The 264,900-nt window shown below is 41.6% G+C and overlaps 3 protein-coding genes and 1 long non-coding RNA gene across 5 annotated transcripts in view; all 4 read left to right on the top strand.

Annotated features, from left to right (window-relative positions):
* LOC101732913 overlaps positions 1 to 19,251 on the top strand; it is a 20,067-nt gene extending 816 nt beyond the window's left edge. The window contains exons 2-8 of the mRNA XM_004919496.4: positions 707 to 824; positions 3,103 to 3,182; positions 9,552 to 9,902; positions 12,330 to 12,611; positions 14,339 to 14,623; positions 15,969 to 16,126; positions 18,841 to 19,251. Of these exons, the coding sequence (XP_004919553.2) occupies positions 3,137 to 3,182; positions 9,552 to 9,902; positions 12,330 to 12,611; positions 14,339 to 14,623; positions 15,969 to 16,126; positions 18,841 to 18,972 (1,254 nt within the window). The 5' untranslated portion in view covers positions 707 to 824; positions 3,103 to 3,136 and the 3' untranslated portion in view covers positions 18,973 to 19,251. The remainder of the gene's footprint in view (positions 1 to 706; positions 825 to 3,102; positions 3,183 to 9,551; positions 9,903 to 12,329; positions 12,612 to 14,338; positions 14,624 to 15,968; positions 16,127 to 18,840) is intronic.
* A 15,046-nt stretch (positions 19,252 to 34,297) lies between these two features.
* On the top strand, positions 34,298 to 176,023 carry LOC101732788 (salivary glue protein Sgs-3). The gene is made up of 19 exons (XM_031906574.1): positions 34,298 to 34,404; positions 35,950 to 36,007; positions 44,568 to 44,659; positions 44,804 to 44,839; positions 46,276 to 46,314; positions 47,341 to 47,505; positions 48,674 to 48,709; positions 50,804 to 50,836; positions 51,983 to 52,018; positions 52,683 to 52,742; positions 53,998 to 54,048; positions 56,328 to 56,390; positions 57,144 to 57,203; positions 58,749 to 58,805; positions 59,688 to 59,747; positions 60,865 to 60,921; positions 171,769 to 171,828; positions 172,932 to 172,996; positions 175,982 to 176,023. Exons 3-19 carry the CDS (start codon positions 44,623 to 44,625, stop codon positions 176,021 to 176,023), a joined length of 957 nt encoding a protein of 318 aa, XP_031762434.1. The 5' UTR covers positions 34,298 to 34,404; positions 35,950 to 36,007; positions 44,568 to 44,622.
* LOC116412181 lies at positions 101,017 to 129,792 on the top strand. Its single transcript, XR_004223571.1, has 4 exons — positions 101,017 to 101,055; positions 101,146 to 101,205; positions 124,479 to 124,526; positions 129,744 to 129,792. It is a non-coding gene; the product is annotated as an uncharacterized LOC116412181 (long non-coding RNA).
* Positions 176,024 to 184,391: 8,368 nt separating the features above from the next.
* Positions 184,392 to 259,687, top strand: LOC100485083 (mucin-4-like). Of its 2 annotated transcripts, XM_031905823.1 has the most exons (27): positions 184,392 to 184,468; positions 187,315 to 187,403; positions 188,814 to 188,861; positions 203,783 to 203,827; positions 209,035 to 209,094; positions 209,193 to 209,252; positions 209,525 to 209,584; positions 210,816 to 210,881; positions 210,970 to 211,029; positions 216,493 to 216,540; positions 223,383 to 223,504; positions 224,536 to 224,769; positions 226,903 to 226,995; positions 230,853 to 230,982; positions 233,787 to 233,846; positions 233,939 to 233,998; positions 236,339 to 236,398; positions 237,284 to 237,334; positions 238,965 to 239,089; positions 240,391 to 240,669; positions 242,455 to 242,592; positions 243,345 to 243,504; positions 243,753 to 243,877; positions 244,103 to 244,372; positions 246,494 to 246,631; positions 253,908 to 254,067; positions 258,539 to 259,687. In XM_031905823.1, exons 2-27 carry the CDS (start codon positions 187,367 to 187,369, stop codon positions 258,895 to 258,897), a joined length of 3,048 nt encoding a protein of 1,015 aa, XP_031761683.1. In that variant the 5' UTR covers positions 184,392 to 184,468; positions 187,315 to 187,366; the 3' UTR covers positions 258,898 to 259,687. The 2 variants fall into 2 exon arrangements, with proteins under 2 accessions (XP_031761683.1, XP_012809472.2); XM_012954018.3 differs by lacking the exon at positions 203,783 to 203,827.
* The last annotated feature ends 5,213 nt before the right edge of the window (positions 259,688 to 264,900 follow it).

Below are 264,900 nucleotides of genomic sequence, written 5' to 3'. Positions count from 1 at the left end.
TGGTTTAGCAGACCCGGAAGGTTTAGCAGATGACTGGAAGAGATAAGACAAGACTCTGTAAATAACAAGAATCCTGCCCAATGAGTCAGTTTATACTGAGCCCTATCAGTTTCCCCTTTACAAACCAATAACATGAGTTGACTACAATTTTCCAATGAGCAATTTATTGTTTTTACCCTTTAGCTCAACCCACTCAAAGACCTGTAAGTGTAACAAACACTAAGCCTATGAGCAATAACCCCAGTAGTGCGCTGGTTAATATTGTGCTGGGTCCGTCTCTTCCTCGAAAGTCCCCCCCAATGAATGCAGCACTGCCTGCGCCCCCAATGCCTCCCAATGAATGCAGCACTGCCTGCGCCCCCAATGCCCCCCAATGAATTCAGCACTGCCTGCGCCCCAATGCCCCCCAATGAATGCAGCACTGCCTGCGCCCCAATGCCCCCCTTTTATCTGTTCATTGCTTTGTTCTGTTGAGACAAAGTCACATTCTGTTCCCGTTAGTGGCCAATGGGATCAGTTGGGTTGTTTCCAATACAGCAGGTTGGACTTAACTAAGTTCCTCTTCTTCTTTTACTTTCTGAATTAACGGTTTTGGTGCCAGAACATACAATTCATTTCGCAGATAGAAAGTTCCGTTTCGTCAGCTCATTTTTGCAAACATGTTGTTTTTGCCCTCATTGTAATTTTGTGAGTTTCTGTTCAACAGTCATTTCTACCCTGATCCCATCAGCTCTGGTGTCTCTCACTTAGCAGCACCCTGCGATCCTCAACTTTATTGCTAAACATAATCTACTCTTCCATTGTGTCCTGGGCTACTGAGTCATGTAAGTCCCATTCAATACAGTTCCTGTATATACACACTGTTTGGGGGGGGGAATTCTCTTGTACTCTTTTCTCTGTAATAATAAAACAGTACCTGTACTTGATCCCAACTAAGATATAATTACCCCTTATTGGGGCAGAACAGCCCTATTGGGTTTATTTCATGGTTAAATGATTCCCTTTTCTCTGTAATAATAAAACAGTACCTGTACTTGATCCCAACTAAGATAGAATTACCCCTTATTGGGGGCAGAACAGCCCTATTGGGTTTATTTAATGGTTAAATGATTCCCTTTTCTCTGTAATAATAAAACAGTACCTGTACTTGATCCCAACTAAGATATAATTACCCCTTATTGGGGGCAGAACAGCCCTATTGGGTTTATTTAATGGTTAAATGATTCCCTTTTCTCTGTAATAATAAAACAGTACCTGTACTTGATCCCAACTAAGATATAATTACCCCTTATTGGGGCAGAACAGCCCTATTGGGTTTATTTCATGGTTAAATGATTCCCTTTTCTCTGTAATAATAAAACAGTACCTGTACTTGATCCCAACTAAGATATAATTACCCCTTATTGGGGCAGAACAGCCCTATTGGGTTTATTTAATGGTTAAATGATTCCCTTTTCTCTGTAATAATAAAACAGTACCTGTACTTGATCCCAACTAAGATATAATTACCCCTTATTGGGGGCAGAACAGCCCTATTGGGTTTATTTAATGGTTAAATGATTCCCTTTTCTCTGTAATAATAAAACAGTACCTGCACTTGATCCCAACTAAGATATAATTACCCCTTATTGGGGCAGAACAGCCCTATTGGGTTTATTTCATGGTTAAATGATTCCCTTTTCTCTGTAATAATAAAACAGTACCTGTACTTGATCCCAACTAAGATAATATTAGATGGGATGTCCCATTGGATTGTGTAATTTCCCCCACATTTAGGGATACTTACTGTAGGTGGGCACTCCCTGCTCTGTGTATTTGTGTTTATATACATATAAATGAGTATTAGACAGTAGGTTACGATGGGTAAATTATTGTGTCCCTAGAATGGCTCCTTTGTTTGTTTGTGTTTTTACCTAGCAACTGGACTTCCCTTTGTTCTATTAGACCGTAAACATTTGTTTACACCAAACTTACTTTTGAAAAGGAACTGACAAGAGTTTCTATGAAAAAAAATCTTTCTCACTTACCTAAACAAAGCAGGTTTCGAATCCTTGTTGGTACAGTTCAAATTATTTTAAGCTTTAAAGGAGAAGGAAAGCCATTTTGGCATTTTACTGCCAATTGATTCGCCACATTAGTGCCACCTAGAACCCTAAATGTGTTCTGCAGAAAGCTTTACCATACCTGAGTAAACAGCTTTAGAAGGTTTCTCTGTTTGCTTAAGATAGCAGCTGCCATTTTAGCTTGGTCTTTGTAGCTTCCTGCTGCAGCTCTAGTCGTTCTAGCTCAGATCACACATTCCTAAAGGAGGGGGAGGGAGTTCTTCGCTTTCTGATTGGAGAGGGGAGCAGGAGAGGGGAGAGAACTGCACAGACTCTGGCCCCTGGTATTAAAGCTGTTTCTGAGAGAGGAAGTCAGACCCTGTAACATCATATTTACAAAAAAAGAGACAAGAAACCCAGTGTTTCTTTTGATAGAGGACTCAGCATTACTATAAGTGCTTATGGCTGTATTTATATTGCCCTTTCTAAGCTTACTGAGTTTTTACCTTTTCTTCTCCTTTAATGGAAATCAGTGGGACTATATTATAACTGTACGTAATATTTAGTTGATGCAGTTTCTTGTAGTCCAACATCCTTATAACAGATGCTCACCAATCAAAGGGTACCAACCACCTATCTTGCCCATTGAAGTATCAGTCCTATTCCCTGTTAGAGAGTCAAGAAATAGCTGAAAGCCCTAATCCAGAACAACCCCCTAATAACTGTTATGGACCCCAATTCATTAGCTCAGTAGGTACCTTCTCTAGGGGGTAGGGGAACCACAAGAATCAGGGGAATGATCTTCACTATGGCCTCCCATTAAACAACATGTTCTCTTTATCTATGGAGAGGGACCCAAGAGACAGACTCCTCATGACTACAGTTATATAGTGCGTTGTGGGTGTCAGTTGGGGTGCCCCCAGCACCCCAACACCTGGTTCACTAGTGAGGCTGCCAGAAGTTCTTCCCAACAGCTTTGTCTACCAAGGGAAACTGCTTCAAAGCAAGCATCTGATTGGTTGCTATAAGTAACTAACTCCACCTTTGATCTTTTTGGAAGGTATCACTGCTGAAGAAGTGCTTTTAAATTAAGGATGGCAGCCCTGTATCTTGGCGCAATATCATTACTTCTGGCAGTGGGTAAGATTTACACCTGTGTTTTCCATCCTCCATGTATTTAGAAATGCTTAATATTGATTTGGAAGGTGCTTGTGAGAAGATAATGATCTTTTTCCGATTTATAGATTTGTAGTCGTGTTTTTTTTCGAGATTTTCTATGCTTCCAAATACTGTAGCTAAAAATATGAATTCAGCAATTCGCCAACTAACACTTGCTGAGATTATGTAGAAGTCAATGGCAGAGGTCCTGTCTCTTTCTTTGAAGACCCTTCTCTTGTCTCAAAACTTTAGACGTTTCAGATTTTTTGCGACTTTGACTTTTTTAATTTAGACTTTTTGACATTCATGGAAACGAGTTTATCAGGGGCACGTTTACTAAAACTTTATAATTGCTCTTTATTTTTTTTATTTCTGGGTTCCAGGCATATCTGCAGTGGAAAGTTCTTCCACCCCATTGATAATCAGCGATTTAAAAAGCTGTGATAAAATCAATTTTTGTCTACAATCATTGCTTGTATACCCATCTTTACCTCTTTATGCCCAGCTGAGTTACCCCTGACATCTAAATGCCCTTTCTTTTCTTGCATTGAGAACATATCTCATACTACTAAATCACCTACAGAAAACAACTAGCTCTGGCACTGGTTAGGCTTTGGTCACCAGGTTTACTTTCCCCCTTCTGTTCCTGATCTATATTCTCATGACTAAAGGTTCCCATACACGGGCCGATAGTAGCTGCCGATTCGGCAATTAATTGGCCAATTGGCACGTGTATGGGCACTCCCGCTGGCCTGCTGACCAATATCTTGCCTGAAATCGGCCAGATCTCGATCAGCAGGTTAGAAAATTTGGTCGGATCGTTGATGCAGTCCCCAGACCAACTTTGCCTATACCCACCGTCATTCGATTGTTTGGCCCTGGGGCCCTGGATTCTCCCGATATCGCCCACCTGTAGGTGGGGGATATCGGGAGAAGATCCACTCACTTGCCACATCCCCAAGCAAGCGGATCTGCCAGTGAATAGGGACCTTAACTGAAAGGAAAAGGGAGGCTGCTCCAGGGTTTGCGCATCCCAACAGATTTGCCAGATTGTGTGAAGAAGATGGGAGTGTGAACTCTGGATTGGCGGTTCTAGGTGAGGCTGATCTCTCTAACAGCCGGGAGACCAGTTTCACTAGTAGTGGTGGGGAGGAGAGCAGAGCTAGGCCTAAACAGATGGTGGTTATAGGGGATTCGATCATTAGGAAAGTGGACAGGGTAATCTGTCAAGCGGATCGCTTCAACCGGACAGTTTGCTGTCTTCCTGGTGCCAGGGTTCGGCATGTGGTTGATCGGGTTGACACATTATTGGGAGGGGCTGGGCAAGACCCGGCTGTCTTGGTACATATCGGTACTAACGACAAAATGAACGGTAGGTGGGGGACTTTAAAGAGTGAGTTCAGGGATCTAGGCTCTAAGATTAGGCAAAGGTCCTCCAATGTCATTTTTTCGGAAATTTTGCCGGTGCCGCGTGCAAGTTTAGGGAGACAGCGGGAGCTTAGGGAGCTAAATGCGTGGCTAAAGTCTTGGTGTAGGAAGGAAGGGTTTGGGTTCCTAGAGCACTGGGCTGACTTTTCCTTGGGGTACAATCTATACAGCCCTGACGGATTGCACCTCAATGGAAGGGGGTCTGCTGTGCTAGGGGAGAGAATGGTTAAGAGGTTGGAGGAGTGTTTAAACTAGACAAGGGGGGGGTGGGTGAGCTAGAATTCCATGGGAAAATTAGTGTAGACGGGGTAGGGGACTAGCAAAGGGTTGTGGGGGAGGAGTGAGGGGGGCATATAGTTTATCAGATAAGGAGCTTCCGTTACAAGGAAAGCAGTCTCATAATTGCCTTAGCTCTAATTCTCCCTTAGCTAATGTAAACATCAGAGGGAGAAGTAATAATCTCCGCTGCATGCTGGCTAATGCGCGTAGCTTGTCGGGTAAATTAGGGGAGCTGCAAGCTATTGCATGTATTGAAAATTATGATTTAATAGGTATCACTGAGACCTGGTGGGATGATAAATGCGACTGGGCTGTGAATTTAAATGGGTATACACTTTTTAGGAGGGACAGAGAGATTAAAAAGGGTGGAGGGGTTTGTCTTTACGTAAAGTCAGACTTAAAGCCATGTAATAAAGACATTACCAATGAAAACGTCGAATCTCTTTGGGTAGAAATTTCAGTAGGGCTGAAGGTCACAAAGAAAATGATCATTGGTGTATGTTATAAACCACCCCGTATAGATGAGGGGGATGAGGCCCAGCTATTGTTGCAAATGGAGGAGGCTTCAAAACTGGGTCAAGTTGTTGTTATGGGGGACTTTAATTATCCGGACATTGACTGGAGTAATGGGGTGGCTAAGTCAGAAAAAGCTAGTAGGTTTGTAAATATGCTAAATGACAACTTTTTATTTCAGGCAGTTCAAGAACCCACTAGGAATGACGCTATTTTGGACCTGGTGATTTCTAATAATAATGAACTTATCTCTAACATTTGTGTGGGTGAGCATTTGGGGAACAGTGATCACAACATGGTCTCCTTTGAGATAATGCTGCAGAGACAGCGCTATAAGGGAGTAACTAAAACACTCAATTTTAGACGTGCAGACTTTGCCAGTATAAGGGCATCTCTGCAATGTGTCAACTGGGAAAGGCTTTTCATGGGGTTAGACACAGAAGGAAAATGGAACATCTTTAAAACATTGCTTTGTAGGTATACGCAACAGTATATCCCCCTAGTAAGCAAGGAGAGGCATCGCAAAGCAAAACCTTTATGGCTGAATAAAAGTGTTATTGTCGAGGTTGGTAAGAAAAAACGTGCTTTTAGGGCATTCAAGTTAGCTGGGACAGCAGAAACTTTCATCAGGTACAAGGAAGCAAATAAAGCATGCAAAAAAGCTATCAGGCAAGCTAAAATAGAGATGGAAAGGGATATTGCTGCTAGGAGTAAAAAGAATCCAAAATTATTTTTTAATTATGTGAATAGTAAAAAAATGAAGCAAGAAGGGGTGGGAACTTTATTATCACGGGGGGGTACGTTGGTTGATGAAAACGGGGAAAAAGCTGAAATTTTGAACTCTTATTTTTCATCTGTCTATACATCTGAGGAGCCAGATAATGAAGGCTTCCCTTGTAATATGCCCAGTTCTAGTAATTTAGCTACTGACGCATGGGTCACTCGGGAGGAAATTCAAAAGAGACTTGAACATGTAAAGGTAAACAAAGGTCCAGGGCCGGATGGGATTCATCCCAGGGTATTAAATGAGCTGAGCGCTGTGATTGCCAAACCTCTTCACTTAATTTTTCAGGATTCATTGAGGTCTGGCATGGTGCCAAGAGACTGGCGGATTGCTAATGTGGTGCCGTTATTTAAAAAGGGATCCCGTTCTCAGCCTGAAAACTATAGGCCTGTTAGTCTGACATCAGTAGTAGGAAAACTTTTGGAAGGGGTAATAAGGGATAGGGTACTTGAATACATTGCAGTTCACAATACTATTAGTTTGTGCCAGCATGGTTTTATGCGTAACAGATCTTGCCAGACTAATTTAGTTGCCTTTTATGAGGAGGTGAGTAGGAACCTTGATGCTGGAATGGCAGTTGATGTCATCTACTTGGACTTTGCTAAAGCGTTTGATACAGTACCTCACAGAAGGTTAATGATCAAATTAAGGAATATTGGCCTAGAACATAATATTTGTAATTGGATAGAGAACTGGCTGAAGGATAGAGTACAAAGAGTGGTTGTAAATGGAACATTTTCTAATTGGACCAGTGTGGTTAGTGGAGTACCGCAGGGGTCAGTCCTTGGGCCTTTGCTGTTTAACTTGTTTATTAATGACCTGGAGGTGGGCATAGACAGTATTGTTTCTATTTTTGCTGATGACACTAAATTGTGCAAAACTATAAGTTCCATGCAGGATGCTGCCGCTTTGCAGAGCGATTTGACAAAATTAGATAACTGGGCAGCAAACTGGAAAATGAGGTTCAATGTTGATAAGTGCAAAGTTATGCACTTTGGTAGAAATAATATAAACGCAAACTATCTACTGAATGGTAGTGTGTTGGGGGTTTCCTTAATGGAGAAGGATCTAGGGGTTTTTGTTGATAACAAGTTGTCTAATTCCAGGCAGTGTCATTCTGTGGCTACTAAAGCAAATAAAGTGCTGTCTTGTATAAAAAAGGGCATTGACTCAAGGGATGAGAACATAATTTTGCCCCTTTATAGGTCCCTGGTAAGGCCTCACCTTGAGTATGCAGTGCAGTTTTGGGCTCCAGTCCTTAAGAAGGATATTAATGAGCTGGAGAGAGTGCAGAGACGTGCAACTAAACTGGTTAAGGGGATGGAAGATTTAAACTATGAGGTTAGACTGTCGAGGTTGGGGTTGTTTTCTCTGGAAAAGAGGCGCTTGCGAGGGGACATGATTACTCTGTACAAGTACATTAGAGGGGATTATAGGCAGTTGGGGGATGTTCTTTTTTCCCATAAAAACAATCAACGCACCAGAGGTCACCCCTTTAGATTAGAGGAACGGAGCTTCCATTTGAAGCAGCGTAGGTGGTTTTTCACGGTGAGGGCAGTGAGGTTATGGAATGCCCTTCCTAGTGATGTGGTAATGGCAGATTCTGTTAATGCCTTTAAGAGGGGCCTGGATGAGTTCTTGATCAATCAGAATATCCAAGGCTATTGTGATACTAATATCTACAGTTAGTACTAGTGGTTGTATTTATAGTTTATGTATGTGAGTATAGATTGGTAGGTGTGGGTTAGGTGTGCTGGGTTTACTTGGATGGGTTGAACTTGATGGACACAGGTCTTTTTTCAACCCTATGTAACTATGTAACTATGTAACTATGTAACTATGAGAGCGACCCAGGAGAGTGAATTATTCTTCTACCCAGATCTCCATACAACTGGGGAAGTCTTATTAACCTGTCACTTAGAGTCACACTACATTACAGTAGGTATGCCCTAGGGCAGGGATCCCCAATCTTTTTTTACTCATGAGAAACACTCAAATGTAAAAAGTGTTGGGGAGCTACACAAGCATGAAAAAAGTTCTTTTGGGATGGCAAATAAGGGCTGTGATTGGCTATTGGAGAGTGACTTATTCTTCTACCCAGATCTCCATACTACTGGGGAAGTCTTATTAACAGTCAGTTGGGGTCACACTAAAAACTCCATTACTACATTACAGTAGGTATTCCCTAGGGCAGCGTTTTTCAACCACTGTTCCGCGGCACACTAGTGTGCCGCGAGATGTTGCCTGGTGTGCCGTAGGCAGGGCACCAATGTACTAGGGGGGCACTGCTCTTGGCACCAATGTACTAGGGGGGCACTGCTCTTGGCACCAATGTACTAGGGGGGCACTGCTGCTGGGCACCAATGTACTAGGGGGGCACTGCTCTTGGCACCAATGTACTAGGGGGGGCACTGCTGCTGGGCACCAATGTACTAGGGGGGCACTGCTCTTGGCACCAATGTACTAGGGGGGGCACTGCTGCTGGGCACCAATGTACCAGGGGGGCACTGCTGCTGGGCACAGAGTTAAATTTTTTAACATTTTCTAATGGTGGTGTGCCTCGTGATTTTTTTCATGAAACAAGTGTGCCTTTGCCCAAAAAAGGTTGAAAAACACTGCCCTAGGGCAGGAATTCCCAACCTTTTGGGGAACCCTGCACTAGGGCATACTTAACCAACCAACCTAACACTGGTTAGGCTTTGGTCACTGGTTTACTACACCAGGTTTACTTTCCCCTTTCTGTTTCTTATCTATATTCTCATGACTTACTGAGAGGGACCCAGGAGAGCAAATTATTCTTCTACCCAGATCTCCCTACTACTGGGGAAGTCTAAAAACTCCATTACTACATTACAGTAGGTATTCCCTAGGGCAGGGACACTCAACCTTTTTTTACTCATGATCCACACTCAAATGTAAAAAATGTTGGGGAGCCACACGAGCATGAACAAAGTTCTTTGGGGATGCCAAATACGGATTGTGATTGGCTGTTGGTAGCTCTATATGGACTACTAGCCTGCTTGGAGTAAAACTGTCTCTCTGGACTTCCAAAACTTGTCTCCAAGCCAGAAATGTAAAAATGGCACCTACTTTGAGGCCGTTGGGAGCAACATCAAAGGGGGCGATGAGCAACATGTTGCTAATTATCCAATGGTTGGAGATCACTGCCCTAGTGTCGGCCAATATGCCTGCCTTAAGAGCACACCCTCATGGTAGGTTGGTTTCTTCTTCTCCGTATTCTCTCCTTGTCACTAATAGAGGGTACAAACACTCGGTAGGAAGCCATGATACTATATTTTTCAATTCAATGCTTTTAGCAATACATTTTCTTGTATTTTCATCCCCAGTTAACACGCTCTCGGATATCAGTGTATACCAAGTACCCTTTGCTTCAGGGCTCGTCGGCTCCACTGTCAACTTGACGTGCCTTTTAATCGACCATGAAAAGCAAGTCAGCAGAGCACATCCCTACTGGATATTGCAGAAACCAAACCAACCGGAAGTGACGTTGTACCCTGTCAAGCCCAGGGAGGCGACCCGTGCTGAGCTCAGCAATGAGAAGGAATGGAAAGACATGTCAATATCCTTCTCCAATCTACAGCTCTCGGACACAAATGTATATATATGTCGTATATCGGTGCTTAAAGGGGCAGACCCCCTCTACATTGCAGGAAATGGGACAATGCTCTATGTTCATGGTAGGTTCAATGGAGGTAATGTTGCAGTCAGAGAGCTAGTGGCTAGCAAATAATGTTTATTGAAGGATTATTCTATAAGCAGAGCTAGTATCAACTGTACAGAATTGCAACAACAAAGCCTGAGTGAGATGATTTTCTTTATATCTTTTCATTTTAAAACTTCAAAGAACATACAGTATAGCAGTCCTTATAGTGTCTCAGCACTCCCAAAGGGTTGGATTTATCATTTTGCGAGGGGACATGATTACTTTGTACAAGTACATTAGAGGGGATTATAGGCAGTTGGGGGATGTTCTTTTTTCCCATAAAAACAATCAGCGCACCAGAGGTCACCCCTTTAGATTAGAGGAACGGAGCTTCCATTTGAAGCAGCGTAGGGGGTTCCTCACGGTGAGGGCAGTGAGGGGGTTGGGGAATGCCCTGCCGGGGGATGTTGGGTAGGGGGTTCCTCACGGTGAGGGCAGTGAGGGGGTTGGGGAATGCCCTGCCGGGGGATGTTGGGTAGGGGGTTCCTCACGGTGAGGGCAGTGAGGGGGTTGGGGAATGCCCTGCCGGGGGATGTTGGGTAGGGGGTTCCTCACGGTGAGGGCAGTGAGGGGGTTGGGGAATGCCCTGCCGGGGGATGTTGGGTAGGGGGTTCTTCACGGTGAGGGCAGTGAGGGGGTTGGGGAATGCCCTGCCGGGGGATGTTGGGTAGGGTGTTCCTCAAAGTGAGGGCAGTGAGGTTGGGGAATGCCCCGCCGGGGGATGTTGGGTAGGGGGTTCCTCACGGTGAGGGCAGTGAGGGGGTTGGGGAATGCCCTGCCGGGGGATGTTGGGTAGGGGGTTCCTCACGGTGAGGGCAGTGAGGGGGTTGGGGAATGCTCTGCCGGGGGATGTTGGGTAGGGGGTTCCTCACAGTGAGGGCAGTGAGGGGGTTGGGGAATGCCCTGCCGGGGGATGTGGGGTAGGGGGTTCCTCACGGTGAGGGCAGTGAGGGGGTTGGGGAATGCCCTGCCGGGGGATGTTGGGTAGGGGGTTCCTCACGGTGAGGGCAGTGAGGGGGTTGGGGAATGCCCTGCCGGGGGATGTTGGGTAGGGGGTTCTTCACGGTGAGGGCAGTGAGGGGGTTGGGGAATGCCCTGCCGGGGGATGTTGGGTAGGGTGTTCCTCAAAGTGAGGGCAGTGAGGTTGGGGAATGCCCTGCCGGGGGATGTTGGGTAGGGGGTTCCTCACGGTGAGGGCAGTGAGGGGGTTGGGGAATGCCCTGCCGGGGGATGTTGGGTAGGGGGTTCCTCACGGTGAGGGCAGTGAGGGGGTTGGGGAATGCTCTGCCGGGGGATGTTGGGTAGGGGGTTCCTCACAGTGAGGGCAGTGAGGTTGGGGAATGCCCTGCCGGGGGATGTTGGGTAGGGGGTTCCTCACGGTGAGGGCAGTGAGGGGGTTGGGGAATGCCCTGCCGGGGGATGTTGGGTAGGGGGTTCCTCACGGTGAGGGCAGTGAGGGGGTTGGGGAATGCCCTGCCGGGGGATGTTGGGTAGGGGGTTCCTCACGGTGAGGGCAGTGAGGGGGTTGGGGAATGCCCTGCCGGGGGATGTTGGGAGGGCAGATTCTGTTGATGCCTTGAAGAGGGGTTTGGATGAAGGGCAATATGGCAATTATAGTGCTAGTATTCTCAATGATGAATTATTTGGCACCTGTTATTGTTTTTTTTGGATAACTCCTTTACAATACTAGGGGGCACTGTGGGACAGTTTTATTTAGGGTTTAAATCCTGCTTACTTCAATGGCTCTCTTGTGTCCACATAGACTGTGCAAAATAAAAAATATCTGTAATATAGTTAGGCAAAAATGTAATCTATAAGGGCTGGAGTGGGCAGATGCCTAACATAATAGCCAGAACACCACTTCCTCATTTGAATCTGGCCTGGCTCACAAACTAACTGACAGTTAAGTCCCATATGCCCCCCCCTAAAGTCACTGACTTACTAAGAGGTTAGAGAGCTGAAAGCAGGAAGTAGTGCTCTGGCTATTATGTTAGACATCTGCCCACTCCAGCCTTTATAGATAACATTTTTGCCTAACTAACTATTTTACAAATAATTTTGATTGTGCAGAGTCTGTCTATTTTACCCAGTTTCATTTTTACACTGAACTTGTGGTTTTAGAAGATTTCAGGGTGGTTTTTTAATTTATTTCAAAGGCCAAAAAGATTTGTGGAAAAACGCAAAAACCTGTGGTGGTTTTCATTCTGCAATTTAATTTGTGCTTTTTCAATTCGGATTTTTCAATAAATAACTAGACATTTGTGGTCTTAGTGGAAATGGGTTTAGTCCTGGTTTCAAAAACCTCTGAAACCACGAAAATCGATTTCTCAATAGCATGTTTATAATTGTTGTGATTGGGCTGCTCATTGTTAGCATAACGGGTTATTTATTTTATGCTCAGGTCCAATCCAGATGATTTTCAACAACTCACACGTTATGTGTAAGACACAAGTTCAGATGGCAGAAACCGTCAGCTTGGTTTGGGACTTTGGATTCTGGGAGATGATTCGCGGGGCAGAGTTCCATGATAAACAACCTAATCCGGATGGTTCATTTTGGGTCAGCAGCCATGTTACCCTTCAGTGGCCTTGTCCAGCCATGGGAAATGTGACATTGAGTTGTTTACTCAGAAATAACATGGGATACATCATTGATAAGCAGAGTGCTGAGGTTCCTTGTCCAGGTAAAGAAACAGTTACATGACTTCTGGGAAGGGGAAATCTATACTTGATCCCAACTAAGATATAATTACCCCTTATTGGGGGCAGAACAGCCCTATTGGGTTTATTTCATGGTTAAATGATTCCCTTTTCTCTGTAATAATAAAACAGTACCTGTACTTGATCCCAACTAAGATATAATTACCCCTTATTGGGGGCAGAACAGCCCTATTGGGTTTATTTCATGGTTAAATGATTCCCTTTTCTCTGTAATAATAAAACAGTACCTGTACTTGATCCCAACTAAGATATAATTACCCCTTATTGGGGCAGAACAGCCCTATTGGGTTTATTTAATGGTTAAATGATTCCCTTTTCTCTGTAATAATAAAACAGTACCTGTACTTGATCCCAACTAAGATATAATTACCCCTTATTGGGGGCAGAACAGCCCTATTGGGTTTATTTAATGGTTAAATGATTCCCTTTTCTCTGTAATAATAAAACAGTACCTGTACTTGAGCCCAACTAAGATATTATTACCCCTTATTGGGGGCAGAACAGCCCTATTGGGTTTATTTAATGGTTAAATGATACCCTTTTCTCTGTAATAATAAAACAGTACCTGTACTTGATCCCAACTAAGATATAATTACCCCTTATTGGGGCAGAACAATCCTATCAGGTTTATTTAATATTTAAATAATTTTTCAGTAGACTTTATGTATGGAGATCCAAATTATGGAAAGACTCCTTTACCTGGAAAACCCCAGGTCCCGAGTCTTCTGGATAACAGGTCCCATTCTTTATTACAAAAAGAAACATTTACAGCAATCAGAACTGCTACGCAAACTCCATTCACCCCTTTAGCAAGTCATTTGTGTATTATTTGTGTCCTAATGAAGAAAGGCTTTGAGCCCCACACTTGAGAGTGACTGTAAGGGAAATCTAAAGGGGAAGTAATAAATCCTTCATACAAGAGGCAGTTTGTGCCAAAGAGGGTGCAATAAAGGAACTAGATGAGGAGAATAGGGCTGGGATTGGGAACATGGATCATCATAGAGTGGGTGAAGAAAAGCCCAAATGACAAGGTAGGACAAGGGCCAAATTCACTAGGAAGCTTCTGACTGCAGTCTTGGCCCAGGGGTTAGGGAAGGGTGGTCAGTAACTTGAGGGTTCCTGGTTCAAAATCCAGAAGGAAGCACCCATGAATCCCACCAACAGGCTTGTATAAAAGCATTGCAGACATTATTGTAGGCCAACAGAAGACATAGCCTTACATGTTTCATGCATAAAGTACTGAATCCCAGCCTATGAAATGTCTAAGGCTTTGTCTTCTGTTGGCCTACAATAAAGTCTGCAATGCTTTTATACAAGCCTGTTGGTGGGATTCAGGAGTGCCTGGTGTTTTGGTTGTGGTATGAACCTCCTCTTGTATATTTTGGTGAGATATACCTGTACATTGATCAGCCTTTTCACTAAAATGTTTGAATTTCAAAATCCAGAAGGGCCTTACAGGGATCCCAGAACTTATTAAGCTACAGGCAAGCTGGCACTTACTCAGCAGAAAACCCAGTCTTTGTTTATGTTAAAATCTCAATAGTATCCCGGACAGAAATAGAAGTAGAGTAGAGTTTGGCCTCAGATAGAGGGGAGAAGCCCCACCAATCATGTACATGCTATGGGGGTGCTTGTTTGGAAGTAGAAAGATTTTAAATGAAATTATTCATTGATTTCTTTTGATGCTAAGCTCCAATAGAAATGGATTTCAACAACACGCATGTTACATGTGTAAGTCAAATCCAAGAGGCACAAAATATCAGCTTGGCATGGCACTTTGGACACAACAAAGGGATCCATGGACCAGAGCTCATTAACCAATGGCAGAACCCAGATGGCTCATACTGGATCAGCAGCAGTGTCGCCCTTCACCAGGAAAGGTGCCCAACCAAAGCAAAGGTGACCCTTAGTTGTTCACTCAGGCACAGCTTGGGGTACACCCTTCAGAACCAGAGTATTGAGGTCCCTTGCACAGGTATGTATACTTGTAAATGTGGAGCATCATTGAATTCAAGAACATGTAATAAATGGCATCAGTATGCACAACCACTATGTCTATCTTTGTGCAGTCGCAACTGTTGGTGTTGTGGCAAAAATTTTACTCTGTACAAGTATATTGGTCAGTACAAACTGTTGATCTGAGAGTGGTTATGATCAGTTACTTATGTTGTCATGATAAGTTTCCCTGTCTCCTTTCTTACTCTGCCTACCCTATGCTGCCTGTGTGTGCCATACTCTGCCTGCCGTTCACTGCCTGTGTGTGCCATACTATGTCTGCCCTACCCTGCCTGTGTGTGCCATACTCTGCCTGCCCTATGCTGCCTGTGTGTGACATATTCTGCCTGCCCTATGCTGCCTGTGTGTTCCATACTCTGCCCGCCCTATGCTGCCTGTGTGTGCCATACTCTGCCTGCCTTACACTGCCTGTGTGTGCCATATTCTGCCTGCTCTATGCTGCCTGTGTGTGCCATACTCTATCTGCCCTATGCTGCCTGTGTGTGCCATACTCTGCCTGCCCTATGCTGCCTGTGTGTGCCATACTCTGCCCACCCTATGCTGTCTGTGTGTGCCATACTCTGCCCGCCCTATGCTGCCTGTGTATGCCATACTCTGCCTGCCCTATGCTGCCTGTGTGTGCCATACTCTGCCTGCCCTACCCTGCCTGTGTATTCCATACTCTGCCTGCCCTATGCTGCCTGTGTGTGCCATACTCTGCCTGCCCTACCTTGCCTGTGTGTGCCATACTCTGCCTGCCCTATGCTGCCTGTGTGTGCCATACTCTGCCTGCCCTATGCTGCCTGTGTGTGCCATGCTCTGCCTGCGAGAAGTAAACCTAATTTAGGTTGTTCTGGAAGTTTATTGGCATTTGGAAATAGAAGTTAGTGGGTTCCTAATTTGTATAACTATGTGCTGGGGGTTGTTGTTATACCCACAGGGGAGGAGGAGGAATATGGATTTAGGGATGTGGCTTAATATGACATAATGAACTTTTTTTCACATATGAAAGAATTGTGATATCCCTGTTGTGAGCACCAACCATTTGGGTGTTTGCTGCGCTACCGCCATTAATGTGGGCATGGTCTTAAAAGCTCTTGTGATACCATGAGTGTGTTTAGAAGTGGGTGCAGTTTAAAAAAAGAGGAGTCATCAAAACTGACTTTCGTTATCAACCCTCTACCCCTTAGAGCAAAAAAAAAAATCTGACCCTCGGTACCACAGAAGTTGGACAGCGCCGCTGTAGGTTATAAGCCCTGGTGCAAAATTTGTGATACGGCAAACTTGACAAATTGCTATTATAACTGTTGTTGTATTATTTCCAGGTGCTATAAAATTTAAAGGACACCACCCCGTTCTCTTTTACTGTTTGCTGTTGGGAAGCACATTGCTCATCCTCTTATTGGTGCTGCTCTTGTTCTACAGAAGGAGGCGCGGCCTAAACCCAAGACAGAGACTGAAGGTTCATGTTCCCTATAATGCTGTACGTTAGCGCTCAGCGGCTCACAATACTCTGCCGGTACAGGGGGAACCAATTAAACTTCTCAAGGAGACCCTTTATGTTTGCTTGTTGCATAGCAACGCTTGTGCCTTTCCTTGAGCCATTTCCCTGGTGTGGAACCAACCTCTTTGCCTTTCCCCTCTTGTGATGTATAGACGCAGAGAGTTGCATGGCGCCATTTTATTTATAGTAGAATCAAACAGCCTGAATGACTGCTCATCGCTTGTTTGGAATAGCTAAACTCTGTATCAAACATCCTGGAGTGCAGTAATTGGAACTTCTGTGCAAGCCAAGAGGACGCCATGTTGGATTATATTACAGTATTATAGTGTGACTGGGCTCACTGTGCATATCTACACTGCTTAGCTTCATTGGCGCTCAGTTCAGGAGAGGAGTAGGCATCATCTAGACCAGCGGTTCTCAACCTGTGGGTCGGGACCCTTTCGGGGGTGGAATGGCCCTTTCACAGGGGTCGCCTAAGACCATTGGAAAACACATATTTCTGATGCTCTTAGGAATAATTTTATGGTTGGGGGTCACCACAACATGAGGAACTGTATTACAGGGTCGCGGCATTAGGAAGGTTGAGAACCACTGATCTAGACCATCAAGCAGGGGCGGACTGGGTCAAGGGGCACCGGGAAAACACCTGTTGGGCCCAGACCCAATCCCCAGAGCTCCCGAAGGCTTCTGTTCTTCCTCCCCCAGCAGACCCAAAAGTAACTATATTATACAAGGGCTCAGGGGAGGGGGTTTGGTGGCCAACAGAGGTCCCTTTTGGGGTGTGGGCAAACCGATGGGGGACCTTTTGGGAGGGCCCTGCACCCCCAGTCCAACCCTTCTCTCAAGTTAGGGATAGAATGTACGAGACGCTACAGGACCCTTTCCTTACATAGGACAGGCTGAAGTGGCGTAACTAGATGTTACTGGGCCCCATAGCAAATTACATTTAGGGCCCCAAAACATTGGTAACTAGTGATGGGCGAAGTTCCGCATTTCGCCATTGGTGGATTTTTCGGCAAAACGGGCAACAAAAAATTTGCTGCAGAAAAATTTGTCGCAAGTCCAAAAATTTTCACCCGTGTCAATAGAATTGTCACAAGCATCAAAAGAATTCCCGAGTTTCGCCATTGGCAGATTTTTTTTTTGCGAAATGGGCAACAAAATTTGCAGCAGAAAAATTTGTCCCGAGTCCAAAAATTGTCACCCGTGTCAAAAGAATTGTGGCGAGCGTGAAAAGAATTGTCGTGCGTCAAAAAAGAATTGTCTCACTTGTCAAATGAATTGTTGAGTCAAAAAGGACTGTCTTGCGCCAAACATATTGTCGAGATTATTTTCGCACATAACAATTCTTTTTTGATGCGCAACATTTTCCCCGTTTTGCGAAATTTTTAGCCATTTTGCTAAAAAGATTACCAAATTTTGCGGTGAAGCGAACGGGACAGATTTTCTCATCACTATTGGTAACTGAGCTATTCTACCAAGATATATAATTAAATTGTTCATTATTTAGGACATGGCGTAGGGCGGATATTTTCGGTAGGCTGAAAAACGCTTGCCGAAAATTCCGCCCTACGCCTCCTACTTGTGCCTGCACCCGAATGAATGGAATACGCTCAGGTGCAGGCACATGTAGCCGATATACGCATTAAAATGCAAGAATTTTAAACTCTTTTTATGCGTATTTTGACTACATGTGCCTGCACCTGAGCGTATTCCATTCATTCGGGTGCAGGCACAAGTAGGAGGTGTAGGGCGGAATTTTCGGCAAGCGTTTTTCCGCATGCCAAAAATATCCGCCCTACGCCTCGTCTGACATCAGTCTTAAGATCCCCATACACGTTAAGATTCGCTCGCTTGGCGAGATCACCAAGCGAGCGGATCTTCAGCCGATATCCCCACCTACGGGTGGGCAATATCGGGGAGCGTGTAGGATAGAATTTTATATTGGTGGTAATGGGGCAGTCGGTTTGGGGGCCGCATCAATGAGCCAATGCGGTCCCTGATCCGACTGAATTTTCTAACATGGCCAATGGATATCTTGCCAATTTCAGGCCAGATATTGGTCGGGCAGGCCCCTCGTTTCAGCCCCTACACGGGCCGATAAGCTGCCGAATCGGTCCAAGGGACCCATATTGGCAGCTACAATTGGCCCATGTATGGGGACCCGAAGGCTACTAAAAACCATTTGAACATTATACAAACCCAACAGGATTGTTTAGTATATAGATTTATGCAGCCCAGTTGCCATTCAAATACAAGGCACTGTTTTACTAAAAAAATGGCCTCTTTGGGGGATAACCTTCCTGTAATTCAGGTTTCCAGATAAGGGATCCTATATTTGTACATAGTGGAACTTGTCTTTGCTTTTCAAATAAATAAAAAACATTTACAAGTATTTTTTTTTTTTTACTATTCTTGTGGATATGTTAACTACCCATTTATAGAATTATACTATTTTTATGAGTTATCCACTGTCTCTCCTGTTTTTATTCACTATGTACTTTAACGTCTATGAACCCTGAAGGTACTATAGCTATAAATGTGCATTCTAGCCAATTGGGACTGCTCATTGCACCATCACCTCTTTCCCATTTTTTTTGCCAATTACTATGGCAAATGCCCTTAGGGAGAGGTGCTACCCGGTACCCCAGAATTAAAGCCACTAAAGCTTTGTCTCGTATGATCTCTGATAGGTGAACGCTGCCCGGATGATCCCAGTTGAAATCTATGTTCCATGGATACCGGTTTGTTCCTTGCTCGGAGGACATGTTGGAAAATGTAATGTGCCGGTGTGCGATATTTGCCTGACTATGATGAGAAAATGAGAAGGAGCTGCAGCTCCACTTTTACTTCTTGCTGTTCCAGTTATTCAGGCTGTCGAATAGAACTATTTTATGGCCCCATTGTATGGTAACTGTCTGATTGGTCAGAGAGCCGATGTGTCGAACATACCTTTTGTCTGTTGGTTTAATTAGGAAATTGTTTTTGTTATTTTTTGCACTAAACAGGGCAAAGAGTTAACTGTGGAAGGGGTTGAAGGTAGTTTATCAAACTGCCAGTTCACATATAAACCCTGTGTATAATAAACTCCTCCTTATCTTAAAGCCTGAGAGAGAGAGAATACAATTGGGGGGGGTATAAAGAGGGTTTTGTTTGTACAGAGCTCCATATAGTAAAGGTAAAAACAAAACAATCACCCATTAGTGCTTCATAAGAAACACAAATGAATTACAGTGAAACTATTCATTAAAAGGACGGGTGACGGATGACATTTCCAACACAAGTGCTTATTATTGTGTATATAGGCGTATATCGACCTTGTAAAAGTCAGCGTCGGGGCAGCAATGACAGATTTTGATCATAACTTTAAAATGCAGCCAAAAGCAAATAGAAACGCGACCTGGGGGAATGTGGTTCCCCCTGATAAACATCTTTCAGTCCGACTGTCAGTTACCTGAAACCACATTCTTTCAAGTGTTAGTAGAAAACAAAAGAACTTGTTCCGTGTGTCATTAGCACTTCATGCAAAGCTATGGCTAATAGTCACCCAACTGGATTAGCCACAACTCAATATATGACTCCAAAAAATGCTTTAAAGTTATCAACGCTTATATGGTGTTCAAAAGCACAATAGCAGGTGTTCAAATGCACAATCCATCCTGATTGTTCCAAAGCATGATCCCCTACTAGGTGCTGGAAACCAAGATTTCCTCAAAAGTGTAGTGCCGTTCTGGGTGCTCATCAGCGTGATCCCCTTTTAGGGGTTCAAAATCATAATTTCTTCATGGTTGTTTAAAAGTAAGATTCCTCCTTGGTGTTCAAAAGAATAGTTCCTTTCTTGGCGCTCAACAGTCTGATCCCCCTGGGGGTTCAAAAACATGATTCCATCTTGGCTGTTCAAATGCATGATCCCTCCTGGTTGTTCCAAACTATGATCCCTCCTTGGTCTTCAAAAGCATAGTCCCTCCCTGAGTGCTCATCCCCTCCTGGGTGTTCAAAAGTATAAGCCCCTCCTGGTTGTTCCAAACCAGATCACCTACTAGGCGCTGAAAACCATGATCGCCCCCTGGATGTTCAAAAGTGTAGTGCCTTTCTGGGTACTCATCAGCAAGATCCCCTTTTAGGGGTTCAAAATCATAATTTCTTCGTGGTTGTTTAAAAGTAAGATTCCTCCTTGGTGTTCAAAAGCATAGTTCCTTCCTGGGCACTCAACAGTCTGATCTCCTCCTGGGGGTTCAAAAGCATGATTCCATCTTGGCTGTTCAAATGCATGATCCCTCATGGTTGTTACAAACTATGATTCCTCCTTGGTCTTCAAAAGCACAGTCCCTCCCTGAGTGCTCAACAGCATCATCCCCTCCTGGGTGTTCAAAAGTATAAGCCCCTGGTTGTTCCAAACCATGATCCCCTACTAGGTGCCCAAAACCATGATTTCCTCATGGGTGTTCAAAAGCGTAGTGCTTTTCTGGGTGCTCATCAGCATGATCCCCTTTTGAAGGTTCAAAATCATAATTCCTTTATGGTTGTTTAAAAGTATGATCCCTCCTCGGTGTTCAAAAGCCTAGTTCCTTCTTGGTGCTCAATAGCCTGATCCCCCGGGGGTTCAAATGCATGATTCCATCTTGGCTGTTCAAACGCATGATCCCTCCTGGTTGTTCCAAACTATGATCCCTAATTGGTCTTCAAACGCATAGTCCCTCCCTGAGTGCTCAACAGCATCATCCCCTCCTGGGTGTTCAAAAGTATAAGCCCCTCCTGGTTGTTCCAAAGCATGATCCCCTATTTGGCCTTAAAAGCACAATTGACTGCTGGGTGTTCAAAGGCATAGTTCCTTCCTTGGTACTCAAGAACATGAGCCCCTATTAAACCCTGCCAGGGTGCTTTAAAGTAGAACTCTCTTTTGGTGTTCAAAAGCTGGATACTTTCCTGGTTGTTGGTCAATAGGATGATCCCTTGCATGGTGAGCAAACTCATACCCCCAACCAGTGGTGGTATTTTTACTTACGGCCATGCAACATGGCACATCCATTCATGAGCGTAAGAAAGAGGGGTTCCAGAGTGTGGGGACAAAATAATCAACCAAATAAATCAACTTTGGAAGCAAGCAGTCCATCATTTACATTATTTTGTAACTAGGGGGGCTGATAAAGTAGAGTGTGTTGATAATACAAACTACGTAACCCAATAATAATGAATACCATTTGCCAAGGAAGGCCCAGTTTCAATTCTTCTCTCAGATCCTTGGTAATCTAATTTCTCTGAGCCCTATGGGTGTAGTGACTAAGCCCATAAATTCCACTCATTGAGATGCTAATAACTAGCCGGCTGCACACAGATAATAGCACCGATAACAGAAAACCTGCACAACTTGCCGTTGGGGATTTCAGGCATCAGGAAATGAAGTTCTACATACCTCAATCCCTTCAAAATCAGGAAGAACAACAAAATAACCCTTACTCACAGTGTAAAACAGTGGATCTGGAGCTCAATAGCAGGTATGGTTCCCTTCACCCTGCCCCTGGCAGTTGTAAGTGCTGGGGGCAATTTCTGGGGCAACACCATGGCATAAAGGTTCACAGTTCTACCTCTTACCCCTTCATCTTGCTGGCAAGTAGGTGTTTTTTCTACTTTCTGGCGATCTTTTGTGCACCACCCCTGGAAACATAATGTAATTGGATAAAAGCACCTTGTATAGCCAGCAGACAAGTGCTAGAGCAGTAGTTCTCAACTTTCCCAATGCCGCAACTCTTTAATACAGTTCATGTTGTGGTGACCCCCAACCATCAAATTATTCCTAAGACCATTGGAAATATGTGTTTTCCGATGGTCTTAGGCGACCCCTGTGAAAGGGTTGTTCGACCCCCAAAGGGATCCCAACCCACATGTTGAGAACACAATAAGGGGCTTAAAATTGTGCCCCCTTACTCATTCAGTAAATACTTGGATCCCAGGGGATACCCGCACTCTGTACCTCGTGCCGGATTAAAAGATCTGTGTAAGGTGTAGTGCTCATCTATGGCAGGTACAGGGCAGCCTGTCCTTATTGCCTCCATTCTGGAGTGCAAAGACCTGTGCCCAAGGTGGAAAAGAACCCCCCTATCTGCCTATAATCCCCTCTAATGTACTTTACAAATTAATCATGTCCCCTCGCAAGCGCCTTTTTTATGGAGAAAACAACCTCAACCTCAGTCTAACTTTGCCAGATCTGCACATTGCTACCTTCCAACCAACTCTCCTCATTGAGGGCTGGTAGTACTACTCATCTACTGCATGTGGATAACCAAAGTGAACAATAATAACAATAACAAGTTGACTTCTGTGTGTCATTCATTGGTGACATTTGAGACGCCAGTACATATGCTGAGGACTTCCTATACCAGTCAGTTGTATTGGATTAGTGGAAGAGTACATATGCTGAGGGCTTCCCATACCAGTCAGTTGTATTGGATTAGTGGAAGAGTACATATGCTGAGGGCTTCCCATACCAGTCAGTTGTATTGGATTAGTGGAAGAGTTCATATGCTGAGGGCTTCCCATACCAGTCAGTTGTATTGGATTAGTGGAAGAGTATATATGCTGAGGGCTTCCCATACCAGTCAGTTGTATTGGATTAGTGGAAGAGTTCATATGCTGAGGGCTTCCCATACCAGTCAGTTGTATTGGATTAGTGGAAGAGTTCATATGCTGAGGGCTTCCCATACCAGTCAGTTGTATTGGATTAGTGGAAGAGTTCATATGCTGAGGGCTTCCCATACCAGTCAGTTGTATTGGATTAGTGGAAGAGTTCATATGCTGAGGGCTTCCCATACCAGTCAGTTGTATTGGATTAGTGGAAGAGTTCATATGCTGAGGGCTTCCCATACCAGTCAGTTGTATTGGATTGGTGGAAGAGTTCATATGCTGAGGGCTTCCCATACCAGTCAGTTGTATTGGATTAGTGGAAGAGTTCATATGCTGAGGGCTTCCCATACCAGTCAGTTATATTGGATTAGTGGAAGAGTATACAGTATATGCTGAGGGCTTCCCATACCAGTCAGTTGTATTGGATTAGTGGAAGAGTACATATGCTGAGGGCTTCCCATACCAGTCAGTTGTATTGGATTAGTGGAAGAGTACATATGCTGAGGGCTTCCCATACCAGTCAGTTGTATTGGATTAGTGGAAGAGTTCATATGCTGAGGGCTTCCCATACCAGTCAGTTATATTGGATTAGTGGAAGAGTATACAGTATATGCTGAGGGCTTCCCATACCAGTCAGTTGTATTGGATTAGTGGAAGAGTACATATGCTGAGGGCTTCCCATACCAGTCAGTTGTATTGGATTAGTGGAAGAGTACATATGCTGAGGACTTCCCATACCAGTCCATTGTGATTGGATTAGTGGAAGAGTACATATGCTGAGGGTTTCCCATACCAGTCCATTGTGATTGGATTAGTGGAAGAGTACATATGCTGAGGGCTTCCCATACCAGTCAGTTGTATTGGATTAGTGAAAGAGTATATATGCTGGGGACTTCCCATACCAGTCAGTTGTATTGGATTAGTGGAAGAGTATATATGCTGAGGACTTCCCATACCAGTCAGTTGTATTGGATTAGTGGAAGAGTACATATGCTGAGGGCTTCCCATACCAGTCAGTTGTATTGGATTAGTGGAAGAGTATATATGCTGAGGACTTCCCATACCAGTCAGTTGTATTGGATTAGTGGAAGAGTATATATGCTGAGGACTTCCCATACCAGTCAGTTGTATTGGATTAGTGGAAGAGTATATATGCTGAGGGCTTCCCATACCAGTCAGTTGTATTGGATTAGTGGAAGAGTATATATGCTGAGGGCTTCCCATACCAGTCAGTTGAACTGAAGAAGCTGCTCAGATGAGTAGTGAAACATCTTCAATGATTACCTAACAAGTCCAGTTGCTTTAGATTTACTTATACTAGATATACCATGACCTGGATAAATGAAAATCTTCATAGTCATATTCCCACCCAATATACAATCTCTATTTGGCTATAGCAAGAAACAGTGACCACAGGGAATGGCCAATGTCTGGGCTGAGGTTTCCAACAACCACATTGGATATTCACAGGGTGCCATAATAATAGCTTTACATCTTATTAATATGAAGTCAATAAACCTTATTTAAATAGAATGTCAACCAATCAATAAAGATAATGAAACTGTTCTAGAAAGATACTAAAGGTGCCCATACAAGGGCCGATTCTAGCTGCCGATATGGGTCCCTTAGACTGATTCGGCAGCTGATCGGCCCGTGTATGGGCACTACCGATGGGCCTGCTCGACCGATATCTGGCCTGAAATCGAGCAGATATCGATCGGGCAGGTTAGAAAATCTAGTCGGATCGGGGACCCCATCGGCTCGTTGATGCGCTCCCCGGACCGACTTTGCCTATACCCGTCGTTATAATTCGATCGTTTGGCCCAGGGCCAAGTGATCGAATTATCCTGGATTCTCTCGATATCGCCCACCCGTAGGTGGGGATATCGGGAGAAGATCCGCTAGCTTGGTGACATCGCCAAGCGAGCGGATTGGCCCGTGTATGGGGACCTTAACGAGCAATGTACATTATTATGTATAATTATCAGGTTTGTCGGTGCAGAGTACAGTTACAGTCCATAGCCGGCTCCCAATCATGAACGTTCATTAACCCATATCCTACTCATGTTAAACTCGGATCCCCGGGGGAGGGAAGGGGAGAAACAACACAGCGATGAATATTTGATAAATAACTTCCTGTTCCCTTTGTGGTTTCATCTCCCTCCGTCAGTGGAAAAAAAGAACATTCTGTCCCAGATACTGCAGATCCTATCTGAATACTGGTATTTTTCTAAGAAAAGTTGCTTCTGCTGAAAGCCACAAGTGATAGAACTCAGGCACGGTGTTATAGCCCCAGTCCCGGCAGTTTTGCGGTGAGATTTCGCATTTTGCCATCCGAGAATTATTTTTTATTTTTATTTTTTTAAACTGCCACAAAAAATTTCTGTGAAAAAAAAAATTGCCAAAAAAATGCAGCAAAAAAACAAAAAACACCCGTTCAATTCAATGCATTTGGATTGAGAAAAAAATACGGCCATTGACTGTAATGTTAGTGATGAGCGAATTTGTCCCATTTCCCAACCCCGTAAAATTCATAAAACAGTGATTATATTTGATTGGCAAAAATGAGCAATTTTTTTACCCATCAAATTTTTGCGGTGAAACACGTAAATTCACCACAAATCCATACATGCCAAAAAATTGCGATCATCCCTACTGTACTGTATTGGACTGAAAAACTGTGTAGTAGTCTCAAAAAAACCCGTATTGACTTCAATGCATTTCATGAATTTTTTTCAGTTTTTTTTTTTACGTGCATCTTTTTTTTGTGACGCGGGTGAATTTTTGTACCCGTCGAATTCCTTGCACCCTCCCACAAGGTGCCCCACCCATTAAATCCTTACATTGGGCAACGATTCAATAGGTCAATAGGTCTACTGAAACAGAATTAGCTTCGCCGAAATATTCGCAAATCTTTCAAAAGATCCGCGAAACGGCGAAAAATTCGCAAAACGGCGAAAATGCAGTGCGACAAAAAAATTTGTCGCCCGCAGCTATTATTTTGTCGCGCAGCTATTCTTTTGTCGCCCGTGGCTATTGTTTTGTCGCCCGCGGCTATTGTTTCGTCGCGCAGCTATTGTTTTGTCGCCCGCGGCTATTGTTTCGTCGCCCGCGGCTATTGTTTTGTTGCGCGGCTATTGTTTTGTCGCGCGGCTATTGTTTCGTCGCCCGCGGCTATTGTTTTGTCGCGCGGCTATTGTTTCGTCGCGCGGCTATTGTTTCGTCACCCGCGGCTATTGTTTCGTCACCCGCGGCTATTGTTTCGTTGCGCGGCTATTGTTTTGTCGCCCGCGACTATTCTTTTTTGATGCCCACGACAATTTTTTGACGTGCGGCGAATTTTTCCGCGGCGAATTTTTTCATCCATTTCGCGAAACAATCCGCCAAAGGCGAAACGCGGAAATTCACCGCGAATCCATGCCTGCCGAAATATTTCGCCCATCACTAGTGATGAGCAAATGTGTCCCATTTTGCTTCGCCAAAAAATTATTGAAACGGCGAAAGATCGTGATTTTTTTTTTTTGCCTGTGACATTTTTACCCTGCCCGCACCCATTTTGCCATGACCATGCCCATTTTGCCGTGACAAAATGGGCATGGTCGCACAATGAATTTTTCCGCAGCGAATTTTGTTTTCGTTAATTAGGCAAAAAATGACATTCTGGGTTGACTTGTCCTTTAATAAACTAGAAACTAGTCAGTTTCACATGCACATGAACGAAACAATTTTCCCCGGTCAAATCCATGCGATCTCTAATTTTGTAAAATATTTGTGGTTGATAGAGATGAGCGAATCTGTCCCGTTTGGCTTAGCCGAAAAATTAGTGAATCTTTCGAAAAATTCGCGAAACAGCAAAAATGTCGCCTGCGACTATGCTTGTGACAATTTTTGGACTCGTAACTATTCTTGTGACAATTTTTGGACTCACGACTATGCTTGTGACAATTTTTGGACTCGTAACTATTCTTGTGACAATTTTTGGACTCACGACTATGCTTGTGACAATTTTTGGACTCGTAACTATTCTTGTGACAATTTTTGGACTCACGACTATTCTTTTGACGCCCGCATGTGACTTGTAGCAGACAGGCAGTAAGCATACAGTATGTCCCAGCATTTGAGAACATGAAAAAGGGACATAGGTAACTGCTACTGTACGTGAAGTATGGCGGTAACATTTTGACCACACCCACATTTAAAGCACACCCCCAAACTACCATTACCATAAAAAAACAGACATGCCAGTAAGATCACTGCAAAAATGCCCAATGAGCACTACATTAACCCAGACATGCCAGTAAGATCACTGCAAAAATGGCCAATGAGAACACCATTAACCCAGACTTGCCAGTATGATCACTGCAAAAATGGCCAATGAGCACTCCATTGACCCCGGACTTGATGACAAGATCACTACAGAAATAGCTTATGAGCACCCAGTGCTTGGGTGTCACATTGTGCCATGAAATGTTAGGGAGGTGAAAGACAGGGTAACACCATCAGCCACAGAGCAAGAGGCAGGGACTATTTGCCCACCCAGCCCTGGAACCCTGTATTTACCTCCTGTCTATGGTGGCCAGTAAGTACAGAGCAGCACTGTGCCCACAACTTTATGCCCTGCCCTTATGCCAGGGGCCCCTCCTGCTGAACCATTTGACTTGTATGCCTATACCATGGCCATTACTCACTTATATATGAGAAGAAACAGTAGAAATGGAGGAAAGGATAGATAATAGTATGTAAAAAAAAGTAATTAAGAAATTAAAGAAACAGAGAAGGGGAGAGTGGGCCTAAGGTCCAAGGTTCTCTGCTGGGCCCCCCAGCCCGACACAATTCATTTAGGCTGCAAAGCAGGGAGCAGAATGCAAAGCAAAGTCAGACGCCCGTGGGGTTTTACCTGCAGCCTACACATCATTTTGCCTGGAATCAGCTTTTATTTCTCACTTGAAGATTTTCCCACACCGCTTTGCAAAACCGAAACCCCCCCCCCCCAAAAAAAAACCAACCTCACCCTCAGATTCCCAGATGTGTCTTGCAAATTTACCAATAAAATTCTCATAATAAACCTTTGATCTCCGCCCATCGCCTCCCTGAACAGGAAGAGCAGTGAGAGGTGTAAGTAACACTTGGAGGTGGTTTTACAATGTTTCACACGATACAAACACTGTGCCCATCACTAGGGTCAGTATTACACATTAACCAACAATGTACTTGCCAGTAAATTCATATTCCCCAATGTTTTGCCTCCAGTTCACCCCAATTCCATTCCCACTCCGCCTCCATTCTGCTCCGCCTCCATTCTGCTCCTCCCCCATCCTGCCTACTATTTCCACCCCGCAGCTTGCTCTGGTTTTCCCTAACAGTCTAGAAGCCCCTCCCCCTCTGCATCATAGCCTTGTCCATTTTCAGTCCCGCCCCATGCCTCCACGTCATCAGTATAGGACCATGGAAAAGGTGGCAACCCTATACACATTCCTACAATATGCTGGGGGAAAAAAAACTATCCCCCCAGAATGAATACGTAACCAACAGACAGTTTATATTATGTTAAGTGGCCTATTAAAGAATCTCCCCAAACTGGAATATATATATCAGTAACTATTGCCCTTTGCTGTGTGCTCCCTCAGAGATCAGCTGACAGGAAGTGATGCAGCTCTAACTGTAACAGGAAGTAGTGTGGGAGCAAAAGGCAGAACTCTGCCCATTCATTGGCTGATGGGGCCTAGCATGTATGTGTGCCTTGGCTTGTTTGTGTGCACTGTGACTCCTATGATCCCAGGGGGCGGCCCTTAGTACATAAAATGGCAGTTTCCTATTTAGGATTACCCAATGGCACATACTGCTAAATAAGTATATTTATATGAAAATGGGTTATTTAGATGCAGCAGGGTTTTACATATGAGCTGTTTATGCAATATATTGTTATAGAGACCTACTTTGTTTGGGGGGATAGTTTCCCTTTAAGAGGCAGAAGACCCCTCTGTAGATTCAGAGAATAACAGAATCATCTGGAAGCCATTACTTTCAGTCCAGGTGTGATCAAACCAGTTCTCTATCACCAAGTGTAAGAATTACAGTGAGTAGGGAGCTACTTAGCTGTGTAACCCAACAAGAGGGGACTGGTTCTGCCCACCATCGCTGGTTACACCTTCCCCCATATGTAATAAAAGGCATTAAGTTTGCCCGGGAGCAGTAACCCATAGCAACCAATTAGATGTTTGCTTTTAAACAGGTGACCAGTAAATGCTGCCTGTTGATTGGTTACTATGGTTTACTGCTCTTGGGCAAACTTAGTGCCTTTTATTTAGGGATGCACCGAACCCACTTTTTTGGGTCGAACCCCCAAACCCACCCTGACGGATTCTGTCGAATCCCGAACCGAATCCGAATCCTAATTAGCATGCACCGAACCCACTTTTTTGGGTCGAACCAAATCCTAATTAGCATGCACCGAACCCACTTTTTTGGGTCGAACCGGATCAAACCAAATGCAAATCCTAATTAGCATGCACCGAACCCACTTTTTTGGGTCGAACTGGATCGAACCAAATCCTAATTAGCATGCACTGAACCCACTTTTTTGGGTCGAACCAGATCGAACCAAATGCAAATCCTAATTAGCATGCACCGAACCCACTTTTTTGGGTCAAACCAAATCGAACCAAATCCTAATTAGCATGCACCGAACCCACTTTTTTGGGTCGAACCGGATCGAACCAAATGCAAATCCTAATTAGCATGCACCGAACCCACTTTTTTGGGTCGAACCGGATCGAACCAAATCCTAATTAGCATGCACCGAACCCACTTTTTTGGGTCGAACCGGATCGAACCGAATCCGAATCCGAATCCTAATTAGCATGCACCGAACCCACTTTTTTGGGTCGAACCAAATCGAACCAAATCCTAATCCTAATTAGCATGCACGAACCCACTTTTTTGGGTCGAACCAAATTGAACCAAATCCTAATTAGCATGCACCGAACCCACTTTTTGGTGTCGAGCCCCCAAACCCACTCTGACAGCTTCTGCCGAACCCCGAACCAAATTCGAATCCTAATTAGCATATGCAAATAAGGATTGGAAAGTGGTTAAAAATTGCCTTGCGTTGTGTGGAAAATTTTTCCCCCTGACCATTTAACCCTTTCCGAATGCTAATTAGCATATGCTAATTTATGCTAATTATGATTCAGATTCAATTCGGCCGGGACCGTGGATTCACCCAGGACCGAATCCTTAAAAAAAAGCCTGACCTCAGCCTGAATCCCGAGCCGTGTTACAGAAAGAAAAGCCCTACTGTAGCCTGGCAAGGGTGGCAACGTTCAAAACTGTCACACATTTAACCCAAGAACAGCTTCAAGCCATAAAGAAAGATTTAATGTCATTTACGGGAACTGGAATTACCGGACTGGGGCTTTTCACCTGTTTCTGGGACAAAAGAAAGGAATGTTCAGGGAATAAATTAGCCCGATGACTAAGACCAATGGCTTTCATGTCAAATATGACAGTTCCTAATCCCCTGCACAGTTTGTTTTCTGAAAGTGTTCCCTGGGCGTAGGTGGCAGTTACAAAGGCGCTACAGTGATACAAACCACATTCTAAGCATAACTGAACTGTTTATTTGTCATATTGAGGTGACAGCAATCTGTGTGGGTCTGTAGCCCCAGATTCCGAGGGTAAGGCTGCCGCTTTGTCTGATAGTCGACAGTTTAAATAAACGTTTATGAATGTAACAGAAGGTACAGGTGCGTTAAAATGGAGACCATGGAAAGCTCAGTAGGACACAATTCATTGTTACTTGCACCCAAACACATTTCTGCACCCCCATATATTTGCCGGCGGCGCGTCCATCCTGCTTCTTCCGATGAATGGCGCATCTATTGAAGCTGGGGGACCGTGGAGCTGCAGTTAACAAATTTGATCAAAGATGTATTTATCAATAGTCACGATTTGTGATGAGCGAATCTGTCCCGTTTCGCTTTGCCGAAAAATGTGTGAATCTTTCAAAAGATTCATGAAAGGCAAAAAAATGTTGCTTGTCAAAAAAAAAAAATAACAAAATAGTCGCTCGCAACAACACGCGCAACAATGCGTTTGACGTCCGAAATTCTTTTGATGAGAGACAATTCTTTTTGGAGCAAGACAATTCTTTTTGACGTGAGAGACAATTCTTTTTGGAGCGAGACAATTCTTTTTGACATGAGAGACAATTCTTTTACTGAGAGAGACAATTCTTTTTGACATGAGAGACAATTCTTTTTGGGGTGAGACAATTCTTTATGACATGAGAGACAATTCTTTTTGAGGCAAGACAATTCTTTTTGACATGAGAGACAATTCTTTTTGGGGCGAGACAATTCTTTTTGACATGAGAGACAATTCTTTTTGGGGCGAGACCATTCTTTTTGACATGAGAGACAATTCTTTTTGGGGCGAGACCATTCTTTTTGACATGAGAGACAATTCTTTTTGGGGCGAGACCATTCTTTTTGACATGAGAGAATTCTTTTTGGGGCGAGACCATTCTTTTTGACATGAGAGACAATTCTTTTGACGCATGACAATACATTTGCCACTTGCAACAATTCTTTTGACATGGGTGACAATTTTTGGACGCGCAGCGAATTTTTCCACGGCAAATCTTGTCGTTTGTTTGCAAAACGCGGAAATGCGCCGCGAATCCATGCCTGCCAAATTGTTTTCGTCCATTACTATTCACGTTCATTTTTAAGTTGATTTTACAAAAGTTTTGAATTTTGTTTAATTTTTATCCAAAAATGTTCGATTTTGGTTTTCTCAAACAAAAAAAAAATCCCAAAGTTTTGGGAACTGTTTTACAAAAGCTTGGAGAATATATTGCGTTTCTCGAAAAAATTGTGAAATATTTTTGTTTAATTGCCCCTTGAAATTGTTTGTGCAAAAAAATGTGTTTAACTTCCCCTTGAAAATATGTCAAGGACAGGCTGGCTGTCACTGGCTATTCTATTGCTTCATGTTTTTTTGTATACAATAAAACCCCAATATCAAAAGCCTCCATAGGACTTAATGGTTCTCGGCAGGTTAAACTCTTTGTCAGTCTAAAAAAGTCGCATGAACAGCGATCTGTCCCGTTTCACTTTGCCGAAAAGTTTGTGAATCTAACAAAAGATTCGCGAAATGGCATAAAATGAGTGAAACGGCGACAATGTTGCGTGTCCTTTATTTTCTTTGAAGCGGAAGGGCTATTGTCTTTCTGTGGTTTCACAAATATTTGGTTGAAGCAACACGGTTTTGCTCATCACTATTACTGACTGACCCCCCTGATCCACATACTGGTCCCCCTATTATCGATCTCTACTAACCCCGTTTTACAATAGACTCAATTGGGGGAGGGATCGGCAGCTGGGATTGGGTCTGGGTCGGCGGACCCATCGGGTTTTTTCTCAGTCCCACCGGCTCAGTCCGACCCTGCCAGTGCTGGTGTTTGTTACTGGGAAAACATTTACTTTAGATAAAGCCTGGGGCACTGACTTACGTTGCCTTTATAGGGCTAGTGAGATACATTTCCAACAGGGAAATATCAGCTTATCGGTTACAGTTGTACCCGTTGTTCCCACCAACACTCGTTTGTTTCTTATTTCCCTCTTGAAAGGTTCCCCTTTATAGATGGAAACTGAGCAGTAACTGGTTCTTGCCACGTTAGGAAGGGAAATATTTACTAAATGTGCTGAATGTTCAGAGATTTAATCTTTCTCCTTGGCAGCTAACGTAACTCTGCTCAACGCATTTCGCTACGGGCTAATTCCTTTGATTTACTTTCTATTAAAATACGATGTATTGATATCAATACTGCAAACTCCCCACTGCAGAGATGGAAAATATAGTCCCAAAATGTCTTCAGCCCGGCGCCGAGGAGTCGCTCCAGCCTTCTAAACTAAATGTGAATACTGAAGATAATTCAACGATGGTCTGTCTCTGACACATATGGAACACGTATGACAATGGGCAATCAGTAGTGATGAACGAATCTGTCCCGTTTCGCCCTAAAATTTGCGAATCTTCCAAAAGATTTGCGAAACAGCGAAAAATTCATTAAGTGGCAAAAATGTCACACAAAAAAAAATTGTCGCCCGCAGCTATTCTTTTGACTGGCAACTATTTATTTTGACGCCGCAACTATTTATTTTGACATGACGACTATTCTTTGACGCCTGCGACTATTCTTTTGATGCCAGCGACTATTTATTTTGATGCCGCAACTATTTATTTTGACACCATGACTATTCTTTTGACGCCGCGACTATTTATTTTGACGCCGTGACTATTCTTTTGACACTGCAACTTTTTATTTTGCCGCCGCGACTATATTTTTGAAGCGCGACTATTTATTTTGACGCCGTGACTATTCTTTGACGCCGCAACTATATTTTTGAAGCGCGACTATTTATTTTGATGCATGACTATTTATTTTGACGCCGTGACTATTCTTTGATGCCGCAACTATATTTTTGAAGCGCGACTATTTATTTTGATGCATGACTATTTATTTTGACACCGCGACTATTCTTTGACGCCGCAACTATATTTTTGAAGCGCGACTATTTATTTTGATGCATGACTATTTATTTTGACACCGCGACTATTCTTTGACGCCGCAACTATATTTTTGAAGCGCGACTATTTATTTTGACGCCGTGACTATTCTTTGACGCCGCAACTATATTTTTGAAGCGCGACTATTTATTTTGATGCATGACTATTTATTTTGACGCCGTGACTATTCTTTGATGCCGCAACTATATTTTTGAAGCGCGACTATTTATTTTGATGCATGACTATTTATTTTGACACCGCGACTATTCTTTTGATGCCCGACTATTTATTTTGACGCACAACTATTCTTTTGACGCCCGCAACAATTTGTGGACGCGCCACAAATCCATGCCTGGCGAAACATTTCGCCCATCACTAGCAATCAGCAAAGATCCTGCTGTAAATATACAGTCATGTGAGTGCCATTGGGAAATATAGTGACCTGTGTATATTCTGTATTGTTTCCACACAGAGCCCCACCCAACACAGAAACCCCTAATATCCCTATCCCTGTAATCTGTTTCTTCACAAAGTAGGAATAAATCCTATTTTTATATGCTAAAAATCCAGCTGCAAAACAGCTCTTCTCTTTCTGCATCATTTGTAATCCTGGCAGGGGAGGAGGGACTAAAACACTGATGTTACAAATTGTAACAACTTCTCCACAGCTTACAGACAGCATGCAGGAACTACATAACCCACAATGCATTGCATTGCTTGAAATTGTGTTTTCTTTTCAATAAGTTGTGTCTGACTAGTAAAGTATTTTCAGTGGGTCTCTACCCCACTTGCCCCATAATAACAATCAACCAGAATGTGCTGAGGATATTTCCTTATCACGGTTAGTGGAATGCGAGTGTAAGTGAATGCTAGCTGAAGGAATGACATACTGGAATTACCTGTTGAATGACCTTTTAACTAAGTCCAACCAGGAAGAGGCGAAAGAATGTTAATTATATAAGAACACAGGAGAGAAATTTCTCCTTTTTAGTTTGTCCCCATTTCATTTTGTGTGAGGAGCAGAGAGCGACCTGCTGTCCTGTCCCCTCGTACGGCAACCGCAGGTAAGATCCGACACGCCAACATACTAATTTCAAAAGAAATTGTTTGCACAGGGATTTAAATATAAATATGAAGAATTCCAAATTTGTGATTACAATTTAACAGCAAAAATTAGATTTGCAAAATTCATAGATTGCATTTATTTGTGTAGTGCCTGTAAATAACATTTCATAGTTAATTGTTGTACAGGTATCGGACCCCTTATCCGGAAACCCATTACCCATTATCCAAATTAAGGAAAGGCCATCTCCCATTGACTTCATTTTAATCAAATAATTCACATTTTTAAAAGTGATTCCCTTTTCTCTGTAATAATAAAACAGTATCTGTACTTGATCCCAACTAAGATATAATTACCCCTTATTGGGGCAGAACAGCCCTATTGGGTTTATTTAATGGTTAAATGATTCCCTTTTCTCTGTAATAATAAAACAGTACCTGTACTTGATCCCAACTAAGATATAATTACCCCTTATTGGGGCAGAACAGCCCTATTGGGTTTATTTAATGGTTAAATGATTCCCTTTTCTCTGTAATAATAAAACAGTACCTGTACTTGATCCCAACTAAGATATAATTACCCCTTATTGGGGCAGAACAGCCCTATTGGGTTTATTTAATGGTTAAATGATTCCCTTTTCTCTGTAATAATAAAACAGTACCTGTACTTGATCCCAACTAAGATATAATTACCCCTTATTGGGGGCAGAACAGCCCTATTGGGTTTATTTAATGGTTAAATGATTCCCTTTTCTCTGTAATAATAAAACAGTACCTGTACTTGATCCCAACTAAGATATAATTACCCCTTATTGGGGGCAGAACAGCCCTATTGGGTTTATTTCATGGTTAAATGATTCCCTTTTCTCTGTAATAATAAAACAGTACCTGTACTTGATCCCAACTAAGATATAATTACCCCTTATTGGGGGCAGAACAGCCCTATTGGGTTTATTTCATGGTTAAATGATTCCCTTTTCTCTGTAATAATAAAACAGTACCTGTACTTGATCCCAACTAAGATATAATTACCCCTTATTGGGGGCAGAACAGCCCTATTGGGTTTATTTAATGGTTAAATGATTCCCGAGGTCCCGAGCATTCTAGTTAATGGGTCCCATACTTTTATTAGGAATATTGTTACCCTTTTTATTCAGACCCGTGTTTATAACCACTTACTGGATCCACTAGGTGGGCGCTTATAGTCTATGCCAATGGGCTCAGCAGCTAGAACTCTGGGCAATGGAACCTGGATATATTTTTGAGCTTTTGGTGCCTGTGACTTTTGGAAACTTAAGAATTAGGACCTAAATGCCAAGGGGGGGGGTAATAAAAGTCGGTAATGGAAAAACTCTCCGCAATGCTAAACTGTATATGCGAATACATTTGCCTTTGTGTTAATTTAATATGGGCGGAAATTGTTTAGCAACCACTTCTGAATCAATCAATACAGATATTTCTTAGTGACCGGTTGCCGTGGGTAACTGCACCGGTGCAAAGTTGCAAAGCTTATGCTGCTAAACCTCATGTTGTTTCCTACCATTTAGATTCCATCAGTGAATCCTGTATCCAAGTGAAATGTGATCGATATTTGAAAGTTACAAGGCAAGTGGATTTTAAATTGAAGTCAGAGAACAAAAATGGCTGTAAATTAGGACTTGTCCCACGATATATTATTATGGGGTTCACTGCAAAGCTGATTTATAGAGTAATATGTGGGTGTATTTCATATATATATGAACCTATGATGAGATAAATAGTGATGAGCGAATCTGTTCCGTTTAGCTTCGGCTAAAAATTCGCAAATCTTTCAAAAGATCCGCGAAACGGCGAAAATGGGATGAGGAAAAAAAATTGTCGCCCACAGCTATTATTTTGTTGTGCGCCTATTATTTTGTTACACGGCTATTATTTTGTCGCGCGGCTATTATTTCGTCGCCGGCGGCTATTATTTCGTCGCCCGCAGCTATTATTTTGTCACGCGGCTATTATTTTGTTCCGCGGCTATTATTTTGTGGCCTGCGGCTATTATTTTGTTCCGCGGCTATTATTTTGTCGCCCGCAGCTATTATTTAGTCGCACGGCTATTATTTTGTCACGTGCTGCTATTATTTTGTTGCGCACCTATTATTTTGTTACGCGGCTATTATTTTGTCGCCCGCAGCTATTATTTAGTCGCACGGCTATTATTTTGTCACGTGCTGCTATTATTTTGTTGCGCACCTATTATTTTGTTCCGCGGCTATTATTTTGTGGCCTGCGGCTATTATTTCGTTCCGCGGCTATTATTTTGTCGCCCGCAGCTATTATTTTGTTGCACGGCTATTATTTTGTCACTTGCTGCTATTATTTTGTCGCACGCCTATTATTTTGTTACGCGGCTATTATTTTGTCGCACGGCTATTATTTCGTCGCCTGCAGCTATTATTTCGTCGCGCGGCTATTATTTTGTTCCGCGGCTATTATTTTGTGGCCCGCGGCTATTATTTTGTCACCCGCGACTATTATTTAGTCGCACGCCTATTATTTTGTTGCGTGCGGCTTTTATTTTGTCACGCGCAGCTATTATTTTGCCGCCTGCGGCTATTATTTTGACACCGGCGACAATTTTTAGACGTGCAGCAAATTTTTCTGCGGCAAATTTTTGTCATCCGTTTTGCAAAACAATCCGCCAATGGCGAAACGCGGAAATTCGCCGCAAATCCATTCCTGGCAAAACATTTCGCCCATCACTAGAGATAAATATGAATACTTGTCTCCCAGAATAGGATGTGCAGCCCCCAGTGACGCTGTTATAGGGAGCGGGATGTGCAGCCCCCCCAGTGTCGCTGTTATAGGGAGCGGGATGTGCAACTAACAGAGACTAATCCAGTTATTTTGAAATCTCAAGCTGAAGTTCTATCCATGCTGTTTGTAGGGGAAATAAATATTTACTCACACTGTGATGCCGCCTGTCCAACACAGAACATTTAGAACTTTTTTCTTTAGAGTCCCGGCTTTATAATTGTGTTTGCTCATCAAATACCCAACACCCGGCAGGTTTATTCTGTTAATTAATGTAGGACTTGGGCTAATTCCTATTAAATGGCAGCTAAGCCCTCGGGTATTAGTGTTATTGTTACACTCGCGTTTCTATGGCTGCTGTACTGATTCTCATGGAGAATTGGATTAAAGGGCATATAAACCCAACTATAACACTGACCCACGGCGCCCCCTAGTTTTGTTATAGAAGTTGCCGAAAAACGTAATTATAGATGCAAGGAAATTCCCCAATGAGAATTCTACTGAGCAACAATGTGAGTGTAAGTGCAAGAGAAGTGACCAATGAGAATGCTGATTCCCAGCACTGTGTCAGGCCCCTTGCTGGTACCTTACATATAGAGATAATGATGGCATTTTTCCCGTCATTATATGGCACAGGAATCAGACATGGGGATAAAGGGACAGACTTGTTCAGTGCTGGGAAACTGTGCTTATTGCTCCCAACTCCAATTGCAGGAACAGAGAACAGGGAGCCGGATTTACTCACATCAGCTGGGATTCTCATTGGGGGATTTCTTGCATTTTAATGGGGATTTGGGGGAAAGTTTTATTGGGCAATATTGCTTTAAGAATACAGCCCTGATGTTGCTGGACTACAGCTCCCAGCATGCCTCACCCTTCATTATATGTTACATTATTCTGGGATTTGTAGTCTGGCAACAGCTGAGTTTCCCAGCACTGAACAAGTCTGTCCCTTTATCCCCATGTCTGATTCCTGTGCCATATAATGACGGGAAAAATGACATAATTATACTGAATTTACTGCACCCACCTAAAGGTTCAGCAGCTCTATAGTAGTAATGATCCAGGACTTCAACGTTGTCACAGGGGGTCACCATATTGGATTTTAGTAGAAGTGTCTGTGACACGCACATGCTCAGTGGGCTTTGTGCGGCTGTTGAGAAGTTAATCTTAGGGGTCGTAGTAAAATATCAAGCAGAAAATTAGGTTGGCCTGTCATATGAGCTTATAATTATATTCTGATGCTAATTGCACTGATTCCAGAGCTGCCCTGTAGTAATAATCTGAATATTTTAATAATCAGCCTTGTATTGTAACAATTTATATTCTATATATACAGTATATTGTGCATAGGCACCTAAGCTCAGTAACTGAGTGACACTTACATGCTCAGTGGGCGGCTGTTGGGAAGCTGATCTTAGGGGTCGTCGCTAATTATCAAGGTTGGACTGTAATATAAACTGATGCTACAGGGCTAATTATTAAATTCCGATGCTAATTGCAATGATTTCTGAGCTGCCCTGTAGTAATTATCTGTATTAACTACTAATTAGCCTTATTTTGTGCCATTTATATTCTATATATACAGTATTTTGTGACATTTATACTCTATATATACAGTATAGTGTGCCATTTATATTCTATATATACAGTATATTGTGAAAGTTATAGTGTATATATACATTATAGTGTGGGTGGGTCCCTAAGCTCAGGTTATACTGTGACAGTTATAGTGTATATATACAGTATATAGTGAGTGGGTCCCTAAGCTCAGGTTATACTGTGACAGTTATAGTGTATATATACAGTATATAGTGAGTGGGTCCCTAAGCTCAGGTTATACTGTGACAGTTATAGTGTATATATACAGTATATAGTGAGTGGGCCCCTAAGCTCAGTATATACTGTGACAGTATAGTGTATATATACAGTATATAGTGAGTGGGCCCTAAGCTCAGGTTATACTGTGACATTTATATTGTATATATACAGTATATAGTGAGTGGGCCCCTAAGCTCAGGTTATACTGTGACATTTATATTGTATATATACAGTATATAGTGAGTGGGCCCCTAAGCTCAGGTTATACTGTGACAGTTATAGTGTATATATACAGTATATAGTGAGTGGGCCCCTAAGCTCAGGTTAACTGTGACATTTATATTGTATATATACAGTATATAGTGAGTGGGCCCCTAAGCTCAGGTTATACTGTGACAGTTATAGTGTATATATACAGTATATAGTGAGTGGGCCCCTAAGCTCAGGTTATACTGTGACAGTTATATTGTATATATACAGTATATAGTGAGTGGGCCCCTAAGCTCAGGTTATACTGTGACAGTTATAGTGTATATATACAGTATATAGTGAGTGGGTCCCTAAGCTCAGGTTATACTGTGACAGTTATAGTGTATATATACAGTATATAGTGAGTGGGCCCCTAAGCTCAGGTTATACTGTGACAGTTATAGTGTATATATACAGTATATAGTGAGTGGGCCCCTAAGCTCAGGTTATACTGTGACAGTTATAGTGTATATATACAGTATATAGTGAGAGGGCCCCTAAGCTCAGGTTATACTGTGACATTTATTATTGTATATATACATATATAGTGAGTGGGCCCCTAAGCTCAGGTTATACTGTGACATTTATATTGTATATATACAGTATATAGTGAGTGGGTCCCTAAGCTCAGGTTATACTGTGACAGTTATAGTGTATATATACAGTATATAGTGAGTGGGCCCCTAAGCTCAGGTTATACTGTGACATTTATAGTGTATATATACAGTATATAGTGAGTGGGCCCCTAAGCTCAGGTTATACTGTGACATTTATATTGTATATATACAGTATATAGTGAGTGGGCCCCTAAGCTCAGGTTATACTGTGACAGTTATAGTGTATATATACAGTATATAGTGAGTGGGCCCTAAGCTCAGGTTATACTGTGACAGTTATAGTGTATATATACAGTATATAGTGAGTGGGCCCCTAAGCTCAGGTTATACTGTGACAGTTATATTGTATATATACAGTATATAGTGAGTGGGCCCCTAAGCTCAGGTTATACTGTGACAGTTATAGTGTATATATACAGTATATAGTGAGTGGGTCCCTAAGCTCAGGTTATACTGTGACATTTATAGTGTATATATACAGTATATAGTGAGTGGGGCCCTAAGCTCAGGTTATACTGTGACATTTATAGTGTATATATACAGTATATAGTGAGTGGGGCCCTAAGCTCAGGTTATACTGTGACATTTATAGTGTATATATACAGTATATAGTGAGTGGGCCCCTAAGCTCAGGTTATACTGTGACATTTATATTCTATATATACAGTATATAGTGAGTGGGCCCCTAAGCTCAGGTTATACTGTGACAGTTATATTGTATATATACAGTATATAGTGAGTGGGCCCCTAAGCTCAGGTTATACTGTGACAGTTATAGTGTATATATACAGTATATAGTGAGTGGGTCCCTAAGCTCAGGTTATACTGTGACATTTATAGTGTATATATACAGTATATAGTGAGTGGGCCCCTAAGCTCAGGTTATACTGTGACAGTTATATTGTATATATACAGTATATAGTGAGTGGGCCCCTAAGCTCAGGTTATACTGTGACAGTTATATTGTATATATACAGTATATAGTGAGTGGGTCCCTAAGCTCAGGTTATACTGTGACATTTATAGTGTATATATACAGTATATAGTGAGTGGGGCCCTAAGCTCAGGTTATACTGTGACATTTATAGTGTATATATACAGTATATAGTGAGTGGGGCCCTAAGCTCAGGTTATACTGTGACATTTATAGTGTATATATACAGTATATAGTGAGTGGGCCCCTAAGCTCAGGTTATACTGTGACATTTATATTCTATATATACAGTATATAGTGAGTGGGCCCCTAAGCTCAGGTTATACTGTGACAGTTATATTGTATATATACAGTATATAGTGAGTGGGCCCCTAAGCTCAGGTTATACTGTGACAGTTATAGTGTATATATACAGTATATAGTGAGTGGGTCCCTAAGCTCAGGTTATACTGTGACATTTATAGTGTATATATACAGTATATAGTGAGTGGGCCCCTAAGCTCAGGTTATACTGTGACAGTTATATTGTATATATACAGTATATAGTGAGTGGGCCCCTAAGCTCAGGTTATACTGTGACAGTTATATTGTATATATACAGTATATAGTGAGTGGGTCCCTAAGCTCAGGTTATACTGTGACATTTATAGTGTATATATACAGTATATAGTGAGTGGGTCCCTAAGCTCAGGTTATACTGTGACATTTATAGTGTATATATACAGTATATAGTGAGTGGGGCCCTAAGCTCAGGTTATACTGTGACATTTATAGTGTATATATACAGTATATAGTGAGTGGGCCCCTAAGCTCAGGTTATACCGTGACATTTATATTCTATATATACAGTATATAGTGAGTGGGCCCCTAAGCTCAGGTTATACTGTGACAGTTATATTGTATATATACAGTATATAGTGAGTGGGCCCCTAAGCTCAGGTTATACTGTGACAGTTATAGTGTATATATACAGTATATAGTGAGTGGGTCCCTAAGCTCAGGTTATACTGTGACATTATAGTGTATATATACAGTATATAGTGAGTGGGGCCCTAAGCTCAGGTTATACTGTGACATTTATAGTGTATATATACAGTATATAGTGAGTGGGGCCCTAAGCTCAGGTTATACTGTGACATTTATAGGTGTATATATACAGTATATAGTGAGTGGGCCCCTAAGTCAGGTTATACTGTGACAGTTATAGTGTATATATACAGTATATAGTGAGTGGGGCCCTAAGCTCAGTTAACTGTGACATTTATAGTGTATATATACAGTATATAGTGAGTGGGCCCCTAAGCTCAGGTTATACTGTGACAGTTATAGTGTATATATACAGTATATAGTGAGTGGTCCCTAAGCTCAGGTTATACTGTGACAGTTATAGTGTATATATACAGTATATAGTGAGTGGGCCCTAAGCTCAGGTTATACTGTGACATTTATAGTGTATATATACAGTATATAGTGAGTGGGCCCCTAAGCTCAGGTTATACTGTGACAGTTATAGTGTATATATACAGTATATAGTGAGTGGGGCCCTAAGCTCAGGTTATACTGTGACAGTTATAGTGTATATATACAGTATATAGTGAGTGGGCCCCTAAGCTCAGGTTATACTGTGACAGTTATAGTGTATATATACAGTATATAGTGAGTGGGCCCCTAAGCTCAGGTTATACTGTGACAGTTATAGTGTATATATACAGTATATAGTGAGTGGGCCCCTAAGCTCAGGTTATACTGTGACAGTTATAGTGTATATATACAGTATATAGTGAGTGGGACCCTAAGCTCAGGTTATACTGTGACAGTTATAGTGTATATATACAGTATATAGTGAGTGGGACCCTAAGCTCAGGTTATACTGTGACAGTTATAGTGTATATATACAGTATATAGTAAGTGGGCCCCTAAGCTCAGGTTATACTGTGACATTTATACTCTATATATACAGTATATAGTGAGTGGGCCCCTAAGCTCAGGTAAGTGCCAGCAGCACAGAGTATGTGCTGGGAATCAGCAGAAAAGAAGATGGGGGGCTACTGGGGGCATCTTTGGGGGCACAGATCTTCCCTGCTAAAGGGTTGGGGTTGGTACAGAAGCCCAACACGTAATGTACAAAATGTCTGCCCTACTTCCTTAGTTAGGCTTTGGTTCCCTGACTACGGAAGCCCAGAGGCACAGGGTAATCTAAGGGGACCCTCTACTAGATATACTTAAGCTCAGGTTATACTGTGACATTTATAGTGTATATATACAGTATATAGTGAGTGGGCCCCTAAGGTCAGGTTATACTGTGACAGTTATAGTGTATATATACAGTATATAGTGAGTGGGGCCCTAAGCTCAGGTTATACTGTGACATTTATAGTGTATATATACAGTATATAGTGAGTGGGCCCCTAAGCTCAGGTTATACTGTGACAGTTATAGTGTATATATACAGTATATAGTGAGTGGGTCCCTAAGCTCAGGTTATACTGTGACAGTTATAGTGTATATATACAGTATATAGTGAGTGGGTCCCTAAGCTCAGGTTATACTGTGACATTTATAGTGTATATATACAGTATATAGTGAGTGGGCCCCTAAGCTCAGGTTATACTGTGACAGTTATAGTGTATATATACAGTATATAGTGAGTGGGTCCCTAAGCTCAGGTTATACTGTGACATTTATATTGTATATATACAGTATATAGTGAGTGGGTCCCTAAGCTCAGGTTATACTGTGACATTTATATTGTATATATACAGTATATAGTGAGTGGGTCCCTAAGCTCAGGTTATACTGTGACAGTTATAGTGTATATATACAGTATATAGTGAGTGGGCCCCTAAGCTCAGGTTATACTGTGACAGTTATAGTGTATATATACAGTATATAGTGAGTGGGCCCCTAAGCTCAGGTTATACTGTGACAGTTATAGTGTATATATACAGTATATAGTGAGTGGGTCCCTAAGCTCAGGTTATACTGTGACAGTTATAGTGTATATATACAGTATATAGTGAGTGGGCCCCTAAGCTCAGGTTATACTGTGACATTTATACTCTATATATACAGTATATAGTGAGTGGGCCCCTAAGCTCAGGTAAGTGCCAGCAGCACAGAGTATGTGCTGGGAATCAGCAGAAAAGAAGATGGGGGGCTACTGGGGGCATCTTTGGGGGCACAGATCTTCCCTGCTAAAGTGTTGGGGTTGGTACAGAAGCCCAACACGTAATGTACAAAATATCTGCCCTACTTCCTTAGTTAGGCTTTGGTTCCCTGACTACGGAAGCCCAGAGGCACAGGGTAATCTAAGGGGACCCTCTACTAGATATACTTAAAGAAAGTTAGGGGAAGCAGGTACAGTGTATAGAACATTTCCCTCTTGGGACTCACTGGAATTGGAGTAACCAAGGGAGCCGTTGGAGTCAGACTAGAATGCCAGGACAGGAGGTTATGAGGTTTGCCCTCAGGGAAGATGAGATGCTATGGGTTTGAACCTTTGGTCAGATCCTGAGATCGAGGCAAGTCAGTTATCCTCTAGGTCAATGCCTCCTTCTAAATCCAAAATTCAGTAAGGTACAATGTAAATCTTACTAAGGGATTCCATATTGGAAGCATCATATCTCAACCCTACAAGGGACTTGCATCTCCAGGATTCATGGCCCTCACCAACAGAAACACCATCTCCGATCTCCTCCATCTCAGGGTTTCCAGCCCTAGTGCCAGGCCAAGCCCATCATGCATTTCTTCTCTTTTAAAGGTGTGCCGGAACTGGTTTGGCTGGAACCAGACCATTCACATAATCTTCTTTCATCATGGATCTCCTGAGTATCCTAGGGCTCCTTCTGATAGGTGAGTCAAGGAAGTAGCATATACCAACTGTTTGTATGATAATATTCAGGGCAAGGTTGGGGGCCCCTGCTCTAGAGAGAGCGGGAGAGGAATAAATACATGGGGAAAGCCACATTGGTTCTTATTTATCTTTTCTGTTGACAGCTACGGCAACACCGGGTGCAACACAGACAACAACAGGTATGACCCTACATACTCTCCATACTATATAACCATAATGAAACTACCAGCAGAAAAACCTGTTTTTTTCAAAACCCATCAGTTAATAGAGCTTCTCCAGCAGAAACCTGCATTGTAATCTGTTTTTCCCATGGGGCTAGCCATATTCTTCATTTCCCAGGGTGCCACAGCCATGTGACCTGTGCTCTGATAAACTTCAGGCACACTTTACTGCTGCGCTGCAAATAGTAAGAAATCCAAGTCTGGCTTGGGACTCCTCCAGTTACATGGGAGTAGGAGAAACAATAGGTTAGCTGAAAGCAGTTCTAATGTGTAGCGCTGGCTGAAAGCTCAGACTCAGGCACAAGGCACTGAGATGGCGCCTACACACCAATATTACAGCTACAAATACATTTGTTGGTTCAAGAATAAAATGTTAAATGGCAGAGGGAAACCCTTAAAATCCCTTTAAGGGTTGGACTCCAAAATTCCTTTTAACAATGTGAAAATTACAATAGGAAATGACTATAATTACTATTAACATTAATCATATTTATAAAGCTGTTGTTTCTGTTGCCAAACATTGTACAGTCGATAGAGCTATAGGACCTGCTATCCAAAATGTTTGGGACCTGGGTCTTTTGGATAAGGGGTCTTTCCATAAAATGGATCTCCATACCTTAAGTCTACAAAATAAAAAAATAATTAAACATTAAATAAACCCAATAGGGCTGTTCTGCCCCCAATAAGGGGTAATTATATCTTAGTTGGGATCAAGTACAGCTACTGTTTTATTATTACAGAGAAAAGGGAATCATTTAACCATGAAATAAACCCAATAGGGCTGTTCTGCCCCCAATAAGGGGTAATTATATCTTAGTTGGGATCAAGTACAGGTACTGTTTTATTATTACAGAGAAAAGGGAATCATTTAACCATTAAATAAACCCAATAGGGCTGTTCTGCCCCAATAAGGGGTAATTATATCTTAGTTGGGATCAAGTACAGGTACTGTTTTATTATTATAGAGAAAAGGGAATCATTTAACCATGAAATAAACCCAATAGGGCTGTTCTGCCCCCAATAAGGGGTAATTATATCTTAGTTGGGATCAAGTACAGGTACTGTTTTATTATTACAGAGAAAAGGGAATCATTTAACCATGAAATAAACCCAATAGGGCTGTTCTGCCCCCAATAAGGGGTAATTATATCTTAGTTGGGATCAAGTACAGGTACTGTTTTATTATTACAGAGAAAAGGGAACCATTTTTAAAAATTGGAATTGTTCGCTTTTCATGGAGTCTATGGGAAATGAGCTTTGCGTACTTCTGAACCTTCTGGATAACAGGTTTCCGGATAACAGATCTGTAAAGGAACAAATAACTGCATATTAAATAAGTGATAAATGACACATTTCTTTCTCTTTCTTTCCCACCCTGACAATGTCGATTACAGCCCCAGGACAAGAATCTACACAAGGACCATACACATCAGGTAGTAATCTGTGTAACAACACTTTATCACCATTATTCTTTAGGAAGCATTTAGACCAAAATGTAGAATTTCTACAAGAATTTTGTAAAATGTCTGGAAAATGTTTCCAAATCTTATTTTAGCTGGAAATGTGGAATCTGCCTTTGGGATCATAGAACTGTACATATCGTACATATATCAATTTTTCATGGCGCATTTTGTCGCCTGTTTCGTGAGAAACTCCATCAATGGGCAAACGCCATTGCCGTGAATCCATGGCTGGTGAATTTGACATTTCGCCATTGGCAAATTTTTGTGCAGTTTCACCAATGTTTCAGTGAAGCGAAAAGGACAGAATTGCTCATGACTAGTAATATTCTGAGATAATTTGCAATTGGTCTTCATTTTTTTTTTTTTATTATTTCAGTTTTTATTCAGCAGCTCTCCAGCTTGGAGTTTCAGCAGCTGTTTGGTTGCTAGGATCCAAATTACCCTAGAAACCAGGGTGTGGCTTGGATAAAAGACTGGTATATGAATAGGAGAGTGGCTGAATAGAAAGATAAGGAATAAAAAGTAACAATAACAATAAAACTGGAGCCTCACAGAGCAATAGGGTTTGGCTGCTGGGGTCAGTGACCCCCATTTGAAAGCTGGGAAGAGTTAGAAGAAGAAGGCAAATAATTTGAAAACTATGAAAAATAAATAATGAAGACTAATTGAAAAGTTGCTAAGGACATGCCATTCTATAACATACTAAAAGATTAAACTTAAATCTGATGAAGATGAACAATATAGAATAGAAATATTGAATATAAATATAGAATATTATTACACATGTGGCAACCCCCCCCCCCTCCCCCACGTTCCCGTGCTAGGAATCATAATCATTGGTGCATTTGGCTGTAGCCTCCAACCTACAGACCTTGTTCTTAAAGTGATAGTGGGCAATTAATAGCATTTGTTACCTGAGTCGATGTCTGGGGTGAGGGAAAATGGATACATTCCCTGGGGGACAGCACTGAATTTCTTTTTCCATTATTTCACCAGTATTTTGCCCCCCTGGTGCCGAATGGACAGCCTGCGTGGGGTGTGGGGCTACATGTGAGACCCTCTATATGAGCTGTACCGGGGAATGTCATGAGGGGTGTAGGTGTACCGGCCCAGGATATGTCTTATATCAAGGTTCCTGTATCCCGTCCAGTAACTGCCCAGGTATGGCTCCATTTGTCCATATTTCCTATACTGACCTTGGTATCTAAACTCATTATTTCCATCTTTCCCATGTCTCTTCCCTATATCTTCCTGCCCCTTCTACCCACCGTCTCTTCTTTCTTCCACCTTTCCCTCATTCTTCTTCCCAGTGTTCCCTTCTCTCCTTCTCTTGCTCTTGTGTTTCTTTCTCTTTAAATCTGCTCCCTTTCCCCCCTCCCTTCATTTGTCTGTTTTATATATTGTACCACTTTGTAATGACAATATTCTATGTGATACGGTGATCTGCCTTTCCTTGTCTTTTTAAAGTTTCCTCTACTGTTACTTTTTGCTACATGCGCCACCTAGTGGCAAAATGAATAATAAATACTATTTGGGGTTAATATAAGAAATGGTTAAAACTCTTAGTAAGTAAAAAAAAGAAAGTGAAAGTGTCACTTTACCAAAAAAAAACAAAAAACCTTTTGAGACACACATGCTATTTTATTGTCAGTGTATAGCTTATGCATCCTTTTCTATCTATCTATTTAATACACTAAGAGGTATATTTATCATGCTGTGTTAGAAGTGGAGTAAAACATTACCAGTGATGTTGCTCATAGCAGCCAATCAGATGTTCGGCTTTGGTTTCTAACTGTTAAAATCTATATTGCCGATTGGTTGCCCGGGGAACATCACCAGTAATGCTTCCCTCCACTTTTTACACAGCATGATAAATATACCCATAAGGGGTATATTTATCATGCAGTGTAAAAAGTGGAGTAAAGCATTACCAGTGATGTTACCCAGAGCAACCAATCAGCAAGTAGATTTCAACAGTTAGAAAATCAAATCAAAGCATCTGATTGGCTGCTATAAACAACATCCCCGGTGATGTTTTACTCCACTTTTTACACAGCACAATAAATATACCCCTTTCTGTATAATATAGGGATCTTAAAGATCCCCAAGACATTCTATAGCATTCAAAAGCTTGTTTGTTCCTTATATAGGGTTCTCCAGATATTGGGATAGAGGGGTATTCCAACAAGCTGCTGCCCACTGGCCTATAATAAACTCAATAAGTTCATTTTATACCAAGAGATATATTTTTTTGAACGGAGTAACTGAGGAGACAGAGTTAGGTTTGCATGTAAAAGTATAGGAATAAAGGTGTTTTCTTTCTCATCAGAGACGTGGCAGCCTTCATCAGAGGCCCCTTCAACAGGTAATATTTCTTCTTGTTTTGCACATTTGTATCTCTTCCTTTCTATTTACTTGTAGTGATGAGCAATTTTTTGTCGCCAGGCATGGATTCGCAGCCAATTTACGTATTTCGCCATTGGCGAAATGTTTCGAGAAACTGCTGTGAAAATTCGCTGCAAAAAAATCCACTGCGTGGAAAAAATTTAATTGTGCATCAAATTGGGCGCAGTTGCATCAAAAAAGGGCACGACTGCATCAAAATTGGGCATGAGCGCGTCAAAAAAGGGACACGTAAAAAAAGGGCACGATCGCATCAAAATTGGATGCAGTTGCGTCAAAAAAGGTTGCGGGTGCGTAAAAAAAGGGCACGGTTGCGTCAAAAAAGGTCACGGTCGCGCCAAAAAAGCGCGGGCGACAAAAAACCTGTGGCCTTTTTTGACCAAAAAAGATATAGGCGACAAAAAAGATGCAGGCGACCAAAAAAAAAATGTGCAACAAATGCGTTTTTTTGCCGTTTTTCACAAATTTTCTTGCGGTTTCGCCAATTTTCTGGTGAAACGGGACAGATTCGCTCATCACTATTCACTTGCCCTTTCTGATTTGTGGTGTACCCTGATTACGGAAATGCTGTGCAGCACAGGGGGTCAATAGTAAAAGTGGTACACCCAGGACTCTAATCCTTCTGATTCTGCTCGGTGGAGCCTCAGACTGCTCATTAGCTAACCTGATCCTATCTCTTACTCCTGGAGTCAGCTATTACAGAACATTCCTCACACAATCTTTACCTACCTGCACCCACCTTCCAGGAAGGTGGAATTCAAAGAAAGAGGCCAAACACATGTTGGCTTATCCTTTTATAGGATCAAAAAATTACATCTACTGCCAGTTACTTAACTGTCAGAAAAATACTTTCTTTAACCCAGTAAATATTGTATCTCCCCCCAGACCCATCCATTTTAAAGAACCAATTGATCACATCTTCACATCTTGTCTTTTTGAAGGACAAACTGTTGAATGTGATTTTTGTTCTATAACTTACATTTTAATAATTTGTCATTAGTCACCCTGTATGTTTATTGCAAAACCTCCATAAAATGTTTAAAAACAAAAGTTGGGACACACAGGGACAAGAAAAAACTGTAAAAGATCCTAGAGAGGCTGGGTCTCACAAAATTAAAAATGGGGAGGAGTTAACCTACACAGGGTGGGGCTAGGAATTGAACCCTTCCTCCACTTAAAATTGCAATGAATAGTGATGAGCAAATTTTTTCCCAAGAAATGGATTTGCGGTGAATTTTGGCATTTCACCATTGGCGAGTTGTTTCACGAAACTTCTGCGAAATTTTGTTGCGAAAATAAGCGCGATTGCAGAAAAAAAAGTGGTGGCAAAATAGGCGTCGCAGCATAACAAATAGGCGCGGCAAAAAAATATGGTGCAACAAAAAAAGACGCATGCGACAAAAAAATCAAATGCATTTCGCAGATTTTTCACTGTTTTGCAAATTTTCCTGTCGTTTCGCGAACTTTGCGACGAAGCCAAAACCGGGCAGATTCACTCATCGCTAGCAATGAATAGTGATGAGCGAATCAGTGAGCGTCTTTTTTTTGTCACCCGCGCTTTTTGTATGCGACCGCACCCTTTTTTGTCGTGACCGCGCCCAATTTGACGTGACCGTGCCCAATTTGACTCAAGACAGAATTTTTGGACGTGCAACAAATTTTTTACGCTGCAAATTTTCACAGGAGTTCCGCAAAACAATGGCGAAATGCCGAAATTCACTGCGAATCCATGCCTGCCGAAAAAATTCGCTCATCACTAGCAATGAATTTAGGAATTTTATCATCTACAGTAGTGATAAGCGAAATTTTTCTCCAAGCATGGATTCATGGCGAATTTCTGTGTTTTGCCCCTGGCAGAAATTTGCCACAGAGAAAAATTTTTTTGAAACACTTCAATATTTGTAATTTAACATAGGGTTAAAATGATTAACACATGATCCCATTCTCTGTTTTACAGTGTCCCAACTTTTTGTTTTTTTTTAAATTATACTTTGACCAATTGGTGGCAGATTTTATACATTTTTATAAATTATTATTTATTTTTTTTAATCCGCAGAAGCCATAACCATCCCAGAAACCCCTCAGTCAGGTGTGTATTTGTCACTGCTGCTTTGACCTTTACCCAGCTGAGATCTTTGTACAGTCATAATTAGTGATGAGTGAATCAGTCCAATTTCGCTGAAAAATGCACAAATCTTTTAAAAGATTCGGGAAATGGCGAAATGTGCGTCAAAATTTTCTTTTTTTTATGCAAGTCTTTTTCGCCATTTTGGCGTAGCAAAATGGGATAGATTCGCTCATCAAAACAAAATTATCGCGCGCAGTAATGTTTTTTGATGCCTGTGATCATTTTTGCTGTTAATTTTTGCGCCTGTTTTGTGGATAATCCCACCAAAGCCAAAATGCGGAAATTCACCGCTAATCCATAGTGATGAGCAAATTTTTTCGCCAGGCATGGATTCGCAGCAAATTTCCACATTTCATCATTGATGAATTGTTTAGTGAAACTTCTGTGAAAATTCGCAGCGGGAAAATTTGTTGTGCGTAAAAAAATTTTTGTGCATCAAATTGGGTGTGGTTGCGTCAAAAAAAGGCACGGGCAACAAAAAAAATAGAAGCAGGCGACAAAAAAGATGCGGGCACAAAAAAAATCACGTTTCGCAGATTTTTTGACGTTTCTAAGATTTTCTTGCCGTTCTGCGAATTTTATGGCTAAGCGAAACGGGACAGATTTGATCATTACTACTAATCCACGCCTGGCGAAAAAATTTTGCCCATCACTAGTCATAATGCGCACTGTTAATTATGCGTATTTACATTTTTAATAACAAATACAATTGTGCTTTGAATATTTACTCTGTCCCCTAGTTACAAAGAAAGCTTTTTTTAACCATGTCATATACACCCGCGTTTCACCAATTTTTCACTTTTTCACAAATTTTTCCGGAGTTTTGCAAATTTTACGACAGTGAAATTCTGCAGTTCGCCATAGGCGAATTGTTTTGTGAAACTTCTGCAAAATTTGCGTTTGTGTCAAAACAGGTGCGATTGCGTCAAAGAAGTCACACGCGTCCAAAAAGCCGCACAGCACCCATGTTTTGCACATTTTTCACCATTTTGCTAATTTTTCCAGAGTTTTGATTACTGATGAGCGAATCTGCGACAATTCTTTTGACAGACAGAGTTAGGTTTGCATGTAAAAGTATAGGAATAAAGATCTTTTCTTTCTCATCAGAAATGTGGCAGCCTTCATCAGAGGCCCCTACAACAGGTAATATTTCTTCTTGTTTTGCACATTTTTATCTCTACCTTGCCCTTTCTGATTTGTGGTATAACCCGATTACGGAAATGCTGTGCAGCACAGGGGGTCAAAAGTGGATTGATCCAACTCAGAATAATCCAACTCCAAGTGTCATGTCCTTCAAGTGGATCCTACGCAACCTACAGTAGTGCTCAAGTCTGTACTGTTCAATCCCCTACCCTATGGATGGTACACCCAGGACTCTAATCCTTCTAATTCTGCTTGGTGGAGCCTCAGACTGCTCACTAGCTAACCTGATGCTATTACAGAACAGACACCAACCTTCCAGGAAGGTGAAATGTAAAGAAAGAGGCCAAACACACGTTGGCTTCCCCTTTTGTAGAATAGAACAATGACATCTACTGCCAGTTAGTTTACTGTCAGAAAAATACTTTCTTTAACCCAATAAATATTGTATGTTTCACCCCCCCCCACCTTGGACTTATCCATTATAAAGAACCAATTGATCATGACAAGTCTAGAGCATTTATTGGGTATATGAGCCCCTTAAATGTCAACAAGAATAAGAATTCCTCAAGATTTTGGCAGTAGGGAGAATGCTACTAAAATACTGACAGCTACGTACTGGGGAAAACTAGATTTTCATGAAAAAAATCCACTTTTTATATTACAGAGGTTCCAGTATTCCTGAACACAAGTGCAATAATGGGTACAGAAGAAGTAACTACACCAGGTACTATATATTTATGTAAAAAACAAACATACAATGATACGGTAATGATACGCTAATATGGACAATACCACGGTAACATGTAGAATTAACGTTCAAGTGACTCTGTGATTGGTGAGTTCATCATTATGAACCTTTGAATAAGAGAACAAGAGCTATGGTTACACATTCCTACTATGTTCTAGTGTTTTCAAAAAGTTAGGATGATGTGTAAATTGTAAACAATCTAATTTCTAAATCTTTCAATAATGGCCAATGGGAGGATGAAGAATTTCTTTTGGGCAAAACTAAATAAATGGCACCAATATTTTTGATACTCGTAATAATTATTTTAGAAATGTGGTCATGCTATTGAAAAGCTAGTAACTAGGAACTTGGGGAAACAAAACAAGAGTAGGCAAGGCAAGGTGACATACAGATGGAGCCAAGTTCTTTAACCACATTGTCGCGTTATGTCTCTTCCAGTTATTACAGGGGGGGGGAATTCCCCACCAGGTGGCACATGGTCTATGGTGTTTTCTATTGTGTTTTGTTGGCAAGTCTTTGCACTTTAGCACCATCTAGAGCAGTGATCCCCAACCAGTTGCTCCCCAACCCCTTGGATGTGGCTCTCAATGCCCCCAAACCAGGTAGTTATTTTTGAATTCCTGACTTGGGGGCAAGTTTTGGTTGAATAAAAATAAGATTTCCTACCAAATAAAGCCCCTGTAAGCTGATAGGGTGCATAGAGGCTGCCTAATAGCCAATCACAGCCCTTATTTGGCTCCTCCATGAACTTTTATGGTGCTTGTGTTGCTCCCCAAGACTTTTTACATTTGACTGTGGCTCACGAAAGGTTGGGGTCCCCTGAGGTAGAGGCAGTATTTAATGCTCGAAAAATGGTGTCTGGACATGGTGAGACAAAATGGGAAGACTTGCTGGCTGCATCTGTACATCCTCTATAATTAAACCAAAACAAATTTAGGTTGACTTAAGTAAATCTTCTAATATCTCTAAGATACTGTCTATCCTTATCTATTGTAGCAATTTGAATGGTGAATTCACTTTTACTAACCGAAATCCATGAATCTTTGAATGAGTAGATTTGATTGTACTGATTCATGAACCTAAACCCAAGCTAGATATTGGCACTAAATTAATCCCAAGGATGTTATATAACTATCTTTACCCCTCATACTGTACATAGCCATGAAAGAGAATGCAGAGAATGGTTGTTTATACTGAACAAACAAACTTGTTTTTTATTATTTTAATTCAGAACCGAACTCACCAGTGCCGACAACAGCTCCATGGCAGGAAACCTCACCAGGTAAATAAAGGGGGAAATCATTTGACACCGATATCTGTAACACAGAGATGCGCCAGTGTTTTGCCTTGGAGATTCTCTGACATGATTTGCTGATTATACAGCATTTCCTCTGTACAACTGGGCTATTGCATTCAGTTAAATTAGCCCTGGTCCAGCAACCCATAGCGACCAATCAGAATATACGTTGTACACAGCACACTGGCCACCCTTAGTGCCAAAAATGTTATTGTAACAATTTTTTAACCCTTATACCTTGCCATGAAAGAGAATGTGTGTTTATACTAGGGATGCACCTAACCCACTTTTTTGGGTTCGGCCGAATCCCGAACCGAATCTGAATCCTAATTAGCATATGCTGATTAGGATCGAAAGTGAAACATTTTTTCACTTCCCATTTAACCCTTTACGAATTCTAATTAGCAAATGCAAATGTGTGCTAATTAGGATTAGGATTCGGTCCTGGCCGAAACCCGGGATTCAGTGCATCCCTAGTTTATACTGAAATCAATCCTGACTTTTATTTTATTATTTAATCATTTTTATTATTTTTTTATTATTTAATCATTTTTATTATTATTATTATTATTATTATTATTATTATTATTATTATTATTATTATTAATAATAATAATAATAATAATAATAATAATAATAATAATAATAATAATAATAATAATAATAATAATATTATTTCAATACCAAGGAAGTTATAACTATTTTTACCCCCATACATTGCCATGAAGGAGAATAGAGAGAATGGGTGTTTATGCTGAAATTAATCCTGACAATTATTTTTTTTATTATTTACAAAAAATATTTACAATTTTTTTTATCATTTAATAATTTTATTATTATTTCTGTTTTTTTATTATTATTTTTTTTAATATTTCAATACCAAGGATGTTATAACTATCTTTACCCCCATACATAGCCATGAAGGAGAATGGAGAGAATGGGTGTTTATGCTGAAATTAATCCTGACAATTATTTTTTTATTAGTTACATTTTTTTCTATTGTTTAATCATTTTTATTATTATTTCTGTTTTTTTATTATTATTTTTTTTAATATTTCAATACCAAGGATGTTATAACTATCTTTACCCCCATACATAGCCATGAAGGAGAATGGAGAGAATGGGTGTTTATGCTGAAATTAATCCTGACAATTATTTTTTTATTAGTTAAATTTTTTTCTATTGTTTAATCATTTTTATTATTATTTTTGTTTTTTGATTATTTTTTTTAATATTTCAATACCAAGGATGTTATAACTATCTTTACCCCATACATTGCCATGAAGGAGAATAGAGAGAATGGGTGTTTATGCTGAAATTAATCCTGACAATTATTTTTTTTATTATTTACAAAAAACATTTACAATTTTTTTTATCATTTAATAATTTTTATTATTATTTCTGTTTTTTTTATTATTTTATTTAATATTTTAATACCAAGGATGTTATAACTATCTTTACCCCCATACATTGCCATGAAGGAGAATAGAGAGAATGGGTGTTTATGCTGAAATTAATCCTGACAATTATTTTTTTTATTATTTACAAAAAATATTTACAATTGTTTTTTATAATTTAATAATTTTTATTATTTTTGTTTTTTTTTATTATTATTTTTTTAATATTTCAATACCAAGGATGTTATAACTATCTTTACCCCCATACATAGCCATGAAGGAGAATGGAGAGAATTGGTGTTTATGCTGAAATCAATCCTGACAATAATTTTTTTATCATTTAATCATTTTTATTATTATTTTTGTTTTTTGATTATTATTTTTTTTAATATTTCAATACCAAGGATGTTATAACTATCTTTCCCCCCTACATAGCCATGAAGGAGAATGGAGAGAATTGGTGTTTATGCTGAAATTAATCCTGACAATTATTTTTTCATCATTTAATCATTTTTATTATTATTTTTGTTTTTTGATTATTATTTTTTTTAATATTTCAATACCAAGGATGTTATAACTATCTTTACCCCCATACATAGCCATGAAGGAGAATGGAGAGAATTGGTGTTTATGCTGAAATTAATCCTGACAATTATTTACAAAAAATATTTACAATTTTTTTTTTTACATTTAATAATTTTTATTATTTTTGTTTTCTTGATTATTATTTTTTTTATTATTTCAATACCAAGGATGTTATAACTATCTTTACCCCCCATACATATCCATGAAAGAGAATGCAGAGCATGGGTCTTATTCTGAAATGAATCCTGACAAACAAACTTGTTTTTTATTATTTCAATTCAGAACCAAACTCACCAGTGCTGACAACAGCTCCAGGGCAGGAAGCCTCACCAAATTATATACCAGGTAAATAAAGGGGAAATCATTTTACACCGATACCTGTAACACAGGATGCACCAGTGTTTCGCCTTCTTGGTAATGCTCTGACATGATTTGCTGATTATACAGCGTCTCCTCTGTACCAATAGCCAGAATAGCACTCAATAGTAAGAAATCCAAGTCCGGCTTGGGACTCCTCCAGTTACATGGGAGTAGGAGAAACAATAGGTTAGCTGAAAGCAGTTCTAATGTGTAGCGCTAGCTCCTTCTGAAAGCTCAAACTCAGGCACACTTTACTGCTGCGCTGCAAGTTGGAGCGGTATTCCCCCCCTCACCCCCAGCAGCCGATCAGCAGAACAATGGGAAGGGAGCAAGATAGCAGCTCCCAGTAGGTATCAGAATAGCACTCAATAGTAAAAAATCCAAGTCCAGCTTGGGACTCCTCCAGTTACATGGGAGTAGGAGAAACAATAGGTTAGCTGAAAGCAGTTCTAATGTGTAGCGCTGGCTGAAAGCTCAGACTCAGGCACACTTTACTGCTGTGCTGCAAGTTGGAGTGATATCCCCCCTCACCCCCAGCAGCCGATCAGCAGAACAATGGGAAGGGAGCAAGATAGCAGCTCCCAGTAGGTATCAGAATAGCACTCAATAGTAAGAAATCCAAGTCCAGCTTGGGACTCCTCCAGTTACATGGGAGTAGGAGAAACAATAGGTTACTTTACTTCACTAACCAGCACAAAACAGTAACTGAAAATGATAATTTCCTGTTTTATTAAACAGCAACATCTGCAACAACTTGGACTTCTCCAACAGGACCATGGTCCCCAGGTTCCCCTTCTAGTAAGTGCATAATATCCCACTTATACAACTGCTCTTATATACAATATATTCCCTATAACTGGCTCCGCTATTCATGAGTCCTTTTCTTTTTTTTTTTTTTTTTTTTTCAATTCTTTATTTTCCAATTTTGTATACGGGAAAGGGTACAGAAGGAAAAGGGGAGGGTATGGGGAGGGGAACAATGTTATAGTACATCTTTTTCGTTTCTAACAATTGAGTTTTTAGCAATAGCATTCAACAAGTCATATCTACGTTTTCATTTATACAGTAAGAGTTCTATATGCAATTTTCTGTAAAGTCAGGAGCTAATCTGAATGACCGAGATTAACCATTATAAGGAATCTAAAAAATTTAACCACGGTGTCCAAATTTTCCAGTAGTGTGCACTTTTATTATGTATCATACATGTTATTTCCTCCATTTGTCTAATGTCATTTGTGTTATTTAGCCATTCGGTAAAGGTGGGTGCCTCTGTGGATTTCCACTTTCTTGGGATTAGGGTCATGAGTCCTTTTCTTAATTATTTTACCTCTGAATTGGTCACAATGAGCCCCTGAAGTTCAGGGTTTATGAACCAGGAAATCACTAAATCCAAAACATATCTAAAGCCAAAGGAATGGTTCACCTTCAGGTTAAGTATGTTATAGAATGGCCTATTCTTAGCAACTTTTCAATTGGTCTTAGTTTTTTATTTTTAATAGTTTTTGAATTATTTGCCTTCTTCTTCTGACTCTTTCCAGCTTTCAAATGGGGGTCACTGACCCCGGCAGCCAAAAAACTATTGCTCCTTGAGGCTCCAGTTTTATTGTTATTGTTACTTTTTATTACTTATCTTTCTATGTAGGCCCTTCTCTATTCATATTCCCACCTCTCTTTCAAACAACTGCCTGGTTGCTAGGTGAAATTGGACCATAGCAACCAGATAGCTGCTGAAATTCCAAACTGGAGAGCTGCTTTACAAAAACCTAAATAATTAAGAAACCGCAAGTAATAAATAAAATGAAGACCAGTTGCAAATTGTCTCAGAATAGCACTCTCTACATCATAATTAAAGTTAATTTATGAGTGAACTACCCCTTTAACGAGGGATAACATCTATAGTTTCCAGGTAAAAGAGTACCTATCCTATTATGTTTAGGTAATGAGTAATCATATACTGATATTTAAAACCAAATATCCATTAAAGTATCTGTAACCCATTCCCACCCATTATATATCATTGTATGTCTGTTCCATGTGGTGCAAGTGTTGTACCTGCTATATAAACTATAGATCATATATAAAAAAGAGCTTAAACGTATCCCCCCAAGTCCATATTTAATTTATAGAAGGTTATAGATATAAAAATAGTATGAAAGTTGTTGATTCATTTTCAAGATGAGTAGGGTGTTAGAGCTCAGTGCTGAATTCTAATGGAATGGAGTTTGAACGCTCAAAGTAGTCACATTCTGAAAAAGGAGCACATGTATCTGCATTGATAAATGCGTGAACTGTAACCAACACATAACAGAAATCGAAAATAATCATTTCATGATTAATTAACAGCATCTCCGCCACCTTGGACTTCACCAACTTGGACTTCACCCACAAGTTCCCCTCCTTGTAAGTACAACTTAATATAGATTACCCATTATCCCACTGATAAAACTGCCCATTTATACAATAGCCAAATATTCCCTATATCTAGTTCCGCTAGTTATAAGTTCTTTTTAAATTTATTTTACCTAAGAACTGGTCACAATGAGCCCCTGTAGTTCAGGGTTTTGAGCCTCATTGAAACCAAATCCAAAATATCTCCAAAAAAAGACCATGGAGACCATCTATCATTCCCCAATCAATAAATACCCCATTATGTTTAGGTAACCAGTAACTATATAGTGATATATCTATTATCTATTAAAGTATCTGTAACCCATTCCCACCCATTATTTATCATTGTACATCTATTCCAAGTGGTGCAAGTGCTGTATGAGCTGCCAGTGGTTGAGTGACAATGAGCGACTGTTGTCTTGTGTTTTTGTGATACCTTTGGCTGGTGTGTTGAAGTTAGCAATTCAGAAAAAAAAGTCAACCATTTTCCATTCAAAAAAAGAAGAAACGTACAGGTCAGAAGAAGATGAAGAATGCGCCGTCTACAATGATACGTTTCATTCAGTTTGGTATTTGCACCCTTAGTTATGTGGCCAAAGAGGAAAACTATAGATAATATAAAAACAAGAGCATAAACTCACCCCTATTATCACCATAGAAAGTTATACATAGAAAAATTTCAAGAATTTGCAAAAACTCAAAAAACTCAAATCTTTGGTATTTATTCTGGGCAAAAACTCAAAAAAACTAGTATTTTTGGTATTCATTCTATGCAAAAGTCCGGCTTGGGACTCCTCCAGTTACATGGGAGTAGGAGAAACAATAGGTTACTTTACTTCACTAACCAGCACAAAACAGTAACTGAAAATGATAATTTCCTGTTTTATTAAACAGCAACATCTGCAACAACTTGGACTTCTCCAACAGGACCATGGTCCCCAGGTTCCCCTTCTAGTAAGTGCATATTATCCCACTTATACAACTGCTCTTATATACAATATTTTCCCTATAACTGGCTCCGCTATTCATGAGTCCTTTTCTTAATTATTTTACCTCTGAATTGGTCACAATGAGCCCCTGAAGTTCAGGGTTTATGAACCAGGAAATCACTAAATCCAAAACATATCTAAAGCCAAAGGAATGGTTCACCTTCAGGTTAAGTATGTTATAGAATGGCCTATTCTTAGCAACTTTTCAATTGGTCTTAGTTTTTTATTTTTAATAGTTTTTGAATTATTTGCCTTCTTCTTCTGACTCTTTCCAGCTTTCAAATGGGGGGTCACTGACCCCGGCAGCCAAAAAACTATTGCTCCTTGAGGCTCCAGTTTTATTGTTATTGTTACTTTTTATTACTTATCTTTCTATGTAGGCCCTTCTCTATTCATATTCCCACCTCTCTTTCAAACAACTGCCTGGTTGCTAGGTGAAATTGGACCATAGCAACCAGATAGCTGCTGAAATTCCAAACTGGAGAGCTGCTTTACAAAAACCTAAATAATTAAAAAACCGCAAGTAATAAATAAAATGAAGACCAGTTGCAAATTGTCTCAGAATAGCACTCTCTACATCATAATTAAAGTTAATTTATGAGTGAACTACCCCTTTAACGAGGGATAACATCTATAGTTTCCAGGTAAAAGAGTACCTATCCTATTATGTTTAGGTAATGAGTAACCATATACTGATATTTAAAACCAAATATCCATTAAAGTATCTGTAACCCATTCCCACCCATTATATATCATTGTATGTCTGTTCCATGTGGTGCAAGTGTTGTACCTGCTATATAAACTATAGATAATATATAAAAAAAGAGCTTAAACTTATCCCCCCAAGTCCATATTTAATTTATAGAAGGTTATAGATATAAAAATAGTATGAAAGTTGTTGATTCATTTTCAAGATGAGTAGGGTGTTAGAGCTCAGTGCTGAATTCTAATGGAATGGAGTTTGAACGCTCAAAGTAGTCACATTCTGAAAAAGGAGCACATGTATCTGCATTGATAAATGCGTGAACTGTAACCAACACATAACAGAAATCGAAAATAATCATTTCATGATTAATTAACAGCATCTCCGCCACCTTGGACTTCACCAACTTGGACTTCGCCCACAAGTTCCCCTCCTTGTAAGTACAACTTAATATAGATTACCCATTATCCCACTGATAAAACTGCCCATTTATACAATAGCCAAATATTCCCTATATCTAGTTCCGCTAGTTATAAGTTCTTTTTAAATTTATTTTACCTAAGAACTGGTCACAATGAGCCCCTGTAGTTCAGGGTTTTGAGCCTCATTGAAACCAAATCCAAAATATCTCCAAAAAAAGACCATGGAGACCATCTATCATTCCCCAATCAATAAATACCCCATTATGTTTAGGTAACCAGTAACTATATAGTGATACAGTATATCTATTATCTATTAAAGTATCTGTAACCCATTCCCACCCATTATTTATCATTGTACATCTATTCCAAGTGGTGCAAGTGCTGTATGAGCTGCCAGTGGTTGAGTGACAATGAGCGACTGTTGTCTTGTGTTTTTGTGATACCTTTGGCTGGTGTGTTGAAGTTAGCAATTCAGAAAAAAAAGTCAACCATTTTCCATTCAAAAAAAAAGAAGAAACGTACAGATCAGAAGAAGATGAAGAATGCGCCGTCTACAATGATACGTTTCATTCAGTTTGGTATTTGCACCCTTAGTTACGTGGCCAAAGAGGAAAACTATAGATAATATAAAAACAAGAGCATAAACTCACCCCTATTATCACCATAGAAAGTTATACATAGAAAAATATCAAGAATTTTGTCAAAAAAACAAATATTTTAGAAAAGTGCGGTCGACTGTCTCGTCGATAGAATTAACTAAACCACAGCCTATGGGTTTGGGGGGAGTGAACCAAAAGGGACATTACTGTTCCTGCACAATCTAAATCAGTCCTTTCCATGGGAATTGGAAAGATTCTCAAGAGATTTAATCACCTAGTGGGGGGTAATTTTCATGATTCAAAAAAAACTTGAGTTATGGTTCAAAAACTCAAATTTTTGGTATTTATTATAGGCAAAAACTCAAAAAACTCGAAAAACTAGAATTTTTGTTATTTATTCTAAGCAAAAACATGAAAAACTAGAATTTTTGGTATTTATTCTATGCAAAAACTTAAAAATCTAGATTTTTTGGTATTTATTCTGTGCAAAAACTCGAATTTTGGTATTTATTCTGGGCAAAAACTTGGAAAAACTAGAATTTTTGGTCTTTTCTATGCAAAAACTTGAAAAACTAGAATTTTTGGTATTTATTATATGCAAAAACTCAAAAAAACTCGAATCTTTGGTATTTATTCTGGGCAAAAACTCAAAAAAAACCTAGTATTTTTGGTATTCATTCTATGCAAAAACTTAAAAAACTAGAAATTTTGGTCTTTATTCTAGGCAAAAACTCAAAAAACTAGAATTATTGGTATTTATTCTGTGCAAAAACCCGAAAAACTAGAATTTGCGGTATTTATTCTATGCAAAAACTCAAAAAACTAGAATTTGTGGTATTTATTTTAGGCAAAAACTCAAAAAACTAGAATTTGTGGTATTTATTCTAGGCAAAAACTCGGAAAAACTAGAATTTTTGGTATTTATTCTAGGCAAATACTCGAAAAACTCGAATTTTTGGTATTTATTCTATGGAAAAACTTGAAAAAGTCAAATTTTTTGTATTTATTTTATGCAAAAACTCGAATTTTTGGTATTTATTCTAGGCAATTGGAAAAAAACTCTTGAATTCACAAAATGATAAATAAGCCCACTAATGTTACATTTTCGCAGAAGGTGCAAAGTGGGGGGCCAGGGTGCACCCCACCTTGCCTTTAGAAAATGACCCTTCAGAAGTCCCACCACCCTATTCTAAGCATCGTTTCTCACACGTCGTACCGTCCGGAACAGTTAATTAGGTTGGGGGAACTTTAATTATTGCAAAGCCTCTAAAAACTCTTGTCGTGCTTTAAAATGTTTATTTTCATGAAATTTAATAATATATAAAAACAAGCAGTTCAAGTTGTGAAAATGTGAAATGTTTTTGTGCAATTGGGTTCTCTGCAATAGTCCTATAGAGGTAAGTGTGAGGATAGAAGGGTCACCATTGGGTCTTCAGCCCAAGGAGGAAAGAGGGGCCAGCCCAGGAGTGCCCATTAATCAAAGGGTAAGTATATCTATATGGCACCATTTAGCACAACTCCAATGTTATTCAGTCACCAGAATGTCACTTCTTGGTTTGGAGTTGGTGTATGTATTATCTACATGTGCTCCTCAGAGGTAAGTCCCCTGTTAGCCTTCGGCATTGTCCAAGCAATGGACACGGGGAAGAGCTCCCCTACAATTTTTTTCAACAGACTGAGGAAGGACCTTGTCGTGGTTCTGTTGCTCACAATTTGTGGATTACACTGCAGCCAGGGACACACATTGATACTGCTGGAATATCCAGTCATAATTCGCTCATCTCTAATAAGGATATTAGAAGTCACCTTGGAGTTTCATGACCTGTATAAAAGAACTTGTCCTTCTGCCTCGTCCCTTTATATGGCCATGGAACTCCTGAGTGACTTACGTATAATATCCTTATATTTTATAATAGGGGGTACATTATTTACTATACAATTGATGAAGATTTATGCCACTGAACGTGTAGCCCATAAGGGCTGGAACTCCTTCTGTTTTTTTCACTGTGAACAAACGTCATTGGAAAACAAAATTCCAACTTTCTTGAATGTTGACATCTGTCGCATCTCAATGGGATTTGGGTGGCAAGATTTTATTTTTAAAGATTTCCATTTGATCAATGTTAGGGGTTTGTTTTCAAACCAAAAATGACTATTTTCCCTGTGATTTTTTTGGGGGAAAAATGCCGTTACTTACTCCATGATGTTTAAAAGAATGTTCCAGAACTAAGAGTGAAATGCAGTGGGATCCACAAGTTGTGCTAACGCTTCCTATAACCTAACCTTCCTTTTCCTATACAAGGAAAAGCCTAAAAAAAGGCAAAGAAAAGCCTCTGTGAATTTTTTTGAATTTTTGAAGCAGTTTCACAAAAAATTGGCCAATGGTGAAATGCGAAATTTTACCACAAATTCATGCCTGGCGAAAAAAAAATCGCTCATTACTACACAGTAATACTAACACTAAAACTATTTGTTAATGCTCATGACACAAAGAACCAATAGAAAGTGGGGATACAATATCTGAGAGAAACACCGAACCTATAGGGGCTGATTTACTAAAATTCATTTTTTTCTGTCATACAGACTCGACATGGAATAAGCTCAAATTAAACTCTATCACTGTTGTATTTCTAAAAGTTCACAATAATGCTGTTATTGGTCGGACACAAATTTTGAAAATTGAAAATCGTGAAAATAATTTGAAAAATTCAAGTCTAAACAGACGTTTACTAACAGGCTGGTGGCTGGTTGAATCAACTTGCTTTCATTTCAACTAAAAAGGGATAAGTATTCTTTACTAACTTTATCAAAACCATTGTGTTTTTTTACTGTTGGGTTTTATTTATTTTTTTCATAAGTAATTGTTGTTTTTGGAGCTAATTTACAAAGTTTGTGGGATCCATAGGCTTACAGCAGGTTACATTCCCTTGTAATTACCCTCAGCTTGAGGAGGGTGGGGTTTGATTAGTTCACCTTTACAGACTGCATAAATAGAACCACAGGCACTCTAGTGGAGCTTGCTCTGGTGATAGGTGCTCTGTAAGTGATTGCTCTTTAAGTGGGGGCTCTGTAAGTGGAGTTATAAACTCAGGGAGTTAAACACTAAGGGAGTTAAAAACAAGGTAAAACAAGGTATTTATTACAAGTCCTTACACCTATTTTTGTTTAACTGTTCTTGTAACTGGGAGAATGAGTGGTAGCAACATTGAAGGTATGACACAGTGCACAGCCTGCCACATGTATGCAGTTGTGGAGCAACAGTTCCAAAGTGCATACCTCTGTTGTGGATGTGAGCGAATTGCCACTTTAGAGGCTCGCGTTAGAGTCCTAGAGGAACATGTCGCAACACTGCGTTCAATCAACAATCTTGAGAGGGGTCTCTTGTTAACTGAACAAGAACTAGTGGGGTCAGATAGTAGGGGGGGAGGGGAGCAGCAAAAGGATGATAGGGCAGTAAGCTGGGTGACAGTTAGAAAATCTAGTGTGGGGAAAAGGAAAAGGGAGGCTGCTCCAGGGTTTGCGCATCCCAACAGATTTGCCAGATTGTGTGAAGAAGATGGGAGTGTGAACTCTGGATTGGCGGTTCTAGGTGAGGCTGATCTCTCTAACAGCCGGGAGACCAGTTTCACTAGTAGTGATGGGGAGGAGAGCAGAGCTAGGCCTAAACAGATGGTGGTTATCGGGGATTCGATCATTAGGAAAGTGGACAGGGTAATCTGTCAAGCGGATCGCTTCAACCGGACAGTTTGCTGTCTTCCTGGTGCCAGGGTTCGGCATGTGGTTGATCGGGTTGACACATTATTGGGAGGGGCTGGGCATGACCCGGCTGTCTTGGTACATATCGGTACCAACGACAAAATGAACGGTAGGTGGGGGACTTTAAAGAGTGAGTTCAGGGATCTAGGCTCTAAGATTAGGCAAAGGTCCTCCAATGTCATTTTTTCGGAAATTTTGCCGGTGCCGCGTGCAAGTTTAGGGAGACAGCGGGAGCTTAGGGAGCTAAATGCGTGGCTAAAGTCTTGGTGTAGGAAGGAAGGGTTTGGGTTCCTAGAGCACTGGGCTGACTTTTCCTTGGGGTACAATCTATACAGCCCTGACGGATTGCACCTCAATGGAAGGGGGTCTGCTGTGCTAGGGGAGAGAATGGTTAAGAGGTTGGAGGAGTGTTTAAACTAGACAAGGGGGGGGTGGGTGAGCTAGAATTCCATGGGAAAATTAGTGTAGACGGGGTAGGGGGATTAGCAAAGGGTTGTGGGGGAGGAGTGAGGGGGGCATATAGTTTATCAGATAAGGAGCTTCCGTTACAAGGAAAGCAGTCTCATAATTGCCTTAGCTCTAATTCTCCCTTAGCTAATGTAAACATCAGAGGGAGAAGTAATAATCTCCGCTGCATGCTGGCTAATGCGCGTAGCTTGTCGGGTAAATTAGGGGAGCTGCAAGCTATTGCATGTATTGAAAATTATGATTTAATAGGTATCACTGAGACCTGGTGGGATGATAAATGTGACTGGGCTGTGAATTTAAATGGTTATACACTTTTTAGGAGGGACAGAGAGATTAAAAAGGGTGGAGGGGTTTGTCTTTACGTAAAGTCAGACTTAAAGCCATGTAATAAAGACATTACCAATGAAAACGTCGAATCTCTTTGGGTAGAAATTTCAGTAGGGCTGAAGGTCACAAGGAAAATGATCATTGGTGTATGTTATAAACCACCCCGTATAGATGAGGGGGATGAGGCCCAGCTATTGTTGCAAATGGAGGAGGCTTCAAAACTGGGTCAAGTTGTTGTTATGGGGGACTTTAATTATCCGGACATTGACTGGAGTAATGGGGTGGCTAAGTCAGAAAAAGCTAGCAGGTTTGTAAATATGCTAAATGACAACTTTTTATTTCAGGCAGTTCAAGAACCCACTAGGAATGACGCTATTTTGGACCTGGTGATTTCTAATAATAATGAACTTATCTCTAACATTTGTGTGGGTGAGCATTTGGGGAACAGTGATCATAACATGGTCTCCTTTGAGATAATGCTGCAGAGACAGCGCTATAAGGGAGTAACTAAAACACTCAATTTTAGACGTGCAGACTTTGCCAGTATAAGGGCATCTCTGCAATGTGTCAACTGGGAAAGGCTTTTCATGGGGTTAGACACAGAAGGAAAATGGAACATCTTTAAAACATTGCTTTGTAGGTATACACAACAGTATATCCCCCTTGTAAGCAAGGAGAGGCATCGCAAAGCAAAACCTTTATGGCTGAATAAAAGTGTTATTGTCGAGGTTGGTAAGAAAAAACGTGCTTTTAGGGCATTCAAGTTAGCTGGGACAGCGGAAACTTTCATCAGGTACAAGGAAGCAAATAAAGCATGCAAAAAAGCTATCAGGCAAGCTAAAATAGAGATGGAAAGGGATATTGCAGCTAGGAGTAAAAAGAATCCAAAATTATTTTTTAATTATGTGAATAGTAAAAAAATGAAGCAAGAAGGGGTGGGAACTTTATTATCACGGGGGGGTACGTTGGTTGATGAAAACGGGGAAAAAGCTGAAATTTTGAACTCTTATTTTTCATCTGTCTATACATCTGAGGAGCCAGATAATGAAGGCTTCCCTTGTAATATGCCCAGTTCTAGTAATTTAGCTACTGACGCATGGGTCACTCGGGAGGAAATTCAAAAGAGACTTGAACATGTAAAGGTAAACAAAGGTCCAGGGCCGGATGGGATTCATCCCAGGGTATTAAATGAGCTGAGCGCTGTGATTGCCAAACCTCTTCACTTAATTTTTCAGGATTCATTGAGGTCTGGCATGGTGCCGAGAGACTGGCGGATTGCTAATGTGGTGCCGTTATTTAAAAAGGGATCCCGTTCTCAGCCTGAAAACTATAGGCCTGTTAGTCTGACATCAGTAGTAGGAAAACTTTTGGAAGGGGTAATAAGGGATAGGGTACTTGAATACATTGCAGTTCACAATACTATTAGTTTGTGCCAGCATGGTTTTATGCGTAACAGATCTTGCCAGACTAATTTAGTTGCCTTTTATGAGGAGGTGAGTAGGAACCTTGATGCTGGAATGGCAGTTGATGTCATCTACTTGGACTTTGCTAAAGCGTTTGATACAGTACCTCACAGAAGGTTAATGATCAAATTAAGGAATATTGGCCTAGAACATAATATTTGTAATTGGATAGAGAACTGGCTGAAGGATAGAGTACAAAGAGTGGTGGTAAATGGAACATTTTCTAATTGGACCAGTGTGGTTAGTGGAGTACCGCAGGGGTCAGTCCTTGGTCCTTTGCTGTTTAACTTGTTTATTAATGACCTGGAGGTGGGCATAGACAGTACTGTTTCTATTTTTGCTGATGACACTAAATTGTGCAAAACTATAAGTTCCATGCAGGATGCTGCCGCTTTGCAGAGCGATTTGACAAAATTAGATAACTGGGCAGCAAACTGGAAAATGAGGTTCAATGTTGATAAGTGCAAAGTTATGCACTTTGGTAGAAATAATATAAACGCAAACTATCTACTGAATGGTAGTGTGTTGGGGGTATCCTTAATGGAGAAGGATCTAGGGGTTTTTGTTGATAACAAGTTGTCTAATTCCAGGCAGTGTCATTCTGTGGCTACTACAGCAAATAAAGTGCTGTCTTGTATAAAAAAGGGCATTGACTCAAGGGATGAGAACATAATTTTGCCCCTTTATAGGTCCCTGGTAAGGCCTCACCTTGAGTATGCAGTGCAGTTTTGGGCTCCAGTCCTTAAGAGGGATATTAATGAGCTGGAGAGAGTGCAGAGACGTGCAACTAAACTGGTTAAGGGGATGGAAGATTTAAACTATGAGGTGAGACTGTCGAGGTTGGGGTTGTTTTCTCTGGAAAAGAGGCGCTTGCGAGGGGACATGATTACTCTGTACAAGTACATTAGAGGGGATTATAGGCAGTTGGGGGATGTTCTTTTTTCCCATAAAAACAATCAACGCACCAGAGGTCACCCCTTTAGATTAGAGGAAAGGAGTTTCCATTTGAAGCAGCGTAGGTGGTTTTTCACGGTGAGGGCAGTGAGGTTATGGAATGCCCTTCCTAGTGATGTGGTAATGGCAGATTCTGTTAATGCCTTTAAGAGGGGCCTGGATGAGTTCTTGATCAATCAGAATATCCAAGGCTATTGTGATACTAATATCTACAGTTAGTACTAGTGGTTGTATTTATAGTTTATGTATGTGTGTGTATAGATTGGTAGGTGTGGGTTAGGTGTGCTGGGTTTACTTGGATGGGTTGAACTTGATGGACACAGGTCTTTTTTCAACCCTATGTAACTATGTAACTATGTAACTATGTTTGTACGTTTATTTTTCCCAAAAGTGCAGTCGTCTAGACGTTGGTTGGTTGGTAATTGTTGGTTATTAGACCTGGAACTTACTCAGCCCCAGTCATATTTGTAAAAATGATTGGAACAATGGGATATGTAGTGATGGGCGAAATGTTTTGCCAGGCATGGATTCGTGGCGAATTTCCACGTTTCGCCATTGGTGGATATTTTCGCGAAACGGATGAAAAAATTTGCCACGCATCCAAAAATTTACACCCACATCAAAAGAATTTACAACATTGTTGCCGTTTCGTGAATTTTCCAGCGAAGTGAAACGGGACAGATTTGCTCATCAATAGTGATATGTGATTTTTTCCCCCATGAATTAACTTGATCTTGTCTTTCTCAATGGAGTTTTTCCATAAATAAATAAATGAAAAAAAAAAGTTTCATGGCAATTTTTTTTTAAACTTGAATTTGAAAATTTGCCCTTTTAGATCTGACTTCTAATGATGAGCAGATACCTAGTTGAGGACCCATTAAGCACCTTAGATATGTCCTCCACTTGATCCTACAGATCTTTCCAGGGTCGGACTGGGGGGTGCAGGGCCCCACCAGAGCTTCTGCCTCTGGGGACCCTGCACCCCCCCAATGGCCCCTGCAACTTTCACTCCCCCCTCCCCATGAGAGCCCCCCAACACCCTCTGACCCCCTCCCCCATGAGGAGCCAAAGATATGCAAAATTCCTCTCCATAGTTAATAAATGGGAGGCGCTATATGGCTGTTCCTCTTTAGACTTCACAGGTTACCAGGCAAGGATGCTGCTAGGAAGTCTGGGAGAAGAAGGTCCCGGTAAAGAACTATGCCCTTTGGGAACCAAAACCAGGACACATTAAAGGTGCCAGTCAGGATGGCTTAGAAAGAGCTGCCTTTTGTTCCAACAAGGGTTGACAGACTGGAGCTAACCCTCCCAGAACCCTTAAGGAATGCCTACTTTTATACTCCCTGAGATGCTTCCACTTAAGGGAATCCGGACCACTACTAGCCTTACTATTCCCATCTCCTACATAGTACCTCTGCCTACTTATATTATTTATCCCTTAGCTGCAAGTCCCTACATTTTCATAATAATCATTGATAATTATTGGTACTAAGTGAGTCCTCCATTTATGTTAAATAAATATCTATTTCATGGGTAAAAACTACCGGTGTCCTCATTTCTTAATTCCATTCCTCTTAACTGTGCTGCTTGAATGAGTGGTGAAATAATCTATAGATTACAACTACCATCTAATCAATGATTCCCTTTTAATAGACCCAATTCTAGTACTATTGGATGCATGGGTCACTCAAGAGGAAACTTGAAAGAGTAAACAAAGGCCCAGGACCGAATGGGATTCATCCCAGGGTATTAAACAAGCTTAGCTCTGTGATTGCCAAACCTCTTCACTTCATTTTTCTGGCATGGTGCAGAGAGACTGGCAAATTGCTAATGTGGTGCTGTTATTCAAAAAGGGATCCCGTTCTCAGCCGGGAAACTATAGGCCTGTTAGTCTGACATCGGCAGTAGGAAAGCTTTTGGAAGGGATAGGATACTTGACATTGTAAATCACACTACTCAGCATGGTTTTATAGGACAAGGAAAGCCCACACAACATGAAGTCTTATATGAAAGACCTAACTACATCACCTTCTGAAATGCTCTTGACTTTTCTGAAATCTTATCAATTTTCATACTAGCATCCTTGCCAATATAGTGCTGACTAGCCCCATTACAGTTTCCCATTAGGGTGAAGACACAGAGAGCTACTAGTAGCAGCTACTAAAACAGACAATGCTGATCATTTACTGATAATTGTCTCTACATGTGTTTTAGCAGAGGCAATTCTCAGTATTGTCTATGGCAGGGGATTTTCTGGTGCTTAGTAACTGTGACAAGTAGCTGCTACTAGTAGCCCAGTGTGTCTTCACCCTAATGTTTGTGTCTGAGACTCAGACCAAGACAGTGATTCTGGGCATTGGAATGTGTCAGGTAACTGGACTATGTGCATGGCACAGTGGGTAGAGCAGGTATTCCCTGTCAACATCACTAGTGACCTCCCAAATGCCCACCATTAAGAACACTTCAGATGAGTGTTCCATTGCCCACACAGGCTTTCTCCATGGGGAAATTACAGGTTGGCAAGCTACTGAGGTAGTTTAGTCCAGCAGCGATTGGAGATAAGTTTCTTTGGCTGCCTTCTTCCATTGGTTGCCTTAAATTAGAGTCCACAAGAGAGTTTCATTTGAGGTTCAGAAGGGAAAGGATATTGGTGTATGTGCACAAACATCACTTCCACCATGTAGAAGGAAGAAACACGGCAGTGCCAAATACAGAACCAGCACAGGTCCATTATGGCAGAGTCATTTTTTTATAGATTCATGGGAGAAGGGGCTTATTCTTCCCCTTTACAGAGCGCTGGTAAGGCCCCATCTAGAATATGCTGTTCAGTTCTGGTCTCCAGTGCTCAAACGGGACATGATTGGGTTAGAGAGGGTCCAGAGAAGGGCAACTAAGCTGGTAAAGGGTATGGGAAGTCTCAGTTATGAAGAAAGACTGGCCCAGTTGGGTCTGTTTACACTGGGGAAGAGGCGCTTAAGGGGTGACATGATAACTATGTATAAATATATAAGGGGATCATATAATAACCTCTCTAATGCTTTATTTACCAGTAGGTCCTTCCAACGGGCATGAGGGCACCCACTCCGTTTAGAAGAAGGGAGGTTCCGCATAAATATTCAGAAAGGGTTTGTTACAGTGAGAGCTGTGAAGGTGTGGGATTCCACCCCTGAATCAGTGGTACTGGCAGATACATTAGATAAAAGGGGGCTGGATGGGAATGGTGTTGTGACTCCCTCTATATGAAAAAATCCAGTAGCCCACTGGTAAATTGCAGTGGTGCAAGAGTGTGTTTATTTAGTCCATACACACATATACACAGGGCAACATTTCAGCCCCCCCCCACCCTTTATCAAGCCCGTGGCTCCCTCCAGTAAGGAGACTGCTGCATTGGTGATGAAGTCATTTTATACAATGTTTACACAACATTCTCTGTGTTACTGGAATTAGAGTTGGTGTGGGAGCAGGGGAGAGAGGCGCGTGGCTTTATTCTGGAAGAAAATCCCATTCAGGTAGGAATAGAAAGATACCTGTATGTTATATTGGGGCTCATTGTGTAACTGAGAGGCATGTATTGTGGTACAGTGTTATCACGGGATTGGGATTAGTACATTTGTACAGGTTTCGGATCCTTTATCCGGAAACCCATTATCCAGAAAGTTCCGAATTATGGAAAGCCCGTCTCCCATAGACTCCATTTTAATCAAATAATACAGAATTTTAAAACTGATTTCCTTTATCTCTGTAATAATAAAACAGTACCTGTACTTGATCCCAACTAAGATATAATTACCCCTTATTGGGGGCAGAACAGTCCTATTGGGTTTATTTCATGGTTAAATGATTCCCTTTTCTCTGTAATAATAAAACAGTACCTGTACTTGATCCCAACTAAGATATAATTACCCCTTATTGGGGGCAGAACAGTCCTATTGGGTTTATTTCATGGTTAAATGATTCCCTTTTCTCTGTAATAATAAAACAGTACCTGTACTTGATCCCAACTAAGATATAATTACCCCTTATTGGGGGCAGAACAGCCCTATTGGGTTTATTTCATGGTTAAATGATTCCCTTTTCTCTGTAATAATAAAACAGTACCTGTACTTGATCCCAACTAAGATATAATTACCCCTTATTGGGGGCAGAACAGCCCTATTGGGTTTATTTCATGGTTAAATGATTCCCTTTTCTCTGTAATAATAAAACAGTACCTGTACTTGATCCCAACTAAGATATAATTACCCCTTATTGGATGCAAAACAATCCTATTGGGTTTAACCCTTTAAGTGCCAAGGGACGTAGATTCTACGTCCCAGGTACCAAGGGACCAAAGTGCCATGGGACGTAGAATCTACGTCCAATGGCACTGTCGGCTTTACAAGCGCTGCGCTCGCTTTTAAAGCAGCGCAGCGCTTGTAAAGCCTTCACAACCCCCTAGGCAACGAGCGAATAAGGACATACTCACGGATCCGGTCGCCCAGCCGCACCGATCCGGTCCCTCAGCCAATGACAGCAGTGGACACGCATTGATGACGTGTCCACTGCTGTCCCTTTAAATGTCGCCGCCCCCGCGTCGCCTCTTCACTCCTGCTGAGCACATGTGACTGCTGGAGCCCCCCTGCTGCCTTCCTGCTGCCTTCCTGCTGGATTGGTCGCCCTGATTGCCTGCCTGCATTGTGTGAGCTGAACTACAACTCTCTAACCACTGTTTATTTTGCTTATTTCTATCTCAACTGTCTAAAAAAAATTTTTATTTTTTTTTTTCCATTTCTTCTTCTATCTTTGTCATTATTACACTTTTACACACATACACACTTATTTACAACTTTCCCAAGCACACACAGACACTTACACACACACTTACACTTAGAAAAAAAAAAAAAAATCTTTCTTTCTTTTCTTTTCTTTCTTTCTTTGCTTTCTTTGGCAGTCTTTTTTTTTACTAAAACTTTATTTCTGATCTTGCTCTATAATTATCTGATTTATTTGGTTGCATTTTAGTGTTTTTTTGGCATTTTCATAATTGATTTCTGTTTTTGAATTATTCTATTGCACTGTAACTTTTTTATTGCTATTGGGTGCTGAATTTGCAGTGACGTTGGTGGATCCAGGGCTCTGGCCACTGATTTCATTGCAATAATTGTTCTTCTGTTGGTTTGAGTGGTTTTATTTGAATTTACTGATTTTATGGTGTTTTATCTTTGCATTGTTCTTTATTGTGTATTTAGTGCCCCTAAAAGGTTGCTTTTGCAGTGACGTTGGTGGATCCAGGGCTCTGACCACCGATTTCATTGCAATTATTGTTCTTTTGTAGGTTTGGGTGGTTTTATTTGAATTTACTGATTTTATGGTGTTTTATCTTTGCATTGTTCTTTATTGTGTATTTAGTGCCCCTAAAAGGTTGCTTTTGCAGTGACATTGGTGGATCCAGGGCTCTGACCACAGATTTCATTGCAATTATTGTTCTTTTGTAGGTTTGGGTGGTTTTATTTGAATTTACTGATTTTATGGTGTTTTATCTTTGCATTGTTCTTTATTGTGTATTTAGTGCCCCTAAAAGGTTGCTTTTGCAGTGACATTGGTGGATCCAGGGCTCTGACCACTGATTTCATTGCAATTATTGTTCTTTTGTAGGTTTGGGTGGTTTTATTTGAATTTACTGATTTTATGGTGTTTTATCTTTGCATTGTTCTTTATTGTGTATTTAGTGCCCCTAAAAGGTTGCTTTTGCAGTGACATTGGTGGATCCAGGGCTCTGACCACCGATTTCATTGCAATTATTGTTCTTTTGTTGGTTTAGGTGGTTTTATTTGAATTTACTGATTTTATGGTGTTTTATCTTTGCATTGTTCTTTATTGTGTATTTAGTGCCCCTAAAAGGTTGCTTTTGCAGTGACATTGGTGGATCCAGGGCTCTGACCACCGATTTCATTGTAATTATTGTTCTTTGATTGCTTTTAGTGGTTTTATTCCATTTGGTTTCAGTTGTTCTAGAAAGATCCAGAGGTGCTAAGTTCAGATTGTTCTAGTAGTTTCTATTGCCAAAGGTTAACTCCTGGTCATCCCTTGCTGGCTTGAGTTTATCAAAAGGTTACAGTGAGGTTTTTTTTTTCTAGCTTCTCCTATTACAAGTGCTGTCTTGCTTGCTGCTTTTTTTTTTTTTTTTTTTTTTTTGCTTGCTTGTTTTCACTTTGCCTGCTGATTGCTAGATTTGCAGTTGTCGGTATATTTCTGGCACAATGGCCAAACGGTTTTACAGCACCGAGGAAGCTGCTAGGTATTGCATGGACTCCAGCTCAGAAGAATTTAGCGATTCTGGGTCTGAGTATGTTCCATCTGACCACTCTACTGAGGAATCAGAGATAGACGATAGTGACACGGTTAGCGCAGAGGTTAGTAGTGGTGGCACGCTTACTGCTGAAGAGGCAGAGGCTGGTGGTAGTGCCCAAGATGTACCCATGGAAGTAGAAGAGGGTGAGGGTAGCACTGATGCAGCAGTTGGAGAGCCTGCGTGGGGGCCTCCCTGTAATTATGTCCCTGAAATTCCCCCTTTCACTGCAGTCCCTGGCCTCAGTGTGGACACCACTAATTTTGAAATTATAGATTTTTTTAATCTCTATATTACAGAGGCCATCCTACAGGACATGGTCCGTTACACAAATTTGTATGCTGAGCAGTATCTTGCCAGCAACCCTTTACCGGGTTTTTCAAGAGCCCAGGCATGGTATCCCACAAATATAAACGAAATAAAAAGATTCCTGGCTCTTACATTGGCAATGGGACTCGTAGAACGTAATTCTTTAGCTTCCTACTGGGATACCAATACAGTCCTTTCCATCCCTCTTTTTTCAGCCGTTATGCCAAGAAACCGTTATCAAATTTTATTGCGGTTTCTTCACTTTAACGACAACACAACGGCTGTTGCCCCTAATGAGCCCGGTTATGACAGGCTTTATAAATTGAGGCCCCTTATAGATAGCCTGTCTCAGCGCTTCGCAGAGGTTTACACCCCCTCCCAAAATGTCTGTGTTGATGAGTCCCTTTTGCTCTTCAAAGGGCGCCTAAAATTTCGCCAATATATCCCAAGTAAGCGTTCTCGCTATGGGATGAAATTTTACAAACTCTGTGAAAGCAGCACGGGCTACACTAGTTATTTCATGCTGTATGAGGGAAAGGACACTAATTTGGACCCCCCCGGTTGTCCCACTGACTTGACTACCAGTGGTAAAATTGTTTGGGAGCTCATAACTCCACTGCTGGGCCGAGGTTACCACTTATACGTGGATAACTTTTACACAAGCATCCCTTTATTTAGAGCCCTAAATTCTTTGGACACCCCAGCCTGCGGCACAGTCAACCGTAACCGCAAAGGACTGCCCAGGGAATTGCTGGATAAGAAACTGAAGCGTGGAGAAGTACATGCTCTAAGAAGCAATGAGCTCTTGGCCATAAAATATTCAGACACCAAAGTTGTTTTTATGCTTACTACTATCCACGATGAGACCATGATTGTCCAACACAGAAGTGGCGGTAGGCCCTCAAAAACAAAGCCACTGTGTAGTAAAGAATATAGTAAGCATATGGGTGGTGTTGATAAATCCGACCAAATACAACATTATTATAATGCCACCCGAAAAACCAGGGCCTGGTACAAAAAAGCAGCAATTTATATGATCCAAATGGCCCTTTATAATTCTTATGTCGTTTACAAGGCGGCAGTACCAGGCCCCAGATTGTCTTATTACAATTATTTGCTGCAGTTGCTCCCTTCCTTGTTGTTTGGTGATGTAGAGGAGGTTCCTGACATGCCAGGTAATGACAATGTTGCCCGAATGGTGGGTAAGCATTTTATAGCACAAATTCCACCAACACCTAAAAAAACATATGCCCAGAGAAAATGTAAGGTTTGCCGTTCCAAGGGTGTTAGGCGAGATGTCCGGTATTATTGTCCCAAGTGTCCTAGCAAGCCTGCTTTGTGTTTCCACCCATGTTTTGAAGTGTACCATACTGTGGTACACTATGAGAGGACTTGAATTTTGTGTTTTTATAGGTAGGTTATGGTTCTCTGGGTTTGTTGGTGGAATAAGGATTTAGCATATCAGAATAGTGAACTTGGCATGTTCTAGGTTTTTATGCACAAGGTTTCAGGACTCCAAACTTAGCTGTGCTGGCAAAGTGACGCTGTTTTTTATTTATTGAGTTTATCTATTCTGGCAGGTCCGTACTTTACTTATAACTAGGTTATAGATATATGTGATGAAAAGTTTGGTAAGGTGTGTCATATTGGCAAAAGTGTTGTTTTTTTTTTAGTAAAGTAGGGATTTATGGTGTGTGATTTTGTTTTTTGCACAGGTTGTCAGAAAAACAAAGTGTGCTTGTAGCTTGTGGTTGTTTAGACTTGTTCTTGGGCATTCAGATTTTTGTGTTTGAGCTATGGTTATTCAGGCTAGTTGCAGTGTTTCTTTGGTTATGGGGTAGGACTTATATTGTGCTGTTGGTATAGCGAACTGAGGTGCTGGGTGACTGACAGGGCGCATGATAAAACTTGTGGTGTGTGATGAATCAATGAGATGTTTTTATCTCTAAAGCTGATGCCACAAGTCCTTTTACTGGCACCTCAAAAGCTTGCCTGTCAGCGCAGTTATCTGTGCATAGTTTTGTATATTACTTTGCATTTCTGGGCAGCATTTAACTACTGTAAGTGTAGGCCTTGAGTTTTTTGCAAAGGTTCTTGAGCACAGGATGACAGATACATTATGGTTTTTTGTGCTTGTAGTACAAATTGAATATCTACTGTATGTTCTGGTTAGGTTACACAAGTTGCAGTGGCTCTCTAAATATAAAAACTTTGCGTAATACTGGTGTGCCACTGGTGACTGCTGCACGGCACGTAATGGTGCACATAATTTTATCTCTGATGCTAATGCCCCAAGCTTTATTGTTGGCACCTAAATTCCTAACCTTTAGTGCAACTTCTAAGGACATTTGCATCATTTATGGGCCAAATTACTATGGATTTTTTGGCAAATATCCTTCTAAATGTGGTGCAGATTTTGTCATTTCTAAAGTAGTGTAGGAAGAAGCAAAAAACTGGTATCATAACACCACAGGAACTCAAATCAAAGATGCTCCACAAAACAGAAATAGGTGAGTAAAGTACAATTTAGGGGTTTATTTGGGGGGGGGGTAAAGTAAAAAACTGCAAGGGGTGCATAGAGTGCATTTTCAGGTTTGGTGGCCATGTACTTATGTGCAACCAGACATATGGGGTGTAATTTTATTCAGGGTAACTTGCTAATTGATACTGAGCAAGTTTTTTGATAGTTGCCGTTGAGATTTTGGGGAGAAATCTAACTTTATATTTTTTTTCAGACCAAGAATGGTGTCTCTAAATAGCTGAAGTTGTCTATTTTTAATCAATGTATAGTTTATATGGGTTTTTTTACAGTTAAGGGGCAATTTTGTCTGAAAAACTTTGAGATGTGCACATAAATTGCAGCCCCATTATTATGCATTGCCCCTGTTTTGGGGCATTTGGTGGCCACGTCTTTATGTGCACCCATACATATGGGGTATCGTTTTATTCAGGGGAACTTGCAGATTGATGTTTAGTAAGTTTTTGGTAGTTGCTATAGAGATTTTGGGGAGAAATCTAGGTTTGTATCTGTTTTTTCCTTGATTTCTGACCAAAGCACCGACTTCTGCAAGGGACTGCGGCCGCAATTTTCCATGTAGAAAGAGGAGAGTGGCGTCTCTGAATAGCTGATGGTGTGCACTTTTCAGAAATATATAGTTTGTGGGGGTTATTTTACAGGTATGGGGGGTTAACACTGAAAAACTGCAGGAAGTGCACATAGAGCTCAGTGAAATTGCCCTTTTGCATTGCCCCTGTTTTGGGGCATTTGGTGGCCACGTCTTTATGTGCACCCATACATATGGGGTATCGTTTTATTCAGGGGAACTTGCAAATTGATGTTTAGTAAGTTTTTGGTAGTTGCCATAGAGATTTTGGGGAGAAATCTAGGTTTGTATCTGTTTTTTCCTTGATTTCTGACCAAAGCGCTGACTTCTGCAAGGAACTACGGCCACAATTTTCCATGTAGAAAGAGGAGAGTGGCGTCTCTGAATAGCTAATGGTGTGCACTTTTCAGAAATATATAGTTTGTGGGGGTTTTTTTACAGGTATGGGGGGTTAACACTGAAAAACTGCAGGAAGTGCACATAGAGCGCAGCCCCCAAAATTTCAACTGAAATTGCCCTTTTGCATTGCCCCTGTTTTGGGGCATTTGGTGGCCACGTCTTTATGTGCACCCATACATAGGGGGTATCGTTTTATTCAGGGGAACTTGCAGATTGATGTTTAGTAAGTTTTTGGTAGTTGCCATGGAGATTTTGGGGAGAAATCTAGGTTTGTATCTGTTTTTTCCTTGATTTCTGACCAAAGCGCTGACTTCTGCAAGGAACTACGGCCACAATTTTCCATGTAGAAAGAGGAGAGTGGTGTCTCTGAATAGCTGAAGGTGTGCACTTTTCAGAAATATATAGTTTGTGAGGGTTATTTCACAATTAGGGGGGATTAACACTGAAAAACTGCAGGTAGTGCACATAGAGCGCAGCCCCCAAAATTTCAACTGAAATTGCCCTTATGCATTGCCCCTGTTTTGGGGCATTTGGTGGCCACGTCTTTATGTGCACCCATACATATGGGGTATCGTTTTATTCAAGGGAACTTGCAGATTGATGTTTAGTAAGTTTTTGGTAGTTGCCATGGAGATTTTGGGGAGAAATCTAGGTTTTTTATCTGGTTTTTCCTTGATTTCTGACCAAAGCGCTGACTTCTGCAAGGGACTGCGGCCACAATTTTCCATGTAGAAAGAGAAGAGTGGTGTCTCTGAATAGCTGAAGGTGTGCACTTTTCAGAAATATATAGTTTGTGAGGGTTATTTCACAATTAGGGGGGGTTAACACTGAAAAACTGCAGGTAGTGCACATAGAGCGCAGCCCCCAAAATTTCTACTGAAATTGCCCTTTTGCATTGCCTCTGTTTTGGGGCATTTGGTGGCCACGTCTTTATGTGCACCCATACATATGGGGTATCGTTTTATTCAGGGGAACTTGCAGATTGATGTTTAGTAAGTTTTTGGTAGTTGCCATAGAGATTTTGGGGAGAAATCTAGGTTTGTATCTGTTTTTTCCTTGATTTCTGACCAAAGCGCTGACTTCTGCAAGGAACTACGGCCACAATTTTCCATGTAGAAAGAGGAGAGTGGCGTCTCTGAATAGCTGAAGGTTTGCACTTTTCAGAAATATATAGTTTGTGAGGGTTATTTCACAATTAGGGGGGGTTAACACTGAAAAACTGCAGGTAGTGCACATAGAGCGCAGCCCCCAAAATTTCTACTGAAATTGCCCTTTTGCATTGCCTCTGTTTTGGGGCATTTGGTGGCCACGTCTTTATGTGCACCCATACATATGGGGTATCGTTTTATTCAGGGGAACTTGCAGATTGATGTTTAGTAAGTTTTTGGTAGTTGCCATAGAGATTTTGGGGAGAAATCTAGGTTTGTATCTGTTTTTTCCTTGATTTCTGACCAAAGCGCTGACTTCTGCAAGGAACTACGGCCACAATTTTCCATGTAGAAAGAGGAGAGTGGCGTCTCTGAATAGCTGAAGGTGTGCACTTTTCAGAAATATATAGTTTGTGAGGGTTATTTCACAATTAGGGGGGGTTAACACTGAAAAACTGCAGGTAGTGCACATAGAGCGCAGCCCCCAAAATTTCAACTGAAATTGCCCTTATGCATTGCCCCTGTTTTGGGGCATTTGGTGGCCACGTCTTTATGTGCACCCATACATATGGGGTATCGTTTTATTCAGGGGAACTTGCAGATTGATGTTTAGTAAGTTTTTGGTAGTTGCCATGGAGATTTTGGGGAGAAATCTAGGTTTTTTATCTGGTTTTTCCTTGATTTCTGACCAAAGCGCTGACTTCTGCAAGGGACTGCGGCCACAATTTTCCATGTAGAAAGAGAAGAGTGGTGTCTTTGAATAGCTGAAGGTGTGCACTTTTCAGAAATATATAGTTTGTGGGGGTTATTTCACAGGTAGGGGGGTTAACACTGAAAAACTGCAGGAAGTGCATATAGAGCGCAGCCCCCACATTTTTAGCTGTAATTGCCCTTGTGCATTGCCCCTGCTTTGGAGTGTTTGGTGCCCATGTCTTTATGTGCACCCATACATATGGGGCATCATTTTATTCAGGAGAAGTTTGTCTTTCAAATATGCCTTTGTTAGAAAATTTTTATGAGATTTTTTTTTGTCAAATCCACATTTGATCATGCGTCCAAGTTTACGTTTTAGAAAAAAAAAAAAAATGTCATAAAAAGTTCCAAATTTCACAATGCACTGACAAAAGGTATTTGGCTTTTGAGTGAAAACTACATTGCACCTAGAAACCTGAAGGTCTGTAGTTTCTAAAGATACCAAACATGAGGGGATATTTTAGATTTACATATAAGTTATGCTGCATTAACTGTTACAAGCGCTTTTCTGCTTTGTTCTGGTGTGATATTGTACAAAGTATTGCTTTAGTTTGGGGGTTACTTCTGGACAGGAACTGTGGGGTACCACCACATATTTGGTATCGTTGGACTTGGGAGTATCAGGGCTTTTACAAACAACAAAAAAAAGTGTGTAAAATTAACTTTTCTATGGAAAAAAAACTCAAAATATACAGAAATTTTTCATAATTTTTTTTTTTTTTTACATATTTCACCCAAAATACACATCATATCTCCAGAAAAGTTATAAAATTTGGTATGTATGTCGAAGCCCAATTAGTGACGAAAAAAACGATATATAATTTCCCTAGTTTCATGGAGGTTTTTCTACCAAAAAACATTGTTAAAGTGAATGAGTACAAAATGCTTAAAAAACGTCTGGCACTGGGGGGAACCGAAATGACGAATTCGGCTGGCACTTAAAGGGTTAATTAATGTTTTATTGATTTTTTAATAGACAAGGTATGGAGATTCAAATTACGGAAACCCCACTTATCCAGAATACCCTTGGTCCCGAGCATTCTGGATAATTGGTTCTATACCTGTACAACATTTGTCTGCTAAAGTGAGGTTTCACCACTCTCCATGCATTTCTATTTCACTTAATCGAAGGGTGAACTTTCACTTATTGATAAATACTTTTATTTTTAAAAATCCCATAGGAACAAATGGAGAGGGGTGGAATTTAATTCTAATGGACTGTGGAAGTTTGAACTTCACTCTTATAAATGTACCACTTTGATTTGAGTTTCCATTTTATTTAGATCATTTTCCAAAAACATATGATCATTGGTTAATGAGACACCCTTATGGACTATGTAGAATCTCTCGATAGCTGGAGAATGAAAGTATGAGGAAGGCTTTATGGTTTATGGTGTCGGTTAGGTAAAGATGAGTGTCTGTATTATATTATTACATACATTGAACACCATATCCAGGGATCAGCAAAGGTTTATTAGTAGTGATGAGCGAATCTGTCCTGTTTGGCATCGCCATAAAATTTGCAAAAAGGCAAGAAAATTCACGAAATGGCGAAAAATGACCAAAACGCATTTGTCGCGCATTTTTTTTTCTTTTGTCACCTGCGTCTATTTTTTTGTCACCCGCCTTTTTTCGACGCTACTGCGCCCAATTTTGACGCAACCGTGCCCTTTTTTGATCCAATTTGACGCGCAAAAAACCCCCTAAATTCCACACAACAAATTTTTTCTGCGGCGGATTTTCATGGAAGTTTCATGAAACAATTCGCCAATGCCGAAATTCGCTGCGAAGCCATGCCTGGTGAAAAAATTCGCTCATCACTATTTATTAGTAGTGATGGGTGAAATGTTTCAACAGGCATGGATTCGCGGCGAATTTCCGCGTTTCGCCATTGGCGGATTGTTTCGCGAAACGGATGAAAAAATTTGCAGCGGAAAAGTTCACCGCACATCCAAAAATTGTCAAAAAAGAATAGTCACGGGCGTCAAAAGAATAGCCGTGCGACAAAATAATAGCCACGGGCAACAAAACAATAGCCGCGCAACAAAACAATAGCCACGGGCGACAAAAGAATAGCTGTGCGACAAAATAATAGCCGCGGGCAAAAAAAGAATAGCTGTGCGAAAAAATAATAGCCGCGGGCGACAAAAGAATAGTCGTGGGCGACAAAAGAATAGCTTTGCGACAAAACAATAGCCACGGGCGACAAAAGAATAGCCGTGCGACAAAACAATAGCCACGGGCGACAAAAGAATAGCCGTGCGACAAAATAATAGCCACGGGCGACAAAAGAATAGCCGTGCGACAAAATAATAGCCACGGGCGACAAAAGAATAGCTGTGCGACAAAACAATAGCCGCGGGAGACAATTTTTTTTGCCGCACATTTTCGCCGTTTCGCTGATCTTTTGATTTGCAAATTTTTTGGCCAAGCGATTCGCTCATCACTATTTTTTTTTTTTTTGGCCAAGCGATTCGCTCATCACTATTTATTAGCCTATTTATGTTTATAGTGTCAAGATGGAGAAGGAATCCAGGTCACTTCCCCAGAGGAGGAACATTACTATATGAATCTGCATCAACATTGATTGTCTTACAAATTACCAACCTGTTTGAAATTAAATGTGATTTCCTTTGAATAACTCTAAATAAATAGTCTATACCAACGAGGGCATTAATGGGAGCCAGAATATACTCACATAATGGGTTTGTGGGTATCTCCAACACCTTAACCTGCACATCCTGGACTTATAAGACCCAGTAGAGCAGTGTGGGGCAGAGTGTAGCACCGGAACCTAGGAGTCCGTGCCTCCATATATAAATAACCCATTATTTCCTGCAAGCAGAACTGCTAAAAGCTTGTTTTCAAACCCCTTTTGTTTGCTATTGCCATGGAGCAGAGTCGCTCTATACAGCTTTGTACCGCATTCCAGCCCTAATGGCCTTGGGTTGATCTACCTGTAACAGTGACATTGTCTTATATGGGGTTGGGAAAACGACTAAATTCAGTCTTTATCTTCTTGTTTAGGTGAAATAAAAGTTGAATGTTTGGAATATAACCAGATCCCCCTGGTCTTAGCATGGACCTCAGCACCATCTTTGTGCTTCTCCTTCTGGGTAAGTCAGTAATTCCTACATTGTATCCAGTGTGTCTGTTCTATTCATTCATTTAACCATTAAATAAACCCAATGGGGCTGTTCTGCCCCCAATAAGGGGTAATTATATCTTAGTTGGGATCAAGTACAGGTACTGTTTTATTATTACAGAGAAAAGGGAATCATTTAACCATTAAATTAACCCAATAGGGCTGTTCTGCCCCAATAAGGGGTAATTATATCTTAGTTGGGATCAAGTACAGGTACTGTTTTATTATTACAGAGAAAAGGGAATCATTTAACCATGAAATAAACCCAATAGGGCTGTTCTGCCCCCAATAAGGGGTAATTATATCTTAGTTGGGATCAAGTACAGGTACTGTTTTATTATTACAGAGAAAAGGGAATCATTTAACCATGAAATAAACCCAATAGGGCTGTTCTGCCCCCAATAAGGGGTAATTATATCTTAGTTGGGATCAAGTACAGGTACTGTTTTATTATTACAGAGAAAAGGGAATCATTTAACCATGAAATAAACCCAATAGGGCTGTTCTGCCCCCAATAAGGGGTAATTATATCTAAGTTGGGATCAAGTACAGGTACAGGTATAGGACCCATTATCCAGAATGCTCGGGACCAAGTGTATTCCGGATAAGGGGTTTTTCCGTAATTTGGATCTCCATACATTAAATCTATTAAAAAATCAATAAAACATTAATTAAACCCAATAGGATTGTTTTGCATCCAATAAGGATTATTTATATCTTAGTTGGGATCAGTTACAAGGTACTGTTTTATTACTACAGAGAAAAAGGAAATCAGTTTTAAAATTCTGAATTATTTGATTAAAATGGAGTCTATGGGAGACGGGCTTTCCGTAATTCGGAGCTTTCTGGATAATGGGTTTCCGGATAAGGGATCCCATACCTGTACTGTTTTATTATTACAGAGAAAAGGGAATCATTTAACCATGAAATAAACCCAATAGGGCTGTTCTGCCCCCAATAAGGGGTAATTATATCTTAGTTGGGATCAAGTACAGGTACTGTTTTATTATTACAGAGAAAAGGGAATCATTTAACCATTAAATAAACCCAATAGGGCTGTTCTGCCCCAATAAGGGGTAATTATATCTTAGTTGGGATCAGGTACAGGTACGGATAACGGATCCTATTCCTGTACTACCAAGGGGCTTATTTATCAATGCTCAAATTATAATTTTTACTGTGATTCAAGACTTTTCTGCTAAAACTCACAAACCTGACTTGTGAAGTCACATAGCAGACAATGGGAGCTGCCGTAGGCAGGATTTAAACTATTTATTCAGTTCAAGTTTTTCAAGTTTTTTCGGAGCTTTTAAATTCCAGGTATTCAAGCTACTGAAATGAGGTTTTTTTATATTCGTATTTTTTTTAATAAACATTTATGTTATTTGTAAATTGTGAGTGTATTCAAAGTAGAAAAAAACTCTAAAACCTCAAAACTACAAATTTTGATAATGGGATAATGTCATTAAAGACACTGCCGTTGGCTTAAAGAGAATGCACTTAACTTAGAAGAAATGCGGCTGAGCTTAATTAGCCAGAAAATACAATTATTGCACAAACGAAGGTCATATAAGATTTACCCTTTTGTTTTTTGTTTTTTCTAGCACACAGCGCAATGCAACAAACAACAAATGATCATAAACGGAAATGGTAATAAACTTTATATGTCATTATGGGGTGGGTTCCAGTACTTACAGCAATACTGTCATGGCAAAAACACAAACAGATGTTTTTATATTTAATTTTAAAATGTCACATGGGGCTAGCCATATTCTTCATTTCCCAGGGTGCCACAGCCATGTGACCTGTGCTCTGATAAACTTCACTCACTGCAAGATAGCAGCTCCCAGTAGGTATCAGAATAGCACTCAATAGTAAGAAATCCAAGTCCGGCTTGGGACTCCTCCAGTTACATGGGAGTAGGAGAAACAATAGGTTAGCTGAAAGCAGTTCTAATGTGTAGTGCTGGCTCCTTCTGAAAGCTCAGACTCAGGCACACACACAGTGAAAGGGCAGTTCTGTACCTCTTCTCAACCACATTTACACATCTGCCCTCTGCTTGTCTAATCTTGTAAACCTAACAGATTCATAAAACTAGAATTCATATTTTTCTGTTTTTTAAAAAACTCAATATTTTATATAAGGATAAACGTCATTATTATATTAAAGGCACCACAGCGATACCCACAGGTACTGCATATTATATATCTCCCTATTTTTATGAGGCATTGGTATGCCCAGTATACAGTATTTATATGTTATAAACATATTTATAGATTTGTTAAGGCAACAACAACAGAGAAAGCAAACACTAAACATGAAATACATAAAAGTAATAACCATTTATCCCCATACGTAATACAAGACCATTTTGAACAGGCAATACAACGATGAGCGAGTTTTTTGGCCAGGCATGGATTCGCAGTGAATTTCCGCATTTCAGCATTGGCAAATTGTTTTGCGAAACTTCCGTGAAAATTTGGCGTGGAAAAATTTGTTGGAAGGATTTTTTTGTTGTGTGTCAAATTGGGTGCTGTCGCATAAAAAAGGAAACAGTCGCAAAAAAAGGTGCAGTTGCGTAAAAAAAAAAGCGCAGTCGAGTCAAAAAAGTGCGGACAACAAAAAAAAAATAGATGCTGGTGACAAAAAAGAAGGATCTTTCAGGAAATGGAAGGGACCTCTGCCATTGGCTTCTACAGCAAGTTTTAGCTGGCAAATGGTCGAATTCAGATTTTTAGCCATTTGCATGCGTAGTAAATCTTGAAAAAGTTGCAACTTTTTTTTCCCGCTAAAAATCCCAACCAGAAAAAGAAAAAAATCCAACAGTTAGTAAATGCCCCCTTTGGGGCAGATTCATCAAAGTATGAGTTCGAATCCAAAAATGGATAAAATTCAGATTAAACACGAAAATTTCTGATGATCAAAAATTCTAGTTTCCAGGGCGATGATTCAAAAAAAGTCACAATTTCGGCAACTTTTTCCCCCACTCTATCTTTTTGTCAGCTCAGATTTTTAAGTACATGTCAGACATTCGTGGAAATGAGTCAAATTAAAAAAAAATCAAAAAGAATGGGTAATGTTAGAGTTTTAGTAAATCTACCCCCTACGATATTGGCCATAAGATAGTCTATTCCAAAGTTATTTTAAGAAAAAAGAAATGTCCGAACTGTTCTGGGTTTCTCTCTATTGATATAGAATATAATAATGTATGTAATACTATGGGTGACAAAAGAATAGCTGCGCGACAAAAGAATAGCTGTGCGACAAAAGAATAGCCGTGGGTGACAAAAGAATAGCCGCGCGACAAAAGAATAGCCGTGGGTGATAAAAGAATAGCTGTGGGTGACAAAAGAATAACCGCGGGTGACAAAAGAATAGCCGTGGGTGACAAAAGAATAGCCGCGGGCGACAATTTTTTTGGACGCGTGACATTTTCGCCATTTCGCAAATTTTCCGTCCGTTTCGCGAATTTTTTGAAAGATTTACAAATTTTTCGGCTAAGCGAAACAGGACAGATTCGCTCATCACTACTGTAGACTATTGGATCTGTGATGTTCAAAACAGTCCAGTTGCCTAATGATACAAAAAGCAGCAATTTAGCAGGATTTTGCAATTTTACTGACTTGAATAAGGAGATTCTTAAAGAAATTATTGACTTCAAAGGAGAAGTAAAGCTGCTGCCTCATTTAGGATCCCGCTGTGTATTATAAGGATTATTGATGCCCAACCTGTACTCCTCCATTGTTAGGGTATTACTGACTCAGTTGGCTGTTTTTTTCATACCTTGGTATAAGCCTGAATGTTTCCGGGCAGCTGGAAGTGACGAGCAAAATTAGCCTGTTTAGTCGAAAAATTAATGAAATGGTGAAATTTTGCCAAAATGTTGCTGAATGTATTGGGGTCAATGGGCCTTTTTTTCAGCATTTCTAGTATTGCCATTAGTGGGGGTTTTGACAGTATATTGTTGTTTCATTTTTTTCTCAAAAAATTTCGAGATAATTCTAAATATTTTCTCAAAAAATGTAACCGTTCGAAAACTTTGTGACTTTTCAGACTGAAAAAAAGCATGCCAGGTTTAAAGGGAAACTAAAGCTTAAAGAAGAATATGGCTAGAAATGTTTAGCTATGTGTTTTGAGCCCCTGTACCAGCCCAAAGCCACCAACGCTCTATAGAAATAAAGCCCCATGCCCCTGAAGATGCCCACAGTAGCTCTCCATCTTTTGCCCTGCCCAACTACTGCACATGCTCAGTCTGCTCTTGGCTGATGTAAGTGACCTGAGCTTAGGGATCGACTCACAATATTCTTCTTTCCTATGCCGGCTTGCTCTAGTCACTGCCTGGTCACTATTAAACATGCATACAGGCCAACCAATCACACTCCTGTCTGGCTGCTCCCTATAAAACTCCAGTCCCACTCTGGCACTTTGAGCTTGGGGTGAGACTTTAGCTGAATCCTTATTGTGTGACTTTTCTTTCCACCTTGTTAGAAAGGATGAAAACATTGACAGAACTTAGAGAAACTGAATTCAGAGCAATTATTTTAAAGCTTTATATTCTTAATTAAACATAAAAATAGGTTGATTCTATCACTTATATACTTTAGAGTAAAAGCACCATATACCCCTCCCACATAGGGGACAAACATAACAAAAAACACAACTTATTGTATACAAAGCAAAGTCAATGGAGATTCCTGCACTGAGCGGTTATTATATAGAGACACAAGCTATGGCTAAAGTTCCAGTCACTTTGCTTATACAAAACAGCCCATCTGGGAATAAATTGCTCCATTACAAAGGCTTTTCTGTAAGAAATATATTGATTTGCATCTTATGATCTCCCCCATGTCCAGTATACAGAGCATTATTGGCTTTAGTTGTGGGGATACAAACCAATAACCTCTCAGTGTTTATGAAGCAGTTGCATGGGGGTTTGTGTGCATTACACACGGGGAGAGGCCAAACTGTGCCAGTAGGTGTATAGGCAGAACAACATGATATGTACAGGGGAACCTCTGCACTAACACTATGTTCCTTCCCAGGCATGCTGATTTGCATATGCAAAGTGATATGATAATATTTGGGAGTCTGTTGTGAACAAGTTATGTCTAAATTTAATGCTAAAGCTTGTTTGTATTGATATTCTGTAATAAAATATGTATAATAGGGCAGCCCTAGTTTATATGTACCTGTACCCATGATGCACCTGTGTCTCTGTGCCAATGGGATCATTTGTAGGTTCCACCTAGTTCTCTATGGAGGTTGAAGAAAAACTTATATACACAAGAGAAGTGACCAATGAGAATGCTAATTAGGTTCCCAGCACTATATCAGCCATTTTGATATTATCTTACATATAGAGATAATGATGGCATTTTTCCCGTCATTATATGGCACAGGAATCAGACATGGGGATAAAGGGACAGACTTGTTCAGTGCTGGGAAACTGTGCTTATTGCTCCCAACTCCAATTGCAGGAACAGAGAACAGGGAGCCGGATTTACTCACATCAGCTGGGATTCTCATTGGAGGAGTATTTTGCATATTTATGCAGCCACTGGCTCTGGAGAGCTGGGAAATGTTTCATTAAAAAATGCAAAAACACTAAAACCCACATTACATTACATGGCAACACAGGAACCAGTGCAGTCTGCATATTATGATTCTTATCATTAATCAGATTCTATGGCAGATATTACCTGATGTGCTGTTTTGATAATTTACTACTTTCCCTAAGCTCCGCCTCCCAACAGCAGCCCAGAGCAAACTGAGCATGTGCAAGCCCTAAATCTTAAAAAGATGGTCTAACAAAGTAACAACATGGCAGCCCCCTCTGGGCAACTTTGAAAGCATAAATCATTACTTTAATTAGGCTTCTCAATCCCTGGGCTTGTGCAGTAAGTTCAGAATCTTTATATTTATGTACCGTATACAAAATATTGCATTTCTTGCGATTTTCAATTTTAGACTTTAGTTCTCCTTTAACTTGTCTGGCTTATGTATATATCAATATTACTTTTCTAAACAATATGTATATAGTTATACAGAATAGAGAGGATGTTGTTATTTCTCACTAAAAACATAAATAGTTCTGGATGTGAATAGTGAACCATAGAAAAAGAACCAATTTTCCACCGATAGGTGCCCTTTAAGAGATCCATTTTTTTGGAGGTTTCTGTTCATCAACTGTAAAAATTTTAATTTTTGCAACTTTTTCTTGCACAGACTTTTCCTATCGGATTTTTTTTAGTAAGTGTTAGACATTCGAGGAAATGTCCTCAAATTTACTGGAGTCTGAAAATTCTAAAATAAAAAAAAAATGAGAAATTGTAGATTTTAGTAAATCTGCCCCTTAAGGTATGGAGATGCAAATTAGGGAGAGAGACCCCTTATCCAGCAAACCCCAGGGCCCGCGCATTCTGGATAACGGGTCTCATACCTGTACCTTGTACTGAGATACACTCCGAGCTGAGGGAGTTCCCTGAAATAAATTGTAGAAGGGCAAACAATTAGATAAATATGTAAAGAACAGGCAGAATGCATTTATATAACACACGTCCTATTGATCATCAACCATTTTCTACAAACAAGTTCTAGGTGTAAACTTCCCCTTTAACCTTGATAATATGTCACATGACTTTGTAGTCCAGACACAACTAAAGCTTGGTTGAGCAGTGCAGTGCAGTAGGGTGTAGATCCGCTTTAATGAGGCTATTCTCATTGTTGTCATATTGTCTCCTTCACATCCATTTAGGTGTTCTGTATGAATACGGGAACGCAACTGATCGTCTAAGCACAAGAGGTGATGGTACGTCCGTGTTGGTAAATCCTACTGTCAAGTTCCCTTTTGGGGGAAACACCTATTCTTCTTTTGACGTGAGTTATACATATATACTACTCATTGATTGTTCTGGAAACATACACAGATATATAAAAACAGCAACTTCAGTTACCATTTAAAGGGAATATAAACCCTCCATAAAAGTGTCCCACTGCGCAACAAATTAACCAAATATGTCATTACAGATGCAAGAGAAGTGACCAATGAGAATGCTGATTCCCAGCACTGTGTCAGCCATCTTGCTCTTTGAGATTATTGTGTCATTTTGGCTTCATGATATTAAGCTGTAATTAAACAGGGTGGAACTGATACCCGACTGGGGCACATTGTCTGGAAACTGCATTGGCAAGTGCTATACCCCTGCGCTGTTATCTTCTGCCACTTCCAATAGACCTTTAAAGGATAAGTAAACCTTAAAAGTAATGACAACTTGCTCAGGTTGCTCTGCTCAGGGAGGAGATGGGAAAGGGCATCTGGGGCTTCTGGTCTCTTTCCTGAGCAGAGCAACATCAGAACCCTTCTCTGTTTTCCTTCTGAAGGGATATCTCTCTGTCTGTACAGTTACAGGAACTGACCAGCAGGTGGTGCTGTTAGCTCAGAAACTAAAAAATAAATAATTAATGCAAATTGCAAAAGTGCTTAGAAAAGCACCCTGAGCAATTTTACATTTAGTTTTTGTGAAGGTTTACTTATCCTTCAAACTTGCCAGACATGCAAATTCCACATTTCACCATTGGGGAACATTTGCCAAGAGAAAATGCCCATTGATTTTAATGTATCTGGAGAAAAAAGTTGAGCATTTAAAAAAGTTGCGCCCATAAATAAAAAGTTGCATGGTAGGAGTAGGGAAAAACCACTGACTTTAATGTATTCGGAGTAAGAAAAAAAAGTAGTGTGCATTAAAAAAAGTTGCACACGTAGAAAAAGCTGCATACGCATTTCACACATTTTTTTACCATTTCGCTAAATTTTCATCAGTTTTGCAAGTTTTCCGGCGAAGTGAAATAGGACAGAATCGCTCATCACTAATCTTTGTCCAACTAAAGCCCCACTGATTACAAATACGAGGGTTTCAACTACGAATACCTGGATTTCAATGGAACCTTTGTTGCCCCGTTTCTGGCACAAATTTCGACCGCAATATCTGGTGACATTTACTACCGGCAGAGCACTGATCCCAGCCTCCTGGCAAAGGCAACGCAAGACATCAACACCTACTTTCCAGGTTTAGGGTTCTCTGCCCAGTGGGTGTTTATAGCGACATGGGACAAGGTGCCACAGTATCCAGGAACTGGCAGTCAGGTATCACTTTTATGTTATTTCTCAAAGCTATTCTGCATCATAATCTCATAATAAATGTTCTGCTATTTAATACTGGCAATGGGGAGTTTGGAACCTTCATCTTAGCTTAAATCTCCAAATTATATATATATATCCACATAAAAAAATGAAGCACTCATGGGACTTACGAATGAGCACAAAAGTTTTTATTAGTTTGTCAATGTTTCTATCCTACTAAGATGACCTTTCTCAAGACATCCCAAACACACTATATGGATTAGGCAGGTAAAGGCACAGCAGAAAGAGAGGGTGTCCACCGGTTTATCCCACCTCAGCCGAGTGTGGGCAGGGTAAAGACTGCCAAACAGCATGGCACCACTGTGGGGAGTAGGCTGGATAAGTATCCTGTATCCTTAGGGTGTGCACCTTAGCGGTCACGGATCCCAAACAGCCGACGGTGGTTCAGGGATAAGTACTAACCTGATAGCTGTGTCTTAACTGCGGCCCTACACTAAGGCAACAGTGCCTGTATAGGAGAATATTCCCAGCTATCTCTCCTGGTTGGAGCCAGAAACTGCTCTTTCTAACTAGACTCACTATCTCCCTTTCCTAGAAAGTGCTTTTACAGTTATTATTCTGATTCTTACTACTCCTCATTCACGGGGTCCCTGTTCCCCAACTTCATTAGAGCTAGACATAACCTCTAGGGTAGATGGCTTTACTGGGGCCCTGTTGATCCCGGACTCAGTGGAACAACAGATGCAGCCAAAGAGGAAGCCCCACCCCTTTGCTAAACACTATATTAGCGTGCCAAGGGAGTGGTCTACCTATTAACCAATAAGGCACACATATATTTCTTACATATGAATCCAAATGCTACAAACAAATCCTGTTTAGGAACTACTGTATATAATACCCGGCAAACTCCAAGCCTGCAAAATAACGTTACCTTATTTCTTTTAATGCATCAGCGCTGTCACAATTGTGGAATATGTCTGCTCTATTTCTACTGTTTTTCAATATGGGACCTCACCACTATTATCTCTTTTCTAGGCGAATACGTTCCAGGTTGTTCTCACAACAGATGGGACCATTTCATTTGTTCTTTTTAACTATGCGGATATTCAGTGGACAACTTATGCACAGGTAATTATGATATTTGAAATGTGTTTTAACTAGTAATGAGCAATTGTTTTTGCCAGACATGAATTTGCTGTGAAATTACGCATTTTGACACTGGCAATTTTTTTTTTGCAAACCTGCCGCAAAATTGTGGTGTGTCAAAAATTCAGCAAGTGAGGAATAAGTCACGATCATGTAAAAAAAAGTCGCAGTCACGTCAGAAAAAGTTGCACTTCTGTCAAATAAGTGATGGGCACGTCAGTCACATCAAATAAGTAAAAAAAAGTTGTGCACATGAAAAAAGTCGAGCAGTAGCCGAATTTCACAGATTTGTCCCCGTTTCGTAAATTTTTAAGCAGTTTTGTGAATTTTTTCGCAAAACAGGCCAGATTCGCTCATCACTGCTGGGTACAATGGTAAATGTTTTTGATTTGTTTTAATGCACAGGGCATTTCAAGCAGATTTACTAAAACACACACACAGCTTCTATAGATATAATTTCTGCATTAAAGGAGAGCGATATTATTAATAGTTATATAAACATAAGGCTGGTTTCCTGGCACAGAATAACATGTATTTAGATGCTGTCATTTGTGCAACAATACAAAAAAGTCACAGTTATCGTGCAACATCATAAAAGTTGTGGTTTTCGCGACTTTTCTGGTAATTTTTTTTGTTCATGCTTTTTTCAGTTCAGACCTTTTGATAAATGACTATTTGTGCGAAAGGGTTTTTATGTGGTTTCTTAAAATGTGATCATTTCCCTAACAGGCTGCGTTGTACAATGGAACCCAATATTATCAGTTAAATACAATAGGATCTGTTTTCAATTGGACAACATCAAGCAACGTTAACTATACTGGGCGATGGGCTTTCATGGTAGGCAAAGTACAACCTGTAGGTATGTATAACAGCTTTGTATATTTAGGAGCCGCTAATATCTGTACCACTAGGTAGAACATTCAGCCAGAATCCTTGGAAACGCCAACAGAAAATATGGCAAAGAAGAATGCAAAAATGTTACTTGTTATTTGGTTCATTCTGCAAACTGATTCAGCCACCAGATATCATTTTCCTGATTTAACAGTTTATAATTGTATTTTCCGTTTGACCACTTAGGGGCACATTTACTTACCCACGAACAGGCCGAATGCGTCCGATTGCGTTTTTTTCGTAATGATCGGTATTTTGCGATTTTTCAGAAAATTGTCGCGACTTTTTAGTTGCCATTCCGGATGTTGCGCAAAATCTGGCGTTTTTTTCGTAGCGTTAAAACTTGCGCGAAAAGTCGCGACTTTTTCGTAGCCTTCGCGCCGAGTACGAAAGATTCGGATTCATTTAAGCTTCAGTATGGTGACTTTTCTTGGGCCAGGTTGGAGCTGCAGAGTGCCATTGAGCCCTATGGGAGACTTTCCTTGGGCCGGGTTGGAGCTTCAGAGTGCCATTGAGCCCTATGGGAGACTTTCCTTGGGCCAGGTTGGAGCTGCAGAGTGCCATTGAGCCCTATGGGAGGCTTTCCTTGGGCCGGGTTGGAGCTGCAGAGTGCCATTGAGTCCTATGGGAGACTTTCCTTGGGCCGGGTTGGAGCTGCAGAGTGCCATTGAGCCCTATGGGAGACTTTCCTTGGGCCAGGTTGGAGCTGCAGAGTGCCATTGAGCCCTATGGGAGGCTTTCCTTGGGCCGGGTTGGAGCTGCAGAGTGCCATTGAGTCCTATGGGAGACTTTCCTTGGGCCAGGTTGGAGCTGCAGAGTGCCATTGAGCCCTATGGGAGGCTTTCCTTGGGCCAGGTTGGAGCTGCAGAGTGCCATTGAGTCCTATGGGACACTTTCCTTGGGCCAGGTTGGAGCTGCTGAGTGCCATTGAGCCCTATGGGAGGCTTCCCTTGGGCCGGGTTGGAGCTGCAGAGTGCCATTGAGTCCTATGGGAGGCTTCCCTTGGGCCGGGTTGGAGCTGCAGAGTGCCATTGAGTCCTATGGGAGACTTTCCTTGGGCCAGGTTGGAGCTGCAGAGTGCCATTGAGTCCTATGGGAGACTTTCCTTGGGCCGGGTTGGAGCTGCAGAGTGCCATTGAGTCCTATGGGAGACTTTCCTTGGGCCGGGTTGGAGCTGCAGAGTGCCATTGAGCCCTATGGGAGGCTTTCCTTGGGCCGGGTTGGAGCTGCAGAGTGCCATTGAGCCCTATGGGAGACTTTCCTTGGGCCAGGTTGGAGCTGCAGAGTGCCATTGAGTCCTATGGGAGACTTTCCTTGGGCCAGGTTGGAGCTGCAGAGTGCCATTGAGTCCTATGGGAGACTTTCCTTGGGCCGGGTTGGAGCTGCAGAGTGCCATTGAGTCCTATGGGAGACTTTCCTTGGGCCAGGTTGGAGCTGCAGAGTGCCATTGAGCCCTATGGGAGGCTTTCCTTGGGCCGGGTTGGAGCTGCAGAGTGCCATTGAGCCCTATGGGAGGCTTCCAAAATCATGCTAAGTCTGAAAGTTTCGCCCGCCGCTTACGAGCGCTCAAAAAGTCGCGACAAGATATGAGCACATCGTAATGGCTACGAAAAACTCGCGTTTTTTCGCGCAAATCGTATTGGTAACGAAAAAGTCGCAACAATTTCCGAAAAGTCGTAAAGGCGCCGAAAAAATCGCAAAAAATACGAAAAAGTCGCAAAATGTTCGTTTTCCAATCGGAATTTTTCCAATTCGGTTCGGATTCGTGGGTTAGTAAATGTGCCCCTTAGTGTTGGATAGAAATGACTTTGAATCATATGCTTCCTTGGTATCACATTTTCTTCATACTGTACTCTCAAGATGTCAGGCTGGAGAAAGAAATTTTATATGGTATGGGATCTTTTATCCAGAATGTTTGGAACCTGGGGTTTTCTGGAAAAAGACATTTCAGATCTTAATCTGTTAAAAATCAATTATCAATCCAATATGTATTTATGTATCTTACGTAACTATCAAGTACAGGTACTGTTTTATTATTACAGAGAAAAGGGAATCATTTAACCATTAAATAAACCCAATAGGGCTGTTCTGCCCCCAATAAGGGGTGATTATATCTTAGTTGGGATCAAGTACAGGTACTGTTTTATTATTACAGAGAAAAGGGAATCATTTAACCATTAAATAAACCCAATAGGGCTGTTCTGCCCCAATAAGGGGTAATTATATCTTAGTTGGGATCAAGTACAGCTACTGTTTTATTATTACAGAGAAAAGGGAATCATTTAACCATTAAATAAACCCAATAGGGCTGTTCTGCCCCCAATAAGGGGTAATTATATCTTAGTTGGGATCAAGTACAGCTACTGTTTTATTATTACAGAGAAAAGGGAATCATTTAACCATTAAATAAACCCAATAGGGCTGTTCTGCCCCCAATAAGGGGTAATTATATCTTAGTTGGGATCAAGTACAGTACTGTTTTATTATTACAGAGAAAAGGGAATCATTTAACCATTAAATAAACCCAATAGGGCTGTTCTGCCCCCAATAAGGGGTAATTATATCTTAGTTGGGATCAAGTACAGTACTGTTTTATTATTACAGAGAAAAGGGAATCATTTAACCATTAAATAAACCCAATAGGGCTGTTCTGCCCCCAATAAGGGGTAATTATATCTTAGTTGGGATCAAGTACAGGTACTGTTTTATTATTACAGAGAAAAGGGAATCATTTAACCATTAAATAAACCCAATAGGGCTGTTCTGCCCCAATAAGGGGTAATTATATCTTAGTTGGGATCAAGTACAGGTACTGTTTTATTATTACAGAGAAAAGGGAATCATTTAACCATTAAATAAACCCAATAGGGCTGTTCTGCCCCCAATAAGGGGTAATTATATCTTAGTTGGGATCAAGTACAGGTACTGTTTTATTATTACAGAGAAAAGGGAATCATTTAACCATTAAATAAACCCAATAGGGCTGTTCTGCCCCAATAAGGGGTAATTATATCTTAGTTGGGATCAAGTACAGGTACTGTTTTATTATTACAGAGAAAAGGGAATCATTTAACCATTAAATAAACCCAATAGGGCTGTTCTGCCCCCAATAAGGGGTAATTATATCTTAGTTTCAATCAAGTACAAGGTCAAGGTATTGGATCCATTTTCATGAAACCTGTTATCCAGGAATTCCAAATTACAGGAAGGTCATTTTACCATAGACCCCATTTTAATCAAATAATTCAAACTATCAAAAAGTTCACGTAGAAGTCAATGGCAGAGGCCCCTTTGTTTAAAGGGCACTAGTGATGCGCGAAATGTTTCACCAGGCATGGATTCGCGTCAAATTTCCGCATTTCGCCATCGGCGGATTGTTTCGCGAAACGGATGAAAAAATTTGCCGGGCGACAAAATAATAGCCGCGTGCGACGAAACAATAGCCGCACGACAAAATAATAGCCATGGGTGACGAAACAATAGCCGCGGGCGACAAATTTTTTTTGTCACGCGACATTTTCGCCATTTCGCGAATGTTTCGTGGATCTTTTTAAAGATTTGCGAATTTTTCGGCGAAGCGAAACGGAACAGATTCACTCATCACTAAAGGGCACCTATTGGTGGAAAATTGTTTAAATAATACCATTTTGTGCAAAAAATGCTCCTAATGGGCACTATGCCCCCAGCAACAGGAGGGGCTCCCAGTGCGGGCGGCCATGTTGTTGCACTAACATGCAAATTGTACTTAGTGCTCCAGTTTGCTCATTATGTGCATATGAGAATAAGGAAAATTGTATCATACTTACCGTGATTTTCCTTTCCTGGCCACTCCATGTCAACACTTACCGGGATAGCCCCTCCCCTCTGCTCCCATCAGAAGGACCCTCCCCAAAGCTTTAAAAGACCAAACCCCACCTCCACTCCGGTGTCTAGTAATGAGCTTCTAGAAGCTACCGAAAAAGGGTGGGAACCTTGACATGGAGTGGCCAGGAAAGGAAAATCACGGTAAGTATGATACAATTTTCCTTATTCCCTGGCCACTCCATGCCAACACTTACCGGGATAGCCCCTCCCCTCTGCTCCCATCAGAAGGAACCTCCCCAAAGCTTTAAAAGACCAAACCCCACCTCCACTCCGGTGTCTAGTAATGAGCTTCTAGAAGCTACCATAGCAAGCTAATATCCATAATTGGGAGGGTAAAAGTTCCTCAAAGGAAGGAAGTCTGGATCCCATAATATGAATCTATTCCAGATACATCCCAAACCAAGTAAAAACCCCACCGTGGGGTGTAGAAACCAATACCTGGTATAAACCTGTGAACTCTGTATCTGCCCAGGAATCTGGACTGAAATAAAAGAGGAATGAGCTGTGTGAATAGCCAGAGAATGGACTAGAACTCTATAAAGGCAAAGCTCACACCAAAGTAATGATCCCAACCCACATCTGGGACTAAACACTTACCGATAAGGAAGGAGGATAGTAACAGACCAGAAGGTCTTCTCACTCCCACTACTTAACAGCACGCCTGTAATAATGTGCTCTCTCAGCGATCCCTACTGGAAACAGCTAAAGTAGTAAACACCTGAGGAAAAGACTTAGCAGGGGAAAGAAAGTCAACAACATTCTACCTGTATCAGACCAGAACAAGCTATTACAGCTAGCCATCTTGTATTCCCCTGCAAAACATATGCATCTTGTAGATACTATGTCTCTCCCCTTGATGTCTACAGAGTGCATAAGGGCCTGACAATGTTCTAGACCCCCAAACTCATGCACCGTAATAATAAAACAGTGCTCTAATCCTTACTGGGGGCAGAACAATCCTATATTGGCCTTATTTACCAGTTTTCAAGTTTGTGAATTCGTGTTTGTATTACTCAATTGAATAAAGTTGCATATTTAATGCTCACTTATTTATTAATAAGGAAAACTCATTAGAATTAAAAAATTTAATATTTCGGGTTTACGAACTTTAAAAATTCAAAAAAATTGAGAATGTGGCTTTACTTTGCCTTTGACAACTCCCATTGACTTCTATAGAAACTCAATGTATGTCAAATATATTGCACAACCCTAAGGGGCATATTTATCAAAGTACAATTGAGTCCGAATACAAAAAATTTGTATTTTTTCTAAGTTTTCATACTGTGCATATTTTCTGAGATATTTTTTGTTAATTTGCGTGACTTTTTCGTACTTTGCGACAAAATTTACAACACAAAATCGTATTTGTCGCAACGAGTAGGAAAGTTTTGAATTCATTCAAGCTGGAGCTGCAGAGTGCCATTGAGCCCTATGGGTGACTTTCCTTGGGCCGGGTTGGAGCTGCAGAGTGCCATTGAGCCCTATGGGAGGCTTCCCTTGGGCCGGGTTGGAGCTGCAGAGTGCCATTGAGCCCTATGGGAGGCTTTCCTTGGTCCAGGTTGGAGCTGCAGAGTGCCATTGAGCCCTATGGGAGACTTTCCTTGGGCCGGGTTGGAGCTGCAGAGTGCCATTGAGCCCTATGGGAGACTTTCCTTGGGCCGGGTTGGAGCTGCAGAGTGCCATTGAGTCCTATGGGAGACTTTCCTTGGGCCGGGTTGGAGCTGCAGAGTGCCATTGAGCCCTATGGGAGGCTTTCCTTGGGCCGGGTTGGAGCTGCAGAGTGCCATTGAGCCCTATGGGAGGCTTTCCTTGGGCCGGGTAGGCTGCAGAGTGCCATTGAGTCCTATGGGAGACTTTCCTTGGGCCGGGTTGGAGCTGCAGAGTGCCATTGAGCCCTATGGGAGACTTTCCTTGGGCCAGGTTGGAGCTGCAGAGTGCCATTGAGCCCTATGGGAGACTTTCCTTGGGTCAGGTTGGAGCTGCAGAGTGCCATTGAGCCTTATGGGAGACTTTCCTTGGGCCGGGTTGGAGCTGCAGAGTGCCATTGAGCCCTATGGGAGGCTTTCCTTGGGCCGGGTTCGAGCTGCAGAGTGCCATTGAGCCCTATGGGAGGTTTCCCTTGGGCCGGGTTGGAGCTGCAGAGTGCCATTGAGCCCTATGGGAGACTTTCCTTGGGCCGGGTTGGAGCTGCAGAGTGCCATTGAGCCCTATGGGAGACTTTCCTTGGGCCGGGTTGGAGCTGCAGAGTGCCATTGAGCCCTATGGGAGACTTTCCTTGGGCCGGGTTGGAGCTGCAGAGTGCCATTGAGCCCTATGGGAGACTTTCCTTGGGCCGGGTTGGAGCTGCAGAGTGCCATTGAGCCCTATGGGAGACTTTCCTTGGGCCGGGTTGGAGCTACAGAGTGCCATTGAGCCCTATGGGAGACTTTCCTTGGGCCAGGTTGGAGCTGCAGAGTGCCATTGAGCCCTATGGGAGTCTTTCCTTGGGCCAGGTTGGAGCTGCAGAGTGCCATTGAGCCCTATGGGAGAGTTTCCTTGGGCCGGGTTGGAGCTGCAGAGTGCCATTGAGCCCTATGGGAGACTTTCCTTGGGCCGGCTTGGAGCTGCAGAGTGCCATTGAGCCCTATGGGAGACTTTCCTTGGGCCGGGTTGGAGCTGCAGAGTGCCATTGAGCCCTATGGGAGACTTTCCTTGGGCCGGGCTGGAGCTGCAGAGTGCCATTGAGCCCTATGGGAGACTTTCCTTGGGCCGGGTTGGAGCTGCAGAGTGCCATTGAGCCCTATGGGAGACTTTCCTTGGGCCGGGTTGGAGCTGCAGAGTGCCATTGAGCCCTATGGGAGACTTTCCTTGGGCCGGGTTGGAGCTGCAGAGTGCCATTGAGCCCTATGGGAGACTTTCCTTGGGCCGGGTTGGAGCTGCAGAGTGCCATTGAGCCCTATGGGAGACTTTCCTTGGGCCGGGTTGGAGCTGCAGAGTGCCATTGAGCCCTATGGGAGACTTTCCTTGGGCCGGGTTGGAGCTGCAGAGTGCCATTGAGCCCTATGGGAGACTTCCAAAATCATGCACTGAAGGTTCAATGTCAGAAAGGTTTTCACACCATTTAAGATTGTTTAGATATGAAAGTTTTGTGACTTTCGGATCGGCAATATGATATTATCGTGACTAATATGATTTTTTCGTAAGCATTTTCGTGACATTTCCAATCATCAGAAATTATCGTATCTAATCCAAATTTCGAACTCGTTCTTTGATGAATCTGCCCCTCAATATAATGTTTTAAAAATTATTTCACAGGCACCACAGTACCAGAGACAACATTCACTGAAAGCGACATTACAACAGAAATGTTTACAGGTTCTTTATTTTTTCTTATTCTTTTGAAAATTCATGTCAATTATATTGCATAACGGTAAATATAATTTTTTTAAAAAAATTATTCTACAGGCACCACAATACCAGAGACAACATTCACTGAAAGCGACACTACAACAGAAATGTATACAGGTACTAAACAGTATGGGACCACCAATGTATAAAACTCTGCCTCTATATAGTCTTGGAATTCCTCTGTGACTTATTGAAACCAAGAATAAACTAATTTTCTCTAAAATTACAAATGCCAAATAATTTATTAAAACAGCCTTTTTAAAAAAAAAAAATCATGAATGAAAAAAAACCATGGAAAAATGTGAAAAAATGTGAATTTTTGAAAAAATTTCCCCTACTGCAAAAACATAACGAAAGTTACATTATAACATCCAAAAGTTATGTTTTTGCAGTAGGGGGAAATTTTTTTCAAAAATTCACATTTTTTCACGTTTTTCCATGATTTTTTTTATTTTTTTTTAAAAAAGGCTGTTTAAATAAATCACTTGGCATTTGTAATTTTAGAGAAAATTAGTTTATTCTTGGTTTCAAAAACCACAAAGATGAGTGTTGATAAATGGGCCTTTAAGCTAGTAAATAAAGTTGTGTGAGAACATTCGTTTCTTATTAGTGATAAGTGAATCTGAGATTTTTGCCGTTTCGTGAATCTTTTGAAAGAATAGCAAATTTTTCAGTTAATCAAAACTTCACAAAAAAGGAAAAAATGTTGCGTCAGAAAAAGAATTGTTGCGTGCGACAATGTGTTTGACACGTGGCAATTCTTTTGATGAGAGAGACAATTCTTTTTGATGCGAGAGACAATTCTTTTTGATGTGAGAGACAATTCTTTTTGATGAGAGAGACAATTATTTTTGATGCGAGAGACAATTCTTTTTGATGAGAGAGACAATTCTTTTTGATGAGAGAGACAATTCTTTTTGATGCAAGAGACAATTCTTTTTGATGCGAGAGACAATTCTTTTTAGCGCAAGACAATTCTTTTGTCGTGCAACAACAAGTTTAATGCGAGACGACTCTTTTGACGCTCGCAACAATTTTTGGACGAGTGGCGAACTTTTCCACGGCAAATTTTGTCACTCATTTCACACAAAAAAATCCGCCAATTCCGAAATGCGCAAATCCATGCCTGGCGAATTTTTTCCGCCCATCACTATTCCTTATGCAATTTTACTTAGCAGGTTTGACTTGCTTGGCATTATAGTATATTTCTAGTGATGAGTGAATCTGTCCCGAAAAATTCTCAAATCTTTGAAAAGAAAAACCTGCAAAATAGCAATAATGTCGCGCATCAAAAAAAATTGTTGCGTGTCATTTTTTTTGACATGTCCGACAATTGTTTGATCTGCACATCAAAGAAATGAAGCACACAACAATTTTTTTTTACATGTGTCATTTTCTTTAGGTGCAACACAATTTTTTTTTTACGTGGGTGACAATTTTTTGTCACGCAGCGAATTTTGACACCTGTTTCGCCTGTGAAACATGAAAATTCACTACGAATCCATGTCTGTCAAATTATTTTGCCCATCATTATATATTTCTAATTATTAATAGAACGGGGCTGTTTCACTTTGAAGAAAAAATCATAAATTGTCAAAACTGCATTGGAGTCAAGGGGCATTTTTTCCCCCGGCACAAAAATACCATTTATTTCCGACAAAACAAATCATATGGAGAAATTCTAATAATGTTGTTTTCTTTTGGGCAAAATAATACATTTTATTCCTGGCACAACAAAATGCACGGCCAGTCTAACAAGGTCATTGGTGTTTTTTCCCCACATTTTTTCGAGTGCAAAAATGAATTATTTTTTTTATTTTTCGCTCATCCCTTGTTAATAACTTCACTGTCTTTTTTATTAAGGCACCATAATTCCAGAGACGACATACACCCCCAGCTACTTTACAACATATTCACAAACAGGTACTAAATATTATTGGGATTATTTATGTAGTAACAAATCACTTTAAATTTAGCAATTTTCCAATATGGCTTAATTTTTTATTTTTATTTTTTCTAGCTTTTAAAATGTTTGCATTCATCTTCTGCTTCTAAATGGGGGTCACTGACCCCAACAGCCCCCCCAAAAAAAACTATTGCTCTGTTAGGCTGTTGTACTATTACCTTTTCTTTTAACCTATCTTTCTTTTCAGGCCTTCTCCTGCTGTATATTACAGTCTGTCATTCAAACCACTGCCTGGTTGCTAGGGTATATTGGGCCCTAGCAACCAGGTAACTGCTGAACAAAAAGTTGGTTAATTGCAAAACCAACAAGAAATGAAGACCAATTACAAACTTCTCAGTTTGTAATATCGCTGTCTCAATATCACTGTCTGCCTCATACAGAAAGTTACTTTAAAGGTGAGCTACCCCTTTCAATCTTTTCCTAAATTTTATTGAAAATAACTTACCCAACTTCAGGTTTGGACTGGGCCGCCGGGACACTGGGAAAATAACTGGTGGGCCCCAGAGGCCCAGACCCGACCCTATTGCTGCTTCCTCTGGCCTTCGATGTTCTCCCCTGACACGTTTCACATATGCGCGTTCAGTGGACAACATTGGACAGGGGCCCCTGTGGGGGGGGTTAGGGTTGTGCGGCAGGGGCCTCAGCGGGAGACATGGCCAAAACAGGCACCTTGGGGGGTGTGGGGGCCCTTGGGGCAGTAGCCCCGGTGGGCCCTGCACCCCCCTCAGTCTGACCCTGCCCAACTTTACGATTGCAATTTCATTTGATATATTCTTGTAGTACAGCCCATCACGGTATCAGGGAAAACAATATCATGATCATCATAGGCTGAAAGGGAAAGTTAAACTAAATAAACAAAGGCAAAATAAAACAAACACTTTACCTTTTTGTCTTTTTTGTTTTTTTTAGCACAAAGCACAATACAGCAAACCACAGAGCGTCAAGTCATATACAGAAATGGTAATATGCTTTTTCATGTCTATATCTTTCATTATGTTGCACAGTTGGTTATATAATCTGAGAGTAACAGTGTAGATCAGGGATCCCTAACCTAAGTTTTAGGGTGGCATAAGAAGAATGGATAAAAGAATGGAGGTGGGCAGGAGATTTGTAAAATGTTTGAATTTCCCACCCACCAATTTAACATTGCAGCTTCCTTTCTAGCAGTGTGGGGATGATGGCAGGGAGTTAGTGCGGCCATATCAGGGCAGGGAAGGGAGCACAGTCATTGGGTGGGGGGCAATGCGAGGGTGGTAATGGCAGAAGTGAGGGGGGGTGATGCATTGGTCTAGGGTCGAATCATTATAAAATCAGTCCCTGTACCCAGTGAAGCCCAGGGATCCAAGTTCCCAATAACTGATATAGACCCAACACCCAGGTGGTCAAACAGGGACCATAAATGAAAGAAGGCCAGCGTCTGAAGAAGGGGCAGGTTTATGTGTGGTTGGGCCTTTGTATGAGAAGATAGTGGGGCACTGCCGAGGGCCCTGTGGGTGGTTAATCTGCACCTCCCCTCAGCCCTGACTGCATTAGTCGGTGCTGTATTGGTGACGAGAGGGTGGGGTGGCATGTAGGCATCCTGCCCCTTACATTGCATGCCATTCAGACGCACAAGGTAGGGAGGGTCCGGAGGCACAGCCTACATTGGGGTCCAGTCCTTAACCATGCACAGTAATGATCTCGCTTTGGTTGTGCCTCCTGGTCTGTCAGGACTTCCACCTCCAAGGTGTGGAAAGTTTGAAAGCATAGATGAAACTGGCCAAACTCCCAGATCTGAGCCATATATGACCAGCTGTAGACCTGGCAAAATCAGTTTGTCGCTCCCAACACGAGCATGTTGCTTACAGCTATAAAAATGTCTGATGAACAATGGATAAACTGTAAGAAAATAACACTACTAATGAAGATTGAAAGTTGTGTATGTATGTGACAGTTGTTCCTACCTATGTACTGTAAAGCCAAGCTGATTTCTGTATTCTTATGCCCCCCAGCTCTTCTCTATCCGTACGGCCCAGGACTTTATTTTGTCACCATAAAATCTGACGATGGCGCATCTGAGGCAATACAACTCTCTACGAATATTTCTCTTTTTGGAAAATCCTTTTCATCGTTGTATGTAAGTGTTTGCTGAATCCTATGCTGCTAATTGTTGTTTTCTCTGGAAAAGAGGCGCTTGCGAGGGGACATGATTACTCTGTACAAGTACATTAGAGGGGATTATAGGCAGTTGGGGGATGTTCTTTTTTCCCATAAAAACAATCAACGCACCAGAGGTCACCCCTTTAGATTAGAGGAATGGAACTTCCATTTGAAGCAGCGTAGGGGGTTTTTCAAGGTGAGGGCAGTGAGGTTGGGGAATGCCCTGCTGGGGGATGTTGGGTAGGGGGTTCCTCACAGTGAGGGCAGTGAGGGGGTTGGGGAATGCCCTGCCGGGGGATGTTGGGTAGGGGGTTCCTCACGGTGAGGGCAGTGAGGTTGGGGAATGCCCTGCCGGGGGATGTTGGGTAGGGGGTTCCTCACGGTGAGGGCAGTGAGGGGGTTGGGGAATGCCCTGCCGGGGGATGTTGGGTAGGGGGTTCCTCACGGTGAGGGCAGTGAGGTTGGGGAATGCCCTGCCGGGGGATGTTGGGTAGGGGGTTCCTCACGGTGAGGGCAGTGAGGGGGTTGGGGAATGCCCTGCCGGGGGATGTTTGGTAGGGGGTTCCTCACGGTGAGGGCAGTGAGGGGGTTGGGGAATGCCCTGCCGGGGGATGTTGGGTAGGGGGTTCCTCACGGTGAGGGCAGTGAGGGGGTTGGGGAATGCCCTTCCTAGTGATGGGGTAATGGCAGATTCTGTTAATGCCTATAAGAGGGGCCTGGATGAGTTCTTGATCAATCAGAATACCCAAGGCTATTGTGATACTAATACCTACAGTTAGTATTAGTGGTTGTATATATAGTTTATGTATGTGAGTGTATAGATTGGTAGGTGTGGGTTGTGTTTACTGGGTTTACTTGGATGGATTGAACTTGATGGACTCTGGTCTTTTTTCAACCCTATGTAACTATGTAACTTCATTTCTGTTTCAAACAATGTTATTTCTGCAGGACCGGCAAGTCAATGAAAATGTAGGGTTGGTCTTCTTAGAATGCAACAGCACTGTGATAGGTGGTAGATAATCCAATCATTGAAGAGACCTAGGCTAGTCCCATCTGGTCCTCCACTTGGGTGGCTAAATCTGAAAATGATAAAACAAATGTAAACACATATGGCCAGCTTAACACTTGCATCTTATGTAGTTAATCTTATCAGTCAAGAAGCCAACAAATAACAAAACATAATTCAATTAATTCATAATTCATATATACTTACCAACCATTATATATGAAAAGGGCATGGGTAAGGGCATCTGAGGCTCCTGATCTCCTTTCTGAGTAGAGCAACATCAGAACCCTCCTCTGTTTTCCTTCGAAGGGATATCTCTCTGTCTGTACAGTTACAGAAACTTACCAACAGGTGGCGCTGTTGTTACAAATGTCATTATATTGCCAGGTATTAAAAACCTAAATAGCTCTGAAACTGAAAAAAATAATCAATGTAAACTGCAAGGTGCTTAGCACCCTGAGCAATGTTACATTATTTTTTTTTTAAGATTTACTTATTCTTCAAAACATTTCCCCTGTTTATATCTTATTAAACCTGGTTTGAAATGTAACATAGTAGGTTAGGTTGAAAAAAGACGTACGTCCATCACGTTCAACCATAATGCCTATATATAACCTGCCTAACTGTTAGTTTCCCCTGAGGAAGGCAAAAACCGTATCTGAAGCCTCTCTAATTTGCCTCAGAGGGGAAAAAATTCCTTCCTGACTCCAAGATGGCAATCGGACCAGTCCCTGGATCAACTTGTACTAAGAGCTATCTCCCATACCCCTGTATTCCCTCACTTGTACTGAGAGCTATCTCCCATACCCCTGTATTCCCTCACTTGTACTGAGAGCTATCCCCCCTACCCCTGTATTCCCTCACTTGTACTGAGAGCTATCCCCCCTACCCCTGTATTCCCTCACTTGTACTGAGAGCTATCTCCCCTACCCCTGTATTCCCTCACTTGTACTGAGAGCTATCTCCCCTACCCCTGTATTCCCTCACTTGTACTGAGAGCTATCTCCCCTACTTCTGTATTCCCTCACTTGTACTAAGAGCTATCTCCCATACCCCTGTATTCCCTCACTTGTACTGAGAGCTATCTCCCCTACCCCTGTATTCCCTCACTTGTACTGAGAGCTATCTCCCCTACTTCTGTATTCCCTCACTTGTACTAAGAGCTATCTCCCATACCCCTGTATTCCCTCACTTGTACTGAGAGCTATCTCCCCTACCCCTGTATTCCCTCACTTGTACTGAGAGCTATCCCCCCTACCCCTGTATTCCCTCACTTGTACTGAGAGCTATCCCCCCTACCCCTGTATTCCCTCACTTGTACTGAGAGCTATCTCCCCTACTTCTGTATTCCCTCACTTGTACTGAGAGCTATCTCCCCTACCCCTGTATTCCCTCACTTGTACTGAGAGCTATCTCCCCTACCCCTGTATTCCCTCACTTGTACTGAGAGCTATCTCCCCTACTTCTGTATTCCCTCACTTGTACTGAGAGCTATCTCCCCTACCCCTGTATTCCCTCACTTGTACTGAGAGCTATCTCCCCTACCCCTGTATTCCCTCACTTGTACTGAGAGCTATCCCCCTACCCCTGTATTCCCTCACTTGTACTGAGAGCTATCTCCCATACCCCTGTATTCCCTCACTTGTACTGAGAGCTATCCCCCCTACCCCTGTATTCCCTCACTTGTACTGAGAGCTATCTCCCATACCCCTGTATTCCCTCACTTGTACTGAGAGCTATCCCCCCTACCCCTGTGTTCCCTCACTTGTACTGAGAGCTATCTCCGATACCCCTGTATTCCCTCACTTTCTAAATACCCACCGAACCCCTTCTTACATAGTAACATAGTAAGTTAGGATGAAAAAAAGACATACGCCCATCACGTTCAACCATAATGCCTATATATAACCTGCCTAACTGCTAGTTGCCCCAGAGGAAGGCAAAAACCCCATCTGAAGCCTTTCCAATTTTCCCCAGAGGGGAAACAATTCCTTCCTGACTCCAAGGTGGCAATCGGACCAGTCCCTGGGGCAACTTGTAGCTTCATAAAGCTATATAATGTATCAAAGTAAAATTCATTAACCCGTTAACCCTTTAACTGCCATGATGTACGCCGTACGTCGTTGGCAGTTAAAGGTTTTATCTGCCAACGACGTGCGCCGTACGTCGTTTGGCAGATAAACATACTCTCTGCAGAAGCGGCATGTGTCGCTTCCGCAGAGAACTTTTAAGCATGACAGCCCCCTGGGCAACGAGCCAGGGGGGCTGTCAGGCCGGCCCTGCAGTGCGATCGTCGCATCACATCTGCTGCTTACTGCCAGATTCCTGCTTCCTCCCTAGCACCGCCCACGCGAGTTCACGCGAGATGGAGGGCAGAACTGCAGCACCAGGACCAGGCAAACTTGAAGACAGGTAAGGGTGATTTTTTTTTGCATTTATACACACTTACACACACTTACATACACTTACATACATGTACACACACATACAGCACACAATTTTAAAGTTTTTTGGGGTTTTTTGTTTTTGTTTTTTGCACACTTATATACACCTATATACACCTATATGCACTCATATACACTCATATACACACTTACACACTGTCACACAACTTTTACACATGCACACACATGTATACACAAACACTTTTTTTTAAAAACATTTTTATTTTTTTTACCACTTTGTTTTTAGTTTCTTTTCCTTAAAAACTGTTTATTATGACAGCGTGACTATTGGATAAGATATTCTGACCACTAATTATGCTGTTGTGTGACTTATTTTGTTGTTTCACTAATTTGCACAATTTTTGTGGTTTTATTGCATTTTTATCCCTGTATTAGTATTCCTGATCTGTTTTTAGCATAGCTTTGCCATGTGTAACTTTGGTGTAGAAAAATAACTTTATCTATTTTGAATTCCTCAGAATGTGTACGTTCTAAAAATATATGGCTTTCTGGGGGTCACTGTATAGTTAGGGGGGGTTACAGCACATAATACGCTGACAGGGGGCTCTGTGTGCAAAAGCTGAGTTGGCAGGCGAGAAATCCTTATGCGCTATTTTCATTTTGGGTTCAGTACATACCGCAGACTTTGGTATATCTATGCATATTGGGCATCAAACTGTTCAGTAGGCCTCTGGTGTTCCTATTTGGGGTGATTTGCCTTTGTACACAAGAAATTGTGTGAGATAAATGTGGCAAATCGCAACATTTTTAGGCGATTTTCTGAAATGTCATAAAAACCAATAACTTTAGGAAAGCTTTGCGGCTTGGTACTTTGGTGTAGAAAGGACTCTTTACCCTTGTTGGATTTGTCAGAATGTGTACTTTCCAAAAATATATGGTTTTCTGGGTTTTTCTGTATAGTTTGGGGGTGTTACAGCACATAATATGTTGATAGGGGGCTCTGTATGCAAAAGCTGAGTTGGCAGGCTAGAAATCCATATACTCTATTTTCATTTTGGGGTCAGTACATACCACAGACTTTGGTATATCTATGCATATTGGGCATCAAACTGTTCAGTAGACCTCTGGTGTAGGGATGTAGCGAACCTCACAAAAAAAGTTCGCGAACCCATTTGCGAACTTCTGCCAAAAAGTGCGAACTTTTGCGAACTTTGCGAACCCCATAGACTTCAATGGGAAGGCGAACTTTGAAACCTAGAAAAGCCATTAATGGCCAGAAAACTGATTTTAAAGTTGTTTAAAGGGTGCCACGACCTGGGCAGTGGCATGCAGGAGGGGGATCAAGGGCAAAAATTTCTCTGAAAAATACTTTGTTGTAATCAGTAATCAGAAAATAAAAGCAGTCCTTACAAGGACTATTGGGTTACAGCAGATGAGATCAGAAGGACAGCTGCCCACAGCAGCTACATACAGAGCAGTAGAAAGTAGATCACTAGTCAGCAAAGCTACCTAAACTGTCCCTCAAACCCCTGCACAGCTCTCTCCCTATGCTAACTCATCAAGCACACACAGGCAGACAGAATGTAAAATGGCTGCTGGGCTTCGGTTTATATATGGAAGGGAGTGGTCCGGGGGTGGTCCAGGAGGGAGAGCTGCCTGATTGGCTGCCATGTATCTGCTGGCTCTGGGGTGAGAGGTCAAAATTTAGCTCCAGCTAAGGCGAACCCAAAATTGCGAACATCGCTAAAAGTTCGCGAACTTGCGAACTTGCGAACACCCGATTTTCGTGCGAATTAGTTCTCCGGCGAACAGTTCGCTACATCTCTACTCTGGTGTTCCTATTTGGGGTGATTTGCCATTGTACGCAAGATATTGTGTGAGATAAATGCAGCAAACTGCAACATTTTTAGGCGATTTTCTGAAATATCATAAAAATCGGCAAACTTAGGAAAGCTTTGCGGCTTGGTACTTTGGAGTAAAAGGAAATGTGTACCCATTATAGATTCGAGGGATTGTGTACTTTCCAAAAATATATGGCTTTCTGGGGTGAGTGTACTTTTTTGTAGCATTATCCCACATAAAGGATGTAAATGTGTTGATTTTCTGAAATGACGCATCATATGGGGGTATGTTCCCATTGGGGCCCCTACATGCCACATATTTAGGTAAACCTATACATATTGGGCATCAAACTGTTCAGTGGACCCCTGGCGTTCAAATTCAGGGTGTTTTATCTTGGTACCTAATGCTATGTGGGAGATAAGATGCTGCAAAGTGGAAGCTTTGAGCAGATGTTTGGAAATGTCATCAAAATTGCTAACTTTAGAAATGCTTTGCGGCTTGGTACTTTGGAGTAGAAAGACATGGGTACCCATTTTAGATTCGGGGGAATATGTACTTTCCAAAAATATATGGCTTTCTGGGGTGAGCGTACTTTTTTGTAGCTTTATCCCACATATAATGATGTAAATGTGTTGATTTTGCAGGAGCTGAAATGACAGAAATGATAGATCATATGGGGGTATGTTCACATTGGGGCCCCTACATGCCACTTACTTGGGTAAACCTATACATATTGGGCATCAAACTGTTCAGTGGGCCCCTGGGGTTCATATTTAGGGTGTTTTATTTATGACCTGTAGGAGATAAGATACTATAGACTCAAAGCTTTGAAGCAATTTTTTAAAAACTTCACAAATTTTGATAAAAACCTATAATTTTAGGAAAGCATTGTGACTTGGTAGTTTGGAGTAGATAGACAATTGTGCCTACTCTGGATTCCCCAGAATCTGTTCTTTCCAGAAATGTGTAATTTTCTGGTATAAACCTTCTGTTAGTGGAAGTTTTGACCTTGAAATCTAAAGTATGCAGCTTTCTGGAGCAGTGCTTTGGGAATTTGGTAGTGTACTGCTGGGAGTTTTTGACCTATACAAGTGAGAAATCTCCATAAAACTATATATATTTGGTATTGGCACATTCAGGAGACATGGGACTTTACAAATCAGTTGTATTTTCTGTGCATAAAATAATTTTTGTTTCTGGTATGTGTGTTTATATTATGAAAAATATGATTTTTTTTTAATTTTTAGACATTTGGAAGCCTATATCTTGTAACAGAATTGGAATTACACCAAAATTCTACCATATTTTGAAAGCTTAGTTTGTCCTGAAAAAAACAATATATTGTTTTCCTGGGTAAACTAAAAGTCCCCCCGAGGAAAGGCCCCTAAATTGCAAAATGTTCAAATACTGTCTGGCAATACAAGTTCCGCTTTAACCAAAACGGCTGGCAGTGAAAGGGTTAAACTCTCATTTAATTTATTGGGATGTTTTTTGGTTTTTTTCCCACCAGATTGACAATAACGGTCTGATATCATTCAATTCACCAATAAATGCGTTCACACCCGGTCATCTCCCTGCTATAGGGAACACGTTTGTTGCACCTTTTTGGGCCGACGTGTACAACGTAAATCAAGGTGACATATATTACCGGGAAAGCACAGAGGCATCACTACTGTCCCAAGCTACGAGTGACATTAGAAGATATTTCCATAATATGAACTTCTCTGCCAAGTGGGTCTTTTTAGTCACGTGGCATAAAGTCCCTTATTATGGATCCTCCTCCAGCAAGGTATTGTTGATATTATTCTAATGTATTTTTTGCTATTGCAGTATATACATGGTCGGCAGTACCATTCGAGGCCAAAAAAACATATTTAAAAAAACTTACAGTGGCTTTGATTCCTGGCCTTAATCCACAATAGCCTAGACTGCTTACAACATGCCTAAAGATTTCAGAGGAAATCCAGTATAATATCTAGTAACCAACAGCCATTTTGGGTCAAAATACTAATGCTAATGACCTGCAACCCCCTATGGAGCCTTTCTGCACCTCTCATATGATCTACACAGTGGGGCTGATTCATCAAAATTCGATTCCCGAAATGGGTAAAATTCAGATTTGATACGATAATTTCTGATGATCAGAAATGTCATGAATATGCTTAAGAAAAAATAGTAATAGTCACGATAATATCGTATTGGCGATCCGAAAGTCACGGAATTTTTGTATCCGAACAATTGTAAACGGCGGGAAAACCTTTCCGACTTTGATCCTTCAGTGCATGTTTTTGGAAGCCTCCCATAGGGCTCAATGGCACTCTGCAGCTCCAACCCGGCCCAAGGAAAGTCTCCCATAGGTCTCAATGGCACTCTGCAGCTCCAACCCGGCCCAAGGAAAGTCTCCCATAGGGCTCAATGGCACTCTGCAGCTCCAACCCGGCCCAAGGAAAGTCTCCCATAGGGCTCAATGGCACTCTGCAGCTCCAACCCGGCCAAGGAAAGTCTCCCATAGGGCTCAATGGCACTCTGCAGCTCCAACCCGGCCCAAGGAAAGCCTCCATAGGGCTCAATGGCACTCTGCAGCTCAACCCGGCCCAAGGAAAGTCTCCCATAGGCTCAATGGCACTCTGCAGCTCCAACCTGGCCCAAGGAAAGTCTCCCATAGGCTCAATGGCACTCTGCAGCTCCAACCCGGCCCAAGGAAAGTCTCCCATAGGGCTCAATGGCACTCTGCAGCCAACCGGCCCAAAGCTCAAGGTCAATGCCTCTGGCTCCAACCGCCAAGAAAGCCTCCCATAGGGCTCAATGGCACTCTGCAGCTCCAACCCGGCCCAAGGAAAGTCTCCCATAGGGCTCAATGGCACTCTGCAGCTCCAACCCGGCCCAAGGAAAGTCTCCCATAGGGCTCAATGGGCACTCTGCAGCTCCAACCCGGCCCAAGGGAAAGTCTCCCATAGGGCTCAATGGCACTCTGCAGCTCCAACCCCGGCCCAAGGGAAGTCTCCCATAGGGCTCAATGGCACTCTGCAGCTCCAACCCAGCCCAAGGAAAGTCTCCCATAGGGCTCAATGGCACTCTGCAGCTCCAACCCAGCCCAAGGAAAGTCTCCCATAGGGCTCAATGGCACTCTGCAGCTCCAACCCAGCCCAAGGAAAGTCTCCCATAGGGCTCAATGGCACTCTGCAGCTCCAACCCAGCCCAAGGAAAGTCTCCCATAGGGCTCAATGGCACTCTGCAGCTCCAACCCGGCCCAAGGAAAGTCTCCCATAGGGCTCAATGGCACTCTGCAGCTCCAACCCGGCCCAAGGAAAGTCTCCCATAGGGCTCAATGGCACTCTGCAGCTCCAACCTGGCCCAAGGAAAGCCTCCCATAGGGCTCAATGGCACTCTGCAGCTCCAACCCGGCCCAAGGAAAGTCACTATACCGAAGCTTGAATGGATCTGAAACTTTCCTACTTGTTACAACAATATGATTTTGTCGTGTAAATTTTGACACACAGTACGAAAAAGTCCTGCAAAATAGCGAAAAAATCTGCGAAAATACGGACAGTACTAAAACTTTGAAAAAATAAGGTTTTTTTGTATTCGGAAGCAACCGTACTTTGATAAATGTGCCCCATAATGTCACAGACCTGTTGGTAAGAACCTCACAAGATACCACTGATAGTTGCTTAGCTGGAAGGCCTTGCTGCAGTCTACATACGGGACAACTGAATTTATACACACTAGGGTTGATTCACTAAAGTGCGTTAAAACTAGCACTATTTATAGCACGTGTTAAAAATGTTATTGCATCTAGTTTTTTGCGTCTTAACGCAGAATTCACTAAAAGGATATTTGCGTTAATTTAGACGCGAAGTCGTGCAGTATTTGACGCAAAGCGCGCTAATTAACGCAGCGTGCTACTTTCGCACGCACGCCATAATAGCCATACATGCTATTACTTTCGGAAAACTACTTTTCTGCAAATGCCCATTTCCCTGCAAACTGGCGGCTGCATCACTCTGGGGCCAACACAGACTTGAATAAATAACACTGCAAAGTCCTTATTGTGTTGCCAAAAGCTCATTAACTGTACTTTTCTATAATCACTGCCTGCCCCAAGTAGGGGTTAATTTTTGCACAGACTAATGCTATATTTAGCACGTCTAAGTGTTTGTGAATCATGCGTTAGAGTTATTTCTGCGCGAGAATTAACACAATGCGGTTGCGCGCTATTTAACGCACGCGATATGCAACTTAACGCATGCAATAATACTTTAGCGTATCGCACATTTTTTTCCGCGTCAATTTTAATGCTAAAAAGCATGCAAAAAGCATTATCGCACTTTAGTGAATCAACCTTTCTGTATCTGGGAAACACACACTTGACATGAAAAATGATAAAGTCCCCATACTTGAAATGTCGGAAAGAAATACAAATGATCAGTGATCAATGCACATGTCCTAGAATCAAGTTTTATAATGTATAATTTACATTATCAAAAACAAGAGTTTTTATTGTCATAGATCTATTGGTAATTTTTTTCACCACTTTGCCTGGCTGCATATCCTTGGCTAGATTGAATCCTGACAACTGCATTGGTCCTACAGGCTGATCATGTCCAACAGTTTTTAAAGTCACCAAACCACACCATTTATTTTCTGGTAGCCCAATACTCAAGTTCTGTATGAAATGGGCCCCTCTACAATAGAGATGTAGCAAACTGTTCGCCGGAGAACTAATTCGCACGAACATCGGGTGTTCGCTAGTTCGCGAACTTTTCGCGATGTTCACAATTTGGGTTCGCCTTAGCTGGCGCCAAATTTTGACCTCTCACCCCAGAGTCAGCAGATACATGGCAGCCAATCAGGCAGCTCTCCCTCCTGGACCACCCCCCCTGGACCACTCCCTTCCATATATAAACCGAAGCCCAGCAGCCATTTTACATTCTGCCTGTGTGTGCTTGAAGAGTTAGCATAGGGAGAGAGCTGTGCAGGGGTTTGAGGGACAGTTTAGGTAGCTTTGCTGACTGGTAATCTACTTTCTACTGCTCTGTATTAGCATAGGGAGAGAGCTGTGCAGGGGTTTGAGGGACAGTTTAGGTAGCTTTGCTGACTACTAATCTACTTTCTACTGCTCTGTATGTAGCTGCTGTGGGCAGCTGTCCTGTGCTGATCATCTGCTGTAACCCAATAGTCCTTGTAAGGACTGCTTTTATTTTCTGATTACTGATACTCTAGTCTTCTTTTCATTGTGTACTGCAGCTCAGTCTGTGTGTGTTGGAGACAGGTGTGCTGCTCATAGTAGTGCACTAAGCACCAACCACACATTCACATAATTTTTTTTTATTTGTGTTTTTTTACTTTGCTACTGTAATTTATAGAGCCCAGTGCTATTAGTCTAGCTGTGGGGGACTGGTGTGCTGCTCCTAGTAGTTCACCCCCAGCACCAACCAGAGATCACTTTTGTTTTATTATTATTATTTTTTTTATCTTATTATTTAGATATTTAGATATTAGATATTAGATATATATATATATATATATATATATATATATATATATATATATATATTAGATATATATATATTAGATATAGATATTTAGATATTTATTTAGACATTCCGTCTAAAAATAACAATAATAATTCCGTGTCCAGAAACATCACCCACCTGAGTGACGTTTTTCCACCAGCAATACTATATCCACTACTGTATACGTTGCCATTGCAGGCCTTGTTGCCCACTGTCTTCTTCAACCAAGTGACACCTAGCTGTGTGAGCTTTTTCACATTCTGTCTAAATAACAATAATAATTCCGTGTCCAGAAACATCACCCGAGTTGTTGTTGTTTTGTAAAAATAAAAAAAATGTAAGGCAAAGGCAGGCCGCCACGCAGAGGCACTAGGGGCCGTGCAGTTATGATATCCTGTGGCCCTAGGAAATCAACCAGTGTTCCAAGGCACTTACCCTGAACTCCAAAAATGCTGAAGAGGTAGTTGACTGGCTTACACAGCACACCCCATCCTCTACCGTTTCTAACTTTACCACAACATCCTCATCCTCCTCTGCTATGGGCACCCCACGTACCACTTCCTCCACTACCGCCGCCCCTTCTTCACTGGATGAGTCAGAGGAGTTATTTACTCATGAGTTTGTTGAACTGAGTGATGCGCAACCATTATTGCCAGAAGAAGATGAAGGAGATGAGGACGTTACACCAGATATCATAATTCAGGCAGGCAACACAACAGAGATGGACATAAAGTGTGATGAGGTCCCCGCTGCTGCTGTCTTCTGTGAGCTGTCAGAAGAAATTGATGCATCTGAGGAGAATGATGATGAGGAGAGTGATGTTTTGTGGGTGCCCAGAAGAAGAGAGCAAGAGGAGGATAGTTCAGATGGAGAGACGGAGAGTCAGAGAGGCAGGAGGAGAATAAGACTTAGAAGAAGCAGGGACAGCTCCCAGGGAACAGTAGGGCAACAACATGAATCGGCACCTGTGGTCAGCCAGCCAACACACCCACCAACTTCTACTGTTACCGCCAGAATACCAGCATCAAAAGGCTCAGCAGTGTGGCATTTTTTTAATGTGTGTGCCTCTGACAAAAGCGCTGTAATTTGCAATGAGTGCAGTCAGAAACTGAGTCTTGGGAAGCCCAACACCCACTTAGGTACAACTGCTATGCGAAGGCACATGAACGCCAAACACTAAGCACTATGGGAGCAACACCTCAAAGGCAGCAGACAAACTCAAAGCCACCCTCCTTCTGGTCCAGCATCTTACTGCTCTACCTCTGCTGTCCTTGACCCGTCTCAACCACCCTCCACTCCGCCTTCCACCTTGACCACCAATTCCTGCTCATCTGCCCCCAGCCAAGTTTCTGTGAGGGCCATGTTTGAGCGTAAGAAACCAATGCCTCCGAGTCATCCCCTTGCCCGGCGTCTGACAGCTGGCTTGTCTGCACTCTTAGCCCGCCAGCTTTTACCATACCAGCTGGTGGACTCTGAGGCCTTCCACAAATTTGTAGCAATTGGGACACCGCAGTGGAAGGTACCCGGCCGCAATTTTTTCTCCCAGAAGGGAATACCACACCTGTACCAGCATGTGCAGAGCCAAGTCACCGCATCTCTGTCACTTAGTGTTGGGGCAAAGGTCCATATGACTACTGACACATGGTCCTCCAAGCATGGTCAGGGCAGGTATGTCACCTACACTGCCCACTGGGTGAACCTGGTGATGGCTGGGAAGCAGGGAATGCGTGGCTCAACAACAGTGGAGTTGGTGTCACCGCCACGGGTTGCATACGGGTCTGCCACCACCTCTACACCTCCTTCGCTCTCTACCTCGGCTTCTTCCTCCTCTGCTGCTGTGTCCTCCTCCACACCGGTGCACCCCCAGCTCCCCATAGGCTATTCAACGTGCCAGGTACGCCGTTGTCATGCTGTCTTGGGCATGACGTGCCTGGAAAGCAAAAACCATACCGGATCTGCACTCCTGTCATCTCTGCACTCACAGGCCGATCGGCGGCTGACCCCACACCAACTGAAGTTCGGAAAAGTGGCAGCACTGAAACTGGGCAATTTAACACATGTGCCCTGCATGGCACATGTTCTCAATTTGATAGTCCAACGGTTTGTCTCGAAGTACCCAGGATTGCAGGACATTCTCAGGCAGTCCAGGAAGGTGTCTGGCCATTTCAGACATTCCTATACAGCCATGGCATGCATTGCTCACATTCAGCGGCGGCACAAGTTGCCAGTCAGGCGTTTAATTTGTGACAGCCAGACTCGCTGGAATTCAACGCTACTCATGTTTTAACGTCTGCTGCAACAACAAAGAGCCATCAACGAATACCTGTTTGAACTGGGTGGTAGGACTGGATCTGCAGAGCTGGGGATTTTTTTCCCCCGTTACTGGGTGCTTATGCGCGATGCCTGCAGGCTCATGCGCCCTTTTGACGAGGTCACAAACATGGTTAGTCACCATCAGCGACCTAATACCCTTTCCTGGAGAGTGCCGTGTGACGAGTGACAGATGAGGCCCTAGACTAGCGTGACCAGGAGCATGAAGAGCATGATTTCTGGGCAGAATCACCAGAACGAGCCCAGGCACCTGCTGCAACACAGGGAGAGGTGTCAGAAGTGGAGTCAGAGGAGGAAGGTGGCTTTGTGGAGGAGGAAGACCAACAGGAGCAGGCTTCCCAGGGGGCTTGTGGTCACCTTTTGGGGACCCCTGATCTTGTACGTGGCTGGGGGGAGGAGACCTTGGATGACATAGTCCTTGATAACGAGGAAGGGGAGATGGATACCTCTGCATCCAACCTTGTGAGAATGGGGTCTTTCATGCTGTCATGCCTGTTGAAGGACCCCCGTATCAAGAGACTTAAGGAGAAGGACCTGTACTGGGTCGCAACGCTACTAGACCCTCGTTACAAGCATAAAGTGGCAGAAATGTTACCAACATACCACAAGTCCGAAAGGATGCTGCATTTCCAAACCAGCCTGCAAAACATGTTGTACAATTCTTTTAAGGGTTATGTCACTCAACATTCCATTTCAGTCCAAGGCAGCGCCAGGACCCTTCTGGATCCACCCTCAGAGAACGCCTCGAACGGCAGGTAGCGGACTACCTGGAATTAACTGCAGATATCGACACTCTGAGGAGCGATGAACCCCTGGACTACTGGGTGCGCAGGCTTGATCTGTGGCCAGAGCTGTCACAATTTGCCATCAACCTCTTGTCTTGCCCCGCCTCAAGTGTCCTCTCAGAAAGGACCTTCAGTGCAGCAGGAGGGATTGTAACTGAGAAGAGAACTCGCCTAGGTCACAAAAGTGTGGATTACCTGACCTTTATTAAAATTAATGAGGAATGGATCTCGGAGGGTTACTGCACGCCGGAAGACTTATTCTGACTGCCCATGCAGCTGTCCTTCTCTGCACGCCGCATGACTCCACACACAGCTGTCCTTTAGCGTCCTCCTCCGCCACCATACAAACTAGGGTGCAAATCCTACTGGTTTCATTTTAAGCCAAACTTTTTTCTGGTCTCTGTGCTTCAGTGCCTGCGACAAAAAAACGAATATTTTCAGCATTTATATGCCATATTTTTTCTGGCCTCTGTGCTTCAGTGGCTGCGACAAAAAAACCATAATTTTTCAGGAATGTACACATGCCTGATTTTTCAGGGTTCTGCAACAGCGGCAAAATCGTATCTTTTATGGTCACCACAGGTGATCAATAAAGTAGGCCAAAACTGGGCCCACAGTGCAGAATCAGTGTTTTTTGGTTCACGTCACTGTACATTGAATTACCTCTGCCTGACCATGCACGTGCGCACAAGCACGGTGACTGCTAAACACACCACTACAGAAATATTCCCACCGACGGGACGAACATCCTGGAGGTGACAAGCAACTAGTAAAAACTATTATTCGCTCACTTGACTGTATCATTAAAGCTTTTTGCGTTTTTTTTGTTGCAGTAAATGCAGCATTTTGTCTTTGCGTGTGAACCGGCCGTAACCTTTACACGACTTGATTGGAATGTAGACGCCGGACGTTTTAAAGCAGTTTATTACACAAGTTTAGGAATGTAGTGTGATTTCTGCCCTTTACAGCACAAAATGCAACGCTGTGTCAACAACGTATTTTTCAGAGACATTTTTGCCCTTGATCCCCCTCCAGCATGTCACTGTCCAGGTCGTGGCACCCTTTAAACAACTTTAAAATCAGTTTTCAGGCCAGAAATGGCTTTTCTAGGTTTTAAAGTTCGCCTTCTTATTTGAAGTCTATGGGATTCGCAAAGTTCGCACTTTTTGGTGGAAGTTCGCGAATGGGTTCGCAAACTTTTTTTTTGAGGTTCGCTACATCTCTACGGGCCTTCCCGACCGACATTGATATTGGGCAGATATTGATCGGGCAGGTTAAAAAATTTTGTCAGATCGGGGACTGCATCGGCTCGTTGATGCAGTCCCCGAACCAACTGCCCCATTACCTGCGTTTTAATTAGATCGTTTGGCCCCAGGGCCCTATGTCCAACTAGTTGTCATGCTATGATATATGAAACCCATGTATGTCTTACTCATGTCTAATATTTTTGGGACACTAATAAAATGCACAGATTATGTATAAAAATTCTTATAGTTAAGTACATTTCTGTTGAGTAAACATTTTGAGATTACAGGGAAACGTGTCTGATAGACAAGCAGATACACCCTAGGGACATGTTACATAGGAGTTCTCTCTGAACGTGATTTTCTGGTTTCCTGTCAACTTGTCAATTTTCAGTCCAGTCAGAAAAATATTTAAGAACATTCTCTGTGTTACTGGAATTAGAGTTGGTGCAGGAGCAGGGGAGAGAGGCGCGTGGCTTTATTGTGGAAGAAAATCCCATTCAGGTAGGAATAGAAAGATACCTGTATGTTATATTGGGGCTCATTGTGTAACTGGGAGGCAGGTATTGTGGTACAGTGTTATCACGGGATTGGGATTAGTAAATTTGTACAGGTTTCGGATCCCTTATCCGGAAACCAATTATCCAGAAAGCTCCGAATTATGGAAAGCCCGTCTCCTATAGACTCCATTTTAATCAAATAATACAGAATTTTAAAACTGATTTCCTTTATCTCTGTAATAATAAAATAGTACCTGTACTTGATCCCAACTAAGATATAATTACCCCTTATTGGGGGCAGAACAGCCCTATTGGGGTTATTTAATGGTTAAATGATTCCCTTTTCTCTGTAATAATAAAACAGTACCTGTACTTGATCCCAACTAAGATATAATTACCCCTTATTGGGGCAGAACAGCCCTATTGGGTTTATTTAATGGTTAAATGATTCCCTTTTCTCTGTAATAATAAAACCGTACCTGTACTTGATCCCAACTAAGATATAATTACCCCTTATTGGGGGCAGAACAGCCCTATTGGGTTTATTTAATGGTTAAATGATTCCCTTTTCTCTGTAATAATAAAACAGTACCTGTACTTGATCCCAACTAAGATACAATTAATCCTTATTGGATGCAATACAATCCTATTGGGTTTAATTAATGTTTTATAGAGTTTTTTAATAGACTTAAGGTATGGAGATCCAAATTACAGAAAACCCCCAGAATACTCTTGGTCCCGAGCATTCTCGATAATTGGTTCTATACTTGTACAACATTTGTCTGCTAAAGTGAGGTTTCACCACTCTCCATGCATTTCTATTTCACTTAATCGAAGGGTGAACTCTAACTTTCACTTATTGATAAATACTTTTTTTTTTAAAAATCCCATAGGAACGAATGGAGAGGGGCGGAATTTAACTCTAATGGACTGTGGAAGTTCGAACTTCACTCTTTGATAAATTTACCACTTTGATTTGAGATTCCATTTTATTTAGATCATTTTCCAAAAACATATGATCATTGGTTAATGAGAAACCCTTATGGACTATGTAGAATCTCTCGATTGCTGGAGAATGAAAGTATGAGGAAGCAACGGTTTATGGTGTCGGTTTGATAAAGATGAGTGTCTGTATTATATTATTACATACATTGAGCTCCACATCCTGGGATCGGCAAGGGTTTATTAGTAGTGATGAGCGAATCTGTCCTGTTTGGCATCACCATAAAATTTGCGAAAAGGCAAGAAAATTCACGAAATGGCGAAAAATTACCAAAACGCATTTGTCGCGCATTTTTTTTTTCTTTTGTCGCCCGCGTCTATTTTTTTGTCACCCGCCTTTTTTCGACGCTACTGCGCCCAATTTTGACGCAACTGTGCCCTTTTTTGATGCGACCTCGCCCAATTTGACACGCAAAAAAATCCAAAAATTCCGCACACCGAATTTTTCTGCGGCAAAATTTCATAGAAGCTTCATGAAACAATTCGCCAATGCCGAAATGCAGAAATTCGCTTATCGCTATTTATTAGCCATATTTATAGGGGGAGATTTATTAAGACATGAACGCTTGAAGTGTTCATTTGAACGCTCCGAGCCTATTTTCGCCGATTTTTTCGCTCGTGCGACTTTTATGTACGCTCGCGCTACTTTTTTGGACGCTTGCGCGACTTTTTCGTATGCCGCTGTTTACAGTCGTTCGGTTCGAAAATTTCATCACTTTCGGATCACCAATACGATATTATCGTGACAAATACGATTTTTTCATAAGCATTTTTGTGATATTTGCGATCTTCAGAAATTTTCGTATCCAAATTTTTCCCATTCGGGATTCGAACTTGTGTTTTAATGAATCGGCCCCATAGTGTCAAGATGGAGAAGGAATCCAGGTCACTTCCCCAGAGGAGGAACATAACTATATGAATCTGCATTAAGATTGATTGTGTTACAAATTACCAACCTGTTTGAAATCAAATGTGATTTCCTTTGAGTAACTCTAAATACATAGTCTATAAAACAGAGGGCATTAATGGGAATCAGAATATACTCACATAATGGGTTTGTGGGTATCTACAACACCTTTACCTGCACATCCTGGACTTATAAGACCCAGTATAGCAGTGTGGGGCAGAGTGTAGCACCGGAACCTAGGAGTCCGTGCCTCCATATATAAATAACCCATTATTTCCTGCAAGCAGAACTGCTAAAAGCTTGTTTTCAAACCCCTTTTGTTTGCTATTGCCATGGAGCAGAGTCGCTCTATACAGCTTTGTACCGCATTCCAGCCCTAATGGCCTTGGGTTGATCTACCTGTAACAGTGACATTGTCTTATATGGGGTTGGGAAAATGACTATATTCAGTCTTTATCTTCTTGTTTAGGTGAAATAAAAGTTGAATGTTTGGAATATAACCAGATCCCCCTGGTCTTAGCATGGACCTCAGCACCATCTTTGTGCTTCTCCTGCTGGGTAAGTCAGTAATTCCTCTATTGTATCCAGTGTGTCTGTTCTATTCATTCATTTAACCATTAAATAAACCCAATGGGGCTGTTCTGCCCCCAATAAGGGGTAATTATATCTTAGTTGAGATCAAGTACAGGTACTGTTTTATTATTACAGAGAAAAGGGAATCATTTAACCATTAAATAAACCCAATAGGACTGTTCTGCCCCAATAAGGGGTAATTATATCTTAGTTGAGATCAAGTACAGGTACTGTTTTATTATTACAGAGAAAAGGGAATCATTTAACCATTAAATAAACCCAATAGGGCTGTTCTGCCCCAATAAGGGGTAATTATATCTTAGTTGGGATCAAGTACAGGTACTGTTTTATTATTACAGAGAAAAGGGAATCATTTAACCATGAAATAAACCCAATAGGGCTGTTCTGCCCCAATAAGGGGTAATTATATCTTAGTTGGGATCAAGTACAGGTACTGTTTTATTATTACAGAGAAAAGGGAATCATTTAACCATTAAATAAACCCAATAGGGCTGTTCTGCCCCCAATAAGGGGTAATTATATCTTAGTTGGGATCAAGTACAGGTACTGTTTTATTATTACAGAGAAAAGGGAATCATTTAACCATGAAATAAACCCAATAGGGCTGTTCTGCCCCAATAAGGGGTAATTATATCTTAGTTGGGATCAGGTACAGGTACGGATAACGGATCCTATTCCTGTACTACCAAGGGGCTGATTTATCAATGCACAAATTATCATTTTTACTGTGATTCAAGACTTTTCTACTAAAACTCACAAACCTGACTTGTGAAGTCTCATAGCAGACAATGGGAGCTGCTGTAGGCAGAATTTAAACTATTTATTCAGTTCAAGTTTTTCAAGTTTTTTCGGAGCTTTTAAATTCCAGGTATTCAAGTTACTGAAATGAGTTTTTTTTATATTCATGTTTTTTTTAATAAACATTTATGTTATTTGTAAATTGCGAGTGTATTTGAAGTAGAAATAAACTCTAAAACCTCACAAATACAAATTTTGATAATGGGATAATGTCATTAAAGACACTGCCGTTGGCTTAAAGAGAATGCACTTAACTTAGAAGAAATGCGGCTGAGCTTAATTAGCCAGAAAATACAATTATTGCACAAACGAAGGTCATATAAGATTTACCCTTTTTGTTTCTTTTTTTTTCTAGCACACAGCGCAATGCAACAAACAACAAATGAGATCATAAACGGAAATGGTAATAAACTTTATATGTCTTACTAAATATGTCATTATGGGGTGGGTTCCAGTACTTAAAGCAAGACTGTCATGAAAAAAACACAAACAGATGTTTTTATATTTAATTTTAAAATGTCACATGGGGCTAGCCATATTCTTCATTTCCCAGGGTGCCACAGCCATGTGATCTGTGCTCTGATAAACTTCAGACACACTTTACTGCTGCGCTGCAAGTTGGAGTGATATCCCCCCCCTCACCCCCAGCAGCTGATCAGCAGAACAATGGGAAGGGAGCAAGATAGCAGCTCCCAGTAGGTATCAGAATAGCACTCAATAGTTAGAAATCCAAGTCCGGCTTGGGACTCTTCCAGTTACATGGGAGTAGGAGAAACAATAGGTTAGCTGAAAGCAGTTCTAATGTGTAGCGCTGGCTGAAAGCTCAGACTCAGGCACACTTTACTGCTGCACTGCAAGTTGGAGTGATATCCCCTCATCCCCAGCAGCCGATCAGCAGAACAATGGGAAGGGGGCAAGATAGCAGCTCCCAGTAGGTATCAGAATAGCACTCAATAGTAAGAAATCCAAGTCCGGCTTGGGACTCTTCCAGTTATATGGGAGTAGGAGAAACAATAGGTTAGCTGAAAGCAGTTCTAATGTGTAGCGCTGGCTGAAAGCTCAGACTCAGGCACACTTTACTGCTGCGCTGCAAGCTGGAGTGATATCCCCTCACCCCCAGCAGCCGATCAGCAGAACAATGGGAAGGGAACAAGATAGCAGCTCCCAGTAGGTATCAGAATAGCACTCAATAGTAAGAAATCCAAGTCCGGCTTGGGACTCTTCCAGTTATATGGGAGTAGGAGAAACAATAGGTTAGCTGAAAGCAGTTCTAATGTGTAGCGCTGGCTGAAAGCTCAGACTCAGGCACACTTTACTGCTGTGCTGCAAGCTGGAGTGATATCCCCTCACCCCCAGCAGCCGATCAGCAGAACAATGGGAAGGGAACAAGATAGCAGCTCCCAGTAGGTATCAGAATAGCACTCAATAGTAAGAAATCCAAGTCCGGCTTGGGACTCCTCCAGTTACATGGGAGTAGGAGAAACAATAGGTTAGCTGAAAGCAGTTCTAATGTGTAGCGCCGGCTCCTTCTAAAAGCTCAGACTCATGCACACTTTACTGCTGTGCTGCAAGTTGGAGTGAAAGGGCAGTTCTGTACCTCTTCACAACCACATTTACACATTTGCCCTCTGCTTGTCTAATCTTGTAAACCTAATTGATTCATAAAACTAGAATTCATATTTTTCTGTTTTTTAAAAAACTCAATATTTTATATTATATATATATATTTAGTTTTAGCTGGTGAATGGTCGAATTCAGATTTTTAGCCATTTGCATGCATAGTAAATCTTGAAAAAGTTGCAACTTTTTTTCCCGCTAAAAATCCCAACCAGAAAAAGAAAAAAAATCCAACAGTTAGTAAATGCCCCCTTTGGGGCAGATTCATCAAAGTATGAGTTCGAATCCCAAAATGGATAAAATTCGGATTAAACACGAAAATTTCTGATGATCAAAAATTCTAGTTTCCGGGGCGACGATTCAAAAAAAGTCACAATTTCGGCAACTTTTTCCCCCACTCTGTCTTTTTTTAAGCTCAGATTTTTAAGTACATGTCAGACATTCGTGGAAATGAGTCAAATTTAAAAAAAATCAAAAAGAATGGGTAATGTTAGAGTTTTAGTAAATCTACCCCCTATGATATTGGCTATAAGATATTCTATTCCAAAGTTATTTGAAGAAAAAAGAAATGTCCGAACTGTTCTGGGTTTCTCTCTATTGATATAGAATATAATAATGTATGTAATACTGTGGGTGACAAAAAAATAGCTGTGCAACAAAAGAATAGCTGTGCAACAAAAGAATAGCTGTGCGACAAAAGAATAGCCGTGGGTGACAAAAGAATAGCCGTGGGTGACAAAAGAATAGCCGTGGGTGACAAAAGAATAGCCGCGCAACAAAAGAATAGCCGCGGGTGACAAAAGAATAGTCGCGCAACAAAAGAATAGCCGTGGGTGACAAAAGAATAGCCGCGCAATGAAAAAATAGCCACGGGCGACAATTTTTTTTGACCCGTGACATTTTCGCTGTTTCACAAATTTCCCGCCGTTTTGCGAATCTTTTGAAAGATTCACAAATTTTTCGGCTAAGCGAAACGGGACAGATTCGCTCATCACTATTGTAGACTATTGGATCTGTGATGTTCAAAACAGTCCAGTTGCCTAATGATACAAAAAGCAGCAATTTAGCAGGATTTTGCAATTGGACTGATTTGAATAAGGAGATTCTTAAAGAAATTATTGACTTCAAAGGAGAAGTAAAGCTGCTGCCTCATTTAGGATCCCGCTGTGTATTATAAGGATTATTGATGCCCAACCTGTACTCCTCCATTGTTAGGGTATTACTGACTCAATTGCCCGTTTTTTCATACCTTGGTATAAGCCTGAATGTTTCCGGGCAGCTGGAAGTGACAAGCAAAATCGGCCTGTTTAGTCGAAAAATTAATGAAATGGTGAAATTTTGCCAAACTGTTGCTGAATGCATTGGGGTCAATGGGGGTCACTATTAAACATGCATACTAGCCAACCAATCACAGTCCCGTCTGGCTGCTCCCTAAAAAACTCAAGTCCTGCTCTGGCACTTTGAGCTTGGGGTGAGACTTTAGCTGAATCCTTATTGTGTGACTTTTCATTCCACCTTGTTAGAAAGGATGGAAACATTGACAGAACTTAGAGAAACTGAATTCAGCGCAATTATTTTAAAGCTTTATATTCTTAATTAAACATAAAAATTGGTTGATTCTATCACTTATATACCATAGAGAGGAAACAACATAGGCTCCCACATAGGGGACAAACATAACAAAAAACACAACTTATTGTATACAAAGCAAAGTCAATGGAGATTCCTGCACTGAGCGGTTATTATACAGAGACACAAGCTATGGCTAAAGTTCCAGTCACTTTACTTATACAAAACAGCCCATCTGGGAATAAATTGCTCCATTACAAAGGCTTTTCTGTAAGAAATATATTGATTTGCGTAGAATCTTATGATCTCCCCCATGTCCAATATACAGAGCATTATCAGCTTTAGTTGTGGGGATACAAACCAATAACCTCTCAAAGTGTTTATGAAGCAGTTACATGGGGGTTTGTGTGCATTACACACGGGGAGAGGCCAAACTGTGCCAGTAGGTGTATAGGCAGAACAACATGATATGTACAGGGGAACCTCTGCACAAACACTATGTTCCTTCCCAGGCATGCTGATTTGTATAGGCAAAGTGACTGACACTCAGTTCAGAGTTTGTGCTCTCACTATTATATACAGGCTGTGTATGGAACCCCCAGTCTGCTCAGCAAACCTTTGCTTGTCAATGTTTTAGTTGTGTTGTAACTCTCTTTTGTTCAGAAAAAGCATCAATTATCTCCTGGACTGATATTGTGAGGGAGGGAGATATAATAATATTTGGGAGTCTGTTGTAAACAAGTTATGTCTAAATTCAAAGCAAAAGCTTGTTTTATTGACATCCTGTAATACAATGTGTATAATAGGGCAGCACTAGTTTATATGTACCTGTACCCATGATGCACCTGTGTCTCTGTGCCAATGGGGTCATTTGTAGGTTCCACCTAGTTCTCTATGGAGGTTGAAGAAAAACTTATATACACAAGAATCGACCAATGAGAATGCTAATTAGGTTCCCAGCACTATATCAGCCATTTTGATATCATCTTACATATAGAGATAATGATGGCATTTTTCCCGTCATTATATGGCACAGGAATCAGACATGGGGATAAAGGGACAGACTTGTTCAGTGCTGGGAAACTGTGCTTATTGCTCCCAACTCCAATTGCAGGAACAGAGAACAGGGAGCCGGATTTACTCACATCAGCTGGGATTCTCATTGGGGGATTATTTTGCATATTTATGCAGCCACTGGCCCTGGAGAGCTGGGAAATGTTTCATTAAACAATGCAAAAACACTAAAACCCACATTACATTACATGGCAACACAGGAACCAGTGCAGTCTGCATATTATAATTCTTATTATTAATCAGCTTCTATGGCAGATATTACCTGACATGCTGTTTTGATAATTTACTACGTTCCCTAAGCTCCGCCTCCCAACAGCAGCCCAGAGCAAACTGAGCATGTGCAGGAGCCAGATCTTAAAAAGATGGTCTAACAGAGAACAAGATGGCAGCCCCCTCTGGGCAACTTTGAAAGCATAAATCATTACTTTAATTAGGCTTCTCAATCCCTGGGCTTGTGCAGTAAGTTCAGAATCTTTATATTTATGTACCGTATACAAAATATTGCATTTCTTGCAATTTTCAATTTTAGACTTTAGTTCTCCTTTAACTTGTCTGGCTTATGTATATATCAATATTACTTTTCTAAACAATATGTATATAGTTATACAGAATAGAGAGGATGTTGTTATTTCTCACTAAAAACATAAATAGTTCTGGATGTGAATAGTGAACCATAGAAAAAGAACCAATTTTCCACCGATAGGTGCCCTTTAAGAGATCCATTTTTTTGTCACAAAACTTTAGAGTTTCCAGGAGTTTTTTTGGAGGTTTCTGTTCAACAACTCTAAAAGTTTTAATTTTTGCAACTTTTTCTTGCACAGACTTTTCCTATCGGATTTTTTTTAGTAAGTGTTAGACATTCGAGGAAATGTCCTCAAATTTACTGGAGTCTGAAAATTCTAAAATAAAAAAAAAATGAGAAATTGTAGAATTTTAGTAAATCTGCCCCTTAAGGTATGGAGATGCAAATTAGGGAGAGAGACCCCTTATCCAGCAAACCCCAGGGCCCGCGCATTCTGGATAACGGGTCTCATACCTGTACCTTGTACTGAGATACACTCCGAGCTGAGGGAGTTCCCTGAAATAAATTGTAGAAAGGCAAACAATTAGATAAATATGTAAAGAACAGGCAGAATGCATTTATATAACACACGTCCTATTGATCGTCCCCATTTTCTACAAACAAGTTCTAGGTGTAAACTTCCCCTTTAACCTTGATAATATGTCACATGACTTTGTAGTCCAGACACAACTAAAGCTTGGTTGAGCAGTGCAGTGCAGTAGGGTGTAGATCCGCTTTAATGAGGCTATTCTCATTGTTGATGGTGTTTGTCATATTGTCTCCTTCACATCCATTTAGGTGTTCTGTATGAATACGGGAACGCAACTGACAGTCTGAGCATAAGGACTTATCTTGGTTACGTGTCGGTAAATCTTACTGTCAAGTTCCCTTTTGGAGCAAACACCTATTCTTCTGTTACCGTGAGTTACACATATATACTACTCATTTATTGTTCTGGAAACATACACAGATACCCTGGGGTAAAAGCAGCAACTGCAGTTACCATTTAAAGGGAATATAAACCCTCCATAAAAGTGTCTCACTGCACAACAAATTAAGAGGTTAACCAAATATGTCATTACAGATGCAAGAGAACTGACCAATGAGAATGCTGATTCCCAGCACTGTGTCAGCCATCTTGCTCTTTGAGATTATTGTGCCATTTTGGCTTCATGATATTAAGCTGTAATTAAACAGGGTGGAACTGATACCCGACTGGGGCACATTGTCTGGAAACTGCATTGGCAAGTGCTATACCCCTGCACTGTTATCCTCTGCCACTTCCAGTAGACCTTTAAAGGATAAGTAAACCTTAAAAATAATGACAACTTGCTCAGGGTGCTTTTCTAAGCACTTTTGAAATTTGCATAATTATTTATTTTGTTCAGTTTCAGAGCTATTTAAGTGTTTATTAACTGCCAATGCAATGCATTTTTGTAACAACAGCACCACCTGCAGGTCAGTTCCTGTAACTGTACAGACAAAGAGATATCCCTTCAGAAGGAAAACAGAGAAGGGTTCAGATGTTGCTCAGGGAGGAGATGGGAAAGGGCATCTGGGGCTTCTGGTCTCTTTCCTGAGCAAAGCAACATCAGAACCCTTCTCTGTTTTCCTTCTGAAGGGATATCTCTTTGTACAGTTACAGGAACTGACCAGCAGGTGGCGCTGTTAGCTCAGAAACGAAAAAATAAATAATTAATGTAAATTGCAAAAGTGCTTAGAAAAGCACCCTGAGCAATTTTACATTTAGTTTTTGTGAAGGTTTACTTATCCTTCAAACTTGCCAGACATGCAAATTCCACATTTCACCATTGGGGAAAATTTGCCAAGAAAAAATGCCCATTGATTTGAATGTACAGGGTGGGCCATTTATATGGATACACCTTAATAAAATAGGAATGGTTGGTGATATTAACTTCCTGTTTGTGGCACATTAGTATATGTGAGGGGGGAAACTTTTCAAGATGGGTGGTGGCCATTTTGAAGTCGACCATTTTGGATCCAACTTTTGTTTTTTCAATAGGAAGAGGGTCATGTGACACATCAAACTTATTGGGAATTTCACAAGAAAAACAATGGTGTGCTTGTTTTTAATGTAACTTTATTATTTCATGAGTTATTTACAAGTTTCTAACCACTTATAAAATGTGTTCAATGTGCTGCCCATTGTGTTGGATTGTCAATGCAACCCTCTTCTCCCACTCTTCACACACTGCAGCAAGTAGCAACATAGCAACACCACAGAGAAATGCTAGCACAGGCTTCCAGTATCCGTAGTTTCAGGTGCTGCACATCTTGTATCTTCACAGCATAGACAATTGCCTTCAGATGACCCCAAAGATAAAAGTCTAAGGGGGTCAGATCGGGAGACCTTGGGGGCCATTCAACTGGCCCACGACGACCAATCCACTTTCCAGGAAACTGTTCATCTAGGAATGCTCGGACCTGACACCCATAATGTGGTGGTGCACCACCTTGCTGGAAAAACTCAGGGAACGTGCCAGCTTCAGTGCATAAAGAGGGAAACACATCATCATGTAGCAATTTCGCATATCCAGTGGCCTTGAGGTTTCCATTGATGAAGAATGGCCCCACTATCTTTGTACCCCATATACCACACCATACCATCAATTTTTTTTTCCAACAGTCTTGGAGGGATCTATCCAATGTGGTTTAGTGTCAGACCAATAGCAGTGGTTTTGTTTGTTAACTTCACCCTTAATCTTTGGGGTCATCTGAAGGCAATTGTCTATGCTGTGAAGATACAAGATGTGCAGCACCTGAAACTACGGATACTGGAAGCCTGTGCTAGCATTTCTTCTGCGGTGTTGCTATCAGTGTGTGAAGAGTGGGAGAAGAGGGTTGCATTGACAATCCAACACAATGGGCAGCACATTGAACACATTTTATAAGTGGTCAGAAACTTGTAAATAACTCATGAAAGAATAAAGTTATGTTAAAAACAAGCACACCATTGTTTTTCTTCTCTGCCTATTGAAAAAACAAAAGTTGGATCCAAAATGGCCGACTTCAAAATGGCCACCATGGTCACCACCCATCTTGAAAAGTTTCCCCCCTCACATATACTAATGTGCCACAAACAGGAAGTTAATATCACCAAACATTCCCATTTTATTAAGGTGTATCCATATAAATGGCCCACCCTGTATTTGGAGAAAAAAGTTGAGCATAAAAAAAGTTGCGCCCATAAATAAAAAGTTGCATGGTAGGAGTGGGGAAAATAACCACTGACTTTAATGTATTCGGAGTAAGAAAAAAAAAGTAGTGTGCATTAAAAAAAATTGCACACGTAGAAAAAGCTGCGTACGCATTTCACAATTTTTTTTACCATTTCGCTAAATTTTCACCAGTTTTGCAAGTTTTTCGGCAAAGTGAAATAGGGCAGATTGTTCATCACTAATCTTTTTCCAACTGAAGCTATGCTGATTACAAATACGAGGGTTTCATAAATGAATGTCTTTCTGTTCTAGCTGGGCAACAACGGATTCCTGAATATCGATGGACTCTTTATTGCCCCGTTTCTGGCACAAATTTCTACTGCAATATCTGGTAACATTTACTACCGGCAGAGCACTGATCCCAGCCTCCTGGCAAACGCAACGCAAGACATCAACACCTACTTTCCAGGTTTAGGGTTCTCTGCCCAGTGGGTGTTTATAGCGACATGGGACAAGGTGCCAGAGTATCAAGGAAATGCCAGTCAGGTATCACTTTTATGTTAATTCTCAAAGCTATTCTGCATCTTAATCTCATAATAAATGTTCTGCTATTTAATACTGGCAAAGGGGAGTTTGGTACCTTCATCTTAGCTTAAATCTCAAAGCTGGACAGCTCCAAAGAAAAATTATATATATATATATCCAGATAAAAAAATGAAGCACTAATGGGACTTACGAATGAGCACAAAAGTTTTTATTAGTTTGCCAACGTTTCTATCCTGCTAAGAAGACCTTTCTCAAGACATCCCAAACACACCAGAATCCCACAGCCTAAAGTAGCCCCTTGATTTTTATACATTATATATATTTGATACATTATATTAAACATTATATATGGCTGTGAATACAGACCCGACCCACTAGATAGACTTTAGAGCATGGGGTACATGGGACACACAGGATGGGATTTCAACATATGAAAAGGTCAAGGGGTATGTAGTGCAATTACAACTCATTTGGCTGTGTGCAAAGTAAATGAATGGACGCCAGAAGGTTCTTTTGCGCTAAAACAGAACTTATTTATTTCCCAGACAAATGACCCACAGGGTTATGCAATACTCACAATATGGATTAGGCAGGTAAAGGCACAGCAGATAGAAAGTGGGGGTGTCCACCAGTTTATCCCACCTCAGCCGAGTGTGGGCAGGGTAAAAACTACCAAACAGCACGGCACCACTGTGGGGAGTAGTCTGGATAAGTATCCTGTATCCTTAGGATGTGCACCTTAGCGGTCACGTATCCCAAACAGCCGATGGTGGTTCAGGGATAAGTACTAACCTGATACCTGTGTCTTAACTGTGGCCCTACACTAAGGCAACAGTGCCTGTATAGGAGAATACTCCCAGCTAATCTCTCCTGGTTGGAGCCAGAAACTGCTCTTTCTAACTAGACTCACTACACAACAGTATATTCCATACACAACAGTATATTCCCCTTGTAAGCAAGGAGAGGCATCGCAAAGCAAAACCTTTATGGCTGAATAAAAGAGTTAGGGTCGAGGTTGGTAATAAAAAACGTGCTTTTAAAGCATTCAAGTTAGCTGGGACAGCGGAAACTTTCATCAGGTACAAGGAAGCAAATAAAGCAGCAAAAAAGCTATCAGGCAAGCAAAAATAGAGATGGAAAGGGATATTGCAGCTAGGAGTAAAAAGAATCCAAAATTATTTTTTAATTATGTGAATAGTAAAAAAATGAAGCAAGAAGGGGTGGGAACTTTATTATCACGGGGGGGTAAGTTGGTTGATGAGAACGGGGAAAAAGCAGAAATTTTGAACTCTTATTTTTCATCTGTCTATACATCTGAGGAGCCACCTAATGAAGGCTTCCCTTTTAATATGCCCAGTGCTAGTAATTTAGCTACTGACGCATGGGTCACTCAGGAGGAAATTCAAAAGAGACTTGAACATGTAAAGGTAAACAAAGGTCCAGGACCGGATGGGATTAATCCCAGGGTATTAAATGAGCTGAGCGCTGTGATTGCCAAGCCTCTTCACATAATTTTTCAGGATTCGTTGAGGTTTGGCATGGTGCCGAGAGACTGGCGAATTGCTAATGTGGTGCCATTATTTAAAAAGGGATCTCATTCTCAGCCTGAAAACTATAGGCCTGTTAGTCTGACATCAGTAGTAGGAAAGCTTCTGGAAGGGGTAATAAGGGATAGGATAGTTGAATACATTGCAGTTCACAATACTATTAGTTTGTGCCAGCATGGTTTTATGCGTAACAGATCTTGCCAGACTAATTTAGTCACCTTTTATGAGGAGGTGAGCAGGAACCTTGATGCTGGAATGGCAGTTGATGTCATCTACTTAGATTTTGCTAAAGCGTTTGATACAGTACCTCACAGAAGGTTAATGATCAAATTGAGGAATATTGGCCTAGAACATAATATTTGTAATTGGATAGAGAACTGGCTGAAGGATAGAGTACAAAGAGTGGGGTAAATGGAACATTTTCTAATTGGGCCAGTGTGGTTAGTGGAGTACCGCAGGGGTCAGTCCTTGGGCCTTTGCTTTTTAACTTGTTTATTAATGACCTGGAGGTGGGCATAGACAGTACTGTTTCTATTTTTGCTGATGACACTAAATTGTGCAAAACTATAAGTTCCATGCAGGATGCTGCCGCTTTGCAGAGCGATTTGACAAAATTGGAAAACTGGGCAGCAAACTGGAAAATGAGGTTCAATGTTGACAAGTGCAAAGTTATGCACTTTGGTAGAAATAATATAAACGCAAACTATCTACTGAATGGTAGTGTGTTGGGGGGATCCTTAATGGAGAAGGATCTGGGGGTTTGTAGATCACAAGTTGTCTAATTCCAGGTAGTGTCATTCTGTGGCTACTACAGCAAATAAAGTGCTGTCTTGTATAAAAAAGGGCATTGACTCAAGGGATGAGAACATAATTTTGCCCCTTTATAGGTCCCTGGTAAGGCCTCACCTTGAGTATGGGGGGCAGTTTTGGGCTCCAGTCCTTAAGAAGGATATTAATGAGCTGGAGAGAGTGCAGAGACTGCAACTAAACTGGTAAAGGGGATGGAAGATTTAAGCTATGAGGTTAGACTGTCGAGGTTGGGGTTGTTTTCTCTGGAAAAGAGGCGCTTGCGAGGGGACATGATTACTCTGTACAAGTACATTAGAGGGGATTATAGGCAGTTGGGGGATGTTCTTTTTTCCCATAAAAACAATCAGCGCACCAGAGGTCACCCCTATAGATTAGAGGAACAGAGCTTCCATTTGAAGCAGCGTAGGTGGTTTTTCACGGTGAGGGCAGTGAGGTTGGGGAATACCCTTCCTAGTGATGTGGTAATGGCAGACTCTGTTAATGCCTTTAAGAGGGGCCTGGATGAGTTTTTGAACAAGCAGAATATCCAAGGCTATTGTGATACTAATATCTACAGTTAGTATTACTGGTTGTATATATATAGTTTATGTATGTGAGTGTATAGATTGGTTAGTATAGGTTGTGTGCTGGGTTTACTCGGATGGGTTGAACTTGATGGACAATGGTCTTTTTTCAACCCTATGTAACTATGTAACTATGTAACTACTATCTCACTTTCCTAGAAAGTGCTTTTACAGATATTATCCAGATACTCACTACTCCTCATTCACGGGGTCCCTGTTCCCTGACTTCACTAGAGCTAGACATAACCTCTAGGGTAGATAGCTTTACTGGGGCCCCGTTGATCCCAGGCTCAGTGGAACTTCCACCTGGATCAACAGATGCAGCCAAAGAGGAAGACCCACCCCTTTGCTAAACACTATATTAGCATGCCAAGGGAGTGGCCTACCTGTGAGCCAATAAGGCGCATATATATTTTATACATTATGAATCCAAATGCTACAAACAAATCCTGTTTGGGAACTACTGTATATAATACCCGGCAAACTCCAAGCCTGCAAAATGACTTTACATTATTTCTTTTAATGCATCAGCGCTGTCACAATTGTGGAATATGTCTGCTCTATTTCTACTGTTTTTCAATATGGAACCTCACCACTATCATCTCTTTTCTAGGTGAATACGTTCCAGGTTGTTCTCATCACAGATGGGACCATTTCATTTGTTCTTTTTAACTATGCGGATATTCAGTGGACAACTAATGCAGTGGTAATTTTGATATTTGAAATGTGTTTTAACTAGTAATAAGCAATTATTATTGCCAGGCATGAATTTGCTGTGAAATTAAGCATTTTGGCATTGGACAATTTTTTTTGCAAACCTGCCGCAAAATTGTGGCATGTCAAAAATTCAGCAAGTGAGGAAAAAGTCACGATCACGTAAAGAAAAGTTGAGGTCACGTCAGAAAAAGTTGCAGTTCTGTCAAATAAGTGACGGGCACGTCAGTCGTGAAATAAGTAAAAAAAAGTCGCGCGCATCAAAAAAGTCGAGCAGGAGCCGAATTTCACAGATTTTTCCTCGTTTCGTAAATTTTTTAGCAGTTTTGTGAATTTTTTCGCAAAGCAAAACAGGACAGATTCGCTCATCACTACTGGGTACAATGGTAAATGTTTTTGATTTTTTTTTAATGCGCAGGGCATTTCAAGCAGATTTACTTAAACACACACACAGCTTCTATAGATATAATTTCTGCATTAAAGGAGAGCGATATTATTAATAGTTATATAAACATAAGGCTGGTTTCCTGGCACAGAATAACATGTACCTGACTGCAGACTGCTGCATAGGTTCTATTCTGACCATGATACTCCCTACATGGAATTTGTATTGTATTTTCTCCATCATAGAGTAAAGAGGCTGCTGGGACACTGTTAATGGAACAATTGTGTATGAATTCATAGTAACCAGAGACCAATAGGGAAATCCATGCAGTCAGACAATTGCAAGTGTAAGGTGCCGAGTGCTACAGAAACTCTCTGCTCGCCACACAAATCAATATACATGCAACTCTTATAGGGCACCTATCGGTGGAAATTTTTTATCCCACTGGAAGTGCAGCTAATAGAGACTACACATTGGTTGGGGAAAAAAAAAATGCTCCCAAGGGGCACTATGCCCCCAGCAACAGGAGGGGCTCCCAGTGTGGGCGGCCATGTTGTGACACTACCATGCAAATTGTACTTAGTGCCCCAGTTTGCTCATTATGTGCATGTGTGTGAGAGCCCCAGCTCCCCAGGGCCAACAGCTACATTAAAGGGGAACTAAACCCTGCTGCAGTATGCGGCTCAACCAAATGTTACTCAGCTGTTGCTGGACGACAAATCCCAGAACAATGTAACATATAATGAAGGTTGAGGCATGCTGGGAGCTGTAGTCCAGCAACATCAGGGCTGTATTCTGCTATTGGAGTTGGGAGCAATAAGCACAGTTTCCCAGCACTGAACAAGTCTGTCCCTTTATCCCCATGTCTGATTCCTGTGCCATATAGTGAAGGGAAAAATGCCATCATTATCTCTATATGTAAGGTACCAGCAAGGGGCCTGACACAGTGCTGGGAATCAGTATTCTCATTGGTCACTTCTCTTGCACTTACAATCAGATTTTTGCTCAGTAGAATTCTTATTGGTGAATTTCCTTGCATCTATAATTATGTTCTTCAGCAACTTCTATAGCAAAAATATAGGGTGTTATGATTGGGTTTACAACCCCTTTGATATGCAGAATACTCCTCCAATTAAAATCCCAGCTGATCAACTGATAGGCGCCCTTTAATTAAACTTGGAAAACAAGTCACCAATGAGAATTCTACTGACCAAAATCTTAATTACAGATGCAAAGGAACTGACCAATGAGAATACTGATTCCCAGTACTTTGGCAACTATTTTGCTGTTATCTTACATACAGAGATGATTGTGCCATTTTGGCACCTTTATATTACACTGAAACCAAACATGCTGTTACTGTTCCTCATTCATGGGATCCCTGCTCCCCTACTTCACCAGAGGTACAGATTCCTCTAGGGTCAAACACTTCTCAGCCTTGTTCATCTCAGGCTCCCTGGAACATCCACGTGGTACAACAGATACAGGCCAAAGAGACAGATCCATCCCCTGCCAGGGTCGGACTGGCGCACCGGGATACCGGGAAAAATCCCAGTTGGCCCCAGTCCTGCTGGGCCCCGCTATATGCCCCACTAGACCCTGCTGGCAGCCCAATTCTCTCCTTTCTGGCCCCCACCCGCTCAGCACCCTGCTGGCCCTGGTGAATTCATGCCTCAATTATAGGCCCTAGCCCCCTGCTCCCCTATCCCTCAGCCTGCTGGGCCCCGCCGGGCCTGACAACTGTGTTCTGGAACCAAACCATTTTTGCATCGAATGGGAGTTTAAGTTAAAAATGGACATGCGTTCCATAGTGGAATGCACGGCCATCTTTAATTTTTTATGCAGGCAAAACTTTCAGCGGTGGTGCAGGGAAGAGATGAGGATCTAAGGAGGGATAGAGGAACAGACATAAATGTTGTTCTGTCTCAGCATCGGTTGTACCTGCCACAGGCCCTGTGTAGACCCGGTCTGTGAGGATGTGTGCAGCAGGTTGAATGATCACCTTAACAGATAGCTTACTCAATGAATAAAGACTCCAGAGGTGTTTCCAATGCTTCTTTATGCTTCAAGGTAGCAAGGGTATAAACATAGAGACTTTTTCATAGGTAAATTTCTAATGAAATTACACAGCTTACACACACTGCAATCTCTTCATAACACACTGAAAAAAGGGGGAGTTACAGCAAGAAAATGGAGGGCGGGAGCAACTATCTAGCAAGAAACAGCAGGGATGAACGGATGATACCAAATATCATTATAACATAACTTGTAATAACAACTGCTAGACAGTAAGAAGCTGCATGGCAGCACACTCCTCGCCTGGTGTCGTGAGATACCACTACACATTATTTTCCTTTAACACACTGTTAACATTGCATGCAGTAAAATGCTATCTAGCCTTCTCAAGACTAATGCATTAGGTGACTCTTTGCAGTTATGCCATCCATGACAAGATAACGTCTGACTGGACTTGCGAAAACTCTGTGCAATATGACTCAATCTTGCAATAGTCTTCACCAATCTTTTCCAAGAAGAAAACCGTTCAAAACATCTCATCTCCAAATTTCTTCTTGAGCAGATGTTGGAGCTCAATGTTTTAACCTCTGGATTTCTGGATCAGTATCTGGATCCACCAGGTGGAAATCGATGTCTTCTTCAGAGTCTATAGAAGACTGGTCTGTTAAAAACTTGGGTCCTGAAAACCAAATGGTTTGCGTTAGGACAATTGCTGGCACTGGCCTTGTGGCGATGTCTGCGGGATTCAAACCAGTAGGGACATAGTTCCATTGTTCAGGTCTACTGATTCTTCTTATTCGCTCTACCCTGTTAGCCACATACACGTAGAACCTTCTTACACTGTTGCATATGTAGCCAAGTACGACCTTGCTGTCAGTGTAGTACTTAACTTGACCAATTTCAGTGTCCATTTCACTTTGTAGGAATTCTGCAACTTCGGCAGCTAGGGTTGCACCACACAATTCTAATCTTGGGATCGTGTGAGCAGGTTTTGGAGCTAACTTGGCTCTTCCTAATAGGAAACCGACATGAGATCTTCCGGAGGGATCTATGATCTTGAGATAAGCCACGGCCGCTATAGCCTCTGTGGATGCATCACAAAAGATGTGGATCTCTTTCCTCTGACTTCTTGAAAGTGAAGTGGGTGAATAGCAGCGTGGGATGTTGAGTTCTTCCAGAACTTTCAAGGAGTTTCTCCACTTCTCCCATTTAGGCAGTAGGTCTACTGGCAAAGGGGCATCCCAATCTGTCACTCTCTCGGTAAGCTGACGAAGTATGGATCGCCCTTGGACGGTAATTGGAGTTACTAAGCCTAGGGGATCGTAAAGGCTATTGACGGTTGACAGGACTCCTCGTCTCATGAATGGCTTCTCAGTGTCTGAGACCTGAAACGTAAATGTGTCTGAAGTTACATTCCAGAGAAGACCGAGACTCCTTTGCGTGGGTAGGGCATATACTCCCAAGTATATGCCCTTTCAAATCTTTAGCGTGATCTTCTGGATTGAAAGCCTTCATTACTTCACAGCTATTAGATGCGATCTTATGAAGCCTTAAGTTAGCAGTCAACAGGAGCTGTTGAGTTCTTTTTATCAGATTGATGGCTTCTTCAGGTGTTGAGAAGGATTTCAGGCCATCATCTACATAGAAATCTCTTTCAATGAATTGCCTGGTATCAGATCCTAATTCCTTTTCACCTTCCTGTGCTGTTCTTCTTAGTCGATAAGTTGCCACGGCAGGAGATGGACTATTGCCGAAAACATGGACTCTCATACGATAGTCTATCACCTGATCGTTAATGTCATTGTTGTGGTGCCACAAGAATCGGAGAAAGTTTCTGTGGTCCTCTCTGACTATGAAACAGTGGAACATTTGTTGGATGTCAGCTGTCACAGCAACAGGTTCCTTCCTGAACCGCATCAACACTCCCATAAGGTTGTTCGTTAAATTTGGACCAGTTAGAAGTACATTATTCAAGGAGGTTACCTTGAATTGAGCGCTTGAGTCAAAAACAATTCTGATTTGCCCCGGTTTGTGAGGATGGTAGACTCCAAAGGATGGAAGGTACCAGCGTTCTTCACATTCCTTAAGGTCTGGTGCTGGCTCAGCATGATGGTTATCAAAAATCTTCTGCATGAATGCTAGAAAGTGCTCTTGCATCTCAGGCTTGCTACGGAGGGTTCCCTTAAGTGCAGCAAATCTGGCTAAAGCTTGTTCTCGATTGTTAGGGAGAGTAAGCCTTGGTAACCGAAAGGGTAATGGAGCTACCCAACTGTTGGAGTTGTCTTTGAAGAACTCCTCACTCATAATCTTGATGAATTCCCTGTCTTCGACTGAAGGGGCAATCTTGTTGTCATCACTAGTAGTCTGGTACACTGACTCACCAAGGCCCATGTGAGAAGTGAACTTGCAGGTAATACCTTGGAGTGCTTGACATAGAGCTTCAGATTTGAAATCAAGTCTTTCCTTCACATGAGTGCAATGGACATTTCATCGACCGATAGGTACGTTCTGATCCCTCCACATTGGTTTTGTAAGAAGCTACATCCAAGGGCTTGTGCGATCGATCTAGGCAGGCTTCTCCTATTATCACCCATCCAAGATCGAGTTTCTGGGCATGAGGAGCATCATCTGGACCATTATATAACTCTCTTATTTTATGAACTCTGGGAATGTCTCTCCCTAGAAGAATCATGATCTTCGCGTCCTTGTTAAGTGATAAAATGTAATCAGCAATGTAATTCAAATGAGGGTGATGACATGCAACCTCAGGTGTGGGGATCTCTTCTCTGTTATTTGGTAGCTGATCACATTCAATTAGCGTTGGTAGAGGAAACTTTATGTTCTCATATTCTGATGCCACTATGAAGCCATCGGCTCTTCTTCCAGAAGTGCTGACTTGTCCTGCACATGTCTGCAAGGTGTAGGACCAGGTCTCTCCATGAATCTTGAATAAGTCAAAGAATTCTGTACTAGCTAATGAGCGATTGCTCTGATCGTCGAGTATAGCATACATTTTTATGGCATTTTGTGGGCATCCTTCAGGGAAAACCCTAACGAGACATATCTTGCTGCAAGACTTGCTATGAAGCCCTTCTCCACACACCTCTGTACATCTTGTGGTTACAGGGTTGGCGTTTTGCTTAGTTCTCTCCCCGCCATCATCTGATGTAGTCTTGGGGTTGCTGCCAGGCGGAGGTTTCCTTTTGTATGAGTCTGAATGAAGAGCGTCCACATGCCTGGCACTGTTACACAGGGAACATCTGACGGCATTCTTACAATCTCTAGCCAAATGATCAGAGGATGTGCAACACTTGAAACAGATAATATGCTCCTTGAGGTATGTCATGCGTTCTTCGATAGGCTTGCCCCTGAATGCACGACATATGGAGAGAGAATGTGGTGCATCATGAATGGGACACTGTTGATCAAGATTTCTCGCCTTGGTATCTTGTAATTTAGCGTCTGTAGCCAAGACATTGGATGCAATTGCGGTCTTTCTCACAGCAATAGTATGTCTTGAGTCCTTGAATTTACTGTTGGTGGCAATACCCTTTGAAGTAGTTGAAGGAAGGGTGGTTGTATCTGAATACGAGAAGCTTGGGTCGTTCATGGATCTTGCAATCTTTCTCACGAACTCTGCAAAGTAAGAAAAGGGTGGGAAAGAGACATGGTGTTCATATTTATACTTCGATCCTATGCTAGTCCACTTCCCCTGGAGATAATTAGGCAGCTTCGCTACAATAGGATTTACACCCTGAGCAGTGTCTAAATAGCTAAGACCTGGCAAACTAGGATCTGACTTAGCTATTTCAAGTTCAAGGAGAAGGTCACCTAAGTCTCTAAGCTTATGATTGTCCTTAACAGAGATCTTAGGAAAGTCTTTTAGTCTCTAGAATAAGGCAGATTCAATGACTTCTGGGCTCCCATAGTCTTGTTCCAAACGTTCCCAGGCAGCATCACGGCCTGCTTCAAAGTTATGAATGTAGACAGATTTGAGTCTCTTTACTTGTTCTGAAGATTGACTCCCCAACCACTTTATTAGCAAGTCAAGTTCTGCTTGGGGTTCAATATCCAAGTTCTTGGTTACTGTCTTAAACATAGATCTCCAACTCCTATAATTCTCTGGGCGGTCATCAAATTTAGACAGTCCGGTATTAATCAACTCTCGCCGGATCATATACTTGCTGAACTCTGCAATGTCGGTGCTTTCAGTTTTTACACCCACAGGAAGTACTGATGGTGCACCATCTTGGATCAAGGTTGGTATCCGATGCTGGCCAGTAGGTGGAGAGAAAGGTATAGCAGATGGGTTCAATCCAGGCAAGGGTCTGGTGTCTAAAGGTCTTTGTGCATTTGAATTTGAAGAGAGCTGTATTGCAGGAGGCATAGAGTTCACTCTGAAGTCTTCTGCTGTGCCCTTGTAATCTCTACTCACAAGGGGTTGTGGTGGCACATGAGCTGGATAGGTTGGTACACTTGTTTTTGTGACATGCGGTAGTAGTGGAGTGTCTGTGTTGGGAGGTGCATACTGACTTGCTGGAGGATTATGAGATGGATCTGCAACCGTGGGCGGGACTGTATCATTATGGTTCTGGGTCAAGACAAATTGTAGGGTCCTTTCAACAGGGTCTTGACAGGCAGCCAAGCTAGGACAAGACGCTCCTTCTTCTTCCAATAGGGCTTGTTCCAAGACAGATAGTTCCGCTAAGGCTACTTCCTTTTCTCTTTTCTTCTGAAGGATTTCTAGATGGGCCTCTGTTTCTGCTTGTATTCTTGCTTGAATGCGTTTTGCTTCTACCTGTGCTTCAGCTTCCTTAAGCTTAGCTTCTGCCTTGAAAGCTGCTTCTCTTTCAGAACAGGTGGCTTGAACCTGGGCTACAGCAGCCCTTTGGCGAGCTTTGAGTATTTGGTCGCTCAGTGATGACCTTACAGAGCAGGACCGCAATGACTTAGAAGAGGATTTATGATGTGAGCGGGCAGATCTAGATGATTTTCCTGAGTGTCTGAAAGAAGCAGATATACAGGATGTAGTTTCATGAAGCTCTGCTAATCTACCCTCTATCTGTACCTTTGCTTCAAGATATGTGCTATGTCTCTGCTGTTCAGTAGAAGTAAAGTCTTTTAATTCTAGTGAGGCTTCCTCTATGTTGGAACGTGACAAAAGGGAAGAGTACCTTTCAGAAAGTCTTTTATAATTCTCAAATGCCTTCTTAACCCTTGAGAGGGCGGCGTTCAGTTGCTCAGTGTTGTTGCTAGTTTCATTAGCGGCTGTTATACAACTTAAAGTTTTCTCCCATAATGCAATCAGGTTATCAGCTATCCCTTTCTTATTTGCTTCATAAGCCTCCCTTGCTTTCAAGGATGGATGAGGGGCCCTAACAGGATGTGCAGAATGAAGCAAGGTGTCTGCTTTATCATGAGCAAATGCAGGCTCCGTAGAATCTCTGTCAGACATGACAAGTGCTGCAGTTTAGTGTCTTGGAAATCTGGCAAAGCTGAGCTCTGTAGGTATTGATACTTTGTTTGTAAGCAGGCTGGGCCTTGGAGCTGGGGCTGCAAGCTAGCTCAAACCGGATTCTTGGCAAAGAAAAACACAGTTCAAAATCACCTTGTGTAAGGTAAGAATATAGTTCTTATACTAAATGCAGATATTGAATTCACAGTCCAAACAGCTTGACAATAATGAATCCTTGTGACTTTATATAGCAATCATAGACAGTCTTGCATGGTTCAGAATGTGCTTATGGCTGAGCAACAGCACAGACCAGCAATAGGTTATACTGTGGGGAATATTCAGCAGGTAGCTGGCTCCTAGTGCAGTGCAATACTTCTGGTAAGTGTAGCAGTTACACACAGGCAGTGCTAGGCCTCAGTGCACAGTGTAAGGATGGATTCCTGTCTTAGGGTGTTTATTCTTCACACAGGCAAACAATTACTCCCGGTTGTTAAGCTGCAGAGTATAGCCATGCGATGGATTCTTATAGAAATTTACTGTTCTGTCTCAGCATCGGTTGTACCTGCCACAAGCCCTGTGTAGACCCGGTCTGTGAGGATGAGTGCAGCAGGTTGAATGATCACCTTAACAGATAGCTTACTCAATGAATAAAGAGGTGTTTTCCAATGCTTCTTTATGCTTCAAGGTAGCAAGGGTATAAACATAAAGACTTTTTCATAGGTAAATTTCTAATGAAATTACACAGCTTACACACACTGCAATCTCTTCATAACACACTGAACAAAGGGGGAGTTACAGCAAGAAAATGGAGGGCGGGAGCAACTATCTAGCAAGAAACAGCAGGGGTGAACGGATGATACCAAATATCATTATAACATAACTTGTAATAACAACTGCTAGGCAGTAAGAAGCTGCATGGCAGGACAAATGTCTTTGACAGAACAGGACAAGCAGCATGGAAGCATAAAGAGGAAAGGTTTATGAAATGCGTGGGGTAAATGTGCTGATATCTACTCGCTGCATTCATTTTACCGGCATGTGTAAAGTTACTACTTAAATTATCCATTTATGATGTGATCATAAATTATTTTCTGCAGTGATCTTAATTGTATGTCTGGGTAACTATGACTAAAGTGTGTGGCAAAGGGCATACAAATGTTGGCACCATGCTCAGTGCAGTTTTGGACCCCAAAGTTTCACTTTTACCCTTAAGGCCCCGTAATTTGTTGCAATTTACATGATGTCGAAGTGGCGAGTGGGCCCCTGCGGTAAGGTTCCCTGGTGGGCTCCAGGTGCCCCAGTCCAACACTGCCCCCTGCCAAACACTATATTACAGTGTGCAGGAAGTGGTCATAAGGCACATAAGCCAATAACATGAGCTGTGTTACAGCAAAATAGATACATGGGCATCTGCCCAGTAACAGTGAAATAAGGAATTGTAGGGATTTAAACCCCTATAAGATCCTTACACAATAGAACCCTATAGGGGACAAGTACAGGTATTTAGATGCTGCCATTTGTGGAGCAATACAAAAAAGTCTCAGTTATCGTGCGATAAGTCATAAACGTTGTGGTTTTTGCGACTTTTCCCGCTACTTTTTTCGTTCATGCTTTTTTCAGTTCAGACCTTTTGATAAACGTCCATTTGTGCAAAAGGAGCTTTATGTGGTTTCTTAAAAATTAAAGAATAAACAGTGTTATAGTACATTCCCCTCTTAATGTGATAATTTCCCTAACAGGCTTGGTTGGAGAGCACAAACGCTGCAGGATATTATCTGTTAAAAACACCTGGACCTATTTTCAATTGGACAACATCAAGTAACGTTAACTATCCTGGGCGATGGGCTTTCATGGTAGCCACAGTACAACCTGTAGGTATGTATAACAGCTTTGTATATTTAGGAGCCGCTAATATCTGTACCGCTAGGTAGAACATTCAGCCAGAATCCTTGGAAACGGCAACAGAAAATATGTCAAAGAACAAAGCAAAAATGTTACTTTTACTGTTATTTGGTTCATTCTGCAAACTGATTCAGCCACCAGATATCATTTTTGGATTCCTCTATGTCCTGATTTAACAGTTTATAATTGTGTAAGTTATAATTGTATTTTCCGTTTGACCACTTAGTGTTGGATAGAAATGACTTTTAAATCATATGATGTGATGAGTTCAGAATAAATCAGACATTCGGTGATGCTTCCTTGGTATCACATTTTCTTCATACTGTACTCTCAAGAAAGAAAATTTATATGGTATGAGATCTTTTATCCAGAATGTCTGGGACCTGGGGTTTTCTGGAAAAAAGACATCAATTATGAATCCAATATGTATTTATGTAGCTTACGTAACCATCAAGTACAGGTACTGTTTTATTATTACAGAGAAAAGGGAATCATTTAACCATGAAATAAACCCAATAGGGCTGTTCTGCCCCCAATAAGGGGTAATTATATCTTAGTTGGGATCAAGTACAGGTACTGTTTTATTATTACAGAGAAAAGGGAATCATTTAACCATTAAATAAACCCAATAGGGCTGTTCTGCCCCAATAAGGGGTAATTATATCTTAGTTGGGATCAAGTACAGGTACTGTTTTATTATTACAGAGAAAAGGGAATCATTTAACCATTAAATAAACCCAATAGGACTGTTCTGCCTCCAATAAGGGGTAATTATATCTTAGTTGGGATCAAGTACAGGTACTGTTTTATTATTACAGAGAAAAGGGAATCATTTAACCATGAAATAAACCCAATAGGGCTGTTCTGCCCCAATAAGGGGTAATTATATCTTAGTTGGGATCAAGTACAGGTACTGTTTTATTATTACAGAGAAAAGGGAATCATTTAACCATTAAATAAACCCAATAGGGCTGTTCTGCCCCAATAAGGGGTAATTATATCTTAGTTGGGATCAAGTACAGGTACTGTTTTATTATTACAGAGAAAAGGGAATCATTTAACCATTAAATAAACCCAATAGGGCTGTTCTGCCCCCAATAAGGGGTAATTATATCTTAGTTGGGATCAAGTACAGGTACTGTTTATTATTACAGAGAAAAGGGAATCATTTAACCATGAAATAAACCCAATAGGGCTGTTCTGCCCCAATAAGGGGTAATTATATCTTAGTTGGGATCAAGTACAGGTACTGTTTTATTATTACAGAGAAAAGGGAATCATTTAACCATTAAATAAACCCAATAGGGCTGTTCTGCCCCAATAAGGGGTAATTATATCTTAGTTGGGATCAAGTACAGGTACTGTTTTATTATTACAGAGAAAAGGGAATCATTTAACCATTAAATAAACCCAATAGGGCTGTTCTGCCCCCAATAAGGGGTAATTATATCTTAGTTGGGATCAAGTACAGGTACTGTTTTATTATTACAGAGAAAAGGGAATCATTTAACCATTAAATAAACCCAATAGGGCTGTTCTGCCCCCAATAAGGGGTAATTATATCTTAGTTGGGATCAAGTACAAAGTACTGTTTTATTATTACAGGGAAGAAGGAAACACTTTATAAAACTCTAAATGAATAACTGTAAGTAGGAGATGGCCTTCCTGTAACAGGTTTCTGGATCCCATTCCTGTATTGGTTTTACAGCAGGATAAAGTGCGGCTAATACCATATTTCTCAGGAAGGAAACCATCTTGAATATGCAGATCATTTCACATATGAGACAGAAATGTTAAGGATTGAACAAAACATAATAAATACACAGATAATGGGAATTTTTTTAATGAATTTAACTGATTGTCTCTTCATTCTTCTTTCTTATGATCTTTCATTCTGTGTTCCCTTTGATCTTTTTGTCTGTGCCATTATTTCTGGGTTCCACCATTCTGTTTCTTTTATTTGTGTCCTATTTGTTCACCTTTAAATTAATTCAGACAATGATAGTCTGAGATAATTTGCAATTGTTTGTTTATGGTTATTTAGCATGTCTTTGTCAGGGAGGGAGTTCCAGCTGTCTGCCAGGGGTTTAAATGAGAACATGGAAGAGGAATCGGAGAGGGACTGAATAGAAAGATAAAAAATAAAAAAAAAAGTAGCAATAACAGTAAAATTGTGGCTTTTACAAGCTGGGCGCATCCCTAATATTTTTTAAACTCTACATTGCTATATTTCAAAGCTTTCTGGATACCTGATTTCTGTATCATAGATCCCTTATCTTTAATTAAAGGATTGGACATACCCTTATCTTTAATTAAAGGATTGGACATACTCCTCAGGCAGAATATAGATAGAGATAGAGCTCCCACCCGTGCAATTTTGAACCGGAAATACCAATTTTTCAAAGGGCTGCCCAGTTCAAAACTTTCTCTCCAGTTGAAAACACTGAGAAAACTAGACAAAAATTAAGCCAATGGCATCTAAGTGATGCAATAACCCCCCCACTTCTGCATCCGAATCCCACTGACATCATTGTGACTGCCTCTGATATCATCATGCCCTCATCCAACATCCCTGCCCCACCCCCAACGCCATCTGCCCCACCCCATTTGTTCGGTTTTAGCCTCCAGCAAAGGTGGCAGCTTTGGGTTTATTCCTTCTGGTCTGGAATCTCAGGTTGTTCCCATTGGCCAAAGAGGGCCACATCCACTTCTGTATTGCTTTTATATCCTTTGGATTTCTCCCTCCTTTCTACAATTTTCTCTATTTTTAAATTAGTAGAATAAGAATAAATGCACGGTAGCTACTGGTAACTGATATCCAGGCTTATGCTGGCCTGTAATACTGCCTCCTTAGGCTCAAGTACTTAGTGCCTAGGGCTCTGTTAACATTAAATTAACACTTTTTTTCTTACTCTTTTAGTACCCGCACTACAGCAACCAGCAACTACAGGTAAAGTTACATCTATAAATGGTAACAAACTTTTCCTTGTCCTTTTTTACTTGGTTATTGTATGTGGGATTAATAGTTGATGCAACTGAAGCTGCTGTGTTTCCCTAGGGTAGATAGATGGGGTCAAAATAAATGCCACAAACTGAATATTAAAGAAAATTGTTTCATGGAAAACATTTAGAAAATTCTAAATGTAATGATTGAATTTTTGTTTCCAAGTTATTTTTTTAACTACAAAATATATTTCCTGAACACAAAATATATCTTTAACCCAACAAAACAGAAGTTGCTGCACAAAAAAACCATAATGGAGGGCCACATCCACTCCTGTCTTCCTTTTAAACCTTTTGGGTTTAATCCTTTTTTCTAGAATTTTCTCCAGCTCCTTCTGGTGGTAACTTGTAGTAATTACATCCTTAAATACTGTATGTTGCCACCTATTAGTGAAAAGTATACATTACACATAAGATTTTAACCTTTTGTTACCCTCTTGTATGTATGTATGTATAACTATTTATAAAGTGCCACAAGGGTACGCAGCGCTGTACAGTCTTACAGAATACAAAATTACACACAGGGAGGACAAGTGATATAGTAAATAAATAATATTACATATTTGTAGCTGATCCATCAGCGCAGTCACAAACTAGCCTCCTTTTCATGAATAAGGTGGGACAGTCATGTGTTCCTGTGAGAGTGCATGATTTGTTCTCACTCTTTGGTTAATAATAAATGGGTTAGGCGCCATTTCATGCTTCCTGTATGTGTGGCCCTTGAGTACATGGCAATAGTAATACCCTTTGCATGTGATTCATCTGGGCCAAGCGTGAGTGTCTGTAGGCACAACATTCAAAAGGAATCCTGTAAATAATATTTCCAGAACTCACTTACACTTGTGTGTCATGAAGGCCTGCCGGTAACTCCCGGGCTCCCTTAGTGGATTGCATCATTAGCCCCAACTAACTTGCCTACTAATGCCATTATTAAAGCTGTGCCCCAGAAGGGATGCAATTCCAACGCAAATGCAGGGAAAATGTACCACTTGTACGTGTACAATTCATCATGCAATGCAAAATATAAAACAAGGGGCAACATTTCTTAAAATGTATAATTGTTTTCTCGGATCACAGCCAAAAAAACATACGAATAATGTATCGTGTTATAGACACAAGAGAGCGAAACTGGCACACCTATGTATTGGTAAAAAGTTAAATTTTATTAAACTTAATTAAAAAACTGGTTTAAAAAATCACATACAGGGAAAAAGGGAAGGAATTAAGATCAAAAATGACCCTATGCTTGTTAGATTAATAGTAACACTGCCGAGCCTATTTAGGCTTGAAACAGTTACAAATTCCACTGCCTGCAACAGGTTTTCATTATTATCGGGACCGAGACAAAGTAACAATTTTTGAGGGACACGGCTTTGCTACTATACAGGCTACTCTAAACCCGGACTTACATATGTTTCGCCACTAGGGGTCAGGATCTATGCACTGAATCCCCTGTTGACAGCTGCAACTGATACGTACTGCCGGGAAGAGTCTTTCTAGTGGGAGCGCATGAAAATTGATCTCTCAAATTATTAATCAGGTACAGCTAATATCAATTAGTACAAATCGGCTGATTATAGATAGCTAGGTAACCAGGAGGGACGTTTTGTTTCCATTATAGCAAACCTCTTTGATGGGAGGAAGGGTTAAAAATCTGCCTCTAACGCAATCAACATGATCGGTGGCTAATACAATTCTTTATTTAATCCTATTTGGAAGACCTGTTTATCACTCTCAGCAAGACTCACTTCCAGCACATTTAGTAGGAGAAATTTGTACTAATTGATATTAGCTGTACCTGATTAATAATTTGAGAGATCAATTTTCATGCACTCCCACTAGAAAGACTCTTCCCGGCAGTACGTATCAGTTGCAGCTGTCAACAGGGGATTCAGTGCATAGATCCTGACCCCTAGTGGTGAAACATATGTAAGTCCGGGTTTAGAGTAGCCTGTATAGTAGCAAAGCCGTGTCCCTCAAAAATTGTTACTTTGTCTCGGTCCCGATAATAATGAAAACCTGTTGCAGGCAGTGGAATTTGTAACTGTTTCAAGCCTAAATAGGCTCGGCAGTGTTACTATTAATCTAACAAGCACAGGGTCATTTTTGATCTTAATTCCTTCCCTTTTCCCTGTATGTGATTTTTTAAACCAGTTTTTTTAAATAAGTTTAATAAAATTTAACTTTTAACCAATACATAAGTGTGCCAGTTTCGCTCTCTTGTGTCTATAACACGATACATTATTCGTACATTTTTATACTGTGCACCCAAACAAAAGCACTGTAGTGCGAGGTTTCCTACACTCAGTATATAGCCAAAAAAACATGACCACAAATATATTCCGGTTCCAATATTTCAAACTAGATGTTTTAGATTTATCAAGTAAAAAAAAACATTTTGGACATTTGAATAAAATACTCTCCCACCTAAAACCAGTTGAGATTCTGTAGAAGTCAATGGGAAGGGTGCTGTAGGGTGCTGTAAAAGTCAATGGTTGAGTTAATTAAAGGGGAATAAATCCCATGTACCCATGTTAGAATTGCCAGAGTGCCCACCCTTCTAAAACACAACACTGTACCCCCCACGATCAGCACCGGATTTGTGTTCGGGACATCCCAAGGCTGCCCCTGTTGGTCACCCCCATCCCCCATCTCCCCAAACCGCCCTACCCCCCCCATGGCAGTGAGCATGCGTGCATGCGCATACATTTAAACTCCCATATGGAGCAGAGGGGAGAGGTCCCCATTGCTCCGTATGGGAGCAAAATTTAAAAACTTAGTCGCAGCGGGGGGCCATGCCGCCGCTAAATATCTGCCGCCCTAGGCCGGACCTTTTTGGCCTCTCCACAAATCCGGGCCTGCCCACTGTAGCCCTATTTGCCCCGCCCATTCCTAAAATGCAGAGTAGCCACATCTTGTGCTGCTCAATGTTCTCTGAGAAGCCTTATTGATAATGTATGTTGTGCATGGAAAAATGTTTGTAAAATTTGCTAAATCTGCCTCCCCATGTGCCCGTTAGAGGGCTGCTCCGAGAGGGCCATGTTTAATTGTATGTTGCAATTCTCTAACTGAAAATGAAAACCAATACAAACCGATTTGACATTTATAGCCTGCATCAATCAGGCTCGCTAGTAACAGACTTCCATTCCCCCTACTGGCCTATAATCCCGTCACTTCTACTGACTTCTTTACATTATTTTAGAAATCAGAACTGAAAGTGCAAAGAATAGCAGTTATATTTACAAATAACACTTAAACCGTTTAACATTTGTTTATGAAAGAACACTGCAAAACTGCTTAGAAATATATTTTATTATACAAAAAGAGTATTTTTAACAGCTTTTGAAATGACCATGCCTATTTCGACATGTCCGCACCTATTTTGACACGGCCACAACCAATTTGGACATGACCATGCCGTTTTGACACGCCCACTCCTATTTAACAAATCAAATGTGAGAAGACCACGTTCATTTTGTCAAGACCGCAAAATATTTTGACATGCAACACATTTTTTTATCACCCTTTCCACGGGTATTAAACCTTTCTTTTTACAGTACTTTCCTATATAGATTATACAGATGCAGCCAAGTTCCTTTACCATGTTGTCGCCTTATGACTCTTCCAGTTAACACAGGGAAAAAAAAATACCTAAATTCACCACCAGGTGGCTCATGGTCTATTGCATTTTCTACTGTGTTTTGCTGGCAAGTTTTTGCATTCTAGCACCATCTAGAGGCAGGATTTAACACTCAAAAAATGGTGTCTGGACATGGCGAAACAAAATGGAAAAACTTGTTGGCTGCCTCTGTATTTCCCAAAAATGTAACACAGAACAATGGTTCTTCAACAAACTACATAAAATCTATCTGTACCTGATCTGGGTTTATCTCCTGAATAGTATAGATACATGTTCAGACTTAATTGTTATATTAGAGACTTGTTAGGGGTAGCACTCTATTCTCTATGAATAATGAAGGTAAAGAGGAATGATGGCACATTTGTATGTAGGTTTTTGATCACCGCAGTCTCCTAAGAGAGAATCCAGAAGGTAAATCCTAAATTTCTACAGAATGGGAAATGGATGACTGTGTGTTACCTACCAGTTGCCTTTTGTTTCAGCCATTTTAATTGCCACAAAACCATGAAAGGATTGATCAAATTTAGTGGGGTAACAGCTCTCCAAAACATTCAAAAAGTTGCAAAAAGAATGACATTTGTAAGAGTGCAGAGTGACAGCAGCACAGAGTATGGGCAGGGAATCAGCTGAAAAGAACATGGGGGGCTACTGGGGCATCTTTGGGGGCACAGACCTTCCCTGCTAAAGGGTTATTATAAGGCACTTTAAGGTCTTTCCGTAATTCAGATCTCTAAAAAAAAATTAAATAAACCCAATAGGGCTGTTCTGCCCCCAATAAGGGGTAATTATATCTTAGTTGGGATCAAGTACAGGTACTGTTTTATTATTACAGAGAAAAGGGAATCATTTAACCATTAAATAAACCCAATAGGGCTGTTCTGCCCCCAATAAGGGGTAATTGTATCTTAGTTGGGATCAAGTACAGGTACTGTTTTATTATTACAGAGAAAAGGGAATCATTTAACCATTAAATAAACCCAATAGGGCTGTTCTGCCCCAATAAGGGGTAATTATATCTTAGTTGGGATCAAGTACAGGTACTGTTTTATTATTACAGAGAAAAGGGAATCATTTAACCATTAAATAAACCCAATAGGGCTGTTCTGCCCCCAATAAGGGGTAATTATATCTTAGTTGGGATCAAGTACAGGTACTGTTTTATTATTACAGAGAAAAGGGAATCATTTAACCATTAAATAAACCCAATAGGACTGTTCTGCCCCCAATAAGGGGTAATTATATCTTAGTTGGGATCAAGTACAGGTACTGTTTTATTATGACAGAGAAAAGTGAATAATTTAACCATGAAATAAACCCAATAGGACTGTTCTGCCCCAATAAGGGGTAATTAAATCTTAGTTGGGATCAAGTACAGGTACTGTTTTATTATGACAGAGAAAAGGGAATAATTTAACCATGAAATAAACCCAATAGGGCTGTTCTGCCCCCAATAAGGGGTAATTATATCTTAGTTGGGATCAAGTACAGGTACTGTTTTATTATGACAGAGAAAAGGGAATCATTTAACCATGAAATAAACCCAATAGGGCTGTTCTGCCCCAATAAGGGGTAATTATATCTTAGTTGGGATCAAGTACAGGTACTGTTTTATTTTTACAGAGAAAAAGGAAATCAGTTTTAAAATTCTGAATTATTTGATTAAAATGGAGTCTATGGGAGACGGGCTTTCCGTAATTCGGAGCTTTCTGGATAACGGGATTCCAGATAAGGGATCCTATACCTGTATTTATAATTTAACATAGGGTTAAAATGATTAACACATGATCCCATTCTCTTTTTTATTTGTTTTACACAATGTCCCAACTTTATTTTTTTTAATTACACTTTGACCAATTAGTGGCAGATTTTATGATTTTTTTTTAATCAGCAGAAACCACAACAATCGCAGAAACCCCTCAGACAGGTGTGTATTTTTCACTGTTGCTTTGACCTTTACCCAGTTGAGCTCTTTGTACAGTCATAATTAGTGATGAGTGAATCTGTCCCGTTTCGCCGAAAAATGCGCAAATATTTGAAAAGATTTGGGAAAAGGCAAAAAAGATGTGCATCAAAAAAAAAAAAAAATTTCACGCATGTCCCTAAAAATTATCACGCGTCACGTGTCACACTTCTTTTTTACTGTTTTGGTTGTTTTTCGATGCGTGTGATTTTTTTTTGCTGTTAATTTTTGCACCTGTTTCGCATGTAAAATCAGCCAAAGACGAAACGCAGAAATTCGCTGCTAATCCATGCCTGGCGAAAAATTTCGCCCATCACTAGTCATAATGATGTGTTCTGTTAATTATGTGTATTTACATTTTAAATTACAAATACAATTGTGCTTTGAATATTTACTCTTATTTGACCCTAGTTACAAAATAACCTTTTTTAACATGTCATGTGCACCCGCGTTTTCGACAGCGAAATTCTGCATTTCGCCATAGCCGAGTTGTTTTGTGAAAATTTTTTTTGCAAAATTTGCGTTCATGTGCATAAAAAAATGGACACAGCAGCATGAAAAAAGGGCGTGGTCTTGTCAAACAGACGCGGATGCATCAAAGAAATCACACACGTCAATCCCCTACTCTAGTGATCTCCAACCAGTGGTTCGTGAGCAACATGTTGCTCCCCAACCCCTTAGATGTTGCTCCCAGTGGCCTCAGTAGGTGCTTATTTTTGAATCCTGGCTTGGAGGCAAGTTTTGGTTGCACAAAAACCATGTGTTCTGCCATACTGAGCCTCATTTAGGCTTCCAGTCCACATAGGGGCTACCAAATAGCCAATCACAGTCATTATTAGGCACCCTCATGGACATTTTTTATGCCTGTGTTGCTCTCCAACTCTTTTTACATTTTATTACATTTCTATGTGCAAATTAACGCATGCGGTTCCTGTTATCTGGTTGCTAGTTTCCAAATTACCTTAGCAACCATGGGCTTGCTAACATAGAGTTGGAATGCTGGGGATTTTGGCTGCCATGGTCAGTGACCCCTTTTTGAAAACTGCAAAGAGTTAAAAGAAGATGGCAAACAATTCAAAAACTGTGAACAAATAAATAATGAAGACCAATTGTAAAGTTGCTTAGTATCACTACAGGGTTATGGGAGATAGCTCTCAGTACAAGTGAGGGAATACAGGGTTATGGGAGATAGCTCTCAGTACAAGTGAGGGAATACAGGGATATGGGAGATAGCTCTCAGTACAAGTGAGGGAATACAGGGGTAGGGGGGATAGCTCTCAGTACAAGTGAGGGAATACAGGGTTATGGGAGATAGCTCTCAGTACAAGTGAGGGAATACAGGGGTAGGGGGGATAGCTCTCAGTACAAGTGAGGGAATACAGGGTTATGGGAGATAGCTCTCAGTACATGTGAGGGAATACAGGGGTATGGGGGATAGCTCTCAGTACAAGTGAGGGAATACAGGGGTAGGGGGGATAGCTCTCAGTACAAGTGAGGGAATACAGGGGTAGGGGGGATAGCTCTCAGTACAAGTGAGGGAATACAGGGGTAGGGGGGATAGCTCTCAGTACAAGTGAGGGAATACAGGGGTAGGGGGGATAGCTCTCAGTACAAGTGAGGGAATACAGGGTTATGGGAGATAGCTCTCAGTACATGTGAGGGAATACAGGGGTATGGGGGATAGCTCTCAGTACAAGTGAGGGAATACAGGGGTAGGGGGGATAGCTCTCAGTACAAGTGAGGGAATACAGGGTTATGGGAGATAGCTCTCAGTACAAGTGAGGGAATACAGGGGTAGGGGGGATAGCTCTCAGTACAAGTGAGGGAATACAGGGGTAGGGGAGATAGCTCTCAGTACAAGTGAGGGAATACAGGGTTATGGGAGATAGCTCTCAGTACAAGTGAGGGAATACAGGGGTATGGGGGATAGCTCTCAGTACAAGTGAGGGAATACAGGGGTATGGGAGATAGCTCTCAGTACAAGTGAGGGAATACAGGGGTAGGGGGGATAGCTCTCAGTACAAGTGAGGGAATACAGGGTTATGGGAGATAGCTCTCCGTACAAGTGAGGGAATACAGGGGTAGGGGGGATAGCTCTCAGTACAAGTGAGGGAATACAGGGGTAGGGGGGATAGCTCTCAGTACAAGTGAGGGAATACAGGGTATGGGAGATAGCTCTCAGTACAAGTGAGGGAATACAGGGGTAGGGGAGATAGCTCTCAGTACAAGTGAGGGAATACAGGGGTAGGGGAGATAGCTCTCAGTACAAGTGAGGGAATACAGGGTTATGGGAGATAGCTCTCAGTACAAGTGAGGGAATACAGGGTATGGGAGATAGCTCTCAGTACAAGTGAGGGAATACAGGGGTAGGGGGGATAGCTCTCAGTACAAGTAAGGGAATACAGGGGTAGGGGAGATAGCTCTCAGTACAAGTGAGGGAATACAGGGGTAGGGGAGATAGCTCTCAGTACAAGTGAGGGAATACAGGGGTAGGGGAGATAGCTCTCAGTACAAGTGAGGGAATACAGGGGTAGGGGAGATAGCTCTCAGTACAAGTGAGGGAATACAGGGTATGGGAGATAGCTCTCAGTACAAGTGAGGGAATACAGGGGTAGGGGAGATAGCTCTCAGTACAAGTGAGGGAATACAGGGGTAGGGGAGATAGCTCTCAGTACAAGTGAGGGAATACAGGGGTAGGGGAGATAGCTCTCAGTACAAGTGAGGGAATACAGGGGTAGGGGAGATAGCTCTCAGTACAAGTGAGGGAATACAGGGGTAGGGGAGATAGCTCTCAGTACAAGTGAGGGAATACAGGGATAGGGGGGATAGCTCTCAGTACAAGTGAGGGAATACAGGGGTAGGGGAGATAGCTCTCAGTACAAGTGAGGGAATACAGGGATAGGGGGGATAGCTCTCAGTACAAGTGAGGGAATACAGGGGTAGGGGAGATAGCTCTCAGTACAAGTGAGGGAATACAGGGGTAGGGGGGATAGCTCTCAGTACAAGTGAGGGAATACAGGGGTAGGGGAGATAGCTCTCAGTACAAGTGAGGGAATACAGGGGTAGGGGGGATAGCTCTCAGTACAAGTGAGGGAATACAGGGGTAGGGGAGATAGATCTCAGTACAAGTGAGGGAATACAGGGATAGGGGGGATAGCTCTCAGTACAAGTGAGGGAATACAGGGGTATGGGAGATAGCTCTCAGTACAAGTTGATACAGGGACTGGTCCGATTGCCATCTTGGAGTCAGGAAGGAATTGTTTCCCCTCTGCGGCAAATTAGAGAGGCTTCAGATCGGGTTTTTTGCCTTACTCTTAATTAACCAGTTAGGCAGGCTATATATAGGTATTAAGGTTGAACGTGATGGACGTATGTCTTTTTTCAACCTATCTTACTATGTTACTATGCTTATAATTGGCCATTCTACTACATGCTAATAATTAACTTAAATGTGAACCACCCTTTAAGTTAATCTGCCATGTTTTGCTTTGTGGCAAAATTCCCAAACAGGTTGCAAAATTCGCTGAATTGCATTGCAGTCAATGGGAAGACCAATTCCCATGCAGTTTGGCTGAGTATACTGCCTGCTACACACATGCCCTACATTGTTAGAGAACCTCCTATCCGCTATGCTACAAGTGTTTTCTCCCAAGTGAAAAAAGGCTCCCATTTTGCCAGTTTCTTAAAAACATGTCTGTGATTTTTTACATTACTTCTGGTTGACAGTTAATGGTATCTACTACTGCACTAAAAAAGTACCTAAAAGTACAATCTATATTTTATATGTTACTACTAGCTTACAAACAGAGCCACAACTAATAATAAATATGAACAGATACCATCTGGGTGCTTTGTATCCCACATTAACATGAATATACTGTATATTTTTGTGTAAATGTAATGAATCTACTAAAATACTATGTAATGTTACACAAATTCAAGTATCATCTGATCAGTAGTTAAATGAAATAAAATCCAAATGTTGAAGTTTGAAAATAAACAAAATTTTTATATAACAAAATTGCACAACGGTGCACTGCACTTAAAAAAACTACATAAAAGCAGGAGGAGGAGGAGGAGGAGAAGGAGGAGGAGGAAGAGGAGGAGAACAGGACAGGATGGCCTCCTGAATCTCCCTCAAGTTCTGCTGCATAAGGGCCACATCCTGCCCCATAAGGGCCATATCCTGCCTCAGAAGGCCATAGTCCTCCCTCATAAGGGCCACCTCCTGGCGGACCTCTTGTAGTAGGTCAAGGAAAATATTTGCCCCCCCTGTTTGGGAGGCAGCATCCCGTGCTCCTGGGGGTGCTTCTTGCACTGCTGGTGGTGCTGCTGGAGGTGCTGGCTCTGCCTGATCATTGGCAGGCTGGGGATCCTGTGCAGGAGCTGGTGGTGCCTCTGCCTCTGCCCCATTATCACCCTGCTCCACCTGTAGCCATTCGTCTGTCAATGAAAGAATTACAGTTTGAGAAATACAGCACTTGCTTTTGTACCGAACAAATGATACAGGCTGAGATGAGTCATGTAACTACAGGAAAACCATTATCTATAAGCATGGAAGGTATGGGGCAGGGCATCTATAAGCATGGCAGGTATGGGGCAGGGCATCTATAAGCATGGCAGGTATGGGGCAGGGCATCTATAAGCATGGCAGGTATGGGGCAGGGCATCTATAAGCATGGCAGGTATGGGGCAGGGCATCTATAAGCATGGCAGGTATGGGGCAGGGCATCTATAAGCATGGCAGGTATGGGGCAGGGCATCTATAAGCATGGCAGGTATGGGGCAGGACATCTATAAGCATGGCAGGTGTAGTGTTCAACAGCAACCCTGTTATAAGATGTTTGTTATGTTTTGTTAATGTTTAGTGCTATGCAACACTGCTGACATTAGAGGGCACCCTTTCCAGCAAACCAGATAGTATCATAGTCACTATGGGATGACAGTCATGTGACCCATTATGGTGTCATAGCCATGTGAGCAGAGCTGGCAGCCTAACAGTTTGTAAGATAAAGCCTATAGCAAAAGCCTCTGTGTATGTGTGGGTCCAAACCTTACAGAAGGTATGGGGCAGGGTATCTATAAGCATGGCAGGTATGGGGCAGGGTATCTATAAGCATGGCAGGTATGGGGCAGGGCCTCTATAAGTATGGCAGGTATGGGGCAGGACATCTATAAGTATGGCAGGTATGGGGCAGGGTATCTATAAGCATGGCAGGTATGGGGCAGGGCCTCTATAAGTATGGCAGGTATGGGGCAGGGTATCTATAAGCATGGCAGGTATGGGGCAGGGCATCTATAAGTATGGCAGGTATGGGGCAGGGCCTCTATAAGTATGGCAGGTATGGGGCAGGGTATCTATAAGCATGGCAGGTATGGGGCAGGGCCTCTATAAGTATGGCAGGTATGGGGCAGGGTATCTATAAGCATGGCAGGTATGGGGCAGGGCCTCTATAAGTATGGCAGTTATGGGATGGGAAACACCATTAAGAGATAATCTCTATTTAAATAATCTGCAATTATGGCTATTGTTCCAATCCTAATGTTAAAGTATTTTCACAAACACATTTTTGCTCAAAAATAGCAAATTAAATAGGAAACAAGTGAGTGGTAATTTAGAAGAAAAATCTTTATATTAATTTTTAAGAAAATCTACCTTCCACTTCTCCCCTCAGCTCTTCCACAAGCTCAGTGTGGCGCCGCTTGATGTCGCTCCACAGACGCTGCAAGACGCGGACACTCAGATTGACCTGGTGATCCCTCCTGAGGCGCCGCCGCAGTCTCCTAATAATGCCCCTGCGGAGGGATTGGATCCCGGGAGTCCCTGCTGGGATATTATCATATCCCTCCCGGTGCAGGAAGCATATAAAATACCGCAGCTGCGCCTCAGTCATGTTACCAGGTCCAGCCATGTCCACGTCTTGCAATGTTTTCCACTCCTACTGGTCACAGGGCAGGGCACCAGGTATTTATACTAGGGACACACCCTATTGCCGCACGCGCCGCGTAACGCGCATGCGCGCGCCGCGTAACGCGCATGCGCGCAAATTAGCGTGCGAGCGACAAATTCATCGCGCTCCGGGCTTGTCGCGCTCCCGGCTTGTCGCGCGCACGAATATTTCGTCGCGAAACGTACATTTGTTCGCGCAAGCGTATATTTAGTCGTGTAGGTGTACTTTTGGTCGCGCGCACGAATATTTCGTCGCGAAACGTACATTTGTTCGCGCAAGCGTATTTTTAGTCGTGTAGGTGTACATTTGGTCGCGTAAGCGTATATTTGGTCGCGAAATTGTACATTTGGTCGCGCAAGCGCATATTTGGTCGCGAAAATGTACATTTGGTCGCGCAAGGTTATATTTTGACGTGCATATGTGAATTTTTACGCACAGGCCTCTAGTTTGACACTTAAGTGACAAATTTGACTATTCTGCTATTGTATTGAATGAGCCTCAGAACCATTATGCTTTTTTGGCTTGCACCTCCATTAAATAATTCAATTAATTATAATGAAATGCAAGCCTTCAATACAAGTACATTACAAGTACAACGATGTTTACCTCAGCACAAGTTTAGAATTCAAATGGCAATTATCGCCAGCAGCTGATCTTGGTTCAAACCTTGTGCCTACATACCATCACTGTTTTACCTCAGGACAGGCTTTTGGGATCAGACAGCGCAAATTGCAGCACGGAAAATTCTTGTGCCTACAGACCAACGATGTTTACCTCAGCACAAGTTTAGAATTCAAATGGCAATTATCGCCAGCAGCTGATCTTGGTTCAAACCTTGTGCCTACATACCATCACTGTTTTACCTCAGGACAGGCTTTTGGGATCAGACAGCGCAAATTGCAGCACGGAAAATTCTTGTGCCTACAGACCAACGATGTTTACCTCAGCACAAGTTTAGAAATCAAATGGCAATTATCGCCAGCAGCTGATCTTGGTTCAAACCAACCAAGCAGCAGCAGCAGCAGCAGGTTCTTAGAAAACAACAGACCACAAATTAGAAGACATTGGTCCATATTTTAGCAGAAGTCGCAACGGTATAATTAGGAGCCATTTCAGGCCCCATAGTAGATGATACTTGCAGGCATAGCAACATTGCAAGTAGCCTTGATAGGCCATAATTAGAAGAAATTAGACGATACTGTGGCAGCAGCGGCAGCAGCAGGTTCTTAGAAAACAACAGACCACAAATTAGAAGACATTGGTCCATATTTTAGCAGAAGTCGCAACGGTATAATTAGGAGCCATTTCCGGCCCCATAGTAGATGATATTTTGCCAAAGTAGCAACATTGCAAGTAGCCAGTATAGGCCATAATTAGAAGAAATTAGACAATACTGTGGCAGCAGCAGCAGGTTCTTAGAAAACAACAGACCACAAATTAGAAGACATTGGTCCATATTTTAGCAGAAGTCGCAACGGTATAATTAGGAGCCATTTCAGGCCCCATAGTAGATGATACTTGCAGGCATAGCAACATTGCAAGTAGCCTTGATAGGCCATAATTAGAAGAAATTAGACAATACTGTGGCAGCAGCGGCAGCAGCAGCAGGTTCTTAGAAAACAACAGACCACAAATTAGAAGACATTGGTCCATATTTTAGCAGAAGTCGCAACGGTATAATTAGGAGCCATTTCCGGCCCCATAGTAGATGATATTTTGCCAAAGTAGCAACATTGCAAGTAGCCAGTATAGGCCATAATTAGAAGAAATTAGACAATACTGTGGCAGCAGCAGCAGGTTCTTAGAAAACAACAGACCACAAATTAGAAGACATTGGTCCATATTTTAGCAGAAGTCGCAACGGTATAATTAGGAGCCATTTCAGGCCCCATAGTAGATGATACTTGCAGGCATAGCAACATTGCAAGTAGCCTTGATAGGCCATAATTAGAAGAAATTAGACAATACTGTGGCAGCAGCGGCAGCAGCAGCAGGTTCTTAGAAAACAACAGACCACAAATTAGAAGACATTGGTCCATATTTTAGCAGAAGTCGCAACGGTATAATTAGGAGCCATTTCCGGCCCCATAGTAGATGATATTTTGCCAAAGTAGCAACATTGCAAGTAGCCAGTATAGGCCATAATTAGAAGAAATTAGACAATACTGTGGCAGCAGCAGCAGGTTCTTAGAAAACAACAGACCACAAATTAGAAGACATTGGTCCATATTTTAGCAGAAGTCGCAACGGTATAATTAGGAGCCATTTCAGGCCCCATAGTAGATGATACTTGCAGGCATAGCAACATTGCAAGTAGCCTTGATAGGCCATAATTAGAAGAAATTAGACAATACTGTGGCAGCAGCGGCAGCAGCAGCAGGTTCTTAGAAAACAACAGACCACAAATTAGAAGACATTGGTCCATATTTTAGCAGAAGTCGCAACGGTATAATTAGGAGCCATTTCCGGCCCCATAGTAGATGATATTTTGCCAAAGTAGCAACATTGCAAGTAGCCAGTATAGGCCATAATTAGAAGAAATTAGACAATACTGTGGCAGCAGCAGCAGGTTCTTAGAAAACAACAGACCACAAATTAGAAGACATTGGTCCATATTTTAGCAGAAGTCGCAACGGTATAATTAGGAGCCATTTCAGGCCCCATAGTAGATGATACTTGCAGGCATAGCAACATTGCAAGTAGCCTTGATAGGCCATAATTAGAAGAAATTAGACAATACTGTGGCAGCAGCGGCAGCAGCAGCAGGTTCTTAGAAAACAACAGACCACAAATTAGAAGACATTGGTCCATATTTTAGCAGAAGTCGCAACGGTATAATTAGGAGCCATTTCCGGCCCCATAGTAGATGATATTTTGCCAAAGTAGCAACATTGCAAGTAGCCAGTATAGGCCATAATTAGAAGAAATTAGACAATACTGTGGCAGCAGCAGCAGGTTATTAGAAAACAACAGACCACAAATTAGAAGACATTGGTCCATATTTTAGCAGTAGTCGCAACGGTATAATTAGGAGCCATTTCCGGCCCCATAGTAGATGATATTTTGCCAAAGTAGCAACATTGCAAGTAGCCAGTATAGGCCATAATTAGAAGAAATTAGACAATACTGTGGCAGCAGCAGCAGGTTCTTAGAAAACAACAGACCACAAATTAGAAGACATTGGTCCATATTTTAGCAGAAGTCGCAACGGTATAATTAGGAGCCATTTCAGGCCCCATAGTAGATGATACTTGCAGGCATAGCAACATTGCAAGTAGCCTTGATAGGCCATAATTAGAAGAAATTAGACAATACTGTGGCAGCAGCGGCAGCAGCAGCAGGTTCTTAGAAAACAACAGACCACAAATTAGAAGACATTGGTCCATATTTTAGCAGAAGTCGCAACGGTATAATTAGGAGCCATTTCCGGCCCCATAGTAGATGATATTTTGCCAAAGTAGCAACATTGCAAGTAGCCAGTATAGGCCATAATTAGAAGAAATTAGACAATACTGTGGCAGCAGCAGCAGGTTATTAGAAAACAACAGACCACAAATTAGAAGACATTGGTCCATATTTTAGCAGAAGTCGCAACGGTATAATTAGGAGCCATTTCCGGCCCCATAGTAGATGATATTTTGCCAAAGTAGCAACATTGCAAGTAGCCAGTATAGGCCATAATTAGAAGAAATTAGACGATACTGTGGCAGCAGCGGCAGCAGCAGGTTCTTAGAAAACAACAGACCACAAATTAGAAGACATTGGTCCATATTTTAGCAGAAGTCGCAACGGTATAATTAGGAGCCATTTCCGGCCCCATAGTAGATGATATTTTGCCAAAGTAGCAACATTGCAAGTAGCCAGTATAGGCCATAATTAGAAGAAATTAGACGATACTGTGGCGGCAGCAGCAGCAGCAGGTTCTTAGAAAACAACAGACCACAAATTAGAAGACATTGGTCCATATTTTAGCAGAAGTCGCAACGGTATAATTAGGAGCCATTTCCGGCCCCATAGTAGATGATATTTTGCCAAAGTAGCAACATTGCAAGTAGCCAGTATAGGCCATAATTAGAAGAAATTAGACAATACTGTGGCAGCAGCAGGTTATTAGAAAACAACAGACCACAAATTAGAAGACATTGGTCCATATTTTAGCAGAAGTCGCAACGGTATAATTAGGAGCCATTTCCGGCCCCATAGTAGATGATATTTTGCCAAAGTAGCAACATTGCAAGTAGCCTTGATAAGCCATAATTAGAAGAAATTAGACGATACTGTGGCGGCAGCAGCAGCAGCAGGTTCTTAGAAAACAACAGATCACAAATTAGAAGACATTGGTCCATATTTTAGCAGAAGTCGCAACGGTATAATTAGGAGCCATTTCCAGCCCCATAGTAGATGATATTTTGCCGAAGTAGCAACATTGCAAGTAGCCAGTATAGGCCATAATTAGAAGAAATTAGATGATACTGTGGCAGCAGCAGGTTATTAGAAAACAACAGACTACAAATTAGAAGACATTGGTCCATATTTTAGCAGAAGTAGCAACGATATAATTAGGAGCCATTTCCAGCCCCAAAGTAGATGATATTTTGTAGGAGTAGCCACAATATAATTAGGAGCCATTTCCAGCCCCAAAGTAGATGATATTTTGCAAGAGTAGCCACAATATAATTAGGAGCCGTTTCAGACCCCAAATTAGAAGAAATTAGAATTTAAGAAATAGTAGCAACATTGTAAGGACCCTTGATAGGCCACAAATTAGAATATGATATGAGATGATATAGTGGCAGCAGCAGCAGCAGCAGCAGCTAGATTATTAGGGGAGTATAAGGCAGCAATTGAGAGAGGAGGGTACATCTGGGAGGAGAGGAGGAAGGAGAGGAGGCTAGTCCCTGATGTCAGCAATGGGCACATGGATATCCCCGCTTATCCATGCCTCATTCATTTTAATAAATGATAGCCTATCCACGCTGCCAGTGGATAGGCGTGTCCGCTTCTCCGTGACCACCCCACCTGCGGCACTGAAGACACGCTCTGACAGGACACTGGCAGGGGGGCAAGCCAGCACCTCCAGAGCGTATTGTGCCAGTTCTGGCCACTGGTCGAGCCTCGACACCCAAAAATTCATGGGGTCATCATCAGTGTGCATGGCGTCCTGCACACTCACAGACCCCATGTAGTCAGCCACCATATTCTCCAGCCGTTTTTGGTGGTGACTTTGGGTGCTAACCAGGCCTGCTGCTGCCTGGCGAGGCTCGAAGAAGCTTCTCCACACATCCATTAGATTCCCACCACCTCTAGCTGCGCTGCTGCTGCTGCTGCTGCTGCTAGACTCCTGTCTCTGCTGGATGTGTGGAGTAGTGGAGGCCTGAGTGTCAGGCTGGGGGAAGGCCTCCATCAGCTTGGCGCACAGAGCCCTTTTCAATTGACCCACCCTCCTCTCTCTCTGGCTGGGTACAAGGAACTGCGCCATCTTTTCCTTGTACCGTGGGTCAATCATTGTAGCCACCCAGTAATCCTCCCGGTCTTTAATGGCGCAGATCCGGGAATCACTCCGGAGGCATGTCTGCATATGGGCAGCCATGTAGAAGAGGTGTCCCCGACCAACCTCTTCTTGACTGCCCTGGAGATGCAGCAGGTCATCTCCTGCCTCCTCCCCCTGCTCTGTGTCTTCCCAGCCGCGGACAACAGCTGGGGTGGTAGGGTGTCGTGGGCCCTGCTCCCCCTGCTCAGCAGGCACCCAGTCCTCCTCTCCTTCATCCTCCTCATCAGGCATGTCCTCCTTATCATGCCTCGCAGCCCCTTCCACCTGCCTACGGGGCCTGCACTCCTCCTCCTCCTCCTCAGGCACGTCACCCTCCTCTAGCAGGCCATCCAACGTGCGCTTGAGGAGGAAAACCAGGGGTATGATGTCGCTCACACACGCACTGTCCCTGCTAACAAAGCATGTGGCTTGCTCAAAGGGGGCAAGTACTCGGCAGAGCTGCCTCATCTGCTGCCACTGCTCTGCACTGAAATACCCCAAATTTGCCCCCTGAGTACCCCTGGCACTGTGCTCCAGCAGGTAGTTGCTGACCGCCCAGCGCTGCTCTACAAGGCGCTCCACCATGTGCAGGGTCGAATTCCAGCGCGTCGGCAGGTCACAGATCAGCCGGTGGGGTGGCAAGCTATGTTGCCGCTGCATCCGTGACAAAGACGCGCTGGCGGTGGGGGACCTGCGGAAGTGGCCGCATACCCTACGTGCCTTCTCCAGCACAACTCCCAACCCTGTGTAGCTCTTCAGGAAGTGCTGAACCACAAGGTTGAGAACATGTGCGAAGCAAGGCACGTGGGTCAGACGGCCTAGGTGGAGGGCGGCCAGCAGGTTGCGACCATTGTCGCACACAACATTCCCTGCTTGGAGCTGGCAGGGAGCGAACCACCGCTGCACCTGAGTCTGGAAGGCGGCATGGAGCTCAGGTGCAGTATGACTCCTCTCTCCAAGGCAGAGGAGTTGCAGCACAGCCTGGCAGCGCTTGTACTGCACTGAAGCGTAACTGCGGGGACGCTTCAGGGGTGGCTCATCCATAGTGGAGGAGGAGGAGGAGGAAGTGGCCGTGTGGGGTTTGCCCTTTACCCCACGGGGAGGCACCTCTAGCCTGAGGGGAGTCCTGCTGCCTGCACCCTCCCCAGCACTCATGAGGGTGACCCAGTGGGCAGTGTATGAAATGTATCGCCCCTGCCCATGCCTGCTGGTCCAGGTGTCTGTGGTGCAGTGCACCCTGCCCCCAACAGCATAGTCGAGGGACAGGGACACATTATCCACCACCTGCTGGTGGAGGGCAGGGACGGCCTTCCTGGCAAAATAATGGCGGCTGGGGATCCGCCAGTTAGGGGCAGCGCAAGCCATCAGCTCTTGGAAGGGGGCTGCGTCAACCAGCTGATAGGGCAGCAGCTGCACTGCCAGAAGCTTTGCCAGGCAGGCATTGAGCCTCTGCACTTGGGGGTGGCTGGAGGAAAGAGGTGCCTTGCGGGCAAGGAACTGGGGGAGGGAGACCTGCCGGGTCAGGGGCTGTGCAGATGGCAATAAGGAGGAGGAGGAGACAGAGGGGGCTGCAGAAGAGGCAGAGCTGCACAGTGGCCGCCTCCTACTGTGAGCCTCAGAATTCTCTTCCCTTGCTACAGGGATTGGGGAGCTAGCACCTGTTCCCTGGGGAATGGGAGGAGGTGGACAGGAAGCACCGCTGCCGCCCGGTGCCCTGCCACTTTGGTGCTGCTCCCACGTCATCCTGTGATGACGTTTCATATGGGAACTTAATGCTGATGTTCCCATATGTGACCCTGTCTGCCCCCTACGTACTTTCTGTCGGCAAAGGTGACAGACTGCTACTGATGGGTCCTGACTCTGGCACGTAAAAAATGCCCACACTGCTGAAGTGCGGGCCACCACCTTGCCTGCTGTGGAGGGCTGGGGACCTGAAGGCTGAAGGTCCCTGCCCATACGCCCAGAACCTGTGGACCCAGGTGCAGTGCTGCCCTGTTGCCTACCCCCCCTAGCAGTGGTTGGTGGGGTCTTCTGCTTCTTTGGGGCCGGCTCTTCATCAGCATCACTAACAACAACACACAGCTCCCCCTCTGAACTGCTGCTGTTATCCTCCTGAGCCGGCACCCAGGATCTGTCCCCATCATCCTCCCCCAGATCAGATCCTGCATCCACATCCACATCTGGCTCATCAGCCTGCTGCCCTGCCATTAGGGGACCCTGCCCAACATCCCCTACAGCTGATGTGGTGTGCTGTGCCACATACACCTCCTCCTCATCAGACTGGAATGCCCCCCCCATACCTGTCTGATCATCAAAAAGATCCTGGGTGTCTGGGCTGAAGTCCACCTCAGGATCAAATAATAAGGGGGATAGCATGCCCCTTATCACTGAGCTAGCAGGTGATGCCACCTCCTGCTGCTCACTAGAGTCTGCAGCAGACGAGGTAGCCTGGGTGAGCCAGTCCATAACTGCCTCTGCCTGCTGCGACTGAATAGGTCGCGAAGTGGTGGCAAACAAATCTGGCAAAGTCTTGCGACTGCCAGTTGCCCCACTGCGACCTGCCACCTGCTGCTGTTGCAGCTGCTGCTGCTGTGACTGCTGCTGTTGCAGCTGCTGCTGTGGCTGCTGCCCTATATTGCCCAGACTGGGCATAACACATGTGCTGGGCTCTTGCCCACAGCCAGCACCACGGCTTCTCCCACCTAAACCACCCTTGCCTCCCACCCCACCCTCACCACCCACACCTCCCTTCCTCCCACCCTCACCACCCACACCACCCTTCCTCCCACCCCCACCACCCTTGCCTCCCATCCCACCCTTCCTCCCTCTCCCACGGCCCGTCATCCTGGACCAATTAAAAAAGAAAAAAAAATAGGGGGGGTTTGGATATTTGGGGGAAGGTAGAGATAAATAAATAAAAGACTAAACCCCAGAAGTGTGCACCCACAAGGGATACACACACACAAACAAAGACAGACAAACGTAGCCCTAACAAGGGCTCTTGGGTCTCACAGGGGAGCAGGCAAGCAGAAGAGGGAAAGCAGTGAACTGAAATCCACAACTTCCACTTGCACTGACTCACAGAAAGCTCAAACAAATCCTACCTCTAGCTAAACAGACAACTCACACACCTCAGCTCCTACTCTATCCACTACCAAAAACGCACTGAGTAATGGCCGCCTCTGCACCTCCTTATATGGACAGTGGGAGGGCTCCAATCTAATTGGCTGATGTGGAAGAAATGGGCAAGGCTAAAATGACGTTTCCGTTTGTCGCGCGTTTTTTTTTTTGTCGCACGGCGGAAAAATCGGCGCACGCGGCAAAAATTGCCCGCGCGCGACTAAAATTGGCTGCTCGCGTCAAAAATTGCTCGCGCACGATCAAATTTGGCCGCGCGCGCAAAAATAACCGCGCGACAAAAAAAATTGGACGTGCGTAAAAAATTTTCCGCGCGGCGAAACGAGCCGCACGGCGAATTTTTGCCGCCGTTTCACGAAACATTTCGCCGGCGGCGAAACGCAAAAGTTCGCCGCGAAACCGACGCTGGCGAATTTTTTCGCTCATCCCTAGTTATAACAATTTTTTAACCCTTATACCTTGCCATGAAAGAGAATGTGTGTTTATACTAGGGATGCACCTAACCCACTTTTTTGGGTTCGGCCGAACCCCAAACCCACCCAGTAGGGTTTGGGCGAATCCCGAACCGAATCTGAATCCTAATTAGCATATGCTGATTAGGATCGAAAGGGGTTAATAATCGAAAGTGAAACATTTTTTCACTGCCCATTTAACCCTTTCCGAATTCTAATTAGCATATGCAAATGTATGCTAATTAGGATTAGGATTCGGTCCTGGCCGAAACCCGGGATTCAGTGCATCCCTAGTTTATACTGAAATCAATCCTGACTTTTATTTAATTATTATTATTATTATTATTATTTCAATACCAAGGATGTTATAACTATCTTTACCCCCATACATTGCCATGAAGGAGAATAGAGAGAATGGGTGTTTATGCTGAAATTAATCCTGACAATTATTTTTTTATTATTTACAAAAAATATTTACAATTTTTTTTATCATTTAATAATTTTTATTATTATTTTTGTTTTTTTATTATTATTTTTTTAATATTTCAATACCAAGAATGTTATAACTATCTTTACCCCCATACATAGCCATGAAGGAGAATGGAGAGAATGGGTGTTTGTGCTGAAATTAATCCTGACAATTTTTTTTTATTATTTACATTTTTTTTATTATTTAATCATTTTTATTATTATTTTTGTTTTTAGATTATTATTGTTTCATTATTTCAATACCAAGGATGTTATAACTATCTTTACCCCCATACATTGCCATGCAGGAGAATGAAGAGAATGGGTGTTTATGCTGAAATTAATCCTGACAATTATTTTTTTATTATTTACAAAAAATATTTACAATTTTTTTTATCATTTAATAATTTTTATTATTATTTTTGTTTTTTTATTATTATTTTTTTAATATTTCAATACCAAGAATGTTATAACTATCTTTACCCCCATACATAGCCATGAAGGAGAATGGAGAGAATGGGTGTTTATGCTGAAATTAATCCTGACAATTTTTTTTTTATTATTTACATTTTTTTATTATTTAATCATTTTTATTATTATTTTTAGATTATTATTGTTTCATTATTTTAATACCAAGGATGTTATAACTATCTTTACCCCCATACATTGCCATGCAGGAGAATGAAGAGAATGGGTGTTTATGCTGAAATTAATCCTGACAATTATTTTTTTTATTATTTACAAAACATATTTACAATTTTTTTTATCATTTAATCATTTTTATTATTTTTGTTTTGATTATTTTTGTTTTTTAATATTTCAATACCAAGGATGTTATAACTATCTTTACCCCCATACATAGCCATGAAAGAGAATGGAGAGAATGGGTGTTTATGCTGAAATTAATCTTGACAATTATTTTTTTATCATTTAATCATTTTTATTATTATTTTTGTTTTTTGATTATTATTTTTTTTTAATATTTCAATACCAAGGATGTTATAATTGCTGAAATTATTCCTGACAATTATTTTTTTATTATTTACAATTTTTTTTATTATTTAATCATTTTTATTATTTTTTTTTATTATTATTTTTTCATTATTTCAATACCAAGGATGTTATAACTATCTTTACCCCCATACATAGCCATGAAGGAGAATGCAAAGAATGGGTGTTATTCTGAAATGAATCCTGACAAACAAACTTGTTTTTTATTATTTCAATTCAGAACCAAACTCACCAGTGCTGACAACAGCTCCAGGGCAGGAAACCTCACCAAATTTTATACCAGGTAAATAAAGGGGAAATCATTTTACACTGATACCTGTAACACAGAGATGCGCCAGTGTTTCGCCTTCTTGGTAATGCTCTGACATGATTTGCTGATTATACAGCGTCTCCTCTGTACCAATAGCCAGAATAGCACTCAATAGTAAGAAATCCAAGTCCGACTTGGGACTCCTCCAGTTACATGGGAGTAGGAGAAACAATAGGTTACTTTACTTCACTAACCAGCACAAAACAGTAACTGAAAATGATAATTTCCTGCTTTATTAAACAGCAACATCTGCAACAACTTGGACTTCTCCAACAGGACCATGGTCCCCAGGTTCCCCTTCTAGTAAGTGCATATTATCCCACATATACAACTGCTCTTATATACAATATATTCCCTATTACTGGCTCCGCTATTCATGAGTCCTTTTCTTAATTATTTTACCTCTGAATTGGTCACAATGAGCCCCTGAAGTTCAGGGTTTATGAACCAGGAAATCACTAAATCCAAAACATCTCTAAAACCAAAGGAATGGTTCACCTTCAGGTTAAGTATGTTATAGAATGGCCTATTCTTAGCAACTTTTCAATTGGTCTTAGTTTTTTATTTTTAATAGTTTTTGAATTATTTGCCTTCTTCTTCTGACTCTTTCCAGCTTTCAAATGGGGGTCACTGACCCTGGCAGCCAAAAAACTATTGCTCTGTGAGGCTCCAGTTTTATTGTTATTATTACTTTTTATTACTAATCTTATTTAGGCCCTTCTCCAATCATATTCCCACCTCTCTTTCAAACAACTGCCTGGTTTCTAGGTGAAATTGGACCATAGCAACCAGATAGCTGCTGAAATTCCAAACTGGAGAGCTGCTTTACAAAAACCTAAATAATTAAAAAAACGCAAGTAATAAATAAAATGAAGACCAGTTGCAAATTGTCTCAGAAAAGCACTCTCTACATCATAATTAAAGTTAATTTATGAGTGAACTACCCCTTTAACGAGGGATAACATCTATAGTTTCCAGGTAAAAGAGTACCTATCCTATTATATTTAGGTAATGAGTAACCATATATTGATATTTAAAACCAAATATCTATTAAAGTATCTGTAAACCATTCCCACCCATTATATATCATTGTATGTCTGTTCCATGTGTTGTACCTGCTATATAAACTATAGATAATATATAAAAAAGAGCTTAAACTTATCCCCCCAAGTCCATATTTAATTTATAGAAGGTTATAGATATAAAAATAGTATGTAAGTTGTTGATTCATTTTCAAGATGAGTAGGGTGTTAGAGCTCAGTGCTGAATTCTAATGGAATGGAGTTTGAATGCTCAAAGTAGTCACATTCTGAAAAAGGAGCACATGTATCTGCATTGATAAATGCGTAAACTGTAACCAACACATAACAGAAATCGAAAATAATCATTTCATGATTAATTAACAGCATCTCCGCCACCTTGGACTTCACCAACTTGGACTTCGAAGCTGAAGAATGCGCCGTCTACAATCGTACATTTCATTCAGTTTGGCATTTGTACCCCTAGTTACAGTACATGGCCAAAAAAGAAAACTATAGATAATATAAAAACAAGAGCATAAACTCACCCCTATTATCACCATAGAAGGTTATAGATAGAAAAATGGCAAGAATTTAGTCAAAAAACAAATATTTTAGAAAAGTGCGGTCGACTGTCTCGTCGGTAGACTTAACTAAACCACAGCCTATGGGTTTGGGGGGAGAGAACCAAAAGGGACATTACTGTTCCTGAACAATCTAAATCAGTCCTTTCCATGGGAATTGGAAAGATTCTCCAGAGATTTAATCGCCTGGGGGGGGGAGATTTTCACAATTCAAAAAAAACTTGAGTTATGGTTCAAAAACTAGAATTTTAGGTATTTATTCTATGCAAAAACTAAAGAAAAAAACTAAATTTTTTGGTATTTATTCTAGTCAACAACTCAAAAAACTAGAATTTTTGTTTTTTATTCTAGTCAAAAACTCAAATTTTTGGTATTTATTCTAGGCAAAAACTAGAATTTTTGGTCTTTATTCTAGGCAAAAACTTGAAAAACTAGAATTTTTGGTATTTATTCTATGCAAAACTCAAAAAACTTGAATCTTTGGTATTTATTCTGGGCAAAAACTAAAAAAAAAACTAGAATTTTTGGTCTTTATTCTAGGCAAAAACTTGAAAAACTAGAATTTTTGGTATTTATTATATGCAAAAACTTGAAAAACTAGAATTTTTGGTATTTATTCTATGCAAAACCCAAAAAACTAGAATTTTTGGTATTTATTCTAGGCAAAAACTCTAAAAACTAGAATTTTTGGTATTTATTCTATGCAAAAACTAGAATTTTTGGTATTTTGGATTTTGGATGCACCCCACCTTGCCCTTAGAAAATGACCCTTCAGAAGTCCCACCACCCTATTCTAAGCATCGTTTCTCATACGTCGTACCGTCCGGAATGGTTAATTCGGTTGGGGGACCTTTTATTATTGCAAAGCCACTAAAAACTCTTGTTGTGCTTTAAAATGTTTATTTTCATGAAATATAATAATACATGAAAACAAGAAGTTCAAGTTGGAATGTGAAATGTTTTTGTGCAATTGGGTTCTCTCCAATAGTCCAATAGAGGTAAGTGTGAGGATAGGAGGGTCACCATAGGCTCTGCAGCCCTAGGAGGAAAGAGGGGCCAGCCCAGGAGTGCCCATTAATCAATGGGTAAGTATTTCTATATGGCACCATTTTTTTGTGTAATCTTTTTGCGCCAGATTAATGCTATATAAGTTATTAATGTAGAGTGTGTAGTACAACTAGTCACCAGAATTTCAGTTCTTGGCTTGGAGTTGGTGTCTGTATTATCTACATGTGCTCCTCAGAGGTAAGTCCCCTGTTAGCCTTGGGCAGTGTCCAAGAATGGACACGGGGAAGAGCTCCCCTACAATTTTTTTCAACAGACTGAGGAAGGACCTTGTCGTGGTTCTGTTGCTCACAATTTGTGGATTACACTGCAGCCAGGGACACACATTGATACTGCTGGAATATCCAGTCATAATTCACTCACCACTAATGAGGATATTAGGAGTCACCATGGAACTCCCGAATGGCTTACGTACAATATCCTTATATTTTATAATAGGGGGTACATAATTTACATGTCACATTATGTAACTGAACGTGTAGCCCATAATGATATTAATGCAAATATTTGCCCTTATATGATCACTGACCTCCTTGTTGAATTTAGTTTTTTTTCACTGTGAGCAAAAGTAATTGGAAAACAAAACTCCAGCTTTCTGGAATTTTGACATCTGTCGCATCTCAATGGGATTTGGGTGGCAAGATTTTCATTTTTAAAGATTTCCATTTCCAAAAATGACTCTTTTCCCTGTGATTTTTTGGGGGGAAAATGCCGTTACCTACTCCATGATGTTTAAAAGAATGTCCCAGAACTAAGAGTGAAATGCAGTGGGATCCACAAGTTGTGCTAACGCTTCCTACAATCCAGGGTCATAGAAAAAGCCTAAAAAAAGGCAAAGAAAAGCCTCTGTGAATTTTTTTGAATTTTCGCAACAGTTTCACAAAAGATTGGCCAATGGCGAAATGCAGAATTTTTCCAAAAATTCATGCCTGGCGAAAAAAATCGCTCCTTACTACACAGTAATACTAACACTTAAACTATTTGTTAATGCTTATGAGACAAAGAACCAATAGAAAGTGGGGATACAATATCTGAGAGAAAGACCAAACCTATAGGGGCTGATTTACTAAAATTCATTTTTTTCTGTCATACAGTCTCGACATGGAATAAACTCGAATTAAACTCTATCACTGTTGTATTTATAAAAGTTCACAATAATGCTGTTATTGGTCGGACAAAAATTTAGAAAATTGAAAATCGTGAAAAAATTTGAAAAAAGTATAAACAGACGTTTGTTCGTTTGAAAATTGAAAATTGAAAATCATGAAAAAATTCGAAAAAAGTTTAAACAGACATTTGTTCGTTTATTTTTCCCAAAAGTGCCGTAGTCTAGACGTTGGTTGGTTGGTAATTGTGGGTTATTAGACCTGGAACTTACTCTGCACCAGTCAAATTTGTAAAAATGACTGGAATATTGTGATATGTAGTGATTGGTGAAATGTTTTGCCAGGCATGGATTCGTGGCGAATTTCCGCGTTTTGCCATTGGTGGATTTTTTTGTGAAACGGATGAAAAAATGCACCATAGAAAAATTCGCCATGCGTCCAAAAATTGACGCCCGCATAAAAAAAATTGTCACCAACGTCAAAAAATTTTTCGCGGGTGCTTCCTCCACCTTTATATGGTTGTTATTGATGGCAGATTCTGTGGCTGTGATGAGCTCAACCACTGGGATGTGTTGTGGTGTCACTGCATAGTTTAGCCCCTTGGCTAACACATCCTTTCCAGAGTTACATCAGGTAGCTGTTTTGTCAGACTCTGTTTCAGTTTTTCAATTCTCTGTTTAAGGGCCTCAATGGTGAAGTTGATCTGTCTAACCCGTTCATTTAGTAGATGTTTTTGGGCCTTCTGTAAGATATTGCTGGCTCTGTGACCTTTTACAGTGGAACCCAGGCGTAGGCTACAAGGAGTGAGTCCCTGATGTCTGCATCTGATATTGAAGCATAGATGGTTCCGATAGTCTGCGAGTTTTCTTGCTGTTCTTTCATATTCCCAAACCAGTTTTAGAGTATTCTCTCCAAAATGAATGGCATTGTCTGCTACATACAATGCTGTTCTAACATCTGTGCCCCGGCAGTTTCAGAACTCTTCACACATCCATTCATGCAACTCTAACAAGTAACACCTGCTTTGAAGAGTTGCATGATACTTTGGTAATCCTTTCAAAGTAACACCACAGCATTCACACCTCTGTGATTTTCAGATGTCACCTTTCTGAAGAGTTACTAAGTGCCATTGTGATTGGATTAGTGGAAGAGTATATATGCTGAGGACTTCCCATACCAGTTAGAGATGTAGCGAACTGTTCGCCGGAGAACTAATTCGCACGAAAATCGGGTGTTCGCAAGTTCGCACTTTTAGCGATGTTCCCAATTTTGGGTTCGCCTTAGCTGGAGCCAAATTTTGACCTCTCACCCCAGAGCCAGCAGATACATGGCAGCCAATCAGGCAGCTCTCCCTCCTGGACCACCCCCGGACCACTCCCTTCCATATATAAACCGAAGCCCAGCAGCCATTTTACATTCTGCCTGTGTGTGCTTGATGAGTTAGCATAGGGAGAGAGCTGTGCAGGGGTTTGAGGGACAGTTTAGGTAGCTTTGCTGAGTAGTAATCTACTTTCTACTGCTCTGTATGTAGCTGCTGGGGACAGCTGTCCTGCTGATCATCTGCTGTAACCCAATAGTCCTTGTAAAAGCAGTTTATTACACAAGTTTAGAAATGTAGTGTGATTTCTGCCCTTTACAGCACAAAACGCAACGCTGTGTCAACAACGTATTTTTCAGATAAATTTTTGCCCTTGATCCCCCTCCTGCATGTCACTGTCCAGGTCGTGGCACCCTTTAAACAACTTTAAAATCAGTTTTCTGGCCAGAAATGGCTTTTCTAGGTTTTAAAGTTCGCCTTCCCATTGAAGTCTATGGGGTTCGCAAAGCTCGCAAAAGTTCGCACTTTTTGGCAGAAGTTCGCGAACGGGTTCGCAAACTTTTTTTGTGAGGTTCGCTACATCCCTAATACCAGTCAGTTGAACTGAAGAAGCTGCTCGGATGAGTAGTGAAACGTCTTCAATGATTACTTAACAAGTCCAGTTGCTTTAAATTTATTTACACTAGATATACCATGACCTGGATGAATGAAAATCTTCATAGACTTTCTCAATCAAGTTTTTCCATAAATAAATGAAAAAAAAAAGTTTCATTACTATTTTTTTTTTTAACTTGAATTTGCAAATTTGCCCTTTTAATAGATGAGCAAAGAGGTTTCCATATGGCTCAGATCTGACCTCTAATGATGAGCAGATACCTAGCTGAGGACCCATTAAGCACCTTAGGTATGTCCTCCACTTGATCCTACAGATCTTTCCAGGGTCGGACTGGGGGGTGCAGGGCCCCACCAGAGCTTCTGCCTCTGGGGACCCTGCACCCCAGAGTTACACAAAGGATACTCACTATACCTATCTTAGATCAGCACAGACCAGCACAAGGTGTCTCCCACCCATGAAATCAAAACGATGCAAGAATTGTATTTTGTGCGTTCTCTGTTGCAATTTAAAACATAACTTTTATTTTACATATAAATTCATTAGTGAAAACGTGTACCGTGTCAACTAGTGCAATGTTAATTAAAAACAATCATTAGTATAAGCGCACCTGTTCTAAGACCCTGCACCCCCCCAATGATCCCTGCCACTTTCACTCCCCCCTCCCCATGAGAGCCCCCAACACCCTCTGACCCCCTCCCCCATGAGGAGCCAAAGATATGCAAAATTCCTCTCCATAGTTAATAAATGGGAGGCGCTATATGGCTGTTCCTCTTTGGACTTCACAGGTTACCAGGCAAGGATGCTGCTAGGAAGTCTGGGAGAAGAAGGTCCCGGTAAAGAACTATGCCCTTTGGGAACCAAAACCAGGACACATTAAAGGTGCCAGTCAGGATGGCTTAGAAAGAGCTGCCTTTTGTTCCAACAAGGGTTGACAGACTGGAGCTAACCCTCCCAGAACTCTTAAGGAATGCCTAGTTTTATACTCCCTGAGATGCTTCCACTTAAGGGAATCCGGACCACTACTAGCCTTACTATTCCCATCTCCTACATAGTACCTCTGCCTACTTATATTATTTATCCCTTAGCTGCAAGTCCCTACATTTTCATAATAATCATTGATAATTATTGGTACTAAGTGAGTCCTCCATTTATGTTAAATAAATATCTATTTCATGGGTAAAAATTACCGGTGTCCTCATTTCTTAATTCCATTCCTCTTAACTGTGCTGCTTGAATGAGTGGTGAAATAATCTATAGATTACAACAACAATCTAATCAATGATTCCCTTTTAATAGACCCAATTCTAGTAATATTGGATGCATGGGTCACTTAAGAGGAAACTTGAAAGAGTAAACAAAGGCCCAGGACCGAATGGGATTCATCCCAGGGTATTAAACAAGCTTAGCTCTGTGATTGCCAAACCTCTTCACTTCATTTTTTCTGGCATGGTGCAGAGAGACTGGCGAATTGCTAATGTGGGGCTGTTATTCAAAAAGGATCCCGTTCTCAGCCTGGAAACTATAGGCCTGTTAGTCTGACATCGGCAGTAGGAAAGCTTTTGGAAGGGATAGGATACTTGACATTGTAAATCACACTACTCAGCATGGTTTTATAGGACAAGGAAAGCCCACACAACATGAAGTCTTATATGAAAGACCTAACTACATCACCTTCTGAAATGCTCTTTACTTTTCTGAAATCTTATCAATTTTCATACTAGCATCCTTGCCAATATAGTGCTGACTAGCCCCATTGCAGTTTCCCATAAGGGTGAAGACACACAGAACTACTAGTAGCAGCTACTAAAACAGACAGTGCTGATCATTTACTGATAATTGTCTCTACATGTGTTTTAGCAGAGGCAATTCTCAGTATTGTCTATGGCAGGGGATTTAGTAGCCGTGAAAAGTAGCTGCTACTAGTAGCCCAGTGTGTCTTCACCCTAATGCTTGTGTCTGAGACTCAGACCAAGACTGTGATTCTGGGCATTGGAATCTGTCAGGTAACTGGACTATGTGCATGGCACAGTGGGTAGAGCAGATTTTCCCCTGTCAACATCACTAGTGGCCTCCCAAATGCCCACCATTAAGAACACTTCAGGCGAGTGTTCCAGACTGAGTGTTCCATTGCCCACACAGGCTTTCTCCATGGGAAAATTACAGGTTGGCAAGCTACTGAGATAGTTTAGTCCAGCAGCGATTGGAAATAAGTTTCTTTGGCTGCCTTGTTCCATTGGCTGCCTTAAATTAGAGCCAACAAGAGATGTAGAAGGAAGAAACACGGCAGTGCCAAATACAGAACAAGCACAGGTCCATTATGGCAGAATAATTTTTTCACAAATTCACATGAGGAGGGGGTTATTCTTCTCTTTTACAGAGCGCTGGTAAGGCCCCATCTAGAATATGCTGTTCAGTTCTGGTCTCCAGTGCTCAAACGGGACATTATTGAGTTAGAGAGGGTCCAGAGAAGGGCAACTAAGCTGGTAAAGGGTATGGGAAGTCTCAGTTATGGGGAAAGGCTGGCCCAGTTGGGTTTGTTTACAATGGGGAAGGGGCGCTTAAGGGGTGACATGATAACTATGTATAAATATATAAGGGGAGCATATAATAACCTCTCTAATACTTTATTTACCAGTAGGGCCTTCCAACGGACACGAGGGCACCCACTCCGTTTCGAAGAAGGGAGGTTCCGTTTAAATATTGGGAAAGGATTTGTTACAGTGAGAGCTGTGAGGTTGTGGGATTCCCTCCCCGAATCAGTGGTACTGGCTGATACATTAGATACAAGAAGGGGCTGGATGGGAATGGTGCTGTGACTCCCTCTATACGAAAAAATCCAGTAGCCCACTGTTAAATTGCAGTGGTGCAAGAATGTGTTTATTTAGTCCATACACACACATATACACACATATACACACATACACAGGGCAACATTTCAGACCCCCCCCCCCCCCGCCTGGGCCCTTTATCAAGCCTGTGGCTCCCTCCAGTGAGGAGACTGCTGCATTGGTGATGGAGTCATTTTATACAATGGGGCTTGTATTTGGAATTGGTGTATTGACCACTGTGGGTTTAAAAGTGACAGCAGTAATGCAGATTTGAGACCTACTTGCACTTTTGCTTACCCCCTTATGGACAATTTTGGACCCCCTTCCATGCCCCCTTTTCCCAGACTTTTAAACATATGGGTGGAAGGGCAAAAGTAGAACCAGAGATTTCAGGTAACTGCATTGTTCCTCAAAATATATTACATAAATTCAGTTTGAGACTCCATGGATGCTTCTACCTCAGCCCTATTGGCATCCTGGGATCCTGGGCCCTGTTTCTGTCTATGGGAGTGAGGCATTGTCCTGCCACTCTAGTTACAAGTTAGCCTGGCTGGTTTCACATTGTACCCCTGCCTGCTGCCCCCCTGCATCCTACCCTGAGACCCCTGCCTGCTGCCCCCCCTCCTTCCTACCCTGAGACCCCTGCCTGCTGCCCCCCCTCCTTCCTACCCTGAGACCCCTGCCTGCTGCCCCCCCTCCTTCCTACCCTGAGACCCCTGCCTGCTGCCCCCCCTCCTTCCTACCCTGAGACCCCTGCCTGCTGTCCTCCCCTCCTTCCTACCCTGAGACCCCTGCCTGCTGCCCACCCTCCTTCCTACCCTGAGACCCCTGCCTGCTGTCCTCCCCTCCTTCCTACACTGAGACCCCTGCCTGTTGCCCTCCCCTCCTCCTCCCCCTTTGACTCCTTGCCTTTTGCCCTCCCCTCTTACCTACCCTGAGGCCCCCTGGCTTCAGCCTTCTTCCCTTCCCTGGGATCCTGTCTTCTGCTCTACACTCATGAACCCAATCCCAAGGCTCATAAGCCTTCTCCTCTTTTACCCCCCATCCAGGGCCCTGTCCCCTGTAGATTCCCTTGTGTCCCTCCCTCTGTCCTCCCAGACTGTGTCCCCCAATCCCCTACCTTCTTCCTCCTCCCAATCCACCCATTCCCTTCCCCCAACCTCTGATCTTCTGCCTTTATCCCAAATGCTCATTTAAAAAAAAAATCTCGAAAGCATTTGTGGTTTAAATGGAAAAAAGAACTCAGAGGGAGGAGTTTTTAAATAAATAAAGTAATATTCGATAATTATTTCATTTAAATGATTTTTAAAATAAAGAAAAGCCAACCAACCATGATTCTGCTTCTATAACTGCACCATCCAAGCCAAGAATGACATAACTGGGAAATGCAAAACCAACGTCTCAGCTTTAAGAGCTTTGTTCCTTGGTGAACGAATAGTGATCCGAAATAAGGAATTAATAGTGTAAAAATATACATTTATTCATTAAAAATAAGCCCCTGGCTGCCCAAAAGTCGGTGACTTTTGGGAACAGCCAACAAGGAAAAATAAATATTAACTTTCCCGAAATGTTGTCCCCCGGGCGACAGTTGGGGAATGTAATAAACCCGGTTACTGAAAATACCTTTCTACCCATATTGTCAAACCCTAACCAACAAATGACTTGTTTCATGCATTTTGATCATTCCAGGGCAAACGTTTTTGAAGATTGAGTGTAGAATGCACGAACTCTGAAATAAATATTAGATCTTATTGATAGACACAAGGAAAGATGCAAACGCCACTGAGTAGGCAGAATGTCACTAAAGTGTAAGTTCGGGGGCAGATAGGTGGTTGGAGGGTAGATGCCGATGTGCCTCCATCTGCCCCTCATGAACACAGACAGAAGTGTATTTATTGAGGAACAAATTGTTGAAAACCACACTTGCATTTAAGCTCAGTCATATTCTCAGATACACATCATAAGGTTCTTCACAAAAGCTCATTGTGTTTTCTTAAAGCAACAGCGCCATTGCCAATCGGGCACAACAATTAGCTCCAGAACTTGGATGCCGGCACTAAGCTGAGTTTCCTAGAGAAATATGTGTATTGAGAATTTTATCTTTTTATCCATTTGCTAGATAGTCACTGCTTTCTACAAACATAGGGGCACATTTTCAGAGAGCAACCAATCCACAGCTAGCTGTCATCTTTCTACTGCAATTGGGATCATGAAAGCAAAAGTCTTATTGGTTGCCTTTGGTTTCTAGTATTAATGTGTAGCAGTGTTAAGCTGGCCATACACGGGCAGATCCGCTCGCTTGCCAAGCGAGCAGATCTTCACCTGATATCCCCACCTACGGGCGGGCGATATGGGGTAGCAAGTACCTTAAAAAAAAAATAATCCGATCGTTTGGCCATGGGGCAGTCGGTTTGGGGACCGGATTTTCTAACCTGCCCGATCGACCAGGCCGCTCGGTTCTGCCCATAGACGGGCCGATTAGCTGCCGAATCGGTCTAAGGGACCCATATCGGCAGCTATAATCGGCCCGCGTATGGGGACCTTTAGGCAATGAAAAATGAGGCTGAGATCTCAGGAATAAAGTGGGATTGTGTGAACTGTGAATAAAAAGTTATACTGTACATACTGTATGTGACTCCTGCGTTACCCATGTACAAGCCTCTCCTAGTAACACCCCCAATTACACTACTGCAGGTTAATCACTCATTAAAAGCTGTATAGCAGGTTGAATGCCCATTGGAAACCAGAGGGGGGTGTGGGGACCCTATGAGTAGCAGCCCCATTGGGCCTCGCACACCCCAGCCCGACCCTGTTGGACACACTTATATAGATTGTAAGCTCTACGGGGCAGGGACCTCCATCCTCTTGTCTCTTTGACTTAACTTATTGCAACTGTACCTTGTATTTATTTGTATTTATTGTTATGTATATATCTATTATTATCTTAATAACCCCCTGTTTGTATTAATGTATTCTACTGTACAGCGCTGCGTACATAAGTAGCACTTTATAAATAAAGATATACATACATACATACATACACACTGCCAAACCCTTTGCTCACTTACATGACAAACATGTACCCCATCAGTAAATTCTGCCCCTTTTCTAAGTCCTCAAAAACTCAGTAGGGGGCATTTACAGAGACCCTAGATGCAAGTGCAAAAATAATAAGGGGGCAAAAGTGTATCTTTTCAAGCTGATTTAATAATGCATTCCTGCACTCTGCACCTTGTGCCGGGTATATAATCCAGTGCAAGGTGCAAATCATTAGGGAGTGATGTGGAGAGATTCCTGATGGTCCTGGATGTTGTTGGATCAAAAGGAGCCGAGAGGTCCCAATGGCTGAGATGCAAAAGGAAGGGGGGTCACTACTGGAGAGACTTTCTGCAGTGTGGACTGGTTACATTAATGCTTTATATATTGTTCAGTCCACAAAATAAAAGAAAACCGAAAATCAGGGATTGTAAAATCAAACTGAGGCAAAAGCTGATACTTGTTTTGTGCCGCCATGTTTTTCCCTGGGATTTAAATCCCAGAAATATCTAAAGAAGGACAAGTAGTAGGGCAGCATGAACTAAAAGTGGCCATATATGTGTAGGGGCGACAACGACGGGCCTGCCCAACCGACATCGATATATCGGGCAGATATTGATCAGGTACGTTAAAAAATTTAGTCGGAACCACCTGCGCCCATTACCTGCGTTTTAATTCGATGGTTTGGCCCCAGGGCCGTGTGTCCAACTATTTGCCATGCTATGAGATATGATAAGTAAGATATGTCTTACTAATGTCTAGTGATGTTGCACCAGGCATGGATTTGTGGTGAATTTCCACGTTTCGCCATCTGCAGATTGTTTCGCGAAACGGATGAAAAAATTTGCTGTGGAAAATTCGCCGCAAGTCCAAAAATTGTCGCCAGCGTCAAAAAAAGAGTAGTCGCGGGCATCAAAAGAATAGCTGCATGACGAAATAATAGCCGCGGGCGACAAAAGAATAGCCGTGCGACAAAATAATAGCCGTGCGACAAAATAATAGCCGTGCGACAAAAGAATCACCGTCCCGTGATTCGCTCATCACTACTAATGTCTAATATTTTTGAGACATTAATAAAATTCACAGATGTATAATAAGTAATATGTATAATAATTCTTATAGTACATTTCTGTTGAGTAAACATTTTGTGATAACAGGGAAACGTGTCTGATAGACAAGCAGATACACCCTAGGGACATGTTACATAGGAGTTCTCTCTCAACGTGATTTTCTGGTTTCCTGTCAACTTGTCAATTTTCAGTCCAGTCCGAAAAATATTTAAGAACATTCTCTGTGTTACTGGAATTAGAGTTGGTGTGGGAGCAGGGGAGAGAGGCGCGTGGCTTTATTGTGGAAGAAAATCCCATTCAGGTAGGAATAGAAAGATACCTGTACGTTATATTGGGGCTCATTGTGTAACTGAGAGGCATGTATTCTGGTATTGTTGTACAGTGTTATCACGGGAAAGGGATTAGTAAATTTGTACAGGTTTCGGATCCTTTATCCGGAAACCCATTATCCAGAAAGCTCCGAATTATGGAAAGCCTGTCTCCCATAGACTCCATTTTAATCAAATAATACAGAATTTTAAAACTGATTTCCTTTATCTCTGTAATAATAAAACAGTACCTGTACTTGATCCCAACTAAGGTATAATTACCCCTTATTGGGGCAGAACAGCCCTATTGGGTTTATTTCATGGTTAAATGATTCCCTTTTCTCTGTAATAATAAAACAGTACCTGTACTTGATCCCAACTAAGATATAATTACCCCTTATTGGGGCAGAACAGCCCTATTGGGTTTATTTCATGGTTAAATGATTCCCTTTTCTCTGTAATAATAAAACAGTACCTGTACTTGATCCCAACTAAGATATAATTACCCCTTATTGGGGCAGAACAGCCCTATTGGGTTTATTTCATGGTTAAATGATTCCCTTTTCTCTGTAATAATAAAACAGTACCTGTACTTGATCCCAACTAAGATATAATTACCCCTTATTGGGGGCAGAACAGCCCTATTGGGTTTATTTAATGGTTAAATGATTCCCTTTTCTCTGTAATAATAAAACAGTACCTGTACTTGATCCCAACTAAGATATAATTACCCCTTATTGGATGCAAAACAATCCTATTGGGTTTAATTAATGTTTTATTGATTTTTTAATAGACTTAAGGTGTGGAGATTCAAATTACGGAAACCCCACTTATCCAGAATACCCTTGGTCCCGAGCATTCTGGATAATTGGTTCTATACCTGTACAACATTTGTCTGCTAAAGTGAGGTTTTACCACTCTCCATGCATTTCTATTTCACTTAATCGAAGGGTGAACTTTCACTTATTGATAAATACTTTTATTTTTAAAAATCCCATAGGAACGAATGGAGAGGGGCGGAATTTAATTCTAATGGACTGTGGAAGTTCGAACTTCACTCTTATAAATGTACCACTTTGATTTGAGATTCCATTTTATTTAGATCATTTTCCAAAAACATATGATCATTGGTTAATGAGACACCCTTATGGACTATGTAGAATCTCTCGATAGCTGGAGAATGAAAGTATGAGGAAGGCTTTATGGTTTATGGTGTCGGTTAGGTAAAGATGAGTGTCTGTATTATATTATTACATACATTGAACACCATATCCAGGGATCAGCAAAGGTTTATTAGTAGTGATGAGCGAATCTGTCCTGTTTGGCATCGCCATAAAATTTGCGAAAAGGCAAGAAAATTCATGAAATGGCGAAAAATTACCAAAACGCATTTGTCGCGCATTTTTTTTTCTTTTGTCGCCCGCGTCTATTTTTTTGTCACCTGCCTTTTTTCGACGCTACTGCGCCCAATTTTGATGCAACCGTGCCCTTTTTTGATCCAATTTGACGCGCAAAAAAACCCCTAAATTCGACACAACAAATTTTTCTGCTGCGGATTTTCATGGAAGTTTCATGAAACAATTCGCCAATGCCGAAATTCGCTGCGAAGCCATGCCTGGTGAAAAAATTCGCTCATCACTATTTATTAGTAGTGATGGGTGAAATGTTTCAACAGGCATGGATTCGTGGCGAATTTCCGCGTTTCGCCATTGGCGGATTGTTTCGCGAAACGGATGAAAAAAATTTGCATCGGAAAAGTTCGCCGCACATCCAAAAATTTTCAAAAAAGAATAGTCACGGGCGTCAAAAGAATAGCCGTGCGACAAAATAATAGCCACGGGCAACAAAACAATAGCCGCGGGACAAAACAATAGCCACGGGCGACAAAAGAATAGCTGTGCGACAAAATAATAGCCGCGGGCAAAAAAAGAATAGCTATGCGAAAAAATAATAGCTGCGGGCGACAAAAGAATAGTCGTGGGCGACAAAAGAATAGCTTTGCGACAAAACAATAGCCACGGGAGACAAAAGAATAGCCGTGCGACAAAATAATAGCCACGGGCGACAAAAGAATAGCCGTGCGACAAAATAATAGCCACGGGCGACAAAAGAATAGCTGTGCGACAAAACAATAGCCGCGGGCGACAATTTTTTTTGCCGCACATTTTCGCCGTTTCGCGGATCTTTTGATTCGCAAATTTTTTGGCCAAGCGATTCGCTCATCACTATTTATTTTTTTTTTTGGCCAAGCGATTCGCTCATCACTATTTTTTTTTTTTTTTGGCCAAGCGATTCGCTCATCACTATTTATTAGCCTATTTATGTTTATAGTGTCAAGATGGAGAAGGAATCCAGGTCACTTCCCCAGAGGAGGTACCTTACTATATGAATCTGCATCAACATTGATTGTCTTACAAATTACCAACCTGTTTGAAATTAAATGTGATTTCCTTTGAATAACTCTAAATAAATAGTCTATACCAACGAGGGCATTAATGGGAATCAGAATATACTCACATAATGGGTTTGTGGGTATCTCCAACACCTTTACCTGCACATCCTGGACTTATAAGACCCAGTATAGCAGTGTGGGGCAGAGTGTAGCACCGGAACCTAGGAGTCCGTGCCTCCATATATAAATAAACCATTATTTACTGCAAGCAGAACTGCTTGTTTTCAAACCCCTTTTGTTTGCTATTGCCATGGAGCAGAGTCGCTCTATACAGCTTTGTACCGCATTCCAGCCCTAATGGCCTTGGGTTGATCTACCTGTAACAGTGATATTGTCTTATATGGGGTTGGGAAAACGACTAAATTCAGTCTTTATCTTCTTGTTTAGGTGAAATAAAAGTTGAATGTTTGGAATATAACCAGATCCCCCTGGTCTTAGCATGGACCTCAGCACCATCTTTGTGCTTCTCCTGCTGGGTAAGTCAGTAATTCCTCCATTGTATCCAGTGTGTCTGTTCTATTCATTCATTTAACCATTAAATAAACCCAATGGGGCTGTTCTGCCCCAATAAGGGGTAATTATATCTTAGTTGGGATCAAGTACAGGTACTGTTTTATTATTACAGAGAAAAGGGAATCATTTAACCATGAAATAAACCCAATAGGACTGTTCTGCCCCAATAAGGGGTAATTATATCTTAGTTGGGATCAAGTACAGGTACTGTTTTATTATTACAGAGAAAAGGGAATCATTTAACCATTAAATAAACCCAATGGGGCTGTTCTGCCCCAATAAGGGGTAATTATATCTTAGTTGGGATCAAGTACAGGTACTGTTTTATTATTACAGAGAAAAGGGAATCATTTAACCATGAAATAAACCCAATAGGGCTGTTCTGCCCCAATAAGGGGTAATTATATCTTAGTTGGGATCAAGTACAGGTACTGTTTTATTATTACAGAGAAAAGGGAATCATTTAACCATGAAATAAACCCAATAGGGCTGTTCTGCCCCAATAAGGGGTAATTATATCTTAGTTGGGATCAAGTACAGGTACTGTTTTATTATTACAGAGAAAAGGGAATCATTTGACCATTAAAAAAACCCAATAGGGCTGTTCTGCCCCAATAAGGGGTAATTATATCTTAGTTGGGATCAAGTACAGGTGCTGTTTTATTATTACAGAGAAAAGGGAATCATTTAACCATGAAATAAACCCAATAGGGCTGTTCTGCCCCAATAAGGGGTAATTATATCTTAGTTGGGATCAAGTACAGGTACTGTTTTATTATTACAGAGAAAAGGGAATCATTTAACCATTAAATAAACCCAATAGGGCTGTTCTGCCCCCAATAAGGGGTAATTATATCTTAGTTGGGATCAGGTACAGGTACGGATAATGGATCCTATACCTGTACTACCAAGGGGCTGATTTATTAATGCTAAAATTATAATTTTTACTGTGATTCAAGACTTTTCTGCTAAAACTCACAAACCTGACTTGTGAAGTCTCATAGCAGACAATGGGAGCTGCCGTAGGCAGAATTTAAACTATTTATTCAGTTCAAGTTTTTCAAGTTTTTTCGGAGCTTTTAAATTCCAGGAATTCAAGTTACTGAAATGAGTTTTTTTTATATTCGTATTTTTTTAATAAACATTTATGTTATTTGTAAATTGTGAGTGTATTCAAAGCAGAAAAAAACTCTAAAACCTCAAAACTACAAATTTTGATAATGGGATAATGTCATTAAAGACACTGCCGTTGGCTTAAAGAGAATGCACTTAACTTAGAAGAAATGCGGCTGAGCTTAATTAGCCAGAAAATACAATTATTGCACAAACGAAGGTCATATAAGATTTACCCTTTTGTTTTTTGTTTTTTCTAGCACACAGCGCAATGCAACAAACAACAAATGAGATCATAAACGGAAATGGTAATAAACTTTATATGTCATTATGGGGAGGGTTCCATTACTTACAGCAATACTGTCATGGCAAAAACACAAACAGATGTTTTTATATTTAATTTTAAAATGTCACATGGGGCTAGCCATATTCTTCATTTCCCAGGGTGCCACAGCCATGTGACCTGTGCTCTGATAAACTTTACTCACACTTTACTGCTGCGCTGCAAGTTGGAGTGATATCCCCTCACCCCCAGCAGCCGATCAGCAGAACAATGGGAAGGGAGCAAGATAGCAGCGCCCAGTAGGTATCAGAATAGCACTCAATAGTAAGAAATCCAAGTCTGGCTTGGGACTCCTCCAGTTACATGGGAGTAGGAGAAACAATAGGTTAGCTGAAAGCAGTTCTAATGTGTAGCGCTGGCTGAAAGCTCAGACTCAGGCACACTTTACTGCTGCGCTGCAAGTTGGAGTGATATCCCCCCCCTCCCCCCCAGCAGCCGATCAGCAGAACAATGGGAAGGGAGCAAGATAGCAGCTCCCAGTAGGTATCAGAATAGCACTCAATAGTAAGAAATCCAAGTCCGGCTTGGGACTCCTCCAGTTACATGGGAGTAGGAAAACAATAGGTTAGCTGAAAGCAGTTCTAATGTGTAGCGCTGGCTGAAAGCTCAGACTCAGGCACACTTTACTGCTGCGCTGCAAGTTGGAGTGATATCCCCCCCCCTCCCCCCCAGCAGCCGATCAGCAGAACAATGGGAAGGGAGCAAGATAGCAGCTCCCAGTAGGTATCAGAATAGCACTCAATAGTAAGAAATCCAAGTCCGGCTTGGGACTCCTCCAGTTACATGGGAGTAGGAAAACAATAGGTTAGCTGAAAGCAGTTCTAATGTGTAGCGCTGGCTGAAAGCTCAGACTCAGTCACACTTTACTGCTGCGCTGCAAGTTGGAGTGAAAGGGCAGTTCTGTACCTCTTCTCAACCACATTTACACATCTACCCTCTGCTTGTCTAATAGATTCATAAAACTAGAATTCATATTTTTCTGTTTTTTAAAAACTCAATTTTTTATATACGGGTAAATGTAATTTTTCAAATTATTATATTAAAAGCACCACAGCGATACCCACAGGTACTGCATATTATATATCTCTCTATTCTTATGAGGTATTTGTATGCCCAGTATACAGTATTTATATGTTATAAACATATATATACTATATATAAAGTAATAACCATTTACCCCCATACGTAATACAAGACCATTTTGAACAGGCAATACAACTTTTTTCATAACTTACTCAAAATTTAGGGGCACATTTACTTATCCACGAACGCTCCGAGCGTTCGTTCAATCGGTCCAATCGTATTTTTTGCGACTTTTGCGTAGCGTGCACGACTTTTTCGTATTTTTAGCACGAAAAAATCTGATCGGTTTTGCTGCTGTTTACAATTGTTCCGTACAAAAATGTTGTCACTTTCGATAATACGATATTATCGTGACTGATATGATTTTTTTGTAAGCATTTTCGTGATATTTGCGATCTTCAGAAATTTTTGTTTCGAACCCGAATTTTTCTCATTCGGGATTTGAACTCGTGTTTTGATAAATCTGTCCCATAGGGGGGCATTTACTAACTGTTGGATTTTTTTCTTTTTCTGCATTTTTAGCGGGAAAAAAAAGTTGCAACTTTTTTGAGATTTACTATGTGTCCAAATGGCTAAAGAATCTGAATTCAACTATTCGCCAGTAGCAATGAGCGAATTTTTTGGCCAGGCATGGATTCGCAGCGAATTTCCACATTTCGGCATTTGCGAAACTTCCGTGAAAATTTGGCGCGGAAAAATTTGTTGCACGGATTTTTTTTGTTGTGTGTCAAATTGGGCGCAGTCGCATAAAAAAGGGCACAGTCGCAAAAAAAAAGGCGCAGTCACGTCAAAAAAAGCGCGGTCGAGTCAAAAAAGCGCGGACGATAAAAAAAAAATAGATGCTGGTGACAAAAAAGAAGGATCTTTCAGGAAATGGAAGGGACCTCTGCCATTGGCTTCTACAGCAAGTTTTAGCTGGCAATTGGTCAAAATTCAGATTTTTAGGCGTTTGCATGCGTAGTAAATCTTGAAAAAGTTGCAATTTTTTTCCCGCTAAAAATCTCAACCAGAAAAAGAAAAAAAATCCTACAGTTAGTAAATGCCCCCTTTGGGGCAGATTCATCAAAGTATGAGTTTGAATCCCAAAATGGATAAAATTTGGATTAAACACGAACATTTCTGATCAAAAATCCTAGTTTCCGGGGTGACGATTCAAAAAAAGTCACAATTTCGGCAACGTTTATCCCCAATCTGTCTTTTTTTCAGCTAAGATTTTTAAGTACATGTCAGACATTCGTGGAAATGAGTTTAGTCAAATTTAAAAAAAAAATCAAAAAGAATGGGTAATGTTAGAGTTTTAGTAAATCTACCCCCTATGATATTGGCCATAAAATAGTCTATTCCAAAGTTATTTGAAGAAAAAAGAAATGTCAGAACTGTTCTGGGTTTCTCTCTATTGATAAAGAATATAATAATGTATGTAATACTGTGGGTGACAAAAGAATAGACGTGGGTGACAAAAAAATAGCTGCGCGACAAGAGAATAGCCGCGGGTGACAAAAGAATAGCCGCGGGTGACAAAATAGGCACGCGACAAAAGAATAGCCGTGGGTGACAAAATAGGCACGCGACAAAAGAATAGCCGTGGGTGACAAAAGAATAGCCACGCAACGAAAATATAGCCGCGGGCGACAATTTTTTTTTTACGTGTGACATTTTCGCCGTTTCGCAAATTTTCCGCCGTTTCACGAATCTTTTGAAAGATTCACAAATTTTTCAGCTAAGCGTAACGGGACAGATTCGCTCATCACTACTGTAGACTATTGGATCTGTGATGTTTAAAACAGTCCAGTTGCCTAATGATACAAAAAGCAGCAATTTAGCAGGATTTTGCAATTGGACTGATTAGAATAAGGAGATTCTTAAAGAAATTATTGACTTCAAAGGAGAAGTAAAGCTGCTGCCTCATTTAGGATCCCACTGTGTATTATAAGGATTATTGATGCCCAACCTGTACTCCTCCATTGTTAGGGTATTACTGACTCAGTTGGCTGTTTTTTCATACCTTGGCATAAGCCTAAATGTTTCCGGACAAGCAAAATCGGCCTGTTTAGTCAAAAAATTAATGAAATGGTGAAATTTTGCCAAACTGTTGCTGAATGCATTGCAGTCAATGGGCCTTTTTTACAGCATTTCTAGTATTGCCATTAGTGGGGGGTTTTGACAGTATATTGTTGTTTCATTTCTTTTCTCAAAAAATTCCGAGATAATTCGAAAAAATTTAAGCGTTCAAAAATTTTGTGACTTTTTAGACTGACAAAAAGCATGCCAGGTTTAACTTGTCTGGCTTACAGTATGTATATATCAATATTACTTTTCTAAACAATATGTATATAGTTATACAGAATAGAGAGGACATTGTTATTTCTCACTAAAAACATAAATAGTTCTGGATGTGAATAGTGAACAATAGAAAAAGAACCAGGGTAAACAATTTTCCACCGATAGGTGCCCTTTAACCCTTTCACTGCCAGCCGTTTTGGACAAAGCGGAACTTCTACTGCCAGACAGTTTTTGAACATTTTGCACTATTTCACTTTAGGGGCCTTTCCTCAGGAGGACTTTTAGTTTACCCAGGAAAACAATATATTGTTTTTTTCAGGACAACTTAAGCTTTTAAAATATGGTAGAATTTTTGTGTAATTCCAATTCTGTAACAAGATATAGGCTTCTAAATGTCTAAAAAATGAAAAAAAGTAATATTTTTCATAATGTAAACACATATACCAGAAGCAAAAATTATTTTATGCATGAAAATACACCTGATTTGGAAAGTCCCATGTCTCCTGAACGTGCCAATACCAAATATATATAGTTTTATGGAGATTTCTCACTTGTATATGTCAAAAACTCCCAGCAGTACACTACCAAATTCCCAAAGCACTGCTCCAGAAAGCTGCATACTTTAGATTTCAAGGCCAAATATTCCACTAACAGAAGGTTTATACCAGAAAATTATACATTTTTAGAAAGAACAGATTCTGGGGAATCCATAATAGGAAGAACTGTCTGTCTACTCCAAACTAACAAGTTGCAATGCTTTCCTAAAGTTATTGGTTTTTATCAAAATTTGTGAAATTTTTTAAAAATCGCTTCAATGCTTCCAGTCTATAGTATCTTATCTCCTACAGCTCATAAAGTAACCAGATAAAACACCCTAAATATGAACGCATGGGGTCCCCTGAACAGTATGATACCCAATATGTATAGGGTTACCTAAGTATGTGGCATGTAGGGGCCCCAATGTGAACATACCCCCATATGTACTGTCATTTCTGTCATTTCAGCTTCTGCAAAATCTACATTTACATCATTATATGTGGGATACCACTAGTAAATAGTACATTCACCCCATAAAGTCATATATTTTTGGAAAGTACACATTCCGCCGAATCTAAAATGGGTACCCATGTCTTTCTACTACAAAGTACCAAGCCACAAAGCTTTCCTAAAGTTGGCAATTTTGATAACATTTCCAAAAATCAAAGCTTCCAGTTTCCAGCATCTTATCTCTCACATATCATTAGGTACCAAGATACAACACCCTAAATTTGAAAGCCAGGGGTCCACTGAACAGTTTGATGCCCAATATGTATAGGTTTACCTAAGTATGTGGCATGTAGGGGCCCCAATGTGAACATACCCCCCTATGATCTGTCATTTCTGTCATTTCAGCTTCTGCAAAATCAACACATTTGCATCATTATATGTGGGATAACGCTAGTAAAAACTAAATTCACCCCAGAAAGTCATATATTTTTGGAATGTACACATTCCCCCGAATCTAAAATGGGTACCCATGTCTTTCTACTCTAAAGTACCAAGCCACAAAGCTTTCCTAAGTTTGACAATTTTTATGGCATTTCCAAAAATCACCTCAAAACTTTCCCTATGCAGCATCTTATTTTCTACAGGTCATTAGGTACCAAGATAAAACACCCTAAATATGAACCCCACAGGTCTACTGAACAGTTTGATGCCCACTGTACATAGGTTTATCAAAGCACATGGCACTTAGAGACCCCCAAATATACCTTGTGCACACTAATTTCATGGCTTATCTTTACCTAATTCATAAATAGGGATGTAGCGAACTGTTCGCAGTGAACTAATTCGCGCGAACATCGGGTGTTCGCAAGTTCGCGAACTTTCCGCGTATGTTTGCAATTTGGGTTCGCCTTAGCTGGAACCAAATTTTGACCTCTCACCCCAGACCAGCAGATACATGGCAGCCAATCAGGCAGCTCTCCCTCCTGGACCACCCCCCCTGGACCACTCCCTTCCATATATAAACCGAAGCCCAGCAGCCATTTTACATTCTGCCTATGTGTGTTTGAAGAGATAGCGTAGGGAGAGAAGCTGTGCAGGGATTTGAGGGAGAGTTTAGGTAGCTTTGCTGAGTCTGACTAGTGATCTACTTTCTACTGCTCTGTATATAGCTGCTGTGGGCAGCTGCCCTGCTGATCATCTGCTGTAACCCAATAGTCCTTGTAAGGACTGATTTTATTTTCTGATTACTGATACTCTTCTTTTCATTGTGTACTGCAGCTCCGTCTGTGTGTGTTGGAGACAGGTGTGCTGCTCATAGTAGTGCAGCAGCACCAACCACACATGCACATCATTTTTTTTTTAATTTACTTTGCTACTGTAATTTATAGAGCCCAGTGCTATTAGTCTAGCTGTGTTGGGGACTGGTGTGCTGCTCCTAGTAGTTCACCACCAGCACCAACCAGAGATCACTTTTGTTTTATTATTATTATTTTTTTTAATCTTATTATTTAGATATTAGATATATATATTAGATATAGATATTTAGATATTTATTTAGACATTCTGTCTAAAAATAACAATAATAATTCCGTGTCCAGAAACATCACCCACCTGAGTGACGTTTTTCCACCAGCAATACTATATCCACTACTGTATACTTTGCCATTGCAGGCCTTGTTGCCAGTGTCTTCTTCAACCAAGTGCCCTCTAGCTGTGTGAGCTTTTTCACATTCTGTCTAAATAACAATATTAATTCCGTGTCCAGAAACACCCACCTGAGTGACATTTTTCCACCAGCAATACTACTGTATATCCACTACTGTATACTTTGCCATTGCAGGCCTTGTTGCCCACTGTCTTCTCCAACCAAGTGCCCTCTAGCTGTGTGAGCTTTTTCACATTCTGTCTAAATAACAGTAATAATTCTGTGTCCAGAAACATCACCTGAGTGACGTTTTTCCACCAGCAATACTATATCCACTACTGTATACTTTGCCATTGCAGGCCTTGTTGCCCAGTGTCTTCTTCAACCAAGTGCCACCTAGCTGTGTGAGCTTTTTCACATTCTGTCTAAATAACAATAATAATTCCGTGTCCAGAAACATCACCCAAGTTGTTGTTGTTTTGTAAAAATAAAAAAAAAATGCCAGGCAAAGGCAGGCCGCCACGCAGAGGCACTAGGGGCCGTGCTGCTATGATATCCTGTGGCCCTAGGAAATCGACCAGTGTTCCGAAGGCACTTACCCTGAACTCCAAAAATGCTGAAGAGGTAGTTGACTGGCTTACACAGCACACCCCATCCTCTACCATTTCTAACTTTGCCACAACATCCTCATCCTCCTCTGCTATGGGCACCCACGTACCACTTCCTCCACCACCGCCGCCCCTTCTTCACTGGAGTCAGAGGAGTTGTTTTCACATGAGTTTGTTGAACTGAGTGATGTGCAACCATTACTGCCAGAAGAAGATGAAGGAGATGAGGACGTTACACCAGATATCATAATTCAGGCAGGCAACACAACAGAGATGGACATAAGGTGTGATGAGGTCCCCGCTGCTGCTGCCTTCTGTGAGCTGTCAGAAGAAATTGATGCATCTGAGGAGAATGATGATGAGGAGATTGATGTTTTGTGGGTGCCCACAAGAAGAGAGCAAGAGGAGGATAGTTCAGATGGAGAGACGGAGAGTCAGAGAGGCAGGAGGAGAATAAGACTTAGAAGAAGCAGGGACAGCTCCCAGGGAACAGTAGGGCAACAACATGAATCGGCACCTGTGGTCAGCCAGCCAACGCACCCGCCAACTTCTACTGTTACTGCTAGAAAGCCCGCATCAAAAGGCTCAGCAGTGTGGCATTTTTTTAATGTGTGTGCCTCTGACAAAAGCGCTGTAATTTGCAATGAGTGCAGTCAGAAACTGAGTCTTGGGAAGCCCAACACCCACTTAGGTACAACTGCTATGCAAAGGCACATGAACGCCAAACACAAAGCACTATGGGAGCAACACCTCAAAGGCAGCAGCCAAACTCAAAGCCACCCTCCTTCTGGTCCAGCATCTTACTGCTCTACCTCTGCTGTCCTTGACCCGTCTCAACCACCCTCCACTCTGCCTTCCACCTTGACCACCAGTTCCTGCTCATCTGCCCCCAGCCAAGTTTCTGTGAGGGCCATGTTTGAGCATAAGAAACCAATGCCTCCGAGTCATCCCCTTGCCCGGCGTCTGACAGCTGGATTGTCTGCACTCTTAGCCCGCCAGCTTTTACCATACCAGCTGGTGGACTCTGAGGCCTTCCACAAATTTGTAGCAATTGGGACACCGCAGTGGAAGGTACCCAGCCGCAATTTTTTTTCACAGAAGGGAATACCACACCTGTACCAACATGTGCAGAGCCAAGTCACCGCATCTCTGTCATTTAGTGTCGGGGCAAAGGTCCAAATGACTACTGACACATGGTCCTCAAGCATGATCAGGGCAGGTATGTCACCTACACTGCCCACTGGGTGAACCTGGTGATGGCTGGGAAGCAGGGAATGTATGGTTCAACAACAGTGGAGTTGGTGTCACCACCACGGGTTGCATGCGGGTCTGCCACCACCTCTACTCCTCCTTTGCTCTCTAACTCATCTTCTAACTCGTCTTCTAACTTGGCTTCTTCCTCGGCTTGTTCCTCCTCTGCTGCTGTGTCCTCCTCCACACCTGTGCACCCCCAGCTCCCCATAGGCTATTCGACGTGCCAGGTACGCTGTTGTCATGCTGTCTTGGGCATGACGTGCCTGGAAAGCAGAAACCATATCGGGTCTGCACTCCTGTCATCTCTGCACTCACAGGCCGATCGGTGGCTGACCCCACACCAACTGAAAATCGGAAAAGTGGTGTGTGACAACGGAAGCAATCTGTTGGCAGCACTGAGACTGGGCAATTTAACACATGTGCCCTGCATGGCACATGTTCTAAATTTGATAGTCCAACGGTTTGTCTCGAAGTACCCAGGATTGCAGGACATTCTCAGGTAGTCCAGGAAGGTGTCTGGCCATTTCAGACGTTCCTACACAGCCATGGCACGCCTTGCTGACATTCAGCGGTGGCACAAGTTGCCAGTCCGGCGTTTAATTTGTGACAGCCAGACTCACTGGAATTCCATGCTAATGATGTTTGAACGTCTGCTGCAACAACAAAGAGCCATCAACGAATACCTATTTGAACTGGGTGGTAGGACTGGATCTGCAGAGCTGGGGATTTTTTTCCCCCGTTACTGGGTGCTTATGCGCGACGCCTGCAGGCTGATGCGCCCTTTTGATGAGGTCACAAAAATGGTTAGTCGCACCGAAGGCACCATCAGCGACCTAATACCCTTTGCTTTCTTCCTGGAGCATGCCGTGCGATGAGTGACAGATGATGCAATGCAGGGAGAGGTGTCAGAAGTGGAGTCAGGAAGGTGGAGGAGGAAGGTGGCTTTGTGGAGGCAGAAGCCCAACAGGAGCAGGCTTCCTGGGGGGCTTGTGGTCACCTTTTGGGGACCCCTGGTCTTGTACGTGGCTGGGGGGGGGAGACCGTGGTGGATGACGACGTAGTCCTTCATAACGAGGAAGGGGAGATGGATACCTCTACATCTAACCTTGTGAGAATGGGGTCTTTCATGCTGTCATGCCTGTTGAAGGACCCCCGTATCAAGAGGCTTAAGGAGAAGGACCTGTACTGGGTGGCAATGCTACTAGACCCTTGTTACAAGCATAAAGTGGCGGAAATGTTACCAATGTACCACAAGTCCGAAAGGATGCTGCATTTCCAAACCAGCCTGCAAAACATGTTGTACAATGCTTTTAAGGGTGATGTCACTCCACATTCCAGGGGCAGAGGTGCCGGTAATCCTCCCACGAGCACACCTGCAAGGACAATGCACTTTGGCCACTCTGTAATGTCAGACATGCAAAGTTTTTTCAGTCCAAGGCAGCGCCAGGACCCTTCTGGATCCACCCTCAGAGAACGCCTCGACCGGCAGGTAGCGGACTACCTGGCATTAACTGCAGATATCGACACTCTGAGGAGCGATGAACCCCTGGACTACTGGGTGCGCAGGCTTGATCTGTGGCCAGAGCTGTCACAATTTGCCATAAACCTCTTGTCTTGCCCCGCCTCAAGTGTCCTGACCTTTATTAAAATGAATGAGGAATGGATCTCGGAGGGTTACTGCACGCCGGAAGACTTGTTCTGACTCCCCATGCAGCTGTCCTTCTCTGCACGCCGCATGACTCCACACACAGCTGTCCTTTAGCATCCTCCTCCACCACCGTACAAACTAGGGTGCAAATCCTACTGGTTTCATTTTAAGCCAAAGTTTTTGGACAGGTAAATCCTGAGTTTTTCTGTCCTCTGTGCTTGGTACGCTATCTTAGATTTTTTAAAGGTTCTGCCTTGGGAATGGTTGTGATATCATTTATCTAACATATTTTTTCTGTCCTCTGTGCTTGGTACGCTATCTTAGTTTTTTTAAAGGTTCCGCCTGGGGAATGGTTGTGCGGCAACAGCGGCAAAATTGTATCTTTTATGGTCACCACAGGTGATCAATAAAGTAGGACAAAACTGGGCCCACACTGCAGAATCAGTGTTTTTTGGTTCACTTCACTGTACATTGAATTACCTCTGCCTGACCATGCACGTGCGCACAAGCACGGTGACTGCTAAACACACCACTACAGAAATATTCCCACCGACAGGACGAACATCCTGGAGGTGACAAGCAACTAGTAAAAACTATTATTCGCTCACTTGACGGTATCATTAAAGCTTTTTGCGTTTTTTTTTCATTGCAGTAAACGCGGCGTTTTGTCTTTGCGTGTGAACCGGCCGTAACCTTTACACGACTTGATTGGCATGTAGACGCCGGACTTTTTAAAGCAGTTTATTACACAAGTTTAGGAATGTAGTGTGATTTGTGCCCTTTACAGCACAAAACGCAACGCTGTGTCAACAACGTATTTTTGAGAGACATTTTTGCCCTCGATCCCCCGCCGGCATGTCACTGTCCAGGTCGTGGCACCCTTTAAACAACTTTAAAATCAGTTTTCTGGGCAGAAATGGCTTTTCTAGGTTTTAAAGTTCGCCTTCCCATTGAAGTCTATGGGGTTCGCAAAGTTCGCAAACTTTCGCACTTTTTGGCGGAAGTTCGCGAACGGGTTCACGAACTTTTTTTGCGAGGTTCGCTACATCCCTAATCCCAAAGGATCTAAACCTACATCCACCAAGATCATGGCGGCTGCCGCAGCTTACCTGAGATCTCAAAGGGTGTCCATTACTCTACACCTGGATGACCTACTGCTCAAGGCTCCATGCTTCTAAGCAGCCACATCTCAACTGGCAGTGGTCACGAGCACCCTTACCTCCTTAGGGTGGAAGATTAATACCACCAAGCCTCGTCTCATACCATCTCACCGCATGCCCTTCCTGGGCATGATCTTTGACACAGCAGAGCAGAGGGTATTTCTTCCTCCAGAGAAGATCACCAAAATTCAAGACCTCAAGGGATGCCTAATCCAGACACCTCATCCTTCTATTTGGTTTTCCAATCAGGTTCTAGGCTTATGGTCTCCTCCATCGAGGCAGTACCTTTTGCTCAGTTTCACCTCAGGGACTTGCAGTGAAACATCCTAGACCATTGGAAGCAGAAGAGTCTCCTTCAGAGATTCCATCTGCTGCCCAGCACCAAGGTCTGCATAGCCTGGTGGATCAACTCTTCCCATCTACCCACAGGGTGGGGAGCCATCCTGCATCAGTCAGCAGCACAGGGCACTTGGTCAGCCTCAGAAGCCCACCTCCCAATCAACATCCTGGAAATCAGGGCAGTCAGGCTAGTGCTGTACCACTGGCAGAACCAGCTTGTGGGACAAGCAATCAAGGTCCAATCCCACAACGCCACCACAGTGGCTTACCTGTTCATCAGAGAGGCACTGGAAGCCGTTGAGCCTTCAGGGAAGTCACCAAAATTCTGGTATGGGCAGAATCAAGAGACGTATGGCTGTCAGCGGTTTACATTCCCAGCCTTGAAAACTGGCAAGCAGACTACTTAAGCAGGCAACGGCTCGATCCAGAAGAAGGGGTACTCTGCCCCATCATCTTCCAGAGCATTGTGGACCTCTGGGATCTCATGGCCTCCCAGCAGAACCGCAAAGTTCCCCTATTTATGGCCCGGTGCCACGATCCACAGGCCTTTGCAGTAGACGTGCTAACAGCCGAATGGGACTTCGAGTAATCCTAGTGGCTCCCAACTGGCCCAAAATGGCCTGGTTCACTGACCTGGTCGCCCTCAGCAAGGCAGACCCCTGGCGTCTACCTCAACGTCCGGACCTCCTCACACAGGGTCCCATCTGTCACCCCAATCCGGAGTTCCTGAATTTGATGGCATGGCTATTGAGTCCCTAGTGCTCCAAAACAAGGGTTTTTTCCTGGAGGCTATCCAAACTATGATGGCGGCCCAGAAACCAATCTCTTCCAGAGCCTATCACCGCGTGTGGAAGGTCTACAAGTCCTGGTGTGATACAGCTCAACTGCCCTACCAGGAATTTTTGGTTCCTCGACTTCTCTCCTTTCTACAGGAAGGAATGAGCAAGGGTCTCTCTCTGGGCTCCCTTAAGGCCCAGATCTCAGCGCTGTCAGTCCTGTTCCAATGACGCTTGGCTACTATACCTGATGTTATGACCTTCATCCAGGGGGTACACCCACCATTCCATTCTCCACTATAAGACCTGAATCTAGTCCTCTCGGTGCTACAGGGTCCACCCTTTGAACCCCTGGCGACCATCCCACTGATCTAGATCACATGGAAGACCATCTTCCTCCTGGCAATAGCAGCAGCGTGCAGAGTTTCAGAAATCAGTGCCTTATCCCACCAGTATCCCTATCTGATATTTCACCTGGACCAAGCAGTCCGCAGAACTCTTCCAACATTTCTCCCTAAAGTGGTTTCCTCATTCCACATCAACCAGGATATCACCATCCCTTCATTTTGCCCGCTACCATCCTCTCCTAAGGAAAGGGCTCTACACTCCCTGGACCCAGTAAGGGTGCTGAAATTCTATCTGCACCGTACCAAGGAGCTTTGACCCTCCAATTCCTTGTTCATTCTACCCTTAGGTCCCCAAAAAGGCCATCCAGCATCAAAAGCAACCATTTCCCCCTGTATTCGGGAAACCATACATAGGGCATAAATTGCCCGTGGAAAGACGTCATCCCCCCCCACATAAGGGCCCATTCCACCAGGGCCTAGGCACCTCCTGGGCCTTTCCTGGTCACTCCATGTCAACACTTACCTGGATAGCCCCTCCCCTCTGCTCCCATCAAAAGGACCCTCCCCAAAGCTTTAAAAGACCAATCCAACCCCACTCCGGTGTCTAGTAATGAGCTTCTTGAAACTACTGAAAAAGGGTGGGAACCTTGACGTGGAGTGGCCTGGAAAGGAAAATCACAGTGAGTATAATACAATTTTCCCTGGCCACTCCATGTCAACAACATAGCAAGCTAATATCCCTAATTGGGAGGGTAAGAGTTCCTCAAAGGAAGGAAGTCTGTATCCCATAATATGAATCTATTCCAGATACATCCCAAACCAAGTGAAAACCCCACCGTAGGATGTAGAAACAAATACCTGGTATAAACCTGTGAACTCTGAATCTGCCCAGGAATCTGTATTGAAATAGAAGAGGAATGAGCCATGTGAATCGCCAGAGAATGGACTAGAACTCTATAAAAAGGCAAAGTAATGATACCGACCCACATCTGGGGAAAGTGGACCAAACACTTACCGATAAGGAAGGAGGATAGTTACAGACCAGAAGGTCTTCTCACTTCCACTATTTACCAGCACACCTGTAATAATGTGTTCTCTTAGCGATCCCTACTGGAAACAGCTAAAGTAGTAAACACCTGAGGAAAAGAAAGTCAATGACATTCTACAAGTATCAGACCAGAACAAGCTATTACAGCTAGCCATCTTGTATTCCCCTGCAAACATATACATCTTGTAGATACTATGTCTCTCCCCCTGATGTCTACAGAGTGCATAAGGGCCTGCCCATGTCCTAGACCCCAAAACGCATGCACCGTGCCAGGAGTCATGTGGGGAATCATCTAGCTAAACATGATAGACCCAGGGAGAATAACCCACCAAATCCAACCAGTCAAGAGCCTTGTCGGTCCTGTAGGCTCTAAGATGGTACCCTAGACAAAAGCCTACCAAGTGGCCAGTTTTATACCTACCACACATTATTAACAAATGGTTTGCAGATACTAACCCCCAGAGACTACATGCCACCACTGGAAGTGAGCAGTACCTGCCTCTGTGAGGAAGCAGCATGGAGCAAGCATTAGGCAAGGCTGAAACTGATCCCTATCCTATACCCCTGATACCCTGCCCAAACATAATTTGGATGGTACTACGGGATCTGCACACCATAGAATGGGGGTCCAACCATATTACATGCCCACCAAACTAACATTTGCAGAGATGCACTAATACCTCTTACCCATGAGGATACACCCTGAAAAGGATAATAGATTTCATCATGTAGATTGGATCTAGAACCTTTGACTCATTTGCATGCTCTAAAATAAGGGCACCAAACAGGAAGTGAAGACCCAGAAAATAAAGGACTAAACCAACCTTGGACTTGTGAGGAAGGCAGCTGGCTCTGAAACCTGGAATCCTCCATTTAAAGAAAGAAATGATTCCCCAGTATTGGGGCAATAAGGAAAGGAGGCCATAAGGCTCAGGCCGCTAATTAAGTCTGCATCTCCTGATGCTAAGCTAACTGCCACCTCCCTCTCCCATCTGTAAAAATGAAGAGGAGCGTAGGGGCCACACACACCACTACCGCCGGGCGCTTCATAAGCCGGCCCAGTAGGGCACACAGATGGGAGGAACCTGCCCCCAGACCTGCTAACTGCTGCCTGGGAGGGCACATAGATCAAGGACAAACAAGTGATACCTGCCATAGCACCACTGTGCCCTACTGATCTCAGAGCCCAGACATCAAGGACTGGTGGGGGGGTGGGGGGATCAAAGATCTCAAGGACCAAACCCCCCAGTCCCTAGGATGCTTTCAGGCAGCCCTAATGCTTCCCCAAGGCTAAAAAGAAAAATTTCCTTCCAATGGGAGCAAAACAAAAAGTGAGGCAGAAGGACAAAAAAGACACCAGAGTGGAGGTAGGGTTGGGCTTTAAAGCTTTGGGGAGGGGCCTTCTGATGGGAGCAGAGGGGAGGGGCTTTCCCGGTAAGTGTTGACCAGTTGTATTAATATGTAATATGTATTAATATGTAAAATAATCCCCCAACGAGAATCCCAGCTGATGTGAGTAAATCCGGCTCCCTGTTCTCTGTTCCTGCAATTGGAGTTGGGAGCAATAAGCACAGTTTCCCAGCACTGAACAAGTCTGTCCCTTTATCCCCATGTCTGTGCCATATAACTCGATAAATAAACTCGATATTTTTATATATAGTAAATCTGACCCATAATTTCTTTAAATTCATTTGTTTTTATTTTTAAGATACCACATTGCAAGAGACAACAGCCACTGACAGTGCAATTCCAGGTACTTGTTTCAAAATATTCTTATATTCCTATGAAATTTATGAATGTCCAGTATATAAGCAAACATATTTTTTAAAGGTTTTTATTATATTATTTAGTTATATTGTATAGCTGGGTTCTTAGTGAAGGTCCCATTCGTTGTTTACAGTTTTTGATTAGCGATGTAGCGAACTGTTCGCCGGAGAACTAATTCGCACGAAAATCGGGTGTTCGCAAGTTCGCGAACTTTTAGCGAAGTTCACAATTTTGGGTTCGCCTTAGTTGGAGCCAAATTTTGACCTCTCACCCCAGAGCCAGCAGATACATGGCAGCCAATCAGGCAGCTCTCCCTCCTGGACCACCCCCGGACCACTCCCTTCCATATGTAAACCGAAGCCCAGCAGCCATTTTACATTCTGCCTGTGTGTGCTTGTTGAGTTAGCATAGGGAGAGAGCTGTGCAGGGGTTTGAGGGACAGTTTAGGTAGCTTTGCTGACTAGTAATCTACTTTCTACTGCTCTGTATGTAACTGCTGGGGGCAGCTGTTCTGCTGATCTCATCTGCTGTAACCCAATAGTCCTTGTAAGCACTGCTTTTATTTTCTGATTACTGTTACTCTTCTTTTCATTGTGTACTGCAGCTCCGTCTGTGTGTGTTGGAGACAGGTGTGCTGCTCATAGTAGTGCACTAAGCACCAACCACACATTCACATCATTTTTTTTTTATTTGTGTTTTTTTACTTTGCTACTGTAATTTATAGAGCCGAGTGCTATTAGTCTAGCTGTGGGGGACTGGTGTGCTGCTCCTAGTAGTTCACCCCAGCACAAACCAGAGATTTTTTTATTATTATTATTTTTTTTAATTTAAGTTACTGTTCTTTAACGTGTCCAGTGCTGTTTGCTGTTATTCATAGTAGTGCACCAAACACGTTACACATAGTAGTGACATTGCATTGCAATCAAATCACCTGAGCGATGTTTTTCCACCAGCAATAATATATTCCGTATCCAGTACTGCGGCGTTTTGTCTTTGCGTGTGAACCGGCTGTAACCTCTACTTGATTGGCATGTAGACGCCGGACATTTTAAAGCAGTTTATTACACAAGTTTAGAAATGTAGTGTGATTTCTGCCCTTTACAGCACAAAACGCAACGCTGTGTCAACAACGTATTTTTCAGGAAAATTTTTGCCCTTGATCCCCCTCCTGCATGCCACTGTCCAGGTCGTGGCACCCTTTAAACAACTTTAAAATCAGTTTTCTGGCCAGAAATGGCTTTTCTAGGTTTTAAAGTTCGCCTTCCCATTGAAGTCTATGGGGTTCGCAAAGTTCGCAAAAGTTTGCACTTTTTGGCGGAAGTTCGTGAACGGGTTCGCGAACTTTTTTTGTGAGGTTCGCTACATCTCTATTAGTGATGAGCAAATTTTTTCACCAGGCATGGATTCGCAGCAAATTTCCGCATTTCGCCACTGGCGAATTGAAACTTCTGTGAAAATTCGCCATGGAAAAATTTGTTGCAAGGAAATTTTTTTGTCGCACGTCAACTTGGGCACGGACGTGTAAAAAAAAGGGCGTAGTCACGTCGAAAAAAAGGCACAGTCGCATCAAATTGGGTGCGGTCGAGTCAAAAAAAGGTGCAATCATGTCAAAAAAGTGGCTGACAAAAAAGTAGTCGCAGGTGACAAAAAAGACCTGAGCGGCAAAAATTTTTTGCATCAAATGCGTTTCACAAATTTTTTTACCATTTCGCTGATTTTTTTGGACGAAACGGGACAGATTCCCTCATCACTATTTACAGTATTTCATGATACACCGGGGCTAATTTACTAACCATCAATTTTTTTTTAAAACTCGATTCGTATTTTTAAAAAAAAAAAAAAGTCACAAAGAACAAATGCTGCAACTTATCTGAGATTTACTATGCATCTAAGCGGCTAAAAATCTGAATTTGACAATTTACCAGATTAAATTTACCAAGTTCATGTACTGTAGAAGGTTCCTGCCCTTTCCTTGAATTTTTGTCTGTCTCAAAACTTTACAGATTTCACAGGGGTTTTGCCTGAAAATCCCAACTTTTTCTAATTATTGCAGTGACAATTCAATAAAGTTGGGTTTTTTATTACCACTTGATCTCGTAGCAATTTTTCCTTGCAACTTTTTTTAGTAAATATCAGACATTCAGGAAAACGTATTTAGTTAAATTGGGAAATAATTTATTTTTAGAAATGATGATGTTTTAGTAAATCTGCCCCATTATGTGACTATTAGTGATGAGTGAATTTTTTCACCAGGCATGGATTTGCAGCGAATCAACAAATTTCGTTGTGTGTCAAATTGGCCACGTTCATATCAAAATTGGGCACGTCAGACAAAAAAAAGCGTGGGCGATAAAAAAAAAAAAAGATGCGGATGACAAAAAATTGCGCGCCAAATGTGTTTCGCGAATTTTTTGGCGTAGCATAACGGGACAGATTCGCTCATCACTACTGTGACTATGTAACAGATATGTTATTTTGAATTTTACCTGTAAATCTATAGCATCTCTTATTCTACCTGAGTGGATAGTGATGGGCGAAGTTTTTCACCAGGCATGGATTCACAGTGAATTTCTGTGTTTCGCCATTGGCAGATTTTTTTTGCTAAACGGGCGCCAAAATTTGCCACAGAAATTTTTTTTTTATGTTGCTTGTGTTGCTCCCCAAGTCTTTTTACATTTGACTGTGGCTCACTAGTAAGAAAGGTTGGGGATCCCTTGCGTAGAACCACTGGGTCTGCAATTCTTCATGTGGCCAGGCTGGTAGCTACTGTATATTGGTATCTCCCTGATATATTTGTCAGATAAGTCCTTAAGGGAACAGGACTATAACATGGATAGGAAAATGACACCAGGAGAACCACAATGTGGGCTTCTACCAATTCTTTTGAGCTCAAAATATAATAAAAGGGTAAACATAATTAAACCATGGTTTAAAGGCTACACAATTAGTTATGAACACATCTGTCTGGTTTTGCTTTGCCGAAAAATTCAGGAAACTGCTGAAAAATTCAGGAAACGGCAAGAAATTTATGCGCAACATTTTTATGCACGTCAAATTTTTACACTCGAAAATTTGGGAGAACCCCGCACTAAAGCTTACTGAGTGGGTGCACTTGAATGTATTCACAAATTGATTTTATTAAGGAAAAAAGCACACACTTGATCAAGGCACACCACTGTGGAACTATAAAATTCAAATAAGTTTTATTTAATTCACTTTAAAAACGATTTTAAAAAACATACAAGGGAAAAGGAAAGGTTAAAATAAAGAATAACCTTGTGTCTGTTCGAATTGATGTAGTATCAACTTCAATAGTTACAAACCGGATTCGTATGTTACAAGTATCAAAATAATGTAACAACTTAGGGACTAGGCTTTTCCTCTGCAATTGCTACTATATTATCAACAACTTTAGATATCTCCCCACTGGGAGTAAAAGTAATCACCCTGAGTCTCCCATTATCATCTACAATCGGTAAGTATTAACAGGATAAAGTCTCCCTGGATCAAGTCGGGGTTTAGTAACCAATATATCATTCATAGATTATTTGGCATTCCACTACTCTCATGATATAATAAATCAGAAATGAACCAAATAAAGGACCCAGTGAGTTGTAGTTCAAGCTACTATATCCAGCTAACACCTGATCCGATTCTGATTCCACCAGTGGTTAAATCAACACCAACGGTAAGTATAAATTATTTAGCAGAAAGTCGGGCACAACTATTACGGAGGTCAGCGCAGGCTTGTATTGGTATACATAGATTGTAGATCAGGGGTAGGGAACCTATGGCTCTGGAGCCAGATGTGGCTCTTTTGATGGCTGCATCTGGCTCGCTGCCAAATCTTTAATAACAAAAAATGACGGGGGGGCGTGGCCTGCGCTCAGTGGATTGAAGACGTGTTCTAAGCCTTAGAACGAGTCTTCTATCCGCCGAGCGCAGGCCACGCCCTCCTCCGCATCGCATTCAGCATCCTTGGGACCCACCCTACCTTGCCCCGCAGCCAAACATATTGTATGGCTCTCACGGAATTACATTTTAAAATATGTGGCGTTTATGGCTCTCTCAGCCAAAAAGGTTCCCGACCCCTGTTGTAGATGATAATGGGAGACTCAGGGTGATTACTTTTACTCCCAGTGGGGAGATATCTAAAGTTGTTGATAATATAGTAGCAATTGCAGAGGAAAAGCCTAGTCCCTAAGTTGTTACATTATTTTGATACTTTACAACTATTGAAGTTGATACTACATCAATTCGAACAGACACAAGGTTATTCTTTTATTTATTTTTTTAAAATCGTTTTTAAAGTGAATTAAATACAACTTATTTGAATTTTATAGTTCCACAGTGGTGTGCCTTGATCAAGTGTGTGCTTTTTTCCTTAATAAAATTTTTACACTCAACTTTTTTTCTTACTCCAAATGCATTAAAGTCAATAGGCGTTTTTTTTTTTTGTAGCTGTGAGTTTTTTGTCCTGATTTTTTTCTTGCCATTTTTTTAACTTGGTGACTTATTTTTATCTCTCATACTTTTTTGCCTTGATAAAAAAAAAAATTTTGCAGCAAATTTTTGCTGCAATTTTTCAAAAAAAATTCACCAATGGCGAAATGTGGAAATTTTGCGTCGACTCCATGCCTTGGGAAGGAATTTGTGCATCACTATCCAAAATACCAGAGACAACATTCACTGCTAGTGATGCGCAAATCTGTCCCATTTTGATTCGCCATAAAATTCGCGAAACTCATTTGTCGTGCGATTTTTCTTGTCGTCCGTGTCTTTTTTGTCGCCTGTGTCTATTTTTTGTCACCCGCGCTTTTTTGAAGCGACCGCGCCCAATTTTGATGCAACTACGCCTTTTTGTTGACGCACCTTATTTGACACAGCCACACCCTTTTTGATGCGACCGCGCCCAATTTGACACGCACCAAAAAAAATTGCATGACAATTTTTCCACGCAAATTTTCACAGAGATTTGGAGAAACAATTCGCCAATGGCAAAATGTGGAAATACGCTGCAAATCCATGCCTGGCAAAAAAAATTCACTCATTCACTGCATTCCTTACAAGGGAAACACCTACAGGTGCTAATTATTCCATTTATCTGTTCTCGTGAAACCACGTTCAGTATCTAAAATACAATTTGTAAAATTGTGAAAATTGAGTTTTTTGCTTTTTTTTTTTTTTTTTAAGAGAGCACAACACCAGAGACTGTATTCACTGAAAGTGGTATCACAACCGAAACACAAACAGGTACTTTATATATTATATTTTCCTATTCTTCTGAAAACATCAAATTTATTGGCGGTTATTAAGCGGTAAATATTATTTTTTATTTTATTATTTTAAAGGCGCCACGATACCAGAGACAACATTCACTGAAAGCGACACTACAACAGAAATCTATACAGGTACTTTATTTTTCTTGTTATTTTGAAAATTTATATCAAATATATTGCATAACCCTAAGGGGCACATTTATCAACGTATGATTGAGTCTGAATACAAAAAATATATATAATAGTAGTTTTTCTCATTTATAGAACTGTGCGTATTTTCTGCAATTTTTTCTCTGATCATCAGAAATTATCGTATCTAATCCGAATTTTACCCATGTCGGGATTCGAATTCATACTTTGATGAATCTGCCCCTCAATATAATTTTTTTTAAATTATTTTACAGGCACCACGGTACCTGAGACAACATTCACTGAAAGCGACACTACAACAGAAATGTATACAGGTACTTTATTTTTTCCTATTCTTTTAAAAATTCATGTCAAATATATTGCATAACCCTAAGGGGCACATTTATCAAATACAAAAAAATTGTATTTTTTCTAAGTTTTCACACTGTGCGTATTTTCTGCAATTTTTTTTTAAGTTGTGTGACTTTTTCATACTTCGCGACAAAATTTACGCGACAAAATCGTATTTGTCGCACCAAGTAGGAAAGTTTCAGATTCATTCAAGCTTCGGTATTGTGAATTTCCTTGGGCCGGGTTGGAGCTGCAGAGTGCCATTGAGCCCTATGGGAGACTTTCCTTGGGCCAGGTTGGAGCTGCAGAGTGCCATTGAGCCCTATGGGAGGCTTTCCTTGGGCCGGGTTGGAGCTGCAGAGTGCCATTGAGCCCTATGGGAGACTTTCCTTGGGCCAGGTTGGAGCTGCAGAGTGCCATTGAGCCCTATGGGAGGCTTTCCTTGGGCCGGGTTGGAGCTGCAGAGTGCCATTGAGCCCTATGGGAGGCTTTCCTTGGGCCGGGTTGGAGCTGCAGAGTGCCATTGAGCCCTATGGGAGGCTTTCCTTGGGCCGAGTTGGAGCTGCAAAGTGCCATTGAGCCCTATGGGAGACTTTCCTTGGGCTGGGTTGGAGCTGCAGAGTGCCATTGAGCCCTATGGGAGACTTTCCTTGGGCCGGGTTGGAGCTGCAGAGTGCCATTGAGCCCTATGGGAGACTTCCCTTGGTCCGGGTTGGAGCTGTAGAGTGCCATTGAGCCCTATGGGAGACTTTCCTTGGGCCGGGTTGGAGCTGCAGAGCGCCATTGAGCCCTATGGGAGACTTTCCTTGGGCCGGGTTGGAGCTGCAGAGTGCCATTGAGCCCTATGGGAGACTTTCCTTGGGCCAGGTTGGAGCTGCAGAGTGCCATTGAGCCCTATGGGAGGCTTTCCTTGGGCCGGGTTGGAGCTGCAGAGTGCCATTGAGCTTATGGGAGGCTTCCAAATCATGCACTGAAGGTTCAATGTCAGAAAGGTTTTCACACCGTTTACGATTGTTTAGATATGAAAATTTTGTGACTTTCGGATCGGCAATATGATATTATCATGACTAATAGGATTTTTTCGTAAGCATTTTCGTGACATTTCCGATCATCAGAAATTATCGTATCCAATCTGAATTTTACCCATTTCGGGATTCGAACTTATACTTTGATGAATCTGCCCCTCAATATAATTTTTTTAAAATTATTTTACAGTCACCATAATACCAGAGACAAAGAGACCAGAGACTAAAAGCGACATTACAACAGAAATATTTACAGGTTTTTTATTTTTTCTTATTCTTTTGAAAATTCATGTCAAATATATTGCTTAACAGTAAATATAATTTTTTAAAAAATTAATCTACAGGAACCACAATACCAGAGACAGCATTCACTGAAAGCGACACTACAACAGAAATGTATACAGGTACTAAATAGAATGGGACCACCAATGTATAAAACTCTGCCACTATATAGTCTTGGAATTCCTCTGTGACTTATTGAAACCAAGAATAAACTAATTTTCTCTAAAATTACAAATGCCAAGTGATTTATTAAAACAGCCTTTTTTTAAAAAAAAAAATCATGAATGAAAAAAAAACACCATGGAAAAACGTTAAAAAAATGAGACTTTTTGAAAAAATTTCCCCCTACTGCAAAAACATAAGGATATTTATTAAAACAGCCTTTTTAAAAAAAAATGATGAATGAAAAAAAAAACATGGAAAAACGTGAAAACGGGACTTTGGAAAAATTTCCCCCCTACTACAAAAACATAATGAAAGTTACATCATAACATCCGAAAGTTATGTTTTTGCAGTAGGGGGAAATTTTTTTCAAAAATTCACATTTTTTCACGTTTTTCCATGGTTTTTTTTTTCATTCATGATTTTTTAAAAAGGCTGTTTTAATAAATCACTTGGCATTTGTAATTTTAGAGAAAATTAGTTTATTCTTGGTTTCAAAAACCACAAAGATGAGTGTTGATAAATGGACCTTTAAGCTAATAAATAAAGTTGTGTGAGAACATTCGTTTCTTATTAGTGATGAGTGAATCTGAGATTGAATCTGAGATTTTTGCCGTTTCATGAATCTTTTGAAAGAATAGCAAATTTTTCAGTGAATCAAAACTTCGCCAAAAGGGAAAAATGTTGCGTGACAGAAAAAGAATTGTTGCCTGCGACAATGTGTTTGACGCGAGAGACAATTCTTTTTGATGCGAGAGACAATTCTTTTTGACGCGAGAGATAATTCTTTTTGACATGCAACAATAAGTTTAATGCAAGACAATTATTTTGATGAGAGACAATTCTTGGGATGAGAGACAGTCCTTGTGATGAGAGAGACAATTCTTTTTGACGCAAGATAATTCTTTTGACATGAGAGACAATTCTTTTTGATGCAAGAGACAATTCTTTTTGATGCAAGAGACAATTCTTTTTGACGCGAGACAATTCTTTTTGACGCGAGACAATTCTTTTTGACGCGAGACAATTCTTTTTGACGCGAGACAATTCTTTTTGACGCGAGACAATTCTTTTTGACGCGAGACAATTCTTTTTGACGCGAGACAATTCTTTTTGATGCGAGAGACAATTCTTTTGACATGCAACAAGTTTAATGCGAGACAATTCTTTTGACACTTGCAACAATTTTTGGCCGAGTGGCGAACTTTTCCGCGGTGAATTTTGTCACTCATTTTTTTAAAAAAAAATCCCCAATGCCGAAATGCGCAAATCCATGCCTGGCGAATTTTTTTCGCCCATCGCTATTCCTTATGCAATTTTACTTAGCAGGTTTTACTTGCTTGGCATTATAGTATATTTCTAGTGATGAGTGAATCTGTCCTGCAAAATTCTCGAATCTTTGAAAAGAAAAATCTGCAAAATGCCAATAATGTCGCGCATCTAAAAAATTGTTGTGTGTGTCATTTTTTTTGACATGTCCAACAATTGTTTGATGCACACGTCAAAGAAATGAAGCACACAATTTTTTTTTTACATGTGTCATTTTCTTTAGGCGCAACACAATTTTTTTTTACGTGGATGACAATTTTTTGACACACAGCAAATTTTGACGCCTGTTTCACCTGTGAAACATGGAAATTCACCACAAATCCATGTCTGTCAAATTATTTTGCCCATCACTATATATTTCTAATTATTAATAGAACGGGGCTGTTTCACTTTGAAGAAAAAATCATAAATTGTCAAAACTGCATTGGAGTCAATGAGCGTTTTTTTTCCCCAGCACAAAAAATGAGAATTTCACTTACCTCTTATCGTAAATTCCATTTCTCTAGTCCCGACATGTCAGTACACATGGGCAGTATAGCCCCCACAGCTAGGAGGTAGGTATATACCAAAGCCAATCAAAATTAACCCTTACCTATAAGACCATGTGACTTCCTCCTCACCATTGTTATACATTTGCCAAGCAATACAAGAACCAAATAATTGGGATGGGAAACCCCGTACTGACATGTCAGGACTAGAAGAAATGGAATTTACGATAAGAGGTAAGTGAAATTCTCATTTTCTTCTTCGTCCCTTCCATGTCAGTACGCATGGGATCTACCAAGCCATGCCCCTAAAAAGTAAGGGGTGGGAATAATAATATCAACAGATGCTAAAAACAAAATCAAGCATCACAAGAAAAAACTGACCATTCCCTGCTACAAGAATCCTCTCAGGGACCAGAGGGATTTCCACACTATGGTTGCCATAAACATCCAAACCCGGCTCGGGAGGATCCTAAGCCAACAAGAAGAAAACGGTGACAATCATAACTCTGGCACTGGGCAGCTCACTGGTGTTACCAGCCCAGCAACAACCGACCAGTTAACCACAACTCTGATGCATTATCCACTAGAGCTGCCTCCATGCCCCCGATCCTTAGCACTAACCTGGGGCCCTAGAAAAATAATTGCGATCCACAAGCATCTAGCTCCAAAGCACATTGCTATCAGCTTAAATTGGTGTTGACAGCCATCAAACTCAACAACCACCAGAGATCAGCAAAAGATAATCCAAGCACAGATCTGAATCTGAATCACAAGGAAGTTGAAACCCAACTTCCTACCACTCACTGTAGCTACCAACTTTGAGAGGCTACCTAATCAGCAATGTTAGGGCCAGGTTTAGGTACTGTACACAACCTGCAGATGGAAGATCAGCTAACCAGTATAACATGACTGGAATCAACTGGAAATCATGCATGGAACAACTGGTGCACAGCCAGCCCATACTCAATGCACCAGCTAACCACCCTGCATGAAAGTCAGAGAAGAGCCATATACTATGCATGCTAAACAACCAGTGGACAAACCAAACACCCTGCCAGCAAAGGACTGGTGAACATGCCAAGAAAAGCACTGGTGGGCATGCCAACTGCCATCCCTGCATGCAAGACCCCAGAGTGAAAGACAGCTAGCACACAAGCAATAGCAATAAGCTAGCGCTGTTCTTGCAATACATGACTTTCAAGAGAACTTAAAACCTGCAACCACTGATGCACTGGTCAGATACTGTAACTGCAAAGAAACCTGTCCCCAAACTAGCCACTGCTAGTAAGGAGTGGAATACAAGGTGAAAAACAAGCACCCACACATGCCAAGAAAGCAGGTAGACAGCCACAAGCGCCAAGGCCCACCATGACATGAACCAAAGACCATATCAAAGGCAGACAACCACATGCCTGCACCAAGGACCACAGCATGACTGGCATCCATATACGCCAAGGACTAAAGCCAAGGCCAGCAGCCACCTGTGCCAAGGACCACAACAAAACTGGCAGCCTCATGTACAATTGACAGCATCCTATGAGCCTAAGTTCATAACCAGGGCCAGTCTCCCTGAGAGCCAAAGGACAGAAAACAGGGCTAGTTGCCAAGCAAACCAAGGCTAAAACCGGGGTCAAATGAGCCACAAACCAGGACCAAAGGCCAAAACTGGAACCAACGGCCAAGCAAGCCAAAGGCCAGAACCAGAGCCAACAGCCAAGCGAGCCAAAGGTCAAAACTGGAACCAATGGGCAAGCAAGCTAAAGGCCAAAATCAGATCCCACTGCCGAGCAAGCCAAAGGACAGAACTGGGAAAAATGGCCAAGCAAACCAGAAGACAGAACCAGTGGCCAAGTGAGCTAAAAGCCAGAGCGGAAGAAGCAGCCAAGTGAGTCAAGGCCAGAACCAGGGCCAGCGACCAAGCAAAGAAAATGGCCAAACCAAGGACCAGTGGCCGCTCAAGCCAACAAGGACCAGCAGACAAGCAAGCCAGAGTCCAAAACAAGGACCAGCAGGCAAGCCTATAGCAAAAATTCTGCTGCCAGGGGTGAGAGGCAGTAGCAAAGCAAGCCAAAAGCCATAACCAGGAACTGCAGCCAAGGGAGGCAAAAGCCATAAACACAACCAACAGCCAAACAAGCCAAAGACCATAATCAGGGCCAACAGACACACAAGGCAAAGTCAATGACAAGGATCAGCAGCCAAGCAAGCCAAGGCTATAGCAGAAAGTCTGATGCCAGGGGTCAGAGGCAGTAGACAGATGAGCCAGAAGCCATAAGCAGGAACTGCAGCCAAGTAAGGCAAAGGCCATAGACAGAACCAATGGCCAAGCAAACCAAAAACCATAATCACAGCCAGGGTCAACAGGCACACAAAGCAAGGCCCAAAACAAGGAACATCAGTCATGCAAGCCAAGAGACATAGCAAAAAACTGGCTAACAGGGACCAAGACCAGTGGCCACGCTGACCAGATGCCATAACCAGGACAAGGACCAACAGGCACGTAAGCAAAGGCCATAGCAAAAGCCGGCAGTCATGCAAAATGACAGTCACATAGCAATCAAACATTTACTAATGTTGGCTCCTATCATGCTAGCAGACAGAAATATACCTGTAAACACACCAGAAAGAAAAAGGAGTTGTTGAACTACATACCTGGTAGGAAAAAAATGCCTTTTAAGCCAAAGACCAAACCAGGGCCTGCAGAGATAAAATAAGCAGGAAAAAGGTACACCACTGCCACAGCAGAAACCCCAGTTAAACCAGGAAGCCCCTGATGAAATAAGAGCTGCTATGCCTGCTGTGTCTGCACAGTAGATTTGACTCACAAGGAATTCTACATATATGAAATAGCAATAACAAGGAGCCCAAGAAGCATACAAGCACCTAACAAGATAAACACTGGCTTGTAGGTAAAGGCAAACTCCAGTCAGAACCCTGGGGAAGGGTTGGTTATAAGGTTCAGACTCCCTGTGAGAAAAGGAGACACCATACTGCTACAGCAGTAGCAGTAGTCTGATATCAGTCTTCAAAGGCTCAAAACACCATAGGAAAAATGAGACTTAATTGATCACAGGCAGGAATGTGGAAATACCCACGCCTGTATACTTTCCCACTAAGCAGCTGTTTGCATACTGTGCATACATGGGAATAGAGCAGGGGGCTATTTTAGCACAAGGCTAGGACCATGGGTATGCCCACACCTGCATTTCTTCCCAATAGGTGACAGTTTGCTTACCTTACTTATTGGGGCATCAGGTAAAATCTTCTCCATTACCTGGGAATCATCCCTCTATGTATACACAGAGGTAAAAAATAAAATAAAATGACAAAAACAAAAGAAAAATCAAACTGTGAAATCACAAAATGGTGAGGAGGGAGATCCTACCTCCTGTTCAGTAGGACAAAAAATAACAATGGTGAGGAGGAAGTCACATGGTCTTATAGGTAAGGGTTAATTTTGATTGGCTTTGGTATATAGGTCCTACCTCCTAGCTGTGGGGGCAATACTGCCCATGCATACTGACATGGAAGGGACAAAGAAGAAATACAATTACTGCACAAGCAAAGTTCATATAAGATTTACCTTTTTGTTTCTTTTTTTTCTAGCACACAGCGCAATGCAACAAACAACAAATGAGATCATAAACGGAAATGGTAATAAACTTTATATGTCTTTCTAAATATGTCATTATGGGGTGGGTTCCAGTACTTAAAGCAATACTGTCATGGCAAAAACACAAACAGATGTTTTTATATTTAATTTTAAAATGTCACATGGGGCTAGCCATATTCTTCATTTCCCAGGGTGCCACACCCATGTGACCTGTGCTCTGATAAACTTCACTCACACTTTACTGCTGCGCTGCAAGTTGGAGTGATATCCCCCCCCTCACCCCCAGCAGCCGATCAGCAGAACAATGGGAAGGGAGCAAGATAGCAGCTCCCAGTAGGTATCAGAATAGCACTCAATAGTAAGAAATCCAAATCCGGATTGGGACTCCTCCAGTTACATGGGAGTAGGAGAAACAATAGGTTAGCTGAAAGCAGTTCTAATGTGTAGCGCCGGCTGAAAGCTCAGACTCAGGCACACTTTACTGCTGCGCTGCAAGTTGGAGTGATATCCCCCCTCACCCCAGCAGCCGATCAGCAGAACAATGGGAAGGGAGCAAGATAGCAGCTCCCAGTAGGTATCAGAATAGCACTCAATAGTAAGAAATCCAAGTCCGGCTTGGGACTCCTCCAGTTACATGGGAGTAGGAGAAACAATAGGTTAGCTGAAAGCAGTTCTAATGTGTAGCGCTGGCTGAAAGCTCAGACTCAGGCACAATGCACTGAGATGGCGCCTCCTATAGACTAACTAGCCAGGCTTTCAGGCTTCTTGATTGGCCAGCTGAATCTAATCAGTTCGATCTGGTCAGTCCGTAGCATTTACTCTGCTACAGGTATTAATGCTCAGCCCAAGGGAAACCTTTGCACAAACACTATAATTCTATTACTGTTCCTACAACATTTATTTATACGTTATACAAAAGGCAAATTGTACTTTTATGGGAATGTGCAAGTGGATTCCCTAAAGTTATTGTTTAACTACAACTCCCAGCATCCCCTGCAGCTCACTTAGCATGTAGGTTTCACATCGCTGGGTCTTGGAGCTAAATAACTCGATTGCTGCTGCTCAAAAAAGATAAAGCAAGTGATATGTTGGTTATTTAGGAAAAAAAAACATGAAAAAAAGCAAAAAATTATGTTTAATGTGTTTGTTAGTGAGGGAGAGGGACAGACAATATAAGGGGGAATGGGGTTGAATTTTTTTACCTTCTTCAAAGTCTTTTCCAGGGTTTCTATCAGATAGGAAAGATGGGCAGGTAGGGGTTAAAGTTTATCTGTCAGTCAAGAATGGTTGGGCCCCTCCCCTCTCTGTCAGAACTGAGGCAAGTTGAGCAGGTTCCCAATTATGATAGTTCCCCTTTAATTCCATATGAACTGCCTGGGCAACACAGATCTCCATCGGAACTATTCCTTTAGAACATAATGGGATCATTTACTGACAGCGGGGCAGGGTGCAAAGGGCAGTTCTGTACCTCTTCTCACCCACATTTACACATCTGCCCTCTGCTTGTCTAATCGATTCATAAAACTAGAATTCATATTTTTCTGTTTTTTAAAAAAACTCAAAATTTTATATACGGGTAAATGTAATTTTTCAAATTATTATATTAAAGTCACCACAGCGATACCCACAGGTACTGTATATTATATATCTCTCTATTCTTATGAGATGTTTCTATGCCCAGTATACAGTATTTATATGTTATAAACATATTTATAGATTTGTTAAGGCAACAACAACAGAGAAAGCAAACACTAAACATGAAATACATATAAGTAATAACCATTTACCCCCATACGTAATACAAGACCATTTTGAACAGGTAATACAACTTTTTTTCATAACTTACTGAACATTTAGCGCAAAAAAAAATCAGATTGGTTTTGCCGCTGTTTACAATCGTTCGGTACAAAAATTTCATGACTTTCGGATCGCCAATACGATATTATCATGACTAATACATTTTTTTTCTGAAGCATTTTCATGATATTTGCGATCTTCAGAAATTTTCGTTCCCAATCCGAATTTTTCCCATTCGGAATTCGAACTCGTGTTTTGATAAATCTGCCCCATAGGGGGGCATTTACTAACTGTTGGATTTTTTTCTTTTTCTGGTTGGGATTTTTAGCGTGAAAAAAAGTTGCAACTTTTTTGAGATTTACTATGCGTGCAAACGGCTAAAAAATCCGAATTCAACCATTCGCCAGTAGTGATGAGCGAATTTTTTGGCCAGGCATGGATTTGCAGCGAATTTCCGCATTTCGACATTGGCAAATTGTTTTGCGAAACGTCCGTGAAATTTTGGCGTGGAAAAATTTGTTGCGCGGATATTTTTTGTTGTGTGTCAAATTGGGCGCGGTCGCATAAAAAAAGCATGGGCGACAAAAAAATAGACATGGGCGACAAAAAAAAATCATGTGACAACGATTTCGCGAATTTTTCTCCTTTTTGCGAATTTTCTTGCCATTTCGCAAATTTTATATCGAATTGAAACAGGACAGATTGGCTCATCACTATTTGCCAGCTAAAACCTGCTGAGATCATGTAGAAGCCAATGGCCGACATCCCTTCCCTGTCCTGAAAGATCTTTCTTTTGCCTCAAAACTTTAGAGGTTTCGGATCATTGACACTGGTTTGGTGCGTCAATTTGCAAAATTCTAGTTTCCGGGGTGACTATTTAAAAAAAGTCACAATTTCAGCAACTTTTTCCCCCACTTTGTCTTTTTTTCAGCTCAGATTTTTAAGTACATGTTAGACATTCGTGGAAATGAGTTTAGTCAAATTTAAAAAAAAAAATAAAAAAAGAATGGGTAATGTTGGCGTTTTAGTAAATCTGCCCCCTGTGATATTGGCCATAAGATATTCTATTTCAAAGTTATTTGAAGAAAAAAGAAATGTCCGAACTGTTCTGGGATTCTCTCTATTGATATAGAATATAATAATGTATGTAATACTGTACATATGATATTTATTATGATATTGGGACTTACTGGGCAAGAACCTTATATTATATTGACCCGGTTTTGTAGGAGAAGTAACATGACCAAAAATACCCAATCATTGTGGACTATTGGATCTGTGATGTTCAAAACAGTCCAGTTGCCTAATGATACAAAAAGCAGCAATTTAGCAGGATTTTGCAATTGGACTGATTTGAATAAGCAGATTCTTAAAGAAATTATCAACTTCCAATGGCTAAAAATCTGAATTTGACCATTTGCCAGTAGTGATGAGCGAATTATTTCGCCAGGCATGGATTTGCAGTGAATTTCAGCATTTCGGCATTGGCGAATTGTTTCGCAAAACTTTGCGAAATTTGGCGCAGAAAAATTTGTTGCATAGAATTTTTTTGTCAAAAAAAGCGCGGTCGAGTCAAAAAAGCGCGGATGACAAAAAAAAAAATAGATGCGGGTGACAAAAAAGAAGGACCTCTGCCATTGGCTTCTACAGCAAGTTTTAGCTGGCGAATGGTCAAATTCAGATTTTTAGCCGTTTGCATGCATAGTAAATCCTGAAAAAGTTGCAACTTTTTTTCCCCGCTAAAAATCCCAACCAGAAAAAGAAAAAAAATCCAACAGTTAGTAAATGCCTCCTTTGGGGCAGATTCATCAAAGTATGAGTTTGAATCCCAAAATGGATAAAAGTCGAATTAAACACAAAAATTTCTGATGATCAAAAATTATAGTTTCCGGGGCGACGATTCAAAAAAAGTCACAATTTCGGCAACGTTTTCCCCCACTCTGTCTTTTTTTCAGCTCAGATTTTTAAGTACATGTCAGACATTCGTGGAAATGAGTTTAGTCAAATTTAAAAAAAAATCAAAAAGAATGGGTAATGTTAGAGTTTTAGTAAATCTACCCCCTATGATATTGGCCATAAGATATTCTATTTCAAAGTTATTTGAAGAAAAAAGAAATGTCCGAACTGTTCTGGGTTTCTCTCTATTGATATAGAATATAATAATGTATGTAATACGGTTCATATGATATTTATTATGATATTGGGGACTTACTGGGCAAGAACCTTATATTCTATTATATTATATAGAATAAGTAACATGCCCAAAAATACCCAATCACTGTAGACTAGTGATGGGCGAAATGTTTCGCCAGGCATGGATTTGCGATGAATTTCCGCGTTTCACCATTGGCGTTTTTTTTTGCGAAATGGATGAAAAAATTCGCCACACAAAAATGCGGCGCACGTCCAAAAAATGTCGCCTGTGTCAAAATAATAGTTGCGCGTCAAAAGAATAGCCGTGGGTGACAAAAGAATAGCCGTGCGACGAAAGATTGGCCGTGGGTGACAAAAGAATAGGTGCGGGCGACAATTCGCTCAGATTCGCTCATCACTACTGTAGACTATTGGATCTGTCATGTTCAAAACAATCCAGTTGCCTAATGATACAAAAAGCAGCAATTTAGCAGGATTTTGCAATTGGACTGATTTGAATAAGGAGATTCTTAAAGAAATTATCGACTTCCAAGAGCTAAAAATTCGAATTTGACCATTTGCCAGTAGTGAATTTGCAGCGAATTTCTGCATTTCGGCATTGGCAAATTGTTTTGCAAAACTTTTGGTTTGGTGCGTCAATTTGCAAAATTCTAGTTTCCGGGGCGACGATTCAAAAAAAGTCACAATTTCGACAACTTTTTCCCCCCTCTCCCCCTCTACTGTCTTTTTCAGCTCGGATTTTTAAGTAAATGTCAGACATTTGTGAAAATGAGTTTAGTCAAGTTTTAAAAAAAATTCAAAAAGAATGGGTAATGTTAGAGGTTAAGTAGATCTGCCCCTATGATATTGGCCATAAGATATTCTATTCCAAAGTTATATGAAATTTTTTTTTTTTTTTTTTAAATCAGAACTGATTTGGGTTTTTCTCTATTGATATAGAATATAATAATGTATGTAATACTGTACATATGATGTTTATTATGATGTTGGGGGCAAGAACCTTATATTCTATTATATAATATAGGATAAGTAACATGTCCAAAAATACCCAATCATTGTTGACTATTGGATCTGTGATGTTCAAAACAGTCCAGTTGCCTAATGATACAAAAAGCGGCAATTTTGCAGGATTTTGCAATTGGACTGATTAGAATAAGGAGATTCTTAAAGAAATTATCGACTTCAAAGAAGAAGTTAAGCTGCTGCCTCATTTAGGATCCCGCTGTGTATTATAAGGATTATTGATGCCCAACCTGTACTCCTCCATTGTTAGGGTATTACTGACTCAGTTGGCTGTTTTTTCATTTCTTGGTATAAGCCTGAATGTTTCCGGACAGCTGGAAGTGACGAGCAAAATTAGCCTGTTTAGTAGTGATGAGCGAATCTGTTCCGTTTCGCCAAAAAATTCGCGAATCTTTCAAAAGATCCGCGAAACAGCGAAAATGTCATGCGACAAAAAAAATTGTTGCCCGCGGCTATTATTTTGTTGCGCGGCTATTGTTTCGTCGCCCGCGGCTATTATTTTGTTGCGTGGCTATTGTTTTGTCGCCCGCGGCTATTGTTTTGTCGCCCGCGGCTATTGTTTCGTCGCCCGCGGCTATTGTTTCGTCGCCCGCGGCTATTATTTTGTCGTGTGGCTATTGTTTCGTCTCCTGCGGCTATTATTTTGTCGCGCAGCTATTGTTTCGTCGCCCGCGGCTATTATTTTGTCGCGTGCTATTGTTTTGTTGCGCGGCTATTATTTTGTCGCCTGCGACAATTTTTGGACGTGCGCCGAATTTTTCCGCGGCAAAATTTTTCATCCGTTTCGCGAAACAATCCGCCAATGGTGAAACGCGGAAATTCGCCGCGAATCCATGCCTGGCGAAACTTTTCGCTCATCACTACTGTTTAGTTGAAAACTTAATGAAATGGTGAAATTTTGCCAAACTGTTGCTGAATGTATTGGGGTCAATGGGCCTTTTTTTCAGCATTTCTAGTATTGCCATTAGTGGGGGGGTTTTACAGTATATTGTTGTTTCGTTTTTTTCTCAAAAAATTCCGAGATAATTCTAAATATTTTTTCAAAAAATTTAAGCGTTCAAAAACTTTGTGACTTTTTAGACTGACAAAAAGCATGCGAGGTTTAACTTGTCTGGCTTACAGTATGTATATATCAATATTACTTTTCTAAACAATATGTATATAGTTATACAGAATAGAGAGGACATTGTTATTTCTCACTAAAAACATAAATAGTTCTGGATGTGAATAGTGAACAATAGAAAAAGAACCAGGGTAAACAATTTTCCACCGATAGGTGCCCTTTAAGAGATCCATTTTTTTTATCACAAAACTTTAGAGTTTCCAGGAGTTTTTTTTGAGGTTTCTGTTCAACAACTCAACTCAAATTTTAATTTTTGCAACTTTTTCTTGCACAGACTTGCACAGAAGTATAAGACATTCGAGAAAATGTCCTCAAATTTACTGGAGTCTGAAAATTGAAAAAATGAAAAATTGTAGAATTTTAGTAAATGTGCCCCTAAGGTATGGAGATGCAAATTAGGAAGAAAGATCCCTTATCCAGCAAACCACGGGTCCGGTGCATTCTGAATAACGGGTCTCATACCTGTACCTTGTACTGAGATACACTCCGAGCTGAGGGAGTTCCCTGAAATAAATTGTAGAAAGGCAAACAATTAGAAAAATATGTAAAGAACAGGCAGAATGCATTTATATAACACACGTCCTATTGATCATCCCCATTTTTAACCAACAAGTTCTAGGTGTAAACTCCCCCTTTAACCTTGATAATTTGTCACATGACTTTGTAGTCCACACACAACTAAAGCTTGGTTGAGCAGTGCAGTGCAGTAGGGTGTAGATCCGCTTTAATGAGGCTATTCTCATTGTTGATGGTGTTTGTCATATTGTCTCCTTCACATCCATTTAGGTGTTCTGTATGAATACGGGAACGCAACTGACAGTCTGACCGCAAGAACTGATGGTGGTGCCGTGTTGGTAGATCTTACTGTCAACTTCCCTTTTGGGGGAAACACCTATTCTTCTTTTTACGTGAGTTATACATATATACTACTCATTGATTGTTCTGGAAACATACACAGATACCCTGGGGTAAAAGCAGCAACTGCACTTACCATTTAAAGGGAATATAAACCCTCCATAAAAGTGTCCCACTGCGCAACAAATGAATAAGCTAACCAAATATGTCATTACAGATGCAAGAGAACTGACCAATGAGAATGCTGATTCCCAGCACTGTGTCAGCCATCTTGCTCCTTGAGATTATTGTGTCATTTTGGCTTCATGATATTAAGCTGTAATTAAACAGGGTGGAACTGATACCCGACTGGGGCACATTGTCTGGAAACTGCATTGGCAAGTGCTATACCCCTGCACTGTTATCTTCCAATAGACCTTTAAAGGATAAGTAAACCTTAAAAGTAATGACAACTTGCTCAGGTTGCTCTGCTCAGGGAGGAGATGGGAAAGGGCATCTGAGGCTTCTGGTCTCTTTCCTGAGCAGAGCAACATCAGAACCCTTCTCTGTGTCTGTACAGTAACAGGAACTGACCAGCAGGTGGCGCTGTTAGCTCAGAAACTAAAAAATAAATAATTAATGCAAATTGCAAAAGTGCTTAGAAAAGCACCCTGAGCAATTTTACATTTAGTTTTTGTGAAGGTTTACTTATCCTTCAAACTTGCCAGACATGCAAATTCCACATTTCACCATTGGGGAAAATTTGCCAAGAAAAAATGTCCATTGATTTTAATGTATTTGGAGAAAAAAAGTTGAGCATTTAAAAAAGTTGCGCCGATAAATAAAAAGTTGCATGGTAGGAGTGGGAAAAATAACCACTGACTTTAATGTATTCGGAGTAAGAAAAAAAAACCAGTGTGCATTAAAACAAGTTGCACATGTAGAAAAAGCATTTCACAATTTTTTTACCATTTCGCTAAATTTTCACCAGTTTTGCAAGTTTTTCGGCAAAGCGAAATAAGGCACATTCGCTCATCACTAATTTTTCTCCAACTAAAGCCCCACTGATACGAGGGTTTCATAAATGATTGTCTTTCTGTTCTAGGTGAGCAACTATGGATACCTGAATTTCAGTGGACCCCTTATTGCCCCGTTTCTGGCACAAATTTCTACCGCAGTATCTGGTGACATTTACTACCGGCAGAGCGCTGATCCCAGCCTCCTGGCAAACGCAACGCAAGACATCAACACCTACTTTCCAGGTTTAGGGTTCTCTGCCCAGTGGGTGTTTATAGCGACATGGGACAAGGTGCCACAGAATGGAGGAACTGCCAGTCAGGTATCACTTTTATGTTATTTCTCAAAGCTATTCTGCATCATAATCTCATAATAACTGTTCTGCTATTTAAAACTGGCAAAGGGGAGTTTGGTAATATATATATATATATATATATATCTCCACATAAAAAAATGGAGCACTCATGGGACTTACATACCTCCCAACATTTGAAAAATGAAAAGAGGGACAAAAATATTTGTTTTGACCACGCCCCCTTTTGTGGCCACGCCCCGATTACCACACCCCATTTTTAAAAAAATACCCCTTTTATATAGATGAAATGGCGGGAGCAGACGAAAATGTGCTATACCCTCATACTGAACGACCTAAGGAAAACAATATAGCAACTCCTACAGTTAAATACAAGTATAGAGAGAAGGCAGTCAGTTATAAGTGAGTTATAACTAAGTACCAGTTTTGCCCCCCCATACACAGTAGCCCCCCCCATACACAGTAGCCCCCCCATACACATTACCCCCAATACACAGTAGCCCCAATACACAGTAGCCCCAATACACAGTTCCCCCCAATACACAGTAGCCCCCAATACACAGTAGCCCCCAATCACAGTAGCCCCCAATCACAGTAGCCCCCCATTCACAGTACCTCCCATAGGCGCAGCCTTCGTCTGTGGCTTCGTTATGCCTCTCCTTGTGCAGCGCGACAGGCCCTTTTATAAGGTTGCGCCCGTGCGTAATGACTTCACACCCACAGGCGCAACCTTATAAAAGGGACTGTCGCGCTGCACAAGGAGAGGCATAACGAAGCCACAGAAGAAGCAAGAACATCCGGCTACAGCAAGCGCATCCCGCTGTGCCGGATAGTTCCATGAATGTCCCGCAATGCGGGACATTCATGGAACTATCCGGGACAGCGGGATGCGCCATAAAAAGCGGGACAGTTGGGGGGTATGGACTTATGAAAAAGCACATAAGTTTATATTAGTTTGTCAGCGTTTCTATCCTACTAAGAAGACCTTTCTCAAGACATCCCAAACATACCAGGATCCCACAACCTAAAGTAGTCCCTTGATTTTTATACATTATATATATTTGATACATTATATTAAACATTATATATGTAACCCCTTCTTGGCTGTGAATGCAGACCCGTCCAGATAGATAGACTTTAGAGCATGGGGTACTTGGGACTCTAACACACAGGATGGGCCTTTGATATATGGAAAGATCAAGGGGTATGTAGTGCAATTACAACTCATTTAGCGGTGTACAAAGTAAATGAAAGAATGGACGCCAGAAGGTTCTTTTGTGCTACAACAGAACTTATTTATTTCCCAGACAAATGACCCACAGGGTTATACAATACTCACAATATGGATTAGGCAGGTAAAGGCACAGCAGATAGAAAGAGAGGGTGTCCACCGGTTTATCCCACCTCAGCCGAGTGTGGGCAGGGTAAAGGCAGCCAAACAGCACGGCACCACTATGGGGAGTAGTCAGGATAAGTATCCTGTATCCTTAGGATGTACACCTTAGCGGTCACAGATCCCAAACAGCCGACGGTGGTTCAGGGATAAGTACTAACCTGATACCTGTGTCTTAACTGCGGCCCTACATTAAGGCAACAGTGTCTGTATAGGAGAATACTCCCAGCTAATCTCTCCTGGTTGGAGCCAGAAACTGCTCTTTCTAACTAGACTCACTATCTTACTTTCCTAGAAAGTGCTTTTACAGATATTATCCTGATACTCACTACTCCTCATTCACGGGGTCCCTGTTCCCCAACTTCACTAGAGCTAGATGCAGCCTCTAGGTTAGATAGCTTTACTGGGGCCCTGTTGATCCCAGGCTCAGTGGAACTTCCCCCTGGATCAACAAATGCAGCCAAAGAGGAAGACCCACCCCTTTGCTAAACACTATATTAGCGTGCCAAGGGGGTAGTCTACCTATTAACCAATAAGGCACATATATATTTTATACATTATGAATCCAAATGCTACAAACAAATCCTGTTTAGGAACTACTGTATATAATACCCGGCAAACTCCAAGCCTGCAAAATGACTTTACATTATTTCTTTTAATGCATCAGCGCTGTCACAATTGTGGAATATGTCTGCTCTATTTCTACTGTTTTTCAATATGGGACCTCACCGATATCCTCTCTTTTCTAGGTGAATACGTTCCAGGTTGTTCTCATCACAGATGGGACCATTTCATTTGCTCTTTTTAACTATGCGGATATTCAGTGGACAACTAATGCACAGGTAATTATGATATTTGAAATGTGTTTTAACTAGTAATGAGCAATTATTTTTGCCAGGCATGAATTTGCTGTGAAATTACTCATTTTGGCATTGGCAATTTTTTTTTTGCAAACCTGCGGCGAAATTGTGGCGTGTCAAAAATTCAGCAAGTGAGGAAAAAGTTGCGGTCGCGTCAGAAAAAGTTGCAGTTCTGTCAAATAAGTGACGGGCATGTCAGTCACATCAAATAAGTAAAAATAAATTGCGCAATTCAAAGAAGTCGAGCAGGAGCCGCATTTCACAGATTTTTTCCCGTTTCCTAAATTTTTCAGCAGTTTTGTGAATTTTTTCACAAAGCAAAACAGGACAGATTCGCTTATCCCTACTGGGTACAATGGTAAATGTTTATTTAATGCACAGGGCATTTCAATCAGATTTACTTAAACACACACACACAGCTTCTATAGATATAATTTCTGCATTAAAGGAGCGATATTATTAATAGTTATATAAACATAAGGCTGGTTTCCTGGCACAGAATAACATGTACCTGACTGCAGACTGCTTGTAGGGAGAACCTGGGTAATAACTCCTTAAAGGGCCATTGCCCGTACCTTTACTTGACATCAAAGGAAGCACTTCCAAGTGGTAATGCAACAAAAATCACTTTAATCACTCGTCTTATAGGGAGTCACAGCATACAGGTAGAATCACAATGTTCAAACAAGCCAGAAACTGTTGTGCTTACCAAGGGTAGCTACTTTTGGCTCTTCACCTCTGAGCCCAGTCTCTATGGGATCTCCTGTCCCCACCTGGCTCAGCAATCTGGCACTCCCTGCGGTGCCCCTTTGCTATTCCACCAGGCCTTTTACTGGCAGACTCTCAGCCCGAAGCTCCTTGAACCTTCCCTCTAGCCTACCCCTATCTGCTTGGGTCCCTATTCTGTGGATGATCCACTGGAAACACTGTTCCCTCTACTCTCCTGGTTGGGGCAATAGGCGGCCCATACTACATAACCCTGACTCAGACTACTTGTGCCTGCTCCACTTTCAGCTGCCCTGTTCTATCCTTACTCTGTATGCAGTTCTTCTTCTCCTCCAGCCGGCCTCTTCCTGTGTTCTCCCATAAAGACCCTTAATTCTGGGTGTGGTCCCTTTTTATACATTCCACCCCACACTGCCTCTAGTGGTCGGGGTGTGAACTACACTCATACAGTTCCAATAAACATTAACCAAATTCTACTGCCACCTAGTGGTCACACACAGTAATGACACTTTCCCCCCCACATACAGATAACATTCATTTTTCACCTTCTAACATGCTGCATAGGTTCTATTCTGACCATGATACTCCCTACATGGAATTTGTACTGTATTTTCTCCATCATAGAGTAAAGAGGCTGCTGGGACACTGTTAACGGAACAATTGTGTATGAATTCATAGTAACCAGAGACCAATAGGGAAATCCATGCAGTCAGACAATTGCAGGTGTAAGTTGCCGAGTGCTACAGAAACTCTCTGCTCGCCACACAAATCAATATACATGCAACTCTTATAGGGCACCTACTGGTGGAAAATTGTTTACCCCACTGGAAGTGCAGCCAGTAGAGACTACACTTTGGTTGGGGGAAACCGTAACATTTTGTGCAGAAAATGCTTCTAACGGGCACTATGCCCCCAGCAACAGGAGGGGCTCCCAGTGTGGGCGGCCATGTTGTGACACTAACATGCACATGGCACTTAGTGCCCCAGTTTGCTCATTATGTACATGTGTATGTGAGAGCCCCAGCTCCCCAGGGCCAACAGCTACATTAAAGGGGAACTAAATAGTGATGAGCGAATCTGCCCCATTTCACTTCTCCATAAGATTTGCGTAATGGCAAGAAAATTTTTGAAACGCATTTGTTGCACAATTTTTTTGTCGTCCGTGTCTTTTTTACATGACCACGCCCACTTTGACTACAAATCCCATAACAATTTAACATCTAATGAAGGGTGAGGCATGCTGGGAGCTGTAGTCCAGCAACATTAGGGCTGTATTCTTAAAGCAATATTGCCCAATAAAACTTTCCCCCAAATCCCCATTAAAATGCAAGAAATCCCCCAATGAGAATCCCAGCTGATGTGAGTAAATCCGGCTCCCTGTTCTCTGTTCCTGCAATTGGAGTTGGGAGCAATAAGCACAGTTTCCCAGCACTGAACAAGTCTGTCCCTTTATCCCCATGTCTGATTCCTGTGCCATATAATGAGGGGAAAAATGCCATCATTATCTCTATATGTAAGGTACCAGCAAGGGGCCTGACACAGTGCTGGGAATCAGCATTCTCATTGGTCACTTCTCTTGCACTTACAGTCACATTTTTGCTCAGTAGAATTCTCATTGGGGAATTTCCTTGCATCTATAATGTTTTTGTCAACTTCTAAAGCAAAACTAGGGGGCGCAGTGGGACAGCGTTATGGTTGGGTTTACAACCTTTAATATGCAGAATACTCCTCCAAATGAAAATCCCTGCCGATACACTGATATGCGCCCTTTAATTACACATGGAAAACAATTCACCAATGAGAATTCTACTGACCAAAATCTTAATTACAGATGCAAAAGAACTGACCAATGAGAATACTGATTCCCAGTACTGTGGCAACTATTTTGCTGATATCTTACATACAGAGATGATTGTGCCATTTTGGCACCATTATATTACACTGAAACCAAACATGCTCTTACTGTTCCTCATTCATGGGATCCCTGCTCCCCGACTTCCCCAGAGGTACAGATTCCTCTAGGGTCAAACACTTCTCGGCCTTGTTGATATCAGGCTCCCTGGAACATCTACGTGGTACAACAGATGCAGGCCAAAGAGAAAGATCCATCCCCTGCCAGAGTTGGACTGGCGCACCGGGATACCGGGATAAATCCAAGTTGGCCCCAGTCCTGCTGGGCCCCACAATATGCCCCACTAGCCCCTGCTGGCAGCCCAATTCTCTAATTTCTCACCCACCAGCACCCTGCTAGTCACCTGCTCACCTATCCTTCACCCTGCTGGGCCCCGCCGAGCCTGACAACTGTGTTCTGGAACCAAACCATTATTGCAGCGAATAGGAGTTTAAATTAAAAATGGACATGCATTCCACAGTGGAACGCACGGCCATCTTTAATTTTTTATGCAGGCAAAACTTTGTATGTATAAAGTTAATACTTAAATTAACCAATTATTATGTGATCATAAATTATTTTCTGCAGTGATCTTAATTATATGTCTGGGTAAATATGACTAAAGTGTGTGGCAAAGGGCATACAAATGTTGGCACCATGCTCAGTGCATTTTTGGACCCCAAAGTTTCACTTTTACCCTTAAGGCCCCATATTTTGTTGCAATTTACTTGAGACATGATGTACAAAGTAAGGTGGGGGCAGTGGTGGAAGTGGCGAGTGGGCCCCTGTGGTAAGGTTCTCTGGTGGGCCCCAGGTGCCCCAGTCCAACACTGCCCCCTGCCAAACACTGTAATATAGTGTGCAGGAAGTGGTCATAAGGCACATAAGCCAATAACATGAGCTGTGCTAATAGCTAAATAGATACATGGGCATCTTCCCAGTAACCGTGAAATAAGGAATTGTAGGGATTTAAACCCCTGTAAGGTCCTTACACAATAGAACCCTATAGGGGACAAGTACAGGTATTTCTATGCTGCCATTTGTGCAGCAATACAAAAAAAGTCACAATTATCGCACGACAAGTCATAAAAGTTGTGGTTTTTGCGACTTTTCCGTTACTTTTTTCGTTCATGCTTTTTTCATTTCAGACCTTTTGATAAATGACCATTTGTGCAAAAGGGTTTTTATGTGGTTTCTTAAAATGTGATCATTTCCCTAACAGGCTTTTTGGTACAACGGAACCCAAGTTTATCAGTTAAATACACCAGGATCTGTTTTCAATTGGACAACCTCAAGTAACGTTAACTATCCTGGGCGGTGGGCTTTCATGGTAGGCACAGTACAACCTGTAGGTATGTATAACAGCTTTGTATATTTAGGAGCCGCTAATATCTGTACCGCTAGGTAGAACATTCAGCCAGAAACCTTGGAAACGCCAACAAAAAATATGGCAAAGGGCAAAGCAAAAATGTTACTTGTTATTTGGTTCATTCTGCAAACTGATTCAGCCACCAGATATCATTTTTGGATTCCTCTATGTCCTGATTTAACAGTTTATAATTGTGTAAGTTATAATTGTATTTTCCGTTTGACCACTTACGGGCACATTTATCAAAGTCTGAATTTCAGACATTAAAAAGCACGATACAAAAAATTTGGATTAAATCCGATATTTTCTGATGTGCGCTTAGAGTATGAAAATTTCGGATCGTGGACGTACGAATATATTGTGGTGCGATCCGAAATTTCCGAAATTTTTGTATCCGAATGATCGTAAAAGGCTCGAAAAACTTTCTGACTTCAGTGCAAATTTTTAGTATTCGGACTCATCATACATTGATAAATGTGCCCCTTAGTGTTGGATAGAAATGACTTTGAAATCATATGATGTTATGAATTCAGAATAAATCAGGACATTCGGTGATGCTTCCTTGGTATCACATTTTCTTTGTACTTTACTCTCAAAATCTTAGGCTGGAGAAAGAAATTTTATATGGTATGGGATCTTTTATCCAGAATGTTTGGGACCTGGGGTTTTCTGGAAAAAGACATTTCAGATCTTAATCTGTTAAAAATCAATTATGAATCCAATATGTATTTATGTAGCTTACGTAACCAAAGTACTGTTTTATTATTAAAGAGAAAAGGGAATCATTTAACCATTAAATAAACCCAATAGGGCTGTTCTGCCCCCAATAAGGGGTAATTATATCTTAGTTGGGATCAAGTACAGGTACTGTTTTATTATTACAGAGAAAAGGGAATCATTTAACCATGAAATAAACCCAATAGGGCTGTTCTGCCCCCAATAACGGGTAATTATATCTTAGTTGGGATCAAGTACAGGTACTGTTTTATTATTACAGAGAAAAGGGAATCATTTAACCATGAAATAAACCCAATAGGGCTGTTCTGCCCCAATAAGGGGTAATTATATCTTAGTTGGGATCAAGTACAGGTACTGTTTTATTATTACAGAGAAAAGGGAATCATTTAACCATTAAATAAACCCAATAGGGCTGTTCTGCCCCAATAATGGGTAATTATATCTTAGTTGGGATCAAGTACAGGTACTGTTTTATTATTACAGAGAAAAGGGAATCATTTAACCATTAAATAAACCCAATAGGGCTGTTCTGCCCCAATAAGGGGTAATTATATCTTAGTTGGGATCAAATACAAGATCAAGGTATAGGATTTATTATTCTAAAACCTGTTATCCAGGAATTCTAAATTACGGGAAGGTCATCTTCCATAGACTCTATTTTAATTAAGTAATGGAATGGAAGTTTTTTATAGTGCAAAAAAAACTTGAATCTTAAAAAAACAAACAAACTTGAAAGTTGATAAATCACCCCCTCAGTGTTTTAATGATTTTTAGAATACTTAGGGGCCCATTTACAAATCATTGAGTTTTATTTTCTCGAATCAGATTTTTAGCACTAAAAGTCACTGAAAAAAGTCTTCATGTTTTTGATATAGACTATGGGGCACATTCACTTAGCATCTTTTACTTCTAGATATATTTGAGATTTATGAATGGGTTTTTGCCAGTACTCAGTTTTTCTGATATCATTTCTCGAAAAATGTGAATTTTTCAGAAATTTTTCCTCAAAAAGGAGGGGCTCCCAGTGTGGGTGGCCGTGTTGTGGCACTAACAGGACCATAACATGGATAGGAAAATGACACCAGGAGAACCACAATGTAGGCTTCTACCAATTCTTTTGAGCTCAAAATATAATATAAGGGTAAACATAATTAAACCATGGTTTAAAGGCTCCACAATTAGTTATGAACGAATCTGTCCGGTTTTGCTTTGCCGAAAAATTCAGGAAACTGCTTAAAAATTCAGGAAACGGCAAGAAATTCATGAAAAGTCAATTGACGACTTTTTATCTGCAACATTTTTATGCAAGTCAAACTTTTACACTCAACATTTTTTTCTTACTCCGAATGCATTAAAGGTCGATTGGCGTTTTGTTTTTGTTTGTTTTCTTGCTGTGAGTTTTTTGTCCTGATTCTTTCTTGCCATTTTTTTGACTTGGTGACTTTTTTTTTTCTCTGCTACTTTTTTGCAAAAAAAAGTCACCAGTGGCGAAATGTGGAAATTTAGCGGCGACTCCATGCCTGGTGAAGGAATTTGTGCATCACTATCCACAATACCAGAGACAGCATTCACTGCTAGTGATGCGGGAATCTGTCCCATTTTGATTCACCATAAAATTAGCGAAACTCAATTGTTGTGCAATTTTTTTTTGCCCCCAGTGCTTTTTAGAAGCGACCACGCCCAATTTTGATGCAGCTATGCAGTTTTGTTGACTCACCTTATTTGACACAGCCACACTCTTTTTGTCGCAACTGCCCCCAATTTGATGCACAACAAAAAAAATTGCGTGACAAATTTTTCCACTGCGAATTTTCACGGAAGTTTTGTGAAACAATTCACCAATGGCAAAATGTGGAAATTCGCTGCAAATCCATGCCTGGCAAAAAAGTTCACATCACTATTCACTGCAAGTCTTACAAGGGAAACACCTACAGGTGCTAATTATTCCATTTATCTGTTCTCGTGAAACCACGTCCAGTATCTAAAAAACAATTTGTAAAATTGCGAAAATTAAGTTTTAAGCATTTTTTGCTTTTTTTTTTTTTTAAGAGAGCACAACACCAGAGACTGTATTCACTGAAAGTGGCAGCACAACCGAAACACAAACAGGTACTTTATATCATATTTTCCTGTTCTTCTGAAAACATCATATTTATTGGCGGTTATTAACGGTAAATATTTTTTATTTTATTATTTTAAAGACGCGACGGAACCAGAGACAACATTCACTGAAAGCGACACTACAACAGAAATGTATACAGGTACTAAATAGAATGGGACCACCAATGTATAAAACTCTGCCTCTATATAGTCTTGGAATTCCTCTGTGACTTATTGAAACCAAGAATAAACTAATTTTCTCTAAAATTACAAATGCCAAGTGATTTATTAAAACAGCCTTTTTTTTAAAAAAAAAAACATGGAAAAACGTGAACAAATGTGAATTTTTGAAAAAATTTCCCACCTACTGCAAAAACATAAGGATATTTATTAAAACAGTCTTTTAAAAAAAAAAATCATGATTGAAAAAAAACCATGGAAAAACGTGAAAAAAAGTGAATTTTTGAAAAAATTTCCCCGAAAGTTATGTTTTTGCAGTAGGGGGAAATTTTTTCAAAAATTCACATTTTTTTTCACATTTTTCCATGGTTTTTTTTCATTCATGATTTTTTTTTTTTTTAAAAAGGCTGTTTTAATAAATCACTTGGCATTTGTAATTTTAGAGAAAATGAGTTTATTCTTGGTTTCAAAAACCACAAAGATGAGTGTTGATAAATGGACCTTTAACCTAGTAAATAAAGTTGTGTGAGAACATTCGTTTCTTATTAGTGATGAGCGAATCTAAGATTTTTGCCATTTTGTGAATCTTTTGAAAGAATAGCAAATTTTTCAGTGAATCAAAACTTCGCAAAAAGGGAAAAATGTTGCGTGTCAGAAAAAGAATTGTTGCATGTGACAATGTGTTTGACACGTGGCAATTCTTTTTATGAGAGAGACAATTCTTTTTGGCACGAGACAATTCTTTTGATGAGAGACAATTCTTGTGATGAGAGACAACTCTTGTGATGAGAGACAACTCTTGTGATGAGAGAGACAATTCTTTTTGACGCAAGACAATTCTTTTGACGTGAGAGACAATTCTTTTTGATGAGAGAGACAATTCTTTTTAGCGCAAGACAATTCTTTTGACATGCAACAACAAGTTTAATGCGAGACAATTCTTTTGATGAGAGACAATTCTTGTGATGAGAGACAATCCTTGTGATGAGAGAAAATTCTTTTGATGTGAGAGACAATTCTTTTTAGTGCAAGACAATTCTTTTGTCGTGCAACAACAAGTTTAATGCGAGACAACTCTTTTGACGCTCGCAGCTATTTCTGAAAGAATAGCACATTTTTCAGTGAATCAAAACTTCACAAAAAGGGGAAAATGTTGCGTGTCCGAAAAAGAATTGTTGCGTGCGACAATGTGTTTGACGCGTGACAATTCTTTTTATGAGAGAGACAATTCTTTTTGGCATGAGACAATTCTTTTGATGAGAGACAATTCTTTTGATGAGAGACAATTCTTGTGATGAGAGAAAATTCTTTTGATGAGAGAGACAATTCTTTTTGATGCAAGACAATTCTTTTGACGTGAGAGACAATTCTTTTGACGTGAGAGACAATTCTTTTTGATGCGAGAGACAATTCTTTTTAGCGCAAGACAATTCTTTTGTCATGCAACAACAAGTTTAATGCGAGACAACTCTTTTGACGCTCGCAACAATTTTTGGACGAGTGGCGAACTTTTCCGTGGCAAATTTTGTCACTCATTTCACACAAAAAAATCCGCCAATGCCGAAATGCGCAAATCCATGCCTGGTGATTTTTTTTCACCCATCACTATTCCTTATGCAATTTTACTTAGCAGGTTTTACTTGCTTGGCATTATAGTATATTTCTAGTGATGAGTGAATCTGTCCCGAAAAATTTTCAAATCTTTGAAAAGAAAAATCTGCAAAATGGCGATAATGTCGCGCATCAAAAAAAATTGTTGCGTGTGTCATTTTTTTTGACACGTCCAACAATTGGTTGATGCGCACGTCAAAGAAATGAAGCACACAACAATTTTTTTTTTTACGTGTCATTTTCTTTAGGTGCAACAATTTTTTTTTTTACGTGGGTGCCAATTTTTTGTCATGCAGCGAATTTTGACACTTGTTTCGCCTGTGAAACATGAAAATTCACCACGAATCCATGTCTGTCAAATTATTTTGCCCATCATTATATATTTCTAATTATTAATAGAACGGGGCTGTATCACTTTGAAGACAAAAATCATAAATTGGCAAAACTGCATTGGAGTCAAGGGGCATTTTTTTCCCCAGCACAAAAATACCATTTATTTCCGACAAAACAAATCATATGGAGAAATTCTAATAATGTTGTTTTCTTTTGGGCAAAATAATACATTTTATTCCTGGCAAATACAAAATGCACGGCCATTCTAACAAGGTCATTGGTCTTTTTCCCCCACATTTTTTCGAGTGCAAAAATGAATTAATTTTTTAATTTTTGGCTCATCCCTTGTTAATAACTTCACTGTCTTTTGTATTAAGGCACCATAATTCCAGAGACGACATACACCCCCAGCTACTTTACAACATATTCACAAACAGGTACTAAATATTATGGGGATTATTTATGTAGTAACAAATCACTTTAAATTTAGCAAATTTTCCAATATGGCTTCATTTTTTATTTTTTTTTCCTAGCTTTTAAAATGTTTGCATTCATCTTCTGCTTCTAAATGGGGGTCACTGACCCCAACAGCCAAAAAAAAAAACTATTGCTCTGTTGTACTATTACCTTTTCTTACTTATCTTTCTATTCAGGCCTTCTCCTACTGTATATTACAGTCTGTCATTCAAACCACTGCCTGGTTGCTTGGGTATACTGGGCCCTAGCAACCAGGTAACTGCTGAACAAAAAGTTGGTTAATTGCAAAACCAACAAAAAATGAAGACCAATTACAAACTTCTCAGTTTGTAATATCACTGTCTCAATATCACTGTCTGCCTCATACAGAAAGTTTCAATCTTTTCCTAAATTTTATTGAAAATAACTTACCCAACTTCAGGTTTGGACTGGGCCGCGGGGCACCGGGAAAATAACTGGTGGGTCCCAGTGGCCCAGACCCGACCCTATTGCTGCTTCCTCTGGCCTCCGATGTCCTCCCCTGATGCGTTTCACATACGCGCGTTTAGGGGGCGACATCAGACAGGGGGCCCTGTGAGGGGGGTTAGGGGTGTGTAGTGGGGGCCCCTGCAGGAGATGTGGCCAGAGGAGGCACCTTGGGGGGTGCGGGGGCCTTTGGGGTAGTAGCCCCGGTGGGCCCTGCACCCACCAGTCTGACCCTGCCCAACTTTACGATTGCAATTTAATTCGATATATTCTTGTAGTACAGCCTATCAGGGTATCAGGGAAAACAATATCATGATTATCACTAAATAAACAAAGGCAAAATGAAACAAACACTTTATTTTTTATTTATTTTTTTTTAGCACAAAGCACAATACAGCAAACCACAGAGCGTCAAGTCATATACAGAAATGGTAATATGCTTTTTCATGTCTAAATCTTTCATTATGTTGCACAGTTGGTTATATAATCTGAGTGTAACAGTGTAGATCAGGGATCCCCAACCTTTCTTACTCGGCAGCCAAAGTCAAATGTAAAAAGACTTGGGGAGCACCACAAGTACCATAAAAGTTCACGGAGGAGCCAAATAAGGGCTGTGATTGGCTATTAGGGGCCTCTATGCACCCTATCAGCATACAGGGGCTTTATTTGGTAGGAAATCTTGTTTTTATTCAACCAAATCTTACCCCCAAGTCAGGAATTCAAAAATAACTCCCTGGTTTGGGGGCACTGAGAGCAACATCCAAGGGGTTGGGGAGCAACATGTTCCCCCCGAGCCACTGGTTGGGGATCACTGGTGTAGATGAAGACAAGGATAAGTGGCACAAGTGGCATTGTGAGAAAGTAGCAGCCTACTGTGTGCAAGTGAAACCTATCCAGCCCTACCCTAAGCATAGATATATAAATTATGCATAAAACCATATATATGCCCATTATCAAAAGACAATGTTGGCAACGATAAGAGGGAATTACAAGGCAAAACCTGGGGATTTATGCCCTTTTCCTACCTTTCCTATACTACTGCAAATATGGTGGACTTCCATAGGTCCTTCCCAGACAAGTCTGGATTTGTGGAAAGGCCACAACGTCCCAGGCCTAGGGTGGCATGAGAAGAATGGATAAAAGAATGGTGGTGGGCAGGAGATTTGTAAAATGTTTTTCCCACCCACCAAGTTAACATTGCAGCTCCATTCTTCCTTTCTAGCAGTGTGGGGATGATGGCAGGGAGTTAGTGTGGTCATATCAGGGCAGGGAAGGGAGTGCAGTCATGGGGTGGGGGGCAATGCAAGGGTGGTAATGGCAGCAGTGAGGGGGGGTGATGCATTGGCCTAGGGTCGAATCATTATAAAATCAGTCCCTGTACCCAGAGAAGCCCAGGGACCCAGGGTGCCAATAACTGGTATAGACCCAACACCCAGGTGGTCAAACAAGGACCATAAATGAAAAAGGCCGTCGTCTGAAGAAGAGGCAGGTTTATGTGTGGTTGGGCCTTTGTATGAGAAGATGGTGAGGCACTGCCGAGGGCCCTTTGGGTGGTTAATCTGCACCTCCCCTCAGCCCTGACTGCATTAGTTGGTGTTGTATTGGTGACGAGAGGGTGGGGTGGCATGTAGGCATCCTGCCCCTTACATTGCATGCCATTCAGACGCACAAGGTAGGGAGGGTCCAGAGGCACAGCCTGCATTGGGGCCAGTCCTTAACCATGCACAGTAAGGATATGGCTTTGGTTGTGCCTCCTGGTCTGTCAGGACTTCCACCTCCAAGGTGACACAGGTGCAGAGAGTTGGAAAGCATAGATGGAACTGGCCAAACTCCCAGATACAATCTGAGCCGTGTATGACCAGCTTTAGACCTGGCAAAATCAGTTTGTCGCTCCCAACACGAGCATGTTGCTTACAGCTATAAAAATGTCTGAGGAGCAATGGATAAACTGTAAGAAAATAACACTACTAATGAAGATTGAAAGTTGTGTATGTATGTGACAGTTGTTCCTACCTATGTACTGTAAAGCCAAGCTGATTTCTGTATTCTTATGCCCCTCAGCTCTTCTCTATCCGTACGGCCCAGGACTTGATTTTGTCACCATAAAATCTGACGATGGCGCATCTGAGGCAATACAACTCTCTATGAATATTTCTATTTTTGGAAAATCCTTTTCCTCGTTGTATGTAAGTGTTGAATCCTACGCTGCTAATTACCACTTCATTTCTGTTTCAAACAATGTTATTTCTGCAGGACCCCAGTCTTTTTAAAACTAAGGTTAAAGACTACCTTTTGGAGCACTCGCCCAGCACCTGATCTGGGAACTGGCACTTATATTGTACCGTCACCCACTGTGACCTACAGCACTTATATCTGCCTATTTGTGTCTGTAAGTTACCCTCCCATATAGATTGTAAGCTCTACGGGGCAGGGACCTCCATCCTCTTGTGTCTTTGACTCTTAACTTATTGCAACTGTATTTATCTGTATTTATTGTTATACTATGTATTTATCTATTATTATCTTATTAACCCCCTGTTTGTATTAATGTATTCTACTGTACAGCGCTGCGTACATAAGTATAAATAAATAAAGATACAATATAATACAATACCGGCAAGTCAATGAAAATGTAAGGATGGTCTTCTTAGAAGGCAACAGCACTGTGATAGGTGGTAGATAATCCAATCATTGCAAGACCTAGGGGCTGATTTACTAAGACACGAATTTGAATCCGAATTAGAAAAATTCCGATTGGAAAACGAACATTTTGCGACTTTTTCGTATTTTTTGCGATTTTTCGGCGTCTTTACGAATTTTTCGTATCTTGTCTCGAATTTTTCGTATTGAGCGCTCGTAAGCCGTGGCCGAAACTTTCAGACTTAGCATGTTTTTGGAAGCCTCCCATAGGACTCAATGGCACCCTGCAGCTCCAACCCGGCCCAAGGAAAGTCTCCCATAGGGCTCAATGGCACTCTGCAGCTCCAACCCGGCCCAAGGAAAGTCTCCCATAGGGCTCAATGGCACCCTACAGCTCCAACCCGGCCCAAGGAAAGTCTCCCATAGGGCTCAATGGCACCCTGCAGCTCCAACCTGGCCCAAGGAAAGTCACCATACTGAAGCTTGAATGAATCCGAATCTTTCGTACTCGGCGCGAAAGCTGCGTAAAAGTCGTAACGGTTACGAAAAAGTCGCGTCAATTTCCGAAAAATTCGTAAAGACGCCGAAAAAAATCTCAAAATACCGACCATTACGAAAAAAACGCAATCGGACGCATTCGGCCCATTCGTGGATTAGTAAATCGGCCCCCTAGGCTTAGAAAAGCACCCTGAGCAATGTTACATTATTTGTTTTTAAGATTTACTTATTCTTCAAAACATAGCCCCTGTTTATATCTTATTAAATCTGTTTTGAAATAAAAATGACAGTAAAATTCATTAACCCGTTAAACTCCCATTTAATTTACTGTGTTTTTTTTTTCCATCAGATTGACACTAATGGTCTGATATCATTTAATTTACCAATATATACATACACACCCGCTCATCTCCCCGCTATAGGGAACATGTTCATTGCACCTTTTTGGGCCGACGTGTACAACGTATTTCAAAGTGACATATATTACCGGGAAAGCACAGAGGCATCACTACTATCCCAAGCTACGAGTGACATTAGAAGATATTTCCATAATATGAACTTCTCTGCCAAGTGGGTCTTTGTGGTCACGTGGCATAAAGTCCCTTATTTTGGATCCTCCTCCAGCAAGGTATTGTTGATATTATTTTCCTGTATTTTTGCTATTGCAGTATATTCATGGTTGGCAGTGAACCCTTTTAGTACCATTCAAGGCCAAAAGGAAAGCAAAAGGATTTCAGAGGAAATCCAGTATAATATCTAGTAACCAACTGCCATTTTGGGTCAAAATACTAATGCTAATGACCTGCACACCCCTACGGAGCCTTTCTGCACCTCTCATATGATCTACACAAAGGGGTATATTCATCATGCTGTGTAAAAAGTAGAGTGAAGCATTACTGGTGATGTTGCCTAGGGCAACCAATCAGCAATTAAATTTCAACAGTTAGAAAATTAAAGCAAAGCATCTGATTGGCTGCTATGAGCCACATCACCGGTGATGTTTTACTCCACTTTTTACACAGCATGATAAATATACCCCATAATGTCACAGACCTGATGGAAAGAACCTCACAAGATACCACTGATAGTTGCTTAGCTGGAAGGCCTTGCTGCAGTCTACATACGGGACAACTGAATCAACACACACTGTATGTGGTAAACACACACTCAACATGAAAAATGATATAGTCCCCATACTTGAAATGTCGGAAAAAAAAGTTTTTATTGTCATAGATCTATTGGTAATTTTTTTCATCACTGGATATTCTTGGCTAGATCGAATCCGGGCAACTGCATTGGTCCTACAGGCTGATCATGTCCAATTGTTTGTTAGGGTCACCAAGGCCACCCTTTATTTTCTGGTAGCAGAAGTTCTGTATGAAATGTGCCCTTCTACAACACCAGGCCATAATGATTATGCCCTTGCTGCCTAAAGGTGGCCATACATGGCCAATTGTTTATCGGCCCGTGTAGGGGCAGGAATGAGGGGCATGCCTGACCGATATCTGGCCTGAAATTGGGCAGATATCGATCAGGCAGGTTAAAAAATTTACTCGGATCGGGGACCGCATTGGCTCGTTGATGCGGTCCCCGAACAGACTGCGGCCATTCCTCCTGTTATAATTCGATCGTTTGATCGCATTAGCCTACATTTGCCCGTTATTGCTCACCCGTAGGTGAGGATATCAGGAGAAGATCTGTTCGCTTGGTGACCTCGCCAATCAGGCAGATCTTAACGTTTATGGCCACCTTAAGTTTGAGCGAGGTTAACCGAGACTCCCCAGAACTATTGCTTTAGTATTTACGTCGTAATTTACAAAAGTTCAGCTAACTTTCTAATGAGATAATGACACAGTCAGCATCGGGCTGGGCCAGAGGAACACTGGGTAAAACCCAGTTGGCCCCAGCCTTGTTAGCCTCAGCCGCCCCACTGACCTGATCCCCTCTGACCTCCCCTCCAGATTGCTACCACATCAGAGATTACAAAGTATTCCCAATGTAGGGAAGGGGGATTGCAGTGTTGTGTATTCTTTGAAAGACTTGACAGTGACCGTACACCTGGGGTCAGGGGGGCCCTGAGATGGCAGCTCGAATCAGGACATGGTCATGATTTTATCCATTCATAGTAACATCCATCATTCCATGACTTTCCAAGTTTTTTAGAACCCTCTTGGGGCATTTAGCAACTATCCAACTAATTAGAAGGCAAGACCAGCAACACTGAGTTCATAGAAGAAAGGGAGGTACAACCAGTAGAGGTTTGGTAGAGTTTGAAGGCCACATTGACTAAAACTATTGCAATAAACAAACTATTCCAAAATGGTCAGCATTTGAAAGTTTGAACTGGCAGGTCAATGTGATTGCCCTGTTACAAGATCCTCATCACAATTATTAACCAAAGGCTGTATTTTAGGTGAACACATTTCAGGCTGTGATTACTACAGATGGGAACCTTACTTATGTCATGTTTAACTATGGAGACATTGAGTGGACAACTGGCACTGCCAGTGGCGGATCCAGTGTCTCAGGACTTGGGGGTATACCTGCTTTGGTAAGTAAAAAATATGTACTTTTTTCTGGATAATTTTTTTTGCTATATATCCCTATACTGCCCACTGTATCCCTCTACTTAGCCACCAGTAGGAAAGACTCATACACCTCTCCTCCCGCTCCCCAAGTGCCACCCCTCTCTGCCAATCCCAGCACTGGCGCCTGTCACGTACAGGATTCAGTTCAAGATTCTCGTACTCTCCTTCAAAGCACTCACTGGTGCCGCACCCCCCTAATCCCCATGTACCCCCAGGGATAACCTTCACTCTACACATGACCTCCTTCTCTCCTCCTCACTCACCACCTCCTCTCACTCTCGCACCCAGGACTTCTCACCCGCTGCCCCATTCTCTGGAACGTTCTTCCCCAGTCTCTTAAAACTCACCTTTTCACTCAACCCCCCCCAAACACTCACTAACCACTGGTTTTCACCTCTCACTCCACACTTACTGTCACATTACACACCTACATGAGCTCCAACCCCATGCTTGTTACCCTGACCTTATGTCTCACCCCTCCTTTTTAGAATGTAAGCTCTTGCGAGCAGGGCCCTCCCCCTAGTATCTCTGATCTAATCCAATGTAACTGCTAACCATTTTGTGTATTGTTTATATAAAGTATTATATATAACTTATGTCTTTTGTACCCCTCTATTCTATGAAGTGCTGCGTAAATTGATGGCGCTATATAAATAATAAATAACTACATACTCTGTTTAGAAGATTCAGTTGACTTGACTTGTGTTCCCCGCAGGCCGGTATAAACAGTGGCAACTTCACTGGGTTCTATGAAATACCCGGGTCTATGTCTGCCTCCATTATTAACTTGGCGTCCACAAGTAATGTTGGCTTTTCTGGACGCTGGGCTTTCCAAGTGAACGATTTGATCCCTGATGTCCTTAATGGAAAGACAAGTAAGTTAAAGCAACATTTCTACCGTATGGTTTATTTATTGGAATCCTTTTGTGTTTTTCAAGAGCACAATAACTTATTAAACAGGATTTACTACATATTTTTGGACCAACAGTAAATAAATCTGCATTATTATTCTGATCGAATGTGAGGTTAGATGTTAGTAGAACCAATGGATGTATTTATGGTTAGTAAGGATGTAAGAAAGAGGACTCCAACATGGAAAGTGACATTTTCTTCCTTTTTGCAGCTCTACTCTACCCATACGGATATGCCCTTGACACGGTCACTGAAGGTCTAGATGATCATGCACCCTATTCTGTTAATCTGTCTACTGTCATACCCATTTTTGGGACTAATTACTCCTCTCTATACGTGAGTATAGCAGCTGTGTTGTTGCTCACTAATTTATCATCTCATACCCAGGGTCGGACTGCGGGGTGAAGGCCATGATCCCAGGGGCCCTGCAGGTGCCCCCAGCCAGGCGCGGCCCCCATTTATCTTCATGGATTTTTTCTAACTAACTTCAGCGCTAGTCCTATAGAATGTATGGCTTATTTGAATAATTATAATTATATATTCTTTTTTTTATATCACCAGGTGAACTACAATGGTTTAATATCATTCAGCGCGCCAGTGGGGCCACAGACACCCCAAAACCTGCCATTGTCTAACATTGCTTTCCTGGCCCCATTTTGGACTCATGTGTCTAGCTATGTAGGAGGCTATATATTTTTCCGTCTGAGCAGAGATGCCGAACTTCTTTCACGTGCCACATCTGACATCAGCAGTTATTTCAATATCACATACTTCTCTGCACAGTGGGTGCTCGTGGTGACATGGAGCAGAACTGAAAATATTACCAATAAGGTAAAAGTTAATCAATAAGGCACGTATTCTTGAAATTTTTGGCTGATACATTAGATAGGTACAAGAAGAGGTTGGATGGGTATTTAGCAAGTGAGGGAATACAGGGGTAGGGGGGATAGCTCTCAGTACAAGTGAGGGAATACAGGGGTAGGGGAGATAGCTCTCAGTACAAGTGAGGGAATACAGGGGTAGGGGGGATAGCTCTCAGTACAAGTGAGGGAATACAGGGGTAGGGGAGATAGCTCTCAGTACAAGTGAGGGAATACAGGGGTAGGGGAGATAGCTCTCAGTACAAGTGAGGGAATACAGGGGTAGGGGAGATAGCTCTCAGTACAAGTGAGGGAATACAGGGGTAGGGGAGATAGCTCTCAGTACAAGTGAGGGAATACAGGGGTAGGGGAGATAGCTCTCAGTACAAGTGAGGGAATACAGGGGTATGGGGGATAGCTCTCAGTACAAGTGAGGGAATACAGGGGTAGGGGGGATAGCTCTCAGTACAAGTGAGGGAATACAGGGGTAGGGGGGATAGCTCTCAGTACAAGTGAGGGAATACAGGGGTAGGGGGGATAGCTCTCAGTACAAGTGAGGGAATACAGGGGTAGGGGAGATAGCTCTCAGTACAAGTGAGGGAATACAGGGTTATGGGAGATAGCTCTCAGTACAAGTGAGGGAATACAGGGGTAGGGGGGATAGCTCTCAGTACAAGTGAGGGAATACAGGGGTAGGGGAGATAGCTCTCAGTACAAGTGAGGGAATACAGGGGTAGGGGGGATAGCTCTCAGTACAAGTGAGGGAATACAGGGGTAGGGGGGATAGCTCTCAGTACAAGTAAGGGAATACAGGGGTAGGGGGGATAGCTCTCAGTACAAGTGAGGGAATACAGGGGTAGGGGAGATAGCTCTCAGTACAAGTGAGGGAATACAGGGGTAGGGGAGATAGCTCTCAGTACAAGTGAGGGAATACAGGGGTAGGGGAGATAGCTCTCAGTACAAGTGAGGGAATACAGGGGTAGGGGGGATAGCTCTCAGTACAAGTGAGGGAATACAGGGGTATGGGGGATAGCTCTCAGTACAAGTGAGGGAATACAGGGGTAGGGGGGATAGCTCTCAGTACAAGTGAGGGAATACAGGGGTAGGGGGGATAGCTCTCAGTACAAGTGAGGGAATACAGGGGTAGGGGGGATAGCTCTCAGTACAAGTGAGGGAATACAGGGGTAGGGGAGATAGCTCTCAGTACAAGTGAGGGAATACAGGGGTAGGGGAGATAGCTCTCAGTACAAGTGAGGGAATACAGGGGTAGGGGGGATAGCTCTCAGTACAAGTGAGGGAATACAGGGGTAGGGGGGATAGCTCTCAGTACAAGTGAGGGAATACAGGGGTAGGGGGGATAGCTCTCAGTACAAGTGAGGGAATACAGGGGTATGGGGGATAGCTCTCAGTACAAGTGAGGGAATACAGGGGTAGGGGGGATAGCTCTCAGTACAAGTGAGGGAATACAGGGGTAGGGGGGATAGCTCTCAGTACAAGTAAGGGAATACAGGGGTAGGGGAGATAGATCTCAGTACAAGTGAGGGAATACAGGGGTAGGGGAGATAGCTCTCAGTACAAGTGAGGGAATACAGGGGTATGGGAGATAGCTCTCAGTACAAGTTGCCCCAGGGACTGGTCCGATTGCCATCTTGGAGTCAGGAAGGAATTTTTTTTTTACTATTTGTGCTTTCGGGAAAAAAAAACTTTTTTGGGATTTTTTTTGGTGAACATTTTCACCATTTCACAATTTTTTCACGGTTTCACAAATTTCGTGAATTTTTCGGTGAAATGAAACGGGATAGATTCGCTCATCACTAGCCAATATATTCTAACCCCAAATCTCACCCTAATTGACCTTCAAAATGTGCTTTCAGGTCTATCTAGTGGAGAAAAAAAGACCCTAAATGGCATTCAGGCTGAGCCCCTACATTCCATCATCCAATACAAAAAATTCCAAAAATTTTCTTGCAATTAATTATTGTTCCAAAAAATTTGTCCTGAACGATGTCATCATAAATGTGAATCAAATTTTACCATTGAGAAAAATGACTGAACTTAAACATTTATCTGCCCCCATGTTCTGTTATGATAGGTGAACACATTTCAGACCATCCTGAGCAGCGATGGGAATGTCACTTACCTTTTGTTCAATTATGCGGATATCAACTGGACAACGGGCACAGCCGCTGGGGGAGCAAGTCAAATAGGATTGGGAGGCATGTCAGTGCTGGTAAGTGAAGGATATCTAAAAACAATGGTATCAAGATTATATCTGCCCTGAGGGGCAATTTTATTAAAAAATGTTTCTTTTAATTTTATAACCAATATCAGGAATTTTTCCTGTATTTATCAGTCTTTCCTGGCACTTTCCCCTGAGTGAAAATTTGTGTCAACAATTTTGCTGGGTTGCAGGAATTTCCCATAGAATTTGATACTGATTTATGAAAGGATGGTATTTTTCAACTGAAAAGGGAAAATTGTATCATACTTACCGTGATTTCCCTTCCTTGGGAGTACTCCATATCAGCACTATCTGTGATATCCCCGCCCCCATGCCCCATTAGAAGGATCCTCCCCAAAGCTTTAAAAGCCACCCCCACCCCCTCTATGGCGTCTTTGTTACGAGCTTTAAGACTACCATTGCATAAGGGATGGGAACATGCCGATATGGAGTACTCCCAGGAAAGGAAAATCACGGTAAGTATGGCCCTGGGGCCAAACAATCGGATTATATTGCGGCAATGGGGCAGTCGGTTCGGGGACCGCATCAACGAGCCGATGCGGTCCCCGATCCGACCAGATTTTCTAACCTGCCCGATCGAGATCTGGCCGATTTGAGGCCAGATATCGGTCGGGCAGGCTAGTCGGGAGTGCCCATACACGGACCGATTAGCTGCCGAATCTGTCCAAGGGACCGATATCGGCAGCTATAGTCGGCCCGTGTATGGGCACCTTAAGGAAAGAAGATCCTGCTAGGACCCAGACCTACACAGAGAAACACACACAGCGAGTGTGACCCTAAATTGACCATCTCATCGCCACTTGGTTAGAGGTGGGACAGTGCCTGACACACCTTAAGAACAAACTCCCAGAATTTCACAAAACTATTTAGAGGCATACCATTTGACAGCTGTGAAATTCACCGCAAGTGGAAAATACCTGCTAAACCATAGCAGAGAATCCGGTCTCTATACACATCAGTATCTGAAACGAATGCAACATGAACATCACAAGGTAGAAGATATGCATCATGAAGGAAGTACTATAGGCAGAACCCATGTGAGCCCTGTCAGACCTTTATGAGTCCTATATGTGCTTATGCTGTACTCTTGACCGCTAGTAGCACTCTATCCCATAACAATCTTTAAAGGTTGCTCTCATGCCGAGGTCACATACTAGAATGATAACACTCCACAAGGGTAACCTAATTCCAGGAATCTCAGGTACTGCAATGACAAAACAGTCCCTAATTTTTGGGATATATGCTGTCCCTTTATGGTAAACATTTCTGAGGATGACTGGCATAAAATGCGACAAGCAGGGCAACCCATGACTCATTACTTCCTTGTTCCCTGAGCAAGCCAAGCAGAAGACATGAACAGCAATGCCACTACATATGAAATATCCTGGATGGGAAGGCATACTCATAGCCACCATGCCGCTAAACTAATATATAGCATAGGAACAGGAAGACATAATCCCAGCCAATGTAGACAACTGGGTAGGAATAAGGAATGTTCAAGTATGAGTTAAGCCTTAGAGCTTCTAGACCTAACCAGTGTGTATGCCCTGTATCCGGACTAATCTGATGGAAGCCAAAAACACCCTGTCTCAAGCTTCCCAGCTGGAGGCACCCTCACCCAAGGGAGAATACTTCAGGGCAAGTAATTAACTGTTGCGCAGGCAATACTATGGGCCAGATAACTGGGCCCTAGGCAGGGAGATGTAGGTAGGAATTACCTCTAAAGACTGATGGCACAGTCCATAAATTGAAAGCATAGGTCATCCCAAGCAGTGTGAATGTGACACATCCCCTGAGAGACAAGGTCATTCCATGCCATATGCCCTGCAATCAGAACAGTATATAACAGAAAACCCAGAGAACAAACACGTGTCCTCTTGGGGGAACTAGGTATGGAATGCCAGCTACCCCAAAATATTTACTCAGAGCATGTAATTGGAGGGCAGGTGAACCTTTATATATTCTCAAGCCCTGTAGAATGTATACAATATGCCTAAACAGCTGTACTCCCACAGCTAATTCAATGCAAGGGTTAGACCCTCCGAACCCAACAGAAGTGACAATGATAGCTTAGCAAGGTGATGCATAAAGTCTATTTAACGGCTGCTTGCTGGGAAACAATCACCTAAACCATCAACAAAAAACAGAGCTTCGAAAACAAGCGTCCAGCTGTGAAGCTATTCAAGGCAGAGACGATACCCAGCAACATAATTAAGATGTAATGTACATGCCATCTTATTACCCTGCTTGAGCTACTGCGATCCAGCAGATGCCATGAGATTGGCTGCAACCTGCCAGCCTTTAGCTCCCAAGAGGCAATACCAACAAGTGTAATGGCACCTTTCAAAAAAGGCTGTGTTATACACAAGCAATGCGGAGATTCATGAACACGCTGATGGGTTTGCTTCAAACTGGTCATGGAGCCAGCCCCTATTGTACTCAAATGTTTTCGAACTGACTTACCATGTAGATCAAATTCATGAGAGAGCCCTGTAGAACACACAAGTCAGATGCTGTTCACCAAGTGTATAGACTACTAAAGTGATGCCTCCCTGCGGCACAGAGGACCGCATGTTGCTGGGCTCTAGAATAACTGCAAACTCAGAGGAATGTTTGTTTGGCAGCATATTATGGATCATGGTTTATACCAGGCTCAATAATTACTACAGGCCCAATGGCCCCACAGTTGAACTACAGCCTAACCCTTTTGGTTCAGCTGTAGTTATAACCATAATGCATTCAGCTTGCATACCACAGGGCCCAATGAAACCTGCAGCTTGGCCCATACATACTACCTGGTCTTAGAAGCACTGCAAAAAAGGCCTACAAAACCCTGAACTGGCAACAGTTTATGAAGCTTATCAATAATAGGACACAGTTAACCATGAATTGTGCTGCAGCTTTAGGCATGCTAATAGCACAGATAAAAGAAATGCTGGACATAATACTCTGTTTGGGCTGCAGATTCATAAACATGCACATTGCCCAGTACAGCAAACAGTCAGCTAAAGCTCTAGGTATGCTTACTGCCCAAACTGGTACCAGACTCTGGTTGCTGCAGAAACTAATGAATATTGTCTTGTACCCCGGCATTTGCAGTTTAAGCATGCATAATACAGGAACCATGAATTGTGCTGCAGCTTTAGGCATGCTAATAGCACAGATTTGGAAATGCTGGAGATGCACTCTGTTTGGGCTGCAGATTCATGAACATGCACATTGCCCAGTACAGCAAAACCTTCAGTCAGCTAAAGCTTTACGTATGCTTACTGGCCAAATTATTACCAACCAATGGTTGCTGAAGAAATAATGAATATTATCTGGTACCCAGACATATGCAGTTTGAGCATGCATAATACAGGGTTCTAAATCTTGGAAAAGTGAAAAAAAAATCTGCTGGTGATTATTGTATAGAGCAGGGATCCCCAACCTTTTATACCCGTGAGCCACATTCAAATGGAAAAATAGTTGGGGAGCAACACAAGCATGATAAATGTACCTGGGGGTGCCAAATAAGGGCTGTGATTGGCTATTTGGTAGCCCCTATATGGACTATCAGCCTACAGAAGGCTCTGTTTGGCAGTACACCGGGTTTTTATGCAACCAAAACTTGGCCCCAAGTCAGGAATTCAAGAATTAACACCTGCTTTGGGGTCTCTGGGAGCAACATCCAGGGGGTTGGGGAGCAACATGTTGCTCGCGAGCCACTGGTTGGGGACCACTGGTATAGAGAAACATACAGCATAAGTATAGGAACACTTAATGGCAATGTGCCAATGCATAGCCTGAATGAAAACTACATGGCAATACACTAAAACCTATGAATGCTAATCACAAATCAAATAATTGTGTTAGTTTGCCGGTAGCAACACAAGCCTGGCCTGGGGACCCCAAAGCGTGGCCAATAATTGCCGCTGGCTGACAAGGTAAGGATTACAGCCCTCTGCAGTGTGCTACAAAACACCTTTGAGTGATCAGAATAAAGGGCTCTCAATTTCTATAATATTATAGCTCTCTAAGCCAACAGTTATGGCCTACCTTAGGCATCAAAAACTGGAAAGAGGTTCCTAAAGGAGGACTGATAATCAGTATATAGAACCTTACCTTCCCAGCCCATATACTATACTCTGGGAACTCTGGAAGTACTGGATCCATGTGCATACACATAATTATACCCAGCTAATGCAGATACAGATCTCAGAGGTACTTCCACTCTATAATGCCCTGACTGCTATAAACACCTTCCACAGTAAGTGAAATGTTAGTGCATTACCTGGTGTAGCAGCAGCAGCCATAACACAGAACTGGTGCAACTCTCTGGGAAGCTCAGCTGGAGTGTAGCTGATCATGTAATCACATTCACCTGAGGCTACTCAGGAATGCATCTAATTAGCCAGTTCTTAGTAGTAACTACACTACAGTGCCCTAGTAACCATAACACAATGCGGGCAGCTGAAAGGAGTTGACGCATTACCCCATGTATCAGCAAGTAGCCATAACACAGGACTGCTGCAATCTCTGGAAAGCTCAGGTAGAGTGTAGCTTAGCACATAATCACATTCACCTGAGGCTACTCAGGAATACATTTCATTAGGCAGTTCCCAAGGTTACTACATGGCTCTGCCCTAGCAACTGCAACACAATCCAGAGCAACTGAAAGGTTCAATGAATCACCCAATCTGTCTGCAAGTAACCATAATATTTGACTGGTTAGATTCAGCTAAAGCTATCCAGGTATGTAACAACTAGTAGGCAAACTAACCCATCTGTAGTACATAATGCAGCCCAAAGTTTAAAGACAGCGGGTTGTCAGGCCCTTTTTTTTTTTTTTTTTTTTAAAACACCTCTTAATACAAGACCTTAGGAAAGACTTTGTGAGGGAGGCGGTAGGCTTCGAGCTCTGGCTTCATTCAAAAAAAAAATAAAAATCTCTCCACACAGTAGAACAAAAAGGATTATGGAGATCGCCAGACTCAGGCCACTAACTAAATGTTGAGGACTGCTAACTTCCACCTCCCCCGCCCATCCGCAAAAATATTAAGTGTGTCGGGCCACACACCATTGCCACCAGACACTCACGGCCTGGGAAGGCCTACGGATGGGGGGACTAGCACTTGCCATTGGATGCCATTATGACAAACCAGAAAGGCACATGGGATCAAATATACCAAACAGCATTGCCCTACCTTATCAAGCAGAACAGAGCCGAAGATCCCAGGACATGAGATAATGTGCAGGGGAAAAGATCTCATGGACCAAAAAACCCCAGTCCCTAGGTGCCATTTCCAGTTACCTAATGCTTTCCCAAGGCTAAAAAGCAAAAATGTTGCTTCCAGTGGAGCAAGGAAAGCAGAAGGAAAAAAAGACGCCATAGAGGGGGTGGGGGTGGCTTTTAAAGCTTTGGGGAGGATCCTTCTGATGGGGCATGGGGGCGGGGATATCCCAGATAGTTTCCCTGGTCGTACTCCATATCAGCACTATTTGTTCCACAATTGTGTGAATTCTTTCTCCCTGTATTTCATTAGGATTGGGGAGATCAGATGGATGATTGTGCTCAGAGCAGCTCAAACTTTTTCAAGCAAACTTTGACATTTTTGGCCCATAAATAAAAAATATTTTCAAATGCTGGAAAGCATTATCTGGCTAAAAAAAATCAATGAGAAGTGATAAAATGAGCCAATTACTTAATCAGATCATTTTATTTATTTATTTTATTCTGAAAAAGTGAAAGAATATTGGGAAAAGCTATCTTAAAGAGGATCTAAACACTGTTGTTCAAAGGCACTTATTCACATTTAGGGACTGATTTATGAACATTCGTATTCAAATTTTTTCAGCAATTTTGCAATTCATTTTTTTAGCTAAAACTTATGAATTCAAATTATGGTTTCAAATGAATATAATTTAAACATTTTGAAAAACTTGAATGTAAAACTATGCTTGTGAGATTTTTTTTGGAGGTTTTTTTAAAGAGTTGATACATTCAAATGTTTTTTCACCATTTTATTCAACTTCAAGTTTTGTTATAGTCTTATTTTTTTAATAAATGAGCAAATATTCAAGTTTGGTAACCTTTAGTTAGTTTATTAGAACTGAAAAAAACCCTCTAAAATTCACAAATTAGAATTATGATAAATAAAAAAAATTATCAAAATTCAAATTTGTGTCATTTTAGAGGTTTTTTTTCTACCACAACTAAACTTACTTTTAAAAAAGCAAGATTTGTCTACTTATTTCTTAAAAACTGCAACTTTTAGGGGCACATTTACTAACCCACGAACGGGCCGAATGCGTCCGATTGCGTTTTTTTCGCAATGATCGGTAATTTTGCGATTTTTTTCGGCGTCTTTACGATTTTTGCGTAAAAATGCGAGTTTTTCGGCGTCTTTGCGAAAGTTGCGCAAAGTCGCGATTTTTTCGCAGCGTTAAAACTTGCACGAAACGTCGCGCCTTTTAAGTTTTAACACTACGAAAAAGGCGCGACTTTGCGCGCAAGTGTTAACGCTACGAAAAAATCGCGACTTTGCGCAACTTTCGTAAAGACGCCGAAAAACTCGCGTTTTTACGCAAAAATCGTAAAGACGCCGAAAAAAATCGCGTTTTTACGTGAAAATCGTAAAGACGCCGCAAAAATCGCCAAAAATACGAAAAAGTCGCAAAATGTTCGTTTCCAATCGGAATTTTTCCAATTCGGATTCGAAATCGTGTCTTAGTAAATCAGCCCCTTAGAGTAGAATACAAATTTGATACATTCAAGTTTTTTTTCACCATTTTATTGAGTTTTTTTTATAGTCTACGTTTTTTAATAAATGAGCAAATATTCAAGTTTGGTAAAATTTCAAGTTTATTAGAAATGAAAAAAAAAACTCAAATTCACAAATTAGAATTTTGATTAAAAAAATTATCAAAATTCAAATTTGTGTCATTTTAGAGTTTTTTTTCTAGTACAACTAAACTCATTTTTAAAGAAGCAAGATTGTCTACTTATTTCTTAAAAACTGCAACCAACAAAATGCAGAAATGTGTAAAAAAAAAAAACATGAAAACCTTGAATCATGAATTTAACATGGCTTAAATAACATGAATAGTGTTGGAAAACTATAATTCGAAGTGAAAGGACCACCCCTAAGTCTTGATGCAATGAAAAAAATCTAATTATTTTGCATTGATGGACCATTCTTGGATTTAGAAAAGCATCGTAATCATCTCCATAGAAATTACATTGGAGGTGACCTTAATTTAATGGTAATGTTTCATTCTACAGGCCGGCATTAACAGTGGGAAGAACACCGGCTACTATAAACTTCCTGGGTCCTTCTCCTCTGGTGTCATCAGTTTGTCATCAACAAGCAACGTTAACTTTACTGGGTGCTGGAGTTTCAAGGTCGACAAGCTGATTCTGGCAGGTCCCAATGGGATACTAGGTAGGAAAAAACCTGTTTATTCATCAATAGTGGATCTAAAGGGTATGATTATGTTGGAGTTGAGTGGAAATGACTGTTGGTGAGAGTGTTGGCTGGTGTTGGACACTGTCGCGCCCCCCTGCGCATGCGCGAACGGCGAACCTCCCCCCACGCATGCGTGAACGGCGAACCTCCCCCCCGCGCATGCGCAAACTCGCGATCGCGCATGCGCAGGCCTTTTGAATCACATACAGAGCAGTGGGGGAGAGGTCCCCACTGCTCCGTATGTGCGAAAAACCTTAATATTTTGGTGCGGCGGGGCGGCATGCCGCCCCCCAATTTTTGCCGCCCTAGGCCCGGGCCTTTGTGGCCTTCCCACAAATCCGGGCCTGGATGTGGTGAAAAATGTCACCAAAGTGCTAGTGAGCAAATGAAGAGCATTTTAAAAAAAATTATATATATTATTGTTAAAAAACAAACAAATAACAAATAATGACATAAAACTCCTAGGGGCAGATTTACTAAAACTCCATAATTTCTAACTTTTTTTATTTTCAAATTCAACGAATCTCTTTTCCCAAATGTCAAATATTTACTTAAAAAAAAGTCGCAAGGAAAAGTAGCTGCGAGAAAAGTCATAAAACTTGACTTTTTCGAATTGTCGAATCCAATTTGTATCAAAGTGTCGCTGCAACAATTTGAAAAAGTCGACATTTTGGACAAAATCCAGTGAAATCTGTAAAGTTCCGAGATAAAAGAAAGAACTTTAAGGAAAGGGAAAAGGAAACTTTGCCATTGACTTCTACGTGAAGTCGGCAAGTTTAACCTGGTGAATTGTTGAAATCGGATTTTTATTATAGTAAATCTTGGAAAAATTTTTGAATCTGGTTAAAAAACAATGGTTATTAAATGAAAAAACGTAAAAAACAGATTTTTAAAAAAAATTCTGGGATGGTACGTCCCGGAGATACAATTCGCAATGGTTAAAAAATTAACCAAGTGAGTGTTTATCCCAATATTAATAGTAACAAGGCACATATAAACAATTATTTCTCACTCACATTAAATATTAATAAGCAAATTGTCGTCGTTCCCATAAAAACTGCAAAAAGCAAGTGGTTCCTGAAATTTGATTCTCAAATTTCACTGAAATTTCACTGAAATTTGATTCTCAAATTTCACTGCGGAAGAAAGAACATCGCTGGGACTGAGCAATATAAAAAAGAAGGTCCAACCATTTACTAAAGTCAGAAGTAACTGGCGTTCACTCAGCTGCAGGATTTTGATTCTGGAAGGACATTTTTCTTTGTATATTTCGCCGCTCTGGAAGGTTTTTCTCCGGTTGCATACAGAGAAGGACTTCAGGAGGTTGTTGGGTAAGTAACCACTCTAAGGCACCCTTCCCGTCTGTATATTCTAATTATCCTTGAATAAATTGGCTTTATGATTCTGATTAGTGATGGGCGAAATAATCCACCAGGCATGGATTCGCGGCACACTTCCACGCTTTGCCATTGGTGGATTTTTGTTTAAAAAAAAATTGTTGCGCTCATTAAAAAATGGCTCATGTCAAAAAATATGACATGCACAATTTTTTGTTTAAGTGTGCCATTTTTTTAATGGGCGGAACATTTTTTTTTAAGCAGGTGACAATTTTTCGACGTGCAGCGAATTTTTCCGTGGCGTATTTTGATGCCAATGGTGAAACGTGGAAGTTCGTCACAAATCCATGCCTGGCAATATTTTGCCCCCATCACTAACAATATTTTTGATGTGCAACATTTTTACCATTTCGATAATTTTTGTCATCTTTAAAAAGATTCACAAATTTTTTAGTGAAGCGAAATGGGACAGATTTGCTCATCACTAATTCCGATTCTTTTATATCAAATGACAACTAATTTTGTTTTTCCAACATTTCAACTTTATTTTTCATCCACTCATAACTTTTTAATAAATTATAATATATTGCCACACCCTAATGTCCAAAAAATGTCAAATCCTGCAAATCCAGTTACATCCACAACAATGTTATTGAAACGATGTTTAGTGTTTGCAACATCAGAGAAGGAAAAAGAAAAATTACGGTCTAAACAAAATGGGGCACTTTTATATAAGAGTGAAGAGCTTTCCACAGTGAAATTCCTACAAACACTGTTAGAATCAACTCTCTGATAGTGATGAGCGAATCTGTACCATTTTACTTCGCCAAAAATGTAGCGAATCTTGCAGAAGATTCACGGAACAGCTAAAAATTCTCGAAATGGCAAAAATGAAAAAAAAAATTGTTGCACGTCATTTTTTACACATGTGCAATTCTTTTTTGACGCGCCTGCCAATTTTTCCATGGCAAATTTTGTCCCGCGCCTTTGTTTTTCCCCGCAAACCCGCCTATTTTTGACGTGATTCCACCCATTTTGACACAACCACAACTTTTTTTTGACACGTGATGAATTTTTTTAAGTCATATTTTTGCTGAAGTTCGACATAAGTTGCATTAAAATTTTTGAAAAAACATCCACACAACTACACTGCAGCAATTGACATAGCTCGCTTTGGGAACCCTGAATCTACCTCCTGGGTCAGAGGGGGTGGCAACTCTAGGCGTTACCATATCGATAGGCACAGCAGCCCTCAGTTTGGCACAGAAGAAAGTAAGGATTGAGCGACGCAGAGCGCAACTATAGAGAAGTGCAAGAAGCACCATTTGACGTAAGCACCTTTAATTAATGGGTTTTTTTTGTGGTTCCAATGCTCATTAGAGGTCATTCCTGATTCTACTGCATCCCCCTGAATGCTAAGCCAACATGGAGTCAGGAGTACCTGTACCTGTACCTGTATCTGTACACCTATCATGCAGAATGCTTGGGACCTGGAATCTCATAATGAAACATGAAACCCAAATTTTTTTTTTTATTAAATCATCCATACCTGTTATAAGGTATTTCAAAATTTGAGCTGTCAATCATATATTGCTTGCCCCACCTCTATGTCGGAGGGGCAGGGCAGGCAAGAAATGATCGACAGCTCAGATTTTTTAATTACAATCACTTTAACTTTCCATTGTGCACTTCCCAGATATCACATAGATGGCAAAGGCATAAGATACAAAGATTGCCTTAATAACAGTGTACACAAAATGGCGCTGGCCTGCTGGCTGTGACTGTAAATTCCAAGACCGAAGGAAAAAGAAATTCAATCATTTATATAGTGTAAGTAACATTTGTTTTGCTCTACTTACATGATACAAAAAGGATTTGGAAATATTTATTAGAGTATTAGGTCGCCTTTAAAGGGGTAGATCCCTGGGTTGCTGTTGAGAAGTTCAGCTTTGTTGTCATCGCAGAAAAAAAACAGCAAAACATGGGAATTTTTGGGAGTTTTTTTCATTTAATGTAACTTTCTAAACTGTAGGTAACAGGGAATATGTAGCACTGAATCAGTTTCTTTCCCACTATTCATATCCAATAAGAGTAAAGCCACTGTTATATTTAAAGACGCCCCAGACATTTTTGGCAAAAGGGCCACTTCTATAATAAGGCACCCTGAGGCAACAAGAGGACCACAAGCTTCTCAGAATAAATGGGGTAAGTATAATGTATCATTTGTCTTTTCTTTGCAGATTGGCATCAGGTTAATGCTATATCAATTCTTATGATTAATTCAAATTGTTTCTTCTTCTGAACACCTGTTAGCCTTGGGGATTGTCCAAGCAATGGACACGGTGAAGCACCCCAACAATTTTTTTCAACAGACTGAGGAAGGACCTTGTCGTGGTTCTGTTGCTCACAATTTGTGGATTACACTGCAGCCGTTGACACACACCATAACAAAATCCAGTTAGAACACACAAATGCAATTATCTGGCCTTGTTTTGGGTTTCTGTGCAAATAAAAGTTGCAGGAAGCACAGGAAATGTAACTTGGGAATCATGGTTGGGCTTCTTACCAGAATCTCTACTGGAGAAACATCTACAACTACAGGTTGGATTGGCCCTTTTGGTGGCTCAGCAGTTTTTGTGTGACAAAGTTTGTAAAAAAAAGTTTCAAAAAAGATGAGACGAGAGAGATGGAGCATTAGAACAATAAACTGATAATGACGGACACACCCAGGGAGTATAAGAATAATAAAATATTGTAAATTAGAAAAAACATAACTTGTATTAACTGATCATGGCTGCAGTGGGATCCACAAGTTGTGCTAACGCTTCCTACAATGCAGGGAAATATATGTCTGTCTGCTGGGCTCCACCCTGCTTTCTAGAGGACCCGATCTGTTGTCCCTACTGTTAATGGAACAGGTAATGGCACCCATGTCATACAAAAGGCCCCTATGTACATGTAAAAAAATGTAAAATGTCAGAAGATAATTATTACTGTGTAAAATAAACTTAAAAAAGGGCTTGACTTGCCCCCTAAACTTCCACTGAATGTTGTATAATACCAAACACTTGCACATGTCAATGTGTCTCTTCTTGTTCTTTCCACCCTAGATGCTTCAGTTTATTTCCCCAGAATACTAAAATCTGGATTCTGCTCTGAAATGAGAAGGAAAAGTAAAAACTTAAGTAAACTTAATCAGAAAGCTCTATGTAAATACAGCCATAAACTCTCAAAGAAAAGCTGCACTGAGTCCTTTATCAAAAGAAACAGGATTTCTTTTCTTCTTTCGTGTACACATGTTCCTTGGTATCCGACTTCCTCTCTCAGAAAAATCATTCAGGGCATGGCACAAGTCTGTACAGATTGCTCCTCTCTTCTCTCTCCCCCTCTCCTCTTTGCTCTCTCCCCCAACCATCTCTGCTGTAATCTGAGCTACCAGCAGCCAGACCTGCAGCATGGAAAGTACTGAGACCAAGCTAAAATGGCAGCTGCTATCTTAAACAAACAGAGGGAGCTTCTATGACTGTTACTTGGGTATCGTAAAGTTTTCTGCAGAATAAATATAGCATTGTAGCTTGCCAAAATTCCTTTCCATCTCCTTTATCATGCATCAGGGCAATATCACCCAAGACTATTCAATGACTCACTGACAGAAATTTCTCCATGCTTGTACTCCTGGATCCCACCAAAATCGCTGACGACATGGACAACCCGATGCATCTACAAACCATCTGGTAAAAAGCCTTCATGAGTGAAAAGTGACCAATCATACACAAAACTAGCTGTCCATGGTCAACATTTTGTGGCCAGATGGAGATAAGAGGGTCCGTTGCTATATGCTCACTGGTTTTAGCTCCACTGACAGGTACAGGAGAATATTCTTCATGTGCCCTTGCCCAAAGGGATGAAATAGTATCCTCTTTCTGTGGGGAGGAGTATGGAAAAACAATGGCTAAAGTCCATTTTGAAAGAGGGGCAAATGTGTCCTGAAACCAATTTCAAACCTTTTTAATTCTAAAGGGAGGACCAACATATTTGTAATGCATTCCAGAGTCTTATGGAATGATTAGCCCCATTGGATTTGTGTTACCTGGAGGAACATTAAGATCAAGGACTACATTATATCTACCTATCTGTATCTTGGCTACACATGGACTATCTTTGGTACAAGTTGGTGATCTGAAATGTTATGAACTTGTGTCATAAAATGGCACCAACATTTTGTGTTGATCATTGAATAAAATGTATTTAAAATTATATGCCTGACCTCATAAAGTTCTCTTGCCTGATAAATATACCATGTATGGCCTATAGGCTAAGTCAGCCTGTTCCTATGTCCAGCACATTATACACTGAGAGACATGGGGAATAGCACCACCATCATACAATATGAGTAGAGGCTTCTCCACATCAAGCGCTTTATATAGTCAGAATCAGCGGACACTGACAACCTAAATATATTGTATAGTAGGCACTGGCATCCACAGAATGTTATGCACTGAGAGGTTCTGGCACTGTAGAAACAATATTGGCACCACTAAAGTAATACACTGAGCCGCAGTAGGTACAAGAATAGTGATGAGCGAATCTGAATCTGAAGGGATTCACTATACAAGAATCCCAAGTACTTTATAGATAGAGAGAGGCAGTTGGCACTGACATTCCCAAGAACATTTCATACAAGTTAGACTAGAGGAGACTGGCACCTCAAGCATTGCTCACTTGCCCAGCCCAAGGAGCAAGGTACCTTGGGCAATACGAGTGCCATTATTTAGACAGTAACAGCCAGGTCTACACAGTTACTGTAACAATAAGGTGGGGGAATTCAAAATCTTACTGTGTGGTTCTTCCTACGGACAGACATCAACATTTTATCAGATTATGAAGTAAAGCACAGTTCTTCTGCTGGGCCACCACTAAGGTTGCCACCTCTCCTGTCTGGGAACTCCAGGGAAAATAATATAGCAATAGCAGTATTGGGGAGTTCAACTCTCTGTTAACTTACCCAAACGGGTATCAGGTGCAAATACTTAAAGAACCTCACCTTGCATGGGGGTCAATATCCAACAGCAAAAAAATCCAGTAGCACACTGAAGTTGCAAGCTGTACACGGCTTGCAACTTCAGTGTGCTACTGGATTTTTTTGCAGTGGGAACTCCAGGGAGGCTGGGCGTGACGGTGCTGGTCGAGCCGGTGACATCATTGAGGCGGTCCACCGTCAACACGGGGGAGGGTCTATGACCAACCTGCTATGAACCCTGCCCGGTTTTCCAAATTGGGAAAACAATGCAGCCAGTTTTGACCCAGACAGCCCTACCAAAGACAGGGCTGTCTAGGTCAGACCTGGACAGGTGACAACCCTAGCCACCACCGAGCTCCACCAACAGAGGCCTTGCTATGTGACCAGGCATCACAGGGCAGAGGCCCACAGTCATATACATAACAGATACTCTAATCTTCTCCTCTTTTGACATTCCATGCTCTGTTTTCCTTTTCTCTCCCATTTGTTTTTATGGTTTACTCTCCTCCTTTGCTCGTTTTTTTTTTTCTTACTTCTTCCAGAATTTCTTCACATTCCAGATTCTTTTTCAACTTTGGTTTGTCCATATTTACCCCTTCTTTCCACTGCCAATCACCTTTCCTCGCACTGCTCCTCTTTCCTTCAATTTTCTATTGTGTTCTCTACAGAGAGAAATAACCCTCTTGTTTAAAGAGCTTGACATCTAAAATGAAGGTTTAGGAGTTCCGAAGAAGCATGGGTCACAATCTATGGATCATTGTGTGTGTGTGGGGGGTTCCTTATTTTCTGCTTAAGAAGGTCAATAAAGCACAGACCAGTAAATGTTATAAATACTGTATAATTAATCGCCTGAATGGGGAAGTCAAGTTTGCCTTTAGGCATTTTTGTAACAAGCATTTTCTTCATACCTTTCATCTCAAAAGGGCACAGTTTATACCTTATCAAAGTATTTTGCTCCCTCGTGTGCCTCCAACACTGTTCCCTGGCTCTGAAAGTCCCTTCCTAGTTCCTCGTTCCTCCTTTTGCTATTTGCATGAATTGTTTAAATTTTCCACCCAGTTTCAGTTATTTAAGTCTGCAAATATAATGAATCTCATAACAGCTCCACCTGCTGGTCAGTTCCTGTAACTGTACAGACAGAGAGATATCCCTTCAGAAGGAAAACAGAGAAGGGTTCTGATGTTGCTCAGGGAGGAGATGGGAAAGGGCATCTGGGGCTTCTGGTCTCTTTCCTGAGCAGAGCAACATCAGAACCCTTCTCTGTTTCCCTTCTGAAGGGATATCTCTCTGTCTGAAAATAGGTTCTGCTTGGAAAAGGAGGAATTGTTATATTCATTCTTAATAATGAATACATTAAAGTATGCCAGCTAGTATCCCCAGTGATAGACATGTATTTATACAGCATTTAAATCCACATACAGGAAAGTGCTTTAAAGTGTAAAGTAATTCATTAACACATTTTAGCAGCTTCCCTTCTAAGTATCACAAGTCACACCCGCGACTCTCTCATATAGATACCCGCAGATTTACTAATCCACGAACGGTCTGAAGGCGGCCGAATGGGTTTTTTCGTAATGATCGGTATTTTTGCGATTTTTTTCGTAGCCGCCGCAACTTGTTCGTATGTCCCGCAATTTTTTCGTCGCCATTGCGACTTTTTCGTATATTTTACGCGACTTTTTCGTCACCATGGAGAAAACATTGGATTGATTTTTCCGCCGCTTACTATGGCTCAATACGAAAAAATCGCACAAAATACGATAAAGTTGCGACATCAACGGAAAAGTCGCGACAAATACAAAAAATCGCGACAGCGACGAAAAAGTCGCAAATTTTCGTTCCCAATACGTTTTTTTCCCTTTCGGGATTCGGATTCATGGATTAGTAAATGTGCCCCATAAAGTTCAGATGTTACACCCCTATTAGCTGCAACCTGCATCTCTTCCTTTTTGTTCCCGTTCACAGCTTTTGCATGTTTTTAATTTTGTGCCTCCATGGAAAAATTCACCACTTTCTATTGATTTATTTTTAGAAGCGTATTTATCAACGGGTGAAAATCCGAGTTCACCATTTGATAAATTTGCTTCTAAAAATCCCATAAGCATGAATAGAAAGTAGGTGAATTTTCTGTGGAGAGCTCTTATCTCACATTTTCATTAATCTGCCCCATCGTGTTACAAATGTATATGTGGGGTCTCTATTTATATTTACTAATTATTGGAAGAACTATAGGGTACTAATTTGGCAGATTCATCAAAGTACGAGTTCGAATCCCGGAAAAAAATTCGGATTAGATACGAAAATTTCTGATGATCACGAAATGTCACGAAAATGCATACGAAAAAATCGTAATAGTCACGATAATATTGTATTGGCAACAAAAAAAATTGCCGCGGGCAACAAAAAAAACGCGGGCGACAATTGTGCAACAAATGCGTTTCGTTAATTTTTCGCCGTTTCGCAAATTTTACACCGAAGCAAAACGGGACAGATTCGCTCATCACTAATTTTCACCCATTGATAAATGTGCCCCTAAAAATCATATTAAGCTGAATAGAGACTTGTGACGTTCCTATGTAGTGAACTGGGGTGAACTCTGATTTACATGTATTTTTCCTGCATTCAAAGGACCCTCCTCTTCTGTAACATTACAGTACCAAGGCATTATGACAGTGATTAAAACATTTTCCATGCCTCGCAAGTCTTTTTTAGTTCTCTTATAAAAACACATTATGAGTAATTTTAAGAATTTCTGTTGACGTAGGGATTGCCCTTCTGTATGTTGTCTCACAGCCTCCGACAGAAATTATGACCAGCCTAGCAGGCCTTTTGTATCCCACTCGCCCAGTTTTATCTCTGCCTGCCCAAGTGTGGAATGGTCTGGTCCATTTTGGGTGGTTCCTACTGCCACCCAGGTTCTTTCCTGATATATTGTGTCCTAAAAGGGTTGTTTCAAATTGGTCTTCATTTTGTACCAGCCATGGACTGAAACTTTGTGCCCTTTAGGCTGAGATCTTTTAAAGCAATACCGTCATGGGAAAACATATTTTTTCCAAGCCCAATCAGTTGATACAGCTTCTCCAGCAGAATCCTGCATTGTAATCTGTTTTTCCCATGGGGCTAGCCATATTCTTCATTTCCCAGGGTGCCACAGCCATGTGACCTGTGCTCTGATAAACTTCAGTCTCACTTTACTGCTGCGCTGCAAGTTGGAGTGATACCCCCCCCCCTCACCCCCAGCAGCCGATCAGCAGAACAATGGGAAGGGAGCAAGATAGCAGCTCCCAGTAGGTATCAGAATAGCACTCAAAAGTAAGAAATCCAAGATCCAAGTCCGGCTTGGGACTCCTCCAGTTACATGGGAGTAGGGGAAACAATAGGTTAGCTGAAAGCAGTTCTAATGTGTAGCGCTGGCTGAAAGCTCAGACTCAGGCACACTTTACTGCTGTGCTGCAAGTTGGAGTGATACCCCCCCCTCCCCCCCAGCAGCCGATCAGCAGAACAATGGGAAAGGAGCAAGATAGCAGCTCCCAGTAGGTATCAGAATAGCACTCAATAGTAAGAAATCCAAGTCCGGCTTGGGACTCCTCCAGTTACATGGGAGTAGGAGAAACAATAGGTTAGCTGAAAGCAGTTCTAATGTGCAGCGCTGGCTCCTTCTGAAAGCTCAGACTCAGGCACACTTTACTGCTGCGCTGCAAGTTGGAGTGATATCCCCCCCCCCTCACCCCCAGCAGCCGATCAGCAGAACAATGGGAAGGGAGCAAGATAGCAACTCCCAGTAGGTATCAGAATAGCACTCAATAGTAAGAAATCCAAGTCCGGCTTGGGACTTCTCCAGTTACCTGGGAGTAGGAGAAACAATAGGTTAGCTGAAAGCAGTTCTAATGTGCAGCGCTGGCTCCTTCTGAAAGCTCAGACTCAGGCACACTTTACTGCTGCGCTGCAAGTTGGAGTGATATCCCCCCCCTCCCCCCAGCAGCCGATCAGCAGAACAATGGGAAGGGAGCAAGATAGCAGCTCCCAGTAGGTATCAGAATAGCACTCAATAGTAAGAAACCCAAGTCCGGCTTGGGACTCCTCCAGTTACATGGGAGTAGGAGAAACAATAGGTTAGCTGAAAGCAGTTCTAATGTGTAGCGCTGGCTGAAAGCTCAGACTCAGGCACACTTTACTGCTGCGCTGCAAGTTGGAGTGATATCCCCCCCCCCCTCCCCCCCAGCAGCCGATCAGCAGAACAATGGGAAGGGAGCAAGATAGCAGCTCCCAGTAGGTATCAGAATAGCACTCAATAGTAAGAAACCCAAGTCCGGCTTGGGACTCCTCCAGTTACATGGGAGTAGGAGAAACAATAGGTTAGCTGAAAGCAGTTCTAATGTGCAGCGCTGGCTCCTTCTGAAAGCTCAGACTCAGGCACACTTTACTGCTGCGCTGCAAGTTTGAGTGATATCC

The sequence above is a fragment of the Xenopus tropicalis genome, chromosome 7 (genome assembly GCF_000004195.4).
Source record: "Xenopus tropicalis strain Nigerian chromosome 7, UCB_Xtro_10.0, whole genome shotgun sequence".
In the NCBI taxonomy this organism is placed as follows: domain Eukaryota; kingdom Metazoa; phylum Chordata; class Amphibia; order Anura; family Pipidae; genus Xenopus; species Xenopus tropicalis.
This window is presented reverse-complemented; position numbering and strand designations above follow the sequence as displayed.

Coding starts and splice junctions, on each gene's coding strand:
- LOC101732788 (XM_031906574.1), top strand. CDS start 44,623: ATGGATCTCCTGAGTATCCTAGGGCTCCTTCTGATAG. Junction 54,049..56,327: donor ATGGCAGGAAACCTCACCAG/GTAAATAAAGGG, acceptor ATTTCAATTCAG/AACCAAACTCACCAGTGCTG. Junction 171,829..172,931: donor GTCCCCAGGTTCCCCTTCTA/GTAAGTGCATAT, acceptor ATTAATTAACAG/CATCTCCGCCACCTTGGACT.
- LOC100485083 (XM_031905823.1), top strand. CDS start 187,367: ATGGACCTCAGCACCATCTTTGTGCTTCTCCTGCTGG. Junction 223,505..224,535: donor ACACCTATTCTTCTTTTTAC/GTGAGTTATACA, acceptor TTTCTGTTCTAG/GTGAGCAACTATGGATACCT. Junction 233,847..233,938: donor CACAACCGAAACACAAACAG/GTACTTTATATC, acceptor ATTATTTTAAAG/ACGCGACGGAACCAGAGACA.